The 288,358-nt window shown below is 40.6% G+C and overlaps 8 protein-coding genes across 12 annotated transcripts; 4 read left to right on the top strand and 4 right to left on the bottom strand.

Moving 5' to 3' along the window:
* Positions 1-28,732: 28,732 nt before the first annotated feature.
* LOC143300813 (adenosylhomocysteinase-like) lies at positions 28,733-44,927 on the top strand. Its single transcript, XM_076614742.1, has 8 exons — positions 28,733-28,866; positions 31,428-31,618; positions 32,197-32,325; positions 35,999-36,211; positions 38,017-38,224; positions 38,803-39,008; positions 41,473-41,667; positions 43,601-44,927. Exons 1-8 carry the CDS (start codon positions 28,842-28,844, stop codon positions 43,730-43,732), a joined length of 1,299 nt encoding a protein of 432 aa, XP_076470857.1. The 5' UTR covers positions 28,733-28,841; the 3' UTR covers positions 43,733-44,927.
* LOC143300814 (mitochondrial inner membrane protein OXA1L-like) lies at positions 43,931-68,079 on the bottom strand. The gene is made up of 9 exons (XM_076614743.1): positions 67,997-68,079; positions 66,032-66,211; positions 65,275-65,479; positions 62,227-62,370; positions 59,770-59,855; positions 54,155-54,319; positions 52,782-52,886; positions 50,899-51,061; positions 43,931-47,611 (listed from the first exon to the last, which is right to left on the bottom strand). The coding sequence occupies exons 1-9, from the start codon at positions 68,069-68,071 to the stop codon at positions 47,457-47,459; spliced, it is 1,278 nt and encodes a 425-aa protein (XP_076470858.1). The 5' UTR covers positions 68,072-68,079; the 3' UTR covers positions 43,931-47,456.
* Positions 68,080-69,838: 1,759 nt separating this feature from the next.
* LOC143300523 (uncharacterized) lies at positions 69,839-78,583 on the top strand. Its single transcript, XM_076614262.1, has 3 exons — positions 69,839-69,988; positions 71,101-71,854; positions 74,394-78,583. The coding sequence occupies exons 1-3, from the start codon at positions 69,839-69,841 to the stop codon at positions 74,657-74,659; spliced, it is 1,170 nt and encodes a 389-aa protein (XP_076470377.1). The 3' UTR covers positions 74,660-78,583.
* Positions 78,584-80,766: 2,183 nt separating this feature from the next.
* On the bottom strand, positions 80,767-119,669 carry LOC143300672 (lysine--tRNA ligase-like). Of its 4 annotated transcripts, XM_076614511.1 has the most exons (16): positions 108,947-109,152; positions 107,537-107,757; positions 105,968-106,097; positions 105,400-105,565; positions 104,741-104,834; positions 104,039-104,121; positions 101,763-101,866; positions 99,115-99,240; positions 97,882-98,001; positions 95,368-95,530; positions 92,567-92,740; positions 90,528-90,613; positions 87,352-87,437; positions 84,399-84,525; positions 82,773-82,916; positions 80,767-82,129 (listed from the first exon to the last, which is right to left on the bottom strand). In XM_076614511.1, the coding sequence occupies exons 2-16, from the start codon at positions 107,689-107,691 to the stop codon at positions 82,043-82,045; spliced, it is 1,845 nt and encodes a 614-aa protein (XP_076470626.1). In that variant the 5' UTR covers positions 107,692-107,757; positions 108,947-109,152; the 3' UTR covers positions 80,767-82,042. The 4 variants fall into 4 exon arrangements, with proteins under 4 accessions (XP_076470626.1, XP_076470629.1, XP_076470628.1 ...); XM_076614514.1 differs by lacking the exons at positions 107,537-107,757; positions 108,947-109,152 and adding an exon at positions 119,651-119,669; XM_076614513.1 differs by lacking the exons at positions 107,537-107,757; positions 108,947-109,152 and adding an exon at positions 112,825-112,881.
* A 3,810-nt stretch (positions 119,670-123,479) lies between these two features.
* On the top strand, positions 123,480-160,136 carry LOC143300740 (nucleoporin SEH1-like). 2 transcript variants are annotated; one of them, XM_076614635.1, is made up of 10 exons: positions 123,480-123,750; positions 125,066-125,116; positions 125,720-125,923; positions 126,567-126,697; positions 127,300-127,392; positions 128,385-128,525; positions 133,239-133,399; positions 136,676-136,823; positions 152,141-152,188; positions 158,769-160,136. In XM_076614635.1, exons 1-9 carry the CDS (start codon positions 123,640-123,642, stop codon positions 152,184-152,186), a joined length of 1,086 nt encoding a protein of 361 aa, XP_076470750.1. In that variant the 5' UTR covers positions 123,480-123,639; the 3' UTR covers positions 152,187-152,188; positions 158,769-160,136. The 2 variants fall into 2 exon arrangements, with proteins under 2 accessions (XP_076470750.1, XP_076470749.1); XM_076614634.1 differs by lacking the exon at positions 152,141-152,188.
* Positions 160,137-179,352: 19,216 nt separating this feature from the next.
* LOC143300379 (guanine nucleotide-binding protein G(s) subunit alpha) lies at positions 179,353-221,408 on the bottom strand. The gene is made up of 10 exons (XM_076613996.1): positions 221,071-221,408; positions 220,868-220,940; positions 220,586-220,640; positions 212,942-213,061; positions 206,623-206,720; positions 186,744-186,872; positions 185,865-186,044; positions 184,752-184,882; positions 182,917-182,984; positions 179,353-182,296 (listed from the first exon to the last, which is right to left on the bottom strand). The coding sequence occupies exons 1-10, from the start codon at positions 221,195-221,197 to the stop codon at positions 182,150-182,152; spliced, it is 1,128 nt and encodes a 375-aa protein (XP_076470111.1). The 5' UTR covers positions 221,198-221,408; the 3' UTR covers positions 179,353-182,149.
* Positions 221,409-226,448: 5,040 nt separating this feature from the next.
* LOC143300123 (uncharacterized) lies at positions 226,449-246,971 on the bottom strand. The gene is made up of 9 exons (XM_076613655.1): positions 246,841-246,971; positions 243,142-245,489; positions 242,067-242,205; positions 240,788-240,940; positions 240,312-240,423; positions 236,830-236,961; positions 233,864-233,965; positions 231,379-231,558; positions 226,449-229,787 (listed from the first exon to the last, which is right to left on the bottom strand). Exons 2-9 carry the CDS (start codon positions 245,481-245,483, stop codon positions 229,561-229,563), a joined length of 3,387 nt encoding a protein of 1,128 aa, XP_076469770.1. The 5' UTR covers positions 245,484-245,489; positions 246,841-246,971; the 3' UTR covers positions 226,449-229,560.
* Positions 246,972-247,562: 591 nt separating this feature from the next.
* LOC143300417 (E3 ubiquitin-protein ligase RNF212B-like) lies at positions 247,563-270,966 on the top strand. The gene is made up of 14 exons (XM_076614061.1): positions 247,563-247,612; positions 250,674-250,818; positions 253,878-253,939; positions 257,575-257,649; positions 259,673-259,729; positions 260,465-260,532; positions 260,742-260,799; positions 261,780-261,796; positions 262,650-262,690; positions 263,068-263,146; positions 263,977-264,016; positions 266,872-266,935; positions 269,372-269,432; positions 269,987-270,966. The coding sequence occupies exons 2-14, from the start codon at positions 250,710-250,712 to the stop codon at positions 270,039-270,041; spliced, it is 786 nt and encodes a 261-aa protein (XP_076470176.1). The 5' UTR covers positions 247,563-247,612; positions 250,674-250,709; the 3' UTR covers positions 270,042-270,966.
* The last annotated feature ends 17,392 nt before the right edge of the window (positions 270,967-288,358 follow it).

Raw genomic sequence — 288,358 nt, 5'->3', positions numbered from 1 at the left:
AATATTGCAAGCGGAAGGCTCTTATACTGAAGAGGTGAATGTTGACAACGAATACCACAATTCTGACGACGGAAGCTAAAGGTTGGGTCATTCAGGCACTCACTGGACATCCGAGGGGTCTGTATAGCGGAGAAGAGAGGACTGGCCGTACTGAGTGAGTTAAGAGTGTGAGTCTCCATGTACTGCATTCAATTCAAACATTTCCCACTTCATTTCAGTGGGTATATGCCGTGAACTTAACTCTTTCCATACGAACGGCGAAAGAGACGACGTTAACAGCGTTTCACCCCAATTACCATCATCAAAATATTGCAAGCGGAAGGCTCTTATACTGAAGACGTGAATGTTGACAAAGAATACCACAATTCTGACGACGGAAGCTAAAGCTTGGGTCATTCAGACACCCACTGGACATCCGAGGGGTCTGTGTAAAGGAGAAGAGAGGACTGGCCGTACTGAGTGAGTTAAACAATCGCCTATTTCACGTCACAGAAGTTAACTCACTTAGTACGGCCAGTCCTCTCTTCTCCTCTACACAGACCCATCGGGTGTCCAGTGGGTGTATCAATGACCCAACCTTTAGCTTCCGTCGTCAGAATTGTGGTATTCTTTGTCAACATTCACCTATTCAGTATAAGAGCCTTCCGCTTGCAATATTTTGATGATGGTAATTGGGGTGAAACGCTGTTAACGTCGTCTCTTTCGCCGTTCGTATGGAGAGAGTTAAACAACTCTGAAGATACAACAAATAATCAACAACACTACACCCTTGTGGAGCACCTAACGTGAATTCCCCAACCACATCATCATCACATGACCCATTCATTATCAACAAATCAAAGCAACAACAAAAGTTTAACAGGGACTTTCCATAATTATTAATTACCAAATCTTTTGAGTGTCTCATGCATTCGCCTCTGATTTCATCATCATTATCTTTATCATCAGATATATTGTGTGCAAACATTGACATGTCTTCCTCTTGTGGTTCATTTCTTGTTCTTGCCTTTATATCTCCACAAATCAACAAATAAACACCATCAAAATAAACAAATTGGCAACAGATTTTCTTCAAATATAGCAATTCCACCTTTTGAATCATAGAAGTTGTATGCTGGTCCTCCCTTAAGTACAACATAACATGCAACAAAAACAATGCCTTTTACTACACCAAATACACTTCCATTCATTCTGATAGCAACTATATTTTCACAATCTGATGGAGTCTCCCGTCGGACCGACGGATGAGTAGGCAGGCAGGCTTATCTGTCGGTGTGTGTCCTCATATGGGAGAAGATGCCGATTCTGGATGCGCAGCACTTCCCACAGGTGTTGCAAGGGAAAACGTCTCCAGAAGCTGAGCCCTGCTTCCTTCGCTCACGCTTCTCCTTAATGGCCAGCGTTCTCTTGTTTTCAAACGTCTTTATGCCACTAGAGCACAACATCCTCCAGAGAGAGCGGTCAAGGGCATCAATTTCCCAGGAAGCGATGTCTATGTCACAGGTTTTGAGGTTTGTCTTCAAGGTGTCCTTGAAGCGCTTGTAGGGTCTTCCAAGTTCACGATGGCCTTCCTTCAGCTGGCCATACAAAGGCATCTTCGGGATCCTGCTGTCTGTCATGCAGACAACGTGTCCTGTCCAACGTAGCTGGCACTGGATCAGCAGGTTTTCGATGCTGGGCAGGCCGCTCCTCTCTAGGACCTGGAGGTTGGAGACCTTGTCTTTCCACTTTATGCCAAGGATCTTTCGTAGGCATCTCTGGTGAAACTGCTTAAGTTGTTGAATGTGACGGCGATACGTCGTCCATGTTTCACAGCAGTACAACAAGGTGGCCAGCACAACAGCTCTGTAGGTTTTGAATATGGTGCTGAGCCTGATCCCTTTGTTATTCCACAGCCTGTTGTTGAGTCTGCCAAAGGCGAAGCTGACTTTGGCGATGCGCAGCGTCACTTCTGCATCAAGGGCTCCGTTGCTGCATAGGGTGCTGCTCAGGTAGCAAAACTTGTTAACTGACTTGATCTCTGTGTCATCGATCTTGATTGCAGGTGTGGGGGAGGCACTGGCGTTCTGTGAGCTAGCTGGTTGGTACATGGACTCGGTCTTGCTGAGGCTGATGGTGAGTCCAAAGCGCCTGCAGGAGGTTGAAACCCTGTCCATAATGAACTGCATGTTCTCATGGGTGTGTGCAGCAAGCGCGCAGTCATCAGCGAAGAAAAACTCTCTCAACAGTGCCTTAAAGACATTGGACCTGGCATGGAGTTGCCGCAAGTTGAAAAGTTTGCCATCTGTGCGAAACTGAATGTAGATGCCCCGGTCACAGTCTTGGAAGGCGTCAATCAGCATGGCAGAGAAGAGAATGGAGAACAGTGTGGGTGCCTGGACGCAGCCCTGCTTCACTCCATTTACCACATGGAACGGATCCGACATGCCAGTATTTTCCTGTACTCTCGCCTGCATGCCATCGTGGAATGACGCAATCAGCTGGATTAGGCTCTCTGGGCAGCCGAACGTTAGGAGGATCTTCCACAGACCACGGCAGCTCACCGTGTCGAAGGCCTTAGTCAGGTTTACAAAGACCATGTGGAGCTCCTTGTTCTGCTCACGGCACTTCTCTTGCACCTGGCGTACGGCAAACACCATGTCACATGTTCCCCTGCCTGAGCGGAAGCCGCACTGTGCTTCAGGGATGACTGTGTTGGAGACATGGTCAACCAGTCTGTTCAGTATGATGCGGGCGAAGATCTTGCCGTTGATGCAGAGGAGAGAGATTCCACGGTGGTTATCGCAGGATGTTTTGTCTCCCTTCCGTTTGTAAATGTGGACAATTGGAGCATCCTTGAAATCCTGGGGGACCTCCCCTCTCTCCCGGATAGACTGTTGTCACGGTTTGTCATGATCGTTTGTGCATCTCTCTCTCTCTCTCTCTCTCTCTCTCTCTCTCTCTCTCTCTCTCTCTCTCTCTTGTTTTCTTCTATGTTCAATTTTAACGCTGCACGTGCATCTCTTGTGGTGTGTGTGTGGCATGTTCTGTTTCTTGTTCGACCTGAAGTTGTGGGTAACGAAAGCTTGCCTTTGGGGTCGAGCTTTCTGAAGACACACTCGCGCGCGCGAGCGCACGCACACACACACACACACACACACACACACACACACACACACACACACACACACACACATATATATATATATATATATATATATATATGGATTTGTCCGAACGCATTGATACCTCTTTGAGAAACTGACACTGACACCAGGACTGGATCCTGTCCTACCAGTCGACTCCGTCAGGCCCGCTTCCCACCCAACCCCCCAGCCTTCCGTCGGAAAAAAAAAAGTTCCATCATGACAACAACAACAACAACAACAACATCAACAACAACAACATCAACAACAACAACAACAATAAGAGGGAAAAAAAAGAGTGACTGAACTCCACTTATTTACAGGTTGATGATTGTTCCATCGTGGGACGCCTTAGATTTTTCTATATCTCTGTCTAAAACACCTTAGATACTTTCAATATCTCACTTGTGCACGCAAAGTGTATCTACGAAATAAATTCACTTGGGCTCTGTGTGTGTGTGTTTGTGTGTGTGTGTGTATGTGTGTGCGCGCGCGCGCGCGCGCGTGTGTGTGTGTGTGCTTCATGCGTGTGTATGTGTGTGTATCAATCGTAAGAGTTATTGACATTTTCTCAGCAACCTCAAGTTGCAGAAAAACCAAACAAGGCAAGATGGCTGATATCGAACAAAACTTTTTTTTTTTTTTTTTAGCCACAACCATTATGAAAAAGTTATTTTGGGCGATTGTCATTATTAACTTACTTACTCATTACCCATCAAGCCTTCTGACATGTAGGGCAGCGACGAAGAACCGCCACTGTTGTCTATTTTGGGCCAGTCTCTGAATGGTACTCTAGGTGCAGGCTGTCATAAATCTCTTTCACAAATAGTTCAGCAGCTATTTATTTTCCTTTTTATCACCATTTGAAAAGAAAATGTTTCTTCTTCTTCTTCTTCTTCTTCTTCTTCTTCTTCTTCTTCGTTCGTGGGCTGAAACTCCCACGTTCACTCGTATGTACACGAGTGGGCTTTTACGTGTATGAATGTTTTTACCCCCGCCATGTAGGCAGCCATACTCCGTTCTCGGGGGTAAAAGAAGGTGTTTTATCAGAACCAGTCATAAAGTACGTCTGTTGCATTTTGTATTTGCAAACATTACAGGCGGTAGTGCTTCCTCACACCAATATTGTAGTAATTAAGAAAGATCCAGACAATATTGCATCAGAATGGTCCTCAGTTGTTGAGTAAAATCTAAGATTCGTTGGAAAATTAATTTTCACAGGTGACAAAAAAGGCACATGAGAAGCAAAACTTACATAAGAATAAGTAAATAAACACTGACACACAAATGACCACACAAAAAAGAACACATAAAAAAAAGAAGGAAAACAGCTTTCGCTGATGATGACAGTTGATCTCACATCTTTTCCTGCTCCTTTTCAGTGTTTTACCCGAAGCGCGTTGGGTTTGGCATCTGTTTAGCAGATGTGGTGTAGTGTACTTTTCAGTGTTTTACCCGAAGCGCGTTGGGTTTGGCATCTGTTCAGCAGATGTGGTGTAGTGTATAGGGATTAATTCGAACGCAGTGACGCCTCCTTGAGCACCTTAACTGAACTGAACTGAACTGAACTGAACTGAAATTGCCGGACCGCAAAACCAGTGGAAACCAAATTAAAAACAGCTGCACTTGTGAGCAACCCTTTCCACTTTGCCTCACCCCATACCCACTTACCTCCACCCCCATCCGCTTATCATCCTCTCTCCCCCATTCCCTCCCCCCCTTCCCACCGCCCCCGCCCGCCACGTCCTTTCTTTAATGAAATAATCGGATCGAAACAGGAACCCATGAACAGGATTTCGGCAGAAACACTCTGCTCTGCGTTAGATGCTCGATTAGACGATTGTACATGCCGAATTTTTATTGTCATACATACCTACACTGATCAGACACCAGGTCAGGTATCTGACACTGAGCGTGTCTGGTATGCATACTGTATGTTTTATCCAGGACACATCCATCATTCACCTTACAGTTTTCTCAATATTTGACATTCCTTTTGTTTTGGTGTAGATTTATTTTATTTTTCCCATCTTTCTTTTCGTAAGCCATGTGAGCTACCTTCCGCGTACACTTAGAGACACTATGGATAAAGAGTTACGGCAGTTATGGACCCAGAATAGATTAACTATCCTTCTTTAAATAGTAACACCGAAAACAAAAACCAGACATTGTAATAATGGGTGACTGGTTCCCGATTCAAATATCGATAATCGTAACTAAAGCCACGTCAAAAATGCACATATACAATAATCAGTAACGGATATCCCGTCATGATTAATACTTATCTACATCGGGAAAGAGCCTTGTCATGAAATTAACAAAAGCCAGCCAAGAACACCATTGGATAGACTTTCTTTTAGTTTTGGACACATTGATCACCAAAATGAAAGATGCAGAACTTTTGTTTGGGTATGGAACATACCATTTTCTGATAGGACAGTGTGCTTGAATGCCGTACAATAACGATTTCAAATTTCACTGTCACACCAGTACTTTATGAACACCTGATTTATAGAAATCACAACGCAAATAATGCCTACAGTGTTTAAGAAAATACAGAGATGATAAACAAATTATGTAGGATATACACAACATTTAAAAGTAAGCACCTCAAACAAGGATGTTAATTCGAGAGAAAAGGAATTATCTAAGGAAATTAGAAATAAAACAACAACAACAAATTGCAGTATATTATTGAGTTCAAAGCAAAACGGGTTCCACATTAACAAGCAAACAATTCTTTTTTCCCCAGAGAAATGGAACGTTGTATGGAAAACAAACATCAAACTAGTCATGATTATGTCAGTGAATAATGTTGACTGTTAGAGATGATGCGTCAGAAACAATAAATGAATTCTATCAAATCAGATCATTCGTCGAAGTGAAAGGAGAGGAGAGGTATAGGTAGGCCTCCTTCGGTCATGGCTGACCATGGATAGAGTATATCCGACCTAATGTCTAACTGGGCTGTCTGCTTGGACCAAGCAGCGTCGCCTGTGACTGTAGAGACCGATGCGAGAGAGACAGTCTCTGTCGCAGCGATCACATGTGTAAGCTGATGCTGGTCTGTCGGCTGCCGTCCTTTTTCTGCGAGCTCGCTTTTCTGCTGCAACAGCTGACAGTTTGTCCTCACCAATCCGTAGCTGATTCTTGAGAGTGCTTCTCCATCTGTTGCGGTCATCTGCAAAGTCCTCCCAGGACTCAGTGTTGATCTCAAGTGCCTTCATGTCACGTCTGCAAACGTCTTTGTATCTCAGCTGTGGGCGGCCGATGCTTCTCTGCCCCGTGGCGAGCTCTCCATAAAGGATGTCTTTTGGGATGCGACCATCTTCTATGCGGCGAACGTGGCCCAGCCAGCGCAGCCGATGCTGGAAACAATAAATGAATTCTATCAAATCAAATCATTCGTCGAAGTGAAAGGAGAGTATACAGAAAAGCTAAAATATACAAAATTACTGAAACTGAATAAATTACACTCCGATCAACCAGAAAGGCTATTCCGGTCAACATAAGTACGTGAGGCATTCGGAGGTTCCCTGTCAGAATCGGTCAGGCGTTGGACTCGTGATCCAGTGCTCACCAGTGATCTCGGCATGGTGTTGTGTCCTGGGGAAAGGCTCTTTACTCCCTTTTTTTCACTCCACCCAAATGTGAATGGGTACCCACTTCAGCTGAGGAAGGTTCTTCTTCTTCTTCTTCTTCTTCTTCTTCTGCGTTCGTGGGCTGCAACTCGTATGTACACGAGTGGGCTTTTACGTGTATGACCGTTTTTACCCCGCCGTGTAGGCAGCCATACTCCGCTTTCGGGGGTGTGCATGCTGGGTATGTTCTTGTTTCTATGACCCACCGAACGCTGACATGGATTACAGGATCTTTAACGTGCGTATTTGATCTTCTGCTTGTGTATACACACGAAGAGGGTTCAGGGACTATATGCGGGTCTGCACATATGTTGACCTGGGAGATCGGAAAAATCTCCACCCTTTACCTACCAGGCGCCGTCACCGAGATTCGAACCCGGGACCCTCAGATTGAAACCACTCGGCTATTGCGCCCGTCAGCTAAGGAAGGTTAAAAGGGCGGGAGAGAATTTGGTCCCGCCTTCCTATGCCGAGCCCTTGACATGGTGGATGTGAATTCACTGCCCCTATGGCCGTAAGAGGCTACTGGACTTTTATTTATTTTTTTTTAACTCTTCAATCCGAGGCATTCACGATTATGTGGAACAAAGCCTTGGAACAGACTTCTTAACTCTCTCCATATGAACGGCGAAAGAGACGACGTTAACAGCGTTTCACCGCAATTACCATCATCAAAATATTGCAAGCGGAAGGCTCTTATACTGAATAGGTGAATGTTGACAAAGAATACCACAATTCTGACGACGGAAGCTAAAGGTTGGGTCATTGAGACACCCACTGGACATCCGATGGGTCTGTGTAGAGGAGAAGAGAGGACTGGCCGTACTGAGTGAGTTTTAAAAATTAATCGACATTTACCGGATATTTATTATCCATTCTCGCAGTGATCTTTAATGGGCATGTAAACAAATGTCTTGTGGGAGTGAAGGCCCTGATTATTTTGAATAATGAATTAATGTGCAGTGAGGTTTTCTGGTTGCCATCAAGAGAATGGAAACATTCCCGTATTCATCAGACTTATCGATTGAGGCCTTCAAAATTCATCTTCTTGTCCGATTGATCTATCACAATCTTCCCTCAACAACTGCAAATTGTCCAGTACGCACCTGCAGAACGGGTCATATTATGGGTACAAACGCGTTGAAACAAGTCTCATAAGCAGAACAGCATACAATGAATAATCAACACTGAGTAAAGCGTGGTTTTGTGTGTGTGTGTGTGTGTGTGTGTGTGTGTGTGTGTGTGTGTGTGTGTGTGTGTGTGTGTGTGTGTGTGTGTGTGTGTGTGTGTGTGTGTGTGTGTGTTCAGAAGCCCGAATTTTAAACGAATTGGCTTCAAACAAGTTACAACAATATAAACCAGCAGAAGCAATACAATCAAAGCAACAAATAAAAATACTCAGTGAAGACACCTTCCAACAGTTTATAACGATAATCATGTTACAAGTGCCAGTTAAAGTTATGAAATAGTAACATACGTGGACTTTCTTCTGTTAAAAAAAACAAGTGTCACTCCACCGCACTGCGTCCAACTAAATAATCATAAGAAATGTCTTCTCACAACTTCACGTCCATGCTCTTTTGTTTCCTGTCCCTGCTTCAAGACGGACGTTGTTCCTTGTTACCATGTGTTCCTCACTTGTGTCAACATCAACATGTTCTCTGTTCTGGTTCTAATGTTTTCTGAAGTGCAGTATTTTCGATGCATTAAACTTCTATTTTCTTCTCACTTCTTTCGAAGTTATTTGCCAAACTGACTGATTTCCGAAACTGTCTTCATAATCGTGAAATACATTTTATTTCCCCCTTTATGTGGCTTTTTGTGGACTGCTTATTTTATTTCACACCTTGAAAGGGGTTACTGGTTTCTCAACTGTCCTGTCATAATCACGTGTTCGTGTTGCTGGACTTGCCAGACCTGTTGCCTGCTTCATTAAGATAACAGATCGAAAACAACTGTTGCGTTGTTTCTCTAAATCTACTTCCAAAGCTGTAATAAACAAAGAAGTTAAAAGTACTGTTAATGGCCGTGGCCAATTGATAAAATCGTCTAGTGACCCAGGCTAAATTATCATAACGGCCACCTACTCCCAGATCAGGTATCAACAGAAAAGAAGCTCCCATCACAATCGATGGTATCATACAAATAAGGAACAAAGTAGAAGTGCCGATAACAATGCGGGTGATCGCTATATCTCGCGAAGTGACGGTGTTGGAAGCAGATGATGAAGACTCCCTCCACTGGGTCAGTTTCTTCAGTTCAGTGGCAGTAACAACTGTGCAAACAGTAACACAGATGAAGGAGAATGCCGGAATGAACAAACCAATCAGTATGCTGTACATAATGTCCATGATCAACTTGTGGCGGAAATAGAAGTCTGATGGATAATTTATGTAAGAGACACTGCCATGTGTTGGATCAAAGACACACAGCGCTCTGTACTGGATCCCACCCATAAACAATGTAAACCCCGTAATGAATAACACCATTGTCCACAGCACGACAACAGTGGTCCTTGTGGACATGAAACTCTTCACCAGCAGAGGCCGAGTGACACACAGACACCTTTCCAGAGCTATCACACAGTACACCATCTGAGATGCGCTCAACATGCCGAATAAACCTATCAAAAAATTCCGCATGAAGAACTGAGCTGAGGGTCCTAATTCACCCCCTTTCCCGATGACAAACATATAGGTTACATCACAGCTGTAAGCAAAAGCCACACTGACACACATCAAGTCCACCAGAGACAAAGTGAAGAGACAGGCGTTGATTCGTTCCTTCAGCCCGTGTTTATAGAACACCACCATGTTGATCATGTTTGTGGAGAAGGAGACAATAAACAACAACGGCAGAAGTATTCCGTGAAAGAGAAAATTAAAAATGTTGTCGACTTCCTTTGAGACAAGATTGTCCTCGTTGTCCCAGGGAATAAACTCAAAGATCTCTGTCGTCACACATCCTTCAGGCACAGAGGTCTCACTGCTGTTGTCCATCACTGATGTTGTAGAATTCGTAGAGATCTCAATGATTGAATTATTGCGAAGAAACATAGACTTCATTGACGCTGACATTGCAGCTAACGCAGATTCTGTTCTCATGCGTGTAAGACGGTTTTTTTTTCTTATTGATGACACTGTCTTTAGATCAGTTTCTGGTCAGTACTTAACTAAAGTGGTGATAAAACTGCTAATGTTCTCGACAGTTTCACTTCATCAGTCATAGCAGATAAAACAACAGTCCAGTTTCTCAAGGAGGTTTCACTGCGTTCGGGCTAATCTATATACGCTACGCCACATCTGCTAAGCAGATGCCTGACCAGCAGCGTAACCCAACGCGCTTAGCGAAGGCTTGTGGGAACTTTTTTTCCATTCATATATTAACAAAAATAATGATAATAGGAATAATAATAATGATAGTAATGATAATAGTAATAGATAAGAAAATAAACAAAGGTAAAAATATCAATCCCAGCCATTAAACGTCGTTGCAGTTCACATTCTTGAACACACTTTGACATCAGCGATAAATTGAACTTTCGTCTCTAGCATGCTTCTCTGTATTAAAATCAGAAGTCTCCCTGCAACACTCGTCCCTTCATTTGGACCACACTGAATACCTTTAGGCAACCAACAGATGAAAAGTGGGCAAGCTCGTTGATACGTTGGAAGGATCAATCAGTGACTGTGGCAGTCACCTGGGGAGGATTCCATCCTGACTTGTGACCTTTTCTTTTTCTTTTTTTCTTAGGATCGTGCAGTTCTGTGACGGTCAGTCAGGAGCACAAAGAGTAGCGTGCGGCCAAGCGGTTAAAGTGTCCAACCTTGTTCCGGGATCTACACCCACCCACCACCCACCACCATCTTACCCTGCCACCAGACTCTGAATGTAGTTTAGGTGTCAGTCTTTTAAATGAGACAGGTATACCGAGGTCCTGTCTGTATCATGCAACTAAAAGAACACGCGGCATCAAGTGAGATGTATCTACATATGATATCTACCTCGATAGAGAAATAAACACACAATCAGACATGCAAAAGTGAAATTGCAAAGCGGCGACGCGCTCGCTTTTCCCAGACAGAACAGTCCGAATTCAACACACAGAAAGATCGTGGAGGCAGGAAAGTCGTATAGTATAAAACAATACAAGACAAGACATAAAGAAATATACTGATGTGGCACACCTGCAACAATGGACGAAAACTAGCCCTGTCTTAACCGTATTCCTGCCGTTTACCTGTATTCATAGAATGTCACCTGAATTTTCATTGCAAGATACAAACAAACGTACTGATGTGGTCACAGTTGCAAAAACGGGATTTCTGTGTTTCATCGATATTCACAGATTGCCATCTGATTTTCATCGAATGAAACCCTGTGGGAATGTATGTATGTATGTATGATAGTCAGTCGTGTCCGACAATTACCACAGGAACAGCAGAGGAGGCATCTTCTGTCCTATCTGGGCTAGAAAAAAAAAGAACAGAAAAAAAAATATGATAAACGAAATGGAACAAATTAACTAGTCAGCCAGTAGAATTACAACAAAGAGCCAATCAATTGGGCTCCATTTAAACTCTGAACTATTTCAAACACGTGTTGATTATCATATAAAACATTTATAATGGAAACAGATGGAGCTGCAGATTTTGTAAATGACATGGGTAAATATGGTTTTAACTGTTCACATTTATGGATGATATGCACGGGAGTAATTTTATTGCCGCAAATGCAAATCACATTAGAAGTATATTTTGTGTTTATGGCATCCAGCCGTAGTCTGTATATTAGACTGGTGAGCCTTCTGCTGCTGTTATGTCCTTTTGTTTTGATAGAAAACATGCGATCAAATTTGCGCGAGCTATTGTCAGTATTTTCTCTGTCAGGGTCAGACACCTGTTTTAGTTTATTGCCATGGTTCCAGCAAGTTTTCTCCAGAAGAGAATAACCTTCTTGTTATGAATATGGAATACGAATTTCTATGGCACTGGAAATATTCATTGCGCCTTTATTCGCACAACAATCCACCCGCTCATTTCCCACAAACCCTTCTAATTTAACAAAAGTTCATCTTTTTACCACGGATGATGTGTGTGTGTGAGAGAGGAAGAGAGAGAGAGTGTGTGTGTGTTTATTATACTTTGTCACAAAGCAACGACCCAGTTTCCACAATTTTTCATTTTGCATATGTTTTTTTCCCAACAGATACAGGGCACAATAGTCCTCTGTGTAGTAAAGTCTGCAGTCATTATTATGTAGTGGTTAATTGTTCCTGGTTTCCTTGGCATTTCTTTTTGGTTTCGGAGCATACGAGGAAATCATCGATCTGTTCATTTAAAATGTTTTAAAAAGAGCAGGATGCTTTGGTAATTGTTTTACCTCTCTCTCTCTCTCTCTCTCTCTCTCTGTCTGTCTGTCTGTCTGTGTCTGCACACTCTCTCCCTTCCTCCGCCCTTCCCTCTTCTTACTCTTTTCCCTCCGCCACCACACACACACACTATGTACGCGCGTGCACCCCCACGCACACACACATACACACGCGCGCGCGCGCGCACAAAGGACTGTGATGTTACCTTGTACTACCAACATTCACACGCGCGCGCTTGCGTGCACGAGCGTGTCACGCACGCACACACACACACACACACACACACACACACATACATAGACGGGTGCGCACGGCACACACACACACACATACACACACACACAAAGATCGATCAACACAATAATATTGCCAATATTTATGCGCTTGTGTATATGCACGTACCTGTGATTATGTCTGCGTGCGATCGCGTAGGCGCGCGTGTGTACGTTCGTTTGTTTGCATGAGTGGAGTGGTGTGGTGTGCCTGTATATCTACGAGTATGTGCGTTAGAGAGAATCACAGAGCGAAAGGGAGATGTCAAACTGAGATAGTGACATAATGCGAGACGGAAAACAAAAGATATATATATATATATACATATATATATATATATATATATATATATATATATATATATATATATACACACACATACACACATATTAGCATCATTCTCAAGAACAGTATGTGCCTGAGTAATTTTTTAAAGCTCTGTCTGTTTTTCGATTGTTTTTTTTAGCTACGAAATTAGGATTTTCCTCTTTTTTTTCTTTTTTTCTTTTTTTTTCTTTTTTTTCTTTTTTTTTTTTTTTTTTGTCAGGAGGGGACAACACTTTTGCGGAGGAAGAACTGGAAAAAAGGTATTTGGAGCGAACGGATATTTCAGACTATAACTCAAAAAAGAAGAGATGGTGCTGGCATTTCCCTAACACCTCTGTGTTCATCGTCTTCATCGATAACACAGACATGAAATACATCAGGCGCATGTCCAACCAGTCCCTCCACAGTTGTCTATTTGCAAGGTGAGTTGTTTCCCTGCCGTACTCGTGTCCTCTGTGGTTATGACTCAAAAGAGTTAATGGGAATAAACAAACTCTGAACTCTGAACTCTGGTCCCACGGGAAAGGATGATGTGTTGAGTTTGCCTCCAACACACGTCTGTGTTTGATCACTGTGGCGGGAATATGATCTGACTGATCAGCTCTCGGGAGCGTTCTGGGGGTTGGGGGTGGGCGGGTAGAGGGGGGAGCGGGAGCGGGGGGCCGAGGGGGGGGGGGGGTATCAGCGGGAACCATCGCCTTCTTTTCGCGTTTGAAGCAAACTTGCGTGAGGGAGCGTCCCTCAAATCCTGACGGGCGCAATAGCCAAGTGGTTAAAGCGTTGGACTGTCAATCTGAGGGTCCCGGGTTCAAATCACGGTGACGGCGCCTGGTGGGTGAAGGATGTAGATTTTTACGATCTCCCAGGTCAACACATGTGCAGACCTGCTAGTGCCTGAACCCCCTTCGTGTGTATATGCAAGCAGAAGATCAAATACGCACGTTAAAGATCCCGTAATCCATGTCAGCGTTCGGTGAGTTATGGAAACAAGAACATACCCACCATGCACACCCCCGAAAACGGAGTATGGCTGCTTACATGGCGGGGTAAAAACGGTCATACACGTAAAAGCCCACTCGTGTGCATACGAGTGAACGTGGGAGTTGCAGCCCACGAACGCAGAAGAAGAAGAAGTCCCTCAAATACCTTTTCTTCACACGGGGAGGGGGTTGTTCTATCATCATTAATCTCCTCTGGTGAGAGAGGGCTTGTATTCGTTGCACACACGAAGGGTGTGCGACACTGGGCGTTTTCTTTTTTCTTCTTCTTCTTTTTTTCTTTCTATCTTTCTTTTTTTACTGTCTTTTTTTTCACACACTGACCCGATGTTTCAACGCTCTACGTGCTGCACAGCCACCAGTGTAGCTCCACGAAGGGAAACAAACAACAGGGGGGGAAACCGGAGGAAGCAGCAGTTTTCAGTGTCTCTGGTCAGTGCCGTTCTCTGCCTATCCTGTTGTCCAGGGTCTTTGGCTTGCTGCCTGGTCCTGATGGTTGGCTGGCTCAGTTTACATTCCGCTACAGCACTTTTTTTTTTCTTTTTCGTAATTGCTTTAAAAAAAAAATTAGTCCATGTTAATGTTTTAAAGAAACCTAGGGTAGTCTCTCAAGTCCCGATCAGCGTGTTGGGTTTATGTGAAGATCGGGTATCCACTCTTCCCAACTCCCATTCCCCCTTACACACACTGACACACACACGCGCGCGCGCGCGTTTCACAGCAGATGTTCTGTAACGAATGTACCTTCTTGAAGCTGAAAACTGAAACTGGGTCAGCAAAAGGCGAAGGCTCGTGGTCCCGTGAAGGGCGTTGAATGTTCTTGGCCTTCAGGGGGGCATCAACGGTTGATCGCCAGTGGGCAGCAGGGTCGCTTCTCTCTTGGCTATCCTCACAAGTGGTAAGGGAAGCATCAGTTACCGGAAGTTTGTGGAGCTCAGATGGCAAAGAATAATGCATGTATATATGGTGGCCCGTTGTGTCCGACTATGACCACCAGAACAGCAGAGGAGGCAACTGCTGTCCTGACTATTTGGGCTAGAATTTGATTATAGTGGAGAGCGTCTTGCCCAAGTTACATCCCCACTTTCTCGGCCGAGAAGGTTTTAAGGCAGTCGGCGTCCAACTAGCCTCCAAGGCTGCGGCAGAAAGAGCCAATGCAGTCTTGCCTCCGGATTTCAGTCATAGTCCTTCACAAAAGACTAAGCTGCAAATGACTTCCCCTTGGAATGGGGAAACCATTGATCACACAGCTCTGGCTTTGCTGTTGACCAAACTGTAAGCTTATGTAAATCTGTGATATAAGCTGAGTGTTGGGCTACAGGGAGACAGACTGAGAGTAAAACACCACAGGCTTTATCCGCTTGTGAGAGGGGACGTCGCTTCCCACTTGTCAGCTGTGATGATGGTACCGATACTTATACAGCGCCTATCTTCGGTCAGAGATCAAACTCCAGGCGCTTTTCAAACACAGTTATTTAAACAACAGGCTGCCTGCCTAGTAAGATCCGACTGACGGCTGCCACTGGGCGCACATCTTTTGTTTTCTGTGTCATTCAATTACGTTTCAGTCACACACACAAGCACACTTATACAAACATGTTATATTTTACTGCAAGCTGGAACGTCAGAACAATGGTCGATACTTCTCTGATGATCTTTTAGCAGAGAATCAACATTGAGAGTGAAAGACACTGAGGTACAGTGGAAGAAATCTGAGTACATGTATAAGAAAATTGAGGATACGCGTGAATATCAAAACTAGTTACACTCCAAGGAATACAGTAACTGGTACAGAAAAAAACTCTTGGAAGAAATAATTTCTTTGAAATATAATATGCGGAAGGAAATGTAGATTTACACTGACAGATGAAGTACACAAATGATTTACAGTTCGCAACTGAATCAGACTCTAACCAACTTGAAAGACCGCTGATGTTCAGATACTTGTCTATGGTATCAAATATCCAGAATACAAACACCGGAATGGATAACTTTTTTTTTTCAAATTCTTTTGGATACAATTTGAGATTCTGTTGTCCATTCTCACGACAACGAAAGCCATCAATGGATATGACGAATGAAATCATGGGCAGTGTGGTTTACTGGCTATAGTCAGTAATCAAAAGCATTTCGTCTTCATCTGTCCCATTATTTCAGTGTTCAGATCGGAAGACGGGGTATGCTTTCCAAATTCTCTCTCTCTCTCTCTCTCTCTCTCTCTCTCTCTCTCTGCAACCTGCAATATCTTCTTCTTTGCAGGTTTCTTAAAGTGTTTCAGACAACGTATTATTGATTGTAGGTGGCAAGATTGGCATGATCATGTACAAACTAGTGATAGATTCGCACAGTTCAGACTTTTTAAAACATCGCATGTGATTGAGCCATACATTGAGTTAGGACTGAACAGATATATAAAATGTACACTGACAAAATTTAAATTTGGTATTTCTGGTATTGCTTCTCATAGTTTCAGGTATAGCATTCTAAATGAATCCATGTCATGCCGTTTATGCAGTTCGGGTAAAGAAGATGAACTGCATTTTTTGTTATGTTGCCCTGCTTTGTGTGACCTTAGACAAAAACGTATTCAACCGAAATATTATAGAGATCCGTCTAATTTTAGGTTCAATTTACTCATGTCTTCAAGACAGGAATGTACTCTGCATAACTTAGCCCTATATATATATATATATATATATATATATATATATATATATATATATATATATATGAAGGATTGAAGAGACTACGTACAGTTATCTCTTGAATGTTGTTGAATATTTGTGTTGACTATTTTGGGTGATATGGTTGATATTGTGCTGACAATTTTTGGTTGATCTGAATTGTCTACTTACTGTGTCATGTCATTTTCTAATTATTATTTATCAATGAATCCCCCTTCAGTTAGGGGCTCTGGCCTTATCTGAATAAAACATTCGTTCGTTCGTTCGTTCGTTCGTTCGTTCTCTCTCTCTCTCTCTATCGTTTTCCAGACTGACTCCAGTGATACACGTTCACAACGAACATACATCAACCCACATACGCATGCATGACTTCATTAATCAGTTCAAACCACTTCCTCGCTGTATGGCTATCATGACGATTACAGTTGACAAACGAGCGTTGCTATAAGGGTGAAGAGACAGACCAGGATAAGTGAGGACAAGGAATAGCTAGTTCAGTCTCTGGTCTCTCACTCTCTCAGCAAACAAAAAATAGACACAAGGAATTACCCCCGAGCCTAAAATAATTACGAAGGCAAAAAAAAATTGTTTATCAATCATGCATACTCATTCTCGCCTCAAACAATAGCTATTATAAGTTTGTTTGTTTTTATGTTCTTGTTTTTCTAAGCGCGGGGAACAAACTTCTAGTGTGTCACAGTTCACTAGGTTTCACAATGCACAGTAGCTCTGTTAACGCGGTCCAACCCACATGATCGAATTCACAGTTACACAGTCCATTCACAGTGTTCTCACAATTGGGCACCTCCTCCAACACCGAACTGAAACAGCGTAACCGCCTCCTGGAACAGCTTGCCAGACAGTGTGGTCCCAGCCCCATCAGTCAATGCTTTCAAGAACAGGCTCGATGCACACTGGAAGGAGCTCCCTGCAAAATTTGACCCAGACTGTTATCGTTCAGTTGTACTAGTGAGAAGACCTGTGAACAAGCTCCAAAGAGCTTCAACACGGAAACAAATCAGTAAACCAGTAAACCAGCAGCAGTTCCAACAGGAGGTCCCTCCACTCAATGAGTCCTCTCGGGCGGTCAGCGTCTTTGGCTCCTCAGGCCCATCCTGTCAACGTCTTCTGGGTGGTTCCACCACCCTGGCACCCTCCCACCTTCTTGGAAGATTGTTTAAGTTTTGCACACATTAACAACGCCCAGCCAGCCGTTCATTCTCTTCCCCACTGGTCAAGCCCATGACCTCACAGTCCATAACGTGACGTGTCTTAGCGATGACGTCAAATTCCTGGTCAATATGTTCGAACTACCACAGACTATTGAATCAAAAATAAATTAACTACTGAACAATATCAGAGGTTATTGCACATACATATACGCACATACACATATATGAATACGCACAGCTCAATGATTTACCCACAAATGACACTGACTTGTAATCGTATTTTCACACTCATTACACTAACAGGTATCTTTTCTTTCTTTCTTTTTTAAATTCTCCTTTCTCTTCTCTGACCACAGGCACTCAGAATTCACTGTCACACGAGACATCCCCTTTTCTTTAGATAAACTGAAATAAAACCATCTTCACACCTTGCTATCAATACTTTTTTTTCTATTCGCATAAAGTCACAAATCCTTTTGTTATTTTCCGTCATTAACTTGAACGCTCACTTTGAAAGTTCATTGATCAAGTTAACCACACTTGTCCTCAATATCCTGTCCACATTTCTGATACTAGCCATCATCATATTTGTGTTCTGTCTGTTTCGATTGATATGGAATTACAAATCATTTTGGCTCGTAAATAATTTTACAGGTTTTAGTTACCTATCTTTACCAATATCGTTCTGTAAGAAGAATTTGCTGCTTCAGGATTTCCTGACTGTTGGGTTTGGTGACTGTTCTTGGTTCCCTGACATACATTATCTCAGGTTGGTCAGTGGCTGGTGGCTAGTCTGGTGTATGGTAACTGGGTAGCTTTGTTGATATCCTGGCCCCTCAGAAAGAAGCACCACTACCTAATGCTGTGAGGCTTTCGAATATCAAAGAGGTGCCCTTGCTGGTGAACATCTCCTACATCCTTGCTGAGGTCAATCATGGCAGCATGGGATACCCAGCATGACTCCTGGCTGGCCAACGCGCCTGGGTCATCATGGAGCAGAAACCATGGAGCTTGCTATCTGGCAACCACAGCCTCCACATCACCAATTTACACCTTTTCCCTCTGAACCACAACAGCACAGAGTGGCATTGGTGCATCCTAGTCTGGGTCGTCAGCACTAAACTGGCTTTACCATCTCCAGAAGGAAGTGTCTGTCAGCAGCCGTACACGTTAGCTGGTGTTACCACAGCGCTTTGCGGTACAGACTGGCGCAATAGCCGAGTGGTTAAAGCGTCGGACGTTCAATCTGAGGGTCTCATGTTCGAATCTCGGTAACGGCGCCTGGAGGGTAAAGGGTGGAGATTTTTCCGATCTCCCGGGTCAACGTAATATATGTGCAGACCTGTTAGTGCCTGAACCCCCTTCGTGTGTATACACACGCAGAAGATCAAATACATACGCTAAAGATCCTGTAATCCATGTCAGCGTTCGGTGAGTTACGTAAACAAAAACCTACTCAGCATTTCACACCCCTGAAAATGGAGTTTGGCTGCCTACGTGGCGGGGTAAAAAAAACAAAAACGGTCATACACATAAAATATTACATATCTGTCTGAAATCAGACTGAATGGCACAGGAAACGAATGATGAGCACCCAATGACAGCCGTCAGTCGGCTCTACCCGGATAGGTAGCCTGCTGTGCAAATGGCACCGTATTTGTAAAGCACTCAGATCTTGAATAGCGCTATATAAGTATCCATATCGTTATCATCAGACCACTTTCAGTGTCCCAGCAAAGTTGTGATGAAGCTTTAAAAAAAAACGAACAGCTCCAACGTTAAAGTACTTCATTACATCTGAGTTGGAAACACAATGCAAATGCTGCAAAAATCCAGCCATTAATTCAGTCAAGTTTAGAGCAGAGTCTCCCAGTACTGCCTTAGGGAATGCAGAGAGAAAAACAGCCGAAATTGTTCTTTTTCTTCTTGTTTGTCCCTTTTGAACGAAAATAGACCTGAAGGAACTATGATATCATGAAATTTAAACAGTAACATGATTATGACATTGCAGTATGTTGCTGACATTTGAATATTTTCATTCAGGAAGTATGTGTTATCCACTTATTAGTTTGCTTGCTTCTAAACCACTGAAATAAAACCTGAAAACATGTCATGTGCCATTTTAGGGATCACAATCAATATAATATTGTCCCTCCCAACTGTACTAATCTACACATGACCATAATCTCAAACATGTACACTACCTCGGAATAGTATCATTCCCACTGACGCCAGAATTAAAGTGGTCAACAGACTGACCAAACCCAACAGTGCCACTGGAAGACTCCACAAGAGGGTGTGAAACAACAACCACCTGATGTGGAGTGATGGCCTAGCGGTAACGCGTCCGCCTAGGAAGCGAGAGAATCTGAGTGCGCTGGTTCGAATCACGGCTCAGCCGCCAATATCTTCTCCCCCTCCACTAGACCTTGAGTGGTGGTCTGGACGCTAGTCATTCGGATGAGACGATAAACCGAGGTCCCGTGTGCAGCATGCACTTAGCGCACGTAAAAGAACCCACGGCAACAAAAGGGTTGTTCCTGGCAAAATTCTGTAGAAAAATCCACTTCGATAGGAAAAACAAATAAAACTGCACGCAGGAAAAAATACAAAAAAATGGGTGGCGCTGTAGTATACTGACGCGCTCTCCCTGGGGAGAGCAGCCCGAATTTCACACAGAGAAATTTGTTGTGATAAAAAGAAATACAAATACAAATACAAATACCTCAAACCAGAGACAAAGATCAGCGTCTATACAGCTGTGGTATTAATCATCATCCACTACAACTTACATATCCCTAAATATCAAACACACACACACACACACACACAGAGAGAGAGAGAGAGAGAGAGAGAGAGAGAGAGAGACAGAGACAGAGACAGAGACAGAGACAGAGACACAGAGAGAGAACACGCGGCACACATGACAAACTTTAGTTCAATCGTTTTTTCGCATATGCGTGCGTCTCTTCTTTTTTTCTTTGTTTTTTCTTCTTTTCTTTTCTTTTTTCTTTTTTTTTTCTTTCTTTCTTTCTTTTTTTATTCTTCTTTTTTTTCTTAGTGCTTCAACATGTCTTCACCCCAACCCCCCTGCCAACACTGGTTACAATCGTGGTTGTTTTTCTGACATGGAAATTAGATTTGCACTTTAATGTACGATAAATATGATGATGCATTTGTTTTCATAAGACCTAGTTTATGACCGGTATGAAACAACTTGTGTTTCTTGAAGTTACCAGCCTTAGTAAAAGCCTTACTGCATATGCCACACACAGATGGTTTGTAACCCATATGAATTAACTTGTGTGACTTCAAGCTACCAGCCTGAGTAAAAGCCTTACTGCACACATCACACACAAATGGTTTACGGCCAGTATGAATTAACTTGTGTGTCTTTCAAGTTACCAGCGTGACTAAAAGCCTTTCCGCACACATCACACACATGCCGCCTGATTTCTTTCTCCTTATCTTCCTTGTCAATGCTGTTGTCAGCTATGTCATTTTTGCTCTGTGCAATTTTCCTGTCAAGGTCAGATACATTTCCCACTTTCATGCTGCTGTCGTCTTACTACTACCTGGCGTGAAGAACACAGGTAATCATGCAGTTTCTTGCCATGAACATGCATCATATGTCTTCTTCTTCTTCTTCGTTCGTGGGCTGCAACTCCCACGTTCACTGGTATGTACACGAGTGGGCTTTTACCCCGCCATTTAGGCAGCCACACTCCGTTTTTCGGGGGTGTGCATGCTGGGTATGTTCTTGTTTCCATAACCCACCGAACGCTGACATGGATTACATGATCTTTAACGTGCGTATTTGATCTTCTGCTTGCGTATACACACGAAGGGGGTTCAGGCACTAGCAGATCAGCACATACGTTGACCTGGGAGATCGGAAATATCTCCACCCTTTACCCACCAGGCGCCGTTACCGAGATTCGAACCTGGGACCCTCAGATTGAAAGTCCAACGCTTTAACCATTCGGCTATTGCGCCCGTCATGCATCATATGTAGTTTTAAACGGTGTAAGACAACAAAGGCAAAAGAGCAAGATGGACACACATGACTTTTGTTCAGGTCCAGGAGAGACCCTGAAGTGATGGCAGTCTTGTGAAGAGGAGTTCTCTTTGTTTCAGGCACTGACTGCTGAGGTGTTGTTTTAGTAGTGACTGAAGCTGAACCTTGACTTGCTTCTGAAATGAAAATACCAGTGATGACACCTACTGCCAACAGCTAGAAAAAAATACAACAAATACTCTATCAAAAAGAAAAAAAACACATGATAAAGTGGAGCACATTCACTGAAGAACAAAACCAAAACAACAAACAAGAGAGGCAAGGCCTTCAAGAAATACATATAATACCCACATAATCAAATACCAGAACAATGGAGTAGGAGGGTGGGGGGGGGGAATACAATGTAAAGCAATGTCAATTGCATTGTCCAAATGACTTTGTTGTTTGATATCTCAACAAGCTTACCACATCAACATAATTAAAATGTCTGGAAAGGTATTATTCACACCTACCAATTTTAGTTTGCATAGCACTTGCAGTTATCAAGCAAAGGCCAACATTAAAGCTTGCCACAGACACACACAGACAGAGGACACACAGACAACTATGACCCAGTTACACAGACTCATTTTGTTTACATACTTGTTCAATAAAAACAGGATGACCTCGAAAGTTGTAGTCATGGTCAGAAAGAAACCATATTTCCAAAGATGATGACTATGACATGTTGTTTGTTCATGCATGCATTATATGTTGCAGTTTCAAAATGATGGCCATCAATTTCAAGTTTCCACTTGAGCTGAGACTACCTTTTCTGCTTTTTATCTTCAGACACAAGCAGAAAGTGCTAATGGGCAGTTGTTTATGGGATTTTTCAGATCTTTGCCAGGTTTAGGGTAAGACCTGTATGATTGGGGCTTCTGTTGGGAACCTGAGATACAAATGTGATTTTGTATTGAAAAAAAAAAAAGTTTCTGGAAGATGTTTCAGCGAAGTGTAGTGAGATTCACTGGCACTCGGTTATGAATCGTTGCAAACTTAAGTTCTGCCAAGAAAAATTTGAAAAATGTATGGCTCTATATGATCTTAAGATATACCACAAGGATGAAAATATTAGCTTCTGCTTATCTGTCTGTAATCAGAGTGACTCACCACATCACCATAAAGGTCTCTGTGTCTGTCTTGTTCAGGCATCACAGCAACAGCTGGTGGATTTCAAGTGTCTGTCTCACAGGGTGAGGTGGCTGTGCTCACATTATTCTGCATTATTATATTGCACGTGTCACATGTTGCACCTGCAACAGACAGAACTCATCAGTAGTTGGTAAATGACAACAATTTCTGTCTTGATTCTATCACCATCATCAGCCACCACTGAACATCAACATGATTTACAGGATCTTTAACAAGCATATGAATCTAATCTTCTGCAAGCATTGACATTACGTTGATGAAGGCAGTCAAGACAGAGCAGGTCTGCATATGTATATGTATCAACCTGGGAGACTGAAATTAGTGATGAAAAAAAAATCGGGCTGTCGACCTCACAGACATGTGATTTGCCTGAAATTCCAATACTCAGAATCACATGCCCTCTGCTCATTACTGAAATGAATATGAATATAATGCTGGCTTTTGTTTGTTTAGATCTGTTGCTTTTTACAGTGGTACAGGTAATTCATAATTTCTTATCTGAATTTCAAAAATTGTGATGAGGTATAAAATATGAGAGAGAGTGTTTGAGTGAGTGAGTGAGTGTGCGTGTGCGTGTGCGTGTGTGTGTGTGTGTGTGTGTGTGTGTGTGCAAGCTATGATGTCTAAATCTAGGGAAGGTGAATGACCAACTGACCTGAACGCTGATCCTGTGCCATCCACCGTGGTCCTTCTTCCTCAGCCACATCAATCTTTATCTTCACCGGTAGCTCATCAAGGGACGTCGTTTGGTCACAATGTCTGAAAGTATGTATGCAATGTATCAGTATCACAAGGTATTCTAAGTGCCCCCTAAAATGACGGAGACAAAATGCAGAAAACACTAATTTGGGTCTGTTTTCAACAGCCATTATTTCTGATGGATGGTATTAACTGAATAAAAGAATTACAACTATATGTGGGGCTGTTCTTTCTGTTTGGTTGGTGTATCATTTGATGAAATGTAAGCACAATGTTCCCCCTTTTTAAGAATCATACGCCACCTGGTTGATAACTGCATTTCCGACAAAGTTTTCTGACATCCAGTTCTGATACAGAGCTTGTTTGAATGCTTTGCTGAAGTGTGAATTTTGCAAACCATCTGATTTGTTGTGTTACTGTTAGTTTTAAAGAAAATGAACTGCTCTGTCTGATGGAGCACTGTTTAGAGGGAGAGGCGGGGGTGTCACTGTAATGGTCAGATTTATTGTTTCCATCTCCATTTTAAAAAAAATACATTTGTTATTATCAGTAATATGCATTTTCTCACAGATAATATTGGCTGCAAGTACTCTGTAAACAATCAAGACTGGTTTGAAAAATCATAAGAAATGAGGTATTACTTCCGTCTTCAGTTTCTTCTTCTCTTCTTCTTTCCGTCACACGACCAACATCAGCTTGCCAATCACTCTGTTGTGGTTGATGCACGCCGGGTATTTTCATGTCTCCATAATCTACCAAACGCTGACATGGATTACAGGATCTTTAACATGTGTATTTGAACTTCTGCGAGCATATACACACAAAGGGGGTTCAGACACTAGCAGGTCTGCACATATGTTGACCTAGGAGATTGGAAAAATCTCCGCCCTTTACCCACCAGGCGTCTCAGTTACCGAGATTTGAACCTGGGACCCTCATTTTGAAAGTCCAACGCTTTAACCACTTGGCCTGTCAGTCTGTGTCACTCTTTCTGTCTTTGCCCCCCCCCGCTCCCCCCAAGCCATTCAGAGTAGTAGGTCAGTGTACAAAATAACGCGGCCTGAGACCACGCGTCTCAAACTGCATCCTCAACAGGTAATTTCGTGTGGCATTATCTGATTATGACAGGCGCAATAGCCGAATAATTAAAGCGTTGGACTTTCAATCTGAGGGTCCCGGGTTCGAATCTGGTGGGTACAGGGTGGAGATATTTCCAATCTCCCAGGTCAACATATGTGCAGACCTGCTAGTGCCTGAACCCCCTTTGTGTGTATACGCACGCAAAAGATCAAATACGTACGTAAATGATCCTGTAATCCATGTCAGTGTTCGGTGGGTTATGGAAACAAAAATATACCCTGCATGCACACCCCCGAAAGCGGAGTATGGCTGCCTTCATGGCGGGGTAAAAACTGTCATACACGTAAAAGCCCACTCATGTACATGTATACGTGTGAACGTGGGAGTTGCAGCCCACGAACAAAGAAGAAGATCTGATTATTCCTTGATTACAATGGCTCGTTACATGGAACACAAAACATGTCGTTTCTCATACGTCTGCACTGCAAAACACATGATTTTTTCATTCAGTAGTAATAATGATGATGTACATCTGTATAGCGCCCCGCTTCTGAGAGCTCAGAACGCTTTATATGAAAAAAAAAGTTACAAATTACATGAATCATTCATGACCACTCTTTCTCTAACTCTCCCGCCCTGGTTCCCCACTCTCCCTCTCTCATTTGTCATGCATCCAAAGTGAGTTGACATGGATGGTGTTAAAGAAGGAAACTGAGAGTGCTTATTGAGAGTGCTTATCGATAGGTTTTAAAAGATGAGCTTTTAGTGAAGAGCAAAAGGCAGAGACAGAATCAGATGCCGTATAGATTTGATTACAAAGGTTGTTCCAGATATGAGAAGCACTCAGTTGAAGCAGCAAAGAGAAAAGAGCGTTTACCACACGAGGAAGTTTCAGAAGATAACAGTCAGAGGAAGAGTGGAGAGTTCTTGAGGGTGCATATAATAACTGATAAGGTCAGAATGATTGGTAGGTCCTGCACGGAGTGGAAAGCCGCCGCAGAATAGTAGAGACACAAATTTGCATTTAATTCTCACTTCAGTGGGGAGCCAGTGTTGAGTACAGAGGTGGGGAGAAATGTGATCAGTACATGTGATTCTGAGAGTCAGCATTATTTTGAAGTTTTTGAATTCGCTGGAGAAGATTCTGTGGACAGCCTGTGAGAAGAGAATTGCGAAGTCCATTTATATTTGTGACAGCACAAAAGCAGAAATAAGAGTTTTGTAGTTTCAACAGAGAATACTGACGGATAGAGTTAATCCGAAGAAGTTCACACCTGACTGTGCGTAACAGATTGACTACCTGAGCGTGCATACTGAGGTTAAGTCAAGAATGACCCAAGGTTCCTTGCTGATTTAGACAACTGAACTGTGGCATCACCAACTACAGGCGAGGAAAGAAACATGCGGACATTTAAATTGGTCCCAGAATACAGGATACTGCAATAGGACAAATAATAGGACATTACCCATATCAACTCTCATCTAAACTAAAAACATTTTATTTTTGTTTTGTACACCTCAATACTTCTGCGCGTCACGAAAGCGTTTTTTCACAACATGCTGTCCGGAAGTTAATCTTAACACTAGGGGGCGTAACTGTAATATTTTCATTCAGCGTGCAACTTACTGGTGTACCGGACATGCATGTAAGTAACAGTTTGGTCGGGATACTGACAGCCCCCAACCGCCACCACCACCACCACCACCCAACCCCTACACCCCCAACCCCCCAAAAGCAATATATATTATGTGTGTGTGTGTGTGTGTGTGTGTGTGTGTGTGTGTGTGTGTGTGTGTGTGTTCACGATCACACACTTTATCTTAATAAAATTCTCAGTTTCGGAACCTAGATCCAGGATAATATACATAGTCAGTTCTAGACTGACTAGCCCAACAATGAGCCGGCTCGCACGCTCAACAGACGGTATAATTCTTTTGGAACACTGACCCTCAATCTGATCAGCTAAATCTTTTTTCTTCTTTCAAATGTAAAATTATAAGGTTGATAAATGTTACAACACACACACACACACACACACACACACACACACACACACACACACACACACACACCACACACACACACACACACACACACACACACACACACACACACACACACACCACACACACACACACACACACACACACACACACACACACACACACACACACACACACACACACACACACCACACACACACACACACACACAAATGATCAGCACCACAGGAGAAAGAAGAAATCAGCTTAAGGGAAGTAATATGTGTTCTCCTTGGGGTCTGAACAGCATGGAGATTATTTCCCTTCCAACTGAAGATAACCAGCTTCAGCCACATCGCTGATGTTTCTGCTCATATTCACACATCACCTGAAATGCAACCACGTGCGTACCAAAACACGCGCATATATAAGATGAGATAAGATAAGAATAATTTTATTATCTCCAACTGGAGAAATTTGGTCAGGTGCATTATCACAACATAGACAAGTAAACAACATGGGGACCATAACTGTAAAAGCCAACAACAGCCCCTACAAATATTACGAAGATACAAATGTAAAAAATATCACATACATCGTTTCATACATATATCCACACACTGCAGGTAATAACTAGTATTCTTAATGTAAAAACAGAAAGAATTAAGAGACATTATTTGAATATAATTATAAACATAGCCTACTATACTGCACATTGATTATAATAGACAGATAAGATAAGAATAAAGATGAATTGCGGAAAACCACAACCAGCTAATCAGCACACACCCGCACCGCCCCCCCCCCTCCCCCGACCCCACACACGCGGATAACTTGATTAAACAAGAGTAATAAACATATCACATGTTCTCAAATAAAAGCATTTCACATATTCGCTTTTAAAAACATTGCAATTAATTATTACATCGTAATTATTAAATATACGTATCCATTCGCAGTTTTTTTTTATCCAATAGCCCACCTGTGTTGCTTTTCTTTTGGAAGGGGTGATGACAAAGGCGGAAAGAAACCTCCCCCCCACCCGAAAAAAAAAAGGATGAGGTAAATTAAGGTTTTGAGCAATATTGTTGGACAACTGAATGGCCTTTGCACACTTTGATGGACACAAACAACAGCTGACCACCATACGAGGTGATCCAGAGTTTGACCTGCAAAAATGTTCAGTTTATTGGTGACTGGTACCAACGGATGTAACGTTGTCAGCCTGATGAGCCCACGGCCGACCGGATGTGCCGGGATGGAGATCGTGTGGGGAAGAAGTAGGGGGCCAGATCTATGTGAGTGTAAGCGTGTATGTGTTTATGCACGTTAATGTGTGCGGGGAATGGTGTGGTATGGGGTCTGTGTACCTATTGAATTGAATAAAAAAAATTATAAAAAAAAAAATTCTGAGCGTAATACAGTAAGCAAAATAAGAGAGATATAAGGGGACAGATAGAGAGAGAAAGAGAGAGAGATGAAAATTAACATAGGTCAAGATAATGATCGATCAATGAATAAAATGAAATGATTAAAAAAAAAGGATTATTTTTTTAAAAATCAACCAAACAAGCAAACAAATAAAAACACCCAAAAAAGGCTAAAATAAGCATGCACATGGGTTGTTTTTTTAATTAAAAAAAAAAGTAATAGAAATAACGCCTTTTAAACAGTTGTGGGAGCAACGACAACATAAAAAACTTTTTTTTTTACAAAGAGAAAGAATTGAATTTAATTGAATGAAATTTCATTTTCTAAGGGTAATAAAGTAAGCAAATAATGCTCTTTTTTTTCATCCAACCCTCGAAAGGGAAACAGTAACATATCAGTACAGCATGCGTATTTCAGTCATGAATGGTTATTTGACATTTACAAAACTAAGTAGAGGAGAATAAGAGGAGAGAGATATAAGGGGATAGAGGGGGGGGAGAGAGAGAGTACAAAAAGTGAAAATTAACATAATGATTAATCAATAATAATAATATAATAAAATAAATAAATAATAAAAGCCATGTGTATGAGAGCAAATGGGGGGGGGAAGTGGCGAGACAGGGGGAAGGGAGGTAAGCCGCCTACATTGAACAACCGGAAATCGTATGTTGACCCTATTACTTTGTTCGTCCATTTCATTGGTTGATATTTTTATTTCTCAAGGTCTCTCGTGGAACAAAACCGTGCCGACCCGCGTGCGTGCTCTCTTCCGAAGTTCAGCCGCAGTGTGCGAGGACGCCAATCGGAATCTGTGAACAGTCAAGCGCAGTACAGCCATTATCACGATGTCGAAGCCAGCATACAAAGTCGGTAAGGACCATTTCTTGCGATTTTAATCAGTCAGTGACCCGTTGAATGAGCAACAGTCGTATATAACTTTTTTTTTTCTTTTTTGGTTTTGGTGTAATTTGGGCGATTCGACAAAAGCCTCTTGCACGCGTGAATTCAAAGGTTCCAAGTGTTGAGGGGCCTAAACGTGATACCGAAAGTAACCGGTTGCAACAAATTAACGCAGTAGAACCTACTTTATCCACAGGTGACCATGGGTAATCGAGTGTTGTCTGTGGCAGTCTAACACATTTTTCACTTACCCATGTATCCGACTGAAAAAACAGGCATGTGTGGATATGATATCGAAAACCAGTTATCTGGAAAGTATCGTATTTTTCTCAACACGCACGTTAATATTTTGTTGAGGAATTGGATGAACCATGTACTGTTGAAGAATCTGCAGTAGAAGTAGACTCCGAAGACGGTCACCTTTTTATCGACAATCTTTTTTTTTTAATTGTGTGTGTGTTTGTTGGGTTTTTTTTTTTGTTTTTTTTTTTTTTTTGTATTGTAAGGAATATATACATGCATTAACAAACAATGCAGTTGGCTTGGATAAATTTTGGTTCCACCACCAAAGTTAAGTGACGGGCACACCAGGTATGCATATGTCATGTGTGCTCACACACATTCAGCCAGTTTCAGTTGCCCATTGTATTACAATATGTTATTATGTATGGTTACAGCATTACCTACAAGGCATCACTTTTTGTGAGCTTTTACGTTTGATGATGTGAATTATCTAGGTGGATCATCCTGTAGACTACTGAAGAACCAAGAGTCTGGTTAATTTTTGACAAACCTGAGGCATGAAAAATGAAATGGCTGTGTCATTCCATACTCGTGCGTGCTGTGCCTGATGGAAATGTTAAGTCAGGCTCTTTGATTAGTTTCACTTTTGCAAATGCCCACAATTGGAGGTTCGCAGCCTGCTGAATTTGGCTGGTGGTAGCCTTGATATAAGGCTCCAGAATTGAAAGGTCAGGGCCTGCGGGGTTGTCTGGCGTATCCAAAAGGAACGTTAAGCCAGCCAAAAAGCTGTCTATGACTGCAGTGGACTCCAGAGTGCTTCTGGTCAGGTCTTCTACACAGGTTTGAGTAAAGCAGATTAAAGATGTTTTGGGGGTTGTTTTTGTTTGTTGTTGTTTTTGTTTGTTTTTTAATTGGATGTATCTCCATTCGCATGTCTTGTGCTTACCTGTGATCTGTGTCATTTGTTGTGGCATGGTCTGTGCCGGTTGCTGCAGCGTGATCCCCTTGCAGCTCATTCAGTCCCGTCCCCACCCCCAACATGCCCCCCATCCCTTCCCCAATACCCTGCCACAATACTCTGCTGTCCACTGACAATGGAATTTCTTAACTTGGAACAGTCCTTAAATCGAGACTGGCTGGAACATCCTCACACAAAATGAAAATTCTGTGTTCAGGGTCGGTAGCGGGGTTATAATCTTGCCAAGTCTGGTAATCTGACTTCTTTTGATGTCATCACTTGCTGTTGTTTGTTGTTGTTTTTTAGAGGGGGTGAGGAGGGTTTGTTTGTTCATGATCTAACCATAGAAATAAACACATTTTTAAATTTTAATTCCGGTGTTTCTCTTGTTTTTTCCCCCCTTTTTAGTTAGCAAAATTGAGCCTGCCCCTGAATGGGCATTCTTAGTTTATTTGAAGGTCCTATAACTTTTTATGGCCTCCAGGACAATTTATTCACATCCACTGTGTCAGTTTGGCATATGAAGATGGTGCCAAACCCTCTCCTGCTGTTTATTTGGATAGATATGGATACTTGTATTGCATCTATTCTTGGTCAGAGACCAACAAGCTCTAAGCACTGTGCAAACACAAAGTCATTTGCACGACAGACTGCCTACCAGGATAGAGCTGACTGATGGCTGCCATAGGCTCTCATCATTCATTTTCTGTGTCATTCAGTCACAAACACACACACACTTTAACACTAGTGGAGTGATCGCCCAGAGGTAACTCACCGCCTAGGAAGCGAGAGAATCTGAGCATGCTGGTTCAAATCATGGCCCAGCCGCAGATATTTTCTCCCCCTCCACTAGACCTTGAGTGCTGGTCTGGACGCTATTTATTCGGATGAGGCGATAAACTGAGGTCCCGTGTGCAGCATGCACTTAGCACACGTAAAAGAACTCACGGCAACAAAAGGGTTGTTCCTGGCAAAATTCCGTAGAAAAATCCACTTTGATAGGAAAAAGAAATAAAACAGCACGCAGGAAAAAATGCACACACACACACAAAAAAAAAAATGGGGTGGCGCTCTCAGTGTAGCAACACGCTCTCCCTGGGGAGAGCACCCTGAATTTCACACAGAGAAATCTGTTGTGACAAAAAAAGATAAATACAAATAATAGGGATGTGAACACTGACACGGATTACAGGATCTGTAACATGCATATTTATCTTCATGCCCATGCATATTTATCTTCATGCCCATACACACAAACCAGTGAAGACAGTGTAAATCAAGGAGTTGATGAGCTTGGGGATGATGTTAAATCCAATGCCTTTGGTTACAGCTGACATGACCCTGGCGGAGATGGGCCGCAAGGCTATCGAGATTGCCCAGAATGAGATGCCAGGTCTGATGATGATGCGCAAGGTGTACGGGCCCAAGAAGCCTCTGAAGGGCGCCCGCATTGCTGGCTGTCTGCACATGACCACACAGACTGCCGTCTTGATCGAGACCCTGAAAGAGCTGGGGGCTGAGGTACAGTCTGTTCCGTTGTGTTGGAGTCAGTTTTGTTTGTATCATCATGTACTGTGCTTTCCTTATGGCTTTGCTTCTATCTGTCTTGTTCTGTTTTGTCAAAGTCTGTTGTTGGTTTTATTATGTAACTGTACTTTCATTATGGCTCTACATACAAACCGGTATAATGTTCTTGTTGCTGCTGACTGGAAAATGCCAGGTGCATAGGCATGATAGGACCAACTCAAAAGGAATACCTTTTTCTAGACCTTAATTCCATCTTCAGAAATTAAACATTGGATATGTGATTGCTATTGGACATGTAGTTGAAAGATGAAGTGTTTAGATGAGTATATCACTCACTGTCTTTTGTCAAGATGTAAAACTGTATTGCTCATCTCACCATCTCTTAAAAAATCTTCAAAGTCAACTTACTACGCTTAATATTCATGGCAGATTGACTTTTTCAGCAAGCGAAGTGTACAGTGTTTAATACATGAACAAATTTGTGAGCAGTCGGCATTTAATCTAGAAATTGTAGAGCAGGAATGTTGTATTATCTTGTCACACTTGAAGTAGGACATTGGTGCTTACTGCAGGTCCAGTGGTCCAGCTGTAACATCTTTTCCACTCAAGACTTTGCTGCTGCAGCCATCGCCAAAACAGGAGTGCCGGTGTACGCCTGGAAAGGAGAGACGGATGAAGAATACATCTGGTGTATTGAACAGGTAACTTCTCTCACAGGGCAGACAGACGTTCAGGGCATGTGTGCTGCTTGAAATGAAAGTAAACAGGAACACTGAGATGAATTTCATAGTCTAATGTATGGGCAATTCATGGACACAAGATCAAAGAAGAATGGTTTTACAGGCATGAGGTTTTTCGGACTATGGTGGGATTTCCAACCGAAAATTGGCTCCAGAGGCCAATTTTTGAGATTCGTGTAAATCTGTTGAGAAAATCGTGGTGGGAGGGGGAGGGGGGGTGTCACGGTCCAACCAAGCAACATTGCACGATCATTGTCCAACCGATCGACAAGACAAACCCACAGTGTTTGCCAAAATGTCTCATGTTTGGATAAGCGAACCGATTGAGAATAAGTGTTCTGTTGCTCCTGTCATCATTCAGCTTATCCGTATTCGGTGGCGATTATACAACTTCCGCTCGCGGGCTTCACGACTTGTAAAGATACCCGATTTCGCCGATCGTTGTCAATTATTGACAAAATGAAAAAACTCACAAAGGAAAAGAAGATTTTTGCAGCAGAGATCGATAAAGAAGTGAAAAGTAAGTGGAACCTGGCAAGATGAGACTGAAAATAGAAGTGAACAAAAAAAATAACTTTCTGGTTGGCGACAACATTCACAAAATCGAAGCCGCAGGCAGGGCCATAGGCAAGGCCAAGTGCAGTTGGTGTCAGATTGTATGGGTGCAACTCTTCAGTTTGGGCTTAGAAATAAGTTTTCAGATTTACATCCAAAACGGACTGTCTGTTTTCTGAAGAAAAAAGAAAGCCAATGGGCTGTTCTACATCGTTTGCCGATGGCGTGTCAAAAGTGAAAATGGAATACTCTTTTGAAAGCGCCGTTTGCTGACCCTTTGAGAGGCAATCCAGTGACTTGTCAGAGCACCAAAATCGAAGTCAAAAGGTTTCATATCAGTTGATTGAAGTTGTCAAAATGTTGATGATGACAGAAGGCAGTCCCTCCTTGGCACGCATTGCTTTCAGTGTGAAAAGCAAATTACACACGCACGTGCGCACATGCACACACATGCGGGTGATCACACACACACACACACACAAACATGCGTGCACGCACAGACGTTAACACTGGTGCGCGCTATCTCAATCCCTGTCGAGCACCTAGGGCCGTGGGTACATCTGCTTGACCCTCTGTTCATTCAGCTAAAGTCTGCAAATGTTTGCCACATTATGCACAAGTTGGGATTGAAACAGAAACTGTAGCAATTGACGTCAGTGCTTTTTCTGACACAGCCGATGCTGCGGCACTTGGCACAGACAGTTCATGCAAGAGTCTGTCTATTTAGATCTGAGGTCTATAGCCAGATTACCAAAGGTACATACCATGCACATTGAGACACAGAGCTGAATTGAATGCACGCACACACATTCACACTCTTACTTTGAAAAAATAAATCACATGAATGAACACATGTATACACATACTCTGGGTTTGTTTGTTTTTTTTCTCTCTCTTCACACTCGCACATGTGCACACATGAGCGCTCACACAGTCACAGAGCTTAATAATACACACATACTCACACGGAGTTAAATTTAAAACACACACGCACAGATTTGTATTTAAAGCTATGCACATACATGTACACATACAAACTTGCACTTTTTCCTCCCACCTTCCCCCTTTTCTGTCTTTATTTATTTATCCCTCTCTTCTTCTTTTTCTGTCTCTTTCTTGCATATACACACAGTTTTATTGAAAACACTCACCTCACACACACACACACACACACACATGAAGAGAGATCTATTGAATTTGAAAGCAATGCATACACATACACAAATACAAATTGCATTCTTTCTTCCCACCTTCCCCCCTCTCTCTTTTTCTGTCTGTCTGCCTCCCTCCCTCTCTCTCTCTCTCCCTTGTTAATACGCAGTTGAATTGAAACCACACATACATGCATGTGCGCACACGCTCTCTTGCTTGCTGTCCCTCTCTCTCTCTCTTTCTCCCCCACACAGTTTAGTTGAACACTCACAGTCCAGGCTGAGGAACTTTCAGTGGATCCGCTATTTTCTGCGGAAGTGCAGTTGATTTCAGAGGGGAAAAAATCACACCCCAAACCCCCACCCTCCCTGCTGTAGACTTCACTTTCATGATTTGCTGAGGTTTTCCTCCCCTTTCTTTGAGTCTCTCCCACCAGTGGAGAGGAAGGGGGGGGGATAAAACCACTTTCAATGACTGTTGCAACTTTGGCACTGAGCCAAGATTTTGACCCCTTGCTCTGGCTGAGAATCCCTGACTGCTGAAAGTGATGTAACTAGTCACATTCCCACCCACTTCTCCCTCCAGTCATTCCCCTTCCCCATTTCTTTCCTCAACCAACACGCGCGCCTGTCAGTGCAACAGAGACTACAGCTGTAGAGACCAGATGGTCGGTGATATTGGTATGGTGCAAACTTGTGTGCTCAGTATATATATATAGGTATATATAGATATATATATATATGATAGTCGTGTCTGACTATGACCATCAGAACAGCAGAGGAGGCAACTGCTGTTCCGACTATTTGGGCTAGAATTTGATTATAGTGGAGAGTGTCTTGCCCAAGTTACATCCCCACTCTCTCGGCCAAGAGGGTTTTAGGACAGTCGGCGTTAGGATGGTTCCCAAAAGCCAACTAGCCCCCAAGGCTGCAGCACTAAGAGCCAGTGCAATTTTGCCTCCTAGTTTGAGAGTCATAGTCCTTCACAAAAGACTAAGCTGTAAATGATTTCCCATTGACTGGAGAAACCATTGAAAATACAGCTCTCACTTTGCTGTTGGCCCAAATGTAAACTTATGTCAATCTGTGATATAAGCTGAGCGTAGTGCAGGCCCAATACATTTTCCTTGAAAACACACACACACACACACACACACACACACACACACACAGAGAGAGAGAGTTGCAGTACACATACATGCACACATACAAACTTTTACTCTTTCCTCCCATGTCCCCCCAAAACCCCCTTCTCAATCTCTTTGTCTGTCTCTCTCACATACACAGAGTTGCATTGGAAACACACACACACACATGAGACAAGATTTTAAAAATCATGTCCACAAGGCTGATTTTTACAGGTTTGAAAGCAAAAACACTTCAGTTTAGGAAGAATTGGACTGATTTTTGTCATCTATGGGTTGGAATACCTCAAAGGCATTGGTGGCCCTCAAGTGCAGATTTTATGGTTTGAAATTGAGAAAAACCTTCAGCTTCAGGGGGCTTCACCCCCAGATCCCCCCCCCTCCCCCACCAGGGGCGTTGCCCCATGGATCCCCACCTTTCAGACTCTATCACAATTTCCCAATCTCTTGTCTGTTTTAGGATATTACTTTTGTCTGGAAGAGAGTTGTGTGGATGAGAGGTTGTGCCATGTAGCAAACTTATAAAAATAAAAAGAAGAAAAGTGCATGTGTAAAATTACTTTGGGGCATTTGCAACGAAACTTTGAAGTATGACATTAAAGCTGTTTTTGACATGGTTTCTCCTTCTTTTTTCTTCTTTTTCTTTTTCAATGTATTTCTTGTTTTGTGTTGGAGGTTTTGTTTTGTGTGTGTGTTGTTTTTTTGGGTTTTTTGTTTGTTTGTTTTTACCCCATTTAATGTCTATGTGAACACCCCAAAGTTTACCACTTGTCCATGTTCCAGACTCTGGTGTTTCCCGACGGCCAGCCTCTCAACATGATTCTGGACGACGGCGGTGACCTGACGAACCTGGTGCACGAGAAGTACGCCAAGTACCTTGAGGGCATCAAGGGACTGTCGGAGGAGACAACCACAGGCGTGCACAACCTGTACCGCATGATGGCTGACAAGAAACTGAAAGTTCCGGCCATTAATGTCAACGACTCTGTCACAAAGGTAAAGCTTGGCCAAGAAAAAATCGAAAGTTTTGTTGATGACTGTCACAATGGTAAGGATTGTTTGTTATTGTTTTTTTAAGAACTTCAGTAACTGTCATAAAGGTTTTTTCTCTTTTTTCTTATTTTCTTCTCTCTTTTTTTTTTTTTTTTTTTTAACTGGTAGTCTTTCCCAGCGTCCCAAGTTTATCACAACTAATCGCAACGTGTTTCGTGGTTGTGCCAATGTCAGAACTGTTCGAAGTTCATTTTTAGGTAGCCAGGATTACACGTCTCCTTTCATTTTGTATGTTGCTTGGTAGTTTGGTGACACGCATAGGTACCTTTGTGTAACTTAAGGTGTGATTGTTCAAAAAACAAAAATCAAAATACTCATGAAAATTCGTAGGTTTCATTTGCGAAACGGGGCTCTTGACTTTGAGTCGCAGAAAATTGGGAGAGTGAAATCGTGTTTGATGTGGAGGGGAAGTCGTGTCATCCGTTTAGGTGGTTGTGGTCCAGGCTGATGGCATGGTGTGGATGGATACATGCATTTTACAGCATTGAAGAAAGTATAGCAGTGAGGAATAGGAAAGAGGTGATGTTAGCTGTAAAGCTAACCACGGGATGATACCATCTGGCGCCTCTTCAACCAATGATCTTTTCTTTAGGGGAAATGTACTTATCAGGAGCCAGTTGTTGTTTCTAGGTTGCAGTTACTGTTTGAAATGTGCTAATTAGATACCAGGGTTTTTTTTCTAAGTTGCAGTTGCTGTTTGAATTTTAGAGCAAGTTTGACAAGCTGTATTGTTAATAACTGCACTGTGATTTAAATGGCATGGCAAGTTTGACATGAAGTGTTGATAACTATACTGTGATTTGAAGTGCAAAATAAGTTTGATAATCTATGTATATATGGTTAATGGGTGCACTGTAATTTGAATGGTAGAGCTTGTTTGACAACTATGTAGATTACTGTGATTAGCATTGCAAAGCAAGTTTAACAGCATGTATTATTAATAACTAAACTGTAATATAAATTGCAGAGCAAATTTGACATGTATTGTTAATAACTATAGTGTGATTTGAATTGCAGGGCAAGTTTGACAACCTATATTGTAAACAACTAGAGTGTGATTTGAATTGCAGAGCAAATTTGACAACCTCTGATGTTAATAACTATAGTGTGATTTAAATTGCAGAACAAGTTTGACAACATGTATTGTTAATAACTATAGTGTGATTTGAATGGCAGAGCAAGTTTGACAACCTCTATTGTTAATAACTATAGTGTGATTTGAATTGCAGAGCAAGTTTGACAACATGTATTGTTAATAACTAGTGTGATTTGAATTGCAGAGCAAGTTTGACAACATGTATTGTTAATAACTAGTGTGATTTGAATTGCAGAGCAAGTTTGACAACATGTATTGTTAATAACTAGTGTGATTTTGTGAATTGCAGAGCAAGTTTGACAACATGTATTGTTAATAACTAGTGTGATTTGAATTGCAGAGCAAGTTTGACAACATGTATTGTTAATAACTAGTGTGATTTGAATTGCAGAGCAAGTTTGACAACCTCTATTGTTAATAACTATAGTGCGATTTAAATTGCAGAACAGGTTTGACAACATGTATTGTTAATAACTATAGTGTGATTTAAATTGCAGAGCAAGTTTGACAACATGTATTGTTAATAACTAGTGTGATTTGAATGGCAGAGCAAGTTTGACAACATGTTTTGTTAATAACTAGTGTGATTTGAATTGCAGAGCAAGTTTGACAACCTCTATTGTTAATAACTATAGTGTGATTTGAATTGCAGAGCAAGTTTGACAACCTGTACGGTTGTCGGGAGTCCCTGGTGGATGGCATCAAGCGTGCCACAGACGTGATGTTGGCAGGCAAGGTGGCCGTGGTTGCCGGCTATGGTGACGTGGGTAAAGGGTGCGCTCAGGCCCTGCGAGCTTTCGGCGCTCGGGTCATCGTCACCGAGGTTGACCCCATCAATGCTCTGCAGGCAGCCATGGAAGGTAGGAAATAGTATGCATGCGTATATCTTTTCTGAATTTAGGTGTGCAGATTGAGTTTTTTTTCTCTCTTGGAGGAATATTAAATAATAGTGTCTTTTGAAATTCAGTTTTCCATTTTGGTTGGTCAGAGTAATACTAGATGGAGGAACTTGCATGCTTCCACACACACACACCCTCTCTCTTGGAAAACTGTCACCTATATCACTTTTGAAAGATAAATGCATGAGTTACATTTCCATCTGATGAAAGTTTCTGCAAAAGCAATTCAGATTTTGAGTTAAAACTCCTTTAATTATGTTCACATTTGATGAAAGTTTGACTTTACATAAGTGATTAGGATACAAATTCCCTGTGAAAATATTAAGTAGTGAATTTGAGTATTTATTAGTGAATTAATAGAAATGTCTGTCTGTCAAGTTTTTTGGACAAAGACCTCTAAGTATGGTTTGTAAAAGGAAGGTATCTGAACTGACAAGAAGTTGGGCTGGTTTGGATTATTTTAAGTGGTTTAACATTAGATTATTCTGTGTGGTTTGACAGCAGCATAATAAATACGATCATTGTTTGTGTGCTTGCAGGTTATGAAGTGTCTACGATAGATGAGACATTGCACGAGGCCAGAATTTACGTGACAGCCACTGGCTGTAAGGCCATCTTGAGGCCACACCACTTTGAGAAGATGTTGGAGGACACCATTGTCTGCAACATTGGCCACTTTGACTGTGAGATCGATATCGCCTGGCTGAATGCCAACTGTACCAAGAAAGAAAATGTCAAACCTCAGGTAAGATTTAGCAAACCAGTCAGGAACAGTTGGGATAGAAACTTGTCAGATTAAAAAACAGTTGCTGGAACAGAAGTTTGTGAACATTGACACAGATTCAGAACTGTATGTCAGAAATCAGTCGCTAGAAAATAATGTCAACATTGGCTGAACTAAATGAGGAAAATCCAGTTTACTGACGGTGTTGGACAACAGTCATTGTTAGGTTTTCTTTCTTTTCATTTTTCTTTTCCCTTCACTCCTGAATAATACAGATGGGGGGAAAATCCATCTCCACCTCTGGAAGGGTTAACAGGACTGACATGCAGTGGTAAAACTAATTGTTGGATGCTTCTGTTCCATCGATTTGAATTGCCTTCAAGGATGCTGCATACATAACAGGAGGGAGGTAATTTTCTAAGGGAGGCCACCAGCCTCAGGTACTGGGGTTTTTTCTCCTTTGCAGTGAAGGCTGTGTTTGTCAAGAGAAAATATGTAATCAACATCCATATTATGACAACAAAATCACAAAACACACAATCGGGTTCCATCAAAACTCAATGAAGCATTACATTGTATAACTACTTCAAAGATTATACATTACCACTGACAACTTCACTGAATTTGTAAGTTGAAAGGGATTTATATATATTTGCATGTCCCCTCTCCCAACACTCACCCCCACACCCAACCACCCACCCCATACACAATACACATGAACAGTTTATACTAACAATCACATAGAATAGAGTGTGACAATACCTTGCTACATGAATAAAGGTGTGCAACTGTTAACAATAGTGTGATAACCACCAATTTAACCCCTAGGCTGCCTGCATGACGAGATAACTCGTCATGGCAAGCATGTATGCTTCGCTGCCTGCATGACGAGATAACTCGTCATCGAAATATTCTGACTTTTCCCTGCTTTGCATTCAGTTCGTTGACAAAAATGCTGGTAGCTTTAGCTTGGGGAATCTTTCTGGATTCTATTCATAGCTAGAAACACCATCTGCGTCATAAGGCAGTCCTTTATTTGAACGTTTTGGTTGGGTTACTGGCCGCAGTCTTTGCCTGGCTCCTCTTCTCGCTCGCTCAACAAAATGTCGGACTGACGCCGTGCTCAAGACACGCGATCGTGACGAACTAAATCAACCAAGATTACTTTCTTTAGCTAATGCTCAGAAAGAATTGGAGCATAAATTCGAAGGAGAAGACAGTGGTGAACATTTATAGGACGATTTGATAGAAAATAAAGGGAGCAATCAAGAGAGTGGCCAAGATACAACTATCAGTGAGTGATGCAGGCTGTTCAACTCTAGCAGACGAATTTTTAGCAGGGCACTGTATGAACTATTTTCTTGGCACTCAGCCAACGTGGTCTGATGACGTGACGGTGTGAGAAGGGTGAAGAGGAGGGGGGTGGAGACTGAGGGGGCGTGGCCTCACATTCATATTATCACTTGCAGAAGTCACAATGCATCCATTTCTTTTTCAGTTTTTTTTATATTGTGGTTGTTCTAGTATGATTTTGTGTGTGCAGATATCCATTTGTCCAGAAAATGATATTTTTGTGCAAATTACCAGACTAATGTTTGTAATGAACAAGTTGAAAATGTGACAAAAAACAAAACACTGATTTCAAAACAACAGCATGTCACTTAAAATGCATAAAATGGGAAAACATCATGTGTTTTGTATTCTTTATTCATTTCCCTTTCAGAAAATATATACTTTTATGGGTCTTTCTCCAATAACAAAGAGCACAGAATTTTTTGAAAATTTATACCCGTTTTTTGTGAAAAAACCCTGGCAAATAGATTTCACTTAAATCTTATTTTCCTGGCAGCGAAAGGGTTAAGAGCATGTACTTCCTTTTCACTCGCCTATAGTCATTTTTTTTTTTTCTTATTCCTACCCCATAGTTGCCAATGACAGTATTTCACACTCACATTTTATGCACAAATGAAAAATCATATCTGCCCTTATACATAATAAACAGAATCAGCAAGAATAGAAACAGCCACTTCTGATTTCTCTACTTCAGTGGAGTAATATTTTTGTTTAGGTCATGGTAGGATAAATAGGGCATAATTTTAGAGAGAAATTTCCTATTTCAGTGCCAACTCATTCATAAACAGAGATAGGAACACTGGTATCACCATTAGCTTTTTGATTGTTGTTGTTTTTTCTCCAATGATTGCCCAGTACGAATTGTCATTTTGACAGACAGAAAATACAAAAAAACTTAGCCGTATGGAGAGCACAGGACAGGAGTCATAATGGCTGCCGGAAAAAGAGGGCGCTAGCCAGCGGGACAAAGGGGAGGTTACCTACTTCCGGGAGGTTATTGGCCGTAGTTTCGTTTTCTCCACATAGGCGGATAGTAGTTTGCACAGGCAGGAATGTCAGACCCCTGCCGGAGTCTGCACTAGTTGGGTCACGGTTAAGTATGTGTAATTAAATGTCATTTTATTGTACCCAGGTGGACCGATACACCCTGAAGAATGGACGTCACCTGATCGTCCTGGCTGAGGGTCGTCTGGTGAACTTGGGCTGTGCCCACGGCCACCCCAGCTTCGTCATGAGCAACTCGTTCACCAACCAGGTGCTGGCCCAGATTGAACTGTGGACCAAGAATGACGACTACAAACTGGGCGTTCACATGTTGCCAAAGAAGGTGAGAAAGGAACAATAGAATGCATTTGTTAAGGAGCTGGTGTTTTGATGTCTACTGTCACAGTTTCGTCATCATCTTTTTTTCTTTTCTTTTTCTCTCTCTCTCTGTTCCATTATCTGCACCATGTTAGTGTTATTACTTCCACACCACTCATTCCAAGTCTCACATGCACAGCCACACCTGAGTTAGTTTGTCACAGTCCCTGTGTTGGCAATCCACTGAGGACTATTAACGTTAGGTCACCAGAGGGCCACACACCAGAGGAGAATTTTGTCATATTTTGTTACAACTGATTGCAGTTTGTTCGTTCTGATGTTAGGCAGACACCAAAACAGTTAAAACAAATTGATTTTTGGCTAGCTAGGATAATTTGGCTGCTTTCTTGTTAGAAGTTAGGCTAAACATCCTGGTATACTGAGCGCAGATTGGGGAAGCGAGTTACACTACAAGTCTCAGGTGATGCGCCACAGCCAAAGCCAGTCTTGTGTACATTTATACCGAAGCTGTATTATGCAATCATGAGGGTTTTAGTGTTCCTGAAAAGGATTAGAACAAAAATGTCTTCAGATTAAGAGAGTTTTTGCAGCTTTTTTATCTGGCCAACCACACATACATTTAACATTACCATGTCTATCTTTGTGAATTATATAGCAGTCTATATATATGTCAAGAGACAAGAGCGTATACCTATCGCAAAACCCTATAGAGAACTATATTAGAAACAATGATAGATGCTACTGTGTCCCTGAAACAAATACCGACCACTACCGATACTCTTACTTCCCAAAGACAGTAGTTGAGTGGAACCACCTAGACGATACCATCGTTCACAAAAAGTCGGTGGATAGTTTTAAATCGGCTCTGGCAAAAGCCAGAAGCCAGTAACACCAACGTGCTGCGCACCCCCCCCCCACCGTCGCGTTTACGCCAGTAAATGGATGTTGCGACGTATGTATCCAGATCCAGCAGTCAGTCTGTTTCACGGAGACATAGTTTTCCTTCACAGTATTTTTAAAGTGGTTTCTGTGTTAGTATTAGCTGAATACTCAGCTTATAACAGAGATTGACATAAGCTTACAGTTGGGCCAGTTGCAAAGTGAGAGCTATATGGCTTCTCCACCGCAGTGGAAATTTATTTGTCTTTTGTGCAGGACCGTGACTTTCAAATTAGGAGGCAACATTGCACTGGCTTTTAGTGCTGCAGCCTTGGGGGCTAGTTAACTTTTGAGGACCATCCAACACTGACAGTGCCAATGCTCTCTTGGCTGAGAGAATGGGGATGTAACTTGGGAAAGACACTGTCCCTTGTAATCAAATTCTGATCCAGATACTCAGGACAGTGATTGCCTCCTGTGCGGTTCTGATGGTCATTGTCATACATTGTAAACTAAGATAAAAAATATATTTAAAAAACCTTTTGTGAATGGTTGATCAGAGCAAAGTTTGGGACAGGTTGGAGAGGTGGGTTATGTGAATACATGATTTGACAATTTATTGGACTAGTTCTTTTTATTCTCTCGTGCTGATTTCACCTTGAAAATAGTTCTGTGATATTTTATTTCTTGGACAGGATAACCTATCAGTTGTATGAAACACAAATCTTTTGTATTAATTTTTTTTACATGCATTTTGATTAAGCTGCATATCTTCTTTGACCAGATCTGTTTAGATTTTGTTTGTAAATTGTTTTTTTTAGAATGAATAACATCTGGTTTTGTTTTGTTTTTTACCAGATCTGTTTAGAGTTTGTAAACGGGTTTTTTTAGAATGAATATCGTCTTATGTATATTTTGTTTGTAAATTGTTAGTTTTTTTTTTAATATGAATATTGTCTCTGGTGGTGTTTTTTAACCAGATATGTATAGGATTTGTTTATGACTTACTTTTTATGACATGAAGATTTCTTAACAAATGATGTGTGTGTGACCTGCAGCTGGACGAGGAAGTAGCAGCCCTGCATCTTGACCACCTGGGCGTCAAACTGACCAAACTGGAAGAAGAGCAGGCCAAGTACCTGGGTGTGCCACAGGAAGGGCCGTTCAAGCCTGAGCACTATCGTTACTAGTTGTCTCTTCCTGCAGCTGAATCATACATGATCACAGGACTCGGAGCCTGTGTACATGGTGGTGTTTTTTGGGTTTTTTTTTATCCCATTCAGCCAGATACCTGCTGCATTAAAACCTGACGTCTGTTGCTTATGTCACCACTTGTTGCTACGCAACAAAACAGCCACTCCATCATTTTTTTCTTTTCTTTTTTCTTCTTTTTGTTTTTTATTCATTGGGAAGCCTGTTGCTATTTTATAAGCTGATCTGTTGGGGTTTTTTTTAAACTCTACTTTTTTCTTTATCATATACTTTTACATCCCATCTGTTGTTTTTATTGCTGTAGCCCATGTGTTCTTTTACTGCCGAACAAATCAAGAGCAGCAAAGCTCACACAGCTGAGATTAAAACATAATTGGGGAAGTCGAATGTATTTGGTGCTGTGCTCTTGAAACTACTAAACTGAAACTCCCAGAACAAGCCTTTTACCTTTTGGTCAGAAAATGTTTGGTTAAGGGAATTATTCTCCATGATAACGTTAGCTTGATGCCCTGACAAAAGGCTAGCTTTTTAAACTACTCACAGCTCCTTTGGAATTTTGCTAACCATAAACGTCCATAGCATTTCAGGGTTGGAAAAGACTTGTTTTACACTTCAACAGTACAGGTGGTGGCCCTTGTGTGCTGAGTGTGTCAAAAGAAACCCACGCTTACAATTGTAAGACTATTCATTCATGTGCTTGAAGGGTCAAAATTTCCTTTTTAATCAGTTAATGACCAATGAAGGAAAGCAGTGCTTAATTTGTTCACTCAAGTCATTCCTTATATTGTCTGTCAAAGCCTTCCAGAGTCCTGAAATTTCAAGTGTAACTTGTGAAGTTTAAAGCTTTCAGTGTCTCTAGGTCATTTTCCACCCATGATGCAGGGTTAGGGTTAAAGGAAGATAGCAAATTGTTGGTGTATTTTGAAGATAATGTGAGACGAGTGTGTGTGCGTATTTTTAAAAAATCAAATTCAATCAAGTCTTGCCCTAACGCTGTAAGATAAAAGTGAGATTAACAATGTGTCTGTCTCGGTGTTGTGTTTTTATTGCTCCACCTTTTATATTTCTTGTGGAGTTTTGTTGTTGTTATGCTCTTATTTTAGATACATATTTTGAAATGCAACTGTTCCACTTGAATTTCGGAATGCATGGAAAATAAATGAAGGAAAGCTGCTCGTGATATTTGTTTCTTAAACTTTTAAAGAATGAATGCTTGCACAAAGTCTGTAACTGATCCTTCTCAGTTTGGGGGGCATTTGATCTCTCTGAGTTGATGTTTCCAACCATGCCTTCTGAACTGATTTTAGTTTTATCAGTGGGCGCTCAAGTGACAAGTTGGTCAGTGAACTAAGGTTTGATGTTCCTTTTCCACCTGGGTCGAGTGGGCTACAAGTACAGTTTCACCTTATTCCATACTGTTTTATCTTTGGACTAGTTTGAGGCAGTTCACTCGACATCATGACCTGAAGCCTAACCAGATTGTTCTGGTACATTTGATAAGATTAAAAAATATATGTTACACAGAGAGTGATTTTTTTTTTCTGCTAAGGTATTCTGAAATTTTTTTAAAAAAATTATCAATTTAAGATTTCCAACCCCTATCAAAGTGAACATGTTTGAAACATATGCAAATCTTGACTTCTGTATAGTTTTTCTTTGGTGTTTTGTTTTTTTAAATAAGACAGCACAACAAACCTTGATGAAACAATGATTGTACGTAATCATTTTATTTACAAAGAAACAAATTTAACGAGATACACATGCCAAGAGCAGCAACTTGTTCAAAATGATGGTGTTTCATCTAACAAGAATGTATTTCTTTGCACAATTCCTTGGGACATAAATATTGAACTCACAACAAAAGTGATTCTGTACAGTAAATGCTGTTAAAAGTGCAAACACCACTTATCTGATGTGACAGAAATGAAAGCACTGTTTTCAAATCACAATTAGGATTTTATCACTCAGACAGGAGTAAAAGTTTTTTTCCACTGTTTACTCTCTTCTGCAGAGTAATTGATTTTTATCTTACTGCTAATGACAATTCAAGTCTTAACTCTCTCCGGACAACGGAATGCGAGCATTCCTACATAAAATGTATTTGGTTTCAGACAATGTAATATCATTTTCCAAAAATGAAAATCCGTCACACGCTGTACATGTGATTTTGCGATAGCCAAGCAGAGTGCGCTATTCTGTGTCACTCTACAACCGAATGGCATGATTGGCCAGCCTGTCCTGTGTGGCCTGTCTCGCACACACGCTGACAAGTCACTGACCAGTCATCTGCTCACATGCCAGCCTGTTAGCAAAACGGGTTCTCAAAATATTGTGGAGCGAACAAGACAGCGACTGCAACATTCTAGTGTTGCCGAATTACTTGAAATACTACAAACTGAAGGGTCGGACATTGAAGAGGTGGATGATGAAAAAGAAAATGAATTAAGTGCAGAAAGCGAGCATGGGTATGGTGAATGCTCGGTATGGTGATTGGGGGTGAAAAATTGGCGTTATTTTCTACATAATGGCAAAACTAAAAATAAGATGAGAACTTTGATTTTATATATGTGTATGTAATAGCCCAACATGTAATAAACCAGTTCTGAAAGTTTTATTTTCCTACTCTATACACGGGGGAGGTAATCTACTTAGGTTATCAGCCGTAGCTACTTTCGTTTTCTCCGCATAGGCTGGTATTAGTTTGCACAGGACAGGAATGTCAGACCCCTGCCGGAGTCTGCACTAGTGGGTCATGGTAAGTATATTACTTGAACGTAATTTTAGGAAGAAAATTTCCTTTTTCTTACTCTATTTTGTAATTTTTTTTCTAAACCTTTACAAATGGACCATCTGTGGGGAAAAGCAAAGGAGAAAACTTGTCCCAAGTGAATTAATATCTGATCTTACAAACTGTACAGTTTACTTTTGCCTAAAACTGCTGTTGCAGTTTCAAATGTGTCTGCTACTCACTATTTCTACCAGTGTTTTGTACACTGCAAATGGCTTTGGCTAACTTTTGCTAAGAATTATTCAAACGCTTGTGCTGTCAAAACAGGGTGTGTTTCAAGTTCTTGCTCCCCTTCCGATCCCATATCAAGCTTCCATATCGTATTGAAATGCAAGCTGCCTTGAACAAGTCTGCTGCTGCTGCTTTTACATCTACGGTCTCTACAAGTGGGCTTTAGGTATGACTATTCATCCTGCCATTTAGGCAGAAATATTTTTCACTAGGGGAGTGAAATTCATCTGATGCAGGCATGGATTACATGATATATGAAAACAAATATTTTAACTGATAAGCATGCATATGCACACGCACTAAACTGGAAAGACACCAACAGTTTGTTAGCACATGATCAGTATCTTGACATGGGAGATCAAAAACCAACTCGAAACTTCCCTCTCTCATTTCAGAGGTCCAAACTATCCAAGTTCATTTCCTCACCTGCCATCAAAATAAAGATAATGCCTCAGGTTTTCTTCATCTGGAAAGAAAACCTGTCACCATTACTTCTGAAACAAACCATTCATCGGGAAGACAATCCCAGAACAAACTCGCATACTGAAACTTTCCGAGACGGACACTCACTCAATCTGTGCACATTAACAATCTGTCAATCCACATTTGGACTTATCAAACCAAGTCTACAGATTCAAAACCACCATTCACTCTACGCTTGAACACAAGGCTGTTGGTCCATGTTACGACTTGGATTTTGAGGACACTTGTGCCTTCACTTTGGTAGGGTCGTAAGAGTAGGTCTTCTTGATGGGGCCCTGCCCGGCTTTCTTGAACTGAAGCGCATCAAGTCTCTGCCTCTCCTCCATCTGCTGTGCCAGTTTAGCGTTGCCCATGGCTGAAACAAGAGGCCAAATCCTCATGTAAATAATCATCTGATTATTATAAAGAAACTGCCTTATTTGTAGGGGGGGAGGGAGTCTCCTGAAACTATCAAACAATAGAAAAAATAATAATGTCCAGAAAATCCTATGCAGTAATCAGATTTACTGGACCAGACTCTGAAAAAGATAGTAAGTCTTACTTGTTGCTATTCACGTTTTTCCCCCAATATTAACTGTCACACCTAAATGTGACAACATGCTGTAATACAGGTGGTGGCAATGACGGTACGTTTCTTGTGAAACCAGGGAGATAATTCATAACGGGTAATCAATGCCACAACATTAATAGATGATGATGCACATGCAGAACATTTGTCTTCCATGACCTCAAAAACCATGCTGTGACAACTCACCAACAACAGGGGAAAAAAATGTCCCTTATTCTGCCGTCTTTCATGACTTGCTGTAATGGTGACCTCAATTTAAGAACCCCCCACTTCCACGCTTCAGGTCAGTAGATTCACTTCCATGCATATGTCTACAGATTTATGAGGGGACTGTGAGAGGGATGTGGTAATGGTCTTCACTCCAGAAGGCTTAGCAGGTGTCCTGCATAATCATGTAGAATGAGAACAGCACCACTGAACACCATCACAGTGACACAGAAGCAAAGCAGGGTCTCCTCAGGTATGGCGCTGGGAGTGGACCTGAAAACTGGGTACAGCTATGTATTGGGGACTCGGATAGACCATCATGGGAGAAATGCTACTATGTATAATGGGGCAGCAAAAAAAAAAAAAAAAGGCTGTGACATGACTTATATAACAGATACCTCACATGAAAACATTTAATAGACTATTTTCCAGATTTTTCTCCTCTTATATGGAAACGCAACACTCCAAACATGTCCTGTTCTGCAATGCTTTTCAAACTCAGCCACAAAAATGTAGTCCACAAAATTCAAGAGAAACAAACCACACCAACACAGACACTTGAACCTGTGGCCTACACAAAGTTTCTTTCAGATATCAGCACACACCATTTGTATTTGTATTTCTTTTTATCACAACAGATTTCTCTGTGTGAAATTCGGGCTGCTCTCCCCAGGGAGAGCGCGTCGCTACACTACAGCGCCACCCATTTTTTTGTATTTTTTCCTGTGTGCAGTTTGATTTGCTTTTCCTATCGAAGTGGATTTTCCTACAGAATTTTGCCAGGAACAACCCTTTTGTTGCCGTGGGTTCTTTTACATGCGCTAAGCACATGCTGCACACGGGACCTCGGTTTATTGTCTCATCCGAATGACTAGCGTCCAGACCACCACTCAAGGTCTAGTGGAGGGGGAGAAAATATCGGTGGCCGAGCCGTGATTCGAACCAGCGCGCTCAGATTCTCTCGCTTCCTAGGTGGACGCGTTACCTCTGGGCCATCACTCCACTATCTATCTTTTCCCAGGAAAAAGGTGGTCCCATAAAAAAAGTGGTTAAACAATGAAAAAAAATGACAGAGCCCACAATCTTTAAGACAGCTCACAATATTTGAATTCTTCACAAAATTTCTCCTTTAACAGAATTATATATAAGAATGAAAATGAAAGAGCTCACAATCTTTGAAGTCTTGAACATGATCTGCCTTTCAATAACAATAATAATAATGATGAACATTTGTTGAACACTTTCCTCCCTTAAAGAGAGCTCAAAGCGCTTTACAATAAGGCTGCGGCCATAGTAAACCCGGTTTTTTACTGCCGTCTTTTTTGCCGGCCCGGGTAAAAGAACCTGCCCGGCTTAACTGCTCTGTGGCGTCACCGATGACGGATATGGGTGGCCATAGTGGAGCAGGCCCGGCCCGGCATTTTCAACCCGTCGTTTCGACTTTCGTGCAAAACGTCCGTTTGCCGGGTCGACGGAAAGGAAAAGGGAAAGGGGAAGGACTCCGTTCCTAATTTTTCAATGACTTATCTCCCTTGCAAACATGGACGAAGAGAAGTTGATCAGTGCTGTGAGGCTCAGAACATTTATTTACAGCAGGAGTGACAAAAGACATGCCGACAGAGATCTTGTGGCGGCTGCATGGGAGAACATTGCGAAAATGGGGAAAATGGAAAGTGTGCACACTAAATTGCTGGGTTTTTTTTTTAAATTCACATGTCTCTCTCTCTCTCACACACACACACATACACACATACGCACGCACGCACGACACACACGCACGCACACACACACAAACACACACACACACGCGCGCGCGCGCGCACACACACACACACACCACACGCACACACACACATATGTGCGCGCAGATGTACACACTAGAACTGCTCGGCAGAAGTTAGTTGACTTTTCTCGAAGATCAGGTGCACAGAGTTCAAGAAGATGATCAAAAGAATGAGGTGTCATTCTGATGTACTGATGAAACTTCTCTGAGTGATTGCGCAGCTGGGGCATCAGATGGTGATATTCTCCATACATGTGTCTCCATCTGTTGATAGGATGAACAGCGAAACGTCATAGGCTCCCTCTTTTCTTTCTCCACCACCACCACAGCAACAACAACGATCTGTTCCGTTTCGTCCGCGCCATTTTGATAGTGACGATTCACATTTCCCTTGACCGCACTTGGCCTCAGCAAGAGACGGCCGTCAAAACTCCGGAAAGCCGGGTTTACTATGGCCACTTTGACAGACCCGTTCTACCGGCTAAAGAGACGGCCGTCAAAACTCCGGACGGCCGGGTTTACTATGGCCGCAGCCTAAACACTGAACACAAACACACACACACGGAATAACTCACAAGGAAGAAGAGGAAAAAATTATGAATTTGCGCACAATAATATAAAACAGATTCAGAGACTATGTGTACCACATTACATAATTACACATGCACACACATACACATACAAACCCACACACACACACCGAAAGAGAGAGTGAGTTTGCATGGCTTATAACTGAAAAGGTATGAAGGTCTATGGTTAGGCATTTTCAAACAGATGTGTTTTCAGACCAGTTTTTCTATAAGAATGAAAAGTAAGGAGAGCTTACAACTTTTAAAGTCAACCTTGAATCACCTTTTCCATGAAATCATAGCTACTAAAGAAAGAAAATTACGAAAGCTCACACTCTTTGAAGTCTTAACCATGAATCGTCTTTCCCTAAAAATAACACTTATTAAAGAATGAAAACAGAGCTTTGAAATGACAAAAAAATAAACAGAGCTTACAATCTTTAAAGTCTTAACCATGAACAGTCCTCTTCCCAGAAACAGCAGTTATTAAAGAATGAAAACAAAACGGAGCTTACAATCTTTGAAGCCCTCCAGGAAGCCTTTCTTCTTGGGCAGAGTGGTGGGAGGGTGCTGCACCATCTTCTCAATCCTGAAGAAGGACCGCACGGCCGGTATCTTGAGGAACAGAACTTGCACCAAGGAAAACGCGTTGGACGTGAACCAGTAGCACAACATTGCCTGCAACATTCATTCACCACAGGCACACACATTTCAAGAATGATTGCGGTTTTGAAAGTTTGACTAATTCTTAGCAACGGTTAACTCACTCAGTACTGCCAGTTCACTCCCCTGACTTCCCCCACAGACAGCCCATTTGTATGGGTTAGAAAAGAAAAAAAAATCACCCAAAAACAAATGTTAGAAGTTATGAAGTGAAATTTTCCAAACTTATCACAAACTGAAACACAACGAGTTAGTTGGGGACAAAATATAAAACTTCCTCCCTTATGCTATCTTCTAGTGATATGAAAGTAGCCATAATTTTTGTTTGAAATTTGCACACACTTATGACTGTATAAATGAATCCAGGAAAGGACAATGAGTCTGAAACAGTTTGAATTCAGAAAGTTATACAGCCCCGATCGAGCTCCTTTGTCTGAAACAGTTTGAATTCAGAAAGTTATACAGCCCCGATCAAGCTCCTTTGTCTGAAACAGTTTGAATTCAGAAAGTTATACAGCCCCGATCAAGCTCCTTTGTCTGAAACAGTTTGAATTCAGAAAGTTATACAGCCCCGATCGAGCTCCTTTGTCTGAAACAGTTTGAATTCAGAAAGTTATACAGCCCCGATCGAACTCCTTTGTCTGAAACAGTTGTCTGCCAACTGACTGGGAGGAAACTGGGTAAGTCGCCATCGTTGACACACACTCTTCATATGAACCAATCAACTCGAAAATTACTCTCGTACTTGCAAGCACAGCTACACACTCTGCATTTATTGGTTGCATTGGAGAGTGGAAAGGTCAGCTCAGATATTTTTTTGCTTATAACATCATTAAATCAGCAAATTAGATGCCACTCCAAAAATTCTGAACTTTATAAGACCCCACTGAGCTCCTTCATCTGAAACAGCTGTGAACAGTATGGCCTCGATTGGGGCCTATTGTCCAGTTAGAGTTAACACGTGGCTTTTGCAATTTACAGGTCAATACAGGTGCCAAATTAATCTGTTAAGCATGCAATCAAACACACATGTCAAAGACCCTGTAATCTTATCATACCACCATCCAGTCAGTTATGAAAACATGAACATAACCAGCATCTCAAACAATGTATAGCTGGGTAAAAAAATAATAATAACAAATCTCACCCCTACACAAAGAGAATGTGGGAGTTGCAGCCCACAATTTCATAAGACAAAGACCAATGAAGTAGCTCAGCAAAATCACAAGGTTTCCTCTAATGGCTGGTTTCACAGCTACCTGACTTTTTGTTCACTTTCAACACAAGGACTGTCACAAAACAAGCCCAAGTGAGCATAAAACAGGCTAAGCAGTGAAAGGGATAACAATAATAATAATAATAATAATAACTTTTTTCTTTCTTGTTTGGGGGGGAGATTTGTGGACTGCGATTCTGAAGTTCACTCGCATGTATACACAAGTAGGTTTTTACTTATATGGCTGTTTTTTTTATCCCCACTGTGAATAACACTGATGATGATGATGATGATGATGATGATATAGATACTTGTTTAGCACCTATCCTCAGTCGGAGACCAAGCTCTAAGCGCTTTACAAGCACGGGGTCATTTGCACAACAGACTGCCTATCTGGGTAGAGCCAACCTGACGGCTGCCACTGGACACTCATCATTCATTTCCTGTGTCATTCAATCAAATTTCAGGCACACACATACACACATATACTCATAGGGACATGTAACAATGACGACTTACGGCTGGGAAGTTGGAGATGAGCGGCAGCATGATGAGGGGCATCCCTCTCATGAACCACTTCATCGTGTGACTCATGGTGCCTGCCTTCACCCCGTCCACACCCAGCTGAACACAAAACAATGCTCTCAGGTAAAAAAAACAAACAGCAACATGGTCCACTTCTCACACAATTCAGCTAGAAAAAGGGTATTTTCTTGTTAAAATCATGTTTATTTAACATACTTACCGTGACCCACTGGTGCAGACTCCGGAAGGGGTCTGACTCCCTGTTCTGTGCAAACTACTACCCGCCTATGGGGAGAAAACGAAAGTAGCCAGCTATAAAAGCAATTTTTATGAGCATCTTCATTCAGCTCTAAACCCTTGTTAGCAGACTCTCTCTGACTTTGGTCTGATTCACAAACCTTGTTTAAGTTTAATCTTCTGTCTATTACCTGACTAATTTTGGACTAAATATAGTGTCAAGTACATTTGTCTCAGTGATGTGAAAGTTATGCACAAATTTTTTTCTACTGCAAGCTGATTAAGCCTTACCTGATGAAAGTGTGTCATCACAAGTTACTGGAAATGTTGATGGTTTTTGTTGGTTTTTTTTGTTTTGTCTTTTGACATTCATTAGCAGTTGTTTTTCTTGTTAAATCAACTTCGTTTTTACAAAGTCCATAAAGTAAATTAATCGTACTTCTATTCATTTCAAATGCTCACCTTTGGTTCCACCTCTCTCCCTACCCTGTTTCCCCTAACTCACCTTCAACTCATCCCTCCTCTCCTACTTTATAAACAGTAACATTCAATGTCAATACTTTACCACAAATGTCTACAGTCACCAGTGTATGTGAAGGGACATCAAACAAAATTTCTCAACCTCCAATTAAACTCATCACAGCTAGGAGAAGAATTCAACTTCATACTGAAACATATCGCATTCATGTGAAAAACACAGCAAGACCTTAAGGCATGACAATTGTGGCAGGTCCACTTCCTTTGTGTTAGCTGTGCTTGACTATGTATGTACACATATGTATGTGTACATAACTACATGCATGTATATGAATGTGTATTGTGTGTGTGTGCGTTCATGTAAGTTTGTGCCTGCCTATGTGTGTGTATGTGTTAGGGTAGCTGTTAGGTACACATGTATTGTTAAAATGTATGTATGCTGTGTGTGTGTGTGTGTGTGTGTGCATGTGCGTGTGCGTGTGTGTGTGTGTAGTCATATTTTGGTGTGTGTGTGTAACATAGATGTAATGTTTTATGTTAACAAAGCGTTTTCGTAAAGCATCTAGAGCAGATTTCTGGACAGTGTGCTATATAAGTATCCATTATTATTATCATTATTATTATCATGACTATGACAGGCAGAGGACACCGACCTCGATGGTCAGCAGAAAGGTTGCCATAGTCATCAAGGGCATGGCGTAGAAAGGGTCTGGCAGGGTGAGGTCGGTGAACCAGAGCAGACCCCCGGTTTTCATGCTCTCCACAGGTAAGTTGGCCATCTGTCGCAGCCCGACAAACACCGACACAAACACCGGCAACTGAAAAAAGATTGGAGACACAATCAATCAAGAGTTTTCAGTTTCACTTTCAGTTTCTGAAGGAGGTGTCACTGTGTTCGGAAAACGCCATATGTGTTTACACATTGTGACCAGCTTATGATTAGCAGCAAAACCCAACACACTAGTCAGGCCTTGAGAGCATGCACATATATATATATATATATATATATATATATATATGTGCGTCTATCAGTGGATTTCTTAACAGAATTTTGCACAAAGACAACACTTACTTTGCTACTGGTTCTTTTTCAACGCGCCAAGTGCATGCTGCATTTGGGACCTTGGTTTATCATCTCATCCAAATGACTAGACCGCTCAGTTTGGTTTTCCAGTTTAACTTCAGAGAAAAGACAAGACCAGGATTCAAACCCAGGCCCTCACAGACACTGTTCCAGCAGATAAGTGTCTTAACTATTCTGACACCTTCCTCCACAATTAATCAAAAGGTTTTGACAAGAAGTATATGCAGGTGCACAACCTTGAGAGGCTAACACTATATATATATATATATACACATACACACACACACACACACATGTCACTGTATATATATATATATATCTAAATGGAGTCTCCCATCAGACTGATGGATGAGTAGGCAGGCAGGTTTATCTGTCGGTGTGTGTCCCCATATGGAAGAAGTGGCCGATTCTGGATGTGCAGCACTTCTCATAGGTGTTGCAAGGGAAAATGTCTCCAGAAGCTGAGCCATGCTTCCTTCGCTCACGCTTCTCCTTAATGGCCAGCGTTCTCTTGTTTTCAAACGTCTTTATGCCACTAAAGCACAGACATCCTCCAGAGAGAGTGGTCAAGGGCATCAGTTTTCCAGGAAGCGATTTCTATGTCACAGGCTTTGTGGTCTGTCTTCAAGGTGTCCTTGAAGCGCTTGCAGGGTCTTCCAAGTTCACGGTGGCCTTCCTACAGCTGGCCATACAAAAGCATCTTCGGGATCCTGCTGTCTGTCATGCGGATAACGTGTCCTGTCCAGCATAGCTGGCACTGGATCAGCAGGCTTTCGATGCTGGGCAGGCCACTCCTCTCTAGGACCTGGAGGTTGGAGACCGTGTCTTGCTGAGGATCTTTTGTAGGCATCCCTGGTGAAATTGTTCAAGTTGTTGAATGTGACGGCGATACGTCGTCCATGTTTCACAACAGTACAACAAGGTGGTCAGCACAACAGCTCTGTAGGTTTTGATTTTGGTGCTGAACCTGATGCCTTTGTTGTTCCACAGCCTGTTGTTGAGTCTGCCAAAGGTGGAGCTGGCCTTGGTGATGCGCAGCGTCACTTCTGCATCAAGGGCTCCATTGCTGCATAGGGTGCTGCCCAGGTAGCAAAACTTATCGACTGACTTGATCTCTGTGTCATCGACCTTGATTGCAGGTGGTGGGGAGACACTGGTGTTATGTGAGCTAGCTGGTTGGTGCACTGACTCGGTCTTGCTGAGGCTGATGGTGAGTCCAAAGCAAGTGTGGGTGCCAGGACACAGCCCTGCTTCACTCCATTTACCACAGGGAACGGATCCAACATGTCAGTATTTTCCTGTACTCTCGCCTGCATGCCATCGTGGAATGATGCAATCAGCTGGATTAGGCTCTCTGGGCAGCCAAACTTTAGGAGGATCTTCCACAGACCACGTCGGTTCACCATGCTGAAGGCCTTAGTCAGGTCTACAAAGACCATGTGGAGCTCCTTGTTCTGCTCATGGCACTTCTCTTGCATCTGGCGTACGGCAAACACCATGTCACATGTTCCCCTGCCTGAGCGGAAGCCGCACTGTACTTCAGGGATGACTGTGCTGGAGACATGGTCAACCAGTCTGTTCAGTATGATACAGGTGAAGATCTTGCCGGTGATGCAGAGGAGAGAGATTCCACTGTGGTTATCGCAGGATGTTTTGTCTCCATTCCTTTTGTAAATGTGGACAATTGGAGCATCCTTGAAATCCTGGGGGACCTCCCCTCTCTCCCAGATAGACTAAAACAGGGCGGTCAGCTTATCTGTCAGCACCTCGCCTCCATACTTGTAGATGTCAGCCTGGATTCCATCCACTCCTGGTACTTTTCCTGACGTTGTCAGCTTCAGGGCCTTCTGGGTCTCAGCCTTGGTGGGAGGGGCAGCTAGCGAGTCACTGACTGATAGTTGTGGGAGGCCTGCAACTGCCTCATCAGATACAGACTCCCTGTTGAGGAGGGTGCTGAAGTGCTCTGCCCAGCGGGCAAGGATGCCTTTTTTGTCTGTCAGGAGGGTTGTCTGATCCAAGGCTCGGACACGGGTTGATCCTGTGACTCTCAGCCCATACATAGCTCGGAGACCATCATGGAGGGTCTTCATGTCGTGAGCATCAGCAGCAGACTGAAGCTCTACGGACTTTCTCTCCCACAAGGTGTTCTTCATCTCACGCAGCCTCTTCTGTACGAGTTGCTTGGTTTGCAAGAACTGGTTCTCCTTCCTCTGGCAGTCTTTACCGGAAATGTGATCCTGATGCTGTTTGTTCAGGAGCTTGGAGATTCCAGAGTCGTTCTCGTCAAACCAGTCTTTGTGGCTCCTCTGTACAAAGCCGAGTGTGTCAACTGCTGCTGTGTACACAGCATCTCTAAAGCAGTAAAGGTGCTCCATACCTCTTCTACATCAGTCAATGCAGGAATTTCTTGGAGAGCTGCTTGGATTTGTTGCTGCAGCACGTCCTTGGTGATAGGGAGGCGGTTGATGTTCAGCTTCCTAACGGGTTTCTGCCTGGCTGGTTGGAGCTTGCACGCAAGTCTGATGTTCATCTTGCTGTGTACCAGGCGATGGTCCGACCGACTGCTCCTCTCATGCAGCGTGTAATGGAAACATCACTTCTGTCCCTCTGCTTCTTCTGTCCAATAACATAGTCCAGCATGTGCCACTGCTTGGAGCGGGGGTGCATCTATGTGTTCTTGTACTTGTCCACTTGTTGGAAGAGGGTGTTGGTGATGGTCAGTCCATGCTGCGGGCAGAGTGAGAGCAAAAGCAGTCCGTTGGAGTTGCACTTTCCAGTGCCATGCTGTCCTAGGACTTTTGGCCACGAGGAGAAGTCCACGCCGACGCAGGCATTGAAATCCCCAAGGATGATCAGCCTGTCCTTTCTGTCTACCGCTGAAATGGTGCAGCTGAACTCCTCGTAGAAAGATTCTTTGATGTCATCAGGGTTGGTTATCATCGGGGCATAGCAGCTGATGACTGTGGAGAAGCGATCCTTGGACAGCTTCAGACGCAGGGTCATCAGCCTATCGTTTATCCCAAGTGGAAGGCTGTCAAGCTGTCGTGCAAGTTTAGTTCGTATGGCAAAGCCCACACCTGAGGTTCTTGGGGTGCCATCTGGCTTCCCAATGCAGTAGAAAGTGTAGCCCCCTCCAACTTCCTCCAGCTGGGTTTCACTGGCAAACCTGGTTTCGCTCAAGGCTGCTATGTCCACCTGGCAGCGATCAAGCATTCTAGCAATGAGCACCGTGCGCCTTCCTGGTCTGTCGTCTCTGTCTAAAAGGGTGCAAACATTCCAGTCACCCAGAGTCAGGGCATGACTCCTGGTTCTTTTCTTCTGTTGTTTTTGACCACTAGTGTTGGATGTCCAAGTAGATGCTGTTTCCTACTATGTACTAGGCGAGGCAGGCTTTGTTTAGGGATCTTTTTATCTCCCCTTCCCCATGTGGGGAGAGCAGTGGTCCCTAAAAAGGGCTGCTCTGACACTGTGGGAGGATACGGGCGCCGCATCTGCCCCAGTCACCTGCATGCAGAGTCATGACTAGGAACTGCCAGCAGCATCCTCTGCCTGTCCCCGTTACCTCTTCTCCATCGCCACAGGGCTTGGGAAAGCTGGGTGTTGAAGGGCTAGCTCGTCATTCCAACATTAGCCTGGTTGCCCGACCAGCTCAGGTGACTTTTTTTTTTTAGTGAGGAGGAGTTGTGCAGTCCCTTCCCCACTCTCTCGCCTACTGGTGCTCACAGTCCCACAGGTGCAGATACTGCCACGTGTAGGACGGCCTCGGCAGGTGCAGGTTTTTTCTTCGGAGCTCCGTCTCCTAGGAGGACTTCCAGCCAAGGATAAGAGCTCACCCTGCCCTTTGGTCATCCTCTTCCGTCTTCACAGCCGTTGGGAAAGGTTTCCTCCTCCGCCTGGTCCATCGTTGGGAGACTTCACATGTGGCAGGTAGTACTGGGTTACATGGTACCAGTAGCAAGGGCTATGCCCCTGACCTGACTGCTATATATATATATATATATATATATGTAATATCACATGGTGAAATTATAATCACGATTGAAAACTTTTCTATTCAAACAGTCAATAACCGGTGAAAACTGAAATTGCCAACACACACATTCAAAACATCATGAGAATCAAAGACCTCAGTTCACAGTGGCTCTTTCTGGGGCAGATATACTGTAAAGTCATCATTTTCATCTTGTAATATAAACTGAAGAAGTATAACAAAAATAAAATCAATGTGGTCCATGCCTTGAGGATGAAAAGCCCTTGACGTACACAATATGATTCTTAAAAAAACATACTGATGGGATACCAGAAAAGAACAGAAAGATTTCAAGTTTAATGTGCTCACTGACACTAAATAAATTCCAAATGCATGTTTCACATTATCAGTGCATCCATGATAAATGATACTGGATGTGCTACACAAGGGAACCTTGCTTGTTTACGCATATATATCTACATGCAGGCCAACTGCCAAGTGCATGAACGTACGCACGCACGCACACACACAAACACACACACACACACACACCACCTCAGCTCACCATACCACACACACATACACACAACACAACACACACTCTCTACATCACATCACATCACACCGCATGCAAACACAAAATACATACACTTCCACACACACTTGCATGCACACACACAGACACACATACACATACACACACACACACCACACCACAAACACCGCACCAAAACCAAACACCACCCCCAACCACCTACACACACACACACACACACACAATTTTCCATCTGCCATTGAAAAGGGAAAGTGGTGTTAAATTCAAACTAAAAAGAAACAAGTCAACACTACATGGCCACCCCCCAAAACCAGAGTATGGCTGCTGATATGGCAGGATTAAAAATGGTCATGCAGGTAAAATCCCACTCAACTGAACTTGGGAGCCACAGTCCTCAAACGCAAAAAGCAAGAAATCACCAAAGTCATGCACACACACACACACACACACACACACACACACACACACACAAACACACACACATGCACACACACACGCACACACAAACACACACACACACATGCACACACACACACACAAACACACACACATGCACACGCACACACAAACACACACACACACACACACACACACACACACACACACACACACACACACACACACACACACACACACACACACACACACACACACACACCTGTGCCAGAGGCACCAGGAAGTTCCTGAAAGGTTTGATCTCGTTCCGTTTCATGAACTCCATCAGTTCATGACCAGCCCTGGATGCTGCAACAAACAACAACATATGAGGTATTGCTAGTAAATGAATATAAACAGGACTTTTTTTTTTTTTTTTTTGAAAGGTAATACACATAAACTCCCACTTACACCATATATGAGTGAACATGGGAGTCGCTTCCCACAAACAACAGAAAAAGGTTTCAGTTTTCACTTTCAGTTTCTTTAGGAGGCATCACCACGTGTGGACAAAAGGAAATTTTCTATCTAAAATTACGTTTAAATAACATACTTACCATGACCCAACTAGTGCAGACTCCGGCAGGGGTCTGACATTCCTGTCCTGTGCAAACTACTATCCGCCTATGCGGAGAAAACGAAACTACGGCCGATAACCTCCCGGAAGTAGGTAACCTCCCCTTTGGACAAATCTATATTTATATCAAACCCAGCCTCTCACAGACATTGTACCGGCAAGTAAGTGTCTCAACTCCGGATGAAGGACCCTGATCGGGCCCCCACTGTTTACAACTGTTTCAGATGAAGGTCCTCAAACAGAACCTTAGATAGCTTTTTTTGGAGCGGCACCTAATTGTATAATGATGTTATAAACTAAGAACATCTTAACTGAACTTTCCACTCTCCGCGATCCCAATAAATGCAGTGTGTGTTGCTGTGCTCGCGAGCAGGAGGGATATTTTCGTGGTGACGGGTTCACGTGAACAGTGCGTGCCAGCAATGGCGTCTGACCCAGTTTCGTCTCTGTCACCGTCACAAGGCATACGGCAGAATTAGAAGAAGGGACCCTGCCGTGGCCATATAACATTCTGAATTTAATCTGTTTGAAACTCTTTGTGATTTCCTGGATTTGTTTTGTCAAGTCATTAGTCTGTGTACATTTCCAACAAAAAATATGGATACTTTCAGTATCTCACTGTATGATACCAAAAGAAGGGAGGAAGTTTATATTTTTGTGCCCAACTAACTCGTTAAGTTACTGATCAGTTTATAAGACAGGCACAATAGCCGAGTGGTTAAAGCGTTGGACTGTCAATCTGAGGGTCCCGGGTTCGAATCACGGTGACGGCGCCTGGTGGATAAAGGGTGGAGATTTTTACGATCTCCCAGGTCAAGTGGAGTGATGGCCTAGAGGTAACGCGTCCGCCTAGGAAGTGAGAGAATCTGAGCGCGCTGGTTCGAACCATGGTTCAGCCGCCGATATTTTCTCCCCCTCCACTAGACCTTGAGTGGTAGTCTGGACGCTAGTCATTCGGATGAGACGATAAACCGAGGTCCCGTGTGCAGCATGCACTTAGCGCACGTAAATGAACCCACGGCAACAAAGGGGTTGTTCCTGGCAAAATTCTGTAGGAAAATCCATATTGATAGGAAAAACAAATAAAACTGCATGCAGGAAAAAATACAAAAAAAATGGGTGGCGCTGTAGTGTAGCAACGCGCTCTCCCTGGGGAGAGCAGCCCGAATTTCACACAGATAAATCTGTTGTGATAAAAAGAAATACAAATACAAATACAAATATGTGCAGACCTGCTAGTGCCTGAACCCCCTTCGTGTGTATATGCAAGCAGAAGATCAAATACGCACGTTAAAGATCCTGTAATCCATGTCAGTGTTCGGTGGGTTATGGAAACAAGAACATACCCAGCATGCACACCCCCGAAAACGGAGTATGGCTGCCTACATGGCGGGGTAAAAACGGTCATACACGTAAAAGCCCACTCGTGTGCATACGAGTGAACGCAGAAGAAGAAGAAGAAGAAGATCAGTTTGGAAGTTCTCAGTTCATAAATTTGTTTTTTGGCGATTTTATTTCTTACCAATACTTGGACTGGCTGTGGGGAAAGTCAGGGGAGCTAACTGGTAGTACTGAGTGAGTTAACCATTCTGGCACCTTCCTTCAATGAAGAATGAATGAATGAATCTTTATTTTCCAACGGTGAAGATATTAGCACTTTGGCCGACTTACACATCTGCCGTTGTTCTAAGAGACACACAAACATGTACGCATATAAATATAGTTATACTTAATACTTAATACATGTATAATGTACGAGTATAACACAGCGTCAAACTGAGAGACACAACATCGCTCACATCTGTACGAGTAACACACACACGCACACACACACACTAACACACACACACACACACACACCAAGGGAAAAACAACAACAAAACCCTAGCATGAATGCTACACATGAATGATTCAAGTGAAATTAACACAGAAAAGTAATGATAACATTTTAAACACAGATGTAAGAGACATAAAAGACAGCAAATAAGGCGACGGATAATAGGGATACGGACAGATATACACATTATGTGAAAGACAGAGAGAGGGAGAGACAGAGGGGGAGAGAGAGACGAAGGAACAGCAAGAGACCAGCAGACTCCTCACCTTCCACAGCATTCCCGCTCTGCCTGGCCTGGGTGAACTTTTCCTGCAGGCGCGTCATGGTGGGCATGTGGTTGTGCATGTGGGCCACGTTGCGCTGAGACTTGATCACCAGGGGAAACATCATCAGCCGTACGCAGATCGTGCCTGGAGGACAGGGAAACACACAGGTTGAGTACTGCAACAACATGCTGCGTGGTGCTAGCATGCACGGCGGCTTTATGGCGTTACCCTCCCAGTCAAACACATCACAAAAACTAAAGAATCAAAACTGATGGAAAACGACATAGACAGCTGACTTTGTGAATACACTCAAAGTCAACTCATTTGAAAATATCAGCAAAAAATGATTCTGACACTGTTGAAAGCTAGCAGTTTTAAAAGTTACAGTCAAATTTCACAACCTTGTAACTTTGTCGTGAGAACTACCATTTTCAAAGAATGATGTACCGACTTCACCAGACAAAATTTTGGCAATATGATTATTAAACAGCACAATCTCTCCATATCTATCGCATCTATCATAGGATATGAAACTTGGGATCTGTCTTCTGGTTTGATTCTAGCAGACGCTAGGCTTTCAGATACAGAAAAAGTAACGCTTTGGGTGGAAGCAAACTTCACCAGTTTCATTCTCTGGAAAAGCTATTTCTTCAAAAATATCATCAATTCTTCAAAAATATCATCAACTAACAATACCCTTGTGGTCCAAAAAAATCAACTTCAAGCCATAGATAAACCAAGTATGCATATCATTATCAGCATGTAATCTCGCCCTCTTTGAGACAATGTCTTTTGAGTCACTGACATCTGTAATGCGGGCTCTGTGTGATTAATGAGCATTCCAAATGTAAACAGTAACTCAACTGTGTTGATATGCACTGAGTGTGTGCATGTGTGTGCATGTGCATGTGTGTGTGTGTGTGTGTGTGTGTGCATGTGTGTGTGTGTGTGTGTGTGTGTGTGTGCGTGTGCCAATGTACAAGCACTTACAAGCATATGCGTCAAAACTTCTACAATATTTGTGTTCGTACGTAATTTCCAATCCATGTTTGTACCCTTGATATACTATCACCCCAATATTCCATGTGACCCAGATACACTTGATAATTCATTCTGCCTGCATCCATGTGAAACTGGTTGTCTTGGGTATTCTAATACTTCATCAAGTCTGTCTGTATTCAACGTAAAACTGTTCGTCTTTGGTGTTCTCCGACATCATGAAGTTATCAACAAATGCTGTGAGAGCATCCCCTTCCCCTCCTCCCAACCTGTGTTGTCTTATATCACCATGTGTATCTGTATTCAAATAAAAATATTTGTCTTTGTGTTTTCTTTCATGATCATGTACACATTGTATTCATGTTAAACTTGTTGGTCTTAGGGGTTCTTTTATATCAAAATGTGCCTCTGTATTCTTGTAAAATTGTTTGTCTTACTTTGTCTTTGATGTTCTCTTACATCACAAAGTGCATCTGTATTCAAAAGCGAAAAAAAATCAATGTCTTTTGACATCATGTTTTCGCCCTCCCCTCCCCCCCAACCCTGTACCCACAAAGCTTCAGTTTGTTTCTCCAAGAGACATCATTGCCATCTCCCTCCCACAGCCTCCTCATCATTTTTTCTTCTTTTTTGTTTAGTTCGTGGTGTGCGACTCCCACATTCACTGATATATACAAGTGGGCTTTTATGCGCATGACCATTTTTACCCCCACCATATAAGCAGTCATACTCCATTTTCGGGGGGTGGGGGGGGGGGCTGTCAGGTATGTTCTTGTTTCCACAACCCACCAGACACTGACATGGATTATGGAATCTAACGTGCTTATTTGATCTTCTGAATGCGTGTACACACGAAGGAGGTTCAGGCACAAGCAGGTCTGCACATCTGTTGACCTGGGAGATCGGAAAAATCTCCACCCTTTACCCACCATGTGCTGTGACCGGGATTCAAAAACCCGAGACCCTCAGACTGAAAGTCCAACGCTATAACTACCGTAAAGTTCAGTCTATAAGCCGCGACTTTTTACTCCAGCTTCAACCTGTGCAGCATTCAGTTCTACTCTGCTCAAGTGTACACCCTCATCATGCCGAAAACATTATGCCTATGACGCAGCCTTCAAATTGAAGGCAATCGACCTAGCAGACGACAAGTGCAAGCGACGAACCAGCAGCAACCTCCACCTTCATGTTCATGAAGTGAAAGCGAGACTGAAGTCAGTGACAAGATGGCGGAGGAAGCTGTGCTGGTTCTCTTCAACTCGGACACTGAAGACGAAGATTTCAGTGGATTCAGTGAGCAGGATGACATTGAATAAATGTGACTATCCCTAAATTATGGATCTTATTTTCGTTGTGTTTATTTATTATTTTTTTGTGGCACTAGCAGTATTTTCGCTTGCTTTTCTGTGTTGTTCCCGCTTGTGTTTATTTCATAACCTACAGTATTGACAGCTTTTCTGTAGTATCAGTATGTGTTCCGGTACCGGAAATAAGTGTGGCTTATAAGCCAGTGCAGCTTATGTATGTATAAAGTTCAATTTTTTTCCAAAATTTAGTGGGTGCGGCTTATATACCAGGGCGCTCAATATACCGAACTTCACGGTACTCAGCTCTTGTGCCCATCATCCTCAGTTTCAGTTTCAGTTTCACTTTCTCAAGGAGGCGTCACTGCGTTCGGACAAATCCATACACGCTACACCACATCTGTTGAGCAGATGCCTGACCAGCAGCATAACCCAACGCGCTTAGTCAGGCCTTGAGTGCATGCTTACATATTTGTGTACCTATGAAAGTGGATTTCATTTTACGTAATTTCGCCAGAGGACAACACTCTCGTTGCCATGGGTTCTTTTTCAGTGCGCCAAGTGCGTGCTGCACACGGGACCTCGGTTTATCGTCTCATCCGAAAGACTAGACGCTCAGTTTGATTTTCCAGTCAAACTTAGGAGAAAGGGCGAGAGCGGGATTCGAACCCACACCCTCACGGACTCTCTGTATTGGCAGCTGAGCGTCTTAACCATTCTGCCACCTTCCTCCTATCATCCTCACCAATGACGATGGCCTCCCACCAGGGCAGGCCCCCGGAGACGTGCAGCATATCCAGAGCCTGCTGCACCACACCGCTGGGTGACCAGCTGCCCAGCCCCACACTGCTCAGAGTAGGCTCCCCTAGGGCGTTGAGAGCTTCCGGCACAGCCACTACCTGGTCCTCTGGCAAAGGTGGTGGTGGTGGAATGTAGTCTGTGGGAGTGGCCTGACAATGACATTATAATAACAATAATACTAATGATATGATAATAATAAATGATAATAATAATAATCATAATAACAATAATTGGAAGTAGTTCATTTATATAGTGCCTAATCAAATGATTTTGCTCCAAGCACTTCATAAATGACCTTTGGTACTTACATTTAATTTGTATAATGATGATAAACTTAGTTAACATGGAACATACAAGCCTTGGGCAATATTATTATGATAATGAGCTAGCACTTCACAATATTAACTTAGAAAAAATATTTTTGTGTTGATTTGTGTGGGAGTAATGCCACTGAAACAGTGCAGGTAACAGGATAGAAAAAACATAAGAGAAAAGAAAACAACAATGGTCAGTGACTGGACTCGACTGAGTGTACGCATTTGCTCTCACATGCCCTTGGACACACATAATGACACATGCTTCTTATTTGTTGTTATCTTCCTTTCAACTTTAATTTCAGGAATTCAAACATAAATGTAACAGAAACAACTTGAGTTTTCAGTATGAGCAAAGCAAGGATTTTTTCCATCTCTAAAATTCACCTTATCAGCTGCAGCATCAATGACAGCTGAGGCCGTTTTTGTTGCTGACTGGGAACTGCTCCATCTGACAGGGGTCACCGTCGCCAAGGTAACCAACCGGTGTTTGCAGTTCCGTGGAACATGGCTATGTAGGAAGCTGGACAGTGATCTGTGCCTTGGCTGAACATGTTTAATGTGGCCCTGCAAAAACGATAGAATGACACTTCAGCACAGCACCATTTTATGTACATAATCTAACGGGTCTGTTGAGTTTTAAATATTAGTGCTTTACCAACAACCACAAAAAAGCAATGTCAGACACACCATTGAAAAAACTAACACTTATCTTTGGGCAGTGATCAAATCCACTGACATGCAACATCGTTTGCATGTGTGTGTGTGTGTGTGTGTGTGTGTGTGTGTGTGCATGCACGACTGTGCACAAGCATGAGTGTACACGCCATGGAAAAAATTCCAAGTGGTAAATTCTATTAACATGTTTGACACTGTAACAATGAACAAGACATCAACATTGAGACAGATGGGTCAACTGGTCCATGCCTTGTTCACAGAATGAACTCTGCATAACCCACATGGTACTGCCAGGATTCAAACACAAGAACCTAACACAAAAACTTAGCCAAAAAAAAGTTGGATATGCTGAGCCTGCTATTGCATCCTCCTATCACTTTACTAGCCACTGAAAATTTTCTCAAAATGTAGACAGCCACTGGGCTCTCATAAGTAATGGATCAATGGCAAACCATATACCCCAAATGATTTATGATAGCAATACATGGTGATTATACTGCTGGAACAAGAGACATGGAAACCCCTCTACCAACCCTGCAGGCACAGCAAGCCTTGCTCAAGCTTTTTCATTCCCTGCTGGTCTTTCAAAAGAAGTTGTATTAGATCTGCTTAGTTGTTGCTGTTTGTCTTTTTCTTTTCTTTTTTTTGTTTTTTGTTTTTTTTGGTTTTTTTTTTTTTTTTTGGTTTTGTTTTTTTGCTTTTGTTTTTTTTGCTTGTTTTTGTTTTTGTTTGCATGTGTGTGTGTGTGTGTGTGTGTGTGTGTGTGTGTGTGTGTTGTGTGGTTAAAAGTGTTGGACTTTCAATCTGAGGATTCCAGGTTCAAATTTCTGGAACGGCACCTGGTGGGTAAAGGGTAGAGATCTTTCTGATCTCCCAGATCAACATATGTGCAGACCTGCTAGTGCTTGAACCCCCTTCGTGAGTATACACTTGCAGAAAATCAAATATGCACCTTAAAGGAAACAAGACCATACCCAGCATGCACACCCCTGAAAATGGCAGGGTAAATATAAAAAGAGAAAAAAAAAGTTATACATGTAAATGTCAATAAAGATCAGCAACAACCATTGGACATTATAAGGAAGAAGAAGTGTGTGTGAGTGAGAGAGAGAGAGAGAGAGAGAGAGAGAGAGAGAGAGAGAGAGAGAGAGAGATTCCCCTAAAATCCTAGCTTAATGACAGGTACTTACACATTCCTAATTAATGGTACATTAATGTAAAACTTGCTGTGTTGAGTTACTGAAAAATACACACTTAACTAAATGGATTGGGTATTACAACATATTTAAAGGACGTTTATTTGAATGTGTTACTCTCTGCAGTGTTTTTTAGAGGCCAACTTAACCTGAAAATCATGACCACACTTGGAACTTTAACGTTGTTCCGAAGTACTAAATGCATGCATATTCTGAAAGAAATGCAAACTAAGATGAGATAAGTAACACTGATAAAATTTGGAAATGTATGTCATCCTGACCATTAAGTTTTGAGTCCATAATCAGTATTCGTTATTTTTTTATGATTATGTCATCATGTTGCAGACGAAACAAGCAATGCCCTTCAGATGCCGGTGCATCATGGTGACGTTGTGAACAAATGCCAAAGTTCTGTCAGCACGGAAACATTTTTTTCGTGTAAAACTATTGTCTTCTTGCAAGTATAACACCCGTTTACCTGGTGCTGAATTAAAATGCAATATTTCAGCTGAGACCTGCCAAAAGATCTCACATGCTGCAAGCAGGCAGCCATGATTGTTATTCAGTAAACAAAACGTTTTGAAGCCTGTTCAATCAAACCTTTGAAAATATAAAATAAACAAATAATATGAGAAAGAAATGGGGTTTTTTTAAGAAGCAATCAATTCGATAAGCTAAACTCGATAAGAAATCTCTTTTTTTGCGCAAATAGAGGTTTGAGATTATTTGATACTGCTTCATTGCAAAAGTAGGAAAAAACGCTGGACGGCGAAACTCCAAACAGCCCTTTCTTTTATCTGCCCTGGCTTTGGTATACGAAGGTCAGGCGTGTTCTTCATTTCTTTTCTTTAATAAATCAGATCTCGTGTAGCGTATATGGACAAGTCAACACGTTGTGAAGCTTCCTCGAAACAGAAACAAGAAAGATGATAAATATAGATTTAATTCTGCTTTTTCCTTCTGTCTAACAAGTCTAACATGAAAGGTAGAGCACGATGCTTTGCAAATCAAACAAATATCGGTATCATTTCCAAACCAACATTGCGCAAATTTCTTCAAAACGGAACAGAGTCTCTGTGGGCCTTTCCAAATACAATAGACTGAGCAACACACTAGACGCCACGTTTTTGGCATCAGAGATCTTTTCCCATCCCTCTTGCGGCCAGTCAGTGGCAGCCTCTGTGCGTGTGTGTTTGTGTGTATGTGTGGGTCTGTGCTTTTGAGTGCGTTTGTGAATGCGCGAGAGTGTAAGTGTACACAAGTGTCAGGAGAGATCTGTGTACGTGTGTGTGTGTGTGTGTGTGTGTGTGTGTGTGTGTGTGTGTGTGTGTGTGTGTGTTATTATCATGCTTATGCCTTTGTGTGTTGTTGTGTACGCATGTTATGACTTTAAGTAGCATTGTGTAGTGCATGCAGTGACATATATAATGTAGTTTTGTGTTGTGTAGATCCTGTTTCAGGGTAGGGACTGGATGAAAAAAGTGCGCCAGTGCGTATTTATTATCCTCGAAAGAAACGAGTTTTGTCTGTCTGTCTGTCTGTCTGTCTCTCTCTCTCTCTATATATATATATATATACACTAATGATACATTATTCATTTCGATTTTCTATATTGTTAAGTAACTCTGTAATTGTGCAATATTTATATTGTAATTTATCATGATGAAATATTACAGTAAACTTTATGTCACTTTACTGTACATGCGGGTTGGTCCCCTTTTCATTGTTGCCATCGGCACGAGCTCAAAACCACTCTTGGTTGTTGGGAAGCTACTTTCTGCAATACAAGTGTTTGTAAAAGTCTCACCGCTGCGGTAACCACGCATGCTTACAGTACGATTTCATAAGTAGTCGACTGTTGGTGAGAAAGGATGGTTTGTTTTTTTACACGCTTAACTCTGGGCAGAGTTAAGTGTGTTTAACTTGAAAAATGCTCAGATGGCTCAAACTTGAAGACTGGGACAACACAGTCGTGGGGGGGTGGGGGGGTGGGGAGGGAGAGAGACTGAGAGAGATTTGACTGGATGCAAATCGGCCAAATGGCACAAGGCATTATTACGACCACCACAACCACAACTTCTACTACTGCTGCTGCTGTTGCTGCAACTACTACTCTCCCTACTACGACGACGATGACGACGACGACCACCACCACCACCACTAATTATATTGTGTGATATGACTTAACATAGACATAGGATATCAGTGTCTATGGACCGAATCAACCGCAAATGTTCATGACTCCGTTATTTCCGATCCAAACATTCAGGATGAGGAAGTAGAAAATTTGTTTGTGGAGTTTGGCCATTGTTCAGTCAAGATGGCAGCGATCATTCGAGTTAAACGAAGGCTGGACGAAGATCCCGCTGAAAATCTGATCATACAATACAAACGAAGTCGAACAGACGGTGCTAAAACAGATGAACCTGCTAAACTATGCTTCAGCTTGATTACAACAGTGAAATCCAAGGTATGAACTAAAATTTTGTCTGTTTAATGAACACACAACCACACCGTGCACGTGTGTTTATTTTCAGCTCGCAATAAAGTGACTGACGGGATATAGATAGTATTATTGACAGATAGCGTAGACCGAAGGCCTAATCGCCAGATTTTTCGGAGGAGTACCAAACATTCCCAAGCAATTATTCATTTTATATTGGAACCCAAGGCAAAGTGGAACCCAGTATGTGATGTCAGATGAGTTCTTCGAGTTCGACTGACTGTAGACAGTACAGTGACTTCCGCTGACAAAGGAGATCATCGGATTTTGAAATTGAAAAAGGGGGAAATGTTTTATTTGGCACTGCCTTTGTGTTAACACCAAGAAAATCATAATGATATTATCAAGATGAAATTTGCTTAATGCAAAGACACATTGGGTTATTATTACAATATTAGTAATATTACCCTCATTTGTTTGTTGAGAATTATTCTGTTTGCAGCTAGATCTAGTTTCAGTTAAAAGTTTGAAGGTGTCAGAGCGTGCAGACAGATTCATGTATAGTAAACCGCACGTGCTGTGAAACATTAGCATATAAATGAAATAAATTAATAAGACAAAATTAAAAAAAATAATAAAAAAAACCCACACATTATACATTAAAGTATAATGTCAAGTACTGAACTAGTGTAGGAGGAAAAAAGGAAAGTCCAGTAAACACATGTAATGCCACTGGGGCATGTGCTGTTGGCAGTATTAGTTGTTGGGGTCTGATGTTCTCATGGTATATAACACATTATGGTATTATTCATTTAGTGATTTACTGATGATATTAGAAGTAATGAATCATGTCTACTGCACACTCTTGTATTTGTATGGTTCATGTACATTGCGTTAATCATTTGTTCTCTGTTAAATTTAAAGCAAGACTGCATTGAAAGTAAGTTATTTCACAGTGTTCATGTTGCATAACTGAATTAGTACTGAAATCAGTGTGATAAAACCCTGTCTTTGCCAAAATATACATTACATAGCTAATTTTTCATAAATACTACACAGTCACTTGATGAGATGCCATTGTCAAATTTAGACAGCTTGTTATCGTACGCTTTTGTTAATGCTTCACACTGAACTTCCAGGATGCAGCTTTGTCCCGCCCCCTGCAGAAGACCCTGCGACGCCAGCAGCTTCAGACAAGCTACAAGAGCCACAACTCCAGGCGTCTCAACCAGGCACGTGCAGATAACAAAGCCAAGGCCAAAGCCAACAGGTACAGGATAGTGAACAGCAGGAGAGCTTTCAACACCACCAGCACAGACTCTACGGAGACAGGCAGTGCAGAGTCATCTGTAGAAACAACAGAAAAAAGGACTGAGCCTGTGGCTGAGGCAGCCAGTGGGTTGGATCAGGGGCCTAGTTCAGATTCTGATGTGCGGACTAGTGGTGCGAGTAGCAGTGAGACCAGTCCTGACAGTGCAAGTGTCCAGGCACACAGCGAAGGGGATGATCCCATCATCCATGATGTGGAAGTGGACGGTGACAGTGCTGGGGAAGGAGGGATGGAAGTGGCACCCTCTTCAGGGTCAGGAATCACATTGAATGGACAGGTCTTGGTGAGCCAGCCAGTGTTGCCAGCAAGAGAAAACAACTATGTCTATGATCTATATTATGTCAACGCTGACAGGCAACATTATGATTTCCGAGACTTAGAGAATATTCTTTCCATCGAAGCCCTGCACGATTCTCTCGTCTCTGAGGCTGACCGCTTGGAAGAGTGTGACGAGGTATATGACGACGAAGATGACAGCAATGACGAAGGCAACTGGAGGAATGACTACCCTGATAGAGATCCTGATGAGAGTGATGATGAATCTGACGTTGAATTGGATGCTGGTGAGTATGCATTGAAATTTGAATGTATTGTAAGAATAAGTGAATTAAGTTGGTCTTTGATACATTCTCTCTTCCCCATCTCTGTTGCCGATGTACACTTCATATGTTGTAATCTAAATAGTACCATAATTTTCGGCCTATAACTTGTATAACTATCAGGCACTACTATTTTACTCAGATCTGACCCCTGCATCTTATCAGCAATATACACCTTATCTGTGCCTGAAAACTGAATTCTGACCACCACATGGGGCCACCTGACACAACAAACTCAATATATGACATTATAAACACAATAAACACTCTTGATCGTGCTGAACAACACTTCAGCCACACCACTATTTGATTCGACATGGTTCATGTAATTTATAAATTTATGGTGTGAAAGAAGAGAAATCAGAACAGCCAACTGAATTGTTAACTTTTCAAATGCAGAATGCAAAGCAAAATGGCACACGGGACTGAAAAGCAGGGCTAGCAGACTGGATTGTGATTAAACAAGTCAATCAACTGAGGTTTTACAGCATTGTACATTTGACTAACTGAAGGCTGTAATTTGTGTAAAGTAAGATTGCAAAAAAAAAAATTTTAAGTGTCAACCCCCCCCCCCCCCCCCCCCAGCAGATAACAGAATAATAGAGCCAAATCAGCTAACAGACAAAAACAAATCTGATTCCAATGCAGTGTTCCAAAGATAACGGTCACTACTCAGAAAATAACATCCGCTGACCTGTCACTTTAAGTTTAACAGAGATAAAACAAACTTTCACTTTACGGCAGATGCGACTTATCGGATGTGTGCACCTTATACGAGTTCAAAATAACTTATTTCTTTAAATTCAGCAGGTGTGCCTTATGTGCTGCAGCGCCTTGAAGGCTGAAAATAACAGTACATACGACATCATAAAGGGGAAGTTAGTTCCTGTGCTCCCTGTTTGGCTAGTAAAGTATGCTTACCATGTCAGACTGTACTCTTGTCCATCCTATTCCTGCTTATATTGCTATGTTGTGCATGGGATACGTGATGTGAGCTGTAGAATGAATAGCAATTTTACAGAAGTGCTCAGTGCTGAAGGAAGCCAGTGGCATTGGTTGGGTTTAGTCAGAACTAGTCCTGTGGCCTCCATAGCAGCATCGTCATCATTATCATACTCATTCATCCTCAGTTTAAAAAAAAAAAAAAAAAGGTCCCTAATTTTGTGGCCTTTCATACTGTTCTCATGGTGAACTCAGTTTGAATCCCTGCTCAATTTCTGTGGCTGGGATGAGTTCTGTCAAAGTCTTTGCTTTTTGGCACATTGATTGGGGACAACATTCAAGGGTGGTGGTGACGGTTTCCACACTGGGGGTATGCTCTCTCAGTCTGGCTCTGCAATTGAGTGATTATTATCATCAGTAGGGAGGTGTTGTCCTGTGCATGTTATATCAGAGCAGGCACTACTAAACACCACTCAAGTGACTCAGCAGCAGTGCATGGTCTTCTCTGGTGTGTGGCCTCCTGGCGACCTGACATCAGTGGTTCCCCCTGGGCTGCTGACACTAGGCCTGTGACAGATGTGCCTGGGTGTGACTGTGTGTGGGGACTCAGAATGAGTGGCGTGGGAGTAATGCCACTGAAATAGTATCGATGGTGGGTCAGCCAAAAAAAAAACAAAAAAAAGAAGGAACCAGACCTGTGGAGGCGATCTGAATACTGTGTTATCCATAAAATTTGGCACATAGAGCAAACCAGCTGGCTGTAGTTTACATCATTTTAACACCATCACAGAGACAGCTTGTAATATTGAACTTGTATACAAGTGTATTTATTACAACTTAACAAGACAAATGGAGAGTATACAGAAGAATTGTCCATCAGCTTACGTTCACTGAGTTAGCTTGTTTTCAAGACAAATGGAGAGTATACAGAAGAATTGTCCTTCAGCTTACGTTCACTGAGTTAGCTTGTTTTCAAGACAAATGGAGAGTATACAGAAGAATTGTCCGTCAGCTTACGTTCACTGAGTTAGCTTGTTTTCAAGACAAATGGAGAGTATACAGAAGAATTGTCCGTCAGCTTACGTTCACTGAGTTAGCGTGTTTTCAAGACAAAGGGAGAGTATACAGAAGAATTGTCCGTCAGCTTACGTTCACTGAGTTAGCTTGTTTTCAAGACAAATGGAGAGTATACAGAACTGTCCTTCAGCCTACGTTTCTTCTCACCCCTCTACACCCTGGTCATAGACTTCCAGATTTGAAAGGAAGAGATATTGTTTTAGCACAGAATCATCATACTATTAGTATTACTAATTCATTATCACTTTTTGCTTAACCTCGAGTCCCATGGACGAATAGTAACTAAGTATCTATATTATATTCACTAAATGTTGCTGAATCTTCATCCAGCTGTGGTTGGTACTCTGATTATGGGACCATTCTGTTAATGTTTACACATGTCATACATTTAAGTTTTTTTACTGTAAATTACTGTTCTTTTTGTTATTTAAAGGTTTTACATTCTTTCTTCACTGTTTAAAAAAAAACACTTTTTTTTTTACAGATTTCCTGGAAGGAGAGACCTATTCCTACAGAAGCACATTGAATGATGATATTTTAGCTGATGCCATGGGAACCAGGCTGAACCTTTTTGGCAGTGATGCCTCTTCTGGCAGCGATGGCAATGACAGTGATGACGCATACGAAGATGATGACGCTGACATTGGCCAGCATCGCCAAAGGAAGAAGGGCTCATCTTATTCATCATACATGCATCGCGTTAAACAAGAACTGATCACTGAGGACAGTGACTCTGAAGATAACGATTAACACTAATGACAGTGCTTGCTGGAAGTGAGGTGGAATCTAGAAGCAGTGACTTGCATTTATCACAACAAAAAAACAAACCAAAAAAAAAATCTTATAGAGAAATTTGTACTGCTTGCTGTGCTTGTTTTCAATTTGTATGTTTTTTGGGCTGATGCTCTGTCGTAAAGTTTGTGTCATTTGTCAGTTTGAGTTTAAACTATTCTGACTGGAATGAAACCTGTCTTTATGGTTTGTTCAGGATTTTTTTTCTCTTTTTTTTTTAATGTGTGTGCTCTTTGCATTACTGTCATAATTTCTTTGATCTCACACACTGTCACCATCATGGCATCTCTCTCTCACATACAATACATTATGGCATATCATGTATAGATTTTTTTTTGTTTTGCTTAAAAAATTTTTTTAAATTCCTTTTGTTTTCTGTGTTGATTTCTCTTGAAAAATCACTGATTTGTGAAAACCGGTTTTGCAATGCCTCTGCAAAATGTTGAAAGTGGTAAGTGGCAGAACCCTGATTCTCAGAAAAAATGGATCCAGTTATTGGTGTTTTGCTTCTTTGTTGAACATAATTATCAACGATATGTGATTTTGTCACCAGAATTCTTCATTTTATCTGAAGAAGTTTTTAGTGTAGACTTGTCATCATGTTCTCTGAATGCTTGTAAATCAGACACCTGCAATTACTTTTTTTTTTTTTTAATTTATTTTTTTATAGAGAAGTGTCAGAATAGTTAAGATGCCTACCTGCCAATACAGTGAGAATCTGGGTTTGATTCCCAGTCTTGCCTTTTCTGTCATGTTCGACTGGAAAATTAAACTGAGCATCCAGCCATGATGAGATGATATACAGGTCTTCTTCTTCTTCTTCTGTGTTCGTGGGCTTCAACTCCCACTTTCACTCGTATATACATGAGTGTGCTTTTTACGTGTATGACCGTTTTTACCCCGCCATGTAGGCAGCCATACTCCGCTTTCGGGGGTGTGCATGCTGGGTATGTTCTCGTTTCCATAACCCACCGAACGTTGACATGGATTACAGGATCTTTAACGTGCGTATTTGATCTTCTGCTTGCCGTATACACACGAAGGGGGTTCAGGCACTGGCAGGTCTGCACATATGTTGACCTGGGAGATCGTAAAAATCTCCACCCTTTACCCACCAGGCGCCGTCACCGTGATTCGAACCCGGGACCCTCAGATCAAAAGTCCAACGCTTTAACCATTCGGCTATGGCGCCCGTCGATATACAGGTCACTTGTGCAGCATGCACTTAGTTTACTGAAAAAGAACCCATGGCAACATAAGTGTAGTCATCTGGCAAAGTTCTGTGGAGTTTCACTGTGACAGGTACACAGATATGAATTTTTATGCATCCACTCAAGGCCTGACTAAGCACATTTGGTTATGCTGCTAGTCAGGTATCCACTTAACAGATGTGATGTTGTGTATATGATTATTTGTGCGAATGCAGTGACACCTTGAAACTGAAACTGGAGTTTTCCATTTTCACCGCACTGCCTTAAACGTGCTTTTTCAGTTTCAGTTTCAGAGTAATGTGGAGAATGCTGAAGTGGTCTTGCACATATTTGTGTATAACAGTACGCCTCTATGACACAAAACAAAACCCCCCAAAACAAGTTTATGAGCTTTTTTTTTTTTTTTTTTAATAATTTTTTTGCTGCCCCTTCGTCTGCACTGTTTCAGTGGCACTACTACCCACAGCACTCATTTCGAGTCCTGCATACATTCACACACAGGATCATCTGCCCCAGTCCCAGCGTTGGCAGTCCACAGGAAACCATTGATGTTAGGTTGCCTGAGGAGACCCTGCACTACTGTTGAGTCAGTTTGGTTGCATTTAGTATACCTGTTCGAATGCAACTTACTTTGGACACCACCTACTAAGCTCCCGTTTTGATGACAATAATTGCTTTGTCGTGGAGCCAGACTGAGCATCCCCCCCACCCCCCACCCCCTTACTGGAGACTGCCACCACAACCCTCCAATGGCAGTCACCAAAGAATCTGCCAACACCAAAGACATTGACAAGACTCAGCCCAGGCATGGAAGTGGCAGGGGGAATTGAAACAGGTCACCACAGGGCATGAAAGGCCACAGAATTTGGGACTTTTTTTTTATATGAGCACTTGGTGTCACCCTGTGAGCACACGTCTACCAGTCTTTTGATAACCGGACTTCATGCCCATCACAATGGTTTTCAGTCCTTAGATACTGGTGTTTGATGTTGTGGTAGGTAATCATTTGACATGACTATATCTGTTTAAGATGATGAAATTGAGACAGTACTTTTTTTTTTTTTTTTTTAACATGCTACGACTCTGTTTAAAAAGTATACAAATTTATATTCAGTGTTGATTATTATTATCTGTTCTTGTCTTTCAGACAGACCGGTTTCAGGCATGAGATTGAAGAACTCTTTCTAGGCTTCAGTTCAGAATGAGCGTATGGTCTATCCTTTGTATATCACTTAATATGAAGAAGTGACATGTTTAGATCTTTTGTCAATCCTATCCTATACAGACAAGTACCTGTATTGTTATAGCTTCATAACAAGGTTAATATGGTTTATGTCATTAGCAAACTTGCCATTGACTATGGCTTTTTTTTTTAACATACTCCCTTCAGGCGCAATCAATGCAAATTTATAGTTACAAAAAACAAAAAAATCAAACGGGAGAGCAGATCTGACACATGCTTTTCACATTTATGATTTAATCAAAATATCGTTTGACTGCCTGACTGAAATTCCTGTTGGCCTGTTCAGATAAGAGCAAATATATTGATGTTATCAGTTCATTTTCATCAGATAGGGAAGTTTCATCTTACAAGGACTGCTGCAAGAGCTTTGCACCTGCACCCTGCCTTAACCAAATCCTGTTCATTGTTAATGTGATTTGTGTGTGTGTGTGTGTCTCTTCTATCTCAAAGCCTTTTACAAAACTGATGAATTATTTCTGTGCTTCCTACCCATGATAGCATATGACTAATCCAATAATAGCGAAAGATCACATGAACAATAAGAATAAAGGAGAGTTATGAAAGAGAAAGATAGAAGACAACGAAAGAGAGGGGCGGTGCTAATGTTCAATTCAGTGCAAACATTTTTGCTTTAAACTCTACTACATGGTAATTTTACTTATTCTTTTAGTTTTAGTTCCAGCAACGATTGTCTGGTCTCCTTGATTTATTTTCCAGCATTGTCTTTTTTCTTCTTTACATATTGCGCACAAAGGTGCGATCTGTACAGAATGAGCAGTGTACATGTTCATATTTTATATTTACAGTGTTTTTTTTATTCATGTTCATTTTAAAGCACAGTGTACTTGCTGCTTTCCTTTGTCTTTTTATGGTTCATGCTTGATATTTTCCATTGCTCTGAAACATGGTATATTGTCAGTGTCAGTGCCCTGAATCGGTTTTTCGGAAACCTGCTGCTGATCATCTTACTAAAAAAAATTCGTGACTCACTAAAAAAAAAACAACCCCACTTCTGCTCTTTATGTGAATTTTTGTGTGTGTGCCTCTTTGGGTTCATAAGTGTGTGTGTTTGGTCTGTCAAATATTGACAGTGAAACACATTACATACACACATCTGGTAACCATAATTCTTACCATTCAATGTGATATATAAAGATCATGTGCTTATGACTGGAGTGTTTTACTTCTTGGTGTGTTCTAAGTGCGCATGCTTTGTTATAATCACAGACTTTGGTTGCCTTGATAATTGATTGTTAGAGCAGCATGGTTACTATGTATTCTCATCTTGAGTATTGAAAATTTAAAAGCAAGTCAAGCAAAACGCTTTCTGAATTTGTTGATATTTTTTTCTCTCTTCAATACTGGGGAGGTATTTTGATGATTGTAATGTTCATTGACGATACAAACATTTGTAAAGGAGGGGGGGGGGGAGGGGGGGGGGGGGGGGGGGGGTCCTGGGGGGTAAAGGTGGAAAATACAGTGTCAAGCCCAAATTGTTGTTTTTTCTTCTCCTTTTTTGTTTGTTTGTTTGTTTCTAACAAACTGAATGAAAATAAATGGAGACCAACTTATTCGTTTTTAATGGGGGATAGGGGCAGTTAACAACCGGGCTGAACAACAAGGGTATTTTAACAACCAACAATGCTAATAATTGATATTTGTGTGTGTGTGTACAAAATATGAGTTTTCTTTATCTTTTTTAAAACTACTTTGTACTACTTACAAGTCAAAGTTAATTTCAATTTTCCCTTTGGGGATGCCGGGGGTCTTTTATACTGAAATTTCCCCTTTTCTATCGCTCTCTTTGTTTCCACCTTTTTCTCCCTTCACTGTTGTCTCCTTTTTCTGCCTTCCCTGTCCATTCACCTTTCTTTTTTCAAGCAAGCCTTGACACCTTTTTTCTCTTTTCCACAGTCTATGATGTAGTAGAGATTGTAAACCCTGGGTTTGGCACTAGCTGTCCATTCTTGTGTTATTTGCCTATATGGCCTTCTATATGCATTTTTGGTTGGCTTTGAAGTATTGTTTTTTCCTTTTTTATGATTTTTTAAAATCTGGGGATGATAAGAGGAATGGTTGGCGTTCTCAACCTGGCTGTCTCATTTGCCTTAAGGAGCTAAATGGTTGGGATATTGTGTCATGAACTGTGTTTTGTGGGTTTGTCTCTGGGTTTTTTTGTAGATGCAAGTTTTGTGTTGATGCGGTTAAGCATCTGCATGGTTTGACAGTCCTGATATGGCCCTGTGTGGTCAGCTGGACTGTAATAAGCAACAAGAACCCAAGAACCTAGTTTCAATTTTTTCCATGCCAAATTTTGCATTAAACAAAAGATTTTTTCATAATGTGAGATGCCTGGTGTTTCTTTTGTGCACTGAACTGTTGCATTAAAAAAAAAACAAAAAAACCCCCCACCTTTCCAGATTGTTCCATGTGTTGAGTCAGACGCCTGAATCTGAAGAATGTTTTAATAGAGAGAACTTGAGCATGTAGACTGCATCTAGTTTGTAAACTTCATAATACCATATTCTTTCTCTCTCCACCCATAACAAATGGTTCTCTCTCACTTTCAGTGAATTTCAAACAGCTCCCATTAATTTTGCTGGCTAAAGAAGGTTCAAACCCTCACCTCACCTAACCTCCAACACCAGGATCACCTCCCTTGACGTAAAAACTGCTTGCCACAACATCTTTTTATCTCGATAATCATGTGTGTGTGTGTTGTACAGTATAAGTTTTATATTCTGTACCCTTTCCTTACTATCTGGTGAATGGCTAGAGACCTTCAATTCAAGAGACCTGGGTGTGGACTCCACTACTGATGACTGATGCATTGAAGGTGTGAATTTATTTTTTCCCAATCTTCAAAGTAAAAAGACAAATATGGATATAGGACGTATAGTAAATAATTTTTTCCAATCTCACATGTAAAAACTTGGTTTGAACATGACACTGCCTGCCGAGATGACTTCCACCCCTATTCATTCTCACATTCAACAAGACTGAAAAACACAAGGAAATCAGTGCAAATACTGAAGACAGCTTAGCACAAATACTGAAAACAGGCTCGCAAAGATAAATGATTCAGGAATGCAATGTCAAGACAATTAAATTTAACTGATTACAATGAAGAATTACAATCAGAGCTTTAGACTTTCACTCCAAGAGTCCTGGGTTCAGTTTTAACATCAGTGCCTGGAGCATTATGGGTGGATATCTTTTTTTAATTTTCAATCTCCCAGGTTAACATAAGTGCAAACCTGCAAGTGTTCTTACCTATTTGTGTGTATATATCAGTGAAACATATACACACTATTTTTTAAATAAAAAAATATGTACAGACCTGCAAGTGCTGTAACCCCTTTTCATGCATTATACACCAGCAGAACATCAAGTACACACATTAGAGATCTTGTTTTCAATGTCGTAGTTTGGTTGGTAATGGAAACATACCCAGCCAGCATGCAAGCCCCTGAGAATGACTGCCTTAATTGCTGGGTAAAATTAAAAACAAATGAAAAGCCCACTTCATGTGAGTGAATGTGGGAGTAACATCCCCACAAATGCAGACAGAAAACAACCACAAACAAAATGAATACAAACAAAACATGATGAACCCTTTAGGGATTATCTATTTATTGTTTTGTGTCAACAAAGTAGGATCACCCTGTCACAATGTATGCTTCTACAAACATTACACAAATATTACTTCAGAACATGGTGTCACATCAACCTTATTTTCCACAGCCTTCTAAACACTGTCAGACAACATGGTAAAGGGTCCTTAACCTGTCTCACAATTCTGTATTTGGAACACCACTATTATTACTTATTAAAAAAAATCTCACACACACCATTTATATCTCTGTAGGTCAATACCTTCAGAAAAAAAAACACATTTGCTGGTTGCTGTCAAGGTTGTGACAAAGTCTGGTCTTTCCAAAACATCTCAAGGCAACTTTTATTTATATTTTTTCGCTAACTATCCAACGCACCTGGACAGTCTGGTACATCAGTTCACAATCAACACAAAACGTTTACAAATTGAAGGATCGCTTGCTGCCTCGACTAAGCACTTTCCACAAAGTGAACTTGAATGAATACTATTGATTACATGGGACCACATGAATAAACCATTGTCACCAGTAAACTACGTATTTCTAAAACTATTAATTCCAGTTTGAAATCTCCTGGAATTGAGTACTAGTTCTAAATCTGTAACCTTCACCTTTCAAGCATTCTATTGTACATCATATTCATGGTTCACACATATTAATCCCAAAACATAACCAACAACCAAAAAAACAAAAAGCATACCATACAGAGCATGTCAAAAATCTTCATTGTGACTGAAATATTTCATTTCTTTTAATGATCAGATCTCACACATGCATGCAGTCCTTTCATAAATAACAAACCCTTGCCATGAAAGTCACAACTGTTCAAGTGGTACACAAGAAATTGTGTACACAATATCTCAAGCAACACACGCCAATGCCAGAACATTTTTTTTTTTTTTTTCTAAAACAAGGAAAAAGCCAACAAACAGACCTCAGACTTTCTCCAGTCACTTGACAGCTCGGAAAGAAGTCCCAACAGGTTATACAGACGCATGACAAAAAGTAACTTGTGTAAGAAGCATACTAGTGCTACTGTTTTTATGTTATTTCTTAAATACAAATACATGACATTTTATCTTGTGCTGTGATGAGGGTGAAAAGGAAAGAAAAGAAAAAAAAACAAACACACACCAGAAACTGACACAAAAAAGACGTCTAAAGAAAAAAACAAAAACAAAAACACCAGAAACTGACACACAAAAAAGATGTCTATGCTGAATGGACACTTTCTTCAGCTGGTGCAGGTAAACTGGCCCCTGGCAGCAGGGGTCTAGGAGTTGGAGGCCCCCTGGCCAGGGATGCTGGTCTCTACAGGGCGCTGCTCCTCCGGCTTCATGGCTGGGAACAGCAGCACCTCCTGTCCAACACCATGAACCAAAAAAAATGGGGCGTTACTCTCATGCCACAGACATGCTTTTGTGTGGGTGCTTTGAAACAACAATATCTTTGACTGTCCTTTTGGGATATTGTGTGAGTGTGAGTGCATACATATGGGTGTGTGTGTCGTGTATGTGTCAATGCATGTGTAGTCTTGCACGTACACTGGTACACATTCACAATCACACACATTCACACATACTTACTCACACACTAGCGCACATTTCGTCTCTTTTCTCTTTCTTCCAGTTGTCTAATACCACACATAGTGAAAAGACATTAGAGAATAAACCCTGTGTGTGTAGCATGGTATGTGCATCCATGCATATGCACCAAATTTTAACTCTGTGTGTGTGTGAGTGTGTTGCACAGTGTGTGCATGTATCCACTGATGCAGCAGCAGTGCAGGATCTCCTTCAGTGTGTGACCACACGGTGGTATATCAACAGCTTCTTGTGGAATGCCGTCACAACAATGGCTACAGAATGAGGTATGGTGTGGCTGTCTACAGGAGCTTTGGCGTGAGCGTAACACCACTATGATGCGGCAGAAAACCATCACCACACACACACACACAACAGAATAAAATAAAACAGATAATATGTAAAAATAAAAAGACAGACCTTGATGTTGTTGTTATCTGTGAGGAACATGGTCAGACGGTCGATGCCCAACCCGAAGCCGCCCGTCGGGGGAAGGCCGTACTCCAGAGCTGTGCAGAAGTTCTCGTCCACGTACATGGCTTCGTCATCTCCTGCCGCCTTGTCCTGCAGCCATGGGGAAATAGTGAGCAGCTGTTCAGCATCAGACAACTGCATGATGCAGGGATTACCCCAGTGACACTTTCTGTTTCAGTTTGTATCAAAGAGGCGTCACTGCATTCGGAGAAATCCAAGCACGCTACACCACATCTGCTGGGCACATGCCTGACCAGCAGCATAACCCAGTGCCCCTGTCAGGCCTTGAATGCATGCATAAGAGTTTGTGTACCTATCAGAGCGGATTTCTTATACATAATTTTAACAGAGGACAACACATGTTGACACAGGTTCTTTTGTAGTGCACTGAGTGAATGCTGCATACTGGACCTCGGTTTTGTATTTGTATTTCTTTTTATCACAACAGATTTCTCTGTGTGAAATTCGGGCTGCTCTCCCCAGGGAGAGCGCGTCGCTACACTACAGCGCCACAATTTTTTAAATATTTTTTCCTGCGTGCAGTTTGATTTGTTTTTCCCATCAAAGTGGATTTTTCTACAGAATTTTGCCAGAAACAACCCTTTTGTTGCTGTGGGTTCTTTTACGTGCGCTAAGTGCATGCTGCACACAGGACCTCGGTTTATCATCTCATCCGAATGACTAGCGCCCAGACCACCACTCAAGGTCTAGTGGAGGGGGAGAAAATATTGGCGGCTAAGCCGTCGTTTGAACCAGCGCACTCAGATTCTCTCGCTTACTAGGCGGACGCGTTACTTCTAGGCCATCACTTGTCTGAATGGTTTGACACTTAGTTTAATTTTACAGTTCAACTTGTGAGAAAAGGTAAGGCCTGGATTTGAACCCAGACCCTCACAGACACTGTATTGTCAGATAAACCTCTTGACCATTCTGCCACCCTCCTTATCAGAGGACTGCGTAACACAGGAATGACCTCAATGACAATAAAATGATGCCAGTAGAAGTAAGGCAGAGCCTCAGTACATTCAGTAGTGATGTCGCTTTGTAAACAACTAACAGGGAACCACGCACACACATACACACATGCACACACACACTCATGCACACACACACACACACAGACACACATATACACAAACACTCATGCACACCTGTACTCATACAATCAGTGTTTGCAAAGAGAACCATTCTACTCACTCCTCAGCAGTGCTTTGTGAATTTCAGAACAGGGGATCTTCAGGATATATTCCTGAGAACACTGACAGATCATTCCACACTGGTTTCTTTGCTTTATGACTAATCTATGTGTGTATTTTTTAAATGTTCATAAATACATATTCAAATCTCTAACGACAATCATGCACAATTTTTTTTTTTTTTTTAAATAGTATATATCATGTTTATTTTCATTCAAAATTTCCCACAAACAAAAACAACCCAATACACCGTTTCTTTACGAGTTCTAGCACAATCAAATAATATCACACTTACAGTCTATTCAGTCGCATTCATGCCTTTATGCCTCTGAGACCACCCTCAGTAAAGAAAGACCCCATACACACACACACATACCTGAGCCTGCTGCTTGAAGCGATCTCGCTGCACAATGGGATCGTTCAGCTCAGTGTATGCGTTGCAGATTTCCTTCTTCATGACAAAGCACTCAAACCTCTCTGTTAGACCGGGTATACTGCGATGCCTAGAAACAACAAATAAAAAACCCACAAAAAACATCCAGTAAGAGATACACAAATCATAAAGGTTAACACCGAGTAAAATATCATAAGAAAGACTGTAGAACATGGATGGAAAAATTCTGTAAACACTAACAATATTCAATTACTGAACAACATCTGAAAAAAGTTTTAAAAAAACAAAAAAACCTTCGTTAAGCCAAAAGAAGTTTCTGTGGGTGTTTTCTTTTGTTCATTCATAAAAAAAGGAAATACTAGAAAAAAAAGCAACTTATTATCCACAACAGAATTTCCTTTTCTCTTCTTATTTTCCATCTTACTCTCTCTGGACGATGGAACACTACTGTGTTCCTGACCAAAGGCGCGGTTCGTGACAACGGAACGTGATAGCGGTTTTGACAATTACAAATTTTTCCACATTTTCCTCATGAGGTAGCATAACAATCACAGTTACACGATTCTGTAACAACGCACTTGCAGGACAGCGATTTACTTCGGCACTTCACATGACAAGCTAATCTGCATATGTATCGAAAATGGCATCGCAGGCAATACAAGTGGAAACATTTTGGAGCAAACTAGATCACAACAGTGGCTTTTTACTGCTGCTGAAGTGATTGAAATGCTTCAAACGGAAAGTTCTGACAACAACGATGATGAAGACTTTGAAAAAAATATCTGCAGTGAAGAAAGCTACCAGCAATAAAGTACTGACAGTGACTCAGCTTCGGAGGGCAGTGAAGAGGGAGGGAGGTGGGTGTACACATGAGAGGAGAGGGGTCAGTTGGTCTTCTTCTTCTTCTTCTTCTTCTTCTGCGTTCGTGGGCTGCCCCACGTTCACTCGTATGCACACGAGTGGGCTTTTACGTGTATGACCGTTTTTACCCCGCCATGTAGGCAGCCATACTCCGTTTTCGGGGGTGTGCATGCTGGGTATGTTCTTGTTTCCATAACCCACTGAACGCTGACATGGATTACAGGATCTTTAACGTGCGTATTTGATCTTCTGCTTGCATATACACACGAAGGGGGTTCAGGCACTAGCAGGTCTGCACATATGTTGACCTGGGAGATCGTAAAAATCTCCACCCTTTACCCACCAGGCGCTGTCACCGTGATTTGAACCCGGGACCCTGAGATTGACAGTCCAACGCTTTAACCACTCGGCTATTGCTCCCGTCGGGTCAGTTGGTCAAGTACAGCGAGTTTCATTCAGTCACTTCATGTTTTGTATTTTTTGCAATTTTCTTCCTTAGCCTAACAAATGGGTTGTCTGTAGGGAAAAGCAAGGGAGAAAACTAATCCATCCCGAGTGAGTTAATACAAACTTAGTGAAAAAGTGAAAACAGCTCTTAACAGGCCCCACCACCATTCATGAATCTGACAATAAACAAGAGCAGTAACGTTCGTCCCTGAGATGACAAAACCACACAAATTCAAAGCAATGGTACCCAACAGTTTACACATAGGTAAATGGAATGCACACAGGAACAAATACAGTATCTTCTTGTCCTTCCCCATAATGAAAAACATTTCACAAAATCATTATAGTTTCTGACTTTCACATGCGGAACAGTGGCCGACTAGGAAATCAGCGTCCGTGAGTTGGGAGTCCAACATACGGACCAAAATGTTTATTTCCCCCCACCCACTAGAAACTGAGTGGTGGTTTGGGTGATAGTCTTTCGGATGAGAAAACAAGCATGGGTCTCAACTCTCATGTCCAACAAGCACTAAGCTCATGTGGAAGAGCCTGTGGCAACAAAAGGGTTATCCCTGGCAAGAAATACTATGCAATACAATACAGCAGGGCTCCACATCAACTGTTGCCCGACTTCCCAGGGCAAGTAGATTGTTGTGTTGGGCAAGTAATGTCCTTACCAAAGTTGCCTGACTGGGCACGTGTTCTTGAAAATATCAGTCGCGTTACCAATACTCATCAGATACCCTCTTCGTCTTGCAGACGATGTTTCAAAGTCTGACTTTGACAGGTGGTCACCAGTTAAAGAGATAATATGCAGCTTTATGCAGTTTGTCTTCCGCCCATTACATCACACAACTCAAAATCATGGCGCAAAGGACTCATGTCGTTCCACCTCAAGCAAAAAAAGAAGAAAAAAGTTTCTATGAGAGAATCGACCTCTGTGGATGAAGCGACAGATCTGAAATGTCGCAAACTGAGGAAGGAAGACTGTATACAGAGAGGAGAGAGAAAACGGTTTTCAGTTTAAATGACAGTATTTCCATGGCTTTCCAACAGTCAGAAACAAGCCAAAGGCAGTATTTTGTCAAGTGAGAAAGAAAACTGTTTTTTCTGTTCAAAACAATGTTTATCTTTTGTAAAATCCAATAAAATAAAGATCAGTTTAAAAAAAAAAGGGGGGGTGGGGGGGGGCAGTTAACTGCTTCTGTGTGTGTGTTTGTGTGTTGCATGCACATGTGTGAGCATTATGATGCATGTAAATTTCTGAATGTAGGGCATGTGCAAAATCCATCCAGGCAAGTGAATTTTCTAGCGACTTGCCCATCTGGGGCAAGTGGGGAAAAAAGTTATTGTCAAGCCCTGAATAAAACACAATACAATACAGAGTGGTGAATGCCACCAGCACAGACGTGGTTAGCGTCGTGTCCCCGTCCATGGGTGCTAGGATCACACACACACACACACACAAACATGTGCGCCTGCACACACACACACACACACACACACACAAACATGTGTGCCTGCACACAAATCCAGAAAAACATTGTTTTCTGTTGCAGGGTGAAACAGAATCGAACATTTAGCACAAGTGTAGCAGAGGCGTTGCAGGGCAGTGCCAGGACCTTACCACTTGGCCAAGGGGCTCATGATCTGGGGGTGGTCTATGATGAAGGTGGGGTTGATGATCTTCTCCTCCAGATACTCGCCTACCATCTGAAAAGGGGTTTTCTTTTTAATTCAATTTTTATAAACGTTACAACAACATCACCAACAATAAAAACACAGGTACAACATTTCAAGCACACATCTACATTAACTGATGTAGGCAGCCATGCCCGGTTTTCAAGGGTGTGCACGCTAGGTATGTTCTCATTTTCAAAATTTACCATACACTGACATGAAACACTACATCATTAATGTACATATCTTCTGCCTGTGTATATACACAAAAAAAGGGGGTTGAGGAACTAGCATGAAAGCACATATGTTACATGGGAGACTGGGAAAGTCTCCACCCTTAACCCACAAGGTGCGCCGAAATTGGGGACTGACCACACAGCAAACTCGGGCAAGGATCCAGTGCTGTAACCATTCAACCACCAATCCTGGTGCATTAATTCACTCAGTACGGCCAGTCCTCTCTTCTCCTCTACACAGACCCCTCGGATGTCCAGTGGGTGTCTCAATGATCCAACCTTTAGCTTCCGTCGTCAGAATTGTATTCTTTTTCAACATTCACCTCTTCAGTGTAAGAGCCTTCCGCTTGTAATATTTTGATGGTGGTAATTGGGGAGAAACTCTGTAAACGTCGTCTCTTTCGCCGTTCGTATGGACAGAGTTAACTATTGCTATCAACACTGAACATGACAGGTGGTCTTTGCCACATCCCAGCAAAACAACAGGCTGCAGAGATGCCAACCCTGTCAACAGTCTGTAGGAACAATCAGGAAATTTGGTAGGAACATTTTGAATTTGGTAGGAACACTTGGACTCCGAGCCACATCAACTTATTCCGTCCTTGCACTCCATAGCTTAACCAGTAGAGTGCCTATAAGCTGTCAGCTGATGTAGTGTTGCCATAGCGCCTGGAAGACGTCCACCGACGTCCTGCATATGTTCCGATTTTTCCTTATTTGGAGTTTGGTTCAATTCACATAAACAGACTCTGAACAGTTAGTTTGATGTGTCTGGATTATAAAAATATTATTTAAATGAACATACATCAGGCAGAGGACTCCTTTCTACTTGATAATAATTTGCAATCACAGGCAAAAACAGAAATAAATGTTTTTTTAGCTCATGTTGCTTTCAAAAGCAGCAAGAATGCTTTAAATCAAAATAATTCCCAGTTTTCTAGCTTGATTTGGTCAGGAGTTCGCAACAGATCCATGCCTAACCCACTTTACCACCCCTCCCCATCCCCATCACCCACCCCCCAATTTTTGTAGCTGGAGACACAAAACCGAATGAACAACAAGCAAGCCAGCATGCCCAAGTGTCAAAATAACAAAGCCGTTTTCACCAGAATCCCTGTCAGCAAACGAATCATCACTGGTGACAAGGTCACTCATTTCCTGAGCTTTGTCAACTTCAGTGTCACTCTTTGTTTACAAAAAAATACGAAGATCTGGACTTGTAAACTCGGTCAAAGTTTGTGCAAACACAAGCAGGGAGGCAGTAACACCAGAACGAGGCAGTTTTACGAAGGCTGCCGAGTATAGCCGAACAATTCCGGTCCTTATGTAAACAGAGCCACGATCGTGGCCCATCACACTTCACAGGGAAAGCCACGATCGTGGCTCATTGCGCTCTCCAGGTTAAATCAATTAACTGTTTTCATGTGCAGATATTTTCTGTTAAATGCATGTTCTGTAATCATCTACCCATTTGCCAGGATTTTAGAGCATGATCTTATTTAACTTTGTGTCCCCTTTAACATGTTTTCAGCCCTGAGATATGACCCTCAAGGTTGAGGCGCTGTTTTAAGGTTAAAGGTCCCACACCCTTTCAAGCCATCAGGGCAGTGAATTTATTTTTTATTGCTGAAATAATAAAGTTATTCTGATACTGAATTCACATCCACTGTGTCTAGGGCTTGGCAAAGAAATTCTCTCCTTCCACCAACCTTCCCCAACTGAGTCAGGTATCCATTCACACGTGGGCGGAGTGTGGAAAATCGGAGTATGTGCCTTTCCCGAAGACACAACACCATGCCAAAACAGGGCCTCAAACACTGATCACTGGTGAAAACTGGATCAGAAGGCTAATGCCCTTACAAAGTCTGTCACAGTACCTGACATGGTTTGCTGTAAACCATGACAAGAGAGAAATAATGGAAATAAATAGCGCAAATGTGCATGTTTATGTGAACGAGTAAGGTGCAACACTCCGCTTATATCAGAAACTGACACAAGCTTACAGCTGGGCCAACAGCAAAGTGAGAGCTGTGTGATCACTGGTTTCTCCACTGCAATGGGAATTCATTTACAGCTTTATCTTTTGTAAAGGACAAGATAAGATAAGATAAGATAAGATAAGAATAACTTTATTATCTCCAACTGGAGAAATTTGGTCAGGTGCATTATCACAACATAGACAAGTAAACAACATGGGGACCATAACTGTAAAAGCCAACAACAGCCCCAACAAATATTACGAAGATGCAAATGTAAAAAATATCACATACATCGTTTCATACATACATCCACACACTGCAGGTAATAACTAGTATTCTTAATGTAAAAACAGAAAGAATTAAGAAACATTATTTGAATATAATTATGAACATAGCCTACTATACTGCACATTGATTATAATAGACAGGTAAGATAAGAATAAAGATGAATTGCGGAAAACCACAACCAGATAATCAGCACACACCCGCACCGCACCCCCCCCCCCCACACACACACCCCACACGCAGATAACTTGATCAAACAAGAGTAATGAACATATGTTCTCAAATAAAAGCATTTCACATATTCGCTTTTAAAAACATTGCAATTAATTATTACATCGTAATCATGATTCTCAAACTAGGAGACAAGACTGCACTGGCTCTTAGTGCTGCAGCCTTGGCAGCTAGCTAGCCTTTGGGGACCATCCCCAATACCGACTGTCCTAAGGTCTTCTTGGCTGAGAGAGTGGGGATGTAACTTGGGCAAAACACTCTCCACTAATTTCAAATTCTAGCTCAGATAGTCAGGACAGCAGTTGCCTCTTCTGCTGCTCTGATGGTCATAGGATGATATGACTATCATACATGTGAGTGAGTGAATGTGTGTGTGTGACGATGTTCCTTACCTTGTCCAAGAGCCGGGCCACGGTGCGAGGTGCAGGACACTCAATGTTGTGCTCAGCACACAGGCGATCGAAGAAGACTCGTGTTTCTAATGTGGAAAAAAAAAGACAATATTTTTTGTTTTTAAAAAACTGATAAGCAACAGTAAGCCAGTCCAGAATACTCTGGCAGTGGTCTCTCCCTCTTAATGCAAATCAAATTATTGCTGATTGACCAATCGTCTTACTTAATATTCTGGATAAAAACAATAAACACAGAGTGAAAACAGTCCACCTAGGGCTGTAATGAACAAGAACAGTGGAGTGACTATCAAGGTAAAACAAGAAATGCAAGGCCTTCCAAGACTCACTTGTGATACACACTTAAAGAAAAAAAAACAAAAAAACTTACAGAAATCAAAAATCAGTTTGTTGAAATGTGTTCTCTATTCGTTATTATAATTATATACAGTTCCACGAAAAAAAAAAAGAAGAAAAAAAGTCCTCAATGCAGATTTGAACCACGGACATTTGGGTCGAAAATGAGTGACCTGTAAGCTATGTCTTATCTCCCTGAAGTGACAACTCTTCACTGACATCCTGACCTGTAAGCTATGCCTTACCTCTTTGAGGTGACAGCCTTTACTGACATCCTGATGTGTAAGTTATGTCTTACCTCTTTGAGGTGACAGCCTTTCACTGACATCCTGACCTGTAAGCTATGCCTTACCTCTTTGAGGTGACAGCCCTTCACTGACATCCTGATGTGTAAGCTATGTCGTATCTCCGTGAGGTGACAGCCCTTCACTGACATCCTGTCCTGTAAGCTATGTCTTATCTCCGTGAGGTGACAGCCCTTCACTGACATCCTGACCTGTAAGCTATGCCTTACCTCTTTGAGGTGACAGCCTTCACTGACATCCTGATGTGTAAGCTATGTCTTACCTCAGTGAGGTGACAGCTCTTCACTGACATCCTGACCTGTAAGCTATGTCCTTCCTCAGTGAGGTGACAGCCCTTCACTGACATCCTGACCTGTAAGCTATGTCCTACCTCAGTGAGGTGACAGCTCTTCACTGACATCCTGACCTGTAAGCTATGTCCTACCTCAGTGAGGTGACAGCCCTTCACTGACATCCTGACCTGTAAGCTATGTCTTACCTCAGTGAGGTGACAGCCCTTCACTGACATCCTGACCTGTAAGCTATGTCCTACCTCAGTGAGGTGACAGCCCTTCACTGACATCCTGACCTGTAAGCTATGTCCTACCTCAGTGAGGTGACAGCTCTTCACTGACATCCTGACCTGTAAGCTATGTCCTACCTCAGTGAGGTGACAGCCCTTCACTGACATCCTGACCTGTAAGCTATGTCCTACCTCAGTGAGGTGACAGCCCTTCACTGACATCCTGACCTGTAAGCTATGTCTTACCTCAGTGAGGTGACAGCCCTTCACTGACATCCTGACCTGTAAGCTATGTCCTACCTCAGTGAGGTGACAGCCTTCACTGACATCCTGACCTGTAAGCTATGTCTTACCTCAGTGAGGTGACAGCTCTTCACTGACATCCTGACCTGTAAGCTATGTCCTTCCTCAGTGAGGTGACAGCTCTTCACTGACATCCTGACCTGTAAGCTATGTCCTTCCTCAGTGAGGTGACAGCTCTTCACTGACATCCTGACCTGTAAGCTATGTCTTACCTCAGTGAGGTGACAGCCCTTCACTGACATCCTGACCTGTAAGCTATGTCTTACCTCAGTGAGGTGACAGCCCTTCACTGACATCCTGACCTGTAAGCTATGTCCTACCTCAGTGAGGTGACAGCCCTTCACTGACATCCTGACCTGTAAGCTATGTCCTACCTCAGTGAGGTGACAGCTCTTCACTGACATCCTGACCTGTAAGCTATGTCCTACCTCAGTGAGGTGACAGCCCTTCACTGACATCCTGATGTGTAAGCTATGTCCTACCTCAGTGAGGTGACAGCTCTTCACTGACAAGCACACACATCAGCAGCAGCCCAGGGGCTAACAGACAGCAGGCAAAAACCAGCACACACTCACCTTCTTGCTCAAACGTCTCCGCAGAAGGGAACTGTATGCCCAAAGCCTTCTCCAGAGCGGAGATCATACTGATGCGCTTGAACGGAGGTGTAAAGTCGATCTCCGCACCCTCTCCGTCTGGTCCATCTGGGTGGTAGGTCACTTTGTAACCTCCTGTCAATGTCTTGACCATGCCTGAAACACAACAAGTTCTGTGAAGATTATCACCGAGTTACACAATGTTTCATTTTTCTTCGATCTAGGCAGCTGATTTCCATCAATATATCTATCATTTTTTTGTTCAGACTGGGCAACTGATATCTAAAATGCTGAAGTTAACATGAAGAAAAGCCTTTTGTTTTCAGTATGCACCATGTGACTGGCCGTGATGCAGTTTGTGTAGTTGCAACACTATAAATGTTCATCAAGTTTGACAATGGCAGACGACAATCGTTTTGCAATAGAAGTATCTGCCACTATATACTGCAAAAATAACATAAACAAGCAGATCAAAAGAAGAAAAAGTGGACATACTCTCTGTGTGACATATACATCCTTACATTCATTAACAGGAGAAAGTTATATGAACAGCGCTCAAACACAGTCTCTCTCACATAAACCATCCATACACACACAATCACATGCATACAGTATAGCTGATCATCTCGCTCCCCTACTGTTTCACAAAGCAACAAAATAAAAGCAGAAGGCAAGAACACAGTACAACTTAAAACCTTGCAGCATGCTCAGAGGATAAACAGCTGTAATGTCCATCCTGTCGCTGGGGACAGTGGCACAGAAGTGACCTCCAGGACGAAGAGCCTGGGCAAAGTTATGGAGATCCTGGGTTGCCCAGTTGTCAGAATTCCCCTCTCGGCCTCACCGATGTAGTCCAAAGGAACGCAGAGGGACACATTCGGCACTAGCAGGAGCTGCCGGAAGAAAGTCAGTGTGATGTCCAACTGTCTTAGGGGCTCCAAGTCCAGATTTTTCCTCAGGGTTTACTCCCGAAGCCTTTCCCATGACCGGGTATGCTGCAAGGCAGCGGAGGTTTGGACTGGATTCAGGGTTTTCTTTCCCCTAGATGGACTGCCTTCCCAGGCTGGCGAGGTCCATCTGCCCAAAGCATCTGGTTTTGAGGTGCCAGAGACCCGCCTTTCATCCCTTCTCATGTCAGTAAAAGCTGACCATCAACATCCAGATGCAGGTGTATCAAGCCTGTGTGCTCAGCACTCTGCTCTTATGGCAGCAAGACATGGACTCTACTCTCGCCAAGAACGCAGACTCAACTCCTTTCACCTGCACAACCTTAGGAGAATTTTGGGCATCATGTGGCATCTCCAGCATGTTTGCACTCCTGTCCCGGTGCCGTCTGCGGTGGCTCAGCCATGTCAGTGGAATGGATGACGGGCGAATCCCCAAGGACATCTTTATGGCGAGCTCGCCACTGGTTCCAGACCCGCAGGAAGGCCTGCTCTACGCTACAGGGATGTCTGCAAATGAGACATGAGGGCAGGCGACATCGACCCAGCAGGTTGGGAGATGGTGGCTGAAGATCGTAATAGCCGGGGAAGAACCATGAAGGCATGTGTCCAGAGCAGCAAGGAGAAGACAGAACAGCACTGGGAAGAGAGCGCGGACGGCAGAGGGCAGAATCCGTGCCCTCTGAGCCAGGCATGATTTTCACCTGCGACAACTGCAACAGAGCCTGCCGATCCAGAATTGGACTGTACAGCCACAGCAGGCGCTGCAAGTCAACAACTTGACTGAACTAGGCGCAGAGTTCCACTGTCTCCCAAGACTGACAGACGCCAACATGCAATGTTCATCCACAACAATCGCCTGATACTGCATAATGAACAACTTACTAACAACCTGTTATGCCCTCTGAGAGACGAACCTGGGTGTGGTCGTGTAATGGGGACATGGAATGAGTGGTGTGGGAGGAATGAGTGGTGAGTGGTGTGGGAGGAATGAGTGGTGAGTGGTGTGGGAGGAATGAGGGGTGTGGGAGGAATGAGGGGTGTGGGAGGAATGAGGGGTGAATGAGGGGTGTGGGAGGAATGAGTGGTGTGGGAGGAATGAGTGGGAGGAATGAGTGGTGTGGGAGGAATGAGGGGTGTGGGAGGAATGAGGGTGTGGGAGGAATGAGTGGTGAGTGGTGTGGGAGGAATGAGTGGTGTGGGAGGAATGAGTGGTGAGTGGTGTGGGAGGAATGAGTGGTGTGGGAGGAATGAGTGGTGTGGGAGGAATGAGTGGTGTGGGAGGAATGCCACTGAAACAGCACAGATGATGGGGCAGCAAAAACAAAACAAAAAAAGACAAAACAAAACCTACATATCATGCCCTCTGGCATTTAGGGCAGCAATGAAGAACCGCCATTTCTGTCTGTTTTGGGCCAGTCTCTGAACGGTACCCCAGGTATGCTTCAGGGTCTTAAAATCTCCTTTGACTTATCTGTGCAAGGTGTTCTTTGGCATACTCTTGTGTCTACCTTCTGGTGTCCAGTGAAGGGCTGTCCAGGTGATGTTACCTTCTCTCTTTGCATGACGTGTCCAATCCACTTCCACCACCTTCTCATGATGATAGTCTCTATTCTCTCTTGATTGCACTGGGTGGTACTGGGCCAGAAGATTCACAAGATTCTTTGGAGGTTTTTTTTGTGGAAAGTTGACATCTTCATTAGATCACTCAGTCATCCTCCTGCATTCTGATCCATAGAGCAGACTGGAAAGTTCACAGCTCTGGTACATTCTCAGCTTGGTGTTGGTGAAGCCTTGCTGTGAACGCTCTGCACAACAAACAAGCAACAAGTGAATCACCTGACAACAAGTCCTCCGTGATCCTCATCAGGTCATTGTAGTCAGCGTAGGCCATGTAGAACTCCAGTGTGGTGAACTCCGGGTTGTGTGTCAAGTCGATGCCTTCATTGCGAAACTGCTTCCCGATCTCGTACACTCGGTCATACCCTCCAACAATCAGCATCTGTAACATGATTGTCAACAAATGCAAAACTGCTTTCCTGAATGATATAAGTTCATGGGTATACTCTCCTATTACTGACAGTTAAAACATGATAATTCAATCACACCCACAAGACTCACCAAATGCAAAACTGCTTTCCAGTCTGATATCATACATGGCTATATCCTTCTATTATTGACAACTTACAGTATGAAAATTCAATCATACCTACTCCCCTCCCAACCCAGCCAAATCCCCCCCTCTTCCCTTAAGAAATGGGTCAATCAATAGTAACAAAACAAAAAAAGATTGGTGGAGATCAGTTTCAGTTTCACTTTCTCAAGGAGGCGTCACTGCGTTCGGACAAATCCATACACGCTACACCACATCTGTTGAGCAGATGCCTGACCAGCAGCATAACCCAACGCGCTTAGTCAGGCCTTGAGTGCATGCTTACATATTTGTGTACCTATGAAAGTGGATTTCATTTTATGTAATTTCGCCAGAGGACAACACTCTCGTTGCCATGGGTTCTTTTTCAGTGCGCCAAGTGCGTGCTGCACACGGGACCTCGGTTTATCGTCTCATCCGAAAGACTAGACGCTCAGTTTGATTTTCCAGTCAAACTTAGGAGAAAGGGCGAGAGCGGGATTCGAACCCACACCCTCACGGACTCTCTGTATTGGCAGCTGAGCGTCTTAACCATTCTGCCACCTTCCTTGGTGGAGAGACAGACCATAAACCTGACTGTTGTCCTGGTCTGAGCTGACCACAGAATTGATTGTACTGTGTGTTGGGCTGTGTTGTATTACTCTTCTGTCACAACAGATTTCTCTGTTTTAAATTCGGGCTGCTCCCCCCAGGGACAGCATGTCACTATAGTGCAGGGCACTGTATTGTTATCATACTGTATCATATTGTGCCGCATTACTCTTTTATCACATAGATTTCTGTGTGTTAAATTCGGGCTGCTCTCCCCAAGGAGAGCGTGTTGCCACAGTGCAGTGCCAGCCATATATTTTTTATTTTTTCTGCTTGCAAGTTTTGTTTGCTTTTCTATCAAAATGGTTTTTAAAATCTTTTTCTTGCCAAGGGTTCTTTTACATGCTCTATAAGCACGTACAGATGAAAGCTCAGTTTATGGCTGCATCCCAATGATGAGCGTCAAGACCAGCACTCACAGTCTGGTGGAGGAGGATAAAACACTGCAAAGTGTGGAGTTCAATCCCCTGCACTTAGGTTCTCTCACTTCCTAGGTAGATGTGTTTGCACTGCACCACTTCTCCAGTGGAAGTGCTCAGTTCTGAAGGCAGCTTATCCCACTGACTTGGCTAAGCCAGGAGGCCTGGCAGTCTGTTTTTGGACTGTGTTAACCACAAAAATCTGCCAACAGAGCAAATCTACTGGCTGTAGCTTGCACCATTTTGACACTGTCAGTCTGTGACACCGAAAACATATTTACCAACCTGTCAGAGCGAGATCTGTGCTGTGTATAATCAATGAATCAACTGCCTGGTTAAGATGTGTGCTGTACCTGTAAGTGAGGAATGAACACAAGTGCTTTGAAATGCAACATTACAAGACATCACTGCACCGATGGCCATAAAAGGCCATGAGATTCCTAAACTTTTCAATTTTTTTTTTTTATTACAGAAGGGGGAATAAAGGCAGCGCACACATAAAAGCGTGCTTGTATACATGAATGCCAGAAGGAACTGCAACCAGTACAGATGGATCAAGAGGAGGACTTGACAGCTCTTCACTGGAGACCAGAAAGTAGACACAAGAGAGGAAGACCCAAAGAACACCTGGCACAGAACACCTGAAGAAGAACTCTAGACCCTGGAGCAAACATGGGCTACCAATTCAGAGACTGGAGCACACATGGGATACCAATTCAGAGACTGGAGCACACATGGGCTACCAATTCAGAGACTGGAGCACACATGGGATACCAATTCAGAGACTGGAGCACACATGGGCTACCAATTCAGAGACTGGAGCACACATGGGCTACCAATTCAGAGACTGGAGCACACATGGGATACCAATTCAGAGACTGGAGCACACATGGGATACCAATTCAGACCCTGGAGCACACATGGGATACCAATTCAGAGACTGGAGAACACATGGGATACCAATTCAGACCCTGGAGCACACATGGGATACCAATTCAGAGACTGGAGCACACATGGGATACCAATTCAGAGACTGGAGCACACATGGGATACCAATTCAGAGACTGGACAAAGAGTGGAGGTTCTTCATTGCTGTCTTCATGCCAGAGGGCAAAACGGGAAGTTGTAAGTAAGTAAGAAAGTAAGGGGGTGGGGGGGTGGGGGGGGGGGGGGGGGGGGGGGGGTACTGACCTTGAGATAGAGCTCTGGGGCCACTCTCATGAAGAGGTCCATGTTCAGCTCATTGTGGTGAGTGGTGAAGGGTCTGGCGGTGGCCCCTCCAGGAATCATGTTCATCATGGGCGTCTCCACCTGCAACATGCACACTCCACAGGCTGCTTACTGGCTCAGACACAAGGAAACAAATCTTTTTTTCATTTCTAACCTGACAGAAGGAAAAGAAAGTGTGCAGTGTGGAAAGGTGTGTACCCCCGAAAGCGGAGTATGGCTGCCGATATGGCGGGGTAAAAACGGTCATACACGTAAAGGCCCACTTGTGTGCATGCGAGTGAACGTGGGAGTTGCAGCCCACGAACGCAGAAGAAGAAGAAAGGTGTGTGAGGCATTCAGGAGACAACTTGTCTTCAAAGAAGTCAAGATGACAGAAAACAGTTTAAAACAAAGATTTAAACAAAGAAAGAGAGCGACAGTGGAGCAGAAAGACAGGGGAAAACAGTTTAAAACAAAGATTTAAACAAAGAAAGAGAGCGACAGTGGAGCAGAAAGGAGAAAACAGTTTAAAACAAAGATTTAAACAAAGAAAGAGAGCGACAGTGGAGCAGAAAGACAAGAGAAAACAGTTTAAAACAAAGATTTCAACAAAGAAAGAGAGCGACAGTGGAGCAGAAAGACAGGAGAAAACAGTTTAAAACAAAGATTTAAACAAAGAAAGAGAGCGACAGTGGAGCAGAAAGACAGGAGAAAACAGTTTAAAACAAAGATTTCAACAAAGAAAGAGAGCGACAGTGGAGCAGAAAGACAGGAGAAAACAGTTTAAAACAAAGATTTAAACAAAGAAAGAGAGCGACAGTGGAGCAGAAAGACAGAGACGTTCATCCACCAAACACAAGCAGTCCACCACCTCAGACCCCCACCAACAAGCAGAAAGACGGATAATAGTTTCATAAAACATATATATAATCATAAATCTCTCTTAATTCATGCATTTGTTCATTCATTCACAAATGCATTTATTTAAAAACAAACAGAAATGAATGACGGAAAGTGTCAAGAAAAATCACACAAATATGCAATGAAATTTGATCACAACTGGGTTCTGTTCCTCTTAATGTGTAAATAGCATAAACATTATTGCCCAGAATCTATAAAAAAAATTCAACCACCTTTTTCTCCATATGGATATTCTACAACTTCTACTGCTCTATGCTAGATATGATTCAGGTGAAGTTCATCCCAGTACAGTACCTCAAGGAAGCCCATCTCGTCAAAGAACCGCCGCAGGTAGTTGATGATTCTGGACCTGGTGATGAAGATCTGTCGCACGTTTTCGTTGATGATCAGGTCCAGGTAGCGCTGCCTGAAACGGGTTTCCTGCACCCACCAATCAAATCCATCCGTCAATCACTGCAAATAATCTCCGACCAAACTAACTCTTCTTTTCTGTCCATCTGTCCATCTACAGCATGAGATGGACAAAAAAGAGCTGAGGTCATCACACAGGCTTGTTTCACTACAGGGGGTCCAAGGGACTCTTTTAACCTATTAACTGGTGAGTTCACAGCCCTGGCAGGACTCTATGCCATACTGATGCAGAAAAAAACCAGGACTCTATGCCATACTGATGACAAAAAAACCCAGGACACTATTTTGTATTTTGTATTTCTTTTTATCAAAACAGATTTCTCTGTGTGAAATTCGGGCTGCTCTCCCCAGGGAGAGCGCGTCGCTACACTACAGTGCCACCCATTTTTTTTGCATTTTTTCCTGCGTGCAGTTTTATTTGTTTTTCCTATCGAAGTGGATTTTTCTACAGAATTTTGCCAGGAACAACCTTTTTGTTGCCGTGGGTTCTTTTACGTGCGCTAAGTGCATGCTGCACACGAGACCGTGGTTTATCGTCTCATCCGAATGACTAGTGTCCAGACCACCACTCAAGGTTTAGTGGAGGGGGAGAAAATATTGGCGGCTGAGCCGTGATTCGAACCAGCGCGCTCAGATTCTCTCTCGCTTCCTAGGCGGACGCGTTACCTCTAGGCCATCACTCCACTATGCCATACTGATGCAGAAAAAAAACAGGACTCTACTCAATACTGATGCAGAAAAAACAAAGGACTCTATGCCATACTGATGCAGAAAAAAACAGGACTCTACTCAATACTGATGCAGAAAAAACAAAGGACTCTATGCCATACTGATGCAGAAAAAAACAGGACTCTACTCAATACTGATGCAGAAAAAACAAAGGACTCTATGCCATACTGATGCAGAAAAAACCCAGGACTCTATGCCATACTGATGCAGAAAAAACCCAGGACTCTATGCCATACTGATGCAGAAAAAAACCAGGACTCTATGCCATACTGATGCAGAAAAAACAACAACCAGGACTCTATGCCATACTGATGCAGAAAAAACCCAGGACTCTATGCCATACTGATGCAGAAAAAAACCCAGGACTCTATGCCATACTGATGCAGAAAAAACCCAGGACTCTATGCCATATTGATGCAGAAAAAAACCAGGACTCTATGCCATACTGATGCAGAAAATAAACCAGGACTCTATGCCATATTGACGCAGAAAAACAAACAAACAGGACTCTATGCCATACTGATGCAGAAAAAAAAACCCAGGACTCTATGCCATACTGATGACGAAAAAACACAGGACTCTATGCCATACTGATGCAGAAAAAAAACAGGACTCTATGCCATATTGATGCAGAAAAAAACCAGGACTATGCCATATTGATGCAGAAAAAAAAACCCACCAGGACTCTACGCCATACTGATGCAGAAAAAAACGCAGGACTCTATGCCATACTGATGCAGAAAAAATTGAGAAAGTATACAGTTTTTCCTCCAAATTACATGTGGGCACATCTGGAAGTACTACAGTGGTTCCCTTTCCTTGCAGTTTACGCACATGTAAGAACGTGAAAACTGTTTTAATGAGAAGAATTTTTGTCTGAGCAATGCGCAGGGCTCAGTAAGTTAACGTACTTCTTGGGGGTCCCAGACTACCTTCAGAAGGTCACTCTAACACTGCTTTTCGACACAGGCAGATACACCTTCTTGTCTGAATCATGTAGGTTTTCGGGCCAAGAAGTAGCGAAGGGAAAAAATCTTCTTTGTAGCAGATGACACTTGCATCAGAATGAAGCCCCCATACAGTATTTTCACTCTTCTTCTGCGTTAGTTCTGGAAGTTTTTAGAATGTACCAGGGATCTGATTAGTGAATATTCAGTGTGCACTTTCCATTTTCAAAGCATCAAGGATACTTCTCAGAAGTCATGATCACGTACGTGTACACACAAAAACTCTAACAGTTTAATAGGTTATGGCCTATAAGGGAGTACTCTAAGGTGGGGCCCCTAAAGGGGTACAGTAAGAATAATTCACACAAATTTGCTGAGTGGCTCATTCAAACAGCAGAATTTACACTGACAGAAAGCATAATGAAAGCGCATTGTCAACATTTAATTCAGCTAAACATAATGGTGCATCGACTGAAGACTTTGTATAAATACATACACATGTTCCTTACCAGTGGTTCACTTTGATTTGCCATGAGAAAAGCCGTCCGCAACAAGGAAGGGGACTGACAATATTTTTTGGTGAAATATAATGAAGATGTTAATCATGAAAAGCCTGACAACAAAGTAGAAAATGCTATTCATCTCCATTTTCATTTTTACATAGACACAACAAATTTACACATGTATGATTTTATATTGTTTATGTTGTACTGTAATGTCCAATATCACACATCTAAATCTTGTCACAAAGATTGAAAACACTTTATATGTCTGTCAATGTCAAGCAAAAGATACTGTTCACAATTTATAGATGATTTAAATGTTCTATAAAAGCACACAGAAAGTACAACTGACCTTGTCTTTGAGACCATAATACAAGTGCGGCAACTGGTGCAAACAAGGAGACAGAATTATGATTTCTGTTGGAACTATACTGAGCTCTCCTTTTTTGGTCTTGCCTGAAACAGGAAAAAAAAAGAAAGAAAAAAAGCTGACAGTCAGAATACTTTTCCAATGTTAAAAGCAACAGGCAGTCTTTAAAATACTGAATGTGTGACCATACTCATATGCTTAAGTTTGTTTTTCATATCCTGTTTGCAACAGAGTGATCAAAGGACAAGACAGTTTTCCAGTTTCAGTTTCTCAATCTCAATAAGGCCTTACTGCATTCAGACAAATCCATACACAGTTTCTCAATCTCAATAAGGCCTTACTGCATTCAGACAAATCCATACACAGTTTCTCAATCTCAATAAGGCCTTACTGCATTCAGACAAATCCATACACAGTTTCTCAATCTCAATAAGGCCTTACTGCATTCAGACAAATCCATACACACTACGGCACATCTGCTAGGCAGAAGCAGATTTTTTAGAACAACACTTTTGTTGGCATGGGTGACGGGTGCAATAGCCAAGTGGTTAAAGCGTTAGACTTTCAATCTGAGGGTCCCGGGTTCGAATCACGGTGACGGCGCCTGGCGGGTTGAAGGGTGGAGATTTTAACGATCTCCCAGGTCAACATATGTGCAGACCTGCTAGTGCCTGAACCCCCTTCGTGTGTATATGCAAGCAGTAGATCAAATACACACGTTAGCGTTCGGTGGGTTATGGAAACAAGAACATACCCAGCATGCACACCCCCGAAAACGGAGTATGGCTGCCTACATGGCGGGGTAAAAATGGTCATACACGTAAAAGCCCACTCGTGTGCATACGAGTGAACGTGGGAGTTGCAGCCCACGAACGCAGAAGAAGTAGTTGGCATGGGTTCCTTTTAAGTGCACCAAGTGCATGTTGCACACATGACCTAGTTTTTTCGTCTCATCCAAATGACTAGATGCTCAGTTTGATTTTCCAGTCAAACTTGGGAACACAGGTAGGACAGGGATACAAACTCTGACCCTCACGGACACCACATTGGCAGATAAGCGTCTCAACCATTCTGCCACCTAACTCCTTGTCATGAGCACATGTCAAGTCAAATCCAGCATGACAGACATGGCACGCTGGTCAAGAAAAATTAGACATCAAGTGTGATCAACTTTACTGTTTTGTCAACTTATGATGTCCAGTTCTCTTTTGCTTTTAACAAGTTGTGCATAGCTTTCTTTTTCTTTTTTTTTTGTCAATACTGATAAATGTCTGGACATATCCCAGCATGTTTAATTCAATAATGGCCAAGAGACTGAGGCACACATCCCTTTTCATTGCTTGCAAACACAACTTATCAAGCTATGTTACCAGTCCACAATCAGTCAGTTCCCAAACACTTTTTGAGCTTCAAGTTAATCTACTTCAATTTGCTCCATTTTCATGACTGGAATGTAAGGACCATAAATTCAAAGTTGATTGAGATCCAGTGCTATTAGTATGTGTGTGCATGCATGCGTGTGTGAGTGTGAGAGAGATTCTTTACCCATACATGTTCTGGCTAATGCTCATTGTACATCAAAATACATCCCAAAGACATGATTAATTTCCTTTCAGCTATACACAGCAGAAAAAGACTTGTAGACAAGTGGGCATACTTTCCTTGGGCCCTTCTTCATTTGAAAATCAAATAGTCTCCATTGCACACAGACATCTGACACATTCTATATGCTGTCTGATCAATTCTATACAAGAGTGGCTTGTAAAATGACCAACCACATGATTGCTTCATCATCAGCGATCAAAATTACAAAGAACTGTAACCATGGATATGAAAATTTTGATGCTGTGGTAATGTTCAGTTGGTCAAATTGAAGCCAACAAACTAATCACCTTGACTTTGACTCATGGTTGATGGGAATGCTTCAAGTGACAAGTATTTGCTGGCTTATAACAACAAAAATTATACAACCAACTCCACATAGTTTCTTTTGTTATGATTTTTTTTTTTAATGTAGGCCATCTCTCTCTCTCTCCCTTCAATGCTAGCAATTCTCTCTCAATATTACCTGCAGGGACTGCTTAAAACTGTAAAGGATCTGTGCTCACTATGATTATTATGATTGTTCTTTTTACTATTGTTGTTAGTATATTATTATTGTTGTTGTTGCTGTTGTTTGTTTTCTTCTTTTTCTTCTTCTTACTGTTGTTGCTGTATTATCATTATTGTGACAATTACTGTTATTTGCATTCCATTACCTGGTTTTCCAATGACTCCCACTATGTCACCTCTACGCAGCCTTTCATCCATCACCTTGTAGTCTTCTTCTGACTTGTAATACCTGAAAGGCAAAAAGAAAAAGAAAGTGTATGTTCATATGAACATATAACTATCTTCATCTTGATCAGATGTTGCATCTAACCGACCTTTCTATATCGCATTACAGTCTGCAAAGCACGCACAAAATGTCACAAACACTCAATGCACACACACACACCCACACATGCTTTAATACTTTGCTGACATTCACCACAAAGGAAGCATCTGCTTCTTCTATAGACATTCTTCAGTCCACTAGATGCACACACAAACACACCCATTTATACACACAGACACATTTTTACATACACATACCTACATACATACATACATACTAGCACACACACACCTTAACCCATTCAACACTAGGGAGTTTACAGGCCTCAGTAGGTTTCTCTGTCATACTGACCGGAAAAAAACGCAGGTAACATACTGAAATGAATCGGTTTTTTTCCTTCAAACTGACATGTGGACACAGCCGGAATTACTGTAGAAGTCAGTTCTTTTGCTTACGGTTTATGCATGTATGTAGGAACATGAAAACCGTTTTAATGAAACAAGGTTTGATTCCAGAGCTATGCTCGAGCACATGACTAAATGAGTTAAAGTACTTGTGAACAACGAAAATGCAGACAACTTACGAGGCATTGGCCATGATTTGGATTTTCAATCCCTCGCCACGAAGATCATAGAAGTTGAGCTTGGCCCCTGATGGGCGCATGCTGTGTATACGCCCTGTCAGCAGACAAAATGTATTTCAAATTCTCATTTCCATTTTCAAGTTCACGATGAGACAAACTATTCCCAAAACACACAATGACCTGAAATGGCATGAACATCATCATTAAGTATAACTTACACAAGAGAAATATACTGAACTGAATATAGTCGTCTATTATAACTTACAGAGAAAAATTGTTAAAGAACAAATATCACTAAACAGAAGGCCCTACACTCTATAATATTTACATTACACTTACTAATGATCTATCATCATACGCATTAAGTCCAAAAGCCTCATCTGTGCATGAACGCGTGCATGTGTACAAGTGCATATGCAAGAAAGAAACATCAATTGCAAATGATGATTCCTATACAAATTGGAATAAGCTATTATTATCAATCATACATTATATGATAAGTCAGATAAAGAGCACACATACACACTCACACACACACACACACACACTCATGTATGCTTAAAATCTGTGCAAGGTCACTTCACTGTCCAGTTAGGTATGTGCTTTTCAAACACACAGACACACACACAGACACACACACACAAATCAAGCACTGGTACCTGCAACTCTGACCTCCTCCTCTTCCATAATTTCCCCTGGTGGAATATCCTTATATTTGGCAATGAAGTCTTCCAAGGACATCCCAACATGGAACTTGTGTGGGAAGGGGTTTTCACCCGCATTTTTCAGCTTGCCGACATGCTGACACCTCAGACGCAGGTATTCCTGCATGCAAGCAAGATTATGGTTACACAGTTTCCAGAAAAGTCTTCCCTAAAATAGTTACATAAACACTGTAAAGCCTTTCCATCCAGAAGGTCCATCATTCCATATGCATCTCACAAACACATGGTAAATAAGAGCTTATAGATACAAACTCTTCATCTTCAGATCAAACACTACCGTCCACAAAGCTTACCAGTAGCAATGTTCTATCATCATCAAATCTCTTGACTACATTCTTTGTCACCGAGAGTGTTACCAGTGAAACAACATTTTGAGAACAAATCACGGTCTCAATGACATTCTAAAAAACCAAAGATTCTTTGTTAGCAAGAGAATCAAACATACATTAGTAGGGTCAGTCTACATGGCATTATTCTTTGTGAGCAAGAGAAATATACGTACATTAGGATCAATCTCCTCCTCCTCTTCTTTCTTGGACTTCCCTTTTTCTGGCCCTCCTGTGGCTGTGGCTGCCTGCTTCTCTGCCTTCTCCTTCGCCTTCTTCTCAGCCTTCAGTCGCCGCTTCAGCTCACTGGAACAAAGACATCAATGCCAAACACTTCTTTTTGTTGTTGCTCGTTTCCCGTGTTTATAGGTTCCTCATGTTCATCTCAGTGAGAGAGAGTGTGTGTGAGAGAGAGAGAGAATGTGGGGGGAGTGTGTGGGGGGGGATGTGTGGGGGGGTGGAGGTTGGGGGTGGGTGTGTGTGGGATTGGGGGCGTGGGGGTGTGTGTGCATGGATGTGTGGGTGGGTGTGGGGGTTTAGGTGTGGGTGGGTGCGGTTTGGGTGGGTGTGGGTGGGGTGTGGATGTGAGGGGGGGTGTATGTGTGGGTATGTGTGGGTGTGGGTGTGTGGGTGGAGGGTGTGTGTGTGTGTGTGTGTGTGTGTGTGTGTGTGTGGGTGGGTGTGCATGCATATGTGTATGTTTGCATATATATATATATGTGTGTGTGTGTGTGTGTGTGTGTGTGTGTGCGTGTGAGACACATTTATATGTATGTCAATGCCAAACACTTGAAATGCAAGTTACAATCTTCTTTTATAAATCAACACCATTATAGCAAACAAAATACAATCTTCTTTGAAGCAGGCTAATTTGATACAACAGGTGATTTTTCTTCTTCTTTGTATTGCAATACTGAATGAACACAAAAAAGTTACTATTTTACAGTTTATAGACCAGTGGCCTAGTTGGGGTTTTTTTCATGATCAATGTCTAAAATCACAATGCTGGAAAGCATGAACGTAATAAAGTTAACAGTCAACTGGCTTCAATTGTTGAAATCATAATTTTTACCGGTTCATGGTAGTTTGAAACTTCTTGATCAAAGCTATATCAATGATGCAAGCTATTGTGAGGTCAGTGTCAGTTAAATCAAAGCTTTGGCAGATCTGGACAATGCAAGTGATATGTTACAGAGTGCACAGTAAAGAACAACAATGCTAGTAGCCTGTACAGTTCTGGAAGCGAAGCAGTATTGGTTGTACTCTCCACATCCAACCAGAAACATCATCAGCTGTTAGCATAGATCAAATTCTTGAGCCAGCATATTCCTATAATGGAACATTCATGTAATTCAAATGGGGGAATAAAAAATCCTATCAATTAAATTATTAATAATCAAGATCAACTGAATGCAAATAAAAGTAATACACAATGAATAGCTTAACTAAATTAATTAAATAGCTTAAAATCTGCTTACAAGATTTCTCCCTTTTCAGCTGATTCTACACTAATGAAGAGGATTTAATAAATCTCGCTGATAACAAAAGCAAAACCAAACCACGGCCAAGTCCCAAAAGAAAAGAACATCTAAAAATAATACTTAGCACAACTTTTACTGTATTGGAAAAAGTTTTTGTATGCATAAAATATTAACCAGTAAATGCCTTCTTTTTTTTTTTTTTTTTTTTTTGATACAGCTTATATACAGAATGCATTCACACCACAATAAAAATAATAAAATTACCTTGTTTTACAGTCAATCCCTGTTTTATGAAAAAAGCATCTAGGCACATTAAGAACAGTCACACCTGACTTTCTCAGAGAGAGGCTGGCCAGAAGGGAAGTGGACAAAACCTGGCTACGAGCCCCCAAAATGAACAGGTTCTTGATGCAAAACATGGCCTATTGAAAAGGTGTACAAGCCCACGCAGTCACTGTGAGTTTTGAGATCACCCAGCCACAAACCTACAACACACACAAAAAGCGCTACTTCAGGGGATCGTCATTTGGCATGACACAAGATCCATGATACATTTCCATGGGTTTCAATGATAAGGAGTCCTAAAAACTTCATGGTGCTGGAAGCCAGACACTGACTGATGCTAAACCACACCAAACATGGTACAGTTAAACTACAGGTATTCTACATCACAGACCAACAAAAACAACAAAAAATAATAAAAGGCTTCATAAGAAAATTATAATAAAATAAATTTTGTAAACTTTGGAGTCTTAGAATTAGACCCATTCAACCTTAACAGAAAGCAAAGGTTCCCCACATGAAGAAAAGAATACTCCAAACTTGGGACTGTGCTGATGATCATACAACATCACAAGATGAGGAGCTGCTTTTCATGCTGGACTTCCCACAGTTCTACTTCTAGTACCAAACAAAAATGGAAAGAAAGAAGTTACTCCAAGCTACTTAACAGGATCCACTTCAGAACTGAAGCCTGCATCTTATGATTATCTCCCGCTTCCCACAAGTATTGTATCAGCAATTGTATAACAGGGAAAAAAAAACAAAAAAACAACCTCACATGTATATATAATAGATTCAAAGATTACAGTAAGAAACAACAGGACACCACAGACTATATATAGTATAGCAGAGGCTGGAAAGAACAAAGTGAGACAGGTACCCACAGAAAAAAGGGAGAAAAAAACATAAAGCAGGGGTGAGTACTGATCTAGCATCCTTTAAAACTATTAAATAAAGCTTGCAAGTTATATACACCTGTATTCTATGAATCTGTATGTCTTTTATCATCATACTTCAGTATGTCTGATACTTTATACCTTTGGATTTTATGATTTTCATTTAGGATCCTGTAGACATGTTTTAGAGTAAAATGCTGATGTGCTTTAAGCACCAAAATGCATGTGTGTGTGTGTGCATGTGTGTGTGTAACAATAACTTTAATGAGTCTTTTCAGGCCATCTGGCCCATATGGACAGGAGAAGTGAAATTCCACATGGTGTAAGAGTGTGTGTGTGTGTGTGTGTGTGTGTGTGTGTGTGTGAGCGTGTGTGTGTGAGCGTGTGTGTGTGTGTGTGTGTACGCGCGCGAGCATGTAAGTGTACATGCCTATGTTCATGTGCCTGTATGCCTGCTTTTGTTATTTTTAAACACAAGTCAAAATAATCCTTTCACCTTTTGCTGGCGTTATCACCTGCATTTTCATCAGAATCTGACATGATTCTCTCTCCAGCAACAGCCTCTTGGGGTTGAAAGCCTAGGAAGTGAACACAGTTTCACTCCCCTCCCGCAACAGATCTTCAGCAACACAATCAACAAAATCCACTGCAGATGACTGTGTGATGAGTGCTTTGAGACTAACAAGCATTCTGCACTACCACACTGCTTTATATACTTGTTTCCAAAGAGAAAAACATGATGCAATACCGGTCTAGTAATCTTCTCCTTTCTGAAAACTGACTGACCTGCAGGGTGCTACGTGCCTTACTCAGATCCACCTGCCAGGACATGACATTTATCAACAAAGGAGGTATTCATTTTCTTTGAAAAGCTATGGGAATATATACACAAGATTTTGTAATTCATTACAGACCTTCTCAACAACATAAAGGTGCAAGAAAGAAGATAAGACTTTAAAAATGTCTTAGCCTGAAATTGCTGATTTTTTAAAAATGTGTTAGCCTGAATGTATTGCTGAATACAGAATCTACTCATACAGCCTTAGGGTGGATTTTTGATAAACAGGCAATTTTCGTGTGGGTAACTGGTGGGCCTTGTTAAAGGTGCAGTTTCGGGGGACACTAAGTTGAAGTGGCATGGAAGTCATAAAAGTTAATGCTTTATGAAATTAGACAGAATGGTTCCAGCAACCAAGAAACAACAAAATGTGAAAACTGTAATACTGCTGAGGATCTACCCCCTCCACCCAACACCCTACCGCCAAAAATATATCATAGTTTGTTTCATGCCAATGTTGTCTTTGCATTCAATCAGTTATCCAGGCTACTTGGCTTCCTGTGTGCTATCTTAGTATTTGATAACTATGTAGACTGACCCACTGTAGCAATACCTTTGACATAGCTACTATTATATGGTAGGCTTAATTCCTCGGGTCCATCATCAGCAAAAAAGGATCCAAACCAAAAATCCTCTAAAGAGTAGCAAAGAGAACACCAGCAATGTCCAAACTGAAACCACGTCAGTCAGGAACCTTGGTGTTGTCCTTGACAATACACTGTCTATGCAAAAATTTATCAGTCAGACATGTCAGTCCTGCTACTGTCAACTGTGGCGCATCAGTGCCGTCCAAAAATATCTGTCCACTGACAACATCTAGACTTGTCGTTTCTCTCATTCTCTCTCACCTTGACTACTGTAACTCTCTATTGTCTGGTTTGCCTGCTTCATCCATTCAGTCCCTTCAGCGCATACAAAACTCTGCTGCCCGACTCATCCTCAGAAAGAAAAGATATGAGCACATCACTCCTCTTTTGCAACATCTCCACTGGCTCCCTGTCTCACACCGAATAAAGTACAAGATCAGCACTGATCAGCACTCTGTTATAAATGTATTCACAAAACTGCCCCTTCCTATCTCTGTGGCTGCCTTCACCTCTACACTCCATCTCTCTCACTACGATCAGCTTCGGATCCACTCTATTTACACATACCCAGATTCAAACACTCGAATGTTGGCCGCCGTTCTTTCTCTGTCTCTGAACCTTGCAATTGGAATGAACTTCCTCTTTCAACTCTTTGAAGTCTGGCCTTAAAACCCACCTCTTCCCAAAATAGCCTCCCTTACCTGCCCTCCTTGTCTTTAGTTTCTACAGTTTTAGAGTTATGCATGCGTGTGAATGACTTGTGCGAAAGCGCTTTGATTTGTCTCTACACAAGATTCAGCACTATATAAATACCATTATTATTATTATTATTATTAAACCTATAAATGGCAGAGCAGCAACACATGTCACACAATGTCAGACTCCTGCATGCACTGGTATATTCCATGTTCCTTGTATATGAAACATGGAACCTCACAGCAGATTTGAAAATAATAATCCAAGTCATGGAAATGAAGTGTTATCACAGATATTCTGATAAATCACCAGTGAACAACTGTGTCAAACCATCTAGCAGCACTTTGGACCTTGTGATGATCTGCTGATATCAGTTAAGAAAAGAAAGCTGTACTGGTATGGCCGTGTAACAAGACTGAATGGCCTTGCTAATGCAACCCTCCCAGGAATTGTTGAAGGAGGGAGACAGAAAGGAAGACAGAATAAATGGTGGATTGAAAGTGAAAACATTGCAGGATGGACAGGAAAACTATTTGCAGAGAGACCAAAGCTTCAAGTTTAACACACAGCTGACACACCTGGAGGAAGATGGTGAACAGTTCTATAGTGTGGCACCCCAATGACTCTTCACCAAGCTGTGGGAGAAGAATTAGAAGAAGAGGAGGTAGCTGGATAAAGAGGAAAGTGGTGTAAGGTCGAGAGATAACTACACGCAGAAGGGAGAAATTTTGACCGAGAAAGGTACTGTTGAAAAGAGAAAAATAATGGGAAATGTGGCCAGGATAGGCAGGCAGGATAGGCAGGCCTGAGAGGATGTCCATTTCCTCAAACATTTGACACAAAGGCTTCATTCACCTCCACTGGCAAAGAATTTTATCGGTAAGACAAAAGAAATAAAACTTTTAGTTTTAAGTAGAGTGGTTCAGTAAGGTCTTCAAATATGTCTTCAACTCTTGACTACAAACCCTGGCAGAACCAAAGTACAATGTTCAACTTCAAGCAGAATCCCAGCTTCATTAAGGTCAGGACGATCTGCAGCTGACTTTTTTTCTTCATACCTTTCGTCAGACAGCTCTAAGAAAATCATTACAAGCAAGAAGACCTGTTTACCTCTATTCTCAGGGCTTCTGGTGATGCATAAATATGCATCCCTGATGTTTTGAAAATGCAAGCTGATTGAGGAGGTCCTTAGGGACATTTTCTAGAACAAATCAAAAGACTTAAGACTAAGAGCTGAAACAGTGTAATGGAGCTTCAATGTGATGTTTCGCCATCTCTTGGTCCAGAAACCTAGACAATTGTGCCAAGGTATGCCTACCTGCTTTGTGTGCATCACTGCAGATTCGTTTAAAATGTGTGGCTTTTTAATAGCGCTCTGATGAGTCTGGTACCTTGCATGTACTGATATAGATTTACAGTAAGAGTCCCTAGAACCCCCAAGATTTTCAATTTATTGAAAGTCCTGTACACCTGGTGTCTGTTGACTTCATAAACATTTTCAAGCAGGCTGTTCAAGTTGCTGAAGTTGGTAGCCTCATTTCACAGCAACATGATGGGTGCATTAAACTTCACTGACAAAAAGACATTTCTCGAGTATTATCACTGAGTCTTGCTCCCCAGATAAATGCACAGAATGCAGGCAATCCAGCTCAATAAAATTTTGGATGCAAGGTAAGCATCAAAGACTGCTTGAGCCACCCCTGTGATATGGCTTCCAACACCCAGCAAAGGTCAACTTTGTGACACAAAGACCACTAAATGTATCACATGTCATGTGAATTTCACACTGTTAAAAGGGTTTTGCACGGTTTTGTATTGCATGGCATGATTACTAAATTAGGAAATTAAAACATATTGGTACAATTACTGATGATATTCGATAGTAAATGTTCTTTAAACCGGTTAACTTTGGTCTAAATGTTTTGATTAATAAAGAGGTAAATAAAATAGGTTCTTGTAGAGGTGTGGGGGTGGGGCAATTGGGGATGTGGTGGCGGGGTGGGCAGATCGCTTCGACAGCCAGGCACACCTGCACGATCGAATCCATCTGCCCGCGAACCGGCAAAATTTTATCGACGAGTGGTTGTGTGCAAAGATAAAGATGATGCAATGTAGGGCGTTTTTCTTTTCCTGTGCGCATAGTAAATAACAATATGAGAGAGATGAAGCAAACCTACGGAAACACTAACTATTTTATTTGTAATGCAACAACCAATACTGTCAGTGTAACCATTAACGCGCCCTTTCACTTACTTTTTGCTGAGACTTTCGCCAGAATCCGCCATGATTCCCACACGTGCTTGGGCTCAATCTACCAAATTTGTGATGGAGATGAAACCAAGTGAAGATGTGGCATTTTCAAGATGAACACCTTCACAGGATTCAGGTCCTAAATTCACGAAGGTTATTTTTTACAATCCGGCTATTTTCTATCACTAGCGGGGGAAAAGTGTCTTCCAAACAGATATAAAATCGATCCACATAGAACTTTTTTTTCTTTTCTTTTTTTCTTTTTTCAAGCAACTGGTTTGCGGAAATCCCCCAATATGTGGCAAAATAATCAACGTGTTGATTGTGGCTACACAGAAGAAGAAGTAGTGACAGCATTTAGCAAGACTATGCACTTTCAGACATTGGGGGTGGGGGTTAGGAATTGTGTAAACAAAGTGAGTATGTTTTAACCCGGTGTTCGGTTGTCTGTGTGTGTGTGTGTGTGTGTGTGTGTGTGTGTCTGTGTTGTCGTCAGTTTAACGTCTTTCCACTTGAAGTGATATTATACGAAAAAAAAAAAAATAATAATAAATAAAAAATAACCTTGGGGGTAGGGCCTGTGAGAGGGGGAGGGGTAAAAGTGTGTGTATGTGTGGAGGGTGAATAGGGAAAGACAACGCTAGGAAAAATGGAAACGTTATAAACGCCAACATCAAACAACTATAACATCTATAACAAATGTCCGATAGGACTATGCAGCAAACCTTCTGCAATAACAAATAACATATTGGAATTGTTAATAACACATTCAAAAGAACTTTTGGTGAAGTCTGGCAAAAAACATTTTAGATCTCTGTGTGTGTGTGTGTGTGTGTGTGTGTGTGTGTGTGTGTGTGTGTGTGTGTGTGTGTGTGTGTGTGTGTGTCCGTGGTAAACTTTAACATTGACATTTTCTCTGCAAATACTTTGTCAGTTGACACCAAATTAGGCATAAAAATAGAAAAAATTCAGTTCTTTCCAGTCATCTTGTTTAAACAATATTGTACCTCTGGGATGGGCACAAAAAAATAAAAAAATGAAGCCTAATTATATGCAAACTGCATTTACTGTTACATTTATATGTTTTGTATTCTCTAAACTTGGCACTTTGATCTGATATTCTGACACAACAACAAGAGCAGTCATTATCATTTCTTGTTCAAACAGGAACTTCTTTTGCTAAGCATGGAAGTTTTATTTATTTTGCAAACGTTTTGGTGCAGATAGTAAAAAAGGGAAATTACTCTGTAATTAATGCCAGGGTACTTAATTTGCCACAAGTGAGTCTTGAAGGCCTTGCCTCTCTTGTTAGATCAGTTTTTAGATGGTCTTCATACATAATTTTCGGTGGTCGATTTCCAGTACTCATTCATTTTCCTGTAAGTTGTGGCTCAGACTGGCGAGTCATAAATGAATTCAGTTGCCAGACTGCAACAGACTTCCATGAAAGGTGTAAGCCTATAACATGTTGTATTACCTGCCGCATGCAGATCTTGGCCGGAAAAACTATGTGATCCGCGGCACAAATTAAAGATGCTTTTTTACAAATAGGCTTGACTACTGGCATTTCAAGTGTCAACAACAAAAATGTAGGTAACACTGACTGGTTAATCGTATATATTTTTAAACACAAAGACTCACGGACGGACCAGTGCACGGGCAAACTGACATGTACAGCGACCGGATATGAATTCAGTCAACAGAACGGTTCGTGATCTTTACTGTTCCCCGGCGGCTTCAAAACTGTCTTTAAAAGCGAAAGTGATAAGAAACTATCAGTCTAGAGAAAGCTGGACAATACAAGGTCTTTTGAGAAGAAGCCCCACTCAGGTGTTTCGGCCCTTAACTGACGGGCGCAATAGCCGAGTGGTTAAATCGTTGGACTGTCAATCTGAGGGTCTCGGGGTCGAATCACGGTGACGGCGCCTGGTGGGTAAAGGGTGGAGATTTTTACGATCTCCCAGGTCAACAAATGTGCAGACCTGCTAGTGCCTGAACCCCCTTCGTGTGAATATGCAAGCAGAGGATCAAATACGCACGTTAAAGATCCTGTAATCCATGTCAGCGTTCGGTGGGTTATGGAAACAAGAACATACCCAGCATGCACATCCCCGAAAACGGAGTATGGCTGCCTACATGGCGGGGTAAAAACGGTCATACACGTAAAAGCCCACTCGTGTGCATACGAGTGAACGCAGAAGAAGGCCCTTAACTCCTTTCACTCTGAGGGGGCCGGGTCGCACCCAGGTCATGACTCCTGGATGCTCTTGTATTGCCTTTTTTTCTGGTCCTCAGCAGGTTCGAACCCGCACCTCCAGGTTGGTCGCCACTTCAGGACTGAAGTCGCCTTTTCTGGCAGATGTTTTAACCACTGAGCCATTGTACGCCTAGTTTGAGTAGGGAAAATTTAATCATTCCTTCTCGACCAGATCCAGCTGGAACTCTTTTCTGCTACCTCTGCCATTGCCTTGAGAGCCTGTGTCCTCGCTCTACAAGAAATCGACAGCTGTTTAATGTTGCTGTTGGCAGACGCGCTCATAAACCCTCTTGCACCAATCTCTATGGCGAGGACTTTGGCTTGGAAGTGGCCAGATTTTCTCTCTGGCTAGACTAGCATACTTCTCGGTCTTGTAGATATGGGCTTCCTCCATTCTGCTTTCGTACGGCATAGTGAGCTCAATCAGAATTGCTCGACTCGGAATCGTTGCCTTGGAGTGGAGAACCATGTATTTGATCTGTTTATTTTCGCTTTTTCCAAATAAAAGGGTTAAACCAACACACCGTCCAAAGCGTCCACTATGACTAACCACAAATGGCAATAACAATATTCCAGTTTCAATCATGCTAGTTCCGAATAATAGAAACAGCACCAGTCAGGCTATATCACATTTCCATCCCTACAACAATGTTTGGGAAAATCTACAGACTGCAATTAGACAATCTCCATTATAAAGAAAACAAATTTGAAACAATCCGAGCTGAATATTATTATGGCAAAAATGTTACACCTAAAAACAACAAATTTACTAATTCCCCCCAAATATTTGGAAGTAAAAAAAATCACCTTCACCTCTCCCGTAGTCTGGGTTCAGACCGTTGGGGCACCGCTGCTGCGCCCCAACGGTGCCCCCCCAAAAATACTGGATTTAAAAGATTTCCACTAAAAAAAAATCACATCAACCTTACAAGCAACCTAAACCTCACTCTGATGTCAACAAATATCACAAGTCACATCACTAAATTAATGTTACGAAGACAAACACAGACTCCCTCACCTGTCACCAGGTAAATAGGCACGCCACTGGCCCAGAGTGAAACACAGACCAGTACATAAGAAGGGGGTGACAAGGGAAACGTCCCCACAACTTCACCGACGGCGCCCAACACTGAGCACGCACGCTGGAACGGCGACCCGTTTCTCTTCAAAGCTTGGCCTCAACAGCCCAGGGGAATCTTTCTCTCCGAACCAGATAGATTCCCGATCTCGCTCAGAGTTAAAAAAAAAAAAAAAAAAACTTCAGGAGAAGGACATGCCACACACATATCCCAGATATGCACGTGCAAAAGCATGAAGGAGAGAGGGAGGTGAAGGAGAGGGATGGAAAGAGCGGGAGAAGGGAGAGAGAGGGGGAGAAGGGAGAGAGAGAGAGAGGGGGGGGGGGGAGAAGGGAGAGAGAAAGGGGGAAAAGAGAAGGAAAAAGAGGTGCAGACAGGCATGCACACAGATCGCCAACGAGCCGTGACAATACTCTCCTTCTTAAATTCAAACCACATGTTTGAACCTTGACCACATGTCGCGGTGAGTACACAGAAAAAATGTTCAACCAACCCCAGTGACAGATTTTCCCCGAATTTCCCCATTTCTAAAAATAGTTCGCCTGAGGCCAGAGACACACCCACACATGTCAACCGAAAGAAACTTGTCTCAATGTGTTCCCAGCACAACAATTCCATCAAACAGGACATACTCATTTTGAAAATAAGAGGAAAAGGACAAGAAAAAATTGTATAAACTGTTTAGACAGTACACCCCACACTTTCTAACATTTGAATATGTACACGTGGCAAACAAAGCAAAATGAAAAGGCCAAACCATGAATACAGATTTTACATTTTAGTGGTGTGCACGTTTTATAAGCCGTTTCAGAAGACTGGCATGGAACACTTTCTCCCTCTTCCCAATTTTTACACAGTAGTCTGCCAACCCAACCCGGCGCACGACTTTGTAAGGGCCCTGCCACTCTAGCTCTAGCTTGTTCTGCATGCTGGGACGGAGCAACACCTTGCTGCCCTTTATAAACTCTCTAGGCATCCCCCCAAAAGGGACTCTGGGGGGACTCTTCGTGTAGCGACTGCCTTCTGGCACCTCTCGCATGACTGGACATAATGCCTGATGTCGGCACACATACCCGGCCAATAAAAATGAGGGAAAATCTTGTCCCGGGTACATTGAATGTCCAAATGACTAGACATGGAGTCGACATGGCCCAGCCGCAATACAGAAGTGTGTAGAGTCTTAGGAACACAGAGCTGTGTGACTTCTCCACAGTGGTTCCTGAAACATCGGAAGAGCACATCCTGCTTACGGCGGTAAGTTACTTCCCCAGATCCTGCCTTCTGAACCAATTTACTTTTGGCTGACTCTCTTGCTTTCAGCAGGTCTGGGTCTTGGTCCTGCTGCTTTATGAGCTCCTCTCGAGTTATGTGAATATCTACACTATCTGGGGGAAGAGGAAGGACAGATTTGGAACTACGCTTGGGCTGGGCTCTACTCCTTACAGTACCCACGATCTTGGAGTCAGCGTAGACGGGAACGTGCCATCAGCATTCCATGCCGTGTTCCCAATAAGGACGTCCTCAACTGGTGCGTCCATTACGGCCACATGAAACCTGCCGCAAACGAAAGGCGACTGCAGATTCACCAAAGCTATCGGCAACAAAGATGAACATCTGGATTCTGCCAAGATGACTCGGGCTGTAGACCCCGTGAACGAACTGGGAGGAACCAAGTGACGGGCCAAGACAATCATGTGAGCCCCAGTGTCACGTAGACCTCGGACAGTCTCTCCATTGACTACGACCTCACAACGGGGGGAGTAAGTTTGTGAAGCACAAGGGACGCACAGACTAGGGGGTGGAGGAAGATATATTTCCCTTGAAGGCAAGCGAGTGACTACCATAGAAACTCGTGTGGGAGGATTACACTCCCGAGCGAAGTGTCCGATGTTGCCACACCTGAAACAGGTTGGTGGCTTGGGGTTGTGGGTTCCCTGAGCACCTGGCTGTCCAATGCCAGATTGACTGGAAAGTTTTTCATTGGTCTGAACTGGCCTGGAAACTATGCCCTGTTCTCTTTCCACCCTCTTGGAGGCCTTGGAATCTGCTTCGGCTGAACAAACACAGACTCCCTCACCTGTCACCAGGTAAATAGGCACGCCATTGGCCCAGAGTGAAACACAGACCAATACAGAAAAAGGGGGTGACAAGGGAAACGCCCCCACAACTTCACCGACGGCGCCCAACAGCACGCACGCTGGAACGGCGACCCGTCTCTCTTCAAAGCTTGGCCTCAACAGCCCAGGGGAATCTTTCTCTCCGAACCAGATAGATTCCTGAACTCGCTCAGAGTTAAAAAAAAAAAAAAAAAAAAGTTCAGGAGGACATGCCACACACACATCCCAGATATGCACGTGCAAAAGCATGAAGGAGAGAGGGAGGTGAAGGAGAGGGATGGAAAGAGGGGAAGATGGGAGAGAGAGGGGGAGAAGGGAGAGAGAGAGGGGGGAAAGAAGGGAGAGAGAAAGGAGGAAAAGGGAAGGAAAAAGAGGTGCAGACAGGCATGCACACAGATCGCCAACGAGCCGTGACACCTTCCCTACCTTGTATTCTTTGACAAGTGATTTCAGAGGTAGCCTCAACTTTGCTTGGCGATAGTAGAGTGCCACGTCAGTGAGACCAGGTGGGACACCAAGCCATTTGCGTGTGTACTTGTTGATCTTTGCTTCAATTGACTCGACTGTGCTACGGTTGATACCATATATCATGAGAGGCCACAGGAGCTTTGGTATCAGCATAGACTGTTGGCACCACACTTTGAATTTGTCAGTAAGGCCACACTGGTCTATGAAATGCAGGCCTTATTCTGCTGTCTGCGTGGTTTCCGTTCCTTTTTCTGTATCTTTCAGGGACTCTTCATACCATCTTCCAAGGCTCTTGACTGGTTCATCCGACACTGTTGGAAGTTTTAGTTTCAGTTTCAGTAGCTCAAGGAGGTGTCACTGCGTTCGGACAAATCCATATACGCTACACCACATCTGCCAAGCAGATGCCTGACCAGCAGCGTAACCCAACGCGCTTAGTCAGGCCTTGAGAAAAAAAAAGAGAAAGAAAAAAAAGGTGAATAAATAATAGATAAGCTTACATAAATAAATAAATAATAATTATAATATAAAAAAGGTAGTAATAATAATAATAATAATAATAAAATAATTTTAAAAAAAGACAAAAAAAGACAACAATGATGATAAATAAGCAAATAAATGTAAAACATGAAGACACACATTCACACATACACCCACACATGCATAACAGATGTGCACCAAACATGCAGTTTCACAGATATGAAAGCACAGTCAAATACATATAAACGTACATGAGCTCCAACACACACATACACACACACACACACCACACACATCACACACATTACCCTGCACCTCCTCTACCCCCGTCCTCCACACACTCATTTCTAGTCTACGTATCGCAGCTTCCACGGCACACACACACACACACACACACACACACCACACACACACAGATGAACACTTACTTGTACAAGCACTTGGTTGGCTACAGTGAATGTGTTCGTTTCAGCTACCTTTCCTTTATGCTGTGAGAGGCTCCGTAATTTCTTTGGTTTGAAGTTCATCCTGGCTGAGCCAACTGCTTCAATATTTCATGGTTGTCATTCCTCAAAGGAGGTATCTGGTATCCGTTACCGAGGTCGGCTCGATCCGTTCCCTTCACTGAGGACTTCAAGATCATTTCCATTGCTAGCACGAACAGGATTGGAGAAATTGCACAGGCCATGGCTATGTCCACTTCCAGATTGATCCAATCTGTCATGTATTCCTTGGTGGTAACCGCATTGAGAAGCCATGGAAGTACTTCTTCAGCATTTCCCTGATGTTCGTTGGTACATGAAGCATCTCGAGAACCAGTTGGATCATCTCATAAGGAACTGACCCGTACGCATTTACCAGATCCAGCCTTACCACGTCTAGGTTCTTTTTCTCTTTGGATTGCATCTCAAATCATTGTGGCATGTTCTGCACAACCAGGAAATCCTGGGATGCTGCCTTTCTGGACCGACACATCCAGGTATTCATTTTCTGTGAGTTATTTTGTCAGTCTTGCAGCCATGACAAAGATGATTTTTCCTTCGACATTCAGGAGTGATATTGGTCTGAACTGGCTGATGGTACTTGAATTCTGTTCTTTTGGGATGTACACGCCATCAGCTATCATCAACTGGTCACTGATCTTCAGGTTCCTCCATTCTGATCTTATCACTCTGTGGAGCCTCTCAAGAACTTTAGGACATTTCTTGTACAGCAAGTACGGTATTCCGTTTGGCCCTGGCTTTCTTGACGACTTTCTGTACTTTCTCAAGGATTGGTTGATTATCACTGAACTTCTTCTCTGATTTCCTGGCATGAACCAAACCCTTGAGATCTAGTGGTTTCTTGCTTTGCGGATCGGATTACGTTTTCCTGAGATGCTGTTCAAGTGTTTCTTTGTCCACTGTGAATGTCCCTGATTTGGGCTGCTTGAATAGTTTCCTGGCGAACTCAAAGGGGTCTTGGAAGAAGCAGCCTTGTGTCTTCTTTTTGCTGATTCTGCTTTTCTGATAGCACTGTGCTTTGCTTTCAGGTTTTTCCAAAGTTTCTGTAGGCCCTGCTTCTCAAATTCTGAAGCAATCTTCATCCTTTTCTTGAGCTTTCTTTTTACATTTCGGATGTTGTCCATTTCTCGTTATCGCCTGGATTTTTGAGGAGGTGTTCTTGTCTTTGATTCTTTCATTCCATTGGTTTCCCGACAGGTTTCATACGCGATATCTCCGTAGGTGGTTAACTTGTTTTCCAAGGTGCCTTTTCCTATCAGCGCATCAAGTTTTCTGGTCCAACTCTTCCCATTCCGTTTTGCACTTGCAGGTGGTAAGTTTAGTTTCTGGCGTTTGGCTTCAAGATCTTGTACAAATGATTCGTCTGAATTATCAGCATGGATGTCCTTGGCACTGTGGTTTGAATCCTGGCCATGTTTTTCCAACGTCTTATCTGCTGGCACAGTGCATTGCTGAGCATTCGTCCGAGTCAGATTCTTCATACAGCACTTTTTGGTTCTGTGGATCTTCATGCCATGCTCAGTGGAGAATTTCCGCCCACAGACACATGGGAATTCCATCGGTTCTGGTATCATAGTCCGTTTACCATTTCCAGTCGTGATTCTGTTGGCGCAGATGGATTCATCATTATCTCCCCCTTTTAATATTTCGCCGGATGACGTACAAACAGAGGCGATGTTTCCGAGATTGTTACATGCAGTTCAGACTGGGAATATCTCCAATTCTTAGTCACAGACTTCCCAACAGATCCGTCTCGATCTCCTTCTTTTAATATTAATAGCCATTTCATTGCCACTTCAGAAACCGTTAAGTCCTCAAGCTCGGGTGTGTGTTAATTTATCACGAAAGGCCGACGGCGCCTGTGGCTGCCCTGACTCGATCGATGACTCACGGACTGAGGTAATAGTGTATCTGCCGGGAAAGGTGTGGTGAACAGGCCTGGAGTGGAAGGGAGGAGGAGAGGGGGCACCAGGGTGCACAAAAGACAGCAGAATGACTAGATCAGCCTATGCACAAGTCCACTCAGTATTTTCCCGAGAAAAAAGACTGACGAGACCAGCCGGTGTTTTTTGTTGTTGTTTTTTCTCAGGAAAGAACCTCCTCATGTGTTATTATTTTTTTTTTCTCAGGAAAGAACCTCCTCATCCACCACTTAATGTAGCAACCACGGGGTGCGAATGAACATATCGGAGATTTCCGTGTAACATGTGTACATATCACACGCTGTCGTAAACAACACATTCTCTGAATCTGTGTTCAAACACACACGATTGAAGGGTGTTTGTCAAACCGATTTATGCTTTCCCGCGATGAATCCGCATGATTTATGTGGAGACAGTTCTAATGGGAGGAAGAGAGAGACACAAACACACAGACAGACAGAATAAGAGAGAAACCGATAAACAGAAAGAGACAGAGAGAGAGAGAGAGAGAGGGGGAGGGAGAGAAATACACAGAGAGAGAGACAGACAGACAGACAGACATGACTCACGGACTGAGGTAATAGTGTATCTGCCGGGAAAGGGGTGGGGTACAGGTCGGGACTGGAAGGGAGGAGGAGAGGGGGCACCACTGAGGGTACACAAAAGACAGCAGAATGACTAGATCAGCCTATGCACAAGTCCACTCAGTATTTTCCCGAGAAAAAAGAATGACGAGACCAGCCGGTGTTTTTTTTTGTTTTTTTGTTGTTGTTGTTGTTTTTCAGGAAAGAACCTCCTGATCCACCACTGACCACAGCCACAAGGTCACTGCACTTCCCTGGCCGGCACCAACCTCTGGCTGACCCGGCGAGTGCCGGATCGAGTGTTCAACCGTGTGCGTGCGTGCGTGCTTGCTGTGTGTGTGCGTCAAGTTTAACTGTTATGCATTGTCGCCGCACTGATGCAGAACACTTGCCAACAGTCCTGGCAAAGTACGTAAGAGATCCAACTGAGATGATAATACACAATACAAGACTAAAGCTTCCTATTGACAGACGGTGTGTGCCAGTGTGTGTATGCGCGGTGTGTGTCACTGTGTGTGTGTGTGTGTGTGTGTGTGTGTGTGTGTGTGTGTGTGTGTGTGACGGCGAGAGAGAGAGAGATAGAGAGAGAGAGAGAGAGAGAGAGATAGAGAGAGAGAGTGTGTGTGTGTGTGTGTTCCATACAATAGAATGTGTTTGCGCACTGATGCCGCTGATGTCTGCGCATACATGTCTGTGCACACTGTGAGTGCAGGGCTGGGGGTGTGGAACGGTGGAGAGGGGGGCAAGGGGACTGGGGTGGGGGGGTTATGGGCCGTTTGACAGGACGGTCCGTCCCTTCAAAAGAACAGCAAGCCTTTGATCCCTCAACCCCACCCCGGCTCCTTCCCATCGAGTCCCACGTGCGTGCCAGAAGGAGCACGGGTTGCTTGGAAACATAGGTCTGGGTGGAATATAGACCCTGGGGGGACACTAACCTGGGGACACGGCAGTTCTACCAAAATAATTTTGCACCTAGGGGAAACAGATGTGGGGGAACAACTGAAGACATGCTCACAGTGCAGATCTTTCAAATCAGATGTCTATCATGTTCGTCTAGGTAATCGTCCTGCATATAACTTTCGACGTGCAGGCAAAAAAAAAAAAAAAAAAAAAAAAAAAAAAGAATCGTGGAAATGGCCTTCAACCGTGGTTTCAGAAATTGATTGTTGTCGGAGGGTTTGCAGTGATGACTTGATTTACCTGTGAAAAATAATTTTGATTGCACTTGAAAGAACGATCCCAAAACTTGATAGAAAAAGACGCTTTCATTGGTTGATTAGAAAAGCTTTTGTCCAATGACATGTAGGTTTATGTGCTGAACAGGAAGCAGAATGTGGCGGACAAGCAAGCGAAACTTGGTCTGATCGTCTGCAGAAATCCTACTCTCTGAATTAGTTTTTTCGCAGTCATGTTTGTTGCCAAGGCAATTGCAGTAGACCATAAAGATTTGATTCATGATGTTTCATATGATTTTCATGGTCGCCGAATGGCAACATGTTCAAGTGACCAAACTGTAAAGGTAAGTTTATGACAAGGACTCCGGAGAGAATGGGCCCAAAATGGCATCATCAGAAAAAAATCAACATGGAGCTGCCACTCTTTATTTCTCAACTGGGGAATAAGTTGAAAATATTGTGTGGTATTACTACAACAACAACATAAGCCAACCATATTGTTCCTTTTAAGAATTAACTATCGTCTATTCCGCGATCTGAACGCTCGTTCTGAAGCAAAACCAAGAGCATCAGCATGGCCCATGTCATGACCTTACTGTTTGAAATTATGTGGGTCAGTTCCAAGTTTTATAGGTCATTGTTACTTAATTTAACCCCAAAACACAGACTATAGCTGCCTATATACGATGGGGTTATGATATGATGCACATAAAAGTCAACTCGTTCAACATCAACTAAAAATATATCAACAAGTGAACATGGGAGTTGCACGGCAGTCCACAAACGAAGAAGCAACTTAATTTAAAACACGTGCTTGTTGTTATTGTTCTTCTTATCATGATTATAAATGGAAATCTGCCAACATCAGAATAGCTTATCATGCAGTTAAGAAGTGTTTGTATCAGAAAATGATTTCAATAAAGATTTAAAAGAACTCTATCAGTTTCAGTTCATTTCCATTAAATTTTGATTAAGACAAGCCACAGAATGTTGTGAGGGGCAAGTGAGGACTGTGCATACATGCTGTTAACACAGTCAGTTACTTTGTAAAATTATTTCTGAAGAAAGCAGAACTGCATACAGCTTTTTTCTTTCTTTCTGACATTGACATGGGTTACAGGATCGTTAACATGCATTTTTGATCTTCTGTGTGCATAGTACACATGAAGAGGGTTCAGGCACTATCTAGTCTGCACATCTGAAAAATTGGAAAAATCTCCACCCTTTACCCACCAGGTGCCGTCAGTGAGATTCAAACATGGGACCCTCAGATTAAAAGTCCAATGCTTTAACTACTTGGCTATTGCCCCTGTCAGGTATATCTTCTCTCAAATTCATCCTCATTTACCTCTTCACAAGCTGATAATCTGCGTTTGATTTGAAGAATAAGTTATCTCGACTAATGCAAGGCTCATCAACTATTGCTATTCAATCAGTCTGAATGGTTATGGCAGAGGAATGCTTTGTCAGGGAATCTATGAACTGTATCTTTGAATTTGATAACATTTGTGGATTTAATTTGTTATAATTTGTATGTATTTATTTTTTGCTCATAAAGATAATAGATGAGCTTTGTGCATTGTTCCAGTCATAATTATCAACGAATAATGAAGAATTTCGAGTCATGACTGATGTGTATGTATACAAAAAATATTTCAGGTATGGGAAAAGAAAGATGATGGTACCTGGCAGTGCACAGCATCCTGGAAGGTATGTTGTATTGTTTTCCCATATTGTTAGTTTTATTTAGTTTCATTATTTTGCCCTCTCTCCATACCATCCTGAAATCTTACAGCAATTGTATCTACTTAGATTAATGATTTTGTCTTTATCATGTAAGTCAAATATTGGTTATTGTATTATCACATGTGCATATTCTTTGTAAGATATTTAAAAAGTGCTCGTCCAACAAAAACCCTGATTACAAACTGAGTTATTGCAGCCATTATGTATGGAGAAGGAACTGTGGAAAAAAAAGAAAAAGTAAACAAAGTCAGCATTTATCTAATGACTTATTGGCTGTTTTCTTTAGTTTTCAAAGCATGAAGTGTGTGAGCAAAAATATTAAGTGTGTTGAACAAAACAGAATGTTGATCTTCTTAGTTAAAACTTGTTATTTGCAATTTAATCACTTCTTTGTGAATACATACTTGAACTTTGATATTTGTACTCTTTGCAAAATAATGAATATCCTTTTTCTTGAAGCCCAAGGTTCTGTTATATGTTCTTTTTTTCTTCTTCTTTCTTTCCTGGTGTTCTGTTAGTCCATCAGTGAGTGAGAGAGAAGAAGATTTGTTGTCATTTTTATTGCAGACCCACAGTGGGTCAGTGTGGCGTGTGACATGGGCACACCCAGAGTTCGGCCAGGTATTAGCCACCTGCTCCTTCGACCGCACAGCAGCAGTGTGGGAGGAAGAGGCAGGCCGCAACCATTGGGTGAAGCGCACAAGTCTTGTCGACAGTCGTACGTCAGTCACTGATGTCAAGTTTGCTCCCAAACATTTGGGCTTACAGCTAGTAAGTCATTCAGTGTATGGAACTTTGTGTTTACAGTTGGTATGTTAGAAGTGGTTAACTTTGTTTAATTACTATTGATGGAAGTACAAATAAGTGTTAGTGTATTTAACTCTGTATTTTTGAGTGAAAGTGAGTGGCAGGCAACAGAGTTGTGATTGTGCGGATCTGTCTTTAAGTTTAACCATTCCCAGCTCTTTATTCTTTGGAATGATTTATAATTAAATGTTGCTAAAAGCACAGTAACAGTGGTATAGTTACACACACTTTGTTCTGTGTAGGTAGTTTTATTTTTGGTAACTGATGTCTAGCAGTGATCAGGTGTGTTGCATACCCTTTTTTCTGTGATAGGGATAGTTTTTTTTTTTTTTTGCTTTGTTTTGTTTAATTTGTTTTATTGATATGTGTTACATGAATTATTGATGGACTATCAACTAAGACTTACCTGAAGTGAAATCCATTGACAGTTGTCTGTTAGTTTTGAGGTAAAGGGATAATGATTAATTTGCTTAATTGGAGTGCATATACTTGTGTTTGTGCCTGTGTATGAGTGAAAGCATTTGATTTTGATTTGTGTGCTGTCATATAATTGTGTTTGTGTATACAGACATGCACAGTGTGTGTGTGTGTGTGTGTGTGTGTGCAGGCCACAGCATCAGCAGATGGGATAATCCGTATTTATGAAGCTGTTGATGTGATGAATCTCAGCAACTGGTCCTTGCAGCATGAATTCAATTGCCGTATCAGTTGTAGCTGCCTCACTTGGAATGCCTCCAGGTCAGCTGCATGTTCATGTGAATAAATGACCCAAGGGACTGAAGATTTCTACAGAGTTTAAAGTTTGCAAAATGAGGAATGAAATGTTCCATGCTTTAGGTGCAGTTTATTTCATTGTGAATAGGGAAAGACAAAAGGCATTTGGAAAAGAAAGAGCACACTTCATTTTTTTAAGGGGTGGTGTGTTACTGTGCGAAGATGCTTTTTTGTTAAAAAGATGGTACAGTTCAATGTAGTATGTATCTGAAACAATTTGCCCATTCACTCATATATGTACATGTACACACCTGCACAAAAACACACACACACATGGATATGTGCATGTACACACTCGCAAAAACACACACATACACATGCACTCACACACACTAGCATGCACGCACACGAAAGAGAAGAAACGTTGGTGTAGTTTAATGTTGTTTTTCTCATTAAATTATACATATATATATTATTTTACCTTTTATATGAAGACTCTCGGGAAAGAAATCCTGACAAGCACGCTTCTCGTGATAAAATTTCCTCATTGTTTTAGTGAGACATTACACACTTACATTAATTGTGAATGTGGGAAGGAGTGATGATGATTTGTGATGTGTTTTCAGGGTTCACCCACCCATGATTGCAGTGGGCAGCGATGATGGAAACCCCTCAGGCGGTGCCAAGGTTGGGATATACGAGTACAGCGATGCTCAGAGGTACTGTCGTGTTAACAATGTTTTCTTTAAAAAAAACCCAAAAGAAACCCCCAAAAAAAACCAATGTTTTCTTTGCCCTGTGGTATTGTCATGTTAACATTTTTGTTTCTTCAAACTTTGTTTCTGATACAATTGAAAGTGGGCATCTACACATTATTCTATGTTTTCATAATCTGTATACTGTTTGAAGCTCATATCAGAGATTGACATAAGCTTACAGTTGGGCAAATAGCAAAGTGAGAGCTGTATGATCAATGGTTTCTTCATTGCAGTGGGAAATCATTTACAGCTTAGTCTTTTGTGAAAGGCTGTGACTCTCAAACCAGGAGGCTGGTTCTTAGTGCTGTAGCCTTGGGGGCTAGTTGGCCTTTAGGAACCATCCCAACGCTGACTGTCCTAAAACCCTCTTAGCTGATAGAGTGGGGTTGTAAATTGGGCAAGACACTCTCCACTATAATCAAATTCTCTCCCAGATAGTCGGGACAGCAGTTGCCTCCTCTGCTGTTCTGATGGTCATAGTCTGACATGACTGACTATCTTACGGTACAACTGTTTGAAGCCGTCTTGTGAAGTGGTTTTCATTTCTGAGATCAGAAGTTACAGATTCTGAACGCAGGCATAGAACTGCATTGGCTGTGACATGGCACATTAATCAGACTAGATCCAATGGGTAAGTTTCTTATCACAGACTCTTCAAGAAATACTTCAAATGTTTTGCAGCTAATGCTGAAAAAATACCTGTTCTTTTGATGTCTGCCTATTTTTCCACTATCCCAAGTTTCATTGTTTCATACTATGGATGTGAGCTTGCTCAGGGAAAAAAAGATGCTCTTCAACTTCCAATTTTGAACATGAACTTCTGTACAGCAATTGTATGAAATTCATGATCTTTCAAGTTTTTGAGAATGTTGTCACAGTCTCTGTCTTCACTATTTGTACATGATTTCATGTTGTTTTTGGTTTTGATAAGCATGTGGCAAATGTTTTTGCAGAAAATGGAACAAAGTAGAGTCCTTGTCCACAGTGACGGATCCAGTGTTTGACATCAGTTTTGCCCCCAATGTGGGACGGTCCTATCACCTCCTGGCCATTGCATCAAAAGACCTGTATATTGTCTCCATCAAACCATTGAGGTATTTTCCATCAACTTTGTTGGGGATGTTTTCACAGTTTTAGTGTGTTTGTTTAGTTTAAAGAATCAATCTGAAATTTGTATGTGTTGAGCAATGTAGTAGTGACGAGTAATGGTACAGAATAGTGTTTAAGCTTATTTCTTGCTTGAAAGTTAATCAAACAAATAAAAATGGTGAGATTTTTAACTCTGGGGTCTAAAGATGATTGTTCTGAAAGTGGATATTTATTCAGAACTTAGATTTGGCTCAAGACACCATGTGTTGTTTGAGTGGTTCACTACAAAATCAGTGGGTCATTTTCAAAAGTAATTTTACGTTCACACGAAGTTAAGAGAAATAGTGAGACAGATTTGATATTTGACGAACAAAACAGAACAGCTTTTACAGTTTTAGAAAGAAATATATATTTAACCACACGAAAATGAAAGGCTGAAGAAAATGGAACTGGGCTGGTACGATGTGATGATCTTAAATACAAACACTACACCTACTTGTTTTATGTACAATCAGCATCAGTCAGTCTATGTTGTTTTTACACTAGCTGACTGCTGTATCCATTGAAATTCTATGAGAAGACACACTGAGAAAGGATGTAAATTTATACATGCGCATGTGATAACATAACATGAATCACAATGAAACTATTGTAAGTCGCCCTCCATTCATAGTGAAAATAATACCGCAATAGATACATTGTAATGATAGATCTCTCTCTCTCACTCCCTCCCTCTCTGTAACTTTCAGCCAGCATGTGTGTGTGTGTGTGTGTGTGCACGTGTGTGCGTGTGAAAAGAATATACACACCAGTTTGCGTCTGGGAAACGACTCCAACAGATTACAATCAAAGAGAAGTGAAAGATGCCCGGCATCAGAAAATAATTGTGGGCATAATGGTCACAGTATGCACTGCATACTGCCCTCTTGCCTTTCAAAAGGATGAGACAAGTGACAGCAGCAACTGAACTGTGCATACAAAATGATTCTAAACTGTGAAATGAAAGAACAGAGAGAGAGAGATCCGTGTTTTTAGTTCAAGTCAATACTTTTTTTTTTTTTTTTTTTTTTTTAAACTCGAGCAGGAGTTTCACAGTTGAAAGCTTAGAACGAGAAGACCCTCTGTCGTCTGTGGAAGTTTGTCACCAATACCACTGTTTTGAACTGACAGTTGACAGTTTAAGTGTAACTGAAAACAAATCATCGCAGGCATGCTGCACATACAATTACACGGGACGATATTATTTTTTCTGGTAACTTTCAGTTTCCAATATATTATTTAAAAAAAATGTAACCAGACATTACAATCTGTCTTTATGACGCAGTCTGCCTGCCTGTCTATCTCTCTCTGGATATAAGTGCATGTGGGTGTGTGCGCATGTGTGTGTGTGCATGCGTGTGTGCGTGTGGGCGCGTGCACGCTGGGTCTGTCTGTGTCTGTCTATCTCTCTGTATATGAGTGCGAGTGTGTGTGAATAAATGTTTCATAGCGTTTAATGCCATGCCTTTGACGAGCATACACTACCGATCGGCTGTCAATGAAAGTGAAGTAAGCAAATGCCTGAAAACGAAAAAAGCACGGTTTAGTGACTGAACGTTTCTTGGAAATAAAATGTCTTGTTCAGGACAAAACGAAGGTCAGTTGTTGAAGTCATAACACTGAGCATGTTGATTTTGAATTATAGGCCCTCATATCAATAGATAAAATAAATCAGCAGATAGATAGATAGATAAACCAAAAGTTATAATTCATAAAACGGAATTGCTTGAGAGACACTACTGACAACAGAGTTGAATTATAGGCAATGTACATTATGAAGAAAGCTTGCATTTGATGTAAAAATTGAATGATGAACAATAAAATATGCTCTTTTGTGAAAAGTCATTCCATTCATCAATCGCAATTTTGCCGAATGCGAGTGTTGTTTCTGTGTCTGGGACACACACTGTGAATGGCACCTTCCCTTTCCACCAGATTTTTCTTAGCAGTGCCTCTGCATTCCCTCCAGATGAACACAAATATCTCAGTCCATGTAAAAGCCCACTTGTGTATATAATTATCAGTGAATGGGGAGTGGCAGCCCATGAAGGAAGAATATGCTTCTTGATCTGCTGGTTGTGTGCAGGCATGAATGTGTTGGTGCATGAGTGAGTTTGTGTGTGGTATGTTATGTGCTTTGACACAAATTTATTTTAGATGGCAGTTCTTTCTTGCGTTTCGTTTGTTCTCCTGTTTACGCTCATGATTCAGTACTTGAGTATACTGTGTAGATGTATGTATCCCCATGATTTTACCTCTTTATGCATCCCTTCTGCCATTTCTGTTTTGCCCATGTACAGGGATGTGAGACCTAGAAGAAATGTGCTTTTCCATTTCATCTAACCAAAAACAAGAAAGTGTCTGTGAGTTGGGCATGACTGCCACAGGAAAGTCCCAGAAAAGCCCCATGGGCCATTTCTGATATCTCTGCAATTCTACAGAAAAAATGGTAGAGACAGACAGGGGTGAAACTTAGTTGGGATGCAACTGCCGATGTATTTGATGACAAAAAAACAGCAAAAACCATTTGCTGCCACACTCTTTTCATCCGTCTTGAATGTGAAAGACCCGTTTCTTATCTGTTCTGTGTTGTTGGAACCAGCTCTTGAGCCAAGAATTATGTATTACTTAGATCCGGCTGAAAGTCCGTTCTGAGTCATTTTGATGAAATCTGTCGCGCTTTGAATTAAAAACAACAAACAAACAAACGAGCTTTCAATTAAAGAGAACAAACAAAGGCACTTTGAAATTAAAACCACAAACCAAAAAAAGATTCACTCTTGTTCTCAGGAGCATACTGATGTTCCTATGGCCCGATGTGTCGATATGTTTTTCATACATTACTAAACCTAGGTTAACAGGGAACACACACACGCACGCACACACGCACACACACACACAGAGTGGGATATGCGTGTGCACAGACACCCCCACCCCACACAGACACATACAGACATAGATGTACACACACAAATAGGCGCCTGCATGCACACATGCATACCTCTGTCCCTGTTTAGCCTCTAGGGCCATTCCTCACTTTAAGGAACAAACACTGCAAGATTTGACATTGCATTTTTTCGGAGCTGAAATTACATCAGCCGATGATGCAGGGAATACACTCGATAGCTGCAGTTAGTATACGTTATTTAGCTTTGGGATCTATAGCCAGAGTACCAAAGATTCATAGTCATTACAAGCAGAAAATATGACTTTTGTTTTATACCAGATTTTAGGCTTTAGAAACACTGTTCTTTCTTTAGTGTTTTCTGTGCCATTTGATAAGAACAGTGAAACATTGGTGAATCCTGCACTTCGCCCCCCGCCTCCCACCCCCCAATACTCCCCAGAGAAGTGTCACTTTTCCATCACTGTAAGGGTTTTCGCAGTCCCTCACCCCACCCCACCCCCAGGCTACAGTGCACTTTTTGATTCAGTTCCTCACACATCCTTGTATGTAAAAAAGAATGGATGAGGGAGAAGGGGAAAGTATGGAATAGGCTGATCAGATGATATGAGGAAAGGAAGGAGTAAGTTGGGTAAAGAGAGAAAGCTAGAGGAAGTGAGGGGGAAGTGCAGGAAAGGGGGAGAATGATTGTGGTAGTCATGATTGTCATTGGAGTCATTCATTGTCATACAGAATGGATCTTAATACTCTCAATTCATTTTGAGTTGCACACAGTACCTTTGGATTTAGAAGATGAGAGAGGATGGAGATGGTGGGGGTGAGAGAGAAATTCAGACTCCAAAGCAAAAAAAGGGAGATGCTCCCACCTATTTGTTTTGTGTTCAAGTCATTGCCCTGTTGTGTTGTATTACTCTTTTTGTCACAACAGATATCTCTGTAAAATTCAGGCTGTTCTCCCCCAGGGAGAGCGTGTCGCTACACTGAGAGTGCCACCCTTTTTTTTTCTTTTTCTTTTTTTTTTTTTTGGCCACCTGCAGTTTTATTTATTTTTCTATCAGAGTGGGTTTTTCTACAGAATTTGGCCAGGGACAACCATAGGTTGCCTTTGGTTCTTTTACACATGCTAAATGCATCAGTTTATCGTCTCATCTGAATGACTAGCGTCCAGACCACCACTCAAGGTCTAGTGGAGGGGGAGAAAATATTCACGACGATGGGCTTCAAACCAGTGCACTGAGATTCTCTCGCTTCCTAGGTGGATGTGTCATCACTAGGTCAACACTCCATACAGACAGGCCTCAGTGACAATATGTAACACCTATGGGTGTTATCATTATATTTATTATTATTATTACTATTTTATTTCTCAACTGATAAAAAGGTCAATTATTCATGAACTGAAGAAATTAGTTGGTTATTTCAGTATTGTTTTTAAGAAAATGTGCAGATTCTAGTTTACTACTAATACTTACATTTTGTGCTTCATGGAGAATGCATAGAAATACTGACACATAAGGTAAGGAAAACAGACTTGTTGACACATAAGGTAAGGAAAACAGACTTGTTGACACATAAGGTAAGGAAAACAGACTTGTTGACACATAAGGTAAGGAAAACAGACTTGTTGGTTGGCACCTCTGTATATATATGGACTTAGTGTGTGTGTGTGTGTGATGCAGAAAAGACCTGTTGGTGTCCAATCCCACCATCATTGTAAATGACTTGTGGGTTGGCACCTCTGTATCTGGACTTTGTGTGTGTGCGTGTGATGCAGAAAAGACCTCTCAGTGTCCAATCCTGGCATCAACCGGTTTGAGGTGCGTCAGATGGGCCTGTTTGACAGCCATCAGTCACAGGTGTGGCGTGTCAGCTGGAACGTCATTGGCACAGTTCTAGTATCGTCGGGGGCTGATGGCTGTGTACGCATGTGGAAAGGTGGGTACATCATCAGTTAGCTAAAGGTTAAAGGTCCTGCAGCCTTGTGTGGCCATTGCGGCAGTGAATTTATGTCCACTGTGCCTTGGGCTCAGCATGGGTAGGCAGAGCTCAATCCTCTCCTGCCGTTTTGACCTTCCCCTGCTGAAGTCAGGAACCCGTCACACCTTGATAGGGTGAGGAGAATTAAGAGTGAAGTGCCTTTACCAAGGACAAAACGCTATGCCGAAAGAGTGAGGAAAATTAAGAGTGAAGTGGCTTTCCCAAGGACAAAACACCATGCCGAAAGAGTGAGGAGAATGAAGAGTGAAGCGCCTTTCCCAAGGACAAAAACAGTCCCGAAAGAGTGAGGAGAATTAAGAGTGAAGCGCCTTTCCCAAAGACAAAACACCATGCCGAAAGAGTCGGGAGAATTAAGAGTGAAGTGCCTTTCCCAAGGACAAAACGCCATGCTGAAAGACTGAGGAGAACTAAGAGTGAAGTGCCTTTCCCAGGGATAAAACACCATGCCGAAAGAGTGAGGAGAACTAAGAGTGAAGTGCCTTTCCCAGGGATAAAACACCATGCTGAAAGAGTGAGGAGAATTAAGAGTGAAGCGCCTTTCCCAAGGACAAAAACAGTGCTGAAAGAGTGAGGAGAATGAAGAGTGAAGCGCCTTTCCCAAGGACAAAACACCATGCTGAAAGAGTGAGGAGAATTAAGAGTGAAGTGCCTTTCCCAAGGACAAAAACACCATGCTGAAAGACTGAGGAGAATTAAGAGTGAAGCGCCTTTCCCAGGGATAAAACACCATGCTGAAAGAGTGAGGAGAATGAAGAGTGAAGCGCCTTTCCCAAGGACAAAACACCATGCTGAAAGAGTGAGGAGAATTAAGAGTGAAGTGCCTTTCCCAAGGACAAAAACAGTGCTGAAAGAGTGAGGAGAATTAAGAGTAAAGTGCCTTTCCCAAGGACAAAACACCATGCCGAAAGAGTGAGGAGAATTAAGAGTGAAGTGCCTTTCCCAAGGACAAAAACAGTGCTGAAAGAGTGAGGAGAATTAAGAGTGAAGTGCCTTTCCCAGGGATAAAAACAGTGCCAAAAGAGTGAGGAGAATAAAGAGTGAAGTGCCTTTCCCAAGGACAAAACGCCATGCTGAAAGAGTGAGGAGAATGAAGAGTGAAGTGCCTTTCCCAAGGACAAAACGCCATGCTGAAAGAGTGAGGAGAATGAAGAGTGAAGTGCCTTTCCCAAGGACAAAACGCCATGCTGAAAGAGTGAGGAGAATGAAGAGTGAAGTGCCTTTCCCAAGGACAGAAACAGTGCCAAAAGAGTGAGGAGAACTAAGAGTGAAGTGCCTTTCCCAAGGACAAAAACAGTGCTGAAAGAGTGAGGAGAATGAAGAGTGAAGTGCCTTTCCCAAGGACAAAAACAGTGCCAAAAGAGTGAGGAGAACTAAGAGTGAAGTGCCTTTCCCAAGGACAAAAACAGTGCCGAAAGAGTGAGGAGAATGAAGAGTAGAGTGCCTTTCCCAAGGACAAAAACAGTGCTGAAAGAGTGAGGAGAATGAAGAGTAAAGTGCCTTTCCCAAGGACAAAAACAGTGCTGAAAGAGTGAGGAGAATGAAGAGTGAAGTGCCTTTCCCAAGGACAAAAACAGTGCTGAAAGAGTGAGGAGAATGAAGAGTGAAGCGCCTTTCCCAAGGACAAAAACAGTGCTGAAAGAGTGAGGAGAATGAAGAGTGAAGTGCCTTTCCCAAGGACAAAACACCATGCTGAAAGAGTGAGGAGAATTAAGAGTGAAGCGCCTTTCCCAAGGACAAAACACCATGCTGAAAGAGTGAGGAGAATTAAGAGTGAAGCGCCTTTCCCAAGGACAAAACATGCTGAAAGAGTGAGGAGAATTAAGAGTGAAGTGCCTTTCCCAAGGACAAAACACCATGCCGAAAAAGGGTTTGAACCCTGATCACTGGTGAACATTATTTCAGAAGTCCAGTGCCTAACTGACTCTGCCACAACACCTCATACCTCACCTATAACTTGTTTACAGGAAGAGATCTAATTGAACCATGCAAGAAGAGTGACTAACAGAAATTTGGCATTTTTATTAGTTATTGTTCTGGAAATATATATGTTTAATAAAGATAAGATATTGTACTTATATGGCATGAACTCTCCATATAATGGGCTCTAAGTGCCTAACATGAAGCAATAGTGCATTATACCATACAAGAGCAAATGAGGACATGGAAGTGAAAAATAAAATCTAGATACACCAATACAGTAGTGCTATGAATAACTGTGGAAAAAATGCACAAAATATGCCCTGCACACTCACACACCCATATGCACACACACGCACACACACAGAGTAAACACCGACGCACAAGCACACACACTTCATGAAGACTTCAATGGATGGGGGACACAAGGGGAATGAGAGGAGATAGACAAAGGACTATGAGTTATATCCAAAGGCCATTTTGAACAGGTAGGTATTTAGGTTTCTTTGAAAGAGGACAGAGTTGGTGAGTGCTAGAGATCCAGAGGATCTGTCTGTCTCTCTGTATATGTGTCTGATATAGGTAATTGTGTCCAGTGTGTGTGTATGTGTTGAGATAAGATCTTTGAAAACCTCAGTAAACTTTACAATGCAAGTGTTCATGTTTGTATTGAAAATGTTCATACGTTTTTTTGTTTTTAGAATAAAAAAAAAAAAGAAGTTTATTAAACCTTACCATTGACTTATACTTTTTATGTTTACAGTGAAGTTGTTCACAGTGCAGTATAACCTTACTGTGACTATGTTAACAGTGGAAATGTTCCTTAGTGAGAAAAACTTCCTATTGGTAGTGTTCACAGGAGAAGGAGGAATTTTGTTAATGACCTACACACTGGTGATTGTAGACATTTTGTTCAAATATTAATTTTCATGTTTGAATGTTAATGTTTAAAAGGTGGTGTTCACAGTGTTAGCAGTGAAATAGTTCATGTGGTAAATCATGCTGTGACAGTGTTCACAATTTGTACTGAAAACATTTTTGTAATGTAGCAAATTACCCAGGGCAAATCATACAGTGTTAGTGTTTGCAAGCTGTAAAAAATGTTCATAATGTAGCAAATTATCTTTGGCAAATCATACTGTAACGTTGATTGTGAGTGTTCACAATCACTGCTGAAAAAAATGATCATAATGTAGCAATTTAAGTACTTTTGAATGTGCCTGCACTTACACATGCAAGAAGAAGAGATTGAAAGTTGTGGAATCTTGAAACGGGCAATCTCGGCTTCTGTCACAGCCAACTACCTTGGAAACTGGAAGTGCATCTCGGTCCTGATTGGGACTGGAGTGACCAATGAAAGTCAAGCAGCAGCAGCGTCGGCAGCACCGACGGCCATGTCCACGTCCAACGGAAGTGGAGGCAACGCCAGCAATGGGAATTTCAGGTACAAGGGGAAGCCTGTCTCTGGAAATGCACAAGCAGTGTGGCACTAGTTGGTGCCTGGGGTGTGCTGTCTCCTTTCATGTTGGGTGTTCTCCTTCTGCTCTGGACCCTTCTTCTCATGCCCTCTCCTCTTGTTTTTTTTTGTTGTTTTTTTGTCCCTTTTGATCAAGGAGATTTGTGCCTATTTTTCCAGATGAGAAACTGTTGAACGGTTATGATACTTATTATAGTGAAAGCACTTGTAGTGTTTTGATTATTGATTCAGTTGTGTTTTGACAGTATTGTGGCTTGGAGGGTGTGTGGCACGTCACCTTAGTTAAAAGCCACATGTTTGTGATGATGGTATCAAAGCTTTTTGTTTTATTGATCCAAAAACTTTTTTGGTGGAGAATAAATCAAAGCTTTTGTAAACAAATGTTTTTGTAAATGTTTGCACAAAATACTGTTGGAATGAAAAGCTTTTTGCTTCATTATTCCAAGAACTTTTTTTGGCACAGAATAAATCAAAGCCATAGTAAACAAATGTATTTGTAACTGTATGCACAGTTACAGTTCGAATGATTGAATGTAACTCCTTGCCTCAAAACAAAAAATGTTGCTTTCCGAGTGTTTGTGACCTAAAGCAGTGAAAAGAAAACTTTGGAGGAAGTAGTTTTGATTGTATAGTTATACATTGTTATGAACAAATGAATTATTTCCAGTGAACAATGATCAAATTGAAAATTAAAAAAAAAAGTACTGCACAAACATTTGTAATATGAGCTGGTATCGGTCAGTGTCTGTTTTTGTGTGCTTTGTATCTGACTGACATGGAGCTTTGAGAGGTTTGAAAGTGCTATGTGAATGTACCATTATTAGTAGTAGCAGAAGAAGTAGTATTAAAACAAAAAGAAAAAAGATGATTAAAAAACAAACTGAAAAAAAAAAATCAGAAAAAAAAAAATCAGTTCTGTTATTGAAGTATGTAACACCCCCGAAAACGGGGTATGGCTGCCCACATGGTGGGGTAAAAATGGTCATACACGTAAAAACCCACTCATGTACATACGGGTGAATGTGGGAGTTGCAGCCCACGAACGAAGAAGAAGTATGTAACATGGTCTGTTAGAGAAAAAACAGTACTGCAGGGGCATATTGCATACTGGTTGATGTAAATTATCTTATTGTTAGTATTGTTCCGTCCTCCTCTGGAAAATCAGAAGTATCATTTCACTTCTCATTGTTCAGTGCCATTGATTAATTAAAGTTTCTTGTCCAACATTGTGAATCAAACCATGCTACAATAAGTAGCCTGTGGCTTAGGAGATACATATTTCAAGCCATTAAATGGGAAACTGATCTGAATATATGGAAATGTGTTTTGTGATGAAAGATCTGCAAAAAACAAAACAAAGACTACAACAACAACAAAAACAGTTATTTAGTGTCTGTGCATGTATGTTTTATTTTTCTGTTGTTGTATTGGTAGTAAGTTGTGTGTTTTTTCTTTCACAACACCAAGCAGACCAGTCTCTTGAGTAAATTGAAATTTTGCAGATCCTGTCTGCTGTTAACATGTTTGAAAGGTACTCTTTTTCATTCAAGGACATGAAACAGTGTCTGCCAATGTTCCAAGGAAAGCTTGTGCGATATTTAGTACTGGTTACAACATTTCGTACACATTTTGCTTGTTGACAGGAGGTTGATCTTTACAACTTGCGCCAGTTTTGTTTTTTTTTCAATACAGCAAGGTTATTTTTATCAATCAATCAATCAATCAAAAACACTTTATTAATCCACATGGAAATTAAGTTGTGCAATCACAGGCTCATTGTAAACACTGGCATAAAATCATGCGCAACATAAGAAGAGATTAAAACTAGTCAAATAAGAATTCCCAATAGCTGACGATATACTAACCCCCCCACCCCCCACCCCCCCACTCACATACTCATGTTAAGACAATAGGGTATTGCACAACAATATTAACAAATGAAAACATCCAACAAAAAAAGGGTATAAGATTACTAAAAATGACATGCGCGCACGCACGCACACCCACCCACCCACACACACACCCACACACACACACACACACGTTAAGACCATAAGGTATTGTACAACAATACATAAATAAAAACATCAAGGGAATAAATCGCATATATAAGTAAAATGCACACACACACACACACACACACACACACACACACACTCACTCACACACACACAAACAACGTATGCATGCACATAACATATGTCACGCCAATAAGATTAGAACATTAACATTAAGATACATGAAATCCAAGTAAAATAAGAAAATATTTTAAAATCACTTCCGATCACACACACACACAAATGCTTGCTTGCCCGTGCTCACCCGCTCAGTCCCACATGCACGCATAATGTCTGCTCCCATACACTCGTCTGCTGGTGAAGTTCAGGTGTTGCTGTGGCGAGGGGGCTTGGGGGGTGGGAGGGTTCACTTAGTGTATTGGATGTTTTGATTGTGTGCGCGAATGGCTGTAGGAATAAATGAATTAATGTATCGAGATGTTCTTGCGCGTGGAGCTCTAAACCTACCACTTATGTCTGACCTTCTGCTATTAATGTCATCATGTAGTGGGTGTCTTACGTCGGTCAAAATTGTTATTAGTCTGTCAGTCAGTTTTCTATTGTGCATGTCGCTAAAGGTGTCTTGTCTTATACCCACCACCCCACCCGCTTTCCTAATGACTTTTTCCAACCTGTCTTTGTCATGTTTGGTCAGGTTTCCCCCCCAGCACACGGCTCCGTATGTTAAAACACTACAGACAACAGATGTGTAAAACATTTGGAGCATCTGCTTGCATACATTAAAAGATTTCATTTTTCTAAGACAGTACATGCGACTGTTGCTCTTTTTAATGAGTGCAGTTGAGTTTTCATTCCAAGACAGCTTATTGTCGATTATCCGGTGGCAGTGTTCTTCAGTATAATACTCTGTGGGAGATTAAAAAAAAATCATTTTCCTATTCTTGAAATTTGAATTGATGGTACACCATGCAAAAAAGTTGACTTCTTGCAGCTGCTTTGTTGATATAAAAAGACTTGTGTAAAAAATCCCCTTCTACTGTTGTTTCACTGGTCCTGTAACGTTTGTGTAAAGTATGCTGACAGAGTAAGAAAAATCTTGTGCTTTTTTGTGGGAGACCAGTATCATTTTGTTATCTTGCCATGACTTGGTTTCATTTTGTTGATTAAGAACACATAACATTGGTGGTAATATCCATGTACAGTCTTTTACATTGTGAACTGGAGTGAGTACTAACTGCACAGAAGTGAGTAAATATATAATAAATAAATAATATAGTGTTTGCAGAGAAAATATTTCCTTTTCCCACCTTGAGCACAAAAATAAAAGGTATGCAAGAAATATAATGACATAAAATCACCATGTGCACAAAATCACCAGATAACAAATAAGCACTTATTTCAGGATTTTTCATCTTGATTAACTTGCTGTTTGATTGACACGTACTTAATTTGATTCGTTTAATTTACCCAACTCAGTGGTGGATTTGCATTTGTATATGTGTTGTTTTTGCAGTATAAAAACTCACAATTTACATTAGTATGTTTACTTAGAGCGATTGATTTTATAAAAGTGGTTGTTAGACAATAATAATATTGAAATGAAGTTTAAAATTAATGTAAAAAAAAAAAAAAAAAAGTGGTGGGGGTTGGGGAGATTGCAGGCACATACTCTCTTGTGAAGAGCAAGGTGATAGTTGGGTGTTAAGGTGCGGTGGTTGAATGGTTAGAGTGCTGACTTCATATCTGAGTTTCCTGATTTAGATTTCCAGTTTTGGCACACCGGGTGGGCTATGGGTAGAGATTTTTCCAGTCTTCCAGGTCAGCCTATGCGCAGACCTATTAGTGCCAGAACCCCCTTCTTGTGTATACACTTGCAGAAGATCAAATACGCACATTAAAGATCCTGTAATCCATGTCAGCGTTTGGTGAGTTATGGATACAAGAACACGCCCAGTATGCATACCCATGAAAAAAGAGTATGGCTGCCTACCTTGTGGAGTAAAAACAGCCACACATGTAAAATCACACTGACACGTACAAGTGAACATAGTGTCACAGCTCAGGAATGCAGAAGAAGGAGACAGCTGGGGTGTTGTTCCTTTAGATCAAAGATATTTCATTGATATCACTTTGAAACTGGCTTCTTCAATTCCTGGAATTTCAAAACTGTACGTAGGGGAGAAGGGGGTGGGGGTGAGGGAGTCTGTTCTTTATTAACTTTTTAATGATTTAGTTCTGTAGTACTTTTTATTTTTATAGTCATGAAAGTTTTATATATATATATATATATATATGTATATATATATGTATGTATGTATGTATAAGAAGTTCATATTTGCCCTGAATTGGCTGGCTGGCTGTGTGTTTTTATTATATTTTATGGCAAACATAAGTGTTGACATTTTCTCAAAAGCTGCGAATGATAGAAAAACCAAACCTGAGAGGATGAGAGATATAGATATGATCTTTCATTGCCATTAAGAAAACGCTGCACTTGCAAAAGTTATAAATCATCAGTAACTTTTTAGAAATGAATTTGATCCTAGGTAACATGTAAAGTGAAGCAATACATATGCAACTTTAAATGATTTTGTGATTTTTTGACAAATAACTAAGCTTGAGGGAAGTTTGTGTGTGTGCGTGCGTGTGGGTGGGTGGTGATGTGTGGAGGGGTGAGAGATCACGTGTTAGCTGCCATTGCTTTCAGTGATTTCTGGATGTGGAGATGCTGATTATTGAAAGTCATTTTGATAACCTATTTGCATACCAGATTATTATATTTGAAGCCAGTAAAGAGTCTTGAAGTATGGGGAAGCAATCAAAAAGGTTTATCAGTAACGTACACTGAAAGGAACTCACTTGCAGAAAGTTGGCCTGGCTTCTGCAGGGAAGACCTTGGATTGGTACATTAGTGTTTAAGACCCAAGTACATCAAAATGTAGTTTCAGAAACATTTCCCAGTTTATCTGTGTCATCATTGCAAGGCTTTTCATGCCTCTGACAGATGTCAAATTCTGCAAGCATCCAAGAGCATCTGACTCAGTAGAAGAAAAAAAAAAGATGTTGGAAGAAACTTGCCTGGGAAAAAAAAATCACACTCAAAGCATGCTTTGATAAAAAAAAGAGGCAAGGTCTTCAAGACTCACTTGTAATACACACTTTATCCAATAAAGAAATCATTTGGGCGTGAAAACAAAAAAGCAACAAAAAAAGAGATAGAGAATCATTTAAACAGTATTATTAAGCTTTAAAAAAGAAAAAGGCATCAGACTACACTACATTAGATCAGTTATATACAGAAACTTTTTCAGGGTGAACTGGATAGATTGAATAGCTATATATATATTCACTGGAACGATTTTGAGTTTTCTGTAGAAAAAAAAAACATACTTGAACCTCATTAATGATGGTTATAATGCCAGCAAATTACCTTTTTTATATTTAAAAAATTTTTTTTTTAGAAGGACGGAAAATATTTTTCAAGTCAGAAATAAAATTTGTTGGGATCCTACTTCAAAACTAAACTGGAAGAAACACATTGATTCAGTAATGACTAAAGCAGTTAAAAGTTTTGATTTCCTAAAAATTGTAAGTCACTCTCCTTGGGGACAAGACACCAAAATTCTGTTACATCTAGCAACCTCTCTTGAAAGATCAAGATTGACCTGCAGTCAAGAAATCTTCTTTTCTGCATCAGCGATGTTTCTAAAGAAGCTCTGAATCATAAACAGTAAAGCTATGAAACTGTTTTTAGGGGTACCAGTGCATACTAAGACCTCGAAAGTCTATAAGCTTGCGGGTGTTTTGCCACTCAATGAAATCAGAAAATTAAGTTCTGCTAAATTAAATACATAGATGTACAGCAGTAGAGGATTTTGAGGAATTAGGTATTAGGTCTGATATTGATTTTCCAAAAAGTGCTCAAAATAATTTAAATATACCAACTGTTCGCACATATCTGTTAGGTATTTTACATTCCTTAGACCTTGATTTACATGATATGGTACCTCATGTACTAGTGCCACCTGTTCCTCTCTGGGAGTCAACAAAAGCAAACATCAACATTTGTGCTTCTGACAAAAAAGGAGAATCTCCACATACAATAGCAGCATTTGTAAGAACTGAATTAGAGGAAAATTTTTATAATCATTTAAAAGTGTACACAGATGGCTTGGATCTGGATGATAGCAGTGCTGGATCTGCTTTTGTGATTCCTAGCCTAAAAACAGAAAAATGATATTATTTAGGTGAGGGACATTCAATTTTTACAGCTGAATTGGTGGCCATCCCTATGGCCTTAAATCGTCTTGTTCAAATACCAATGATGATAGGTAATATTTTTTTGTGTATGTTGATTCTCAATCAGTTTAATCAGTTTTAAAAGTTTGCTCCTTTTTGAGAATTACCAGAGAGAAGATTTATTGTTTGAAATAAGGTATTTGTTACACTCCCTATTTATAAAAGTGCAAATGTTGATTTTTACTGGATACCATCCCATACTGGATTCCTTTATGATGACCCAGCAGACCGAGTAGCAAAAAGAGGAGCAAAGAATTATACAGGCAGTATAAATGTATACTGCCCACAGTAATATGCTAGAAAGAGACTTTTACAGGTGCTTTGATTCATCTTTGAAACCTCGTCAGTGGACTCTCTCAGACTTTGGTCCATTTCACAGACCTATTCTAAGTTTAATTTTCAGACTATTTCTAATTCATTACTGACTGAATATTGCTCTAAGGTCAAGTGCATATACTTCAGTAATTTGACAATTAATGCTTATAATTTTTGACTGTGATTTGATGAAGCCTTAACTGCACGAGAGTATGTCATCACAGGTGACTGGGAACGTTGATGTTTTTGACTTTTTGCATTCATTACCAGTTGTTTCACTTGTTATATTAACGACTTCTCTTTTATGAAGTCCATTTAGTAATTTTTGACTCACTTGTGTAAACAAAGTGAGTATATGAGTATGTTATAATCTGGTGTTCGGATGTCTCTGTGTGTCTGTGGTAAACTTTAACATTGCCATTTTCTCTGGAAATACTTTGTCTGCCAATACCAAATTTGGCTTAAACATAGTAGGAAAAAAATCTTCACAGTCATACCAATAATGGGTTGTAAATCTCCTGAATTTGGCTGTATTTCCGAGTCATTAACAGTTTATTTCGTTGATGTTTGTTCCACATTCTGAAAACCTCTGTTACCCTTTTGCAGCTTCCCGATTGTCTGGTGAGAATACACCATGACCTTGTTTTTCTTGTTTGCAGTTAAAAGCAAATAAATACACATTCTGGACAGAAACATACAGTGACACTAATTACATTATTGAAGTGTTTACAGCATATGAATATTTGAAAGTGGACACTGAATTAACTAGAAGGAACAAAAAAAAAAAATTTGACCATTATACTGCCTCGTCTGCACAGCATGGGTCAGTGCAGATCTTGACAAAACATGTTACAAAGCCTGACACGATGGCAATGTGTCCTTTATTGCCGAATTAAAAAAAAAAATCTTGAATAATCATCACCTTGTTTACTGCATATGAATGTTATAAAGTGGATACTGAATTAACTAGAATGAACAGAAAAAAGAAATTGAATGGAAGGTGTCCTAGTTTCTCAGTGAGTGGAAAGACAAAGCTTGTCGATCACGGATCTCTGCAGATCTACAAAACCGGACTCATATTGCAAAGTTTTTGAGGCGACGGGAACGTCTCCTTTACCTGGGACTTGAAAGAAATTTTTTAAATGCCCGAGATATACCAAAATAACATGATTTAAACCACGTTATGACTTCAACTGCTGCTGTCAATTCATTCCGCGAAAAGAATGTGCTCAAATTATAATTTTTGACCACCAATATTGAACTTGCTTTAGCGCAGTGGGTAAAACCACTCATTCTCGATCCAAACATCTGTGGTTCGAATTTGCATTGAAGTCTTTTTTTTTTAATTCATGTTATTTTGATGTGTCTTGAGTGTCTAAGATTTTTTTTAAAGCTCAAGGTAAAGGAGATATTGCCATTGCCTCAAGAACACCGCAACATGTAGCCTAGCCGTTTTCTCCAGATCTGCGCAGATCTGTGTACTGGTGCTAGGCTTACTGAAACTGTGAGTGAGAACTACGTTTGATTCAGGTGTTTTTTTTGTAATGTTCATTCTAGTTAATTCAGTATCCATTTTGAGATATTCATATGCAGTAAACACGTCAATGGTGTAGTGAGTGCCATTGTGTGTATTCTGTCCAGAACCTGTATTTCTTTTCTTTTTATTGCGAACAAGAAAAATGATATGCCTTCTTAAACCCAAGCATATGTACCAGCAACAGTTAGAGCTGAATTATGAATTTTTGGACCAGGAGTCTCAAAGAAACAAAATGTTCATGATTCAGAAATTGGGCTAAATCTCAGAAGACTCACAACCTGTTACTGGTATGTCTGAAAAGATTTTTTTCCCCACTTTGTTTAATCCAAATTTGGTATTGGCAGACAAAGTATTTCCAGAAAAAATCAGTTTGCTAAAGTGTAACACACACACACACACACACACACACACACACACACACACACACACAACCAAACATCGGGTTATAAGATGGACTCACTTTGTTTACACAAGTGAGTAAAAAAAATCAACATGAAATACAATTCAGACATGCTAGCTCAGTAATCCTTTCATACAACTGTTTCATGACTCATCTGTTACTTATGCTTTAATATGAATATTCAGATACTGAAAGGTGCCCAAACAACAATTTGCCACTTCAGCCGTGACTAAATGAGATTCTTCTTCTTCTTTTTATTTTTTATATATTTTTACATAAGCAGACATATTTTCTACGTTTGATTTAGTAGGAATTACTCATGAGTCATGGAAGTCCTCATAACCATTATTTGTTCATTTATCAATAATTTGTTTTTGATTTAAGGTTAAGGGGATAGGGTCAGGGGGCTGAGGTGAGAGAGTGTTGGTGGGGATTTGGGGGGAGGGGGTGGGGGTTGGGGGGGGCTATGCAAATGTGCTGCAAACCTGCCATTCTCCTTTACAGTAATTACACAACTGTTTGCTCACCTAAATCCTAGTTCCATATCATGTTTCCTCCTTGGATAAGCTTTTTCATGATTCTCGCTCTGTCTGTCTGTCTGTCTGTCTCTGTCCCTCTGTCTGTCTCTTTGTCTTAGATAAGCATAGAAAATGTGACACATGTAATCATATAAATAAAAAGAAGTTTAAAAAAGAATAATGAGAAGTGGGTAAACATGTTGCAGAACATCCAGAAGACCACCCCCCCCACACCACCCCTCCCCCCCAAAAATAAACAACTGCTGTTAGAAACTTGTAGATCTTGATTTATTACAAACAAAAATTATGTCAAGAAGATTAAAATGATTTCATGGTGACATTGTTCCTAGAGGTTGTTTTTTTTAAGATTTAATATTAATATTAAAAGAATGAATATATATATATATATATATATATATATATATTTTTTAATTCTTTTTTTCTTTCTTTTTTCCGCTGTTGACACCCAGGAATTGCACATCAAGTGGTCAGTCAGTTTCACTAAGCAGTACTTGTCTGCCCTTCTACACAGACTGTTTTTGTCATCTTTCTTTTTCCACTCTGTGTGTAACATTGCCCCCTTGTTTGTTGTGAAAACGCAAAACAGTTTTATCCATTTCCTGTCTACTGTTAGATTCATGTAAGTTTTGACTATGAGTTGTATGAGCAGTTATTTCTCATCTTGTGCGGTGCTGTCCATTTTAGAATTGTGGAGTGTTGCCCTTCTGAAGAAAAGGAAACAGCCAACTCAAACCAAAATTTTTCACACATACAAAGAGTCCATTGATGCTGAATGTTCCTTTTGATAAGTTTTGATAATAACGTAAACATTGAGCATCACACTGTGTTGATTCGTTCATCATTCTCTGTACTTAAAAGGCGATTTATTGACAGAGTAACATGTTTTGTGAATGAAATAAAAGTTTACATTTGTAATCAAAATTTTTGTGTTTGTATTCTTCTTCAGCATCAATGTTCTTTTTCCTTTTTTTTGTTTTGTTTTTCTACTGCACTGTCGTTTGTGCATCTTGATTAACAGCCTTTCTCTCTCTCTCTCATTCTTGTATATTTGATGAAAAAGGATAGATAAATGATGAGTGGAAAGCGTAGGGGAGTAAGAGATAAGTTGTACACTCCAGAGATTGGCAACAAAGAGTAATTTTCAATCTCAAAGTAGTAAGGACTGGTTTATTTAAGAGAGTGAAGAAAACAACCAGAACAATTTTTATTTATAAAGTATTCCAGTTATTCAACAGTACAAAATATTAGGCAGGATGGCATGGTAAAACTCAGCTTTTTTTGTTCTGAGAATTTTGTTGTATACTCACAGATAGGTAACTGACCAGAATGTACAGATAGTAACCATGATTGTTATAGGTGGACAAGTAATCTAAAGATATTCAATACTGCAAACATGTCAGTAGCTGGAACATTCTTTTTCTCTTGCACATGCCAGCTTCCCACGTGTTAATGTACTGTTTCTTTGACTAGTAGGAAATATTTGTATAGCAGAGATGTTTGATAATTGTGTTGTAATTCCTGAAATCTCACATTATTGGAGGTAGAGTCAAGAGAGAAAAGAGAAAAAATTGAACTGTGCATGGTCCTCCAACAGGACAAAATTGATCAAATAATCACTGAATGCTTCATGTTTACTGTTGAACATAACATAAATCAGAATTCACAACGAACAGGATTGTGAGATGGCTATCAGCTGAGCCGTTGCATCCAAATTTGTTGAGATGATCACTGAATGCTTCATGTTTACAGTTACGCAGATTGTAAAATCAGAATTCACAACCAACCAAATTGTGAGATGACTATCAGCTGAACCGTTGCATACCATCACCAGCACGTGCTTGTATGTATGTATAATAGTCAGTTGTGTATGACTATGATCACCAGAACAGCAGAGGAGGCATCTGTTGTCCAATCTGGGCTAGAATTTGATTATAGTGGAGAGTGTCTTGCCCCAAGTTACATCCCCACTGTCTTGGCCGAGAGGGTTTTAGGATAGTTGGCGTTGGATGGTTCCCAAAGCCCAACTAGCCCCTAAGGCTGCAACACTAAGAGCCAGTGGAATCTTGCCTCCTAGTTTCTGAGTCATAATCCTTAACAAAAGACTAAACTGTAATCAGTGTAAATGACTTTCCATATCAGTGGAGAAACCATTGATCATACAGCTCTCACTTTGCTGTTGGCCCAACTGTAAGCTTATGTCAATCTGTGATAAAAGCCAAGCATTAGGCTGAACATATATAGTTTAAAGGTATTCCAGCATTGTGTTTGTGGTTACTGGTACTGTTTCTCCTCCAAAGTGTTTTTCTTCTTGGCAGAATATAATAGACATGATAACTTCAGTGACGGTAATACTACATAACTTTTCACATTGATAGTCATTGTGAACACTGCACAGTTAACTTAAACTTGCAGACATTGTGAACATTAACAACACTTCCTAACTTTGCACAGTTATGGACACTGAAAGATCACAACGCTCACTAACTTTGTATAGTGATGAAGGTTGAACATTAACAACAACTCTTCTGAACTTTGTACAAAGATGGACATTATGAAAGTTAACAACTTTTCCTAACATTATACAGTGATGGGCATTGAAAGTAAACAATATTGTTTTAAACTTTACACTGTGATACACGTTGTTACCTTGGACAACAGTAAATAGTACCAAACTTGGCACAGTTGATAGATACTGTTAACTTCAAACGTAATAGCGCCAAACTTTGTACAACAGATTCATGTTGTTTGGCTTTTAAGGTCCTTCACTTGGGAAAGAGTTTGTACACTGGCGGAGTGGTGGCTTGGAAGATCGAAAAACCACATAAGAAGCAAGGGGCATGGCTGGCATAGTTATAAGGCTTCTGAACACTTCCCACCACCCCAACCCCCAACCTCTTTCCACATCCATCAGGCCCTGACTCTTAGTCTGGTCTTTTGGATGAGATGATAAGCCTGAGTTCTGTGTCTTCGTATACTTTCAGAATAATTATGTAAAATAACCTGTGGAATAAAAAAAAAAAATCCTTTGCAATTCTTTTTTTGGAAAATCTGTAGTTTTGTGATGACACCCAGCTAGCCTTGGTGGTACCCTGAATCCGAACAAGCACCAGCGAACATCACCAAAGTGACTCTGCAGCAGGGCAGGGTCTCCTCTGGTGTGTGTGCTGATGGCAACCTGACCCGGATAGGTCGTTGTGGACTGCTGGTGCAGTGACTGCAACATGGCGAGCTGTGTATGGGGGGATCAGAAGAAGTAGGGATAATGTCCCTTTGATAGCAACCAAAAAAACCAGGTACCACCCAGCATTCTTCCCTAAAGAAGGGACATGCTTTGTGCACACACATGTACACATGCACGTACACATGCATGCACACGTGCACAAGTATAGACAACAATACACATGCACATGTAGTCTCGTTTGTCCAACATGGGTTTTATCATGGGGATACCAGCACACTCAAAATCAAATGGAAAATGGGCCATATGATCAATTGTTTTGCAACTAATTGTTACTGAAGCTACAAAAAAACCAAACAGGCTATGCAGTAAGGAGAGAAAGAACAGGAGGGTGTGGTTGTGAATTTCTTTGTCCTTTTGTGTCTTCTCTCTCACTCTGCATCTGTCTCTCTCTCTCTGTGCATTGTCTCTTTAAAATTCACAATGCTGTCCATGTGTGTCTGTCTTTTTTTGTATTCATTTACATATTTCCTGTGTTTTTGTCTCTCTCGCTTACTCTCTCACTACAGATGCATGCCCCAATAATAATTGTTATATATATATATATAATTTTTTTTATCATTAAAAAAAATTTTTTTGGGGGGTGGGTGGGACAGGGGTTGTGGGGGCAGGGGGGTGGGGGGGGGGGGCATTGGGGGATCATTTGGCTGATAAAAAGGAACAGTGTGATAATAGTTGTTGAAATGACACTGCTGCTGTATAACGAGCATAAGTTGGGTTTTGGTGTGTGTGGTTTTTTTTTTTTTTTTTTTTGACAAACCGGCTCACTTGCTCATGCTTTGCACTGACAAGAACGCTGAGGACTAGAGTACTCTTGAGTGTTATCAGTGTAAGATGAAACTAAACAGGAATTAAAGCAACAACAACAACAACAACATTCAAAGGAGGAACACAAGAACAGAAAAACCTTGGATAAGATATATATCTTGCTGTTTTCTGTTCCCTGAGTCGGTCTCTCACTCCTCTTCCCAGATCTTGTCTCTTCGTTATTCTTTTTCTTCCTCTCTTTGATGAATGTCAGTTCAAGTGTAACATCAAGGATGAAGCTCAGGAAGTTTATGGTTTTTGTTTGTACGTTTACTTAATTTTCCTTTGATAGCTGTCCTCTTATCTTCATTTCTCTTTGTGTGATAAAAAAAAAGGTCTAGAAGTAGATTTTATAACTCACACACACACACACACACACACACACACACACACACACACACTTAGAGTGTTAAGAATATGCCTGTGTAACTTGCACATTAGCTTGAAACAAAATAATGACTGCAAACAGTTTGGGTTTACACTGAATTTTCTTTGGTTTGGGCAGCCAAAGGCAGTAAACTTGTCTTCCTTCTTTACTCTTTTCATCTCTCTCTCTGTGTGTGTGTGTGTGTGTGTGTGTGTTTGTGTGTGTGTGTGTGTGTGTGTGTAGAAACAAAAGACAGATACCCATTTTCTGGTTTACCCAGCAAGTTGTAGGAATTGAAAATAAAGTTTTCAGAAGTTTGAGAAGCAAAACAGTTCCTGCACAGTGGAGAGTACATCAGTGTTTTGTCATGACATTTTTCAAGGGTAGATATAATGAAGGATTTCCGTGTCTTAAAAAGAAAAGTGGGGTAAAAAAAGCTTAAATAAAAAATATGAAAAGTAAATGTGGACAGCAAATTAAGTTCTCTTCAAGCAACACAGTCTGAACATTATGCCAGTGTCATTTCACTCTGGTTTTTTAGACACTCATGTGATAGATAAGATATTGTCAGTGTCGGTAGTTTTCATGTTTTCAGAAAATAAAGAAGGTTCAGAAACAAGTGAATAATTAAGATATTGTCAGTATCAGTAGTTTTCGTGTTTTTAGGTGATAAAGAAGGTTCAGAAACAAATGAATAATTCAGATATCGCCAGTGTCAGTAGTTTTCATGTTTTCAAATGATAAAGAAGGTTCAGAAACAAGTGAATAATTCAGATATTGTCAGTATCAGTAGTTTTCGTGTTTTCAAATGATAAAGAAGGTTCAGAAACAAGTGAATAATTCAGATATCGCCAGTGTCAGTAGTTTTCATGTTTTCAAATGATAAAGAAGGTTCAGAAACAAGTGAATAATTAAGATATTGTCAGTATCAGTAGTTTTCGTGTTTTCAAATGATAAAGAAGGTTCAGAAACAAGTGAATAATTCAGATATCGCCAGTGTCAGTAGTTTAGATATTGTCAGTATCAGTAGTTTTCATGTTTTTAGATGATAAAGAAGGTTCAGAAACAAATGAATAATTCAGATATCGCCAGTGTCAGTAGTTTTCATGTTTTCAAATGATAAAGAAGGTTCAGAAACAAGTGAATAATTCAGATATTGTCAGTATCAGTAGTTTTCGTGTTTTCAAATGATAAAGAAGGTTCAGAAACAAGTGAATAATTAAGATATTGTCAGTATCAGTAGTTTTCGTGTTTTTAGATGATAAAGAAGGTTCAGAAACAAGTGAATACTCTATGTTCTTTCCCTTATTTCCTGGGCATTCTGCTGAAATACTGCACAATCACTCCCTTCTCTTTGGTTTTTTTTTTTTCCCCCATTTCTTTTCATTTTTAACCTTTTTATGTTGCTGTGATAATAATGAAATAACAAAGTACATTAACACAATGGGAAATAGAACAGGTTGAGCAGAATTCTATGACTTTTAAAAACAGTGGCTGAAGAGTTGACAAAATCAACATGACAAAAAACAGGGAAGTTTCTAAATTTTTGATATACTATTAACAATACCCCCCCCAAAAAAACCCCTGCCCCCCTCTTTTTTTTAATAATTTTTATAAATTGGTACACTTATAATACCAGTACCATTTATGATAACATTAACTAACCTTATCACTACTTATCTAGAACTGTGTTCCTTAAAACTCCTGTCAGATGAAGCTGGTTGTGGAAAAAGGGATGATTACTAACACTTTGTGTTATTGTAGGTTATCTCCAATTCGGTCCTTCTACAGATCTTTATCTCAGACTTAACGGTATGTATGTCACATCATTGATCCAGCCATTGTCATGCTGCTTATACATATGTTCATGGTTCATAACTCTGCGAACATTACGCCACTGTCAGATTTGGTTGTTTTTTGTGTGTTTTTTTTTAACCCTTCATGAATTTTTGCTGCTTTGTTGTGTGTAGGTGAGAGTGTGTGTGTAGAAGCTTTTTGCACAGTGGGTAAAGAAGCAGAAATATGGTCAGGAGCGTGAGTTGCAGGGAAGGTAGGGGTTGGGGGTGAAGGAAGAAGTTTGGGGTTAAAAAAAGAAAAGGAAAGTTGTTTTAAGATATCATAGAATACAATGAAGTAGAGTAGAATCACAATACATCTTTATTCATCCATTTGGAAATTAATTGTGAAACAAGTTAGAAGGCATAGTTGTACATGGTTTGACGTATTAAAGCCTCTAGAAAGTTATCTCCTGCCAAAACGGAAAAAAAGAAAAGAAAAAGAAAACGTTACCCACATGCTTATATACATGTGCACACCACTCCTTATGCATGTTCATACACTTTTGATGAAGGTCTATATTACACACACACACGCACATGCACACACACACACACGCACACACACACACACGCGCGCACACACACACACACACACACACACACACACACACATGCATACACATTTTAGCACCACTATGGACGGACAAGCACACACACACACACACACACACAGAGTTTATATGCAGCTTACATGCACACACACACACACACACCATGTGTGAACAAAACAAAACAAAACAAACAAAACGTTAGGTAAGTTTTTTTAAACTGATCCAACATACCTTACTTGACTACATGACGGAAAAGGAATACAGTAGATTTATAATGAGTGCATTTGTTTGTCTTTTGAACATTACATTTTTTCAGGATATCTTGCAGTCTTACAGTGGAGCAAGTGTCTGTTGGGAAGGGTAGTTGCTGTTATATTTTATCTAACCCTACATATAAAAATGTTCCACTGAATCACTGTTTCAGTATTTCATGTCTTACCTTTAGCTTTGACTACATATTGTGCTGTGGCTTGATGGACTAGATGTTTGTTTTAACATCAACAACAAAAAAGCTTTTCCTTACAAATTTGCCTACTTTTGGGGAAGATTGCATTTGCCTGGACATGGTTTGTATTGGAGCAGCTCACCCCCCTGCTCCTCCACCACACCTCCTCCCATCCCAAACCACTCCAAAATAATGTGGGTGTGTGCTGTTTGTTTATTTATTGTGTTCTTTCTTTTGATGTTGGTTCCTGACAAGGTGTTTGTCATTTTTTCCCCCCTTTTCTTCTTTCTTTCTTTCCACTGTTCTCCCCTTAACACTTTGTACCCCGAGTACTGTAACACCCAGTGGCTTCCCTTGGACCAAGTACAGATATTTATGTACTGCAGTGGGCACATTTAGTTTTGCTTTCTGAACCAGTTCTGTACTCATTTGGTGCTTTTAGCTCACTGGCTTCAGTCTCTACGTTGTTCACCAATGTTTTCGAGGGAATCTTGTGTGTTTTTGACGACGTTGAGTCTGTTTTGTGTCTGAAGTATGCCTCAGTGCACTCACATGTTGTTGGGCTGGTCCACAGAAACTGCAGTGCAGCTGTACTGGTGAGGTACACTGCAGCGTATATGGATTTGTCCGAACGCAGTGATGTCTCCTTGAGCTACTGAAACTGAAACTGAGAGAGAGAGAGAAAGAGAGAGAGAGAGAGTGTTTGTGTATTTTAACTTAGCCAGCAACAGTATTGGTCATCTGAAACCATAAAGGACATTTTCTTTCATGTGTATGTGGTAGGTCTGTTCTCATTTTGCTTCCTGAAAATCTTCTCGTTTAAAAAAAAAAGAAGTATTTTTGCTTGTGGATGCTGTTTCTTTTTGTTGTTTGTTTTGCTTAAAAATTTTTTTCTTTTAATTTTTTTTTTTTACATGATATTCTCCCCAAGTATTTACCAGTCTCAATCCCTCCATCTGTCCCTGTGGTATTTTGGGATGCATTGCTCATGGTTCATTTGAAATAAATTCTAATCATGTGGATTGACATTTGAGAAATACTAAATATAGTTCACACTTATTATTTACTATTTATATTTATATACATATTTATATTACTTTTCACCCGCTTCAAATGGAATACAAAGTTAGGCCACTTTGGGAGAGTGAAATTTATTTCTCATATGTCTGAAGTAGAGCAGAAAGTTATAATTTGGGTGAAGAGCAACAGTTTTATCCTGGAGAAATACTTTACTAGGGCCATGTTCAACACTTCCCTGGTGCAATACATGAAATGGAATGCACTATAGGTATGTATCAATTAGCTGTGCGTTCAAGCTAGATTTATTATTTTTTTTGTATGACTATAGTTGACTTCATCAAGTTTTTGCTCCTTATACATATTATTATTATTAGTAGTAGTTCTTTTTTTTATGTATTTATCTATTATTATTATTCTAATTTTATTTTATTTCATTTTTTTTTTTTCATTAAAATTTTTTTTTTCTCAAGGCCTGACTAAGCGTGTTGGGTTATGCTGCTGGTCAGGCATCTGCTTGGCAGATGTGGTGTAGCGTATATGGATTTGTCCGAACGCAGTGGCGCCTGCTTGAGCTACTGAAACTGAAACTGAAACTGAAACTCAAGCTAGATTTGATAACTTAGTGTGCAGTTCTGTTCCTGTTCCTTCTAATACCTCTCTCCATGGTCCTGCCCTCTTTCTGGTAAAGTGTGTATTCCAGACACATTGTCAGTGTGAACCTTTTCATCTCTACATGCTTTCAATATTCATAATTTTATGAAACTTGCAAACTCTCCATAGTCAGCAGAAATATATCTGGTGTAAATAGGATTTGAAATGATTTTACCCGCAGAAGTCTTGACTTTGGGGAAGGTAAAATCACTCTTTTTTTTCCCCCCATAAAAAAATGATGTCTGTTGGTAAAGCTGTTTTTATTATAGACAAGATAATTGTTATTGTTATTGTTGATTATTGTTGATTATATTCCAGCTGACCACACAGGGTCATATCAGGACTGCCCAGCTGTTGACAAGATGGTATAATCAGTTATCAGTCTCCAATGCTTCAGTGCCTTTTTAAAAATTTATATATATATATATATATATATAAAATTATTGTTTATTTATTTATGCACGCTTATAGTTGACTTCATCAATTTTTTGCGCCTTATACATATTATTATTATTAATAGTAGTTCTATTTTTTATGTATTTATCTATTATTTATTCACCTTTTTTTTTCTCAAGGCCTGACTAAGCGTGTTGGGTTACACTGCTGGTCAGGCATCTGCTTGGCAGATGTGGTGTAGCATATATGGATTTGTCCGAACGCAGTGACGCCTCCTTGAGCTGCTGAAACTGAAACTGAAACTGAAACATGCTTGAGTGTCAAGTAGGGATTATTTGACATCATTGTTTTCAAAGACATTCCGACTCTGTTTCAGAATACCAATATTTCTAACTTCCACAGCTGACTGCAGACAAGGAGGAAGGTGGCAGAATGGTTAAGATGCTCATCTGACAATACAGTGAGACGGGTGCAACAGCCAAGTGGTTAAAGCGTTGGACTGTCAATCTGAGGGTCCCAGGTTTGAATCACGGTGACGGCGCCTGGTGGGTGAAGGGTGGAGATTTTTCCGATCTCCCAGGTCAAGATATGTGCAGACCTGCTAGTGCCTGAACCCCCTTCGTGTGTATATGCAAGCAGAAGATCAAATACGCACATTAAAGATCCTGTAATCCATGTCAGCGTTCGGTGGGTTATGGAAACAAGAACATACCCAGCATGCACACCCCCGAAAATGGAGTATGGCTGCCTACATGGCGGGGTAAAAAAGGTCATACATGTAAAAGCCCACTCGTGTGCATACGAGTGAACGTGGGAGTTGCAGCCCACGAACAAAGAAGAAGAAGACAATACAGTGTCCATGAGGTTCTGGCTTCAAAACCCACTCTTGTGCTTTTTCTCAAGTTTTAACTGGAACTTCTTCTTCTTCGTTCGTGGGCTGCAGCTCCCACGTTCACTCATATGCACACGAGTGGGCTTTTACGTGTATGACCGTTTTTACCCCGCCATGTAGGCAGCCATACTCCGCTTTCGGGGGTAACTGGAACAATCAAACTGAGCATCTGGTCATTCGGATGAGACGATAAGTAAGGTCCATTGTGCGGCATGCGACATGTCAGTCTAGAAAGTGAGAGAATCTGAAAGTAGGGGACTGAATCCCCTCTTGGCCAGAATTCTCTCCCCTCCACTAGACCTTGAATGGTGGTCTGGATGCTAGTCATTCAGATGAGATGATGAACTGCTGTCCCATGTGGAGCATGCACTTATCGCGTATAAAAAGAATGCACAGCAACATAAAGGGTTTTCCCTGGCAGAATTCTGTAGGAAACTCCACATTTTGATTGCAAAAACAAATACACTTGCAGACAGAAAGAAAAAGAAAAGAAAAAAGAAAAGGATGGTGGTAGTGCTGTGCTGTGGCAGCTGGCTCTCTGCAGGGAGATCAGAGCAAATTTCACACAGAGAAATCTTTTGTGAGGAAAAGTAACAACACGCGTCGGCCTAGGAAGCGAGAGAATCTGAGCATGCTGGTTCGAATCACGGCTCAGCCGCCGATATTTTCTCCCCCTCTACTAGACCTTGAGTGGTGGTCTGGACGCTAGTCATTCGGATGAGATGATAAAAAGAGGTTCCGTGTACAGCATGCACTTAGCGCATGTAAAAGAACCCACGGCAACAAAAGGGTTGTTCCTGGCAAAATTCTGTAGAGAAATCCACTTTGATTGGAAAAACAAATAAAACTGCACGCAGGAAAAAAAGGGTGGCGCTGTAGTGTAGCGATGCGCTCTCCCTGGGGAGAGCAGCCTGAATTTCACAGAGAGAAATCTGTTGTGATAAAGTTTCAGTTTCAGTTTCAGTAGCTCAAGGAGGCGTCACTGCGTTCGGACAAATCCATATACGCTACACCACATCTGCCAAGCAGATGCCTGACCAGCAGCGTAACCCAACGTGTTTAGGCCTTGAAAAAAAGGAAGAAAAAAAAAGAAAAAGAAAAAAAAAAGGTGAATAAATAATAGATAAGCTTACACAAATAAATAAATAAATAAATAAATAAATAAATAATAACTATAATGTTAAAAAAAAAAAGAAAAAAAGGTAGTAGTAATAATAATAATAATAATAATAAAAATTAATAACAATAATAAATAAATAAATAAGATAACAATGATGATAAATAAGCAAATAGATGTAAAACATGAAGACACACATTTACATATACACCCACACATGCATAACAGATGATAAAAAGAAATGCAAATGCAAATACAATACAGTTCAGTGATGCTTCAAATAAGGTTCTGCTCTGGGATCCAAGGTGCTATGTGCACTGTCAGTGCAAGTTACATAAAAGAAACAAACCAACAACAACAACAGCAAAATCATCCTTAAAACAAACCCTACCGACTCTGTCTCTGACTGTAGAATAGAATATGAACCCTGCTGAATAGAATATGTTTTCATTATCAAGTGTACGCTGGTCACAATGAATATGGGAGGGAGGGATAGTGCATAAAAGGTACAAAACATTAATCAGAAATGATATACAAACACAAATACAGTAGGATTTTAGACACACACACACACACACACACACTATTGCACTTACATGTATATATATGGTTGGTTTGTTTGTTTGTTTGTATTTCTTTTTATCACAACAGATTTCTCTGTGTCAAATTCGGGCTGCTCTCCCCAGGGAGGGCGTGTTGCTACCATACAGCATCACCCTTTTTTCTTTTTTTTTCTGCGTGCGGTTGTATTTGTTTTTCCTTTTGAAGTGGATTTTTCTACAGAATTTTGCCAGGAACAACCCTTTTGTTGCCGTGGGTTCTTTTACGTGCGCTAAGTGCATGCTGCACACGGGACCTCGGTGTATCATCTCATCCGAATGACTAGCGTCCAGACCACCACTCAAGGTCTAGTGGAGGAGGAGAAAATATCGGCGGCTGAGCCGTGATTCGAACCAGCGCGCTCAGATTCTCTCGCTTCCTAGGCGGACGCATTACCTCTAGACCATCACTCCATGGTGTAGCGTAATGGATTTGTCAGAATGCAGTGATGCCTCCTTGAGAGACTGGACATAATAATAATAATAACGGTATTTATATAGCGCTGAATCTTGTGCAGAGACCAATCAAAGCGCTTTCGCACCAGTCATTCACACGCATGCATAACTTTAAAACTGTAGAAACTAAAGACAAGGAAGAGGCAGGAAAGGGAGGCTATTTTGGGAAGAAGTGGGCTTTTTAAGGCCAGACTTTAAAGAGCTGAGTGTGGAGACTTGACGAAGCGAAAGAGGAAGTTCATTCCAATTGCAAGGTCCAGAGACAGAGAAAGAATGGCGGCCAACAGTCGAGTGTTTGAATCTGGGTATGCGTAAACAGAGTGGATCCGAAGCCGATCGTAGTGAGCGAGATGGAGTGTAGAGGTGAAGGCAGCCGCAGAGTAAAGATTAGAAGTTGACTGTACATGGGTGTGATGGTTTGTTCCAGTCCCACCCCACCCCCTGGCTCCATGAACATCAAGCGCAACTCGGGCTGGCCTTGGATGGACATCAAGAAAGACTCCTTCAAACTCTTCTACTGAGACTGCTGCTGCTGTGTGAGACTTGTTACCTGGGATACCTTGCTCAAGTTAGGTGGTATCCTGAAAAGGTTTTGAAACTTTTTTTTTTTTTTTTTTTTTTACATGACAGACATTATTGCAGGGACCATTTTATAATCATGATTATTCAGATTGAGTCTTCCAAGATTTTTTTTTAATAATTTTTTTAGCCCATCACAGCTTAATTCCTGTGGGAAATGTGTTCAAATCATATGAATGTCAAGACTGACATCCTTTGGCTTTTATGCACTTGCAGCTGTGTGGAAAATTGCCTCGGAATGTGGGATTCTTGGTAATTGTTGATATATATGTATATGTATACTATTGATACGCACATGCGTGCGTGCATACACACATACAAACACACACACACGCACACACACACACACACACAAATGTTTCAGTGAATTTTGTCAGACATGTTTCGACATTTTTTTTGTTGTTAAAATGAAACATCAGTAAATCTGAGTTCATAAATCAGAATTTATTTTGCATGTGGAGAGTGACCTAAAATACAATACAGATGTTTACCAACACCTTAAGTGGACAAATACAGGAGTCATTATTTCATAAGTAAAACAAAACAAACGTAAGATCCTCCTGTGTGTATTTCTGGCCGAGGTGTTAACTCACTCAGTACGGCCAGTCCTCTCTTCTCCTCTACACAGACCCCTCGGATGTCCAGTGGGTGTCCGAATGACCCAACCTTTAGCTTCCGTCGTCAGAATTGTGGTATTCTTTGTCAACATTCACCTCTTCAGTATAAGAGCCTTCCGCTTGCAATATTTTGATGATGGTAACTGGGGTGAAACGCTGTTAACGTCGTCTCTTTCGCCGTTCGTATGGAGAGAGTTAAGAAGCCTTATGTGTGTAGAACCAGTTGCATTTCATCTCTGTGCAATATTATGATGGTTCTGTTCCAGACTTTTTTTGTTCTGAAACATGCGTGTCAAATCTTACCACATGAGTATGCTCAGACCTTGCTTATTTCCCCTTGTCCTGTTGCTGTTTTTGTGTGTTCTCTTCCTTCTTCAAACTGGTTTGTCATTGATGGAAGTTTTTCCTAGGGACGTAAGGAAGGGGAATATTGGGAATATTGTTACCATTGAGTAGATATGAATATAAAGACTGTTTCTTCTGATCAGTTCATGTTTATGACATGGTATTTAATATTGAACACTGGTTGTGCCTGAAGGAAAAAAGAAAGGCAGCATGCCCCCTCCCCCCACATCCCCCCACTACCCCCCCCCCCTTTTTTTTTTCCAGAGAAAAAGGGAACTTCAGGAAATTTAAAGAAATACTCCTTCGTATAGATCTGTTGAATATGTAAAGGGTGTTCGTCATGTGTGTAATTAGAGCAACACACTCAAAGACGCATCCTTGAAGTGGATGACACTCGACTGTGTGGTCCCAGTCTCCCCATTTAAGCCCACAGCACACTCAGTTCTGGGTAGGAGCCGGCCACGGGCCGAAAAAACCCACCTCCGCTGGGATTCGAACCCGCGTCCTCCCAGCCGTCAGTCCGCGACGCTAACCACTTCGCCATGGCGGCTGGTCCCCCCACAGATTTTTAACCAGTCAGAAGCCTTGGTATTAAAAGACATTGATTCGATGCATGGGATTTTATTGAATATTGTGACTTATAGGACATTTAAGTTTTTTTTTTTTTCCAGTTGTTTATGAAGAATGATAATGTTATTTTCAGCTGCTTATATGGATGGTATTGACGTGTCTGTCATGATTTAATTGATAATATATCACAACATTTGTTAAGTAATGTTTATTTTTATTTCTCTTTACAGTTTCCAAGGAATATGTCTGTTATTTCTGTCTGTGAGACAAAGGGGACATTGTGTTTTTGATGGCATGGTGATCTTGTTTGAGCTGTTCAGGGTGGTTGTTAGTTCGTGTATGTGTGTGATTCTCAGATTTTGAAATAGCAGTCCCTGGCCTGTCCTTTTTCAGTGTTGAGAAAATTACTCGTATATATGGATCTCATATTGTTGAATACAGTTTTTTCTTGTTCAAGAATGATCAGTTTGTTTAGGATCAAATGGTACAGCTTTTTTTTTTAAGTACTGACTTGACCAAAAATGAATATATTTTTTATCCGTTCATGCATTCCCTAAAATGGCATCTCTTAAGTAGCTCTAGAAAATTGATTTAAAAAAAAGAAAAAGAAAAGAAAAGAAAAATAAACTGTGGCAGAATGCAATGTCTGTAATTACAGACTTAATTCTCTTTGTGCCATGTGGCACTTAACTCATTAAACCCTGTGCCCGGACATTGCTGGAGCATCAAAATTTATTTCATTAAAATGGTGTCCACATTCCTGCATAAACCTCAAACAGAGAGAACTAGCTTATGCAGTGTTTCAGGCTTGTCCACGTGTCAGTTTTCGAGGTGAAAAATGGTCAATTTCAGCACATTTTCTGCAGTTTATGTTTGGTGTTCTTGAAGTTGTGATTTCCTTTCAGTTTTTTTTGTTTTTTTTAACCTTTTGTACGTTTCTATGATCCATTTCAGGTCTTGCTGAATGACAAACACACACGATTGATTGTTTTGCTCTGTTTTCAACCTGTTCTTGCTCTTGGGTTTAAAGTGCTTGTCAGTGTGCTTGTATTTGTATTTGTATTTCTTTTTATCACGACAGATTTCTCTGTGTGAAATTTGGGCTGCTCTCCCCAGGGAGAGCACGTTGCTACACTACAGCACCACCAATTTTTTTTTGTATTTTTTCCTGCATGCTGTTTTATTTGCTTTTCCTATCGAAGTGGATTTTTCTACAGAATTTTGCCAGGAACAATCCTTTTGTTGCCGTGGGTTCTTTTACGTGTGCTAAGTGCATGCTGCACACGGGACCTCGGTTTATCATCTCATCTGAATGACTAGCGTCCAGACCACCACTCAAAGTCTAGTGGAGGGGGAGAAAATATCGGCGGCTGAGCTGTGATTCGAACCAGCGTGCTCAGATTCTCTCGTTTCCTAGGCGGACGCGTTACCTCTAGGCCATCACTCCACATGTATGCATGAATGTTTGTAAGCACTTCAGTTTTTGTTTTCTTTTTGAGTCATGCCTTTAATATGAATTTGCCTCTGCTTAAATTTGTAGACCAATTTGTGTATATATTCTTGGTAATTTGTGTGCATTTATTTATGTCGATATGATTTTTTAAAAGAAAGAAAAGAAAGAAAACAGATATACAAGAATTACTTGATTGTGAATTACTGTTAATTGATACTTCCACATATTCTTTTGGAGTTTTGATTTCGTGGTCAGTGAGACAGTGTTCACTGTACCGGGTAGTTGGTGTGAATAATTCTTGTTTTCTGTAACTGTTTTGTTCATAGCCAAGGAACTCAAAGTAGGGTATGAAACTCTTTTTTTTTTATAGTCCAGAATACTTTTCTAGAAATGTGTGTGTGTGAGAGAGAGAGAGAGAGAGGGAGAGAGAGAGAGAGTGTGTGTGTGTGTGTGTGAACATGAGTGTGTGTGTATGTGTGTGTGTGTGTTTGTGTGTGTGTGCAGCTTAATTTTCAGTTTCTGCACTTTCACATCCAGTAACCTTGCATTTCCTTTAAATTTCTTTTCTGTTTTTGATTTAAGGGTTTTTGTTAATTTCATTTTTTCAAAAATCCAGGTAATGGTTCAGATTTTGGATGGCTTCTGCCATTTTTAACACGACTGGTCTAGGCAGTATGTTATGTTTTTAATCAGTTCGTGATGATTGATTTTATGCAGAATGATCAAATTCAGCTTCTCCTGGGTTTATGCATTTTGTTTTGGACAGACAAATATTCCTGCTGAATTTTACTTGTCATGTTTTGAGGATGAAAAATATTGCACTGTTTATGTCATGTTTTAATGTTGTATTTTTTATGTCATATTTTAATTGTCATGGTGCATATATTGTTAGGATGTTGTATTTTTATGTCATATTTTGTTTAATTGTCATGGTGCATCCATCGTTAGGATGGTGTATTTTTATGTCATACTTTATTTAATTGTCATGGTGCATCTATCATTAGGATGTTGTATTTTTATGTCATATTTTATTTAATTGTCATGTTGCAGCTGATGTTAGGAGGTTTTTTTTTTATATATATTTTTTTAAGTCATGTTGTTTTAATTTTCGTAGTGTAGCTATTGCTAGGATGCTCGTGTTTTGGTCCTGTTTTAATTGGCGTGGTGTGGCTGTTGGCAGCATGCTGTCCTGGTTAAGTCCTGTTTTGAGTGTCACTGTGTCATTGTTAAAATGTTGTCCTGTTTAACCCTTTCACCGCCAGTCAATTTAGAGTACAAAATTCCCTTGTGCTATAAACACAGAAAAGACCGTGGCTAAGAATACCTGGGGATTCCCCCTCCGATGTATAGAAAATACGGCCTATCCTACCACCGAACATTAAGAGCAGTAGGTTCATGGATAACAGACCAATGAATGGTCACCTTTCAGTGACATGCGTCCTCTACCACGCCTGTGCATAAATGCGAGCTTGGCGGTGAAAGGGTTAAGTCCTGTTTTGATTGTGGTGGTGGTGTGCCGGGGGCAGTGGGACTGACAAGTATGCACTTGGAAGGAAGGTGTGAAATGTGTTTTCATGTCCTGTTGCACATACTGCTTGATTGTAGACATGGAATTAAAGTATTAGTTTTCACATTTGAATGTTGTCATCAACATGCATTACTGGTGTGTTCTGTGTGGGTCAGGGGCCAAATGTTGTATGGTAGAATAGAATTATTTCTGATTTTTTTTAATTTAAAAAAAAAAAAATAATTTTTTTTTACATGAAATGTGCTCAGTCTTGTTTGCCTACTTTTTCAGATTGAATGGGCTTGTTCTGTTTCCAGAGAACAAGATGTGCATTGGGTTTCAAAGTGTTATAATGTCCACACACACACACACACACACACACACACAGGGACATTCATCTATCTCAAGAAGTGTCCATTGCATAATCTAACTCCATTCAGGATTTCCATAGATATGTGACTGAATTTCAGGAACAATGAAATGAACAAAATGTATGTGTGCTGTTAATCCGAATATTGGTTTGTTGATTAAACCATTTTCAGTTTGGTCATTGACTCTGATTACCATTCAGGTTTTAAATTAGGTGTGGCCTTTTAGGGGACAAGGAGGAAGTGGTGGTTTGAATGACGAAAGTTGTCATTGATCAGTCGGTCTTGTTTACAGCTGTTGAATTAATTAATGCATGTGTGGGTGTATGTGTGAATGTGTGTCTTCATATTTTACATTTATTCGCTTATTTATCACCATTGTTGTCTTATTTATTTATTTATTTATGTTTTATTATTATCATTTTATTAGTATTACTAATATTATTACTACTACCTTTTTCTATATTATAATTATTATCTATTTATTTATTTATTTATTTATGCAAGCTTATCTATTATTTATTCCCCCGGTTTTTTTTTTTTTTGTTTTTTTTTCTCTTCTCTTTCTCAAGGCCTGACTAAGCGCGTTGGGTTACGCTGCTGGTCAGGCATCTGCTTGGCAGATGTGGTGTAGCGTATATGGTTTTGTCCGAACGCAGTGACGCCTCCTTGAGCTACTGAAACTGAAACTGAATTAACTTCAAGTGGTCATCTTAAACATGTAGAATGGAGTGAAACATTGTCCAAAAATGACAGAAGTTGAGAACACTTTGAACGGTGTGGGCACAGGGTGGAGGTACAGTGTGTGCAGCATTACACAAACAAATCAGTGTTCCAGTCTGTGGTCTTGGTGTTTGTTTTGACATGTACAGCATATCAAACACATTTTTTTTTTTTTTTTTTTTTTTTGCTGCCCCATCATCTGCACCGTTTCAGTGGCATTACTCCCACGCCGCTCATTTAGATTCCCCCATACACGGCCACACCCGGGTTCGTCTGTCGCAGTTCCAGCGTCGGCAGTCCACAGGGAACCATCGATGTTAGGTCGCCTGGAGGCCACACACCAGAGGAGACCCTGCACTGCTGCTGAGTCACTTCGGTGGTGTTCAGTGGTGCCTGTTCTGATTTTACGTACTTAGGACACCACCTACTAAGCCCCCTACTAACGACAATAATGGCTTAGTCGCGGAGCCAGACTGAGTGAGCTTCCCTCCCAGAGTGGAGACCGCCACCACGTCCCTCAAACAACAGCCCTCGACGAATCCGCCGATACTGACGACATTGACAGGACTCACCCCAAGCACAGAAGTGGAGGGGTATCGAAACTGAGGTCACCATGAGAGCAGGGCATCAAACACATTCTTGTGAAACTGTGTGTGTGTGTGTGTGTATTTGTGTGTGCACACGTGCGTGTATGTGTGTGTGTTTCAGTAAATGTTTAATACCTTGTGCACTCGTTGTAGCCCTAAACGACAGGCGCAATAGCCGAGTGGTTAAAGCGTTGGGCTGTCAATCTGAGGGTCCCGGGTTCGAATCACGGTGATGGCACCTGGTGGGTAAAGGGTGGAGATTTTTACGATCTCCCAGGTGAACGTATGTGCAGACCTGCTAGTGCCTGAACCCCCTTCGTGTGTATGTGCAAGCAGAAGATCAAATACGTACGTTAAAGATCCTGTAATCCATGTCAGCGTTCGGTGGGTTATGGAAACAAGAACATACCCAGCATGCACACCCCTGAAAATGGAGTATGGCTGTCTACATGGCGGGGTAAAAATGGTCATACACGTAAAAGCCCACTCGTGTGCATACGAGTGAACGCAGAAGAAGAAGAAGTAGCCCTAAACACTATGGAAGAAATAAACCGATGGTCGTGATTGTTAGTTTTTAAGGAAGGCAAGACAGCTGCCTGAAATCTTGAGGGAAATAATTATGTGCATGTGCTTTAACAGTATTCATCTTTATTCAGTGTTTTTTTTTCATTGAATTAAAACATGTTATCTTTGATGAATGTATGAAAATAAATGAAAAAGAAGACTATGTATTTGTGTACACTGCACACATGGGACAGCGTGTGCGCATGCTTGTTTACACTTGCAGTGTTCCAGAATATTAAGATATATACAAACGCCGTTCTAGCGGAAAGGTGAGCAATTAATTCTGACAACTGGTTTTTTAAGGAATACTATGGTGTTTGCTAAGTACTGAAAATCTGTTGTCACAAGACAAAGATTGATTGCCGGTTAGGTGTCTGTAGTTCAGACTGTTCCACCAGTTGACTGATTGTAAATGCAAGAATGGTGTTTGCCTGGAAAAGTCTTAACCATTTAGAATTAATTTTAATATGCAAATATTTACAAATCTTCAACACAACTAAAAATAGGACATGGTTCACTTTTGAAGATTTCCCCATTCAGTTCATTTGTTTCTTTGAAATATTTTTTTGCTTAATGTCATCTCTTTTCTTTCCCCCATTTTCTGCCTCTCTTGCCTATTCACCTGTATATTTAAAGAACTCTCTTTCTTGAGTGGTCTGTTTCTGAACTTGATGATAAGGTACTTTTTCTCGTACTTTTTGGTGCCCAAAGAATGTTTGAACTCAAAGATGATGATTATGACAATGACAAAACTGACATCATCCGACTTTCTTCAAATCCATCTGTCCAGTGAGACATCATTTCTGAGTGAGTGACCATGAGTGACAGTGGAGGTGTGGTACTTTCACATAATTTGATAAGAGGGGTGACGGGTGCAATAGCCGAGTGGTTAAAGCGTTGGACTGTAAATCTGAGGGTCCCGGGTTCGAATCACGGTGATGGCGCCTGGTGGGTAAAGGGTGGAGATTTTTACGATCTCCCAGGTCAACATATGTGCAGACCTGCTAGTGCCTGACCCCCTTCGTGTGTATATGCAAGCAGAAGATCAAATACGCATGTTAAAGATCCTGTAATCCATGTCCGCGTTCGGTGGGTTATGGAAACAAGAACATTCCCAGCATGCACACCCCCGAAAGCGGAGGATGGCTGCCTATATGGCGGGGTAAAAACGGTCATACACGTAAAAGCCCACTCGTGTGCATACAAGTGAATGTGGGAGTTGCAGCCCAGGAACACAGAAGAAGATGAGAGGGGGAGGAGAGATAGAGGAGTAGTGTGAGACAATTGGTCGAAGGCCAGAGGGCAGGTAAAGTGGGTGTGGCTCAGCTGTCAATAGATTGTCTTTTCACAGTAATTAACTGCCGGGAATGGCAACAGCCAATCATCCATGATGTTCTTGAAACCCAGGGGTTGACAGACGATATACAGGAATCACTTTAAAAAATTTTTTATAATACTTTTTCACGCTTTTTGTCACAGATCAGTTGACCAGTTGATTTATGGAGGAGACAAACTGGATGCACAGCAGGCAGTTCGTCAGATCAGTTACAACCAGGAGGGAGGGAATATTATCAAAGCGCTCTCTTCTCTAAAGGGGGACTCTTTTAGGTGTAAGAAAAGCTTGACAGCTCATTCTCTGAGAATGTGATTGATTTTCTATGTTGACCAAACCCAGACTATGTCATTGCTGGGCCAGTTATTCACTTACATGACAACAAGTGTGATTGTTATCACAAATGTATAAGCCATTTTCTTTTCTCTTACTTGTGTAATCAGGCACTATGCATGCTATTTCCAGTTGTATATTTATTTTCTTTCTGAGTGTCATTCTTTGGAGGTAGAAATAGACGTTTTGATGCTTAAAAATTATCTTCACTTTGAAATGCCAGAATAGTTATATGGATTAAAAATAATTGGGGAATAAAGCCTGGGTTACCACATTCATTTCACAAAAAATATTTTCTTTCATTCTGTATATCTATAGTTCTTGGCCTAGAATTGAAAAAAAAAAAGATTATCCCTGAATCCTAAAAATTCCATGGCAAGGGGAGAACACTTAAAAAAAAAAAAGTTAATTTTTTTTTTTTTTTACCAAAATTCTCTGTCACTGAACAGGTTAAGTTTATATATTTATATTTTTTATAAGGATAACTTTTCTGTCTTGTGATATGTGTGGGTGTGGTTTGTGTGTGTGTCTGTGTGTGTGTGTTTTCAACTGAACCTTGATAAGCTCTGAACCAAACTGAATTGAATCGAGCTCGTTTAGTCTGGTCTAGATATTTGTATTTGGATCTCATAACTGTGTCACAGGTACTGCAACTCTGTCAATGTTTTTCCCCCACTTTCACTGCTTTGTTTTTCCAACCGTCACTGTTGTGTTTGTCTTTCTGTCACTGTTGTGTTTGTCTTTCTGTCACTGTTGTGTTTGTCTTTCTGTCACTGTTGTGTTTGTTTTTCCAACACCATCACTGTTGTGTTTGTTTTTCTGTCACTGTTGTGTTTGTTTTCCAACACCGTCACTGTTGTGTTTGTCTTTCTGTCACTGTTGTGTTTTTCCAACACCATCACTGTTGTGTTTGTTTTTCCAACACTGTCACTGTTGTGTTTGTTTTTCCAACACCGTCACTGCTGTGTTTGTTTTCCAACACCGTCACTGTTGTGTTTGTTTTTCTAACACTGTCACTGTTGTGTTTGTTTTTCCAACACTGTCACTGTTGTGTTTGTTTTCCAACACTGTCACTGTTGTGTTTGTTTTTCCAACACTGTCACTGTTGTGTTTGTTTTTCCAACACTGTCACTGTTGTGTTTGTTTTTCCAACACTGTCACTGCTGTGTTTGTTTTTCCAACACCATCACTGCTGTGTTTGTTTTTCCGTTTGATTTTCAACACTGTCACTGTTGTGTTTGTTTTTCCAACACTGTCACTGCTGTGTTTGTTTTTCCAACACTGTCACTGTTGTGTTTGTTTTTCTAACACTGTCACTGTTGTTTGTTTTTCCAACACTGTCACTGCTGTCTTTGTTTTTCCAACACCGTCACTGTTGTGTTTGTTTTTCCAACACTGTCACTGCTGTGTTTGTTTTTCCAACACTGTCACTGTTGTGTTTGTTTTTCTAACACTGTCACTGTTGTGTTTGTTTTTCTAACACTGTCACTGTTGTGTTTGTTTTCCAACACCATTACTGTTGTGTTTGTTTTTTCCAACTGTCACTGTTGTGTTTGTTTTTCCAACACCGTCACTGTTGTTTGTTTTTCCAACACCGTCACTGTTGTGTTTGTTTTCCAACACTGTCACTGCTGTGTTTGTTTTCCAACACCGTCACTGTTGTGTTTGTTTTTCCAACACTGTCACTGTTGTGTTTGTTTTTCCAACACCATTACTGTTGTGTTTGTTTTTCCAACACTGTCACTGTTGTGTTTGTTTTTCAACACTGTCACTGTTGTTTGTTTTTCCAACACTGTCACTGTTGTGTTTGTTTTTCCAACACCATCACTGTTGTGTTTGTTTTTCCAACACTGTCACTGTTGTGTTTGTTTTCCAACACTGTCACTGCTGTGTTTGTTTTTCCAACACTGTCACTGTTGTTTGTTTTTCCAACACTGTCACTGTTGTGTTTGTTTTCCAACACTGTCACTGTTGTGTTTGTTTTTCTAACACTGTCACTGTTGTTTGTTTTTCCAACACCGTCACTGTTGTGTTTGTTTTTCTAACACTGTCACTGTTGTGTTTTTTTTTCCAACACTGTCACTGTTGCGTTTGTTTTCCAACACTGTCACTGTTGTGTTTGTTTTTCCAACACTGTCACTGTTGTGTTTGTTTTTCTAACACTGTCACTTTTTTTTCTCCAACACTGTCACTGTTGTTTGTTTTTCCAACACTGTCACTGCTGTGTTTGTTTTTCCGTTTGATTTTCAACACTGTCACTGTTGTGTTTGTTTTTCTAACACTGTCACTGTTGTTTGTTTTTCCAACACTGTCACTGCTGTGTTTGTTTTTCCAACACTGTCACTGCTGTGTTTGTTTTTCCAACCGTCACTGTTGTGTTTGTTTTCCAACACCGTCACTGTTGTGTTTGTTTTTCCAACACTGTCACTGTTGTGTTTGTTTTTCTAACACTGTCACTGTTGTGTTTGTTTTTCTAACACTGTCACTGTTGTGTTTGTTTTCCAACACTGTCACTGTTGTTTGTTTTTCCAACACTGTCACTGTTGTGTTTGTTTTCCAACACTGTCACTGTTGTGTTTGTTTTTCCAACACTGTCACTGCTGTGTTTGTTTTCCAACACTGTCACTGCTGTGTTTGTTTTCCAACACTGTCACTGTTGTGTTTGTTTTTCTAACACTGTCACTGTTGTGTTTGTTTTTCCAACACCGTCACTGTTGTGTTTGTTTTTCCAACACTGTCACTGTTGTGTTTGTTTTCCAACACCGTCACTGTTGTGTTTGTTTTCCAACACTGTCACTGTCGTGTTTGTTTTTCTAACACTGTCACTGTTGTTTGTTTTTCTAACACTGTCACTGTTGTGTTTGTTTTTCTAACACTGTCACTGTTGTTTGTTTTTCTAACACTGTCACTGTTGTGTTTGTTTTTCTAACACTGTCACTGTTGTGTTTGTTTTTCCAACACTGTCACTGCTGTGTTTGTTTTTCCAACACCATCGCTGTTGTGTTTGTTTTTCTAACACTGTCACTGTTGTTTTTGTTTTTCTAACACTGTCACTGTTGTTTTTTTTTCCAACACTGTCACTGCTGTGTTTGTTTTTCCAACACTGTCACTGCTGTGTTTGTTTTCCAACACTGTCACTGTTGTGTTTGTTTTCCAACACCATTACTGGTGTGTTTGTTTTTCCAACACTGTCACTGTTGTGTTTGTTTTCCAACACTGTCACTGTTGTGTTTGTTTTTCCAACACTGTCACTGCTGTCTTTGTTTTCCAACACTATCACTGTTGTGTTTGTTTTTCCAACACCGTCACTGTTGTGTTTGTTTTTCCAACACTGTCACTGTTGTGTTTGTTTTTCCAACACTGTCACTGTTGTGTTTGTTTTTCCAACACTGTCACTGTTGTGTTTGTTTTTCCAACACTGTCACTGCTGTCTTTGTTTTTCCAACCGTCACTGTTGTGTTTGTTTTTCCAACACTGTCACTGTTGTGTTTGTTTTCCAACACTGTCACTGTTGTGTTTGTTTTCCAACACTGTCACTGCTGTGTTTGTTTTTCCAACACTGTCACTGTTGTGTTTGTTTTCCAACACTGTCACTGTTGTGTTTGTTTTTCAGTTTGATTTTCAACACTGTCACTGTTGTGTTTGTTTTTCCAACACCACCACTGCTGTGTTTGTTTTTCCGTCACTGTTGTGTTTGTTTTTCCAACACTGTCACTGTTGTGTTTGTTTTCCAACACCACCACTGCTGTGTTTGTTTTTCCAACTGTCACTGTTTTGTTTGTTTTTCCAACACCATCACTGTTTTTCCGACACCGTCACTGCTGTCTTTGTTTTTCCAACACCATTTTTTCCCCAACATTTTCACCTCTGTGTTTGTTTTCCAAGACTATCATGCTCTACTTTTCTAACACTGTCATGCTCTATTTTCCAGCACTTTGACTGCTGTGTTAATGTTCTTTTTTTTTAAGTACTTCCTCCGCTGTGATTGTTTTTCCAACACTGTCACCGCCGTGTCTGTTTTTCAAAAACTGTCAGAGCCGATTTTCCCATACTTGTCACCATTGTATCATTTATTCAAACCTTTTCCAAGAAAAGAGGAGACCCAATTGTACACCTCTTCTGCAATGATCTAGTCATTTACAACTATGATCCTCAGACTGACTGAATTGTACATGACTGAATTGTACACCTCTTCTGCTGTGATCTAGTCATTTACAACTAAACCCAGAAAATGAAAACCGGGGATTTTATTTTGTAGAAGTAAATGGTCTGTAGAGTCCACAAGTGTGGAGAACATTGAGTAATGACATTCACACCAATCATTACAGAGCAGCAGCCTCTCTATGCTGTTCTATAGGTTTGGTTTTGTTGACCTAACTGATCACTGAGTCAAACTGTTGAGGACATGTGCCTCTCTATGCTGTTCTATAGGTTTGGTTTTGTTGACCTAACTGATCACTGAGTCAAACTGTTGAGGACATGTTTATCTGATGGCTGTGTATCTGTGAAGCAGCCCACACTGACCTGCCAATGCGTTACCATTAATATGCATTTTGCTTACGACACTATCTTTGCCTCTTACTATCTAGTTTTTTTGCTGTTGGCATTCTCAGCAAAATATTATAAACCAAACACTTCCCCCTCTCCCCCACCAAAAAATCTAACTTGTTATATTTCCTCCCTCTCTCTCTTGATACGAGAACACACACACACACACACAGAGGCATATTGCTTCCAGGGTACAATCACAGTCATGCCAGTCCACAGATAATGTTACCTTTAATTTTTATTGAAAATCCCAGCTCAAAGTTTGTGTAATAGAGAATGCACATCATTCAGGGTTCCACACTATGGAGACAGGGACAGATGAGTGCCCCGATCAAATCACAATTGTTTGTACTAATTTACATCCTCTCTGGATTGAATAGAACTTTACACATTGACAGATAACTAAAAAAAAAGAAAAAAGAAAAAAAAAAAGAGGATCTCTAACCAGAAGCTGTCAGCTACACATGCCAAGTGAACATCTAACAGTTATGATGATAACATCGTCACGTCGACCCAATCCACTGATTGTGTTCATGAAACGAGGCACTAATTTAACACTTTGCCAATCAGGATCCAAATCGGTCACCAACATAGGTCACAGCCAGTCACAGTCCACATAAGCAACTTCCATCAACTGGACTTTTTTTTGGTTTTACATTGGGGGTGGGGGCCTACGACACTCAACATGGGTTCTCAGGGAGATACTGGGGTGGGGGGCATGGGGGCGGTAAGGAGTTCTACAGAAAGAAAGAAAAGCACACACACACAACATAAACTAAAAAGTATTCCTCCAACCCATGAAATGTTTGTTTTGAGCTGTTTGAAAACACACGACTTTTTGTCCCTTAACGGCACCGGCACTTGACCGAGGGCATGAAAAAAAAAAAAAGAAAAGAAAAAAAAAAGCAGTACTTTTTGGCATGCTTTTATCTCCATTTAGTCAATTTACTTCTTTCACTCTCCATCTCTGGGGTGGGGAGAAAAATGCTGAGAAATGTGTGCAAAAAAACAAACATGACAACTGAGGCAACCACCAATGCAGCAGTACACACAAGTACTGTAGAATGAAGGGACGGGTGAGCAAATTGCAACACTCCATACAAAGCACAGTTCACTCATGCCAAGTTATGGGGCGAGATGAAGAGCCAGACAGTTTAGTTCCCAGGCCAGAACATGCACCTGGTGGCTGGACCCGACCCACACGACAGCTCACTCGCGCCAGACTGACCATTCACAGAAAGGGCGTGTCACCCCCCCCCAATACCCACAACATGGACACAACAGGTCTTACCACTATGGGACTGATGGGACTCACACATGAAACCTACATTGAAATATTTCATGGTGTACAGATGATCACATCAATGAAGAACAGAGTGCTAGCACATGCGCACGCATGCACGCACACATTTCAGTTTCAGGGTGGTGGCGGAGGGTGCAGACAAATCCATATACGCTGCACCACATCTGAAAAAGTGGAACAAACAAAATGGGGCAGACGCATGACCTTGGCATATAACCCAAACATACTGATCAGGCCTTGATGCACACACACACCAATACACACACTAAGGCTTGACCCCACAACGTGTGGACACAGGACAAACCCAGGCCTTAATACACACGGCACTAACGCAGGCAACAACAGCAGTACAGGCTCTCAAACCAAAGTCCCAGACACAAGCCACCTCAAAAGAGATGGTTTCCACAGACAACAAATAAAGCAGACCGGGGCACAAAGGGCAGACTTTCCAAACACACGACACTGCCACACCCACCCACACTTATCCACCTTCCTTCCCCCTCCCACACTGGGGACAACCACGGGGATAGACATCCAAGGCAAGCTGGCAGCCCAAGGAGCCAAACAGAATGCTGACACAGGACCACAGGCCTCGGGGAGAGCTGGGCAGGGGGAGCTCACTGACCATGCACAGCATGTTTAGAACCCACAACCAATCCTGCTCTTTTGCCTGTAAACCCAATATTAAAAAAACAAAAGAAAAAAAAAGGTAAGTAGTTGTGCAAAGTGCATATTCAACAGTAACAGTTGGTAGGAAAACAGTCAGTCATTCAACCACCCACCCCATCCCCCATTCGCTTCCACAACACACTATCCCTCGCTGCCTTACAGCAGCCCACTATCTCCATAAATGCATGGCCATAACATACACTGCAGCATGGGTGGCATGTTCTATTCATAGCTATCAGGCAATCATCAATATTAATGTAGAGCTGTAAATGTAACATGTACAATGACACATTTGTCTTTTCTCCCCCCCCCCCTCCACCCCCCAAAATGCAGTGATCTAATCTGTTACTCAAAAAAGTAAAAGGAATATGCTGATACACAAAAAAATATTAACTAAACTGCACAAGAATGAAGGACACTTCAATACCCTTAAGATGCCAATATGAATTTAATCAGCTGACACTCACCTCTTCCCACCTATCTCAAACATAACGTAGAAATTCCCATCAAGATGTGGCTGCTTCAAATATTCAATCCACTGTTCAACTTCAAAATGCTGATTCATTTCATCACACTACTTACCCAAGAAAACAATGGACTAAGGATGGGATCCAAACCCAGATGCCTCGTTTCTGGTCAAGACAAATGTTTGATTCTGGAGTGCAGCCTCTGATCTGTTTGCTGAATAAGACTTCTAAATCTGTACACCGTGTCCAAAACGGCTACCCCCCCCCCCCCCCCACCACCTCCTCCCCCAACTAATAACATTAACTTGGGTAAAAACAGAGCTATGGTGCTGGACAGCAGTGGCAGATGATATTAAAACTGATCCCAGCACACACACAGAGATGTATATCTAAAAGGGGGGAAAAAATCCCTACCCACAGGCTGGGAAGCATTCTTCTGAAACTTCACATCACCAGACTTTAAAACTGAAAAATCATCACTGGAGTACCCAGGTAACATATAGGCATTTTTGTAATAATCATGCCTGAACAGGTGAGAGTTCTCCCTTCCCATCCCCCAAGGAAAGAAGTATAAAAACACACACACACACACACACACAGAGCCATTCAAGACAAAGCAGTGCATTAACAGCAAAGTCTCCCTTTGTCCATGTTAACAAGGGAACATTCACTTATAATTTTTTTTTCGCTTTTAATCCTTTTTTTTTTCTCCTTTAAATCTTTAAATGTTCATAAAGTCACAAGCAGAACTTCTTTGGACGACCTCAGCAGATTTTTCCATAGGATGCACATTTCGTTTCCCCACATCCAACCTCAAAACACATGGGGGGAAAACAAGAGACATGTATGAGGACCACCACCCCATATAGCGGAAATGAGGACGAATATGAAACATGACCGTCCAGTTCCACACTGAGTAAACATGTATACAGATTCACTGTGACACGCACACACATACACAGCAATCATGAGGAGAAGGGGGGTGGGGAGGGGTAGAAGAGAGGGCTGTTGAAGTGTGAGCTTTCAGAGTCCAATACATAGGAATGGCAGTCAGCATGGGGAGGGTGGGGTGTGTTTGGGGGGGGGGGGGGGGATGAGGAGGCATTCACCACCAAGATGTGCTGACTGCTACTGTACCCCTTTGCTTTTTCATTGCAGCAACCTCACTGTTCTCACCCAACATCTGCAGAAAGATAGTAACAATGCTTCCTTTCCCCTCATTCACTATCAACAAAACTGTTACAATAATGGATTTATCCAAACAAAATAGAAACCTCTCTTTCTCTTTCTCACTCACACAGACCCACATGTGCATGCATGGACACACAGTGCTGATTGGGGAGTGGGGGGAGTCATAACGGTGAATTTTCATGACAGCGGATTCTGCTTCAAGTGTGTCTGCCGTTTTCATGCCATTCAAAGACAAATTCACACTATGAATCATGACAATGACTCCAGTTTCATGACAGTATGGAAAGCGGACTATCTATTGTTAACTGGCTGACAAAGGACACTGTAATATTCCAAATGTTGTTGCTGTTCATGTTTTGGTTCTAACCCCCTCTTGTCCCACTGCACCCTTTTGCCCTTTCTTCATCTCTCTCTTTTCTTCTCCAAGTTAGTGTACATCATACAGGAAAAATATATAGTGCTGGTGATAATTAAATACTTCTCTCAGACAACTTACATTAATAATATAAGCACAACTCTAAGTATAAAATAACCATATTTTTTATAAAACATAAATAAGCAGTCAATCAACCATCAATTTATATTATATATGCGGAATAAATAATTCAGATCTTTGAAAACAAAAAATGCGCACATCCTCCAAATTATAATGCACATATTTCCTAAAACAATGGGTGATATTGCTAATCAACAAGTTCATCACATTAAACGGAAAACAACTTACAATGCTTTGATTGCTACATCATTAGTCACACACAAACACGCCTCTGATCTGGGAATATATACACACGCACGTACACACTGATTTATTTGCGCAACAAAGTGGTGTTAGATGGTGTTCCCAAACACACAATCTGTTAATAAATTACCAAAAGCAATCAAAATGAATAACCCTCTCTACATATGCTTTAAGCTGGGCAAATCTATGATCAACAAAAAAAAAAAAAAGAAGAAAAAAACAACAACCACAAACAGAAGGCCAGTGCACTTTAAACAAGGATTCAACAGTCTGAACTAAAAGAATGATGATGATAGAAACAATGACAGCAATAACACTTATGACAAAAAGAATATATATAATAAAAAAAGAAGAGTAATAAATTCATTCAAAACTGAAATTCTGTACATTACAGTATACATGAAGATTTCTTGATACAAACAACATTCGCAAAGTTCAAGCATCCACTAACATGCATGCACACACACACACACACTTCACCTCGCAGTTTAATAATAAAAACTGGGACCACATCATCCTATTTCCTTAAAAAACATGGTGGAGGGATCATTTTTCTGCATCAGACCACCATGTCTACATAGCACAGATCTGTATTATGGTCCAGCCTTTCAAATGCTGGTGCTGACAGGAACATTGTTATTTTATGCAGTTCCTATACTCCAGTCATTTGATCAATGAACATTAACCCCCCCCCCCCCCCTTCCCCACACCCCCCAATAAAAAATTCAAAATGAAAGCAAATACGGTATTAAAATACCAACATGTCACTATCTTTTAAGGATCGGGTCATGTTCAAATACATGTCCTTTACCGGTTTACAGACCTGGGCTATTCTAATCCTGGTCATCAGTTTGTAGTGTGGGCCAAGATACCAACTCACCAATCCTGCTTGATGCTGCTTGAGGATTCTTCAAACACAGTAGTTTGAAGCCATGACAAACATGTTCACAACAAGAAGTTAATTCTGAGCCACCAAACCATCCACACTGACTTGTGTGGTCCTCTTTCTCTGCCATAGCTGTTGTTGCTGTCAATGTCTGGGAATGGTTCCATGTAGCTGATCTGCTTTATGTCACCCACCTTGTCATGATCAGACATGTACACATTCTCTATCGCCCAACTGATCATAGTTCGGACAATAACTGCACAATCATGATCTCAGTTTCACTCTGCCTGCACAATATTCAATCCAGTTGTGTCTCATTAAATGGAGTGGGTCACGGTCAAGTATGTGTAGATAAATCAATATTCAGCTATTTGTGTACCCGTTAGTTCTACAGCTATGTAGAGGACCTGCAGCATACAGCTGTCTTTATCTTGGAGACTCATGTGTCCATCTAACGTCCGAGAAGAAGAAAAGCTATTTGTGTTTTCCATTCTTTCTATGTAACTCTACTATCTCACAACAAATGCCAGTCACAAGTTCTGCTTTATTTTCCACTGCCTCCATCCTATCTGGTTTATCGACGGCTCCACAACACTAACATGTGTGAATACATTCATATTTTATCGACTCACATGGCTGAAGCCATAACATCAATCTCTACCAAAAACAGCAGTCGACAATAAATGTCCATCTACTAAATGACACTGAACTGCACATTTACATTTTCCCCTCAAATAATTAACTCAGCTACCCAACACCTCCTCTGCTTCTTCCAACAGAACTGAAGGTAACACTAACAGACAAATCAGGTTGTACTTGAGTGGTGGCGATATAAAATGCGTTCCCTTTCATCTCACTGCCAGCACCCCTCCAGAGTGTGACAAAGGGAGGAGAACCTATTCACACCCAACAGGGCTGACAGCTAGCTGCCTGGCTCAGGCCATGGACCACCCACTTCCTTCAGGGTCTGCATCCTGTCCACAGCTGATGGACCCTGTTCTAATCTCTCAGGTCACTTGTGCACATCTGTTTCAGCTTTAATATTCTGGGAGTGCAAACTGCAATGTACACATATGTTAAACATCCACTCAGTGAACATGACATATCAGAATTAAGTGGTTTCAGAATTACATAAACACCTAAACCCCCACCCCCCAAACCCTCTCTCCCCCTTCAGCACACTATACAAAAGAAGCAAAGTTAACAGATGTCATTTACACAAAGCCCACTTGTACAAATGAATGCATATGCCAGGAGTTGCAGCCTAAAATACTCACTCATAAAAACAAACTTAGTGCCAATCACATGCTTGTCTTTTAAATATTTCAGATTACGCACACACACACACACAAAGTGCAATATTCCCAAACGAACAGTCTCACATGTAATGAAAGCTTCAGCTGAGAAAAAAAAAATCTTCAGCCTGCATTAACAAATATGAGCAATCGCACCCAATTTATTTCTGCAATACAGGACCATTATAAAATGTCTCTGAGGGTACGACATCCACAGGAAGAGAAAACTACATGCAATTCAACTGTACTAGATTCAGCAGACCTCAGTTCACCCCTTCATTCCACAAAGTCTTGTCTTCACACTCAAACTGACAAAAAGCAATTTCGTACCTTATTAAAAAAAAAAAAAAAAAAAAAAAAAAAAAAAAAAAAATCCACAGCATTGAAAAATCAGCAATGTTTCAGTCTACATAAACACCCACATTACTCAGCAATATTTTGAGGGTAACTGAGGATAGCTCGTCAACATGATCAGGTCCATACAAACACACCCCATCTGCATCTCAATCACAGCCTATTCCAAATCTTGATAAGCCCTCTTTGTATCAAAAATGACAAGTCTATCAAAATCTGTCCTCCAAAGAGACCATACATCAAACTGTTTTGCCACCTGATTACTTAAGGGTTACACACAAGCCACCAACATTCTCACAAATATGTACATGCGTTCACAGTTCAGTTCATATACAAAAGCAAGTAAAGTCTTCTAAATCATAAAATTCATTTAAAATTCTGTTCATGCTTGAACGTGCACACAAATGCAACCACATATACATGTATACATACATACATTATTAATATATATATATATATATATATATATATATATATATATATATATATGCACACCCTTAGTCACATGAAAAACCACACACATTCATCACTACAGCTTTAAAAAAAAAGTTTTCAAGTACTCATTAATACATATTAGTGTGGAAAGAGCAGGCAGTCCATTATTACAAACAAAACAACAGCACTGATAAACTTTTAAAATGATCCACTAGAGATGGGAGAAAACACACTGCATACCCAAAAATTCAGGATATGAAAACTGATAAATGTGCATCTCAAATTTGTGTGTGTGTGTGTGTGTGTGTGTGTGTGTGTGTGTATGTTTGAGTGTCAGCGGTGTGAAGTATTTGTGTGTCAGTGTGTGTGTGTGTCAGTGTATGTGTGCATGCATATGAGTGAGTGAGTGTGTGTGTGTGTGTGTGTGTGTGTGTGTGTGTGTGTGTGTGTGTGTGTGTTTGTGAGTGATTTCAAAAGGTATTCATTCAATTCAAACATAATCTTTGAATGTGCTTCCATCATAAACTAACATCTATCATTAATCAGAATGACAGAGCTAAACGTGCATTAGTCACTCTAGAAAACAAAACAAAAAAAAACCCCAACAAAACAATAACAACAATAACAACAAAAAAAGACACAAAAACAAACAACAAAACACAACTGATTTTACACCTCTTCAAGTGGGTCGAAAAAATATGCAACGCTTCAGTTAGTACCCGATAGGTCATATATACTTCAAGGTAGTCAAACATATTTGTACAAGTATATTATATGTGTTCCGTATACACACAAGCCATGATAGGTTGAAGAGAAGGGAAGAGAACAAAAATCTGTATGAATGCCAAGTTAGGATGACGTTAATATCAAATGATACAAGGAAAGAAAACAAAGGATGTGGTGGAAGGGATGGTGATGGGGGTGGGAGAGGTCTGGGAAGGGGGGAGAACAGGAGGAGGAGAAGAGTGTGGAGTGGGGGGAGGGAGGGGGGGGGGAAGAGGGGAGGGAATGGGAGCATTGTGAGGGAAGGGGGGGCAGGGGGGGGGGAGGTGGGGAGTTGGCAAAATGATAAAGATTCAGCCGATTTTGTTGTTGTTGTTGTTTTGGATTTGATGAGCCGTCTCCTCCTCCCATTAGCTACACTTGCACTCGGGAGGGAAAATTGTTGTTGCCGCCCCACCATGAACAAACAAACATGCAGAGCCTGATGATGAATGGGTTAAAAAAACAAAAAAAACAACAACAGCAGATATTCCTGTTTGTGTGATGAATGAAGCTCCTGCATATTCTGTACAATGACAAAAAAAAAAAAAAAAAAAAAAAAAAAAAAAAAGTCTCTGCCATCTCTTTTGTGGCCCAATGCGTCCCCCACCCGCTGGCACATACAGCACAGGTACACGTACGCACCCACGTACGCTCCACCCCCCACTGACCACCTCTCCTTCCTGGACAGCTCAGGCACCACCAACAGTCCGTGTGGGAGCAGTCGGATTGTGGGTCATCAAATGTCACCGGCCTGCATGCTTGCTAGAAACAGCCCACAGGCCTTCGATTACAACCCCTATATTTACCTCTTTCACATACTCTCTCTTCCTCCCCCACCCTCCCTCCACAACTAAACCCCTTACCTTTATTCTCCTCCCCCCTCCGAACTCCTTTCTTTCCCCCTCACACTGAAAGGGGCAACACACAACAGAAGCGCCTCAAGTCAAAGTGACGACATGTTCTGTGAAAAACTGCTCTTCTTCCAGGATTGTGATTTCATGATGCTACATCCTTGAGGGGGAAAATAACAACAACAAAAAACCCAACCAACCAACGATAGATATACAGTGCTCCAAGATACATTTGTTAATGCTTCCTCCTGGATTGACAATACAGAGGTGGGTTCCTTTGTCACTGGAAGACAGGACACTAAAGGTAACCCAAGGTTGGCAAGGTGGACTGAAGCTGGCCTTTCTCTTTCCTACAAGTGCACATGGAACCAAAGATATAATTTATTTCAACTCTTTGTCCACGTAAGCTTCTCTCTTCTCTCCCTCCCTCATTTGCACTGTGTACATATATTCTAGGGTTTAAGAACACAAAACCAAAACCAAAATTATCTGTCACTAAACTCCCTCCAGAAAACTCTAAAAGACCAAAGTGCTGGTATCAGCCAGGCCTGTATACAGACAGACTGATCAGAAATAACAGGTTTGGCATCAAATCGAACAGCATGCTAAGTAAGCATGTTCACACTGCTCTCTGACAACTCTGGAGAAATGATCGCTTTTTCCACCCATCAATCCTTTCAGCACTTTATCCCCTACCTCTCCCCCTTTCAAATGTCTGCATACTAGAAAAATGGTTAAAAAGAAAGAAAAAAAAATCCAGAATCAAATAACCTGGTTGCCCACATTTTTGTTGAACCGTTCTACAACGAACAGCAATCAGTCCGTCTAGCTGGGGCAGGTTCAACCTTTTCACATTCTCAGCTATTTCTCTTTTAGATAACTGGAAAAAAAAAAAAAAAAAAAAAAAAAAAGGTTCATACACGCACACACAAAGAGACCCCACCACACACACGTGTGCTCAGAAAGGTCCTCAGCCATCTCTCCTCCTCTCAGTCTGATGAGCCAGTAGATTACGATCACATGCAAAAAAAAAAAAAAAAAAGGGACGGGGGGTTGTTGGGGGGCGTGGGGGGACTGGAAGGGAGGACCCGTACTACGGCTGTCTCCATGTGACCAAGCCAATCTGCCGGACTGCACGCAGCATGCGATATGGTGTGCTTGTGCGTGGGTGGGGTGAAGAGAGTTGGGGCCCGCCGATGTGCCGCTTGTTGTTGTTTGTCGTCCTTCCGACCGACAGTGCTATGAAACAGGCGCATGGACTCAAAGAGAAGCAGAGGTGCATCACATCATGAGATTGTCCTGGCCACGCTGACGACCAGGCACACATCACAGTAGCTCGTATTGACGAAGATGCATTCGCTGAATGATGTCTCGACAGTCATTGAACACCCGGCGGATGTTCTCTGTATCGACAGCACATGTGAAATGAGGGTAGCAGTAGTGGCGCCCGTCCCCACTTGCTGTACTGATTCTCTGCACACACACAGACGCACACACAAACATCACCACTTTTTTCACTAACCATAGCATGTCTGGTCTGCATAATGACAATGCCGTCATTTTTTTTACAGCTGCAACGTCAAATGAACTGGTTTTAACGTCCTTGTTTACAACCTGTCGTAGGACTACCATGTTCTCATGTGCAGATATATCACAAAAAGCTTGCTTATAATTGTTAACATCATCTTACCAGTTTCAACCTGTCCCAGTCTTTGACACAGCTTTCTGGCTTGCATGCTTCATAAGCAAAAACCTCAAAATGCTCACCAAAGAGTCCACACAGAAACCCTGACATGGTGGAAAGATAATGAATGCAGAGCTTGCACAATGATTTGCTTATGTTACACCTACACTCAACACAAATTATTCCCCCTTATTTGCAAATGAATACCAATCATTTTAATGCTGACAAGCCCAGAACACACCAATAGGACCATGAACACTGAGCAACCATGACAGTGACACTTCAAAGCTGAACCTTATTTTTATGTTGCTTACACATACATTTTTTTCTTTAAAAGACAAGTTGTTAATAAAACAGCAGCACACCCTGCCCCTCTCATCCCAAAACAAAGAAATGTGTCCATACTCACCAAAAATTCATCCCTGATGTAGTATTTTGCACGGACAACTTCAGGATCATCTCCTGCCTCTGTGGTGGCTGCAACACAGTTACACAATGCTGTTCAGCAGGCATCTTCTTCACACAAAGCTTGTCAACACACCTAGTAATTCTTACATACAGACATGACATCTCTTCTGCATGCGCTGCCTATTACACAGACATTCATGAAAGATATTACCATCAAACCTAAATATCAATCTATTCTCTAGTTGGTTAAAAAGGGCAGCATGTTCTCTTCTGTTATGAACAGCATGTTTATCTAAGTGACTGCTGTGATAACGTTTTCTTTTCCACTAATTCCAGTTCTCTCTCTTTCTCCCTCTGTGTGTTGTGTGTGTGTGTGTGTGTGTGTGTGTGTGTGTATGTGTGTGTGTGTGTGTGAAAAGATTTCAAAATTAAATGAGGTGCATAGGAACTGAATCCTGTGAGCAGATGCAACAGCCCACTCACACAGCAAATTCAAACAGGCTTTAGTCGTAACCACATTAGTGGTAAAATGATTAACATAAAAGCTTTGTCATAACCACAGCTTTAGAAATAAAATGCTCAATATAAAAACCTTTTCATACTCCCAGGATTTGAACTAATCAGAATATTACGCAGAAGAACAGGAATTTACTTTTTCTTTTCTGTTGTTGTTGTTGATTCCCCCCCCCCCCCAAAAAAAAAAATTTTCATTCATTTATACTTTGATTTCTTATACCTCAGTTCCTGTGTTCATTTTCCACAGAGAATTCCAAAGATAGCCACAGTCTAACACAGCTGAATTGTCCTCCTTCCCTGGGTCACCATTTACCATGATTAATACCCCCCCCCCCCAACCCCCCTCCTACAACACTCCTCATTGTCTAACAGCTTCCACTTGGTCTTGTTCTCTCATGTTCAGCACTCAGAGCATTTCCCTTTTTCTTCTTCCTGTATTACTCGGCCCATTTTGGTGCACAATATTCACACAACCGACCAGTTTGTCCGTCGCAATCCCTGCCTTGACAGTCCATAGGGAGCTGTTAGGTTGCAAGGAGGGTGCACACCAGGGGAGACCTTGCACTTCTGCTGAGTCACTTCACTTGTGTTCAGTAGTAACTGTTCTGATGTAAATAATTTGGACACCACCTATTAAGTCTCCTCTACTGATGATGATAATCGCTGTCGTGGAGCCAGACTAAGTGATAGTCTCCCCCTTGAGTGGATACTGCCACCACGCCCCTCCAACAACAGACCCCAATGATTCTGCCGACAAAGAAGACCTTGACAGGATTCACTCAAAGCATGGAAATGGAGAGGGATCAAAACTGAGGTCACCATGAGAGCAGGGCATGAAAGGCCACAGAACTTGGGGCAATTCTTGTTTAGACTGATGATGCAGGAGAGAAGGATGAGGATGAAAATGATGCTATGGAGGTCCATTTAGGTTTGGGACTATGTGACAAGGCTATACTCTACACTTCCTTTCATGATGATATGTGGCATTAATCAGGCCTGAAAGATAGACTTGCAGTTTTGGTCTGGAAATTTAAGCAGCACACCCAGAGAAGAATCCGTGAAGTGGATCAAAATCAACTGTCTGGTCTGAATCTTCCCATTTAAGCCAATAGCACACTCATCTCCGGGCCGGAGCTGGCCACAGGCTGGAAAAACCCATCTCTAATGGAAAACGAACCCCCATCCTCCCAGTCAGCAGCACTAACCACTTTGCCATGGCAGCTGGTACACCTACTAGTTTTAATTTCAGCGACTTGCCAATAGGATACAGATCTATATATATCCACTAGTTCTATTTCAGTGACCTGCCCAGGCACGTACCATCTGGAGGGACCTGGTAGCGGGCGTACTCTGGAAAGTAGTCTTCTATCTTGGACTTGCCTGACATCACCTTGTCAGCCAGCAGGTCTTGCTTGTTCAGAAATAAAATCACTGATATCGTCCGCAACCACCTGAAACCAGCACAGCAATGACAACCATTTTAAGGGGGCAAAGTAGGTCAAGGATTTTAAGGGGAAAAAAAAAAAGGCTGCTGCACTAAGAAAGAATAAGGATCTGACACGAATGGACAGACAATTTGTGTCAGAGTGGACATTGTGTATGTTCTGTAGTACTAGGCAGAAAGCAGCAATATATGTGCATGTGTGATGTGTATGCATGTGTGTGCCTCCATCTGCTATGTGCACACACATTTTTCACAGACAATTGCATGCTGATTTTTGTGCAAACTTAAATCAATTAAGCCAGCGTAATTTCACCATTTTAAATGAAAAAGACTTTTGTTCTGACTATGTCTGTCAAAAGCCTGAAGACAAATGATAGTTTTCAAATGGGCGCTCATTTTTTCAGTCAAAAAAAGTGACTGCTGTGATGCCTTACAGACGGACACAGCATCAAGCCCGAATGCAAAATCAAAATTCAAGTGACAGGGGAATCCCCTCCATGCAACCCAAGTCATTTTCTTTGGCACAGCTGACAGGTCGTAATAAGACCTGACAAAAGTAATCTTGACAAAACTGATGACTGATCAACTGTTTTGCACGCATATGCTAACACTAACAGTCAGAAAATATGAAAAAGCGTGATGTTTTCTTTCTTTTTTTTTTTTAAATCCACTTTTTTCTTTTCCAGTTACTTTGTCATGAATTGTCATCTCTGCTAACTCTTCATACAAATACAGCATCACAATGATGACTTTGACAAGGATCACTAGAAAAAACACATACAAAAAACTGGTGTAAAATTAGCAAGCATACTCCAAATTGTTAAGACATTGACAGTCTAGAGGATAAATCAAAATGAACTTCTGAGGTATCTATCCCCCAAAACAAATAATAAAAACACACACACATATGCTCAAGTTTATACGCACAAAAACACACACAAAAAAACATTCTTGAAAGAACGAAGTTGTCCAACTCCAATCCTGCTGACCTATTGTTCCAAATGCTCTTGAACAGCTCTAGGGACTCCCGGAGTCTGTTCTGGCTTGCATCTTCTCGTAACACCAGGTTGTAGCCACTGCAGGCTGTGACAAAGATGATGGCCGTCACGTCGTTGAAACACTGAATCCACTTTCTCCTCTCGTCACGCTGACCACCGACATCAAACATGCTGCAACAGGCAGGGAGGCATAGATCAGGTTTCCGAACAATTTTCTCAAGCTCACTTTTCACACAAGGACCCCCTATAGTGCATATCTCTCTCTATATATATATGTGCGCACACAGAAGCACTCACACATACATTGAATGAATACCTTTTGAAATCACTCTGCCCTCTCAAGCCCCCATACCCCATCAGCACAAAACCAACAACAAATGACTGAACTGAGACACACACAAGTAAATGTACTTGCACTACACAGAGAAAAGTCCTCTGGTTCTACTCACAATGAGCTGCAATAACACTTACTCACAATGTACAGCCTATCTACTATTTCAACACACATCCCAGTCAGGACCATATCAAATGTAGTTGTACATGTGTGCACACAATGTATCATAATCCAAAGGATGTACTGTGCATCCTCAGAATACAAAATAATTTTCAAAAGAGAAAAGTTTGGAAGCTGAACAATTACAGAAGCCTTCCAGTCTTCATAAGATCCTGAAGAACACAAATCATTCATTCTGCATAAGCACAGCGCACACACAAACACACACAGTTATGTCCACAGACATTTATATCAATGTCTAAACACACACAAAGAAAACATCTCCAGAAAAAAGTCAGTTACTCCAGAGTTTAGACAGTAGTAAAAAAAAAAGAAAGAAGAAGAAACAAATAATGAAAAAAGCAAACTCAACTTACTGAAAATTAACTTTATCGACAATAAACTTTGTTTCAAATATGCCTGAAGTTAATACTCGACACCGCAGTATATCCTGCTCTGTTGGCGTGTAGTCAGGCTGTTTCACTATGTGCACTCGGTCTAAAAAACTGCAACAGAAATGCATTTCAGGTTCATTACCATCTGCATAGATTACAAGTGGAACACATGATATCTATGAACTAAAATTCACATATGTAAAACCAAGATAAAAACATGCTAATGACAACCACACACACACACATATACACAAACACTTCACCTATAAGACACGCAAATTAAGCACTTATTTAAAAAACAAAACAATCTGATACTGCAAATATTTGTATATGTATGTGTGCGTACATGTGTGAGATTATGCATGAATGTGTGTGTGTGTGTGTGTGTGTGTGTGTGTGTGTGTGTGTGTGCATGCACGCGCGCGCACATGCAAAAGCAAGCATTAGTGCACACTTTTGCATCATTACATGATTTTGTATTTGTTCTGTTACTATGTACCTTTCCTACTTCACCCTCTGCATTAGCATGAAGTCTTGTTTTTTGGTTATTTCAAAATCCCATTCTGTTTACAGTCTCCTTAACGTTCTCTGCCACTCTTTCTGTCCAACCAAGGACAAAACAAACCAAACCAAACCAAAACAAAAACAAGAGAGGCAAGGCCTTCAAGACTCACTAAGAGTCACTTGTGATGCACTTAAAAAAAAAAAAATCTAATCGTTAAAATGTGTTCTGTATTTGTTATTATGAAGCTTCGGGTTAAAAGAAAAAGAAAAAAGAAAAAGAAAAAAGAAAAAAAAAAAAGTCTTAACGGCAGATTCGAACCCCGCGTGTTCGGGTGAGAAGAAACTGTCTTACTCATTACACTATCGTGGCTCCTTAACTGATGTTCAAAACTATAACATTTAAACATGCTTTTTTAAAGGGCGATAAATTGATTGCGGTATTCGCAGTGAGAACGCTGTTTAAATCATATTATTCTGGTGTATCTTGGGCATTCAAAAAATCTTCAAGGGCAATTAAAAATTCTTTTTAAGTCCGCGGTAAAGGAGACGTGGCTATCCCTGCAATCACACTGCAACATTTAGCCGTTTTCTCTGGATCTAGATAGATGTACAAGTTTAGTCACACCCGGTAACTATTTTTGCCCATGACCTTCAGGGCTCAGCCAATAGATCTATAAAGTCCACTCGTCGTACTGATTTTAGTATTTTACGAAAAAGACCACTTGGGCGAATGAACATAGTGAAAGCCCTGTACACAGAGAGTAAAACACACAAGCTTTATAATGTATTGAGTATAATTTCAAAATGTAATGTTTCAGATGAGAAAGATCAGTTTAAAGCAAATTAAGCCCCCTAGCATTAATTACAGATTAATTTCCCTTTTTTACTATCTGCACCAAAGACATGCAAAATAAATGTAACTTCCATACTTAGCAAAAGAAGTTCCTGTTTGAACAAAAAAAAAAAAAAAAAAAAAAAAGAGATAAAAATGATTGCTCTTGTTGTTGTATCAGAATATCAGATCAAAGTGGCAAGTTTAGAGAATTAAAAAATAACAGTAAATTCAGTTTGCATATAATCTGGCTTCATTATCTATTTTTTTGTGCCCATCCCAGAGGTGCAATATTGTTTTAAACAAGATGACTGGAAAGAACTGAATTTTTCCTATTTTTATGCCAAATTTGATGTCAAATCACACAGTATTTGCAGAGAAAATGGCAATGTTAAAGTTTACCACGGACACACAGACACAAACACAGAGACAACCGAACACCGGGTTAAAACATAGACTCACTTTGTTTACACAAGTGAGTCAATCAGCAACAAAACTAGAATCACTGGTACTGGTTCCAGTGACGGTCTTTCTTCCACTCTCTTCAATAATTACAAAAAGAAAGAAAGAGGTAGTTTGAGATTAAGTGATAATTTTAAGCATATTGCTTACTTCTTTTGTTTCCTCTGCAACAATATATTTTTGTTGTATGGGAATTGTTCTGAATATGTACCATTTTTCTTAATCTCCATTTTGTGTATTATCTGTATCAAATCCACTGTGCCCATGTGCTGTGTGTGTGTGTGTGTGTGTGTGTGTGTGTGTGTGTGTGTGTGTGTGTGTGTGTGTGAGAGAGAGAGAAAGGGAGAGAGAGAGAGATGGGTGGGCATACAAAGAAAGGCTGTTGTATTTCTGAAAGGCCATTAAGCATACATGTTCTTTCACCTAAAACAGCATCAGACTCACAGGATAGGTTTTTTTCCCCTCATGTCAAATCGGTGTGATGTGCACAGATCTATGTCTTAAGCGTGTGTATGTGTGTGGGGGTGGCGGAGGGGAAGTACATGTGCCCGCTTGTGAGTGCCAACACTCTTCCACTGTATGCCACAACAAAAGTTATCAAGAAAACAAGTCCATCCACATGTACAGATTTACCCCATGGTGCAAGCATATGTATAGCCTTTATTATTCAATTCAAGAGGTCTTCATATGTAGTAGTCTAATGGGAAAAGAGTAACATGAGCCTTGGAGAGGTGGTCCTCATATTACCTTTCCTTTTTTTTTTCCTTTTTCTTTATAAACTGACTACTTCAGTTTGGGGTTCAGCATGAAAGCCAACAAAACAGCATCAGCATAAAAATAATCATGCCAACGGCCGTGCACGACATGCACGCGCTCACACGCACGCACGCACACACACACACAGGTGTTTTATCTGCACGGCTTTACACAACCCCCCCAAAGCGAAGTCTGCATGCACAGAATGCTCTGTCATCATGTCCTCCTCAAATCGATTCCCACACATTAACCATTCCCATACATTAACCAAAGTCTAGATGCTATTTTTAGCCGCCGCCAGAACAAAATTAGCCGGTATGACTAGGCAGCCAGCCGAAACAGATCTCTTTCTCCCTGTAGTGGCTTTGACTCTGTGTGTGTGTGTGTGTGCGTGTGTGTGTGTGTGTGGGGGGGAGAGATGGAGGGGGGGTTTGAGAAGAGAGGCGAGGTGGGGGTGAGGGTGGGGGGAGAGGGAAGGAATGGTGGGTGAGCAGTAAGGGTTGCTTTATGTGGCGAGAAGGTGGGGGATTGGGGTGGAAGGAGAAGGGGGAAGAGGAAGGGGGCGGGTGAGCGGGAACTGGGGTAGGTGTGGGGGGGTCGGATTGTGGGGTGATGGTAGAGCGAGCGCGGAGCATGATGCCTAGAAAAACATGTATGCAGCACAACAGTGGGCTGGGTGGTGGGTAAGAGAGTGGGCAGCTAGCTATTTTGCAAGCCACAAGCTCTGGCTGGGCTCGGTCGTTGGTGGTGGAGGCGCGGAAACCAATTCATTGGCACCCAGTATTTAGTGCAGAGAGCTAGCTTCGCTGAAGCTAGAGCGAGCTACTACTAAGCTGAACCGGTCTTTGCATGCCCGGTTTGTTCCACTTCCCGACGCTAATCAGCACACACACACGCGCACACAAGCACGTACGTACATACTGAGGAATTTAATTCAAAATCTCAAAAAAAGAAAAGAAAAAAAAGGGACATACTTATCAATCTTCCAAACAAAAAGACAACATACCAACGCGTGTGAAATTCTAAAATATAGTATTTAAATTTTAATGATATTAAAAAGAAGTAATACATCCAGTCCATCTATCGTATCACGTCGACTTTATAGAAGCACATTTGCAACATAAAGCAACTTGTACTCGCGCATTCAATAAATGCATTCAGGTGGAAAGTTAACAAAAACATGCTTCAAGCAATCACTCTCTTACTCTCTCTCTCCCAAACACAACTTTGAACTCGATGCACAAAACTGACGGCGCAATAGCCGAATGGTTAAAGCGATGGACTTTCAATCTGAGGGTCCCGGGTTCGAATCTCGGTGACGGCGCCGGGTGGGTAAAGGGTGGAGATTTTTCCGATCTCCCAGGTCAACATATGTGCAGACCTGCTAGTGCCTGAACCCCCTTCGTGTGTATATGCACGCAGAAGATCAAATACGCACGTTAAAGATCCTGTAATCCATGTCAGCGTTCGGTGGGGGTATGGAAACAAGAACATACCCAGCATGCACACCCCCGAAAACGGAGTATGGCTGCCTACATGGCGGGGTAAATAAACAAAACGGCCACACACACAAACTGTTAAATGCTACATGTTTGTCTGAGTGTGTATGTGTGCGTGCCTGAAATCTGATTGAATGACACAGGAAACGAATGATGAGCGCCCAATGGCAGCCGTCCGTAGGCTCTACCCAGGTAGGCAGCCTGTTGTGTAAATGACCCCGTGTTTGTAAAGCGCTTAGAGCTTGGTCTCCGACCGAAGATAGGAGCTATTTAAGTATCCATATCAATCAATCAATCAATCCAAAAGTATCACTGAAGAGACTACAGAAGCAGGATAAAAAACGGGACTCTTGCATCCAGAGCAAATTTTGCCTGTTGCTTTTATTAATCAATAAAGGGTTGACTTATTATCTCTGTCGGGACCCGCCCTGACTGCTGCTGTGGGAAAATAAAGTTCTACGTTACCATTATCACTCTATCGAGAGGGCGAGCGGTGGAGGACGTTCGGAGGGAGCATAGGATTGACAGCCTTAAGCAGTATTACTCTGTATCACAGTTTTAGAAGAGTATTTGTACGCAACTGAAACATGGAATCGCGCGGTCTGTGTGTGTGTGAGAGCGAGCGAGAGAGAGAGAGAGTTTATTATTTCTACGTGTGTGCAACAGACGGGTTTTTGTTTGTTTGTTTTTTTCTCTCTCTTTCTTCTTTTTCAGAGACAACACGCACAAAACAATATGAACAAACATGCACTTCAGCCAATTTTTTTTCTTCTTCTTCGAATCATCAACTCGAAATCATCTACTGATCTACCGCGACCACAGTACTTTCAGATTAGTTGGCAGCAGTGGGAGTAAAGCGGGGTTTTGTAAGGGACAAACGTACAGCCGGTGTCGGGTGAGGTCATCATATTAATTATGCCGCCGCTATTTCCCAACGTGAATCTCGGAATCGTGCCAGTATTGTCCCAACTATCCGGTCTCGCTTAATGGTCATTTGAGAGAGAGAGAGAGAGAGAGAGAGAGAGAGAGAGAGAGAGCACAACTAGGTTTCTTTTTCAACTTCATAACCCGACTCCAGTTTAAAGCAGGGTAACAGACGGGAGTCGCGCAGCCTTTTAACGCTTTGTGGGTTCAGTGGAATGATCAGGCAGTCCAATGCCAGCTTTCAGCATAGCAATGCCAGCATTCAGCATAGCTTCATCAAGCAGGCTATCGTATCGATAGCAGCGCTCGGTGACCAGTGGACGACGTCATGGCTGACTGACCAAACAAAGCCAAAGGTGACCGCAATGCCCACTACTGCGTTTGCCTGTGATCCCACGTACTACTAACGGCCAGTTTCGCACAAAAGGCTTAGTCAGGACTTGTTCTACCTCTCCAGTAGTTACTGGCCACTGCAAAATCCTCGTGCGACAATGGTACTGTAGATCACCCTCAACCACCCTTACAAAAAAGCAAAACAACAACAAAACAAAACAAGGATCAACGTATTCTTTCATTTGAAATCTAAAGCAATGGCGAAAGGCTGCAGATAAATCATCATCTACTGCCCTGAAAATGTAAAACTGTTTCCCAATAAACTTATTTAATTTCAGATCCAACTGTGCATATCTATTATAATGGCGATTGATTTATCTCTCTCTCTCTCTGTGCACATTTGGAAACGCCCTCCCGCCCCCACCCCCCACTCCCTATCCCTTGGCACCTTGGGATAATAAATGCTTTTCCTGAAGTGGTCAGTGTTAATTTTTGTTCATCATGGTATCATTTTCACATACAAACAGAAAGAGAGAATGACAGAAACAGTGAGAAAGAGAAAGGCCGGAGATATAGCAATACCCCCAACTTTCATCCTTATAATAAAAGAAAAGAAAAAAAAAGGTAAATTCCTCACATCATATGTGTGTGTGTGTGTGTGTGTGTGAGAGAGAGAGAGAGAGAGAGAGAGAGAGAGAGAGAGATAGAGACTGTGTGTGTGTGTGTGTGTGTGTGTGTGTGTGTGTGTGTGTGTGTGTGTGTGCATGCAAGCACATATGTGTATGTGTGCATGTGTGGGGTGACACAAAGGTGAATACACATATATCTAATGTCAGTACATACAGAAGAGGCAAAGAAGGTGGCACAACTGGCAAGCCTGTGCCAAAAGATCACAGGCAAACAAACAATCCAGTAACTACAAAAACAACAACAACAAAACAACAACCAGAAACAAACAAACAAAAAAAAACAACCCAACAACCCTGGCTCACCTTATACACTACAGGTTTAATCAGGGCGATCTGACTGGTACAGGGTAGTACTTAAAACAGAATGCCAGTCAGCAGGGGAGCCAACCACTTCGTTTTATCAGACCCTCAATACACCGTGGGGGGCCATTCAGTTATTCAACAAGAGGAACCCACACAAACACACTCAGATTCGGAGTTAGAGGAGAGGGAGGGAAGTGGGTAATCATAAACTGATTAACTAAAAAGCCTACAATACAGTGAACAATATTTAAAAGACGCTGATTTCCAGGTACCCCCCCCCCCCCCCCAATAAGAAACAGTTTCAACCAGAACATTGCCATGGGAAAACACTGCAAAACATAGCAGGTGACAAATCTGTACTGTTTCAGGGTTTGAGAACGTTTCCATTCTGTAACATCAACTTGAGAAATAGGTGTTACACAAGAGGAGTTCATGAACACGTGGCCAAACAATGTTGACTTCAGAATGGAAGGAAATGCCGCCGACAGAAAAAAAAACTTCAAAAAAAAAGAAAAAAAAAAAAAAAGAAAAAGAAAAAAGTATTAATAGAATTTTCCCTGTGCTATACCAATTTCTACAAAGAATGCAAACCACCAGCTTCTCTTAAACAACAACTGTCACTGTTGTAGCAAAAGTTGAGATTAACATATTTGTGTACCATATAAAATGCTGTCCGACTCCGTTTGAGGCTCCCTCTGATCGCACAGTGACGCAGGAGTTCGCCTGCCCTTTTCATTGCTCAATTCTAAAATCACAACAGGATTAGCGCAAATCAAGACTTTGGCTTTTTCTTTATTACTGTTGTTTGCAACCCTTTTTTTTCAAATCCCAAATTTCCTCCTTTCTCCCCCCCTCCCCACTTCACCCCATCTGCCATGCCCCTCCCCCTTCTCTCTCTCTCTCCCTCTCTCAACTGCTGCAGGAAACGCGAAAGGGAAGGGGACTCGGGGCTTGCTACTATTGTTTTCTCCTCAAACTACTTTCCAGTACTGATGGAGTGCACCTGCACGACGGATCTGCTGCAGAAAGACCAGCAGCACAAATACAACAAGATGCTGCAACCATCTGCAACAACACAACAGAATGGCACTTGAACATTCAATTATTGTCTGCACGCTAACAGTAGTGGCAAAGTACAGCAAGCAAGCAAGCAAGTAGAACAAGCAAAGCAGCCACAGTCGTCAGCCCACCACATGAGCGCACGGCTTTTGCACGGCGGCAAGCCGACCAGACACTCACTGGGAAAACGCGACCTCAACAACATGTGTGTACAAGACGTGTGTATGTGTGTAGACAGCCGGTTATTTTTAACTTTCCTGATGACTCACCGTTTCCCGATTTAGCAGCGCCCGCAGCGAAACGGTTTTGTGGCCTGACCTGTTTAGGTCACGGCTACTCTGGGTCAATACTATGACAGGAAAACGCAAGGGGGAAAACAACAGCAACAACAACAACAACACACACACACGAGGGGGATGAGGAAAAGCATAAGGAAGGAAAATAAAGTAAGGAAAGATTGGAGAGTGTGGAGGGTGGGGGCGGATGGGGAGAGGATGGGGGGCGTCGCTGTTGGTAACGTGAGTGCGAAACAAAAGTGCACAAGAGAACAGTCTCTCTCTCAACCCCCCCCCCTTCCAACTTTGCCATCAGGTATCATACATGCGTGTACCTGAGAGACACATTTACTGAACGCAACAAATCTATTCAAGCAACATGCAGCACAGCGAGAGAGAGAGAGAGAGAGAGAGAGAGAGAGCGGACATATATACACATAGTGACATACACACACAGAGAACACAACAGATAGCGACGGGCTGTTCAAATCACACACACACACACACACACGCACACACACACACACAACCCGTTCAGGGCTTGGCAGCCCAGACACAACCCGGTACACGGTTAATAATAGCTCTTCCCTCTCCGCAACCGGCGACATCATGTGATAATGATTTGTCTTCTCCACAAACCCCCTTTCGCCTGCTCCATCCCCCCTTTCCCTCCCTCCTTATAAACTGACCACTTTTTATCAAAACTAACACATGACTGCCTGAAGTACTTAAAAAAAAAGAGAAAAAAAAAAGAAAAAAGAAAAAGGCGACACGAGGACAATAACTTCCGCGTCAAGGCTGGCAGAGTGCCGAGTTAGAGGCTATTCTTGGAAAGCGGCTGAAGCACTGATGACACTGATATAAAGTTGGCCCGATAAAAGACACTTTACCCAGATCTTTTTAAAACTAATTTTCAAAAAACTGAATCGGCTTCGGTGTGCACCCCCACCCTTTTTTTCCCCTCTTCTTTTTTTTAAGTATCCAACACAGGCGAGGAGTGAAGGGTGGCGTTGGATTTCAACCGTCTCCAAACACAGTCTATCAACTTATTTACACATGACATACATCCTGTTCGGTAAAGTTATGTGAGCTTATTTTTATTCCTACGCAATCCGCTTAACCTTTCCAGTTTGCACCACATTCGACAGAGTTTTCATTTAAAAAAAAAAAAGTTCAATTTCAAGGACACCTATTTTCGACCGTACGTCCTCCACACGGTGTCATCTCGATAGTCCGACGTGTCATCAGTCCGACGTGTCATCAGTCCGACAATCATTAATAATCGGATGCGGCAGCAGGGCGGGGTGGCGATGGTCCGACATGTCACATTTCCCCCATCCAATCGTGGCATTGGTCCGACGTTCGATAGTCCGAAAATATGTGGAGCTGTGAATCACACACCAATATGGGTGTATGCATCTCTAGTCTCGGTCTCTTCTGCCTCTCTTCCCCTCTCTATCCGTCAGTCTCTTTCGGTTTCTGTATCTGTTTCTCCCCTCCCCCATACTGCACCACCCACTACACTTTGTATGTGTGTCTGCCTGATTATAAATAATTGCCTATAGATATCCTCTTCTTGTCTGTGTATCCGCCTCTGTGTGTGTGTGTGTGTGTGAGCGTGCATAAGCCAGCGTAGAGGTGTATAAAAAATCAGTTGTACGCTGTACATTGGGTTTATGCTAATGAATTTCATATGTACTTTTACATATAGTGTGCACGGTTGTGTGTGTGTGTGTGTGTGTGTGTGTGTGTGTGTGTGTGTGTGTGTGTGTGTGTGAGTGCGCATGAGCATGCATGGGTTTATGAGTGTGTGTGCATGCATGTGCGCACACATGCGTGTCTGTGTCTGTGTGCCTGAGAGAGTGTGTGTGGAGGTGTGGAGGTGTGATGTGTGAGTGTATGTGTGTCAGTATACACATAAAATGTGTGTATGTGTAGGTATATGTGAGAATTTGACCATTTTTAGTGCAAATTCTATGGTGTATTTTCATCTCTTTTTCTTTTTTCTAAATAAGTTTTCCCTGTCCTTTTGCAAGCATGACCATGCCACTGGGCACAATCTCGGAACAAGCCAAGCCTGAGTTGACAAAACAGGACACTCTCTCCCTAATATATATATATATATATATATACATGTATATATATATATATATATATATATATATATATATATATATATATATATATATATCAATCAATATATAAAATATATATATATATATATATATATATATATGCACATACACACACACACACACAGAGTTATTTAAATACACACATACAGGTAGAGAAGAGAGAGATGACGAGACAGACGCAGAGAGATAGACGGACAGAGAGACACAGGCAGGAACGCAGACAGACACACTAGACAGACAGTGACAGACCGACCAACAGAGAGAGAGAGAAAGAGAGACAGAGAGAGAGAGAGAGACAGAGACAGATACAGACTAGACATGCAGAGATGGAAACTGGCAGACTGAGTAGACAGAGAGGCAGACAAACTACAGTCAGATACAGATGCAGATAGACAAAGATATGGGGTGAGAAACAGACCGACCTGACAGACACGTGTGTGTGTGTGTGTGTGACAGTGACTTGAATATGCTGAACAGTTTAAAAACAAATGGCATTCAACTGAAATAATCTTCTAAGGGAGAAACAAATCTGTGGAAAAGCAAAATTAATTTCATATCTTCAATAAAACAAGGTACATTCTGATTATTGCCACGTCAGACTAAATGTTTCAATACAGCAGCTTTTCAGACTACATGTATTGCTAAATCAGACCATTGCTACAACAGACCATTGCCACGTCCAACTACTGACACAGTCAGACTATTGAACTATTGCCCTCCACACCAACACACTTCAATTTCTATTCAATATTATTATCATTATTATCATAATATTTTCTAATGCATTTAAAAGGAGTGTGCCCTTTGCATAGGCCTCAACTGAAAATTTTTCTCATGTCTGATGGGAAAGCCCCTAACAAGGCAACAATGCGAGGCAGGTCAATAATTATGTTTGTACACCCACCCCTTTTTACTTACTTTCCCCAATCCACCCTTGTCTTCAAATCACCCCACCACCCAGTAACCAACCCCATTCTTCACAACCCATAACCCCTCCCCCCTTTCCCACTGAAGGCGTTGAACAATACCCACATTCTAGACCCTACTTCTAGAAGGTCTGTACTCTGTTTGGGCTGGCCACACACACACACACACACACTGCAAGCAATGCGCCCCACATTTTGTCTTGTACTTTTTGCGAACCCCCCAAACCACCCAGACAAGCTGTGTCATAAGAGAAACAGCAGCTATGCCAGTTATACACACGCTATGCAAGGGCAAAACCCACAGACTGTCAGCTATGCTGAGACTGAGCAATTAATTCCCTGATGAAAATGGGCCTCCATTATCTCACAACTCATCGCTGACAGATAAAAGTGGCCCATGTCATCCACTCTCCCTATTTATGGACAGACCTGTTGCTAAAAACAGATCGCTTTTTGTCGGCGTTGACACCACTGACTTCTAAGTATACAAGTAGGAGACTACACTGACTGCTTACAGCGTCTAACCTCTACCACTGTCCTCTGTACAGAAGGCGACTTCTTGCCAGCTAATGACATAGCTCTTCTAGAACACTGCAATTATATGCTGCACTGGAAAAAAAAAAAGGAAAAAAAAAAGGGCAAGAAGTTACCTGATCATCAACCTTCTGATTTATTTACGCCTTCAGTTACTATCATGACTCCTTCAGGACGCATACTGTGTATGCTCCACAAAGTTGATGCATCACCATTTCGACTTCACTCTTTGTCTCTTGCACCCCTTTCTCTCTTATTCTCTTTGCTTCATCAACCTGCTTGCACGTGCAAGCGCGCGCGCGCACACACACACACACACACAACTTTGAGTTGTACACAAAAATTAGGGTAAAGGTTCTGGATCTGAAAACACCAGGGCAATACGAAAATTTTACAATCATTTGAAATACCGGGCATTTTCCACTGGAGAGAGAGAGAGAGAGAGAGAGAGAGAGAGAGAGAGAGAGTTGGACAAATACAAAGATAAAATGTGCATTATAGTGTGTAAGATGACCATGCACCACCAATAATGTAATCATTGTACAAAGAGAAACAGTGTGTGTGTGCAATCACAAAAATGTCCTCATGCACATGTATGGAAATGAACGTTCTGGTGTGAGAGAATGAACAGGTTTGTGTTATGGCATATGCTTATGTGTAAGTGCACATGGTTTTGAGCTGTACCAGAATGCTTTGAGTGTCTAAATACAGATCAGAACAAAGGATATTGCCAATCAGTTGATTATCAAGCAGAGCATTAACAACCAACATGAATTTTTGCCAACAACTGCAATACGCATGACTGTCCTTGATCAGCCCTATGGTACCCTGAAAGACACTGCCCTTACTATGGTGCAATGGGTAGCAGGTGAATGGAGTACCTCTCTACAGAAAGAAAATGATCCAAAGTTAGGACTTCCAAGGAAACTTCTAACAGGACTGAGGTTTTCAACTCAAATCACAAGCACTTTATCAATCTACATATTTTTCAATTCAAATCAAATAAAAAATACTTTATCAATCTACATGGAAATTCATTTGTGCATTCATTTCCATTCCCTCTGCAAAACTTGGACTGGTGGTAATCAAGGAGTTGGCTTTCAGATGACATTTTAAGTTCAAATTCCATATGTCCAGTTGCTGAAGCCATGTTAGAAGTAAACGAAGAACATTGAAAAGAAGACGAAAAAAGCAAATCCATGCAATTTGCAAAGGTAAAAAACTGTCCCTGGATAGCATTCGTGAAAAAAATCTTTCAGAGGGAAACAGGTATGCTCTCTATCTCTCTCTCCCTCCCTCCAAGTCTAGCTAACCTGCATCACTGTGTGCCTTCTGGGCCTGGCTGACATCAACCAAAGTTACAACACTATGCATATTCAAAGTAATTCAAGCCCATAGCCCAGTCCACTGTGCAGGCCATGTTTGAGCAAAAGGCATTTGAAAAAAACCCAAACCCAACAACAAACAAAAAACCAACAACAAAATTCCCCAAATAATATTGCATATTCCCAAATGCAGACTGTTTCCAACCCCTCCACCCCCCACCTCTCACCTGTACTCAGTATTACTGGAGATTTTGCCAGGCATTTCATCATGAATATCCCGGAGACCCCCCCCCCCCCCCCCCCCATCTGATTTCTCCTTCCAAGCATAACCTACCTTCCCACCTCCGAACACAACAGCTGGAATGAGAAATCATGTTTATCATGAAGCATGATTAATTGTAAACCACATTAAAGATTGTGGTCAACCATATTGTACACACCACCCCTCTCCACCTTCACATCTCTGCCCCCTTTCATCCTATCCCCCTACCCCTACCAATTTGGGTCTTCTTTCACTCTGTGAGTGTACGTGTGTGTGCACGTGAGCACCCCCAGCTGTACATGTTTTAACTTGGCAAGTACACATGCTTGTGTGACAGATGGATGTCAATGATGAAGACAAACAACTACCACTCTCCATCTAGACACCACATACCATGATACATCCACACACACACAGTGACACACATGCACATGCACACACACACAGAGGGGTATACACACACAGAAGACTGTAGAGAGAGACATTTCACTTTTTTTTCTGTCAAATACATTTAACTGACAGATTCACATTGCTCACAACCTGGAAATACAATTTCTACAAACAGAAAGTCTTGGTAAACAAACCTGATACCCAAAACAACCATGTTCAAGTAAAACCAAACTATGCAAGTTCTAAGAATAATTTTTTCTCTTACCTTTAGTTTAATCAATTCTAAGACAGAGCAAGACTGACCAAGTCTGGTGAAATTACTCTCTGTTCTCTCTCTCTCTCTCTCGCGTGCGCACGTGCATGCGTGCGTGCGTGTGTGTATGCCCGGTTGTACAAGTTAAAATGTGGCAAGTACACATGCTTGTTTGAGACAGATATCAATGATATCTAAAGCAATGAACTAAAGCAACTACCACTCTCCATCCAGACATGACATACCATGATATATCTGCACACACACGCACACACACACACACACGCAGACTGTAGAGTATATCTGAATTCAGAGACATTTCAATTTTTTATTCTGTCAAATACTGTTAACTGACAGATTCACATTGCTCACAACCTGGAAATACAGTTTCTACAAACAGAAAGTCTTGGCAAACAAACCTGATATCCAAAACAATCATGCTCCAGTAAAACCAAACTATGCAAGTTCTGAGAATTGTTTATCTCTTACCCTTAAAAAGATTTTCCTAAGGCTAGGACAGCCAGACTAACCATACACTTTCTATGAACAGAAATTCTTAGTAATAAAACTTGGTACCCAGGTATAAGTTTTACAAAATTACCACGCACCAGTAAAGCCAAGGCATGTAAGTTCTGAGAATCATTCTCTCACACCTTAAAGAATTTTGTGTGTGTGTGTATGTGTGTTAATTTGAGACAGAGCAAGACTGACCAAATCTGGTGAAATCACTGTCTGCTGTGTGTGTGTGTGTGTGTGTGTGTGTGTGTGTGTGTGCGTGCGCGCGCGCGTGTGCTTGCGTGTTTGTGTGTGTGACACAGATAGACAGACAGATAGTGAAGTACAATCAACTGACAGGTTCACACTCCTCACAACAGAAATTCTTGGAAAACAACTTGAAACCCTGGTGTATGTCTTTCAAAACAACCACGCCCCAGTAAAGCCAAGCTATTCAAAGTTCTGATGATTAATCTTCTTCCCCTTCCTCTTTTCAAAAAAAAAAAAAAAAAAAAACAAAAAAACATTACATATTGCATTTATTTATTTATTACTTTTTCTAAGATTATGAGCAAGAATGCCCAAATTTGGTGAAATCAGTCTGCATTGTGTGTGTGTGTGTGTGTGCGTGCGCGGGCGAGTTGGAGATGGTTGTAGTGCCATAAGCTGGTATAGGGCATAGGATGTGAGACGTCACTGGCATGTGACACCAACAGGCGGGACTCAAGCAGTAGGCAGGCAGGCAACGGTGGGACATTGTGAGTCCCCCCACCCCCACCCCTTTCAACCTCCACCAAAAAATATGTCAAAACTGTCATCACTTGACTGACTAGGCCCACCAAACACTTCACATTCTTTTCTTTTGCCCTTTATGATGGCGAGGGCTCAGAGTTTCAAACTCGCCTACACCTTCGTTTGCAACCACCACCCTCTCATCAGTCACACCCCTCTCCCCAACCCCCTGACACCCCCTCTGCAGCTCTCCCTTCAATCCCTATGGCAAAGATTCACATAACCTATTCTCTTTGAACAGGAATGAGAATTTCTGAATGACAGATGATTGATTATTAAAGAAAAGCGACCTATAAGTATAACCCAGCTTTTGCTCTGTCTTCAGGTCAAGTTGTTTGAGGCTCAAGAGTCGAGGTTGTTAATCCAGGGCTCCTGTCCAAAGATAAGCAAGGTCTGGGTAAATGTTCGCTTGTACTTTGAGTTTACAATGTTCATGCTTGTCGGCCAACAGCGCATAGCTAAATCAACACACTGATTCACTAACCCACCCACCCCTTCCCTACACACAAAATCCCACGCCACCCATTTCTTACCTATATACTGACTCCTACACACACACACCAACACCATAGAAGTTGTAAGCATACTGCTTTTCTTGCAAACCTCGACATGTTAGCAATGAAAGCTGTCCTCCCTTCTACCTGATTTTGCCAATACAACCACCACCACTCCAAAACCCCAGCCTAATTTTGCGATTGATTCCCCCCCCCTCCTTTATTACAACTTTAATCATCAACCTTTTGATCCACATTCTCCAGTTTCCAGTTCTTTCTGTCGCCTCACAACAACAAAGCGCAAGGGAAAAAAGCCTGAAGACAGCATTTGATAGCTGGGACCGGGGTTTAAATTTAGCCACAGCCTTCAGGCAGGGCCCTATTTTTAGCCTTGGCAGTCAGTCATCTCACACCACCACTGCCACAACACCACCGGCCTGTGTGTGCCGTTCACTGAGGGCGAGCAGGGCAACCAAGCTTGCAAAAGCCACATTACAAGTGACAGGCTGTGTGAGGTACAAGCGCCAAACTGCCTGTGGGGGAGGAGGGGGTGTGGGGGAGGGAAGAGGGAGAAGGAGGTTGACTGAGAGAAGGTAGAAAGCGGATTGGGGGGGTGGGGGGAAGGGCTCGGGGTTGGGGGGCGGATGGTGTTAGATAAAGTGGATTTGGGGCGAGGAGAATGTTGGGGCTGGCAATTCTTTTTTGGTGATTGACATTATGTTCTAGTTTTCACCTGGGCATGTGAACTCAATACGTCCACCCACACTCCATGCATTTAAATAGTTTCCACCTACACCCCACGAGTGCTGTGCATTCAGTCTACATTTTTCAAATGGCACTTGCTCTGATTCCCCCTCTTCCTTGTACATGTCTTAACAAGCACAATTACTTTCCCCACAAAACTCCTTAAAAAACAACAACAAAACAGGGGGAGAGAGGGAGACAGAGAGAGAGGAGTAACTCTGAAAAGGCTGCATAAACAGAACCCCAAAACCTTCTACAGATAAAAAACAACAAAACCCCCCAAAAAACAACCAACACACTTAGACATATATTTGAGTAGTGACTGCAAAAGTCTAGAATGCAGTTTGATCTGACTGACGTGTTACTTCTTTCTATGTATCAGTTCACAAAAGAGTGGAAAATTGAACAATCAGTGTTATGTATGGGGGAAAACTGAAGAAGTGCTTCAACACGAAACAGAGAAACTGTCAAGAAATGTAAAGAGGGATTAAATTATTTTTCCATTAAAATGTGTTTTAATTAGGTAAATTATGAAAACAATTTGAAAAAAAAACAAAAAACTGAACGTTTTATTCTGATTAAAAAAAAAAGAAAAGAAAAGAAAAAAAAGGCCTATTACATATATACAATGGTGCTTTTTTGTTGCTCTCTCATTTTCATGAGGGTATTTTACTAAAGTTCTCGAAAACAATACACTTGTGGTGGGATATAGTCACACATTTCAGTACATTGCCACAAGGTATTGTTATCAAACTTGCTCTTGAGGGATGTCAAAACAATGCCATAAAATATCAAACATTATCTACTCTCTCTCTTCTGTTTTACCTGCCCCATTAGCTGTTCTGTTTCAGTGGCGTTATTCCCATGCTGCTTTGCCACTCATTCTGAGACCCCACTCCCACACCCCCACCCAGTCACACACGGGTTTGCATGCCACGGTCTCAGCATTGACAATTTACTGGGAACTATTGACATTTGGTTGCCAGAAGGCCACACCCAGAGAAGACCCAACAGTGTTTTTGAGTCACTTCAGTGGTGATAAATACAACCAACAATGTGTTCTGTTTCAACATGCTTTCAATACCACAGGTCTACAAAGCCCCCAACCAGCAACAATAATTGCTTAGTTGCAGAGCCACAATTAGCGTTGTGAGATCAAAATTATCCTTACAAACCTAGCTCCTCCTTTTACTTCAATGAACCATCTAGATTCCAGTGAGTAAACTTTTTTTCATGACCAGCATGAGGCTGGTATTCCACAATAAACCCTACTTCACCATCGATTCATCTGGTTCTACATTCTGTCCTTAACCTCTAAAAGTTTAACTGTGAACAAGTCTGCAAACATAGCTGTCATCCAACCAAGAGATCCAACAAGGACACGAGACAAGACTGACATACTCAAACAGTGTACTTTATTAAGTGGTCTCTGTCAAAGCACAGCTTTTAAACTCAAGGGGTCGCCTTGGTATGCCTGCTGTTGGACATTAAACTACTAGGGAAGGCATACAGCTTTGCTGTATGATATTTCATCTGGAAAATGCTGACTTTCGCATTATCCTGTACCATCCCCTAACCCCTTGCACACACACACACACACGAAGGCATCTCCTAAACTATTCAACTGCGTGCGAAAAATTATACTGCTGTAAAACACACCTGCCCCCAAATTCCTCTGCTTTCATGGAAAAGCAAAATCTACAACTGAACTGGGGTTTTGCAAACATAACTCTCTGACCTCCAAATGTATAAACTGTTCTCTATACTGCTACAGTTATGACGAGTATGGATTTCCTGGTTTTAAATAAAGATATACTGAAAAAAAATCCAAGGATAACTTGGAAAAAGAAGAAGAAGAAGAAAAAAAATCCAACATTCAATGATTTAACAACAAAAACAAACCCCATAAGGCTCAGTCAGACTCAAAGAGTTTAACAAGTGTGGACATGAATGGCTATAACAACGCCTCCACCATCCCATTCAAACCACCACCATCCGGCACATACATACACACACACACACAAACACTGCATGCATGCATGCACACAGAAACATGAAGCCAGTGTTTGGGCTTCAACATGTAAATTTGCACCAGTTTTGAAGGTTGAACCTGAATAAGCCAGTGGCATGGACATTATAGAACCCAATACAATGTTATGGCAATATCCAACAACAAACAGCATTCACACAATACAGAATTTTCACTGATAGTAATAGCAATCTTAAGAGTAACAAAAGCAAGCTGCAGTAAAACCCCTATCTGAGGTGGGAATAAAGGAACTGACAGTTCTGAAATGGGGGAAAACTGAGAATAGCTCATGCCCCCCAAAGCAGACAGGTCTTTTGTGTTCATAATCAAGTTGGTGTTCAAATTCAGATATGAATAACTATTCTGCTCTAACGCATACAGGAAACATCTCCCTCACCCTAACTTCCCTGAAACAGACCCAATTAGAAACTAGGAAGTAAACAAACCTACTATGAAACACACACACACACACACACAAAATGCCTCCTGCAAATTAAATCCAACTACCTCTGTGAGACTTCACATCAGCACCAACAAGGCTAGTCTTCCCCTCCAAAGACCAAGAACTATTGCAAGCAGCTGCACTGCTTCAATATTTCCATGAACTGTAATTTTATTTACTTGCATACAATGAAACAGACTCTCCCAAACTTTGCTTCAAACCGAGGAAACCATTATATGTGCCAACTTTGAGTTAGATTGGTCAAAGAAAAATGGATGCAACTGAAGTCTACCACAGCTAGCCAGACACACACCCTGATGAAAGGCAAGTCTAATATGGTAATACGCTGCATACATATGAGTTTTAAAATAATTTCACATTCCTTTACACTCCCCCCCACCACCCCTCCCTGTACAAAAGGTCAATTCAAAAGGTTGAAGGGTAAAAAAGATATGTGTAAAATAATTTCATATTGCTTTACACTCACCAGTCACTCTTACAAAAGGCGAGTCTGATGCATAAGCTAGGCACACAAGAGATGTTCTAAAATCATTTCATGTTGTTTTACACACCCTTTTATAAGTGAGTCTATTACACTGGACAAGCAAGAGATTTCGAGATATATAATTTCATGCTGCTTTACTGAGCCCCCCACCCCCACTCCACCCCACCCTCCACTTTTATAAAAGACAAGTGTATCATTTAGGAAAAAAGACATACAAGAAGTTAAAATTACTTTTATATTCTGAATACAAAGCATTCATATCAGACATGATGTTAAACGTTAACAATCCACTATCCCTTCTCCCTTTAATTTCATCTCAGCAGAATGCAGAAAGTGTTAGTACGTAACTTTTATATCTTTCCCAACCAGAATTTAAATGCCTCTTTGGACAGGTCACTTAAAGCATGTGGGTTAAATCTTATTAATGGATGACACATTCTTTATAAAGTAAATAATGTTTTAAAACAAGCAAAGAATATTTTGTAACACACACACACACACACACATATATATATATATAAATATAAAATATCACTCTATATAATACAAGTATAAAGCGAATGAAGACTTCACTTAAGGAGCACACACATGCGCATGATTCACAGTCACTCACCCACCCACACATGCACAAACATCACAACAAGCGACTGGGAAAGAGGGTTGTCCATTACACAAATAATACCTTATAATGAGTGACAGATGCTATTACAAACAGAAGCATACACACACACATACACACACACATACACCCACACACAGAAGAGAACATTAGTACCAACACACACACACACACACACACACTGACAGACAGATACAACCATAATTTCCAACAAACTTGTGCACAAACACATTCTCTCAGTCTCAGTCACACACACACACAGACACAGAGTTCTACTTACTACTGAGCACAGTCTATCAGCTGGTATTCATTTGCCCTCTCATAGCACTGTTGAACTCCTTTGTCTTTCCACAAGATTTCTGTGTGCTCATAGAACACCTGGAGGAAAACAAAACAGGCAACAAAAACAACAATGAACAATTCTATTCTTGAAATGACATCCGCAATTTCTAATTTTCACACACTGTGGGTGTGGGTGTGTGAGTGCACATGCAAGCACATGTGTCACGGATGTTCATGTGTCTATCCTCATGATTACTTGTAAGTTGTATTAGTTGTAATATCATTCTGTACATCTACAGACTTGTATCAGTTGTAATATTATTCTGTACATCTTCAGACTTCAACAAACTTAAAGACCAGCACACAGGCATTCTGAAGAAAAATGGTTAAAAACAGCAAGTCATGAATTTCTTGTTCAATGCATTTTGCATTACTGGCTGGGTCACCACTCTATGGGGCAGCGATGTTGCTAATGCTTGATTAAAAAAAGAAAAAGAAAAAAAAAAGGTGGTTACACTCGAGGCTTGTCCATGCCTTTATGTCTTGAAGGATATCTTAAGCTGTTGGCAAGTCTGTATACATGTACTGTATTTGTGTGAATTTGCCCTTTGGTGTTTGTTATGTTCTGATGAAATGTTCAATTAAATGTTTATTGAAACAAAACTTTCTCCAATAGGTATTTTCTGAACAACACAAGTGTATGCATCTCATTCTTAGTATCTTACCTTTGCAATTGTCATTATCACAATAAATGTGATTTTTTCCCCAGTTTATTAAAAGAAAAACAAAAACTTAAATTGTTAACAAAAGCAAAATAAAACAAGCAAACAAGAAAGTCACACTGATCAATAAATAAAATGGAAGAAAAAGAAATGATATAAAAAAGTAAAAGAAAGATCATTAATCAATAAAAACCAACATAACTCACAGAACAATTCATTCTTCACCTCCTTGCTTGTTTGATTTGTTTATTTCATTATCATTTATCTCAATTCAGGAAGCATAATACTCTTTCACTGACACAGCGTCTGTCTGACGTCTAATTGATGGACATTTTCTTGCTGGACTTAGTGTCTAGACTCAGTGGTTGTGGTCTTCTTCTGTCGTCTTCTTGGTGTTTGCAGAAAGTTTGAGATGAAACTTCAGGGTTTTGATCATATCTGAACTGACCTAGTGTGTTAGTGCAATTGTGCAGTACTGTCATTTACTGTTGTGCATGTAAATATAATATAAAGCATAAAGATGATAATATAACTTATAGTCTTAACATCACATGTGAAATCACATGTGAAGGTACCTCTCTACATGACAGTGAATGGAAACATGATACCTTATTACCCGATACCCGCCCTCTTGAGCTCTGGTTTTGGACTAATACAGGCACTTCAGAATATTAATGCATGGACTGATGGAGTTAAACATTTTCACAAATCTCAGATACAAATTATGCAGTGAACATATAACTGATCACACACTATCTGATACAACCAGCCACAGTCTGCTAACCACTGGGCCAAAAGATCCTCTTTTTTTTTCTTTTTTTTTTTAAACAGCTTTTGTTTCTATTCCAAAAAGTTTGAATAAAACAGCTTGTCAAAAGATAAGTAGCTTGACACAGGATGACTGCTTCAATGAGTAACAGTCTATATAGCTTTGTCAACTAATTCAGTCTTTCAGTTTTAGCCAACAATAATCAATGGAAGAACTCCTGAAAATTTTGTTGTAAAACGTTCACCATTTATTTTGAAATCATCTGGATATACATATACCCACACAAACTGCTTTCTTCAGTGCCATTCAAAGCATTAACAACAAAATATGCCACAAGTCAATTCTTTGTATCCCATGTTTAGGAATGGAATATAAAGAATACAGGGGAACTTTATCACAGCCAAACCACAGGGTATCACCACCATTTCAGATTTCAAATCAAAATATCATTCCACTTCCCCCTTCCCCACAATCTATGCAAGAATTGCATACACATCCAAGTGAATATAATTCTGTATTATATTTATAATATCAAAATAACCTTCAAGTGTACCAATGGTGTACCTACAGTCCAATATTCCTGTGATTTTTTTCTTGATACATACATGACTTCTGTTGTGTAGCAAATTAGTCATACTCACACATCTGAAAAAATACAACAACTAAGAATTTAAACCAATAAAAGTATACTGATGTGCATACCTACACTTGTGCATATGTACACTTTTATCTTTTACAACTGAGTCAACCCAATATTGTAATGATAGAACCATACTTCACTGCAAAACAATAAACTGAATAATGATGATGAGTAATATCACAACAACAACAATAATAATAATATATAATAATTACAGAAATAAGATGATTTTGCTACTAATATCGTATTTATTACTATTAACTAATTAAGTATTGTAATTCAATTTGAACAGCATTCAAAACACTAGTAGAAGTAAAACAATAATGAGGAATAGAGCATTAAAAGATAAGTACAGCCTAAGGGATAAGTGACTTACTGAGTTAACTACAACTAAAGCAATCTCAAAGGAAAACAACAAGAAATAAAACAAGTAAAATAAGGCACAATCAAAGTCCAACAAGAAAAAGAAAACTCAAACCAAACCAAACCAAAAACCAACCAAACAAATGAATAGGAGTGGACTAAACAAGGCATCGTCAAAATCCAACAGTAACTTTAGTAACAAAAATAAAATACTTTCATAATTCCAAAACATTACTGCGCTGGCATCATCTTATAGAATCCTATCCAGATGGGAGCCTGTAAAATTTAAATAGTTATGATATCAAACATGTATGTTAGTCATCAAAGAAATCAGCCAATGTACTAAAACTAGGAACTGAAACTAGTGAAAGGAATACAATAACCACTTATTCATAAAATAACTATAAATTATGAAGAAAAAGCACCAAAGGACACCCCCCCCCAAAAAAAAAAGAAGACAAAACACAACAACAACAAAAAAAAACATACAAAACTGCCAATTCATGAGAATTCATCTATTCTACAACTACAATCAGTACCTATATCCAGTGTAAGTGAGCAATTACAGGGTTCACAGGGACAACTCAGAGCTAAATGCAAGGAGATATCAACGATAAAGAGATTTCAAGTTTTCAAGGAAAACCCAAAATTCAAGGGTGTAACATGCAGACATTCTGAACCAAAATAACATATGATTCTTGCATTTGTACCTTGGTGCTGAAAGCCTGCTTAACTCTGCTGAACCTGCTCATTATTAGCTGGTCATTGGCCAAAAGAACACCTCTGTAATTAAGTATTCAGGTCTGACTGTCAGGGACCCTTGCCTCAAAAAGTTGCACATTTTCATATTATCATCAACTGAAGCTATTGTGTCTTAAAGTTAAAATAAGTTAAATCGCGTCAGAAGCTGTGATGAACTTACAGATGGCAGAACCCTTGATTCTGTTGCACTGACTGCCAGATTTCTTCTTCTTTTATCATTATTATTATGAGCATTTACAGCTTAACCTTGAAAATAAGCCCTAGGCATTTACAAAATATAACACATAATGTACGTAAATATCAAAAAGGAAAAATTGAACACTAGATTAGTAGATACCAAACATTATTAAAAATTATTCATCCCCCTGCCCCCACTCACACACCCACAATACACACAAGCACACGCGCACGCACACACACAAATAATAGCACACAATCATAAATAGTACACAATCAAAAATACAACTAACAAATTCTGAAACTGTCAAAACTCACTTGCTCACAGTCATTCCAGTTCATACTGGAAAGGGATGAGCTGTTGACAGGGATCGCGTTAACGCATGTTTTTCGCGTATTTGACGCATTTTGATTTTCGCTGACGCATTTTCACAGCGCTCACGCGTAACACTTAAGCAAAACAACTTTTACTCCAAGCTGTATCAATGCAACTTTAGGACTGACTTGGCAGCTAGGTTTGCGATACTGAATCAGACGGTACAAGACAAAGTGTCTGTGCATGCGGAGCACTGCGAGATGCCTACGTGACTCTTAACAGCTACAGCCAATTAACAGAGTACGTGCGCACACAACACTGCTTAGCTGACGAGTTTTGGAACGGAGTGGCGTCATTACAGGGCGTGACCAGTTTCGAGAAAGCCTGCAAAGTTGTCATCATGGATTATGACGCAATATATCCTGATTTTGCTGTGCTGGCGAACATTGCATTGACAGTCCCTGTCAGCTCTGTTCCTTGTGAGAGAGGTTTCAGCTGGCAAAATATGATCAAAACTGCTGACCGATCAAGACTGACAGATGCGCATGTGGACACGCTGTTGCGCATTGCAATGGAAGGTCCAGCATTGAGCCAGTGCAACGAACTGATTGTCAGGGCTTGCGGTGAATTTCAGCGCCGACGTGAGCGGCGAAAATAGGTGAGTAAACCTTTGATTTAGTGTCATAGGTCTGACGCAATTCTGACTCTAACTTACGCGTTTTTTTGCCGACTTTGCGTAAGCTGCACGCGTTTTGAAAAAGTCTAGCGCGATCCCTGTGTTGACAATTCTTCAGGAGGGGAAAAGCTGGGTCTTCTGACTGGATTTGAAAGATGGGTGACAGAGAGACTGAGGATGTTGATTCCAAAGGATGGGGGCTTGGAATGAAAAATTGTGTTGGCCATACATTTTGGTTCAAGCAGTGGGGATCCTTAGCATGCGGGTGTCTGTTGAAGAGCAGAGTTGGCGCAAGGGTATGAAAGGATGAATGAGATCAGAAAGATACTATGGACCAGAAGCCTCAATGGACTTGAAACAAAGAGAGAGACGACTTTGTAAATAATTCTTTCTTGTACTGGGAGCCAGTGTAAAGCATGAAGGAGAGGAAAGACGTGATCAAATTTAGAGGAATCAATGACAAGATGAGCAACATGGTTCTGGACTTTCTGAAGCCTAGCAATGAGGTAGCTGGGTGAACTGACAGTGACACGCAGGGAATTACAAAAATCCAGGTGGGACAGCACAAAGGTGCAGAGGAGAGCTTTGGTTGCATCTTCAGTCAGATGATGAATGGATGCAATTCTGCTAATTTCAAAGTAACACAGTTTGCATATATTTGCAACATGCTGCTGATAGGAAAGAGACTGGTCAAGTATGACAAGATTGCGGACGGAAGAGGAAAGAGGAATGCCGGTGCCACTGAGGGAGACTAAGGAAAGAAGAGAGACTTGAGTGGCAAAGTCTTTGTGGGATGATAACCATGATTTCAGTTTTATCCCCATGTAATCTTAGCTTGTTTTCAGTCAGCCATGTCTTCAGATCAGAGATGTAAACCTGAGTAGAGTCAATGAGAGAGGGAAGGAGAGACGGAGGTCCTGACAGATACAGCTGGTTGTCATCGGAAAAGCTATGGTGGGACAACGAATGATGATTCACAATGGTGGAAATCGGATGTGTTGGAGAACAGAATGGGCCCAAGCATGGAGCCTTGTGGCACACCAAACTGTACGTTGGAAGGGGAGGATGAAAGACCGGAAACAGAAACAACAGTGGACCGGTCAACAGTGGACCGGTCAGACAGATAAGGGCAGAACCATGGGAGAGCAAGATCGCACTTCGCAGATTCCAAAAGTGCGATTCAGACAGATGAGGAGAATCTGATGATCAACAGTACCAAAGGTGGCTGAAAAATCAGGGAGGGAGAGAATAGATATCTCACTGTTGTCAAGAGAAGTTAACAAATCGTTCGCAATTTTGAGGACTGTCTCAGTGCTATGACTGGTGCGGTAAGCCAAAACCTGCCTGTTTTTGTTTTTAGATTTGTTCTTTTGTGTAATGAACAGCTGAAGTTAGTTTGCTGAACTAATGATGTAGGTCTAATTCTTTCTCAGTCTTTCAAGTGAATAAAAACAACTGATGTTTTCCTATATTGTAACAAGTATGTCTGCTGTTGGCTCAATTTTTGAGGGATTTGCAGGAGATAAAAGTTACAAAAAAATTCATCAATTCACTTTAAGTAGATTCCTGGGCCTTTAAAAATGGTAATGAGAGCTCACTGACTTTCAAGGAGTGTATGAACCTTAATTTACATTAAAATATTTGTTCCAATCTGCACCCTCCCCAACATTCCCTACTGCAAGAAAGCTTACTTATACCAGACGGTTTCATTTAAAATCATTTACTTTTTGTAAATTAAAAAAAAAAAAAAACCATTCATTCCAATTCAATACATTTGCTTAAAAGCACCAATACAGCATAAACCCATGAAAGGAAAAAAACAACAAACAACCAAATAATGAAGTATCCCTAAAGCCCAAGACTGTGAAAGAGCATGTCTGCCAAATACTCACCGCTGGGTAGTCAAAGTCCTGCTGACTGGCCACATCCTGAATGTAATCCACTCTGAACTGGTCGTCAGGATTCTCTAGTGTCACAGGTGGGTTCAGAGTGCCCATGGCTCCAGTTATTGTCTGTAGGCAAAATGCAGCTCATGGAACGAAATTCTAAACACATGCTGAGTTCAAACTGACAGCACAAACAGTTAAAAACAAAGACTAATTTAGTAATTACCCTTTTTTTAAATGCCATATTCGATTATTTTCCATAAAGAATCACTATAAATCAAATTATAAAGGCCCAAAACTTACTTAAATCCTTTAAAATAAAGAAAGGAAAATCATAACAACTGAACAAAAACAATTCTAGATTTAACGGCAAACAGATTTATGGGGGTGGGATGGGGAGTGGGTTCACTAGCAGACTTTCACAGTTTCTACTCCAGGTTTAGCCCTGTGACTAACATGTTATGCAAAACAGTTCAACTTCACTAAGTTATTCATAACAATTTCCCAGATTATATAACTATGCACTGTATGATATGTGTTCAAGACAGCTCAGGGGAGTGTGTTACCTGAGCCAATTCTTCAACTGGCTCAAGTTAAGTTCTATTCACTCAAGTGATATAATTGGAGAGCATGTGACAAGGCCCATGTGTGCCATGTTTAAGAGTGTGTGAATGTATGTGTTTGTACAGTATGTGTGTGGAAGAGAGAGAAGCCGACTAAAAAAGGCAGATTAAGCCAGTGGGTAGGGGGAGTAGAGGGGTGTGGTGGTGGTGGTTAACCAAGGTAAGTGTTTTAAGTTCTTTCATATAAATAATTCAAAAGACTCGATCCTGTATCCTGACACTGATTGGTCAATTCATCAACAGATTAACTCTACTAATGATCATTAACTTTGGTGGAAACCTAGTGCACATTACGATCACTGTTCCTTTGTTTTTAAATTTTTTTTTATATTGTTTTATAAAAATGATACTGACCAAATATCATTTCTTATCCATTATCGAATGCTTTAGCAGAAACTCAACTTGCTCTTTTAGACAACAGACAGTGACACATAATTGTCCTCTCTACACTGCTTATTTTAAAAGAAATTTGTTTTACATGTACACACACACAACCTATTTTTTGCTTTTGTTGATTTGTTTTTGAAATCAATGTCCCCCTCTCCACCCCTATTCTGGACTGTTGAAAAAGAGAAGAAAAGAACAGAATGGAAATGGACCATCTTCGTTAGCATAATGTAGAACAAACAGCCTGGGATTCTCTTGTGTTACTCTGATGATGCTGTTGGGTGGATTTCCTACTGGTACATGCGCAACTATTTCAGGCATTCAGGACAGCAGACAAATGTCACATTCGTGACCGGGTTCAATTGCAGCAGCCTACGCAACCACAAGCATTCTATCCAAACAATGCACAATCCCTCTGTTAAGTGTGTCAGCTCTTGAACATCAACAACATTAAAACAAAACACTAGCAAAACTGGTCTTTTCATTTGACATGTCATAGCTTTTAGCCCAGCCACATAGAGGCCATCTTTGGCTAAAAAAAAAAAGAAGAAAAAAAAAAAAAAAAGAAGAAGAAAAAAAAAAATTATATATATATCAAAAGCATTCAAAAAGATGTCCAAAGATCATTTAAAAATTTCAACACACATACTGACATAGTTATAGTATGTGACATGCACACACACAATTTTTTTTGTTTGTTTTCAAATACAAGCAGCTAGCAAGAAAACTGAAGACTGATGTGAAAATAATTCAACTTTCAAGTATAATTTTCAAAAAAGGAAGGAAAAAAAAAGAAAAAAAAAAAAAGAAGAAGAAAAGATCTGCTTCCTTCAACAAATGATATTATGATAATGGTTTCAAGGTGGAACATCACAGGGAAAATGTCTGAATCTCGTTACTGTTTGGGCAAACTGTGAAATCTTTTTACATACAGTATCAAACAAATTTTCAGGTTATATTCTTGAAATTAAAAAAATAGTACTTGTTAACCTGTAAGTGTAACCATCATAATTTTTTAAGCGGAATGAGGGTGGTTCATTCTTAAAATCTGGTGGCGTGTGCATGACATAAAGACCTGCCTCTGCATGTGAGAAACAACCACCGCCCTGTTTCCTCCTGTAACACAGTCCTCAGAAATGACTTAAAGCTCACAGCTGCATGCCTCCACTGAATGTGTGGGAAAAAAAAAAGTTGTCATTCAAACTGCTTTGTACTAATTGTAGCAAAACATTATAATTTCATATTTAACATTAACAATTTCAGAAACTGTCAAACTAAAAGTCAACCAACACTGAATGATCTGTCTTCTATGTTTTGGTCAGAATGGCCCAAAGAGCTGATCGAAAGTGAGCCAGAAAACTGTTGGTAAAGTATTTTTGACCCAGAACCACAGTCCAGTAAACTCCACTGCACTGGAGCTGTCACTGTGTCAGGTGACATACACACATGAATAAAAAAGGAAAAAAAGAAGAAGAAGAAGAAAAAAAAAGAAGAACAGCTTTGTGCAGAAAGAACACAACAAAAGCAATCCATTCCTCTGGCATCATTGCTGAATATTAATACTACCGCAGATTTATTGAAGATAAAAGTTAAAACTTAACTCAAAGAGCACCAGGAACACCCAACCACACATGCAACAACTTGTTCATACCTGTTTTTTGTTTGTTTTTGTTTTTAATCACAGCAATGTTGGTCCCAAGGTTCTCATTTTATAGAAATGCTATAAATCTAAAATGTCCAGCTCTTAAAAACTAATTAAGCAGGTATTTATATCAACAACAATCAATTAAAAAAAAAATGTATCAACAACATTCTCATTTACCTAGCATCAACGTGACCAAGCACAAATGATGTCAGAATCAGATTAATGAAATTGAAAACCACTGGAACTAAGTAAAACTGCAGAAATTTAGTCCCAATGGGCCATGAACAATATAGAAAAAATAGTTTTAAAATGTAGAGAGGATTTTAAACTGATATGTCAAATGTCACACTAATGTAAATGTTGAAACAACACAGCAACCAAGTAGATTTTTTTTTTTAAATCCACTATTATTGTATTAAGACTAATGAGTCCATGAAAAGCTTTTAACTTGAAGTATCTAATCTAGTGTTTAGAAGGTATCACTGTACAAAATTATTTTTTGAAATTATAACGTCATGTGAAACAAAAGCTATCATAATCTTTGTAGACCCGATGGTAAGATACATACATACACAATGATTTTTTAAAATCAATTTTCATTCTTGTCCCTAGTAAAACAAAGTCAGTGGATATTCAACCAGGCTTGAATGGTCTTGATAAAAGTGGACTTTCTAAGGTTCTTGTAAATATATCTGAAGAACTGAAGTTTATAAAGTGCTAAATATGCTCCACTGGTGTGCAGGGCAACAAATCGAATTTCTTTATCAGGCTATGTATGATTATGAACAATGACTGCGACTAGTGTGAGTGTGCTAAAAACCTATTTTTTAACAACTTTCTCAATATGTCATCAAATTACAGAGATCAATGCTCATCTCATGAAAGTGTTATCACTAGTATCAGCTAGGGTACAGGGCAATAATTAGTATGAAGTTCAGCATTTTTCAAACACTATGGACAAATAAATTGGAATTTTTGGAGCTCTACTGATTAAATGACAGAGGCATCAAACTTAGGGTCCCTTGTGCAACACATGCTGTCCAGCACTGGCTGAAATATTGGTGAAAAGTGGCCCACGTTTATCACCAGAGCAACATATATAATATCACAATACACTTTCCCAAAGCAGACCAAAATGTTTAAACTTTGATCTGACAAAAAGAAAAGACTATGATTTTTTTTAACACTATGGCTATTTTGTGTTTCAAGAAAATCCCTTAGCAGTATACGCACACAAGACTGGTACAGTGGTGGGTAGACAATCATCACAATGTCTTACATTGACTTGAGAATCCATACTGAGTCAGTGATTGAAAGTGGAAGGGGGAATAAAATCACAGAAAACATGATGTGGTAACCTCAGTGTTCTGTTCGCCTCGGTTGCAAATGCCAGGGGCTTTTCAAAAAAGCCCCTGATAATTCATATTCATTTGTATCATTGCTGTTAATTAACATCTCTCTCCCTCCCCTTCCTCCACTCTTTGTACTCCTCTCCCCTTTCATTCACACACACTTTTCCAAACAATCCCACATGTTTGTATTCGTGTCCATGTATTAGTATGTGTGCATTTGCTATCCTAACAATTGAAACCATCAACGTTTCTGCATATTATTGCAAACAAATCTGAACAATTAGCTGATCATTTTCCAAGTTCATACAGGGTGGTCTAATGACACCTGAAATGGGGAAAAGAGAGCAGCAACAATCTGCTTTCAAAACTTCTAACTTTTATTCACAGTAAGACTAAGAGTGTGCAATATATACATTCACTTACAAATAAAAAACAAAACAAACATGATTGGTGTTTTTAAAGTTGTAGTTAATAATATAAAAAATTGTGAAAAGTTGTGTTTGTTCCATAAGAAAACAACAGTTTTTTTCACTGGCCAATTTACAACATGCATCAGCATGATTATGTGATTAATAACAATCTGAGACAAAAAGAAGAAGAAAATCAACAGATGTTACACCATCATTAATCAATACTTTGTCAACTCATTACTTTCATATAGATCTCCAAATGCTACTGTCTGCACTTTGCACCAACTTGCCAAGGCTTCTCAGTCCTATCCAACAACAAACTAAGTTAACTATAGATGCAATAATCAAAAATAATAAATACAATTAGCCAATCAGTTCAGTTCAGTGGAAATATATTGTATATATATATATATATATATGTATATTATATATAATATATATATATATATATATATATGTGTGTGTGTGTGTGTGTGTGTGTGTGTGTGTGTGTGTGTGTGTATACTTTTTTGTTGTTGACTTTGTTGCTTTTGTCTTTAGTTTTCAGACCTTGGATGTGTAGAAAGGCACAAAAAATCTTTACATCTGAATAAAATATGAAGCATTTTGCCAATGAAAGAAAATGTTCTAACCAAAGCAAGCAACCAGTCAGATATGATCAAGAAAGGTTCGTTTTTAGTAGAACAAAAATTACAAGTTTGACACAGTTGCTGAAATTGTAAGTGACTATTCTAACTGAAATGTATAGACCAGAACTGGAAGAACAGCAAAGTTAGAGGAATGTAATCTATCAATCTTTTGAACTCCTAGCAAGCAGACATTTTGGGAAAGTGAAAGCTGGAATGAATTAAACTCAGCTACATTAAGACCCTTGTTCACTGGGGATCTGTAACACCTTTTCCAAGGACAATACTTTGCAAACATAAGGAGCAAAGAAACTAGCATAACATTCATTGTTCCCTGTCTGTGCAAAGAACATTTTGCACAAGTTTGCAGGCAAAAGAGCAGGCTTTGCCTTCTTTTATGAACAAGAAGGTAAAATACTACTGCTACTATTAAGTAATAATAATAATGGATACATGTTGAGCGCTTTCCTCCCAAAGAGGGAAGCTTACAGTGCTTTACATTTACAATAAACATTATGCTGAGGGGTTCAGGGTATGTACTCATGTATAACTAATTTCTTCCAGTGAAAACTTTAACTAATGGAGAAAATACTGAAAATAATTTCATACTTTTAGTATAAATTATTTAAATGCATGAGCCCATGCCTACAACATATCTAAATTCTAATGGTAAATTATAATAATGGCAATTTACATATAAAGACAGATGAAAGGTAACAATAACTCATCAAAAGAAAAACAAATGAAACTATAAAGTCCTTCAATTCCAACGTTAAACTTAAAGGAAATGGGCCAATAGGCACAGTCTATGGGCCAACAGGCACAGTCAATTTGATGAACATTTTTATTTTATTTCTACTGCACACTTTCATTTTTAACTTTTTTAAGGGAATGTAGTATGTACACTTTAAATTTTTCTTAAAAAAAACAGTGAAACTACTTTAAACAAAGTAATAAAAATTAAAACTTTTGGATCATCTTGAAGAAAGCCTGCCACAACTGCTCTTCTTTAATTAAAATCCCATTGGCCAACAGCTTGATTAGAATCTAAAGAAAGTAACTTTACTTTAGCTGTAAGTTAGAGAAAATAACATCAATTCCTCTTGTTAAATTTCAGTTTTGCCCAGAATACAAATTCCAGATGCAGCATGTAGACTTGTAAAAAGAGTCTTGAACTGACTTAGTCACTATTAATTTAATATACAAAGGAAACATACATGCACTGATACAGTGATACACAAACATATACCAACATTAAATAGATATAATAATTATAATGTGAAAATTCCTGCAGAAATGCTTTGTATACATTAACAGAAGAGAGAATCCTTTAAATAAAACCTGACAATTGTATCCCTGGAAAAATCTATTGGGAATGTAACTGCAACAGTGTTTATGAGCTCATGTTCTGAGTCTCTGAGTATGTGTAGAACCACACAGATGATATTGTATGCATGATTCATTGATTGCAATGTGAAACTTCAATGAGCAGGCTAGCACACATGAAATAACTTGTCGCCACCCGAAGAGTGAATTATGTAAGCACACATATTCATGCTTAAGTTAATATAATCATACAGTATGATAAACATTATTAAGAACGAAGCAAAGACTGAAACTCACAAAGGACTGATGAAAAGAGGACAAGTGGATTTGTGTAGTATTCTACTTTCTTTGAAAAATTTTAATACTATTTTTTAGTCCAGAAATCATGAAGTCTTATTAAAGATGTTATGTTTGTTTACGCACACACACACACATTTGGAGAGAAAAAAAGAGTAGACTTTCCAATGACAATCTCATTGTTGGAGATGTCTAGATAGCTTTTCACAAAGTAATTGTTTATTTGCATCTAACTGTATTGCAACTAACGGTTGTTTGTGGACTGTTTGTGATTCACAAATTCTGGCAAACTTGTGTATCACTAGCATATGACTGACTACTAAGTGCGGTGGGTTTACATATCATGGAATGTATCACTGTATGTATGTGTCACTGAGTCTTGGGCGTTTGCATTCATCAGTTCAAGTATCATTTTCAATATATGTACATACTGAACAAAAGCTTTTCAGCTGTTTTAGTTTCAGTTTATGTAGGCTTGATATATTTTATGAATCTTGTTAACAAACAACAACAAAAAACAACAACATAGTTCTGCAATATGTTTTCATGCTCAATACAAGTAACATGGCAATACCATGATTTACATTTGACAATATTTGAGTATATCAGCAGATATGTGATACTTAACTCATTCTACCAGTTTGCGGCATCTTAGCAATGGGCCATGCATTATTACAGCTATTCCACTTCTGTATTTGTAAACAAAAAGTCTGCCACTGAAGTGAAATATTGTTATGGTGATATGTGTACAATGCTAGTACACGGTATGAAACGTTCTGTAAGAACCTCATGTCTTCACAAAATTAAAGCATTCTCGATGCTCGCTTGCAAAGGCATTGTAAGTGCGAGTCTTCAGCTTTCACTATAAGCCTACACAATCAGTTTGCAGCCATGCTAGGTAACCAGATCCACTGAGATCCGCCATCTTTAAAGGTTGGATGAACCGAAAGGGGTGACAGGTTGTAATAAGGTACGTCTACTCACCAAAATGGCGTCACGAACATTCCTCTTGATGTCCTCTATTCTGGATTTTCTTTCACTGCAAGGAAAATGGTAATTGTTATGGTTGGTTAAGGGCATGGAAGAAATCACGATCGAAAAAATATAAAAACGTCCGTATCGCGTTGCAACCCCGCCTACCCCCGATCCACAATTTGGACGCAGTCACGCATGCATAATACGGTCTCTCCAATTCCAACCGTTGATCATAGTGACTAGCCTTGCATTCATTGAAACAAACACAATAAACAACCAAACAGTACTTACTCTGCACCAAATCCATTAACGTGTAGAATCTTCATTTGTTTGACGATTGTCGACTTGCCAGATTCTCCAGCACCTTGAAATGGAACACAGAATGGAAGCTCATTAGGCAAGTGATATTAGAATAATCTCTAATGGCTGAGCTGAGAAATAGGTCTCAAGACATAGCAACAAAACATTAGAAATACGCCGTTAGGCTCACTTACCAAGTAATAACAGGCGATGGGTTGCCCTGTATAACTGTTTATCCTTCTGCAGTTGCTTCTCAATCCGCTTGTTTGCTTCTTTCCGCATTTTATCATCTTCGTCTTCTCTCTTTCGAAAGCACCCCATGCTGTCCAGAATGGTAGCTATTTTTGCCAGTTTGGAAGGAGGAATCCGCAACAAATCAGCAAAATGGTATCCTCACACGTGATAATACAGCCTCTGTGCCCACACAAGCAAGGCCAGGGCTAAAAGGCACTAAATGGCCGCCCTAGCACTGAATCGCCGCGGCTGCTCATGAAAGCATACACTGTTCGTGCCGACATAGACACAGCACACATCAATTTGACAGCGCTGGGTGGGGTTATCGGCTGAGGCATGTTGGGAAAATTTCAACAATATCGATACCCATGAAAGCATGACGTAATGCGCATTTTCAGGATTGGGGTCGGGATCTGATTGTTAAAGCGAAATTTGACATGAAAAGGGATTCGTATTGATGTTTTCATTTGTACCATAAAAAGGAGAGAGAGAGGAAAGCATATTTTTGCTAACCTTATCTGCAGAAATGCCACCGACTGCAGACGACTCGCTAGGAAATTCACATCCCCAACGCCTCTGTCCGGCTGCATGAGAAACCGAAAGTAAAACATGCAGATCAACTCAAATCAATTTATTTCGTGTGGCATTTTAATGCGGGGGTAGTAGCCTCTGTGTTCGTTCTCGTAAATTTTTATCAAATCATACTCGCTGGTGTAAACAGTCAACTACTCATAATGATTTCGAATTGCATACATGTCTGCTGTCTGGATTATTGTAATTTTCAGCTTGTCGGTTCACCCAGCTACCTCATTGCTTGGCTTCAGAAAGTCCAGAACCATGCTGCTCGTCTTGTCTTCAATTTTTCCTTTTTGATATTTACGCGTGTGTTCTACTTATAAATGCCTAGGGGTTATTTTCAAGATTGGGCGCAAATGCTCAAAATGATAATCATGATATCAAGATTTTAAATGATTTCCCCCCATAAAGATACCAAATCTGGCACAAAGATATAGGCTGACAAATCATATTTATTTGAACTGCAACATTTTAAGTGCTCCGTGTTTATAAAGTTTACATTACTCTGGTCTCAATTTACCTATCAATACTGTGTTTGCCCAGTTTATATTCTTTTGGTGTTAGCTGTTCTGAGATTTCAGTAGTGCACTGTGCTTGATGCTACCAGTTGACTTCGTTGTTGTTGCCAACAGGTGAACTTTGCTTTATGCTGAGAACGGAAATATAACTTTGGGAGAACTTTCTCCCGTCCCACATGTACATCAGATTTGTGAATCATGACAGTACACACTTTACCCACCTTAACTTGGTGGCCTAACTGTCATGTCATTCTTTTCAGTTCTCCAACAGAACATGAACAGCTTGTTTGCTGTTTTCTATTGAGTCATCTATGCTGAGGCATTTGAGTTCACACACTTATTCTAAGACACTGAGGTTGTGAGGTTTTCTGCAATATTTTATTGTCTCAGTCTTCATCATGTGCAATAGAATGGTCATTTGCAAAAACTCGTCTAATTCAGTGTGTCTGATTGTGCAACTTTTATCCTGTTCACCTGTGCACAAGGGAGCCTAGGTATGACAAAAATAAACCCCAACATATTTCTGATAAACCTCTCAAGTCCAGATGGAGTGTATATTATCCAGAATTTTGTCTTTTGTTCTGTACATTTCCAGCATTTTCTGGAGTTTCTTTTTGGTGACCCCATTGAGGCTGTTTGTTTTTTTTGTATGAAGACAGAAGTTATTCTTTGTTCAGTTCCTGTTGAAGCCTGTCTTTTGGTCCCCTGAGCTGAAAATTAAAGTTCTACTCTGCTAAATGTATGTTCTTTAATCTCTATTTTCTATAAGCACGTTTGCCTACTGTGTGCATGTGTACTTGCATTTGTGTGTGTGTGTGTGTATGTATGTGTGTGTGTGTGTGTGTGTGTGTTGATAGCATGTCTGTTGATCATGGTACGTACTTGACAGATTGTTTTCGTGTGTTCTTGGGCGTTGGCTGGCTGATTAAAGTGATCTATCTTTTGTACTGATTGATAAAAAGTGACAACATTCTCTTCTAGTTTTTTGTTGTTGTTGAGTCCATTTCTGCCAGAATTGAGTTTCATTTTCTCAAGGAGGCGTCACTGCATCAGACAAATCCATATACACTACTCCACATCTGCTAGGCATAACCCAACGCGCTTGTCAGGCCTTGAGTGCATGCTTATATATTTGTGTACCTATCAGAGTGGATTTCTTTTCCCATAATTTTTCCAGAGGACAACACTCTCATTGCCATGGGTTCTTTTTCAGTGCGCCAAGTGTATACTGAACATGGGACCTTGGTTTATTGTCTCATCCAAAAGACTAGATGCTCAGTTTGATTTTCCAGTAAAACTTTGGAGAAAGGGCGAGAGCGAGATTCGAACCCACACTCTTACGGACTCTCGGTGTTGACAGCTGAGCATCTTAACCATTCTGCCACCTTCCTCCTTAAAAGTGCCATGGAAGTATAAAAAAATATGTATGTAAAAAAAGGGTAATACTGGGCCAAGAGCACTTGCAGTCAACATCAGTAAAGGAAACAAATGGTTATAAAAATTAAAACACAAGTCACAAGACTGAACGACTTACAAGCAAGTCAAGTGGTGTGTGTCAATGACAAAGTACATACATACACACATCAACACCTAGACACCCATGAAAACAGATTTGTGCAGATGTGTTTTGAGGCCAGCTTGTAACTGAAACTTTTTTTTTCAGAATGACTAAGTGGCATGATCAAGGTATAAAATGGTAGTATTTAAACACATGCAAGAAATGTTGTAATCAATTCTCTGAGAAATAGGCAGCCTGTGGATTTGATGTCTGATATGCATGACCAAGTTGCACACCACCACTGGCAAGAAGAAAACCAAAGGTCTGGATGTCAAGGAAATCATAAGATCAGATCACAAGGTAACTTCATATATATTTTCTGAGTGATGGGGTTAAGTGGCTGAATTAAATATGAAGACCAACATAATTTTAAGTGTGTGTTCTTTATTTTCCAATTTCTGTAACTAGCTCGTTTACCAACTGTGTGCACATGTACTTTGTATGAGTATTTGGATTGCATGTCTGTCAATCACTTGGCAGATTGTCTTCATGTGTGCTTGGACTGTTGGCTGGTTGATTAACATCCTGGCTTGTTTGTCAACTGGTCATTGAATTGACCTATTTGTTGGCTGCTTGTTTGGATTGGGAGTCTGTAAACTGGTGTCTTATTTCATTTTTTTGCTGTCACTGGCTTGTGCATTCGAGTGACCCACTGATCTGCACTTAGTCGCCGGTTGATCCTTGTTCCTCTGCTGGTTGGTCTGTGATTGACTGGTGTCAGTATGTCAGATACTTTTTGTTTGTCAGATCTTCTCTAATTGTTGATGTTTAGCCCATGTTTCAGTTTCTTACACTGAATCGTCTGTCATTAGTGTTTAGTCTGTTAACAGATACTTGCACTGAAATGTTCAGGTGATTAGCTGGTTGGTAGGTTTGTTAAAAAGGTGATCAGGTTTATTGCTTGTTGAGTTCTAACTTTTTGATTGTGTCAAATAGTGTAACTTTGTTTTATTGCTTTATCCTTGTTCTCTCTTGAAGAGTTATTGAAGCTGGGACAGGTCTTTATCCTTACTCTCTCTTGAAGTTATTCATGCTGGGACAGATCTTTTCTGACAATCAACAATTGTTGTATTAACAGTGGTAATGGTAGAAATTTTGTTTTATTTTTTACAACTTATTCACATTGTCTCATGAAGAGTCAAAGAAACTGACCCATACCTTTCTTTCTAAATAATAAATGAGGAAGGTAACAGTGATACTGTGGAGATCCAAGCTGATCTGAGAATACTTAAAAGGGACACATTCTGTTCTTCCATTCACAATATATCCTGGGATCAACCAAAACTGCAAAGCAACACTATAAAAAAACCCACAAAAAAAAACCTGAAAAAAAGAGCATCAATGACTATTGTGATACTTAACGTTTGAGCTCAGTTTTCTACATTGCAGACCTGAGGAAGATGGTGAAAAGTAAGGCCTACATGTTGAAATCTTAAAACAATTGCAAGAAAGGGACTCCTGGTGGCTTGTGTTTGAAGATGGGATACATTCAAGCCATGGTCTCTCACTCTCTGCAATGTTGCCACAATTATTTTTATTTCGTTGCCCCACCATCTGCACCATTTTCAGTGGCATTAATTCCACATTGCTCAATCTGAGTCCACCATGAATAGCCACACCCAGGTTCATTTGTCACTGTCCCAACATCAGCAGTCCACATGTTATTATTGATATGTACCAGGTTGCTAGGCATCACACCAGAGGAGACCCTACACTGCTGCCAAGTCACTTCCGTAGTGCCTGTTCTGAATCAACATACTAAGACCACCACCTATTAAGCCCCATACTGACAATAATCACTTAGTCATGGAACCAAACAGAGGGAGCAAACGCCCCAGAGTGACAGTGCCACCCAGGCTCCCAACAACAATACCCCATGAATCTGTCAACACAAAAGGTCTTGACAGGACTCACCACGTGCTGCCCAATGAAGTTGACTGGACAGCCATTGACAACTATCAACCATTTGATTATACCCTCAGAAAATCTAGAAGGGAGGTAAGTTTACAATTTGAAATGAAGATCTGGGTTCACCAACACCATTTCACAAAAAAACAAAAAAATCAAAGATGTGGAGCTATGATAGATATTGTGAGCTGCTTTATGGTCACTGGTGTTTGTTAGGACTGAGATACGGAAAGTGGTTAAGGATGGCAGAAATATGCTATGTATATATGCAGACACATTCTCAACTTACTTCACTCTGTAAAAATATACATGACCAAGCAATGAACACACACACAAAGTGAAGATCTTGACAGAAGTAGTTAGTTATCTGATCTTTATTTGGAACAAAGCGGCACCAAAATACAGTGTGAATTTCACTTTCGTCACTGACATGGAAATAAACCACCACTTTCTTCCTCTTGTGCAGCTGTGCACATACACACTATGCTTTTTCGTATCTGCATATGTATACAGCAGCACAAATACCTGCACACCTTATCCTGTGCTTTCACAAACACACACACACACACACTCATGTAAACTCCTACAGACACTCAAAAGTATCCTCCAGACTTGTCTTAATCATGGCTGTGTTGACTTTGCACACACTCACCTCTTGAAATCTGTCTGCTCTTTACTGGCACATCAAAGGTACAAGTTCATCAACAGTCCATTTTCTTTTGTGAAAAGACCTTGTTAACACACATTTGGTTAATAAACATGTGAAAGGGGATGTAGGGAAACCATAGAAGTTCACCCTTTCCATATGCTCTCAGGGTCTTCACCCCAAACATCTGATTACATGTTGACAGCACATGCAAAGACACGCCACTCTGGTGAGTGCACACAGACCTCTGTGAAAAAGTAGGATTCCTTGCACACCAGTACACAACACATTTCACACCACTCCAATGCATAATCAATGAGCAAGTGCTGACCTCATACACCAAAGCACGCTTTTAACTTACTATGCATGCAAATTATGAGAAGGCCGTTGGGGAGCGCTTTTCACATCACATGAGCACAGAGTTTATTTACATCTTGAAGCAGATGAAAGACGTTTAAATAATATTGAAGTTCCAGGAGTGCACTGGCTTCAACTGTTTTAGGGCAGTCATTTCAGGCATTTCATTTGTCATCCGTACTTACTTTCAACAAAAGTTTTTTTGGAAAAAAATTTCAGTAATTACAAGTTTATAAATAGTCTTAAACATTAGCTCAATCTCTAGTCGGATGAAAATAAGGAAGAACTGTTTTAATATCATACAGAACTTATGATACAGAATAAATGCTAATATTATATTGACAACACAGCCAAAGCTCAGCTCATGAGCAGAAATGGATGAAAATAAACTAGAAGCAAGTAAGCAAACTGACACACTATGAATAAAATCCTGTACCCATAACCAAGTTTACACAGCATTAAATATGAAGGTTTCCAAAACTGCCGCCAATACATTCTTTTGTTTAAGCATATATCATGTGCACTGGAACAAAGATATCTGGGCAGCTTTAATTCTCTCAAAGATAAATGTGTCCACAGCTGACAGACTAATTTTGATTGTTTCACTGAGATGCCATGAGTTATTCTGTGTGGGAGGTCAACAGAATGAACAGGTAAGTCCATGAAAATCTAGCCACTTCTCTTCTTTTGCCTCTGCAGAAAATAGCATTTTAAATCCTAGATTTCATTATCGTTCTTTAAACTATGTCCGACACATCTTATTCAGTGATAATAATCTACTGTTTCATAAGGTTTTGGTACCCTTATGTTTGTGGCTGCTGTGAACCCCTCTGCAGAGGGGAGTATTGGGAGAAACATGACTTCTGATTCATTCCTAGACAACTTCATGACCTTGACTATTATAAAAGCTAAATTGGTGTCATATTTGTCATGGTCAATTATTGTGTCAGATGCTTATGGCATCTGGTTTTGGCACATTTTTTTTTTAAATAGAAAAAACAACCTTCACTGTCATAATAAATACAAATGCAAAGGTAATTATTTCAGTTTGTTTTCCTTGTTCACATGTATGAATTGAGAGGGACATGAAAATGTAATACATTAAATACATTACTTTTCAATCGAATAAGAACAAGAGACAAAGAGGACAAAGACAGAATGAAAGCCAGGCCATCCTACAGTATGAAAGGAGAAAGGAGAGAGAGAGGACTCAATACAGAAAACAAGAAAGCCTTATTAAATGTAGAGTGTGTCTTAAAAGTCCTAAATGGTTGGGTTAAAATGGATATTTAAGTACAAACTATATAAGAGAAGAATGGGAAAGCCCATAATTTATTTCTTAAATTGAAAATGCACTCCATCTTTAATTTTACTTTGGTTACAGTGCAGACAAAGACCTGTGTACCTGGAGAAGACACTTATGCAGACTAACTCAGTAACTGCCTGTCTCCAGTTTTAACTGAATTTCCTTCTTCTCCTACACATGCAGAGGAAACAAACAATTAAGGAAAAACAAAAAACAAACAAAAAAAAACAGAAAAAGAAGAAGAAAAAAAGGTTACTCTCTGCAATGAGTGCACAACAAACTGGAATTTTTGCACCAGACTGGTATTTTTGCCCTATTTCCAATCAATCTACAAGCATTTGCACAACACTTTTATGTGTTTCATGCTCAATGCTTTCAGCACATATTTGGATTAATAATACACGAGTATATGTTGGCACATACAAACATACACACATCACAAGTTAAGTAGACACAAAGGACATGCTGTCTTAAAAGACATTCAATGAAATCAAAGTACACATGAGAGTCTCTCTGTCACACCCATTCTTTCTCTAAAAATCCAGTGTTACTGAACATCAGCAGCTGAACAAGCATTATGCTTTAAACAGAGCAAGATATCTTTTTTCTTTCCACTTTTGATCAAGAAAATAAGTATGAACAAAAGAGATAACCTTCAGCTAATTTTTCCCTCGTGTGCTCTCCTAAACAGGAAATTACACAGATCCCCCAAGAGTATTTGCTAAACAAAACCAAACCAAAACAAACCAAACCCATCAAGATCTTTATATTGTAATTGGGTACATCAAGAGTAGGAGACATCAGGCTAAGAGACTGGTTCTGACTGACCAGAAATCTTTTGTTTATCGTTTTGGATGAAACAGCTCAACTTACTAATGTATGTCACATCCAGAAGGTCAGTATACAGTGAATAGTGTATCCCCCCTCCCCCAACCTTAATGTGAACTATACTCACACAGCTCTCCGCTTTTCAAGCTCTTGACTGCAATCAGTTTGTCAACCATAGTGACAGCCTCTTCCATGCCTCAGTCATGACTGAGCTTCTTCCATACCTCAAAGTCATGACAATGAACTTCTTCCATACCTCAAAGCCATGACTGAGCCTCAATTATACCCCAGATTCAGGACTAAGCCTCAATTATACACCAAAATCATGACTTTGAGCCTCAATTATAGCCCAAAGTCATGACTTTGAGCCTCTTCTATTCCTCAAAGTCATGACTGAACCTCTTCCTCAATGTCATAAATTAGAGCATTTTCAATACCTCAACTCATGACTTTGTACCTCCTCTATACCTCAGTCATGACTTTGAGCCTCTTCTGTGCAAAAGTCATGACTCTGAACCTCTTCTATACTTCAAAGTCATAACTTTGAACCTCTTAAATACCTCAGTCATGACTTAGAACCTCGAGCCTCTTCTACACCTCCAGCCATGACTATGAGTCTCTTCCATACTTTCAAGTCCTGACTCTGACCCTCTTCCATACCTCAAAAGTCATGGTGGCAAGGTGATCCCCACCCTACCTCCACATACGCTTCCCCAGGCTAACTAAACATCAGCATCACCCCACACACAAGCGTCACTGGGAAGGGTGGGAAGAAGAAGAATCACTGTGCGGAGACGAAGGGGAGAGCAGTGGCAGGTCGGGGGCGCTGCGCAGAGCCGTCCACTGGGCCGTGTTGTGGCGCACGTACAGTGTCACGCCCGCGCGGTACACAGCAGGGATGCGGATGTGGGAGGTGACCTGGGCGCGGTAGCCAGGCACACTGGGCATGTTGTGCTCTCGCAGGATGTTCACCACTTGGCCTGGAGGACAAAAAGCAAACACACTGGATAGTTACAACCATTTACTATGAATCATGATACTATTGTCGATAATGCTGGTCATTTCGCTGGAGCGTTTCTTGTACGAGGAGATACCTGTGGGAAGTCAAATCCATAGCAGTTGTTTATTATCATTTTGTAACCCTCTTTGCCAGTATGCAAGCATACGGACAGAATCAAGCATAAACAGATAGAACTGTATTTATTTATCTTCTCTAGATGCCAGCTACTTGATCCGCTGAGATATACGTGTCAGGGAGGTACTCTCTGTGTGTGTGTGTGTGTGTGTGTGTGTGTGTGTGTGTGTGTGTGTGTGTGTGTGTGTGTGTGTGTGTGTGTGTGTGTGTGAGTGAGTGAGTGAGTGAGTGAGTGAGAGAGAGAGAGAGAGAGAGAGAGAGAGAGAGAGCGAGTATAAATGTTTACTTTCAAACTTTAAGGCACTAATTTAATAAAGTCCAAGTCACAATGTGAACACAAGTAAAGGGAAACAATCCCAACTATCAAGCTTGATTATCAAAAAGAGAAAAGAAAAAAACCCTACGAAACAAAAACAACAACAAAAAGCATGCAAACAAACAGGCAAGCAACTGACCATAATCACTAGTGATCCATGTACTTCTTAAACAGATTCTCTCAGATATTCCATACTGTTCAAGTTTTCTTTGTCCTTTCTCAAAATGGTTTTGCAAGACTATTGCCACACTTGATTTTGGCTTTTCCCATCCCATTCCCAGGTCTGATTTCCTATTTGTGATTGTTGTAATGTGTCTATGTATAATTTGCTTTTTGCATATGACTCCCCACACCCCCTCCTCCCCAACCCTTCACACAATCTCCAGGTGTATTGGAACCACATATCAATATCCAGTACGGTATATTTCAAATTCAGATTCAGAAAAGAAAACACCAAGGCACTATTTCCATCACATTATCCAGTATTTGTCTTGCCATGAAAACCAGTTAAGGCACATGTTATGTGGCAAGGCAGAAGCTGGGAGGTGGGGGATGGGGGCTTGGGTGGCAGGGATAAGCAGAGCCCTAAACATAACCAAATGAATAACATTACACTTGACAGCTCAGGAGGAAAAAAAAAAAAAAATCAGGAAATCTGTAGCCGTTTCGAATACACACACTTCTGATTTCTAGACTCTGTCCACACTCTTTCCATGGTCAAGTCTGGTGGTTTCCATGCAATGTGGAATGTTCATAAACAAAGAATGTCCAAAATCAAATCTGCAAGAAAAAAACACCCACTCATTTCCAAAACTTACCAACTCACAATGAGAATGTTCCCAGCCCAACCTACCTGCACAGAACCCTAACTACCACTCTACCCCAGAGTTCTAAGCACAACCAAATCACTAATAATTAACAACTTTTATTGTAACAGCTCATTCCCGAGAGTTCTAAAGACAGCCAGATGAACAAGGTTTCATAACAATAAAATTTTTATAATACTACCACTTTGGTTAAATACACTGTACCATGTCAAACTGAGTCAACAAAAGATCATTCCTTTACAACAGCAAAACTTGTGTCAACAAAAGCAGCTATCGACCAGAAAAGGCCATACCTAGTACGTTCATCCTGCACCAGCGGGGGTCCGGGTGGTGGAGGAGACGGGCGAGGCTGGCCGTGGGCTGGAAGCGGCTGACCACGTCCTGACGCCGCACCAGCAGCACAGAGTCACTGGTCAGCTGCTCCATCATCCTCTCCTCTGGCACAATCTCTAGGGGGTTGGTCAGGTACACCCCTAAGAAACAAACAAACCACAAAGCCATCATAGCTCATGTGTGGTTCTTGCTTACCAACAACAAAATGGAAAACAATGGGGTGAAGGGGAGAGGGGTGGGAGGGTAACAACAAACACTTGACAAATTAGGTATGCAGGATCAGACAAGGGGAATCAGGGACCTGAAACCAGGTATAACATTATACCACGCTCTTGATCATCAATACCACACACAAACTTCATTCATACATGTACGAAACTCACGCATACATACGAAAAGAATATAAGTGTTATGGAATACAAAGCCACAGGCAATGTTTAATGCAATGGATGAACCCCAAAAAAGAGAAAGTTTTACACAAATGATGTTTTAGCACTCCCAATGTTGTTGTGCTTTCCACATGATGACCATGCTTCAGAAAGTGAGTGTGTGACACCCACAATGCAAAAATGAGGAATGTCTATCCTTTCACACACTTTTTTGATATATTTTTTCAAACCCAATCATCTGCACCATTTCCATAGCATTACTCCCATGCTGTTTAAAGTTCCCCATACACAGCCACATTTGGGTTTGTCTGCTGCAGTTTCAGGGAACAACTGATGTTAGATCGCCAGGAGGCCACACACAAGAGGAGACCTGCTGCTGAGTCACTTTGATGGTGTTCAGTACTGCCAACTCTGATTCAGCATATGCAGGACACCACCTACTAAGCCCCTAATAAAGGAAAATAATCACAAAGTAAAAAAAAAAAAAAAAAAAAAAAAAAAAAAAAAAAGAAAAAAAAAAAGAGGCTAGGCTTGGCTTTCATGTCTCCAAAGTTAAATGTCTAAGCAGTCATCTGCTGTCTCAAAATCACTCTTCAACTCTCACATTCTTTTCCACAAAAGCAGTCAATGCATGAATAGATTAGTATCCGACATATTTTGTGTTTTCCTGTCTCATCCATTTCTCTTTTGTTCCTATTGCCTCTCCGGTGTGGATACTGGGGGCTCTTTCAATTAACCCCACCAGGAATTCTGTGCCAGAAATCTTTTTTCCAATGTTCTCTGTTTCTGGCTTATACCTCTTCTTTCTGTCATCTTGTCATTTCTTATTTTCTGCTTTGCAGACCCATTTGCTCCCCCCCCCCCCCCCCATTCTGGATAATCCTTTTCACTTTTTTCTGGACTTGATAATTGGACTATATCATGTTGTCTTTTTGCATATAGGATATCGAGTTGCTGGCACATGTTTCCTGGCTTTTTATGTCTATTTTTATGTATCAGTTAAAGAATTATGGGTACTTATTTTTGTGTTTAGGTTCCTTATTTTCTGCTCCTCTAGTGAAAATTGGATGAATGTGCTTTCCCTGGTTTTTTTCTTTCTTTCAGGTTTCAGAGATGTCACTGAAAAAACAGTAAAAACAACCAATGGGTTTTATGATTAGCAATGGGTTTTATGATTATTATTTCAACCATGATGTGGCCCTGTGCAGTTGTAAGGGCTATACGCAACAAAACTGAACTAAATTATGTTCCTGATATCGCCTGGTCGCAAGCAACAGTACCATATTGAATTTTGCTGCTGTTGTCACGTGGCTAAAAGCAATAACATGCTGAATCTTGCTCCTGTAATCACTAGGCTATAAGCAATAACACTGTACTGAATTTTGCTCCTGTAATCACTAGGCTATAAGCAATAACACGGTACTGAATTTTGCTCCTGTTATCACTAGGCTATAAACAACAATACTAAAGTTATCACTAGGCTATAAGTAACAACACTATTCTAAATTTTGTTCCTTCTAGGCTGTAAGCGACAATACCATACTACATTTTTGCTCTTGCTGTCACTTGAAATAGATGCTAATGCAGTGATAGCCTGGAGATGGCCTTAGTGGTCCGCAAGGCTCTAAGCACTATAATTTGAGATTTTTTTGCTGTTGTTTGCTCCTGATATTACTGGGCTTAAGCAACAACACTACACTTTTTGCTTGTTATCAATAGGCTATAAGCAACAATAATAACTATAATAAATTTTGCTCCTGATACTGCTGGGCCATAAGCAATAAAACAATACTTAATTTTGCTCCTGATATTGCTTGGCTATAAACAACAATACTATACTGAATTTCGCTCTTGCTATCAGTAGGCTATAAGCAACAATACTATACTGAATTTTGCTCCTGCTAGTTCTAGGTTACAAGCAACGACATCAGACTGAATTTTACCCTTATTATCAGCAGACTATCATTAGCAACAATACTGCACTGAATTTTGCTCCTGTTGTTGCTGGGCTACAATCAACAACACTATAGTAAAATTTTGCTCCCATTGACCTCACCTCTGGGGCCCACTCCATACACCATCTGATGATGCCAGGCATCTGGGATCTGCTGCTGCTTCGCTCCTTTCTGCAGGTTTAATGTGGCAACTGGCACTGCCCCTGTAAGTGTAAAGTTTACCCAACGTGTTAAAGAAAACAGAGTTCATCAACTTCTCCCTCCCTGAGTAAGAGCAGATCATATGTGCTTGTGGTGTATACTGCTGTGTGTGTGTGTGTGTGTGTGTGTGTGTGTGTGTGTGTGTGGGTGGGTGTGTGTGCGTGCGTGCATGCCCCTGTGTGTGAGTGTTTAAGTGCACACATGTGCATGTGTGTGTTTACATTCCCAATTCCTGCATGCTTACTTCAGTGGGCACCAATGTTCAAAGCAAGCACAGTCTCTGAAGAACTGACCGCTCTTTTACAGCTAAATACCGGTAATTCTATAGAATAAAGACAAAATTGGCCACTCATCTATAAATAAATTGACAAAATAAACTCATTTTCTACCTACTGAATACAGTAATTATGACATACAATCAATTAAGATTTATACTCTGAATCATTTCATCTTTAAATACTTGTTTCACATCACTTAATTCAGTACTACCAGTTAGCTTCCCTGTCTTTCCCCACAGATGACCCATTTGTATGGGTAAGCAATCTTCTTCTTCTTTGTTCCTGGGCTGCAACTCCCACGTTCACTCGTATATACACGAGTGGGCTTTTATGTGTATGACCATTTTTACCCCGCCATGTAGGCAGCCATACTCCGCTTTCGGGGGTGTGCATGCTGGGTATGTACTTGTTTCCATAACCCACCGAACGCTGACATGGATTACAGGATCTTTAACGTGCATATTTGATCTTTTGCTTGCGTATACACACGAAGGGGGTTCAGGCACTAGCAGGTCTGCACATATGTTGACCTGGGAATCGGAAAAATCTCCACCCTTTACCCACCAGGCACCGTCACCGAGATTCGAACCCGGGACCCTCAGATTGAAAGTCCAACGCTCTAACAATTCGACTATTGCGCCCGTCGGTAAGAAATAAAATTGCCAAAAAAAACCAAATGTTAGAATCTATTACCTGAAAACTTCCAAACTGATCAGTAACATAACAAGTTTGTTGGGGACAAAATATAAAACTTCCTCCCTTCTGATGCTGTCATCCAGTGAGATGATCAAAGTATCCATATTCTTTTTCTTCGAAATTTGCACACACTGATCACTTGTAAACAAATCCAGGTCAGCACACATTGTTTGAAACAGACTGAATTCAGAATGTTACATGGCACCTTTGCCTAATTCTCTTGTCCGCCTTGTGACTGAGTAGACACAGGGTCAGACACCATTGTTGATGTGAACCAGTCACCTAAAAGGAACTATCCTGCTCATGAGCACAGGAACACACTCTGGATTTATTAGTTGCAGTATAGAGTGGAAAGGCCAGTTAAGATATTCTTAGCTTATAATGTAAATATGCTGATTAGATGCCACTGCAAAAATTAAAAATTTTCTAAAGCCCCGATTAGGCTCCTTCGTCTGAAACAGTTGTAAACTGTAGGGCCTTGATCAGGGCCCAACATTTGGACTGAGTTAAACAAAGTGATTGCGAGTGAGATACAAGCAGCATTTTCTAATACTACAGCCTAAATGCAAGAGCATTTTCACAATGATGAAAGGAAAAAGAATGTCAATCAGCTGATAGGGAAAGTAATCAAACAAGGGAACATCAAAACTAAAAAGAAAGAAACAGCTCTGGCCAATAAGAAATAATTTAGACACCAGCAATGTAATTCATTGTCTGTAGAGAAAACAGGGCAGGTATGCCACCACACAATGTCCACATTTTAAAAATATCATTTCTTTAATATTGGTTTTTTTTTCACAAAGTTTTCAGGAACCAAAACCAATATAATGAGAAACTGCTTATTTTTCAGGAACAAAAAAGATATACACATGTCTATCAAAACACTGTTACGACAGATGATCTACTGATGAATCAATTCATTCACGAGACAAGTATAATATTAAGACAAATAAGAGCAATTTAAAAATCATATACACCTTGCCCCGCCCCCCTCCCCTCCCCCGAGGGCTAGGCACTACAAATCAATATTGTATGGACATACTCTTAAAAAACACACACCACAACTGATTTCTAGGATAAAATACTGACAGTTAAGTCAGGCGCTTTTGAAAAGGTGCACACTGACCTGTCTTGCATACTCAAAGTGATCTACAAATCTGGCAGCTCAAGAAAACAAGGATTCTGAAGAAAGAGGACAGTCTGCATGCCTGCTTTACAAATGGTCTGATACTGCATACAGTTTCAGTTTTTCAATAAGGTGTCACTGCATTAGGACAAATCCGCTTATGCTACACCACATCTGCTATGCAGATGCCTGGCCAGCAGCATAACCAAACACGCTATCAGGTCTTGAGTGCTTACAAATATAATTGTGTACCTATCAGTGTGGATTTCTCCTGCAGAATTTTGCCAGAGGAAAACACTAATGCTACTATCGGTTCTTTTTCAGTGTGCCAAGTGTGTGCTGCACATGTGACCTTGGTTAATCATCTCAACCGAATGACTAGATGTTCAGTTTGATTTTCCAGTCAAACTTGGGAGAAAGGGTTAGACCTGGATTCAAACCCAGACCTTCACGAACTATGTATGGGCAGATGAGCACCTCAACCATTCCGTCACCTTCCTCTTCTTCCATGTGGAATGTCAAATAACCTGACTGATTATCTAATAGGAAATTTTCTTCCTAAAATTATGTTTAAGTAACATACTTACCGTGACCCACTATTGCAGACTCCGGCAGGGGTCTGACATTCCTGTCCTGGCAAACTACTATCCGCCTATGCGGAAAAAACAAAAGTAGCTACAGCTGATAACCTCCCGAAGTAGGTAACCATATGATTTTTTTTATGTGAATAATTCTTACTAGTATTAGTAGTAACTGGAACACATACCTCTCTTCATCCACTGAGAAAGCCATGACAGTAGATTAATACTGCGTGGAGGCCACAGCTGAAAAAAGCGTCCACGGATTTCTCCTTTTGTCAGACGCTCCACTCCAGACAGCAGCTCCTCTGCTGTTGTCCCTGCAAATGTATCCCAGTGTCTTGTGCAACGGAATTTTTGTTAAGTGTGCAGGTTGTTCGCAAAAGCAAGTTAACAAATACAGGAAAACCAAAGGACATAAAAAAATGACAAAACTGTAAGATATCTAAAAGCTAGTCAATATATGAAACATTCAAATAGGCTGATTCGCACATTACACTGCACCCAGCAGTATGTGGGTCATGGAAATGTAAAACATCTAGGTACCTAACTTCATACAGGGTAAACACATGAAAGATTGTAGTTTGATTCTAAAACCTGTTACACAACTGTCTGCGGCCTGTTTCTACCCCTGTCCTTTCAGTTGTGCAGGCCAAAAACAGATTATCATTATCATTATTATGGGCATTTACACCTGATCTTGAAAATATGCCCCAGGCATTGACAAATAGAACACACACGTAAATATCAACAAGGAAAAAAACTGAACACAAGATACCCAACAACATTAAATCATTCATCCCCCCCCCCCGAGCCCCCCTCACACACACACACCCCGAAACATACACACACATTACGCACACGCACGCTTGCATGCACACAAGCAAGTCATAGCAAACAATCATAATTTGTACACAATCAAAAATACAACCAACAAATTCTGAAACTCAAACTCGCTCACTCACCAATAGTCATTTTAGTTCATAATGGAAAGGGAAAAGCTGTTGAGAATTATTCAGGAGGGGAAAAGGTGGGTCTTCAGACTGGATTTGAAAGACTGTGGCGAAGATGAGTGACAGAGAGGCTGAGGAAGTTTATGTCCCACAGAATCAGAATCATGTAGGCGTGTGAATGACTTATGTGAAAACTCACTGATTTGTCTCTGCATAAGATTTAACTCTATAGAAATACTTTTATTGACTCACTTGTGTAAACAAAGTGAGTCTATGTTTTAACCCTCTGTGTGTGTGTGTGTTGTGTGTGTGTGTGTGTGTGTGTGTGTGTGTGTGTGTGTGTGTGGGGGGGGGGGTAAACTTTAACATTGCCATTTTATCTGCAAATACTTTGTCAGCTGACACCAAATTTGGCATAAAAATAGGAAAAATTCAAATCTTTCCAGTCATCTTGTTTAAAACAATATTGCACCTCTGGGATGGGCACAAAAAATAATAAAAGAAGCCAAATTATATGCAAACTGAATTTACTGTTATATTCATTTATTTTTTATTCTCTAAACTTGGTACTTTGATCTGATATTCTGACACAACAACAACAGCAGTCATTTTTATCGTTCTTTGTTCAAACAGGAACTTCTTTTGCTAAGCATGGCAGTTATATTCTGGTGCAAGTCTTTGCTGCAGATAGTAAAAAAGGGAAATTAATCTGTAATTAATGCTAGGGGGGTTAATTTGCTTGAAACTGATCTTTCTCATCTTAAACATTACATTCTGAAATTATACTCAATACATAAAAAGCTTGTGTGTTTTACTCTCAGTGTACAGGGCTTTCACTATGTTCATTCTCCCAAGTGGTCTTTTTAGGAAATTTTCTATCTAAAATTACCTTTAAATAACATACTTACCGTGACCCAACTAGTGCAGACTCCGGAAGGGGTCTGACATTCCTGTCCTGTGCAAACTACTATCCGCCTATGCGGAGAAAACGAAAGCACTACGGCCGATAACCTCCCGGAAGTAGGTAACCTCCCCTATTAAAATCAGTACTGTGAGTGGACTTTATAGATCTATTGGCTGAGCCCTTAAGGTCATGGGCAAAAATCAATTGCGTACACATATTTATATTCAACGCGTGTGCTCATATTCCTCGCGAACGCAAAGGTTGCCATTTTGTTTCAAGTTGTTGACCTGCTCGTTCAATCCTACATTCAATCGACAATACACGATAACATGTGATGGCACGATAACATGTGATGGAAAGTTGGAGAAGGAGACCGTTAAATATTTCTTCAGAGAAAGATTTGTGAATGCCTCATCACTTACTGGATTATGCTCCAAACCGCCATAAAAATATCAACAAAATCAGTCGGAATTCACAGTTAAAAATAATAAACCATGAGAGTTAAAACCCTTGATGAAACGTAAAAATTTCCAGTCTTGACTTTTCTCAAAATGAAGTCCTTTTCACTTCATATGACGTTTAGAAGTACTTGTACTTGGCTCTTCATGTTATTAGTTTAACAAAATACTGAGTTTTCATATCAACTTTAAAACTATAAAACTAGAATGAACAAAAAAGAGAAATTGTCTCGACTGTATCGTACATTCCTGGCGGGTGTAACTAAAGTTGTACAACTATCTAGATCCAGAGAAAACGGCAAAATGTTGCAGTGTGATTGTGGTGATAGCCACATCTCCTTTACCGCGGACTTAAAAAGAATTTTTAAATGCCCTTAAAGATTTTTTGAATGCCCAAGATACACCAGAATAATATGATTTAAACAGCGTTCTCACTGTGAATACCACAATCGATTTATCGCCCTTTAAAAAAGCATGTTTAAATGTTAAAATTTTGAACGTCAGTTAAGGAGCCATGATAGTGTATTGGGTAAGACAGTTTCTTCTCACCCGAACATGCGAGGTTCGAATCTGCCTTCAGGACTTTTTTAAAATTAAAAAATTTTTTTTTTTTTTAACCCGAAGTTTTATAATAACAAATACAGAACACATTTTAATAATTAGATTTTTTTTTAAAATATTTTTTTTAAGTGTACCACAAGTGAGTTTTGAAGGCCTTGCCTCTCTTGTTAACATTATTCCTACACCTCCATTTTTTCAGTTCTGCTGTTGTTTGTTTTTGTCCTCTCCTCCAGTTCCTATCTGTACGAGTCACTTCCGTCTACTTGAAAAAGGTTGGGAAAAAAAGAAACGTAATTATCTGTACAGAACACTTATTTTAATTTTGTTGTCGCTGTTCAAAAGAAATAAAGCATCACTAGAACAGGTCACAAATGATTAAGACTAACAGACTAAATCAGGAAACAATTAGATCAATCAAATCAATTACTATATGCTATGACCTCAAACAACAGAAAACTATTTTGAGTTGAACGGATCAAGATGCGTCTAATATCTCATGAACATCTGGGACTACCAAAAGTACAGAGTGTTGTTCATTAATGAATAAAAACAACAGCAACAAAAAAAGACCCCACATAATATCCATTATCAAATTCTCCCTCTATCATACTGAGTTTGTTAATTTTTTGTTACATTTACATTCTTCCAATTGTTTTAAAAAAGCATGCCGATTTTTTCTTTTTTCGCTGTTTCTATTAAGAGGCACTAGCTGTAAGAAATACACATTAGAGTACCTGGTAAAACCAACATTCCTCTGGTAAATTTTACACACTCAAAACAAAAATGTTAAATACCTGCAACTGCTCTGGAGGCCAAATACTCGGCAACAGAAGCTTTCTCCTTCCGTAGGTTGACCTGAATGGTGCTGCATACGTCCTCTTTCTCCGCCATAATCTCAAATGCTTTCTGCAAGGATAAGTCACAGAAATGTCAACAACTTTGCACAGACCCAAAGATGCACATGCACAACAACTTTCATCTCTTTTAAAACACAAGTTTGGAGGTACATATAAATATATTTTTCTTTTAGAACTAAATGCATTCTTTTTTGTGCATCACACTGAATTGATGTTTATTCAAACTAAGTGTTCTACGATCCTGCCAAAGGTCCTTCTCTTACGATGAAAAGCACTGGAACAATTATGGTCAAGAACCACTTGCATACACACACACACAAACACACCAATATATATGCAAACTCCTGTACATGCACTCACACAACACACATACACACACTGACATAGACTACTAGAGAGCCAAACACACTTACCAGGAGATTCAATACCGCTGTCTGACCACATGCAGACATCCCAATCTGTTTGACTTGCAACAGATAGGCTTCATACTCACTCCAGATCATCATACGCTCAACTGAAGGTAACGAGTCCACCCCGTTCTCAATCGGTCGACACACAATCCGTTTCTGTTTGAGAAAAGAAGAAAATCTAATCCAGTGAATCCACACAAGAAAAATAATAATAAAAAGATTTCACAATGTGCTGTATTATAAATTTGTTTTGTATACAGTACAGTATTACTTTTTGACACAAACAGCTCTCTAGCTCTCTCTCTGTAATTCAGGTCAATTTCCTTGCAAAGAGCATGTCGCCACAGTGTAGTGCCACCCTCCCCCTTCCTTTTTTTCCTCCTCTCTGCACACATATTTCGATATTTGTTTTACTACTGAAGTGGGTTTTTCTACGGAATTTTGCCAAAGATAACCCTTTTGTTGTTGTGTGTTTTCATGTGCGCTAAGTTACAAGCGCATGCTGCACCCTGGACCTCATTTACCATCTCACCTAAATGAATGTAAATGGCTGTAAGACACACAGCCCTAAGCTTCTATTGTTCTGAAACTATTTCCTTTCTTAGATATATACAAACACCCAGTTTATAAGGGGTATACATAGGATCGGACTGTCATCAGTCTGTCTGTAATAAATTCTGAAATGATCATGACCGAATCTGAAAAACTGACCAGTTCCGACAAGTCTGAGAATGATCCATAGGTCTTGGTGAAACAGGTGTAAGCTTTCTGAGCTGAGAGTTCCAGGTTATAAGAACTACAGGACTGAATCTAACAAAGGGCATTTTCTGATGCTGTTTTGTACTTGTTCCCCCCTCTCTAACAATTTTTTTTTCAGTTATAGTATAACTCCTTTAGTCATGAACCACACACAGTATACCCTAATACCACTCACTAAAATTAAGAACCTGTTGAAAGGATTGATCACGTAGATGGGCGGTTTACAAAAATCAACAAAGATTGCAATCTTATGCATGCCATCACCACCAACACAGTAAAAATAAACACCCCCACAACAAATAACATAAGAAAAAAAGTGAGGATATTTACCCATACACACATAAAAGCACAAACACTCACATGTTCTTGCACACACACACGCGAACGCGCAATTTTTCTCTCTGAAGTATATGTATGCTCACACATGCACACAAGCATGCTTGTCAACACAGTGACAAACAAGTAAAAAAACTGCATCTCCTCCCACCCCCTAAACCTTCTCCCCTCACATTATTCCACAGACCTTTTTATTGTCCTTGTTGGTTTTGCAGAGGGGTAGAGAGTGATGCAGTGAGTTGTGTGCCACGCAGCAGTCTGAGGAGGGATACAGCCTGTAGCCATACGTTCTGTCTTCAAACACAACAGGTTCTGACACTCCCGATCTGCAACCATAATCATATCATCTCAGCACTGCTCAAAATGTTCTGTAAATCATTCTGACTGCTGGTTCCGTAAACTTTAAACTGGGTCTGTGAAAAGGAACACATTATTCTTACTCTGGGAATAAAAACACATGTATACAAACACTCTGACACAAACACATGGAAATCTATTTATAATGTATTATATACACTTGTACATATGCACACACATTTCACAAACAGTAACGCAGTGCATACTGGGGAAAAAAAAAAAAAAAAAATCCACATCATCCAACTACAACACACACACACAAACACAAAATCTTCAATCTGACATTTTAAGTTTTAATTGAAATGAAAATGTCAGCCTTGTACATGACAAGTCTATAAGAATAAATCTTACTTAACACTTTTCTTATTCTATTTCATTTATATTAAAAAAAAAAAAAAAAAAATTAAATGGCTTAATCATTTTTAGAACACACAGACCTACTCTCTCTCTCTCTCCCAGTCTTTTTCAGAACACACACACACACTTGACTTAAACAAAAAAAAATAGAACACACACACAAATGAATGCACACTGCGCGGGCGCGTGCGTGCATGTGTGTATGTGTGCACGAGCATATGTGTGGTGTTTGTGCATTTGTGTGTGTGTGTGTGCGTGTGCGTGCTTGTGCATGAATGTCTCTGTGTGTGTGCATATGGGCACTAATATTGCAACACTGACCAGGACAAGAAATGTGAGATCTTAACTTAGTGCAGTACAGGTCTACATGTATTGGGATATTTTATGATTGAGAGCCATAAATTTTGGCCAAACAGAGCAAACCAACATGCCTAATTTTTGAGTCAGTCTGACATGGTACAGTATATGGTGCTAAACTGAAAATCAATTCATGCAATTCTCAATGACAATAAGTGAAGTGACGCATGCAAGCAAAAACAATGTCTTACTCAGAGTTAGCCCTCCATGGCTGAGACTCCCCAAAGGGACTCTTATAGTTATATTCAGGGAGCCCCATCGTACTGCAGGACTCCACATTGGGCTCCAGCATGTCCTGGTCCTGCAATGACGCCCTGTCCCCCTGCCTGTCCAGGATTCCTGGCGCTGAGGCAAGGAAAAGAACGTTGTCATTGTCACACTTGCCCTGACCTGAACTTGACCCTGCCCCTTCCCGTCCCTCCTCCACCATGGGGAACTTGTCAAAGACTTTCTGCTGACGGTTGCTCTCATCGTTGATGAAGTTGGAAGGGGCGACATCATCCAAACCATTCGCCATGGCCTCCCCTGGACCACGCAGGCCTGAGGTGGCTGGAAGCAGTCGATTCAGGTTGTTCACAGGGGGAGGAGGAGCGCAAGCCCCTCCAGCCTCTCCCTCAGATGCCATGTCTGTAAGGAGGCCGGCGTAGTGGCGGGAAGCACTCTGACCAGCATGTGGCAGACAGCTGGTTGTGGGGCACTGGTTCTCCTGCAAGCAGCAGGCACGGTCAAAGTAGAAACAAACCAAATCCCCACCTGCCCCAAACTGTGGCTCCACATGCTCATCACCGTGTGGCGGTGTTACCAGCGCCTCCGCCACACCTGCTCCCTCATGCATAGGGCCTGGAATGTCTGCGCTGTGTGCAGGCAGCTCATGAGGAGCTCCTTCACTTATTTCATCTTCATTCTCACTTTCACTGCTGTTCCAGAAGACACCATCAGAACTGGACAAATCTCGTGGAAGCAGGAAGTTGTCAAAACCCCCATCATGACTAGGACTAGAATAGGAAGTTCTGAACATAGCACTATCTGAAAAACGGCGCAGATCAGGAGAGGAGTTCTGTTTGTGGTTCAGTTCCTTATCTGACCCACCAGACAGGTCATTCTCCTGTTTAGAACATGATGTGTCCTTCGCTGTGGGTGCTGATACAGTTCCAGCATCTGCCATATCACCATTAACGGAAGACAGAGAGGCAGAATCAGCAGAGCTGGACATGAGAGGACCAGACATTACTGGTAGGTCAGTATCAATGAAGTCTCCATTGTCCTCTACATCTTCCACATTGTTCACATTGGCAGGGCCCCCTGGTCCAACAGCAGCAGCATCAGGGACATGTCTGAACATGTCATCTTCAGAGTCACTGGCATTGTAACGCCCATTTAGGGAACGCCGTCTCTTCCTTTCCCTCCCCTGGTAACACTCCAGAGGATGATCCATGTGATATGAAGAAATGTGTCCATTTGGAAAGCTGGAATCCACATTAGCACCATCACATGGGGAAGAAATACTGGCATTTTCTGAATAAAATAGGCTTTCACCAGCTAACACATTTCTATCAAAATCACAGACTGCCCCTTCATCTACCAAGTCTTCATCTCTTTGAGGTGACACAGGCAATGCTGCTGCACCATGAGTATCACTTCGGTCATTCAGGTGGAGAATCCTGTTCAGGTGAGGAGGCAACTCCGGCACACGACTATGTGGCACATCTCCATTGCAGTGCTCTCCGATTCTTAGCTCACTGGCCGACTGAGAATACCTTACTATGTTTGTCACATTTTTTGAAACAGTGTTCTGAAAGTTACTATCATCCTCATCTGAATCTGATGGCACTTTGCCAAAGACACCTGTCTTTGAATGACGATCATCTCTACGGGGACGTCTTTTAAATTTCTTGGGTTTCGCACCTTTATGGCACTGATCTGATGAAACAGGACACACATTTGGGTTAGACATCACATGGTCAAAGTTATCATCAGCGCTCAGGTCATGAAACACAGCACCATTTCCATTCACATGAACAAGATGACTACTAGAGGCTATGCCCTGTGATGCGGACAGTGAATTTCTCTGAGAGGACAAAGTGTTTGAAGTGTGTGAGTAAGATGTCACCAAACCATTCAAGTATTGTCCGGTTCCAGGTCTGGAGTGAGTGCTGCAGACTTTATCCATGGGCTTTGACTGTGCAATGTTTGGCTGGGAGCCATCATGACGAGACACCATGCACCCTTGTGAATGTGAGCAGCCCATATCTGCCTTACTTATAACAGACAAAATACCGTTGGAATTATTTGCACCTTGCGAATTTATATGGTCACCACCATGGTCAACATCACAGGTTACTGGCAGTGATCTTGGTGTGATCTGAGTTTTAGTAATTGTGGAGTTTACACGTTGCTCTTTTTCACTGTTGCTGTCAATGTCACACTTTACAGCACAATCATTTCCTGGTTTTGAGATGACAGGGTTGGAGGTTTCCGAGTCTTTATCTTCTTCATCAGCACTGTCAGTTTTGGCAGGACTGTTATCTGCCATTTTGACCTGCAACAGCATTAAAATTTATCATCATGTGCACCCATCATATTCATGTTTTTTTTTTTTTATATTAAAAAAAAAGAGAAGGTTTTACTGAATGAGAGTAAACATCTTAAAATACAACTTGTGTCACAATAGCGCAGTGGGTCATGGTATAATATGTATAGTTGAAAGCTATGCACTATACTATTCCTTACCTGCAGAAACAATTTACGGCTTACTATTACTTGATTACTATACTTCAAGACACCATGTCAACAGATATATATCATAACCACAAATGTCAAGCTATAACTTGGCAACTAGTACAGCAATGAACTACAGATATGTAGGGCACAATTTTCTGGTTCACTACGTTGTTTTTCTATTGTCTGATCTGGCATCAAAAACAATATCTGAGCATTCTTCTTGAAGTATCTAAAAAAGAGAAAAATATTCTCATTATTTTTTATTTATCATCTACTATCATTATTATGATTATCATTTTTTCATCACAATTTCAAATAGAATTTGATTAACTTCTCAAAGTCCTGAATACAAGTTTACAACTATAACTATAGTCACAGATTCGGTGAGATTGATAAAAAAAATAGAACAACTTAATAAATAACAATCAACAGTCTGGTTGCTTTTTACTGGAGAGTGGGATGAATTAATTTAATTTTCAATGACTGACTTGTCCTATGATTTAATCATTTATGCGGATCAGCACAGGTCATGCAAAGATCTGCTCTAAAAAAAAACAACCCCCTCTTCCCCCCAAAAAGGAGAGGAAAACAGACCTCACAGCTTATCAGATCTGGAGTAGCACATGAACCAATCAGTGATACCCAATCTACTCATTGTGATGACTGATCTCAACAACTGAAACTGTTTCAGTTTCCTCTTCACTGCTATGCTGTCAGTTGTCACCAGTTGAAATCAGGCCATTGCTATTCTATATTTGCTTGAAAACATGTTAATGACGTTAGCAGACAATTCTGTAAAAGAGTGGAAAATGTAATGCTGTACATCTTGTTTCCTTGCTTTACTTTAGAATCTGACCCCAAAACAAACCGATCTCGATTCATCTACGCTGGTACAGTTTACGTTAAAGTTAACATAATTCCAACAGAACCCACCCTCTTCGCAGAGTTCCATCTGCGTGTGCGTGTGCGTGGGTGTGCGTGCGTGCGTGTGTGTGTGTGTGTGTGTGTGCGCGTGTGCGTGCATGGGGTGTGTTGACAGCACCAAGCATTCCCAGACATCGTCTGTGTTATTGAAGATTTATTTAGATTCAGAAATCAACCTTCTGCAGACGTATATTTAACATGTATATCCTCATCAAAATGTCAGTAATTTAAAGATAGTATCTTACCTTAGACAGTAAGGAATGGAAACCTTCACAGCCCAGTGCTGAATGCACAACGGTGTAGCTATTTTTCACATTATTTTAGAAAATAGTTGGCTTCCGAAAGAAGACGTACTTCCGCCATGTCTCTCTCCCATGATGCATCACTCAAGCGATGGAATGGAAAACTAATGAATAAATGTGCGTTAAAGAGTTTTTATCTAAGATCCAGCTTGAAAATAAACCCACTGATATTTAAACAAATTCCAGAGAATTACCTCTCGATAACGGCAAAAGTAACACAGAAAAAGCTATTAATTTATCGTCCTTTAAAGGGAAGTCACTCCATTTTGTGTACATCACAGCAGACGACAATTTGCTGCTTTTGATGGACATCGGTTAGCCAGTCTCAACGCCAATTCTGATGCCTCGTGGCCATGGTAATGTTACTTAATAGATCTATACATAGAAATATGCCAAGGACTAAAGACTGTTGCAAAAATATGTTAATCTGAGTCTGACGTTTTACTGAAACATGCAGAGTGCGACATACGGTCGGCAGTTGCTTGCCCCCTTCTCCCCTCACCACAACCAGGAGGGGTGTGTGGGTGTGGGTGTGTGTGTGGGGGGGGGGGGGGGGGGAGTTAGGAGGGAGGGAAATGGTTATTTAGATCTGGAACATAACAAAACCGCAACACAAATCAGAAAGCATCAAGGAGAACTCCTGCCGATGTGGACATAGAAACTGCCCCATCACTTAAGTGATTGTCAAGTCCGCACTGTGGGTACTGGGGAAAAAGTAATTAATTATTGCTGTCTGTCTGTCTGTCTGTATGTATGTATCTGTATATCTGTTTATCTATCTGTCTATCTCCATTATATATCTATTTATATGCAGGTCCCATGTCACAGTTTGTCAAGACCCTTATTATTTAGATGATGACAAAGCTAATGGTGATAGAGGCTCACCAATCCCCACTTTAGGTACTTGAGGGACAAAACTGCTGTTGGCTGCACCTCAGTGCATTATAATCAATGCAGCCAGTAGTCTGAGGGTGATGCCAGATTTCCTTCCTTGCTAAGTGCCTGTGGTTCTTGTGATGTCCATGACTTTCCATCAGCACTGGGAGTGGAGAGTTTGCTTATCACTGTAGTCCACCATTCACTGTCTTGGAGTATCTTGAGATGAGCCCTTACTTCGTGGATACATTAGGGAAAGACAGGCTTTCTGATGGCCCTGGAGATTGCCTGATGAAAGATTGAAAATAACCCTGAGTATGGCTGCCTACTTGGAGAAAAACAGCCATGCACATAGAAGCCCACTTGTATGTCCAAGTAAACATCAGTCAAAGCCCATGAATGAAGAATAAGAAGTGAGACTGAGTCATGGGGTCATCCTCACGCTGCAGCTGACCAATGCTATGAAATACAAATTCTTTCTTCAAAAGATAAAAAGTATTTGCTGCCCCATCATCTGCACTGTTCCAGTGGCAATACTCCCACACAGCTGCTCATTCTGAGTCCCCCATACACAGCCACACCCGGGTTTGTCTGTTGCAGTCCCAGCATCGTTGGTCCACAGGGAACCATCTATGTTACGTCACTAGATCACACAGCAAAGGGGGGCCTGTAGTGCCTATGAGTCACTTCAATGGTGTTCATTTGTGCCTGTTCTGATATACACAGGACTTCATCTACTAAGCCCTCTACTGACGACAATAATTGTCTATTAACGGAGCCAGACACACTGAGCATCCCATCCAGAGCAGAGTGGAGACTGCCACCATGTTCCTCCAACGACAGACGCCATGAATCTGCTGACACTGAAGACTGACAGGACCCACCCCATACATGAAAGTGGAGGGGTATTGAAAGTGAGGTCACCACTGAACAGGGCATGAAAGGCCACAGATTTTAATTATCTTATATTGATGATGCATGATGAAAATGATGATGATGATGATGCTGTTGAGAAGGTCCATTTTAGGTTTGGGATTATGTGACAAGGCTGTACTTTACACTTCCATTTTGAATGATATTCCAGTGTTAACCAGGCCTGAGAGATACAGACACTTGCAGTGCTGGTCCACCAAAGATGCATCCATGAGGTGGATGGTACTAGTTGTGTGGTTCCAGTCTTTCCATTTAAATCCATAACTGACTGAACTCTGGGCAGGATCTCGTTGCCACTGTGGCTTTGAACTAAAATTTCAATTTAAGCTAAGAACAACATTGGACAATAATAACCCTGAACAGCCTAAACCCCACTGATTATCCTGGGACACCAGTCCTATCTGCTTTTTGATGAAAACTTTTAAAAACTTGACCAAAGTGAAAGCATATATTTGATTTTATTTGATTTGGAAATTTGTATAGTGTCTATACTCCGTCAGCTCTAAGTGCTTTACAAACTCAGGGTCATTTGCACAATAGGCTGCCTACCTGAGTAGAGCCGACTGACAGCTGCCATTGGGCACTCATCATTCATTGCTTGTGTTATTCAATTAAGATTTCAGACATGCACACATACACACTCAGACATGTAACATTTTGCATGTATGACCACCTTTTTTATTTACCCAGCCATGTAGGCAGCCATACTCCGTTTTCAGGGGTGTGCATGGTGGATATATTCTTGTTTCTTGAGTTACAGGATCTTTAACATGCATATTTGATCTTCTGCATGAAGGGGGTTCAGGCACTAGCAGGTTTGCACATATATATTGACCTGGGAGATTGGAAAAATCTGTACCCTTTACACACCAGGCGCTGTTACCAAGATTTGAACCATGGACCCTCAGATTGAAAGTCTGATGCTTCAACCCCTCAACGCCCGTCAATGTTGTTTAAGTCAGTTCTATGGAAGTTGGTGTATTGCTTGTCTAAGTTTTGTCAGTTAGCCATCCTGTGCAGATGTTGTGTTGACAAACTGTACATTCAAATACCAAATTCAAATACTTTGTATTTTGCTTTGCATAGCACAAAAGTCATTATCTTCAATAGTCAGCAGTGAAAGGGTTAAAGAGGACATGTGGCATATGCTTTGTGATTTAAAGATTAAAGTCTGATTAACTGAAAATATTTTAAATGTGTTTCAAGTTCCTGTGGGCACCAGTACATATTTTGATTGAGTGTATGATGTTACTGAATTATTTTACTTTTGCATGTGGGGACATAACACAGATTATGCCAATATGCATATTAAAATGGAGCTTTGTTTGAGTTCTGTAGTTACAGTTTGAATCCAATAATAAGGGTGAGAGTTAGAAGGGCATTGAGTATGATAAGGTAAGCTTAACTTGATTGAATACCATTAGTAATTCACTGCACAAGCAGCAAGATGGGGAAAACAGCATCAGACAGAGTTACAGACTTACAGTCTTCATAAACTTTATTTTATAAATGAATTTCATGGTTAAAACTGGATGGAGTGATTCTGTCTCAGTTTAATCATTCATGGGAAATGACAACTGATAAGCGCTTAATATTTGATTAAAAAAAATTGTTTACTTCCTTACAGTGGCTGTGCTCCCAAAGATAGTAATATGAATATGGGCTTAATACCAGAGGTGCAAATCAGACTTATGTTTAAAAGTCAAGGAATATGCTACACTACTGCAAATATGTAAAGCAAAACATACATAACTATATTGCAAATATGTAAAGCAAAACATATGTGACTATGTGAATGAATGTAAACTATTGTAATTAATATTGTTGTACTTTGAACCATATAGCTTCTTTTATTTTTTGGTTATAACTCATAGACACAAGCTTCTCCTCTATTGTCTTTATATATAAAGAATATTGAATCTTGTACATATATTCATGTGCATGTCTTTGTTGTTAACAATTTTTAGGTGATCAACTGCCCTGTTAATACGGTGCACCCACTGATGGCAGACTGGCTTCATTGCAATATATGTTTCCTTCAGCCTGGAAAAGGCACCCCCTTCCACATCACCAGCTGTGGACACATCTACTGTGACAGATGTCTTCTCAAGGGTTGGTTTTATTATTGACTTTATCATTTTTTTTTCACGGTGCCTTAATTATTAATAAGAAGAAAAAAATGTTTATCCTGGGCTTTCTGCATTTTTGAAACCCATCTGGATTTACATTAACAAGTTTTAACTATCATATTGAACTCTGTCCTCAGTGTTTTACACCATACTTAATGGTTACACTTGCCTTCAAATTTTAAACAGAAAGAGTCAGATTATGTTGCTATATCCCAGCCAACTGCAAAGGGGCCATTTAAGGGCTGAAACAAAAAAAATATGAAAGTGACTACAGATTAGTTACAGTTATGCACGTGCTAAATATTTATTTCATGATTAAAAAAAGTGTTTTTAGAGAAAAAAAGTATCATGCAGGTTGCTTCGTTTTTGATGTATGCCTGTGCAGGCATGGTTGACAGTAACATACTATCATTGAAACAGGTTTTTGGATATGACAGTGTTTAGTGTACAGTACTTTAATGCTAATGTATAACAATGCTACTCATGCATAGACACACACAGTAAAATGTTCAGTTTATATGATGATATATCTGCACATGAAAAGTGAAGCTCAGTGATTGAGTTATTTGAATACAGATACAATCAAAAACTTGTATGAAACACATATCTGTTTACTATGGATTGAGACTGTTTTGAAATAATGTTTTTTACTCACTTGTGTAAACAATGTGAGTCTATCTAATAACCCAGTGTTTGGTTGTCTCTGTGTGTGTCTGTGTCTGTGTCTGTCTGTATGTTTGTGTGTTCATGATAAACTTTAACGTTGTCAATTTCTCTGGAAATACTTAGTCTGCCAAAACCAAATGTGGATTAAACATAGTGGGAAAAAATCTTCACAGTTATACCAAAAACAGGTTGTAAGTCTTCCAGATTAAGCTGTATTTCCGATCATCAACAGTTTATTTCGTTAAGGATCCAGATTCAGAATATGAAACTTTATGTTTGGGTTTGAAGAGGGCCTGACCTTGTATTTTTTGTTCACAATTAAAAGAAAAGAAATACAAAATCTGGACAGAACACATACAGTGACACTAACAATACCATCAATGTGTTTATTGCAAATGAATATTTTAAGGTGGATACTGAATTAATTGGAATGAACATAAAAGAGAAATTGAATGGACCGCATTGTTGTTTCTGTAAGCCTGTCGAATATGCAGATCTGGAGAAAATGGCCACATGTGGTGCACCTGAAGCTATGGCAACGTTGTCTTTACTACATACTTTAAGAATTTCTTAGATAATCAAGATATACCAAAAAACCCCATAATTTAATTGGTGTTATCACCACAAATACAGTAATTGATTTATCATGCCAAAAAGCAACACAAATTTGAATGTTAATTTTTGACTCATTGTTAGCTGTGCTTTAGCGCTGTAAGTCTGTTTATACTCGAACCGAATGTGCTTAGTTCAAACCTTCTAGTAACATTGTTTCCCCTGAAGCTTTGTATTATTAGATACAGAAACCAATGACATGTGCATGTTATGTTGAGAGTATCAACTTAGATGTTGTCCTAAACTCTTGGACGTGTACATTATTGTCTTTGTTGTGGTTTTTTCTAAGCATTAAAGCACACACACACGCATACAAAACAACAATAACAACATAGAGATTACAGATAGGTTACAAGATTATTCATTCAGCATGAGTAATGTAAATCTTCAGTAAACCTACAAATGCAGCAGTGTTGGGAACATGACATATTCATTCAAACAAGGTAGAATCAAACATAGGTATAACATTTCCTCTGGAAAACCAAGTACAAGGGAAAAACCCATGAGTCATCTTTTTATTGGCCTTTGGTGTGGATACCATTTCATATGTAAAATTCTGATTGTTTTGACTCCAGGAAATGTTTTTCACTGTTTTATAACTAATGTTCAGGTCTTTCTGGGTGGATGGAGATGTTAGGAGTACAATTCATGTTATTGATGTTAAGGAAGCAGTTTGATCTAGAGTTACTTTGAAAACAAACGAACATAAAGCAGATTGAAACTAAAAATCTTGCTTCAAATTTGCTGTAGTTACTGAAACAAATCTGTTCTAACTCCTATCGCTACAAGCTCCGGTTCAAGATTATTCTTTAGAGACATTTTCAGCATTCATCTCTCGAAAAATATGTCCATATGATAGCATATAAACACACACACACACGCACGCGCGCGCGCGCACACACACACACACACATGTATATATATATGGGTCAGCTCTGTGTTTCCTGCAGGTCTATGTTCCCCCAAATTTTCTTTCAGCTAGGTCTAAGTTCCCCCAGGTCTGATACCCCAGGTCTAGGACTATTGCTGACCACTATCTAGGACTATTGCTGACCACTATTGACCATGACCCAAAGGTGTTTAGACTGCGTTATTTTGTTACATCTGTCCATTATTATGTCATAGCAGGTGTTTGACCACCGCTTGACCACTACTAACACACTGTCAGAGTTCATCTTGCACCACTTTGTGGTGGTTATGCATTATTAGGATGTCTTAGCAGGATTTGACCATTGGCTGACCATAATTGACTACTTTTGGCCATTGCTGACCATTTCTTGCCACTGCTGACCATTACTGACCACTACTGACCACAATGCAAAAATCTTCGCACATTTGCACATCATTATGACGTCCTGACCACTACAACCACTGATCACTGACCACTGCCAACCACTCACCACTGCAGACTAATGACCACCACTGCTTACCACTGACCATTGCTGACTAGTACCCAAAAGTGTATGCATGATTGAACATACATAGGCCAGGGGGAACATACACTGGGGAAATATAGACAGGGGGGATATAAACTTGCTCCCTTTATATTTGTGCTCCCAGTCTTGGGATATAATATATATATATATATATATATATATATATATATATATATATATATCGAGAGAGAGAGAGAGAGAGAGAGAGAGAGAGAGAGAGAGAGAGAGAGATTATAGAATCTGTTTCATTTGGTTAAATCAGCTTTTATCAAGTGAATGAATAATATGCAAACTGTCTTCAAACACTGTTGTATGCAATTATTTCCAGGATCAAAAGATAAGTGCAAGATGTGTGCCAGCAAATGTTCAACAATGGAACTCTCAGGGAAGGTGAAAACCACCATGATCACATTCTGTTTCCTGCTAGTTTTGGGCATGAAATTGTTTCAGTCTGAAGTATGCTACTTCGCCAGTCCTTTTCAACTGTTGTCTAAAAAAAGATCAAAGCAAGCAGTTTTATAAGCATCTTACAATGGCTGCCAATATTGAATATGTTTTTTCAGAGTTAATATTTTCATGTCAGTGCATTCATTTTTGACTCACTTGTGTAAACAAGGTGAGTATGTTTTAACCCGGTGTTTGGTTGTCTGTGTGTGTGTGTGTGTGTGTGTGTGTGTGTGTGTGTGTGTGTGTGTGTGTATGTGTGTGTGTGTCCGTGGTAAACTTTAACATTGCCATTTTCTCTGCTAATACTTTGTCAGTTGACACCAAATTTGGCATAAAAATAGGAAAAATTCAGTTCTTTCCAGTCATCTTGTTTAAAACAATATTGCACCTCTGGGATGGGCACAAAAAAATAAAAAAAGAAGCCAGATTATATGCAAACTGAATTTACTGTTTATTTTTTTTAATTCTCTAAACTTGGCACTTTGATCTGATATTCTGACACAACAACAAGAGCAGTCATTTTTATCATTTTTTGTTCAAACAGGAACTTCTTTTGCTAAGCATGGAAGTTATATTTATTTTGCATGTATTTGGTGCAGATAGTAAAAAAGGGAAATTAACCTGTAATTAATGCTAGGGGTGTTAATTTGCTTTAAACTGATCTTTCTCATCTTAAACATTACATTTTGAAATTATACTCAATACATAAAAAGCTTGTGTTTTTTACTCTCAGTGTACAGGGCTTTCACTATGTTCGTTCGCCCTGGTCTTTTTTGGAAAATACTAAAATCAATACTTCGAGTGGACTTTATAGATCTATTGGCTGAGCCCTTAAGGTCATGGGCAAAAATCAGTTGCGTACACATATTTATACATATTCAAAGCGCATGCTCATATTTCTCGTGAACGAAGGATGCCATTTTGTTCAAGTTCAAGATGGTTGACTTGCCCGTTCAATACAAAATTTAATCAACAATACACGATAACATGTGATGGAAAGTTGGAGAAGGAGACCATTAAATATTTATTCTGAGAAAGATTTGTGAACGCCTCATCATTTACTGGATTATGCCCCATACTGCCATAACAATATCAACAAAATCAGTCAGAATTCACGGTTAAAAATAATAAACCATGAGAGTTAATACCCTTGATGAAACGTAAAAATTTCCAGTCTTGACTTTTCTCAAAATGAAGTCCTTTTCACTTCATACAACGTTTAGGAAGTACTTGTACTTGGCTCTACATGTTATTAGTTTAACAAAATACTCAATTTTTACATCAACTTTAAAACTATAAAACTAGAATGAACATAAAAGAAAAATTGACTCGACCGTGTCGTACTACATTCCTGGCGGGTGTAACTAAACTTGTACATCTATCTAGATCCAGAGAAGACGGCTAAACGTTGCAGTGTGATTGTGGCGATAGCCACGTCTCCTTTACCGCCGACTTAAAAGAATTTTTGATTGCCCTTAAAGATTTTTTGAATGCCCAAGATACACCAGAATAATATGATTTAAACAGCGTTCTCACTGTGAATACCGCAATTGATTTATCGCCCTTGAAATAAGCATGTTTAAATGTTAAATTTTAGAACGTCAGTTAAGGAGTCATGATAGTGTAATGGGTAAGACAGTTTCTTCTCACCTGAAAATGTGGTGTTCGAATTTGCCGTCAGGACTTTTTTTTCTTTTTTCTTTTCTTTTTTTTGTTTTTTTAACCCGAAGCTTTATAATAACAAATACAGAACACATTTTAACGATTAGATTTTTAAAAAGTGTATTACAAGTGAGTCTTGAAGGCCTTGCCTCTCTTGTTCTGTTTTGTTGTAGAACACACACAGACAACACACAGACACAGAGACACAGACACACACAGACACAGACACACGCACACACGCACGCACGCATGCACACACACACACACACACACACACACACACACACACAGATTTTCAACTGTGATTTTGAACAACAGGAAGGTGGCAGAATGGTTAAGATACACATTTGCCAAGACAGTGTCTGTGATTCCTGCTCTAGCCCTTTCTCCCAGTTTTGACTGGAAAAATCAAACTGAGCGTCTAGTCATTCAGATGAGACAATAAATGGAGGTTCCATGTGCAGCATGCACCTGGCACACTGAAAAAGAATCCACGTCAATAAAAGAGTTGCCTGCTGGCAAAATTCTGCAGAAGAAATCCTCTCTGATAGATACACAAATATATATACATGCACCAGCCGCTGTGGTTAAGTGGTTAGCGTCGCGGACTGACGGCTGGGAGGACGTGGGTTCAAATCCCAGCGGAGGTGGGTTTTTCAGCCCGTGGCCTGCTCCTACCCAGAGTGTGCTGTGGGTTTAAATGGGGAGCCTGGGACCACACAGTTGAGTGTCATCCACTTCAAAGATGCGTCTTTGGGTGTGTTGCTCTAATTACCTGACCAGCACTGCAAGTGTCTGTATCTCTTGGGCCTGGTTAACGCCGGGATATCATTATGACAGGAAGCATAGAGTACAGCCTTGTCACGCAGTCCCAAACCAAAATGGACCTCCATAGCAACATTGTCATCGTCATCGTCATCCTTCTCCTCCTTCATCATCATCAATATAAAACAAAACAGTCCCAAAGTCTGTGGCCTTTCATGCCCTGCTCACATGGTGACCTCAGTTTCGATACCCCTCCACTTCTGTGCTTGGGGTGAGTCCTGTCAATGTCTTCAGTGTCGGCAGATTCATGGGGGGCTGTTGTTTGAGGGACGTGGTGGCAGTCTGCACTCTGGGAGGGACGCTCACTCAGTCTGGCTCTGCGACTAAGCCATTGTTGTTGTTAGTAGGGGGCTTAGTAGGTGGTGTCCTAAGTATGTTGAATCAGAACAGGCACCACTGAACACCACCGAAGTGACTCAGCAGCAATGCAGGGTCTCCTCTGGTGTGTGGCCTCCTGGTGACCTAACATCTATGGTTCCCTACGGACTGCCGACACTGGAACTGACGGATGAACCCGGGTGTGGCCGTGTATGGGGGAATCTAAATGAGCGGCATGGGAGTAATGCCACTGAAACGATGCAGATGGTGGGGCAGCAAAAACAAAAAAACAACAACAAAAAACCAAAAAAACCAAAAAACAAACAAACAAAAAATATATATATACACACACACACACACACACATGCACCCATGGCATGACAAAGTGTGTTGGGTTATGATGCATAATGGTGGTGTCTGAATTACTGATTTGTCTGAATGGAGTGACTCCTGGAGAAATGGAAACTGAAACATACATGGGTTAAAGATGGCAGAATTGGTAAAACAGTCATCTGCCAGTGCGGTGTCTCTGAAGGCCTAGGTTCCATTCCCACCCTTCTTTTTCTTCTCATTCAGCAGATGGACAAACTGAAACTGAAACCTCAGGCATGAAAAACAGACAAAGAAACAAACAAACAAAAAACAACAACCCAATATTTCAACTCTGAGTACATCCATGAAATGATTGTATCTGTATGTGTGCAGATGTAGTTATGATTCAGTACTTTTGATAATCATGATGAATTACCTTAAATATCTAATTTTTCCTCCAGATGAAACCAGATGTGGAGGTATACTTCCAGGATCCGATGGATCAACTGAGCAAAGCTTTCAAGAGATTCATGCAGGTAGAATTATAGATACAACAACACATGGTATTTTTTGTGTCTGTTTTGCATTATTTGCTTATTTCCTTAAACTTTGAAATGCTGTCAAGAGTATCAATGATTCTTTGTACACTGTTATATTCAATAATAGTAAATAGAAAATGATACTTAAGAAAATTAAAAGCCATTCATTTTCTATCACTCTGTGTGTGGGGGCATCTTAAAAACAGAACAATTAGTCAATGGAATATGTCATTTACTGACATTTGTGTGTGTTTAGTTTAGTTTAACATCTTTTCATTGTTTAGTGATATTAGATGGGTACAAAAAAAAAGAAAGAAAAAAAAGAAGAAGAAACAAAGTATGTGCGCATAGGAGATGAGGTGTGGGGTACATGAGAAGAGGTGGTGGGATGACTATAGTGAGTAGTGGAAAACGAAAAGCTACGAAGAACTGTTGTGACTAACAGTGAATTATAACATGAATTACAACAGTGAGTTAAACATCTACATAACAATAAAAAAGCATGCTAATGATAGCAAAAACGTGATCAGTCACAGGTAGATACCAACTGGACTTTGAATCAAACATTCATAAATTTTTTGAAGTTATGAATAATTAATTAATTATTCAAAACATCTTCTAAGGACAAATACGTGTTTGGTGGAAACTGGTCGGCTAGTTTTTGAAAGAACTGTTGTCTTGTTTTTGGACACTAGACAAGTATGTGGTAGACACTGACTTCTTTTCCGCACAGTCACTGTATATTTTTGCAAAATTTTGTTCGTAGGGCATTGAAACGGAATTGATGAATTAAATTTCTAACTGGTCTTGACTGGGAGACAGATAAATCATTTAAGTAAGCCTTGGGGTTGCTTGCTGTGACTGTCTTCATACAGTGACGGTAATACTGGCAGTCTAAATCTTTTAGTCTATGTTTTTGTTGATCACTTGACACTTTTTCTATACACCTATAACATTCTTGTAGATCTAAGGGAATCCTGAGGAGGATTGAGCCTTCGCTGTTTCGCGCTGCCTTTTTGGCAGCCTGATCTGCCCTCTCATTTGCAAAAATTCCACAGTGAGAAGGCACCCAAATGAAAGTTAGATGGATGCCTTTGACTGATAATTGATGTACAATGTGTTTTATTTTTGTGATCATCTCAAGGCGTGATTTTTGATTTGCAGATCTAAGTACATTTAACGCCGATTTTGAGTCTACGCAAAGTAGGATTTGACTATCCTTTTTATGAAAATCCAGAATGTAGTTTATGACCATAAGTATGGTGATGAGCTCAGCAGAAAAGATAGAAAGATATTTGCCCAGGTGGTAAAAAGATAGAAAGATATTTGCCCAGGTGGTACATTTTCTGACGGTTCAAATCCGGTATCACAAAAGCTGCTCCCGCTCTGCCATCATCAAGAACTGAACCATCTGTATAGATTTTAAGTTAATTTCTATAATCATTTTCCATGTGAGAGCATACGGAGCTGTTTAGTATATTCGGCGAATATGGTGATAAAACAGCAAATATGTGTGTGCGTGTGTGTGTGTGTGTGTGTGTGTGTGTGTGTGCTGCCAAACATTGTGATAAAACAGCTAATATGTGTGTGTGTGTATCTCTCTCTCTCTCTCTCTGTGTGTGTGTGTGTGTGTGTGTGTGTGTGTGTGCCAACAATGTGATAAAACAGCAAATATGAAGGAGCAGTTTATTGAAAAAACAAAACAAAACAGTCCCTTAACTGTTTCAAATGTTGATTTTATTCATGTTATAGAAAACAAAACATGCATAGATTATATCCAGAATATTTGCTTTCAGAGCTGGATCAGGGCAAATAGTGTAAATTACATTATTTTCAAAAACACAATATATTCTGTCCTGTCTGGAATAAAAAGGAAAATAAATGATGAAAGTTACCCTGATAACTGATTTAATAAGTAAATATACATAGTCCCACGTCAGAATTATTGTTCTGTTAAAGGATTATATGCAGTGAGTCTCCTTTTCTTCATGTCATGACTATGTCATCCTGTATTTCACAGACATGGGAATTCCAACGAAATCACAGGCGGAGATTTTTCACTCATCTCACAGCTAAGGTATGTTGTTTTCTGCTTTATCTTCCCCCCTCTCGCCCCCCCCAACACTCCCCTTGTGCCATGTAATATGAAAATTTGCAATATTCTAGAAGTTTGCATGAGTGCATTTTATCTTCATTTTACACTGCATACTCTGAAAAGGATTCAGTTGCAGCTGTCAGGTACATTTCTGCATTACAAAACAACTGAACGCCTGTTCTGAATACATGCCATTTCTGATAAGTCTTCTGGCAAGAAAATGGATCAACCAAACTGACTTTTTCTTTCAAATATGTACATACCCCCAAAACATATCCTTCTACTTTTTCACCTGCTGTTACCATTTGAAAGTTGACACTTCATGGTGTGTGACTTGTGACCACCTAACCCTTTGTATAAAGCATCTTCTCATGATGGTTGGGATGATAAGATAAAAGCAAACATTTTACTGCTGATCAGAGTGCTTTTTGTATAGATTAATATATCACCTGAAACAGGTTTTTAATTCAAAAGAATATCAATTACACTTTATTGGATTTGAGTTAATATTGAAAATAAATTACATAATCTTCTGTCCCCCATGTATTTTGCGTATTTGTGTTTTGACAGAATTTGGAAACATTCTGGCTGTTTTATTTTGTTTTCTATTTTGTTTTCTAGATACAGGGTTGAATTAACATTACATAACTCTGAATGTTTTAACTTTGAGATTTTAAATGGTAAATAGTTGTTTTATTTGATATTGTGTTGTTGCAGGTTTTGGAGCAGAATCAGATGTTGATGGAAGCTAAAAAGATGGTAACTTCTGCACAAGCCTTGGAAAGGTATTAACTCTTTCTCTTTGTATTTTAGTTGCTGCATGTCTCGTTAGTGCTTTCTTTGCATGTTTGTGAGCAGATGGTGTTTGTGTGTATTTGTGGAGGGTTTGTTTACACACACACACACACACACACACAACACAACACAACACAACACAACACAGCACAAAACATAGATGATCAATTCCAACTTGTCTTTTGTTTTCTATTTCCAGGGAAGCCATGAAACTGAAAGAGGAGAACATATACCTGAAGAAACTGGTTCAAGAAAAAGTGAGTTGATGACAGTCTTTCCTTAGTCATGCTGTATTGTTTCTCATATCTTCTCACTTTTCAGAGCTTTTACCCTTTTTGGGGGGTCACACATTTTTCATCATGCAGGATCTGAAGTCCAAAAGATGTAAAATAATTTCGTTAAAAATTTAGATAAAATAATTCTTTTATGTGTCTCCTTCATTTTCTTGGTCGCAGCTATTTTGTGTGATGGCTTTGTTTTGTTTGGTATGTTTGTGTTTTGTATTTATATCATTTGTGTATTGTTTTTATTATTGTTTTTTTTTATTTTGTGTTGTGTTTTAGCTGTGACAAGAGCAGGCAGGTTTGTAGGGAAGCTAACATTTTTGTTCCTGTTGTCCCAGATTTGATGCTAGTTTGAATCGGTGGGAAAAAGCTGAACATTCCACTAGTGATGATATAATTTATTTCAAGTACTTTGTCCCCTAAAGAAATATGAAACATGTAATGTCTTTACATTTCTCTTTTTAGGTATTCATGTAAGTTAAAAAAAAGTTTTATCTTCGATTTTTTTGGACTCGAGATTGTACATGAACTGGAAGTTAGTAAATAGTTTACAACATTACTACACTGAAAAGATATTTCCACAATATTAAAAAGGTGTATTGTTGCATATGAACTTGTATTTACGATAATTAAAAGTTAAAATTCACTTGATATGCAATTACATTTAAAGCATTTACATGTTCACCTCCCTGTCTACCACAAACTTGTGTATACCTTTGTGCTGATACAAGACAACATTAGTATGATTAACTTAAAAAAAATAAGTAAATAAATGGATGGGTAAAAAAATACGCACATAGCTATTATTCATAAAAATAGATTTTACGAGACAGGGTTCTGGATATCATTCATGAAAATAAATTGCAAGAGGTTAAATCTGACAAATGTTATGGTGTATTTATTTCCAAACTATTTGATTGTCTCTTGCTTCTGTTATGCTTGTGTTTAAACAGGGTATTGGAAGTGGAAGGTAAGACTTGTTTACATAATCTTGTCTGATCTTTAGATACTTTTAGTCTGACTCACATCCACAATAATTTGGCAGTGTGTGTGTGTGCGTGTGTGTGTGTGAAGAAGAGAGTGTTATATATAGGTACATCTATTTTTACAATTTTTTGAGTGATTTTTACAAATTACTTGTGTATGGCTGAGTTCAGTGGACTTTTCTGTGTACATTTTTCTGAAACATATTGACGTTTAGATTCATGATATTATTGTACTTATGAAGTTATAATCTTTTAATAGATGATCTGGTTTTGATCATATATAAACTGCTTCATTACATGTTCCCAACTGACTTAAAAAAAAAGAAAGAAAAAATGAATATTCAAAACCTAAATTAATTTCGTCTACTTGTTGTCTCGTGTTGTTTATACTCAGTTGCAAAGTCAGGGTCCACTGTTCACTGTGGGCCCTAACATAACCATGAATTATAAGCAAAATGTCAAGCTTATTTGAAAATTATGGACTTACAGCAAGGTTGCTGGTGTGTTTTCTGTTTCATGTTATATATGTATAATTCTCTGTGGATAAAAATTGAAATACAGTTGCAAAATTAAGTAACTCTCAAAATAACAACAAAAGAGATGGGGGAAAATCCAAAGGCATCATAATGCATGTTGGTAGATGACATTACAAGTTTTCACCAACCCCATCACTACCCCCATCCTTTCTTTCATTGCTTTGTTTTAAATAAATATGATTATTGTTCTTCACAGCAGATTTCTGCACCTGTCTGTGCTCTCACTCTCAGTTGATCTGTCTGACTGTGTGTCTCTGTCTGGCTGTAACTTAATTCTCAATTGTTTTTTCTTTATCCCTAGGCCATCTCCCCGCTCAGGTTCTGCCTCATCTTCATTCAGAAGTAAGTCACTGAATACAGTATCAGGAGGTGATTGAAAAAAAAAAAATCAATTTGCTTTGTTGTTGGAGTGACCAGGTGGATGATGGAAGACAAAAAACAAACAAAAGAACCCACAAACTCCCCAAATCAAAACAAAAGACCAAAACAGAGAGAGAGAGAGTCAGAGGGGTGGTGGAATACAATATTAAAAATTTTGGAATCACTATTTTTATCAGCAGACAGCATGTGTTTTCTATATTGAAATTTTGTCAGCATAATTATGTTTATGAGGGAATACTGACTTGTGCCTTGTTTTGATTTGTTTCTTGGCGTTCTCTACAATACATATGCTTGAGCAGTTTCCTTCATGATTTGCTGTTTGTTTGTCTGTTTTTTAGTTTCCCCCTGCATGTCTCAGGGAATGCGGAGCTTTTCACATAGCAGTAGCCGGCATGGATCCTCTCAGTCCATGCAGCAGTGAGTTCTAAAAGTGTTGAAGATAATTGTGTTACTGTAGTCTTGAAGATTCTTCTGTTCTTACAATGTGAAGAACTTTGAGTTATAGTGTTAAAGATGCCCAAGACATTTTAGTGTTTAACATCTTGAGTCATAGTGTTGAAGATCCTTGAATTACTGTAGTGTTGAAGATCCCAGACTTATTGTAGTGTTGAGGATCCTTGAGTTATTATAGTCTTTAAGATCCTTGAACTATTGTTGTGTTGAAGCCCCAGACTTATTAGTTATTGTTGTGTTGGAACTGTCTTGAATTATTATAGAGTCTAAGTCCCCAGACTTATTGTAGTGTTTAAGATGCTTTAGTTATTATTGTGTTGAAGAGCATCAACTTTCGTAACGTTCTTGCAGTGTAATGGAGTTATTATAAAGTGAAGACAATCAAGTTGTTGTGGTATGAAGATCCTTGAGTTACTGAATTATGTGGAGAAACTGTGTATAGGACAGAAGACTTCTATGTGCTGAACAAATCTGTTATTCACCTGCCAGATAATGGAATCTACAAATAAATGCAAACATGTCAAAATCCAACATGCAGATGTGTTATCTGAGTTCTACCAGTTGTAGCAATTAAATCACACTGAGTGTTTCAAAATGTTGTCTGTGTGGGAACTTTCATGGATGCTGCTATCTTTTACAAAACAGTGTATTACAAGTTATTCTGTCAAGTGATTAAGATCCCCAGAAGAGTGAGAGAGGATGTGTATGTTGTGTTGTGTTGTAGTGTGTGTGTGTGTGTGTGTGTGTGTGTTTCATTTTCAGTATATATGTTTGATCTTCCTTCTGATTTGCAGTCATGGAGGGTCATCTACACCATATCCCTATATGTCACAGGTATTGTATAAAGCTGATTCATCACATTTACTTGTTTGGTTTTTTTTCTTTTTCTTTTTTCTTTTTTTCCTTCTTTCTTTTGTTACAAATGTTGTGTTTTCTTTTAGCTTTATGTGATGGGGTGGTAAGGTGGTGTTTGTGAAGGTGAAGACAGGTAGAAGGTGTTTGCAGAAGAGAGCCGCAGCCAGGCAAGGTAGACTCGGGAAGGCGGTGCGCCGGTTTTCTTCTTTTATTCTCTCATTCTACCAGACCAGGAGAGTTCTGTATTTGTCTAGCACTCACTCACTCCTTATATTCAGTTCCGCCGAACTGCAAAGCCAGCGCCGCGAAGCGACTCACGAAACCGGCCCTCCGCGAGCCTTGAGGGGCCAAACTTGTGTTTGTTTGATCAAATTTAGTGGCGTCTGACTTTCGGCTAGGGGAACTAACATAGTCATATTACATATCACACAAAACTGCAAGAGACGAGCGTTTTCTTAAGCTAAATCATTTTCTACAAAAATAATGTAGTTAAAAACTATAAACAAAAAGAGTCACTGAATGAACGAGCTTTTAACGAGTTCATGTATCATTTCTGTACATTATGACAATTAATACGTCACGATATGTAATATAATTGTAACAGTTAAGTAACTGAAAATCCTGAATTTCCAACTATATAAAAATCATCTATAGAATCTGCTTCTAAAGATTTTTTATGTCAAGATTCAAGAGAAAACTCAACGGACAGCTCCCGTGTTGGCGCTGCTTGGCGGTGCTTTTGACACTAGTGATCAGCAATGAAATACTTCGTTTAAACCAACTACAACCCAATTATACATGTATGATATGAATCAGGTTAATAACAGAAATGTAAACATCCGCGAACCACGCTATAAAAATGTCTAGGTATTGTAAAAACATATTTTGCTCAAATCGGCATTGACGAATTCCAATGGCTTGAAGAAGAGATAGTTCTGTGGGTCCGAAATGCTGTCAGACATTTCGTACCATCGCATGAACTGAACATCAAGTGGCAAGACAGGACCCCAGACACGGAGGTGCTTGCAAAAGCCACCCTTCCCAGCATCTTCACCATCCTGATGCAGTCCCAGCTTCGCTGGGCTGGACATGTGGCGCGCATGCCAGACCATTGGCTTCCCAAAAGGCTCTTCTATGGCGAGCTGCAACAAGGGAAGAGATCACACGGAGGTCAGAAGAAGCGCTTCAGAGATACTCTGAAAGTCTCTCTGAAAGCGTTTGATATCAACCCTGACTCCTGGGAGGAATCTGCAGTGGACCGTGACAAATGGTGCGCTGCTGTGCACAAAGGTGCCAAGTTGTGCGAGGCCAACAGGACTGCTGCAGCTGTTCAGAAGAGGCAGGCCAGAAAGTCACGGGCAAACAAGCTCCCTGGCAATGATATGCCTGTCTTTGTCTGCCCCAACTGTCAGCGAACATTTCGTGCGCAGATTGGACTATTCAGCCATCTGCGCACTCAGATAGATTCATGAGCATCCCCCCCCAACCACCACCCTGCCCCCATCCCCCAGCTGGATGACAACGATGGTCATCATCGATCTCGATGGACACACACCACCATCGCATGCCTATAACTTAGGTGTACACAGAAAGTGATACTCGAGAAGAAAGCTTAATCATTTACATTTTAATGCACAATCTAAATTCCACTGCAACTATATTGATTTATAGAAAACGAAGCTATTTTGTATGTTTCAACTGAGTGGATTTCGAAGATCGCGCCAAAATTTATTCACATAAATATTAATTTAAAAGAGTTATAGGCTTTCTGGCCAAATGATATCATTACAGTTGAGAAATATGATCTTTCTGAAGTCCAGTAACATAAAAACTATAATCTTATCTATAAGAAAGTGTTTATAATTTAACAAATTGATGAAAAAATCATACGGCTCCTTGTAAAGGGACATAACTTGTGACTGATTTACCAACTTCCTCAGTAACCTTCGGCGAGTCACAAAAGTCTGGCCCAACGAAGATTGTAGCCAACCCGGCTACATCTATATATGCATGAAGCATACCACACTCTAATGTACTGACATGAGCATTTAAATGCATTTTTCTGTTCTTTTCTGTAAAAGGTAATGGCATAAAAGATGGCTTTAAGTAGTGTACAAAACAGTCGTGTAAAAGTTAGTTTAAAGTAATCTGTCAATACAAACCGGTTAGGAATCTCATCTTGGTGTTTTTGTTTGTAGTGTGCTATCATTTTTTTTTTAACTTAAAATTTTTTTTTTTTCTCCAAAAAACATGTATACAATACAGAGAATAGTATGAAACAAACAATATAAAACGAACAGTAGCTGTAGTGTGCTATCATACCTTGGTAGAAAATTCTGCCCTTTTACTTTTATGGTAGCTCATTCATATCATGTGGAAATCAAATTTCATTGTTTACATCCAGGCAGTTGAAATGATTTTCAGTTGTGAAATATGATAATAACAGACTTTTCCTTTGGAGGTCTTAATGATTTCAGGTACATGTATTTCATCTGCATATTTTTGGAAATAGTTTCCCCTCATTGAACTGGTTTATCTTTATGGATATACTGTACACATTAAGATGTTGAAAGCACCAATAAATGAGAAATAGACATTGTCTGCAGATTCCAACACATTTTTGTTTTTCAGATTTCTGCCCTTTGTCTGTCCTTCTCTACCTCCCCTCTCCCCTTCCCCACTCTCGATTTTTCTCTCCTCGTTTGTCTTTGAATTGCAGAATCAGTAAACAATTTCTTAAGTTTAACACCAAGAAGAGATTTTGTACATCTTGTTTGGCATGCAGATAGGTTAAAAGATGGGAACTGGGTTTGGAATTTCAGTTATGATTTCAGATGACATCCAGTGCAACTCCAGATAGAATTCTGGCAAGGACACCTCCGTCTGGTGGAAGGATGGGTAAACTTTCTTATCATCTTGTTTGAGCTTGTTCATTTGTATATCTGCGTAATAAATTTATGTGTGTGGGTGGGTGGGTGGAAGGGTTGAGGTGTGTGTGTGTGGGGTGGATGGTGGTGGGTGGATTGGTGGCTGTTTAAATGAATGAGTTCTTTTAGATTTCTGTGAAGAGGCTTGGTGGGTACATAATGTTCTTTGTTGTTGTTAAATGTATCAATTGATTTGATGGTGAGGAGCATGGGTCATTTTTTTCTTTTGCAATGGAAAATTCTAATCCACATTAAAAACAACAACAACAACAAACACTGTCTTTTTTTTTAAATTTTGAATTGTATTTACTGTTTTGTCTTGGCAATTAAAGAATAAAACTCAATGTGACTTGCTCTTCTAAAGCATAACTCAGTGTCTTCTGTGTAAACAATACATCCATGCACTACATCACTAAGGAAGGAAAGCAAAGGAGGCACCAGGTCTTATCTATGGTGAAGTCTGCAGGACCTCTAAGACTCCTGTCTTTTTGCTCCATTGACAATGCACATGATCATGGTTTTAGTGATCTGACTGGATTTCACCTGTAGTTGTGCCAAACACTGTAAACCAGTCACCCTTTCATACAGGTTTGCATATTTCAGGGTGAGTGCTCCACTTTGGATTTCACCATTACTTGCCCCGAATAATGAAAATCAGTCGCCCTTTCATACAGGTTTTATTTCACGGTGAGTTCTGCAAAATATTTTTGTTTTATTTGTTTTGTCCACAAAAACGGTCAATGTCAACTTGACTTGGGGCTGCTTACTGGAGAAAGCCTTGCATGCTGCCAGTGCTGTCAGAGAGGCATATCTGAAAGATTTGATTCTTGATGGTATTGTACCAGTCTTCCTAGTTGACCCTGTAGTCCATGGCATCTCTGAAACAGTTGACATTTGATAGTATAGAACCAGTCTTCCTAGTTGACCCAATAGTCCATGGCACCCCTGAAACATTTGACACTTGACAGTGTAGTATCTGTCTTCCTAGTTGACCCCATAACCCAAGACGACTCTGAAACATTTGACATTTGATAGGATAGAACCTGTCTTCCTAGTTGACCCCATAACCCAAGACGACTCTGAAACATTTGACATTTGATAGGATAGAACTAGTCTTCTTAGTTGACCCTATTACCCAAGACACCTCTGAAACAGTTGACACTTGATAGGATAGAACCAGTCTTCCTAGTTGACCCCATAACCCAAGACGACTCTGAAACATTTGACATTTGATAGGATAGAACCTGTCTTCCTAGTTGACCCCATAACCCAAGACACCTCTGAAACAGTTGACACTTGATAGGATAGAGCCAGTCTTCCTAGTTGACCCCATTACCCAAGACACCTCTGAAACAGTTGACACTTGATAGGATAGAACTAGTCTTCCTAGTTGACCCTATTACCCAAGACACCTCTGAAACAGTTGACACTTGATAGGATAGAACCAGTCTTCCTAGTTGACCCCATAACCCAAGACACCTCTGAAACAGTTGACACTTGATAGGATAGAACCTGTCTTCCTAGTTGACCCCATAACCCAAGACACCTCTGAAACAGTTGACACTTGATAGGATAGAACCTGTCTTCCTAGTTGACCCCATAACCCAAGACGACTCTGAAACAGTTGACATTTGATAGGATAGAACCTGTCTTCCTAGTTGACCCCATAACCCAAGATGACTGAAACATTTGACACTTGATAGGATAGAACCTGTCTTCCTAGTTGACCCCATAACCCAAGACGACTGAAACATTTGACATTTGATAGGATAGAACTAGTCTTCTTAGTTGACCCCATAACCCAAGACACCTCTGAAACAGTTGACACTTGATAGGATAGAACCAGTCTTCCTAGTTGACCCCATAACCCAAGATGACTCTGAAACAGTTGACATTTGATAGGATAGAACCTGTCTTCCTAGTTGACCCCATAACCCAAGATGACTGAAACATTTGACACTTGATAGGATAGAACCAGTCTTCCTAGTTGACCCCATAACCCAAGACACCTCTGAAACAGTTGACATTTGATAGGATAGAACCTGTCTTCCTAGTTGACCCTATAGTCCACTCAGCTCTGGGATCGAGGATCTGAGTGAGGCCAAACAACCTGCACAATATTTTGGCTTCTAATAGGGTTTTGAACCAACAATATGCCAGTCATCAGTCTGTGGTATTTGTAGTAACCATTACACTGTCTGGTAATATTTCCACAGTTTATCTCCAATTTGTATCAATAATCTACAAAATAAATGGACAGTGTACAAGGGCTGGATCTATTTATGAATGTACTCATTTACATAAGTTTGATCTGGACCATGTTATTTCTGATCAGTTTGGTCATCTTCATGCCTGCCCTCACTTGAAAGACTTTTAGGTTTTTACACAGACTTTTACTGAATTCCAGGTACAGTTGGCAATGGATCCCCGGCAGATCATTTGATAAATATTCATCCAAAAACTCCAATGTAAGTGTCTGCTGGTAGTTGACAGAACCTGTTTAAAGTGGATATTGACTACAGAAAACTGTTATGTTCAGCCTGAAATGGTGTTTGTGATGTTCTGACAATTTCACAGTGTGAGGTAGAATTAAGAAATCAGATGAATATTTCTTTTGACAAGTTCACAATGCAAGATAGAATTAAGAAATCAGATGAACATTTCTATCTTCATTTTCCCTGTTCAGTTTAGAAGTACATACATATCCACTTATACTGTTTGCAAGTTTACCAATGAGGGACAAACATTTGCTTTCAACAGAGGTGCTTTTATTATTTTGAATAGACCTGATTTTTTTTCTGAGAATACTTGTTACAAAAAAAAAAAAAGAAAGAAAAAAAAAAGAAAAAAAAAGAAAAAAAAAAAAAGAGAGTAAGAAAGGAAGACAAGAGCAATGACAAATGATACTTTTATTAAAATGTTGCTCCTCAGAGTCAGTTGCCAGGACATGTTGAATAGGTTTTTGAATGTTACAAAATGCAGTTGACCTTTTTCTTTGATTGTGTTATTTAATTTTTTGCAGGTCAGTGCCTCACCCCATATCGTTCAGTGAGACACCCGATATCATGATGGGCTAGCAATGTCTTGCTGCATCGTTTGCTGAAAAATAAAATTTAATCAATTTCTTTGTGTTGTTTGACAGTTACTGTGGTGTTAAAACTTCTGATAACTTCATACACGGCATTGATCTGATTGATTATGTTACTTTCACACAGGATATTTGTGACGAAATTGCTGTCTCTTTCTTGATTTTTTTCTTCGAATATCTGTCTCTCTCTCTCTCTCTCTCTCTCTCTCTATATATATATATATACATATCCGTCTGTCTATAAATACATACATCTCTCTCTTTCTATGTCTCCATGAGTCAGTTCCCCCCAAAACATATACCATCATAGTTTCAATTTCCCTTGCTTTCAAGATCAATAAAAGAAACTATTACAACATTTCTGTATCCGTTTTCTCTTTCTCTCTACGAACCACTATGTGTTGATACATATGTATGTGTGGAAAGCTGTTTATTGTGTGACGCAATGGTGCTGTTGGCATATTGTCATACTGTGTACAGTGTTTATACTTGTATATATGTGCCTGTCAGAATTTGTTTTTCAATGCAAAAACACACAGCTTTTATGGACTGAATTCTAGAATAAACTTTGGTTATTTAATGAAGATACTAAGCTGATTTTCTGAGTAGACATGGTATATTTCATCACTGGATAGCTATTTCATCAGCAGCGAACTCTTTTTATTCTTCAGTGTTCAGAGAGGACAACAAATGAACAGTTGTTTTTCACTCCTACTTGCATTTCCTTCTGATCAGAGTCTTTCCTAGTGGGACAGCTCATAAGACATTACCAAAATTCTGAGTTATTAGCATAGTTTTATTGCTGCAGTTCTTGTCGCCTGTTTATTTGTTGATGTTCGTTACCACATAAAGTTTAGATTAATGGCTTGGGCTTGTTGCTTCTATGTGTGCATGGATGTGAGCGTGTATGGGTGCTCTTTGCAAGAAGTGTTGGTGCATACTAAGTATTCACAATAAAAATTAAAACTGTATATCAATGCAAGCATTTACTGTTGATCTCAGTAAGTCTGGAAATTATGGAAGCATGGAAATGTAGTAGATGCATGTTGCTTACAGTCTGGCCAACCTGAGGAGGAAGTGGCAGAATGGTTAAGATGCTTACCTGCCAATACAATGTTCACGAGGGCCTGGGTTCGATTCTCACTCTCACCATTTCTCCAAAGTTGGACTGGAAAATCAAACTGAGCATTGATTTTAGTCATTCGGACTAGACAATAAGCAGAGGTCCTGCGTGCAGCACATACTTGGTGCACTGAAAAAGAACCCATGGCAACAAAAGTGTTATTTCTGACAAAATTCTGTTGAAGAACTCCACTCAAGGCCTGACTAGCACGTTAGGTTATGCGGATGGTCAGGCATCTCCCTAGCAGATGTGGTGTAGCGTGTATGGATTTGTACGAACACAGTGATGCCTCCTTGGGGAACTGAAACTGGCCAACTGCCTAGACCATATCATGGCTAAAAACATATCAAAAGCGTAATCAAGCCCCCTCAACCCCACCCCCTCAGAAAACCAAACAACTGGAGCAATAGCTGTATTTGCCTCATAGCATCAAGGAAGCAGCAAGCATAACAGTATACCTCCAACCATTAGGGACTGGAATACCCCCTTCCTGACATGCATGTACAGGAATTGTTTAAATCAGCTATGAGGAAGCGTGAAGGAACCGAATGCTCAAAAGCGTTTTTTGACTTGTGTGTGTGAATAGTGAATCATTGTAATTACCCACTCTCGGTTGTGTTTGTGTGTGTGTGTGCATGTGTGTGTGTGTGTGTGTGTGTGTGTGTGTGTGTGTGTGTGTGTGTGTGTGTGTGTGTGAACATGCATGAGCATGTGCGTGTGCATGTCCATGGTAATTTTTAATGTTAAAATTTTTTGGGTAAGGTATAGCGCTTCAGGAACCAAACTTGATAGGATGGCAGGCATGCTCAAGACCTTTCTTGTCATCTCCTTTAGATTAGACAGAGAGAGAGAGAGAGAGAGGACATGAGGTGAGAGGGCAAAGTTAACCTTCGCTGGCTGTCGCTTTTGACTACACACGGAAGCTCATGTGGGTCGTCCACGACCCATACCACTGTCGCTTTTGACTACACACGGAAGCTCATGTGGGTCGTCCACGACCCATACCGCTGTCGCTTTTGACTACACATGGAAGCTCATGTGGGTTGTCCAGGACCCATACCTTTAAACAGACAAAAACCTGTATATTCCTCCAAAGCTTGTGTGGGTCGTGCATGACTCATACTTTGTAAAGAGACAAAAACCTGTATATTCCTCCAAAGCTTATAACAAAATATAGAAAAGGAAAACATATCGTAACAACTGATTACACACACATGCGCTTGCACACGCACACACAGACTCGCACACACATACACTCAGAAGAAACACATGCTCACGCATTCACACACACGCACATACACACACACACACGCACACACAACTGATCACACACACAAACGCATAACACCACATGCACATACTTACAAACCCTACTTATGCACACAGAGAGAGACTGAGACAGAGAGAGATGACTCGTAGCATCCTATTTAACTATACACGCACAATCAAAGATATTCAGTCACACAGGTACATGCTGTTAGAGAAGGATGGAAGGGGGTTACAGCTGAAGACAGGCGAAAGGGATGGGGGGGGGGGGGGGGGGGGGGCGGGGGCGTAGTGGGAGAGTAGTGGGGTAGTGAGGCTATTGAAAGTAAAACTCCTTTATTTTCCTTCACTAATTGCAAATTAAACCTTCTGAAATCACTATTAAAAAGGTATGGGTCGTGCATGACCCACACGAGCTTTCGAGGGGCGACCACGTTTTTTCCTCTTTAAAAAACATGGGTCATACACGACCCACACAAGCGTCCGTGTGTAGTTCTGTCAAGTACATCGCTGTCGCCAAGATTATGGCATTATCACAACGGGTAGTTAAAACACCACCTTTAATTACTCATTAACTAATTAATGATTTTTTTTTCATTTTTTTTGGCCAAATTTGGCCTTTTGGTGTAGGAAGCATTTCTGAAATTTTGTATAAAAATATTAAGAATTGGTTGGGATATTTGCGTTTTTGTACCCTTCTGGGTCGTGTACGACCCACGACAGCCAGCGAAGGTTAAAAAGGTTATCATTAAAGAGAAAAACCTCACTGAGTAAAGCTCATGTTTTCCGCCAACGAGTTTTCATCAAACTTGGAAAAGAAACTGGCCATGATGACAGTATGATGTTTGAAGAAATTCATTTAGATGTTTAAGTATAAAGGTAACAACAGGGCATAACAGGAAAAGCTAATTGTAGGTGTAAAAGAATGTCTTGTTTCTCTATTTGGTAATTCCTCTGGTCAGTTAAGTGATTATCACTTGTGAATTTTGAAGGTATTGTCTCTCCTGTTTAAAATTGAAAAAAAAAGTTGCATAACAATGAACTATACTTGTCTTGTTTCCTTCTTCTCAATCGTTTTTTTTTTTTCTCTCTCCATCGTTGGAAAAAATCTGTCACCATTAAATTTTGTGGACTGAAAGATTTGGTGGAAATCAAGATCCAGTTCATGTGGCCATGTGTAGACCCTCTGCCCCCCCTCACCCCCCCACTGCACACACACATTTGTGCAAGGCACAAAATTATAATTTATGATTACCTACAATGTAGAAATCAATTACAATGTGAGAAATATACCTGCTCGATCCCATATACATGAATTTCCTGTTGAAAAGAAACTGGAAAACAAGTCAAGGCCACGAACAACAAAAGAAAATCCTTGATTAACGTTATGTGAAAATAATAGTTTGACACTCATTTTCAAAGCAGATGGGACCAAAAAAAACATCATTATTATGTGTGTTTGTGTGTGTGTTCATGGACGGATTTAGATAGTGGATGAACACCAAACTGTTTGCCCTGCAACTGTACAATGCGAGAAGAGAGAGGTTGCTAAGCGACAATGACCGTTTAGGGTCAATATTCCTCAATAACGCAAAAAAGTGATGGGCAAAGAAAGCAAGCAAGAAAGCCGTGAAAAATAAAGCAGGCAAGAAATATAGAGGAAAGGAAAGGAAAAACCGTAGTAATGAACAGCAATTGTGCAGAGTTTCAGAGTTTCAGAGTTTGTTTATTCCCATTAACTCTTTTGAGTCATAGAGAAACAAGGAAACATGACAATAACAGGATGACTGCCACAGAGGAAAAGCGAGGATAATTTAAAAAGAAGAAACAAAAGGGGGGATAATACAAATGGGGGAAAAATAAAATGATATAAAAGGCCAAATGTAATCATCAGTCTGGTACAATGCAATAGGAATGGACAAATGCACAGATCACAACTTAGATTTATATAATACGGCTCTGTATCTGACTAGTTGAGCCTGAACTGGGAACTGGGGGGTTAGTTGGAGCATAGCATTAATAATGACATGGTGTAACAAAATAAAATACACAATAATTTGCATGTTATTTTAGCACCCATTTGCCAGTAATACTCAGTGCAAATGAAAGCAACCAAGGGAACGAACCTCTGCACGTCCACCCGATAAGAATGAGCAACAAGTTTATCTCCCTGGCCATGGATTTGTTTCTTTGGGTTGTTCATTCATGTGTTCACATTGCTGTGGCAATGAATCGCCACCAATCTGATTAATAACATCAGCGCTTGATTCAAAAAGAAATATAATACCTGATGACGTGAGCATCACCATCTTTATATAATCATCGTCATTGTTATCGAGATTTCACTCAATGTCTTTAAAAAAAAAGAAAAAAAAAGAAAAAGGGGGGGTGGGGGGGAAGAAAAAGTAAAAGCGGTATCTGCAGTGTGTGTGTGTGTGTGTGTGTGTGTGTGTGTGTGTGTGTGTGAATAGAATAGAATAGAATAGATTTTATTGTCATGAAACCTTAAGGTTTATAAGACACAAGTGCAATGGTAAATGAATGAATTAATGAAAAACACACAATTAATCAATCAGTTGATGCAATAAATTGCAGCAGTATTCATAAACAAATTTTCCTAATCTTGTTTATATATATTTATCATCTGTTAGCATCACCTGACTGGGAATATTTCCTGCGTTATTCGAATTTTGAATATTTTGAATGGTGACGATTCATTGCCACAACATGTGAACATCGCTTGGTGTTCATGGATTTCTTTGTTCTTCACTTGTTTTTGCGCCTTATACATATTATTATCACTTGTTTTTGCGCCTTATAGATATTATTATCACTTGTTTTTGCGCCTTATACGTATTATTATCACTTGTTTTTGCGCCTTATACATATCATTATCACTTGTTTTGCGCCTTATAGGTATTATTATTAGTTATACGTATTATTATTAGTAGTAGTTCTTTTTTATGTATTTATCTATTATTATTATTATTATTTTATTTTATTTTATTTTATTTCATTTATAAAAAAAATATTAATTTTTTTCCTCAAGGCCTGACTAAGCGCGTTGGGTTACGCTGCTGGTCAAGCATCTGCTTGGCAGATGTGGTGTAGCGTATATGGATTTGTCCGAACGCAGTGACGCCTCCTTGAGCTGCTGAAACTGAAACTGAAACTGACTTGTGTTCAAGGGATCTTGACCAAAAACAGTCCTTGTCGGTCAGTTCACTACTCTCTTCTCCCGCTGTACAGACCTGTGGGCAAGCAGGTGTTTAACCACCATCTGAATCCGTCCATGGACAATTACTTTGCGGTTTTGTTGTTGTTATTGTTGTTGTTGTTGTTGTTGTTGATCGGTGCTTACAAATGAATAGAAGTCTTGCTCCAGTGTGGATTGTTTTTAGTCTCTCTCTCTCTCTGTCTGTGTGAGTGCGTGCTCGAGTGTGTGCGCACGCGCGTATACTCATGTGCACGTGGGTGTGTGTGAGTGTGTGAATGTATGTGTGTGTGTGTGTGTGTGTGTGTGTGTGTGTGTGTGTGTGTGTGCGAGAGAGAGAGAGAGAGAGAGAGAGAGAGAGAGTGTGTGTTTGTGTGTGTGTGTGTGTGTGTGTGTGTGTGTGTGTGTGTGTGTGTGTAGTATGGCATGTTTGTGTATAATCTTAGTAAAATGAATAAAGAAAAGGTTAAATCATTCCTCTCGTTCGTAGTCCTCTGTAAAAAAAAAATGTCCATATATCAATCGGTGTTCCGTACTTGAAAATACCTGTACACATTTTAGCGAGTAAGATCATGTTGTTATAATACTTGAATACAGCATGTGACAGTTGTTTGGAATCCACGATTCCTAACAGAGCTTCTGTACTGAAATGTTTTCAGAAATTCCAAATTTGTCGGACATCTGATCTTCCACACTTTTCTCCAAGTTGTGGATATGTTATGGCAAAGAAAGAAAAAAAAAAGTTCCACATAATCAGTGACATTACATTATTTACACTTTTGGCTGCTTGATAACCCTATTTTATCCAGAAGAATGTTAGTTGGATATATATTCTGCAATATCTTCCACTGAAGTACTCGAACTCTAGTTTATGAGGTGCATTTACTAGCTAATGCCCAGTGATTATTGTCGATTGTTACATCAAACTTATTTTGCCAAAATCTGACTGCAACTGGCTCAGGCTTATAGGCAGAGACTTATGACGCTCTGCTGTGTCTGGGTTTGTTAGTATCAGTATATATATTTTTTTTTCCAAAAAGGGCTCTGTATTGAACCAGATCCCTTCTTCTTCTTCCACTTGACGACCAACATCAGTATGTTGATGAAACTGTCGTGTTGTAGGAGGTTGCTGTTGGGCGCAATTCAGCTGGGCTACCGAGGGATGTACTGTTAACTGATAGGGGAGATGGGGTGCAGTCCACTGGTGTGTTCGCATCTCCAGCTAGGCCAATCCGGCTACGGTAGCGGTCCCCGGGAATACACCTGACCGGCAAGACCCTAGCCTTCTACGACACTCCTTACCAGTGGGTGGAAAAAAAACAGAACAAGAGAGGCAAGGCCTTCAAGACTCACTTGTGATAAATTAAGTCCCCTAGCATTAATTACAGAGTAATTTCCCTTTTTTACTATCTGCACCAAACGTTTGCCAAATAAATAAAAATTCCATGCTTAGCAAAAGAAGTTCCTGTTTGAACAAAAAATGATAATAGTGACTCCTCTTGTTGTTGTGTCAGAATAAGAGGTCAAAGTGCCAAGTTTAGAGAATACAAAAAATATAAATATAACAGTAAATGCAGTTTGCATATAATTAGGCTTCTTTTTTATTTTTTTGTGCCCATCCCAGAGGTGCAATATTGTTTTAAACAAGATGACTGGAAAGAACTGATTTTTTCCCTATTTTTATGCCAAATTTGGTGTCAACTGACAAAGTATTTGCAGAGAAAATGTCAATGTTAAAGTTTACCACGGACACACAGACACACAGACACACGGACACACACACACACAGACAACCGAACACCGGGTTAAAACATAGACTCACTTTGTTTACACAAGTGAGTCAAAAAGAAAAAAAAAAGGTGGGGGTGGGTGGACTTCCTGATAGTGTTTTGAGTCCTGCTTCGATGAAAAAACCACAGATCTTTACCGAGAGAAGAGAAAAGTTTAACTGGATTACATTTCCATTTATGCAACTGTTCGCTCTGGAGTTTCAGGGCCCAAGGTAATGAAAATGATTTTTGTAGATCATTCATGTTAATCATACTTTGGCCGCCTTCGTCAATACTTTGAGACAAAACAGTTCTTTTAACTTTCTACAATTGCTCGAGTATTAGAGTATTTATTTTCCCAGATAAATCCTGCGGTATGATATCGTGTTCATTTTGTCAGTAATATGTCTAGATGCCTCTAGTGCTTGCATTGTATAAACAATTTGAGACAATAAAAGGGATTTGACAATACAGTATAGTATTTGATAACATACATTGTGTATGCACATGTGCGTGCGTGCGTGCGTGCGTGTGTGTGTGTGTGTGTGTGTGTGTGATTTTTTTTATGTTCATTTCCATATGTATTTTATTAATACCATGCGTGTGCTTCTGTGTGTGTGTGTGTGTGTGTGTGTGTGTGTCTTTTCTTCTTTGTATGTACTGTCTTGTTATTACCATGCTTATGCCTTTTTGTAGTTTTGCCGGTGTAGTGCATTCTTATGACTTCATGTTGTATTGTGTAGTGTAGACCCTGTTCAGGGCGGGGACTGGATGTTAAAAAAAAAAGAAGAAAAAAAAGAAAAGAAAAGCGCGCCATCAGTGCTTATCTATTACCCTCGAAAATAAAGAATTTTGTCTTGTCTTGTCTTCCCTCGCAAAGAACCTCCCCCCCCCCTTTTTTTTTCCAGATAGCCCCCCCCCCCCTAACCCCCCAACCCCCCCCCCCCCCCCGCGACCTCCTTTTCTTTGCTCCTGGCGCAACATCTTTTCCCTGATGATGTTCATCTTCTGCATGTTGTCTCTCTGCCTTCTGACTTCCCACGTGCCTCAAGTCATTGTTATAGCTGACTCTCCTCCCCTCCAAAGCCCCCCACCCCCACCCCCCGGTCCCCCTAAACACCCCCCTGCTTTTCGCCGGAACCGCTCAATCCCTATTATTATTATTATTATTATCATTATCAGTAATATTTGTCATATCCCACTCAGTCTTTGCCGACAGACCTCTCCCCTCTCTTCTCACTCATTTCTCCAGTAGAGTGTTCGACGTCGTTTCGTGTTCGTGTGAGAACTACTCGCTCAGTCTAGCACCTCATCGAGGACAACTGTGACGACATCGGACAGATAGGGAAATGGACAGACCGAGAGAGAGAGAGAGAGAGTGAGATAGTGAGTGAGTGAGTGAGTGTGTGTGTGTGTGTGTGTGTGTGTGTGTGTGTGTGTGTGTGTGTGTGTGTGCACGCGGGTGTGTATGTATGCGTTTGTAGGTGTTGTTCGCAACTTCCGCTTGTGTGCAAGCGCCGGAGTCTGACCGGGGGAAAGTCCCTGGGCCGGGTTCCCCAGAAGGTGATCAAAACGAAGTGGACATGTTCCATGATTGTGGACCCCGCCTGCTGCCGGCCCTGACGTGAACAGTGTTCATTGTTTGTTCCTCTTTTTTTCTGCCTCCTTTTCCTTGCTGCTCTTTATGTCATGTATGGCTTGTTGATGTTGTTATATCTTTGTTTTTCTAGCCGCCCACTTTCAATTTATGAAGCTGATATACGGGCAATCGATTCTGTTATTATTTAATATTGAATAAAGTATAGCCGTCAGTTTTATGGCTGAATTTTAGAATGTACATATAGACTGCTGCCGTAAGATTAAAGGGGTGTTCACACAAAACAAGCACTGTACTCCTCATTAAGTCTTTCAACGATCGTATAAAAACAAGGCATGTTAGAATCTTAAGTCAGTTTATTTTTGCAATGCGAAAATTTGGCACTTGTATTTTTTGTTTCTTTTAACGCATTTCTTTGAACATTTCCTTACATCAATGTTAACATCGACACATTAGTGTTTGATCGCTTGACTGGTGCGCAAAGACGGCAGACGGTCAAATGCTGCTGTACTGATGATGTATTTGTATTTGTATTTTCTTTTTAGCACAACAGATTTCTCTGTGTGAAATTCGGGCTGCTCTCCCCAGGGAGAGCGCGTCGCTACACTACAGCGCCACCCATTTTTTTTTTTGGTATTTTTTCCTGCGTGCAGTTTTATTTGTTTTTCCTGTCGAAGTGGAATTTTTCTACAGAATTTTGCCAGGAACAACCCTTTTGTTGCCGTGGGTTCTTTTACGTGCGCTATGTGAAATTTATGTGAAATGATTTTATGACAACTAGCCCTCCAGTTCCCAGTTCAGGCTCAACTAGTCAGATACAGAGCCGTATTGTAAATCAATGTTGTGATCTGTGCATTTGTCTATTCCTATTGCATTGTACCAGACTGATGATTATATTTGGCATTTTATTTCATTTTATTTTCCCCCCCATTTGTATTATCCCTCCTTTTGTTTCTTCTTTTTAAATTATCCTCGCTCTTCCGCTGTGGCCGTCATCCTGTTATTGTCATGTTTCCTTGTTTCTCTATGACTCAAAAGAGTTAATGGGAATAAACAAATTCTGAATTCTGAAAAAAATTCTGAGGCTGTGAAATGCCTCACATTGACAGAAAACCCCCCCAAACTTACGAAAAAAAAGAAGAAGAAAAAAAAAGAAAGAATCCTGCTGCTGCTGGTATTCTATAATTATGGTTGTTGGCCTACCGCCTGAAACTGATTGTGGAAAGAAAAAAACGAAATCCTGAAACTGTAATACCCATGACAGAGTGCAAGAAGAAGAAGAAGGAAAAGGAAAAGAAGAGGAGGAAGAAGAAGAAGAAGAAGAAGAAGAAGAAGAAGAAGATGAGGAGGAGGGAGAAGGATGATCAAAACGAACAGCAGAGAGTGCTGAACGAGGCCGTTTGTTACGATGATCATTATCGTTCTTGTTCCCGTCGTCCTTCCGCTGTTCTGTATGCATGATGGCCGTGAAGGAAGGTTGAGGTACAAATATCCACGCCACATATGTAGCTTCACAGGAAATTCTTCTTGTTTCTGGACTGATAGAATAAAAAAGAACTGACACTAACCCTCTCCCCCTCCCCCAAAGTCAATGAACTCAACGTTCACTTGAACCAGAATACCACTTTTTATCTCACGGCCGCTTCGAAGATTACACAGGAAGGGAGGAAGTTCTTTCTTATCCCGAACCTGTTACTGATCGGTTTTGGAAAATTTCAGTTAGTAACTTCAAGCATTTTGTTCTCTGGTGACTTCGTAAGTATTTCTTATAACGTTCCTTTTGAAAATTAGGCTGACGCTGCATCTCCCCATGACTTCGCTCCACCCCACACTCCCACCACCACCTACCTTCCTGCTTGCGGTTATACAACTGCCATTCACAGTTACAATCCCCCGCCGAGCAGAACTAGATTGGGCCCAGTCAGTGCCAGATCGGCCATTCGCGTGGCGTTCGTTATTAGCTGTTGCTGTGGGAACAGATGGTCGATAAAGCCAAGGATTGAAAATCCCCGTGGCGCCTTCCGAAGCTGTCCACCGGTACACACAGACACACAGAAACTGGTTGCCTGGTCACCGTACAAGATGTTACGAAAGCACTGCGCGAGCAGACACACACACACACACACACACACACACACACACACACAAAGAAAAAAAGGATTGAGCGGGTACGTATGACGTCAACATTCTGAACACCACAACATCAGTTCAGTCAGGGCAAAAGTTGATTTCATGCATGTGCCCCCCCCCCCCCAGCCCCCCGCCCCAAATCCCCAAACCCCCGCCCCCACCCACTCCCCCCCCCTTGGGAGGATTGGAAGAAGTCAAATAGTTACAAAGAAAGGAACAAACTGTCCTTTAACTGTGAAGTGTCATTGTTTGTGATTGTCCAGGGTTTCTGTTGTAGAAGTAGTAGTTGTTGTAATTGTTGTTGTCCACTGTGATTATGTATTGCATGCATGGTTTGGTCTTCGTTGACACAATTATGTATAAGCATTTTATGCCTTTTATGTGTGCAGTTTGAATGACTGTAAATCTCGTGTATTGTTTTTGTGTTTTACACCACAAATGATTTCTTTTATTGATATAATAAAGTATTCCGTATTCTGCAAACACAAATTAAACAAACACGAGCAAACATGCAGATACACACTAACAAATCAGTTTCCCGTTAGTTTCAGTTTCAGTTTCAGTAGCTCAAGGAGACGTCACTACGTTCGGACAAATAGATATACGCTACACCACATCTGCCAAGCGTTTCTTCGAATTGACATTACTATTTTCTCTATCAAAATGAAAACAAACATACTTCAGTGATCATGATGATATCGAAAGTGATGATGATGATAGTGATGACGATGATGATGGTGATGATGATGATGGTGATGATGGTGATGATGATATTGAAAGTGATGATGATAATAGTGATGACGATGATGATGGTGATGATGGTGATGATGATGATAAAGATGAAGATGATGATGATGACGAAAATGAAGGTGATGATGATGAAGGTCGTGAAGATGAAGAAGATGATGACGATGAAGGTGATGATGAAGGAGATGATGATGAAGGTGATGATGATGATGAAGATGAGGGAGATGATTATGATGATGAAGATGAAGGTGATGAAGGCGATGATAATGATGATGATGAAGTGATGATGATGATGATGATGATAATGAAGGTAATGAAGGTGGTGGTGTTAGTGGTGGTGATGTTGATGATGATGATGATGATGAAGGTGGTGGTGTTGGTGGTGGTGATGATGATGATGATGATAATGGCCATGACAGTGATGACGTTAATGATGATGATGACGGTGATGACGACGGTGATGATGATGATGATGATGATGATGATGACGACGGTGATGATGATGATGATGATGATGATGATTCAAGCAGAGAACAGGGTCTTCACTCATCCATGCAAGCATGTAAACTTACGTTTGTCGTTTAATGTGTGTGTGTGTGTGTGTGTGTGTGTGTGTGTGTGTGTGTGTGTGTGTGTGTGTGTGTGTGTGTGTGTGTGTGTGTGTGCGTGCATTTCGTCCGTGCGTGCTTTAATGCTTGTTTAAAAAAACATTTTTTTTTTTACGTAGATGATATATTATGGTCCAGTTCGCTGTTTTAGGGTGACTGTCTTGTTCACAAGGAATGTTTTTTGAAGATTTTTGTTATATGTTGTGATTTTTGTGTAGAGGGTTTCTTTTATGTTATATTTTGCTCGTGTAATGTGCCTTGAGCATTACTGTGCGCAATATAAATCAATAAATAATAATAATAATAATAATAATAATAATAATTATCATTATTATTAAAGTTGAACAGTGGTCTGGGTGCCGCTACTCTTTTCGGGTGAGAGGTACGACTGAGGTGCTGTATAGAGCAAGTATTAAAAAAAAAAAAAATCTAATTCTATTTTATTTCATCTTATTTTTATGCACGGAAATGAACCTATTGGAAAAAAAAAGCAAGTCATAAAATTCTGTGGAATTCAAATTCTTTGAAACAAGGCGTAAACATGATGACAGAAAAAGAACCGAGGCATCCCGTAATAACCCCCCCCCCCCACCCCCTATCCCCCACCCCCGCCACCCAATCTCTTCCCCCTAGAAAACAAACAAACAAAAAAAACCCAACAAAACTCTTTGAGCCCATGCACCCTAGCAACGCTCTGGTGTCATTAACTCACTCAGCACGGCCAGTCCTCTCTTCTCCTCTACACAGACCCCTCGGATGTCCAGTGGGTGTTTGAATGACCCAACCTTTAGCTTCCGTCGTCAGAATTGTGGTATTCTTTGTCAACAAACACCTCTTCAGTATAAGAGCCTTCCACTTGCAATATTTTGATGGTGGTAATTGGGGTGAAACGCTGTTAACGTCGTCTCTTTCGCCGTTCGTATGGAGAGAGTTAAAACGGTTTCCATGTTTTTACATGTGCATAAACCACAAGGAAAAGAAACGATCTTCTACAGTAGTTCCAGATATGTCCACGCGTAATTTGGAAGAAAACAAAAACAGTGCATTTTCTGTGTTTTTTCCCCCCCACGTCAAACTGACATGGAATGTTGCTTGCAGAGGCTGTAAACTTCCGAAAGGATAAAAAAAAGAAAGAAAAAAAAAGTACACACGCGCACACAGGTGTGTGTGTGTGTGTGTGTGTGTGTGTGTGTGTGTGTGTGTGTGTGTGTGTGTGTGTTGTTGTCTTCAGTTTAACGTCTTTCCACTTGAAGTGATATTAGACGAAAAACAAAAACAAAAACAAAACAACAACAAAAAACCTTGGGGGTAGGGGCTGTGAGAGGGGGAGGGGTAAAAGTGTGTGTATGTGTGGAGGGTGAATAGGGAGAGACAACGCTAGGAAAAATGGAAACGTTATAAACGCCAACATCAAACAACTATAACATTTGTAACAAATGTCCTATAGGACTATGCAGCAAACCTTCTGCAATAACAATAACATACTGGAATTGTTAATAACACATTCAAAAGAACTTTTGGTGAAGTCTGGCAAAAAACATTTTAGATTGTGTGTGTGTGTGTGTGTGTGTGTGTGTGTGTGTGTGTGTGTGTGTGTGTGTGTGTGTGTGTGTGTGTGTGTGTGATGGAGCGGGATCGAGGTATATTATAGCTTTCGTTGCTTCCGTTGTGGGGTGGCGGGGAAGGGCGGTGGTGGTGGTGGTGGTGCTGGCAGGTGTAAAAATAGCAATGACAATGAAAAATGATGATAAAAATAGGGATACAAAAAATGATAACGATAACTTGTTCTTCATCCTCGTTCGTGCGCTGCAACTCCCACGTTCAATCGTATGTACAAGAGCATGACCGTTTTATACCCCGCCACGAAGGCAGCCATACTCCGTTTTCCGGGGGGATAACGTTAACAATAATGACATTGCAAACAATCACTCATTCCTTCCAGACAAAGGGCTCGTGGCGTTGATTATAAACATTATACACACATGGACATAGGCCTACATGCATTCAGTTACGACATTACACAATACACAAACAAGAGTGTGCATAAGCAAAACACCTGTTGCACATGCACACATACAATCGGAAGAAGTCATTTGTTTATTTCTTTTGCGATTATATTGAGATTGCTGTTGTGATTTGTGTTGTGATGGTGCATGGTTTAAAACAACAACAACAACAACAACAACAACACAATTTTTGTTATTTTACTACGGTCTACCTTCCTTTGTATGTATAAGATAAACGGGGACGACTGCGCTAGCCCTATGGTGGTCTTGCTATTGTGTTTTGAGTAGAATGTATGTGTGCGTGCAGACAGAGAGAAAGAGAGAGAGAGAGAGAGAGGAGAGAGAGAGAGACAGACAGACAGACAGACAGACAGAGACAGAGAGAGAGAGAGAAAGAAAGAGAAAAAAAGAGAGAGAGAAATATATATATATACATAGAGAGAGAGGGAGAGATAGAGAGAGAGAAAGAGAGAAGGAGAGAGAGAGAGAGAGAGAGAGAGAGAGAGAGTGTGTGTGTGTGTGTGTGTGTGAGGGTGGTGGTGTAGGGGGAGAGGGTGAGAGAGCATGAGTGAGCCACCATTGTCTTTATTTATTTATTTTTTTTTAATTTCTGTTTTTTTGTTGTTGTGATTTTTAAATGCTGATGATTGAATGTCATTTAAACCCCCCCCCCAAAAAAAACAAAAACAAAACAACAACAACAAACAAACCCTTGCGCATACCAAATTCTTCTATTTGAGAACAAGACAGTCATGAAGTCTTGAAGTTAAGTAATGAAAGATCCATGTGTGTATGTATGTATGTTGTACCGTCCTGCCCTGCCCCCACCCCCTCCTCCCCTACACACTCTCTCTCTCGTTCCTTTCAGAGGAATAATATATATATATATATATATATATATATATATATATATATATGAAGAAAACATAAAAAAAATCAAATCAGATTAATAACGAATACACACAAAAGAAAAATGTCAAAAGAATATTGACTGACTTTCACCAATTCTAAACTTTCACCGTAGATTTTCTTTGGACTTCACGATGAAAAAAAAAAAAAAGAAACAGAAAGAAGAAGAAGAAGAAGAAGAAGAAGAAAAAGAAGAAGAAGAAAAAGAAGAAGAAGAAGATAAAGACACAAGAAGAAGAAGAAGAAGAAGAAGAAGAAAAGATCTCATACTTTCAGCACACGGGACAAAATATCATCGTCAGAGCTGTCAGTTCGTTTCCACTATTTTGTCGTTCATTATTGATCCTGTGCAGGGCCTGTCTGAACATATCAATGGAGCCGTCTGTTAGTTCCTTGTGCCTGGCCACCGCTTGGTCTGGCATGGGTTACAAGTTCTTGAAACTTGGGATGGAAAGTTTGACTCTTTTTGCTGAACTGTCGACATGCTGTTGATTGTGTGTGTGTGTGTGTGTGTGTGTGTGTGTGTGTGTGTGTGTGTGTGTGTGTGTGTGGTGTGTGTGTGTGTGTGTGTGTGTGTGTGTGTGTGTGTGTGTGTGTGTGTGTGTGTGTGTGTGTGTGTGTGTGTGTGTGTGTGTGTGTGTTTGTTCTCATTCCTGACTACGACCCACAGATATGTGAAGACCTATGCTACAAGATAAAATAAATGATTTGGTGTGACATATTCATTTCGTTTCCACATGCAGTTTTTTTTTTTCACCCTGATTCTGTCTCTGTTTCTCTCGCTGTCTCTGTCTCTCTCTCTCTCTCTCACGCAGCCTTTTTTTTTCTTTTTTACTTAGTCAGCTCAAGCCTTACATAGAAGTGATGCTCGCAAAATGTTCTTGCACGCTCATTGTCTTTCTCACATTAATTACGCAGCTGAAGTCTGGAACTGTGCTGCAGATGTTCATCTGAAGAAGCTAAATTCCCTCCACAAGAGAGCAGCCAAAATAATTTTACCATATCCTTCGTTGTCAACTTTTGAAAAACAAGCCAGATTAAATATCCTTCCATTGCAAAAAACAGCTAGTATTCAACAAAGCGTTACTTGTGTACAAAGTGCACAATAACTTGGCACCACAATATCTACACTTGCTTACCCGATCCTCATGCCGATACGGCTCGAACAAGTACATTTCACCACGCACCCGCATTGATATGTTCAAAACAAGTTTTGCATTATCAGGTGCATCCCTATGGAACTCACTCCCTGTACACATACAAACGAGAAGTTCTCTACCTACTTTCAAGTCAAATCTCCATAAATATCTTCAATCCTTCCAACCATAAACGACTCAGATATAGAAGCGACCGTTGACAGTAACAATGAGGGCATTTGCACTTACTGGATCCGTTGTTAGTGTTTCTCTTTGTTCTTCTTCTGCTCCTATTCTTATTCTTCTTATTTTCTTTCCATTTACTTTGTTTTGTTTGCGTGTTTGCATTTCTTTCATTTTCTTGTAATTTGTGTGCGTGCATGAATATATTCATTTCATTCCATCATGGTGGTGATAATAGTTGTAGTATAAGTGATACTGGTGATGGTAGTAGTAATTTTAGTATGAATTATAACTGTCTACGTGGAGTTGGGGATAGCAACAATGTGGCTTTAGTCATCCGGTTGTCGATACTGATGACATATTTCTCTTCCCCTCGCCCCCCACCCCCACCTCTCTCTCTCTCTTATCCATCTGTCAATCTGTGTGTGTGTGTGTGTGTGTGTGTGTGTGTGTGTGTGCGTGCGTGTGTGTGTGTGTGTGTGTGTGTGTGTGTGTGTGTGTGTGTGTGTGTGTGTGTGTGTGTGTGCGTGCGTGCGTGCGTGCGCGCGCGCGTGTGTGTGTGTGTGTGTGTGTGTGTGTGTGTGTGTGCGTGTGTGCGTGTGTTCTTTATCATATTCCTTCTGCAGGACTTCTTTCTGTTTTGTTTTTTTCTTCTCTCTTTCTCCCCTTTCCATTTGATATATGTGTGTTATTGTAACTGATGTAGATTAGCAAGGACAGGTTGGAAGAATGGGCCATGCCTAAAATCTTAATCCTTGAATAAAAAGCGTTTTGAGTTCTGAGTTTTCTCTCTCTCTCTCTCCTCTCTCTCTTTCTTTAAAACATATCGTCAGTCCAGAGGCTTCCTATTTCTTTTTCCATTCTCACATCATGTCTAGAATTAATAACGTTTCAAACTTCTGGGAAAAATGCAACGAAGTGCGCATGAAAAAACTAGACACTGTACACACACGTGCTTTAAAATACCTCAGTGGTGTTTTGCGAAACACACGCAGTCATCAATATCAACTACCAGCACCTCCTCCCTTGACCGAGCGCCTGACATTGAATAAGTGCGTACTAATCCGTAAAATTATATTCGGAAAATGCCCTACTTATCTGCACCAAACCATTGTCTACTGTGATATTCGCAACCCTAACTCCCGAAGCTCCCGAGATATTAGTCGGCCAACGACCTGACATCACACTACGGGATTGGAACCAGCGGGGATCGGAAATAAATCAATATATCAATTCAATCTTCCCTGCACACACACACGCACACACGCACACACACACACACACACACACAGACGCGCGCACGCGCACACACACACACACACGGAGAAAGAAAGAGAGACAGAGAGAGATAGAGAGAGAGATGGGAAGAGAGACAGTGATAGAGAGAGAGAGAGAGATAGGAAGAGAGACAGAGAGAGAGAGAGAGATGGGAAGAGAGACACAGAGAGAGAGAGAGAGAGACAGAGATGGGAAAAGAGAGAGAGAGAGTGGGTTGGGGTGGAGGCTGGGGAATAGGGGGAGGGTGGGGGGCGGGGGGGTGAGGCAGAGAGAGATGACAATTGAATTCGAATTGAGTTTTCTGTAATTAGGGAAATGGAAGAAGCACAGACATGGTTTT

This window comes from Babylonia areolata, chromosome 26 (assembly GCF_041734735.1).
Source record: "Babylonia areolata isolate BAREFJ2019XMU chromosome 26, ASM4173473v1, whole genome shotgun sequence".
Lineage (NCBI taxonomy): Eukaryota > Metazoa > Mollusca > Gastropoda > Neogastropoda > Buccinidae > Babylonia > Babylonia areolata.
The sequence above is the reverse complement of the archived record's forward strand: the minus strand, read 5'-3'. Positions and strand labels throughout refer to the sequence as shown.

Excerpts from the sequence above, each read along its gene's own strand:
- LOC143300417 (XM_076614061.1), top strand. The coding sequence starts at position 250,710 with ATGGCAGACTGGCTTCATTGCAATATATGTTTCCTTCAGCCTGGAAAA. Across the intron at positions 250,819-253,877 it reads TGACAGATGTCTTCTCAAGG|GATCAAAAGATAAGTGCAAG; the intron begins GTTGGTTTTATT and ends AATTATTTCCAG. Across the intron at positions 259,730-260,464 it reads TCACTCATCTCACAGCTAAG|GTTTTGGAGCAGAATCAGAT; the intron begins GTATGTTGTTTT and ends GTGTTGTTGCAG.
- LOC143300813 (XM_076614742.1), top strand. The coding sequence starts at position 28,842 with ATGTCGAAGCCAGCATACAAAGTCG. Across the intron at positions 31,619-32,196 it reads TGAAAGAGCTGGGGGCTGAG|GTCCAGTGGTCCAGCTGTAA; the intron begins GTACAGTCTGTT and ends TGCTTACTGCAG. Across the intron at positions 39,009-41,472 it reads AAGAAAATGTCAAACCTCAG|GTGGACCGATACACCCTGAA; the intron begins GTAAGATTTAGC and ends TATTGTACCCAG.
- LOC143300123 (XM_076613655.1), bottom strand. The coding sequence starts at position 245,483 with ATGGCAGATAACAGTCCTGCCAAAACTGACAGTGCTGATGAAGAAGAT. Across the intron at positions 231,559-233,863 it reads GTATGGAGTGGGCCCCAGAG|GGGTGTACCTGACCAACCCC; the intron begins GTGAGGTCAATG and ends TTTGTTTCTTAG. Across the intron at positions 229,788-231,378 it reads GTGCAGGATGAACGTACTAG|GCCAAGTGGTGAACATCCTG; the intron begins GTATGGCCTTTT and ends TTTGTCCTCCAG.
- LOC143300379 (XM_076613996.1), bottom strand. The coding sequence starts at position 221,197 with ATGGGGTGCTTTCGAAAGAGAGAAGACGAAGATGATAAAATGCGGAAA. Across the intron at positions 220,941-221,070 it reads CCATCGCCTGTTATTACTTG|GTGCTGGAGAATCTGGCAAG; the intron begins GTAAGTGAGCCT and ends TTCCATTTCAAG. Across the intron at positions 220,641-220,867 it reads GTTAATGGATTTGGTGCAGA|TGAAAGAAAATCCAGAATAG; the intron begins GTAAGTACTGTT and ends TTTTCCTTGCAG.
- LOC143300814 (XM_076614743.1), bottom strand. The coding sequence starts at position 68,071 with ATGGCTGCCTGCTTGCAGCATGTGAGATCTTTTGGCAGGTCTCAGCTG. Across the intron at positions 62,371-65,274 it reads GTGGGAGGCCATCGTCATTG|GCACGATCTGCGTACGGCTG; the intron begins GTGAGGATGATA and ends CCTGTCCTCCAG. Across the intron at positions 59,856-62,226 it reads GAGCGGGAATGCTGTGGAAG|CATCCAGGGCTGGTCATGAA; the intron begins GTGAGGAGTCTG and ends TGTTTGTTGCAG.
- LOC143300523 (XM_076614262.1), top strand. The coding sequence starts at position 69,839 with ATGGCAGCGATCATTCGAGTTAAACGAAGGCTGGACGAAGATCCCGCT. Across the intron at positions 69,989-71,100 it reads TTACAACAGTGAAATCCAAG|GATGCAGCTTTGTCCCGCCC; the intron begins GTATGAACTAAA and ends CTGAACTTCCAG. Across the intron at positions 71,855-74,393 it reads TGACGTTGAATTGGATGCTG|ATTTCCTGGAAGGAGAGACC; the intron begins GTGAGTATGCAT and ends TTTTTTTTACAG.
- LOC143300740 (XM_076614634.1), top strand. The coding sequence starts at position 123,640 with ATGTTTGTTGCCAAGGCAATTGCAGTAGACCATAAAGATTTGATTCAT. Across the intron at positions 128,526-133,238 it reads GTCTCCATCAAACCATTGAG|AAAAGACCTCTCAGTGTCCA; the intron begins GTATTTTCCATC and ends CGTGTGATGCAG. Across the intron at positions 136,824-158,768 it reads GCCAGCAATGGGAATTTCAG|TCCCACCCCACCCCCTGGCT; the intron begins GTACAAGGGGAA and ends GGTTTGTTCCAG.
- LOC143300672 (XM_076614511.1), bottom strand. The coding sequence starts at position 107,691 with ATGTTTTGCATCAAGAACCTGTTCATTTTGGGGGCTCGTAGCCAGGTT. Across the intron at positions 90,614-92,566 it reads GGAGACGTTTGAGCAAGAAG|AAACACGAGTCTTCTTCGAT; the intron begins GTGAGTGTGTGC and ends TTTCCACATTAG. Across the intron at positions 84,526-87,351 it reads ATGAGCCCCTTGGCCAAGTG|GCATCGCAGTATACCCGGTC; the intron begins GTAAGGTCCTGG and ends TGTTGTTTCTAG.